The sequence below is a fragment of the Harpia harpyja genome, chromosome 7 (genome assembly GCF_026419915.1).
Source record: "Harpia harpyja isolate bHarHar1 chromosome 7, bHarHar1 primary haplotype, whole genome shotgun sequence".
Taxonomy (NCBI): domain Eukaryota; kingdom Metazoa; phylum Chordata; class Aves; order Accipitriformes; family Accipitridae; genus Harpia; species Harpia harpyja.
In genome coordinates, this window is record NC_068946.1 from 32732016 (window position 1) to 33020373 (window position 288358).

Genomic DNA, 288358 nt, shown 5'->3' on the forward strand with positions numbered 1-288358 from the left:
AGGTCATTGGCTAAGGCACAAGAGATCAAGAGTGAGTCACTAGCAACTGCCACAGTCTGACACTGGGCGAATCAACCTCTCTGTGTCCCACATTTACAAAATAGCTTGTGTATTTAGACTTCATGTTCCTTTGGGCAAGGATTGGCTTTTATTACATTTTTCCCAGCATCCAGTACCCTGAGGTCCTGATCTCAATGAGGTCATCTGGTTATTATCATAATACAAACAGTCCCATCCATGTCTCTGCTCTCTGGCCTAGATCTTACCCAAAAAAGCTTCATGTAAAAAGGAACTGAGGAAAAATACCTAGATGAAGCACAGAACATTTTCCTTTCAGGTCAAAATCTTAAGCAAAATACCATAGCTGTTTCTGTTATGTTAGAACCAAATTGATCATTACTAATTAAGGCATAATTGGGAAAATTGGAGCTGAAGCAACTCCCTTTGTTGTCCAACTCTCGGGCATTCATGGCAAAATCAAAAAGCACTAAGGTGATCAGAATTTCCGTATAATTGAGTTCCAACACTATCATTTAAAAAAAAAATGGGGCAGGGACTACTGTTGCAGTGCATACTTTGTTGTATGTGGTAACTTGTTTTGGAGATGGTTGTTAAAACATGCTTTGGAGGAAGGTACAAGGATCCCTATTTCCTCAGTATTCCACCAGGGAGAATAATGTAGGATGGTCTGCTCTTCTGCTAGTCTCATTTTACTGGGATGTGGAGGTGGGTGTGATGCCTGCAGTATGTGTAGGCGTTCTCACGCAAGCTTTAATCTAGAATCTAGCCGTGCAGGCTGCAATGACACATCCAGTTGCAGTGTACACAGATGTTGGATACAAAAGAAGTCTAATTTGAATCAGGAGATCTGGGTTCTGTTAGTGACTCTGCTATATGTTTCCTGTATTGCTCTAGGCAAGGCATTCAGGGCCTGATCCAGCCTCCATTTAATTCCACAACAATCTTTTCCCTGGCAGCACTGTGAGCTGGATTAGACTCCTAGCCTATCACTTTTCCAGGCTCTCCATATTCCTCAGTGGTACAATAATACCTGCTCACTTCAGAGGTGTCTGATATGGCTTGAACCATTTGCCTCTACAGTGATTTGCTACTTAGGCATAGCATGAATATGCAATTGAATTAAATTCTTGATTCTGCAGACCCCTCAAACCTCTAATAAGCTTCAATCAAGTAAACACATACTGAAGAATTTTAGGCTCTGTGTCATTAGGTGTTGATATGTAGTCTTAAACATGCAAGAAGGTAAATAACTTCAGTGGAACTACTTAGGGGCCTAACATTAAGCATATGCCAAAGTACCTTGCTCAGGGATGTATTACCTATCATTAGACATACATACGTGCTTAAAGTTAAGCATCTGCTTAAGTGTATTGCTCAATTCATCCCTAAAAGCATAATACTCTTACGCTTTCTAGTATAGCACACACAAACATTTGAGCCTAGAAGATACTAAAAATAATCTACATTTGATTATATGAAATGCCACAAATTATTACTTTTATCTTTCTAATATATCTAAAGAAACATGGAAAATTTAAGGTCATGTAGCTCATGCTAATTTCCAGCAATCTTGCCTACCCTATAACCCTTTACTTTTACATAACATTGAAATCACAATATGGATGTGTATTTTGAAGTAATTGTGTTGGTGGTCCCTTCATGCTTTCTGAACATCTAACAGTTAGCTAAGCAAACACACGTGACTGATTAAAAGAAGAAAGGGAACTATTTTTACAGGGACCATTAAACTTTAACTGCCATCTGGCAGGGAATGATTAGAGAAGATCAAAATTAAGGCAGTCAACACAAATACTGTGTGGATACCTCAGGGAATTAATGTGGATAGAAGACGGTGGACTTGTGGCTGTGTTAAGAGACAGACAGAGAGGGAAGTGGTGAACACATCCTTTATGACTGCTGCCCTAATGGCCACAATCATAGCAACAGGAGCAGAGAAAGAAGAAATCAAGAACACCTGGGAATAATCAGACGCTTGCTGTCATAAAAAAGAAAGTTAAAGCATTATACAAGAGCCACACCATTCTTGTTCCCCAACAAGTCAGGAAGGAAATTTTTATTGTGGAGGTGTGTTGAAGTTGGCAGGTAGTTAATATTCAAATTAGCCTACTATCTTTACACAGGCATTTTAAATAGGGTCTGTAATAAATCTTTTAATTGAATGACCTTACGAAACATGGACCTGTGGTTGATCTAACTGAACACTGGATGTCACTATTTATACACACTATTAGTCATTTTAGAGGCATTAAAAACACAATCCATCCATGAATCAGAACAATCCAGCCATGGCTTTTTCAAATTAGCTATCTTTAACTACTGGTGTTCTATGAGATAGCAGTTTCAATGAGCCAAAGCTTCCAAGGTGCCTAAACAAACAGAGGTCACTTTTTACAACTACTCCACTGCCTGCCCTGGCTATGCTGCTGTTAGGGGCTCCCTAACAACAGCACCACGGCTGACTTCATATTTTATGGGAAAGATTTGAGGTTTGGATAGAGAGATAATGGACTGGCTGTTCACTGCAACATCTCACAGCTGAGACTCTTACCAGGCAGCCAGATTATCATCTTATAACTCTGCTGTTGTGACTTGTAAGGAACAATCGAAATACAGCTCACTCAAAACCGCAATATCCCCCATATGAAACAGCTCCTGGTCTGACTGCACTGAAGTAGAACCTTCTTTTCACCCCTCAAGAGCTATTGGGTTGGAAAACCCCTGGTCCCTCAAGCATCTGTCCTGAGGTTTTTCATTCCATGGCACTAATAACATACAGCTCTTCTGCCACTCTTCTCCCTTTCCCTGAGGGACAGGTGATTTCCAAGGAATACAATTATTATAAGGGAGTACTTTTAGGAGCCAGGGGAAGGAAAAAAGGAAAAAAAAAAAAAAAAGAGTATCTCTGAGTCCAAGTGGTATGGAAAACAAATCAGTGCTAACAGTCCAGAAGGTCAGGCTAGCTGCCAAAAAGACTAAGGACAGAAGACAGGTGAGAGGAGGCAGAGACTGGGAACAACTGATACAGTAATGTGGTGTGAAATGAGACTGGTTATCTTTGTTTCTTGAGCTTAATGCAGTATGTTGAAGTTTGACTTTTCAATAACATAGGAGAAGCATGTTAAGTGTGCTTCAAAGCCTATGAAATCTTGTCAAGTGTACTTGATTTCATAAACTTATGCTAAACAACAACAACAAAAATGATCAGAAATGTACAAATCACTACTCTGAAATGTACAGCCAGTACAAATGTTTGGTAATTTTAGACCTTGATTCTCAACAGAATTTTCCAATGTATTCATGTGTCTACTTGTCACTCTGCATCCTTGAAAAAGCTAGGACCTTTAAAAATTTGACTCTTCTGCACATTCTTAAATTCAATATTCTTTCAGGGAGATGTAAAATAGAATTAAAAACAGCCTTAGGTGCTCTGCTAGTAAAGAAAACAACTGAAAATACCTCTCATGATTTGCAAAAATACATTTCTATGCAGGACATGTGAACATGGTCTTTCCTAGTGCTATACTGCGAGCGTAGTACTGTAAAAACACTACAGGTGTCGAGAGGGTTGCATTTTTTGGTTTCTTTTCCACAGATCCTGGCTGGATGGCGAAATATCTAAGTGTCAGTAATGGTGACTGGAGATGTATGGCTGGAAATTATCTGCCCTGAATCTTATTTTATTCCAAATATTCCTTTTGGAGAAATATTCTGGGCAAAATATTCTTTTGCTTAACTACAAAATTATATTTTAAATTTGAGCATAGTGGGCTGTCCAGGTGAGGCTCATGAACAGGTTTTGCTCTTTCGTAAGTCATTTCTAGCCTTATACAGTACACAGTAATTCTGCTAACACAAGTAATCTGTTCAGTGGGGCAAATCAGGAGTCAAGTGCAGCTATAATATATTAATGTGATACTAATGCAATATGTATATTGTTATAATATTTATTTATTTTACATAGAACATTATATAGAATATTAAGTTTAATAAGCAGTATTAATTTTGCTGTACATATTTGCCACTTTACAGTTGGGTGGGGGACAGAATATGCCTTATGCACAAATCTGTTCAGAACCTGGAAAGGCAAAAGCTGTGATGCAAAAAGGCAATGCTCTGTCATTCTCTCCCCGGAATATACAATAGACACAAAGCAATCAAGGGCCACCTGAAAAAGCAGCACAGCTCTGGTAAACATCTGCAGTTTGTTGCCCCAGCTTTGATGCAGAAACCTGTTAAGACTGCTCAGAGCATATAACAGCCTATGGCCCTCTCCTGTTAACAAGGTGCAGAGCATTCATTCTCCACATGCAAAATTCCAAGCACTGAGCCAAACTGAAAGAGAAGTACAGTAGACATTTGTTGATTTTTTTTATAATGCCCACAAGCATCTACAGATGTGATCCCATGTAATGAAGCATGTGGCCTTAAGCTGGAATTATTTGCAAACAGCAGGATCTCCTGGCAAAAGAGATGGCACTTGCTGTGTTATGAAAGCTGTCCCTCTAAAACCATGTTTGGTTAGCACCTATGCCCTGTTGAAATTGGCATAGATAATTTTGAGTGGGAACAACGCCAGCACGACAGATGGGAGTGAATGCAGGCATGCCAGAGAACCAGTATGTTCATCAAGTCTGAATATTAGGGACAAGAGTCCTTTCCAAGAATTTAGTAAACGGCAGGCTGTCCAGGGTTTCCGTACTTTAGGTACAGAATGTAAGAATATACAATTTCTTTTGTAACTATGAGCAAAATTAATTATAGTAATTTAAAAATAGCTCATCTGAGCCACGTAAAGCATGACAGTAGTCAGCTGAATTAGAACAACTTTTCCTTCAGATTCAGACTGGCACCAGGTCCTAGAGGGCAGAACCTGTGCACCGGAGTTAAAATGATTCCACAGGTTTTATGCTAAGTGGTTCAGACTGAAGAGCTTTCAGATGATAATGAATATTCCTCATTTATACAGTGCCTTTCAGGCAGTGATTCCAAGGCAATTTGAAAGTGTATGAGAATTTAAACTCAGAGTTGGAAGGTACGTCATTTACAATTAAGCAAATGAATCTTGCATGTATTCATGGGCTATAGTCTCATCTCCCCTCCCACCAGCGGTTATAAACTGGAACAATCCTGGCAGATACAGGTGTACCCTGCTTTTCTCTTTACACGGCACAAATAGCCATAACAGATCAGTTATACAAAACACTAATATAACCTCCAAACAGGAATTAGTAATTCCTATGGTTTTTGAGCACCAAACAGCTCCCTTTCCTATTTCTCTTTTCAGATTGTGAACAGCCAAAATATATTGCCCCAAAAGACTTGCCTAGGATCATTTACATGATTCCAAGAAACAGGAAGAACAAGAAATCTAACAAAAATAGCTTAGGTACTATTGTTTAAAAACTAAGAATCTGATGTTGCAATTCCCCCTGCACAAAAAGCCTGTACTTTCAGAAGAGCCCGCTAACAAAACACCCCCATTTTGGGTTTCTTCAAATTCAGCAACCAAAATTTATGGATACTTTTGGAAACACTGGCTCTAATATGGCCAAAGTCTTGGCTGTCTGTGCTGTTCTCTGTATCTGTGTTTTATCAGAAAGTGTGTATCATATGAAAGGTGTTATAATTCGGTCACTGACGTTGTGTTCTAACTGGTGCAGCTAATAGTGTCAACTTACAGCATAACTTTGTTTTCTGTTAAAAAGGTGTTTAATACTATTAATAGGAATGAAAATCACTGCTGAATTTATTTTCATTTAATCCAGTGATATTCTGTAAACTAGAAATCTAATCTAGAAAACTGGCTGACCGCTTCAGGTATCAGCTGTTCTTTGCAACACAGCCTTGGGAAATATGCGAGTCATCTGGGTAAGATACCTTAGTTAAGGGAGTTTATGTTCTGAAGTAATACATTAAGAGGTACTTTCATTCCAAAGGTTCTGAATTTTCTGTGTATTTATAATAATTACTTTGATTAAACATCAGGGGATTGTTTTATTACTGCTTTTCATCAAAAATCTATTTCAAAAAAATACTGAGAAGATAAATAATAATGATTTTTAAATACATGAAACCTCATCCTGAATGCGGTCATCCTGATACACACGGTGTAATAGATGTGAAGCATAAAGTGAAACTATTCATGAACCTAACATTTCATTTTGAGTTATATTGCAAATACAAATAAATATGTTAAAATATGGAATTTTTTAGACAATTTATAATTTTTGCTGACATATAAAATGAATTTTAAAAATACAGGATCATCTTCCACCTTGTGACATGCTGGGTTTTACAAAAGGATGGCTGTATTTTTACATATTTACCTTGTGGTACAGCATCCTGAAGCTAACCATCAGAACCTGAATGCTGGACAATGGGGCTTGTTACTCAGAGTGAGAGCAGCTCTACCAGTCTTTTCTGGTAAGGCTCCTTGGAGCCTTGATCTCACTTTACACCAGAATCCAGTAGCTAGGATGAAGATGAGAACACTTCCTTTCCATGCTGAATTTCTGCTGTAGCAGAATGGTTTTCCTCTTGACAACATCCAATTTTGATGTATAATGGCTACAGTAGTAGCAGACCCTATGTATATAATCATTGTGCCATTTAAAGCAGATCTTAGAGACCCAAAAATGACATGACAAGGATTATCATGATTTTCTATTCAAATTGCTTCCATGGTCTCAACAGTATTAGCATACTTTCAGAATCTTGCTAAGTACGAACATGGTATGGTGTTTGTAGTTAATGCCATCCATTTCTAGGACTTGGGTGTTAAAATAATCAATGGACTGTTGAGCAGAATGCTCTATAGCCTAAACTAGCCCTACTTTGTTAATTGCCTTCAGCTCTCTACTAAAAGGAGCTGTTGAGACTAAGAGAAAACTAATTTTAGCAAAAAATAGCTTGGGTAAGTACTCTAGGGGACAAAGATCACTCAAGAAACAGATTCTCCCTTTCCCCTGTAAAGGAGAAATTTAAAATGATGAGAAAAAAACTTTATCATCTACTTTCCTATAAAACATCACTTCCAATCCAGCCAACTCAGCAATTAAAACTCCCAACATTACTTATGTCAAGGTTTGCCAACTACTAATAATCAATAAGGTAAACAGGTATTAAGAGTGTGTTAGCAAGAGAATTTCTACTTAAAGCAGAGCCAGCTAGTAATGGCTTCATTCCTTCTTCCCAGAGCTAAATTAGTTTAAATATTCTGAGGTGTATTAATTCTCCTCTATATACCTTCTTTCCACAAGCCATTGTCCCAGTTATCTGAGAGGACCTATGCAGTCCTGAACGGGAAGATTCAACCACACAGTTGTGAATGGAAGAGGTAGGAATGCAAGACTCTCCAGACTGAAACATGGCCCAGGCTGTGAAAAACACTGAAAACCTCTGAATTTGTAAATCAATATCAATCAATGCCCTGCAAAGTACACCATAAATCTGGAAGTTCTAGAGAGCTAACCCTGAGGTAATAACACCACTTTACATTTTAAAACATTTCACAAACATTAGGACAATCTCAGGAGGCCTTTAATCCAATTTCATCCTTTGGGGCTCTTCCAACAATTAAGAGTTATTGGAATATATTGGTTTTCCAGACACATCTCCTCTTCAAAACAGATTTAAAAAAAAAAAGACTAGTGTGAGTGTGTGACATATTTTGAGTTAATATTCCTCTTCTGGGAGATAAGATTTAACCTGAAGGAATAGGTTTTGATCTAGAAGGAGAACTTTTTATTTAGGCTTTGGACAATGGGATTTCTCCTGACTCGCCAAGATTTCTCCTTCAGCAAATATAGAACAGACATTCATCTTTTACAAGTTATTAATAATAAATGTTGAATTCTGACAGACCCTTTGGTGCATAGCACTCTGGACATACCCATTTATTCAGCACTGTACAGGATTTTACTTGTTCAATTGAACCGATCTGCAATTGCCAAAATTTGTCCGTACCTGGAGGAAAACCAACCCATATCTACCATGCAGACGTGCCAGTCTACAGGTACTGTGCCCAGTTTCCTTATTACCTGCTCTCTGGATGGCAAACTGAACAGATATAAGGCTTGATAGATCTCTTTAAGAAGTCACCGGAAAAATGCCATTTGTATGCAACGTCTGTTCTGCTGATACTCATGTGTTGTAACAGTCAAAGTCTGGTATGTGTAGTTACCAATTCATTTCAGGGTTGCAAAGTGAAACTGCATGTCAGTGTAGGACTGATCCATTACATGGTGTGCCTAGTAAATGGACGGCTTGGCACTGAAGACGAAATAGACTGTTGCTTTTCTTAAAAAAGGGGGGCAAAATGATTGGGAGAATCTTTATGGTTTCAGGGGAAGTCTTCAGAAGGCTCGGGAAATCTGGGATGATCTTTCTCTTTCCTTTCTGGGAAAGGAGAAGGCCACACAAGTGAACCACAGCTTGCTTGTGGTCACTTTCTGTTCTTACTGCCCTGACATACACCTGGCTCAGCAGCAGGGAGCTGTGGGAGAGAAGGGGACTGACTGGCTCTTCAGGCACCATGTACTGCTCAAACAGCTGCACTGTACCTTCTTTGCCAGAGGCAAAATGGGGAGGAAACCTCCTCTGGCAGCCTTGGCTACTGCCCATGTGCATAACTGGTCCTGTCTGGGAGAGACAGTTGGAAAACTGGGAATGTCTTCTAAGAGATTTGGGGAGTTTAAGATAAAATTCCAAGTAGAATAGACTTTCAGAAATGTGGTGAGCAATTAGAAATTACACTGCTCTTTAGTGCACTGATGCACTTCCTGGGGGACCTAGCAGCAGGTCAACCAGAAAGGAAACAGTGTGAGATTAACAGAAGTCTTTTTCTATGAATATCTGCTTGAATTAAACTGAACGTGGTCTCCAGAGATCAGTAACTGCTCTTCTAACTCCTCCTGAAAGCAACAGCTGAGTTGCATGTAAAATAGAGCATCTGCTGTTATGCCTTAAAAGCAACAATAAACAAGTGTTTAAGGGTGGTTTTGATGTTGTTCAGATCAGCTTGTGAATGCATTTTTTGCAAAACATTCCAGGGTGGGGATCGTGACAGAAGAGGGCACTTTCTTCATGAAAGAAGAGAGTTTCCATTTAACACTTTTTTGAATCCATGTGATTTCACGCTGTGCATACACAGAAGTGTAATGTCCACTTTCTTCTCCATTCATGAGAGCTCTGGGAAGATCTGTTTTATGCCTGGAGGTCCACACCACTAGGTTCCCAAGAAGGAAACATGCCTCTAAAAGCTGTGCTTCCTTCCACGACCAAGCGAATTTCTTCGTTGCAAACAGCCTGCTTGCTGCTACACTTCTTCAGGGAAGTACGCTACTTCATAAATAGCACACTTCATATGTTAGCGTACAGCAGCAAGTTACATTTAAGTCATTCCACCAGTACAGCATCCACATTTGCTTTATGGTTTTCTTCATGGTGCTGGAAATACTTGTTACCACAATCGCATGTAGATTGAAATTTTTTAAGTGAAAAGTTCTGCCTAACCATTAAAGGGTTTTGCCATTGATACTTATGTCTTACTTAGTGTTTGCCTATGGAAGGGCCACTCGACAGGCCCATTCACCTCAGTTCCCAAACAATGGGTGTAACGTGAAAAGAAAAAAAGAAAACAAAAAAGCAGGCAACTTATAACCTCTTTTGCTGGCCTTTATAGACTCCCTTTTTACGGGTCTGCTACTAAGACTCTGGATGCACACTGGAACCAAATCACGCTTGCTGTTGGGTTTGAGGCAGGGAGTGGAAAGCTGGGAAATTCAAACTGTACTCTTGTCTCTCACCTTAGGACCTACAACCGAGTACAACTCCACTGTACCCAAGGATCAGAAGACACTGCATTGTAGGTTATAAAAGCAACATTATCGTTAACATTAGTATGCAGCTGTTGAAAGTGCCTATTGATCATGTTTGTTGGTGGGTGTTCAAGTTGCTGGTATGGAGTATGCCTCAGCTTTGTGGCACCTGTGCTTTAATCAGTGACAGTCCATGTAAGTTTGCAGGAGGCCAGCAGCTAACTCCTAAGAGACTGTGCTATATTCCCATCCCTAAATATAATGCACATATCTTCCTATTCATCCCTTCGGAGACAGCTCGTAGCACACAGACTATTTTAGAATTTTATTTTTATGGCACAGATTGTATCAAATAAAAATTTTGCCACAACTTCAATATGTTTCCCAGCATTTTACTCCAAACGTGGATTTTTCTGCATTTTTGCTAGTTGGCACTAATACTACTGACAGTGGTAAATGGCCATTAAAACAATGATCCCCCATATCAAGTGAAAAACATCAAAGGACATGTAAGTCATCAAAGCGGGAATCTCGGGAACACATGCTCAGCTCAGTAATGATAAATCTCGTTCCGATTAAGCTTGACTAAAAAGGATTTTTTTTGCTACTTGGGTGTGAACCTGCTCATCGTGCAGAACTGACTAATTAAATAGTAGGGACTTTTTGAGCACTTCAGGTGTTCTCGCACACGCCTTCTTTTTCTGTCTGTGACTCTTGCCCCGCTGGGACCCGAGGAGCTCCGGGTTCGTTTCTGCAGTCTGTGAACGTCCCGCGCCCTGACCGAGGCGTCAGTTCCAGTCAGGCACCGACGATCCCAGACACGGGGCTTTGCTCTCCCTCCTTCACCAGCCTGGGGGGCCTCCCCCCGCCGGCCGCTCCCCGCCAATTATGCGCCGCGCTGGCGCCACGCCTCCTTCCCCTCCCCTGAACACGCCTCAGCCGTTTAAGGCTCTCCCCGTAACGGGGCTTTCTCCGCCCCGCGAATCGCTGCCCCGCCGGGGCGAAGCCACCTCGCCCACCCCGCTCCCCTTCCGCAGAGCCCTCAGGGTGCCAGCCCCCGCCGCCCACAAACGCGGGGTTATAGCAGGAGCGAAGCCGCCGGGCTGGGCCTACTGCGTGGTGGTGCGCAGCCCTGGCTAACGGCCCTCACAGTCACATCAACGGTCCCAACCGCCAGGCTCGCGGCCTCGCTCCCGGCGAGCGCCAGAGCGGAGCCGCCTCCGCGTCACCGCCCACGCCTGCAGCGCTCGCCCCGCCCCGCCCCCCCGGCTGCGTCCCCGTGGCCAGCCGGGCGCAGCGCCATTCGCGGCTGCGCCGACGCGGGGCGGGGCGGAGCGAGGCGCCGTGCGCTCCCCGCCGCTGCCAATAGAGTCGGTACAAAGTGACCTTGGCGCCGCGCCTCGCCCCCTTCCGCCGCGCTGCATCCGGGCGCTCGCCGCCGGCCCCGCCGCGCCTGCGCAGAGACGCCCCACCCCGTCGGCTCCGAGGTGCGGTAGCCGGAGAGGGTGAGTGGCGGCACGGCGCTATCCGCCCCCATCGCCGCCCCCACCCGCCGCCGCGGCCCCCTCACCCTCTCCCTCTTTCCGCAGAGACACCGGATTGTGGCCCCCGGGACGGCGCCCGCTAAGATGTTCGCTTGCGCCAAGCTCGCCGTCTCGCCCTCCCTGGTGAGTGGGGGCGACCGGGCCTCCTCGCTGGCCGCGTCCTGGGCTGCAGCGGGGGCGGCGGCGGTCGCGGGGCGACCGGGGGACGGGCGAGCCTCTGAGCCCCAGGGCAGGCCCCTAGGGTGAGCCCGTACCGAGGGCTGCCCGCCCGAGTGCGAAGGGGTGAGGGGGGGGGGGGCTTGCTGCGGCAGGGCCGGGTTCTCCTTCTCACCTCCTTGGCGTGGGCCAGGGCCCTTTGCCAAGGTGAGGGGCCTGTCCACACGAGCGGTGAAGGGGGAGGGCAGCGCAGCGAAAACCTCTTGGGCCTGGTGCGCTCTGTGCCTTGCTGTAGGTCAAACTCCAGCCTGTTGCTTGTCCTACGCGAGGCCGGGATTTTTTGCCCTTGCAGAGGCACGGGACTGTTCTGCTTGAAAATGTTCTCTCTAGCCCGCAGAACGTCTCGTTTTGCATGGTGCAGGCACAGGTTTGCCTTGCAGGAAGAGCTTTGTGCAAGAGCCGGTATGACCTTAGACTGCTGGAAGGCCAAGGACATATGCAGGCCGCTTGTGAAAGAGGATTCATTCATTTATGCCTCGCTAGATTTAAAAGTCTAGGTTACGTCTGTGCATTTAACAACGTTGGAATTCATCTCGATGGCTTTTCTTCTTTCATTTCAAAATGTATATGACTGCCTGTTGGTCTATCTGGCTTTTTTGTTGCTGTTTTGCTACGTTTTCTGTCAGTATAACGCATGTACAGGTTCATTGAATGATGTCATTATTTGCAATAATGTCTCCTGAAAATGGTGTTCTCAAATTGCATGGCAGTGTTTCCTTCTGTATCGTTGATTGTATATCCAGCTATGCAGACTGCTGTCTTTCAAATAAGACAAATGGCTTAAGAGATAATAGCCTTATAATCTTATAGACTATGGTATGGGAACAGGTGTGATCAAATGTTTCTTTTTTTTATAGCTTTTTTCTCCTCTTGCAGATCCGTGCTGGATCAAGACTCTTGTACAGACCAATTTCGGCATCTGTGTTGCCTAGGCCAGAGGTCAAGAATGGAGAGGTACCTTATAAACAAAATTCTGTATCTTCCTAAATTACCTGGTGAGCCTAAATGTCCTCAACCTAGAGTTCACTTGTACTAACTCAAATATCTATAGTGTGAAACTTGCTTTAAGTCAAACACCTAATAATACTTGTTGCAGTCTTGCTTTTTCTCCTGAGAAGTCTTTCACATTTAAAGTTGTTTGCTTTCAGGTGGAACAGGTAAAATTCTGAAGTTTTTAACTCTTAGTTATAGTCTCATCACTTGGAAGAGGAGCTACATTGGATCTAATACAACTTTTAAAACTGCAGAATAACACTATCAAAGTGGTCATAGAAAATGGTCTGTGTCTGAATATAATGCTTTTTCATGTTTTGTTTTCTTAGGGCAACTCAACACTTAATGGGGCCCAAAATACTGTCTCCCGACTAGCACTTAGAGAATTCCAGACTAGTGCTATCAGCAGGGATATTGACACTGCTGCCAAATTTATTGGTGCTGGTGCTGCCACAGTAGGTGTGGCTGGTTCTGGTGCTGGTATTGGAACAGTCTTCGGTAGTCTAATCATTGGTTATGCCAGGTAATCAATCTCTCTCTTATAAAACTCTTGAATTGCATGCAGATGTATCTTGAGACAGCACCCCCACATAAGCTAAGTTGTAGTAAGGGTGGTGGCACTGCAATAAATTCTGTTAATAATCACTATTAATGACAAACATGGCTAAATAGAATCATATGAAACTGTAGTATATTCATCAGGATGGCTCTGTTGTTAAATTCACAACTTTGTACATTGCCTGGAGAAGAGACATGGAAGAAATGAGGTCATTAGACTTGGTCAGTGTTTTGGTCACTGAAGTCCACTGTTTGAGCATTCAGTTCCAGAACTGAATTAAAAATCTAGCCTGGATCTTCTTCCGTTTGAGGGGAGAAGTCCTAAAAAGAAACTGTATGAAAACTGGTAGTAAGTAATGTGAGTTTGTATGCTTTAGGCTGCGTAGTTGTTTGTGGTTGTTGTTTAGAAATGGATGCTCAACTCAGTTTTCCAATGCATTCAGCTTTGCATCTCAGAATATGTAATTACTTTATCGAATGAGTAATCATTCCTTCTAGAAATCTGAAGGGGGTGAGGGTGGGGATTTATAGTAGGGATGAACTTCTTCCAGATAAGTTTACAGTGTTCCTGTAGTAGGAATAGTTTACATGGTATCATGGAAGACCAGAACTGATGCAGGCATAAAAAAAGCTTTACTGAAGGTTTCATGGTTGTCTTTATTCTTTCAACTGGTTAAGACTTAATTAAGTCTTAATAAAGATTAAGCCCTACTGAAAACAAGGAAGTTCACTTTCCACTTGAAGAAACGAGTGTTTTCAGTAAAAAACTGATGTCTCCTTTTTTGAATTTGGCATGAATATGTCAATAAGAGGTTGTAGAACATTGCTTCATAGTATTATGTTGAAGGGTTTTTTTTCTGTCCCACACACTTCTTGGAGGGATAATTCATTGCATTTTTGCAACAAACTGCTGTGTATTTCTTTTTTTGCTCTAGGTGGTTTCAGTTCCTGTATTTTGTCTGAGGGCTACTTAAAATATGTTAAACACACAGACTTCCTTGGAATATAGTTCTAATGTCACAGATGTGAAATAAATTTATAAAGCATAGTGCTCAGTTCCTGCATGGATGGATGTAGAGAAGTCAAGTTCAAAAGCATACATGTATGTAGTCACAAAAACTGTGCTCATTTGGAAAAGCCATATACAATCTGCATAACCTGAATCTAGTCTTAATTGCCAACTCATTTGTCTTCAGTGAAATCCTTGCTAAAAATTACTTCTGCTTGGGTTTATTGGATTTTCCTGTTATAGAATCTGTGGCAAGGACGTATGAGGTTCTGAATCTGTCAGATATGTTAAACTGTATGAAAAGCATCTTAATTGTAAAGATAAAAAGGTCTTACACCTTCACTTTCTTTTAGAAATCCTTCTCTGAAGCAGCAGCTGTTCTCATACGCTATCCTGGGATTTGCCCTGTCGGAAGCTATGGGTCTCTTCTGTCTGATGGTTGCTTTCTTGATCCTATTTGCCATGTGAAAGGAGATCTGCCTGTGATACTGGCATTGGAATGTAACTCTGCATTTTATGGGACTCCCAAAATGTTGGTGTCATGGAAATTGATGCTATTTCCAAAGTCATTTCATTAAAGATAACAACTTTAACTGTCAACCTGTTGCCTGCATTTATTATCTTTCTCGCTAGGATGTCTGGAAGACAGCATGTTGTCATTCAGTCACCATGGATTTCTCCTGATAATGACATACTGTGTAGGACCCTTCAAATAATGACTTCAAGTCAAACATTTTATTTATTAATATATATGGGCGTGTTGCCTGTTTGTTAAAATCAATGTGGCATATCTTTGAAAGTTCAAAGGATACACAGATTAAATGTGAAAGGCTATACTGCTGGCCTTGTTCCTTCACTTGTGTTTCAAACTTATTCAGAGCTGTTTCTGTGCACAATTTGTTTTTTCTCAGGCTAGGTGGCACATAAGGTGTTCTGGCACCTCTTGATAGAAGGACAAATCTGTGATAGGAAAGTCTCTTTGCCTCAGTTTTCAGTTAGACTATAAATTTTGATCACCATGGTAAAAAATTTTCCACTTTGTTCTTACTAGTGTCCCGGTTGAACAAACTGTTGACTGCTTTAGGTTGGTCCAAGACATTTAATTGTGGCGCATTGACGTTACACTCTTACTTAGTTACTGCATTCTTGGCATCACCTAATTAAAAGGGAGAACTTGCAGCTTCCTAATTTTGTAAAGTCAGCCTTGTGTTCTCTCTCAAATTCTTTTAAGAGCAGTAGGGTCAAAGCATTTTTATTAACAAAGTACCTGCAGTATCAAGCTTTACTTCTCTCAGTATCTGTCTTCTAACAATCTAAATGCATTTACAGTGTTGTCTACACTTACAGCAACATACTGTGTGCTACTATATACTAATCTGGTGGGGGGGTTGATGGCATCTCAAACTTTATTCAGAATGTTAAATAATAGATCTGATCGCTGTCAAAATATAAGCTGAACCTTGGATGAACGTGAGCAGGCTTGTTACAAGCTTTGTCATCTTGCTGTTAAATGGGTAATTACTGAATTAAAACTAGGAAACTTTTTACTGTAAACTGCCTATCCCTGGGGAAGTGGAGAAATGACTAGTGGCTCTCAGATCACTGTGAGGTGCAGGTAAGACCTTTGTTTTCATCTGGAGTCAAATACCAAATTGATGTTCATTGGGACATGCTTTAGTGGTTGACTTCTCAGTTTTAGATTAAGGGTTGGACTCAATGATCTTAAAGGTCTTTTCCAACCTAAATGATTCATGTAGCCTAACTTGGACCTAGCATGAGAAGTTATTTTCCCTATAAGTTCTTAGGACAAAATAGTCATTTTCTCAAAAGGATTAAAAGTTACTGTGTAAATACAGAGAGCATCCTTTTATATATGTGAGGTTTAGGAGTGTAGAGTATGCAGCATCTTTAAATAGTCGGCTCTAGCACAGTATTAGTAGTGCCTTACATGACTAGGTCTGGAAGTGGTTTTGCGGGGGGGTGAGAGAGGGGTAGGAGGTAAAGCATATTGCAGCTATCTTCCGTGTGGTGTGTGCTCACGCAGTGTTTATTTTATGAACTTACTATTATCCATTCTCGTAAGCTATTCTGTTACAGAGCTGACAAACAGTGTTATTTGCCCTGGATGAAAGGTAGATAATGATTACTAGAATTCTAGGCTAAAGCTCATCTGTGTATTGCTGTCCTTCTGGTAGGTGATGAACTTCATTCTGTTCTTTCAGTACTGTAGAGATCTCTGCAGGCATCTGAGGTGGCAATCTGTATTTCCTAGTATTGTGGACTAGTCTAGTGGACTAGCTTAATTCAAGCTTCAGATTTCCCTGTCACTGGGATTTGGCCAAACTAGGATCTTCACACTTGTCTTGGTTAAGTCTAGCTCCAGCTCTGTTAATTGTACTTAGCAATTTGTTTGCATGTAAAATGGTTCTGCTGAGTTGCAATTGTCTGTTTGGTATAGAAAGAAGATCTTGCTAAGCTATTGCTCCATAACCTCAATAAGAAAGCCAGCTGACTCACCACTTGAATCAGGTTTGAATAATGATTTCTGGATTTACATCCTATCTTTTCCCATGTGGTTCACCCTGTCAACATGTACCCTTTTCCCTATGATGAGCCTTGTCTGAAGGGCAGCAAACATCTCGGGTGACCCAGTATATGGATGTGAAGCCTGTCTATTTTAGTAGCAGCATTTCCCCAAGCTTGTTACCTTTTAACTCACTCTTAGACTGGTAAACATGGGCCAAACCCAAGCAAAATTGCTATTTGCTTATGCCAATCTCGAAAGTATCAGATCTTGGTGTTGCAGATAAAGACTAATCAAGGACTTTCAAAACGTGGCAACAAACCTTGACGCAGGGGATTATCCGCCTTATAGACAATAAGGGGCTTAGAATCAATGAGTGATGGGCAGATTTTCACATCTGAGTGATCACAGGGCACATTAACTCCCTTTCTCTATTCTTCTGTTTTCCCCTATTCTTTAAAAACAGAGCTTAGTTTCAGTGGTTACTTGAGCACTTTAACAGCTCGGTCAATTTGAGTGGTCTTACAAAGACAAAAAAATACTCTGTTTTCCTAAAACGCTCACAAGAGACAATTATAAATGTGTAAAAGATTAAATGGTTTTAACCAAAAAAGAAAACCCAACCTCTATGTAGTGATTGGGAAGCAGCAGATGAAGGACTCTTGATCTTCTCCGTATGAGTTTATATCAAGAAATCTTTTTCATAGGTCAGAGAAACCAGATACAGAGTTCTATGAGGTGATACTGTAGGCTTCAGTTCCCTGAAACCTTTTTCACAGTTTCTTCTGATGTGGACCATGCTGACCTTAGAGATTGCCAACTTGTGAAAATTCATGTTACAGGTTCTCCAGATCAAAAGACTGTGTTCCTCTTTCAGTGTTGAAGATGAAGCTGGCTGAAGCAGAGATCTTCATTGTCTGAATAACTGTTCTGCCTGCTGTCCAGTAGATCAGACATCATTCCACCTCTGAAAGTGATGTGCACAGCAGTGTTACGTATAATGGAGGGAATGTTTATGTTACCAATTACACTCTTAAGTTATTGCTGCAGGTAAAAGGGATTCATCCTTTCCATCCGGCTGCTTTTTTTTTTTTTCTTTTTCTGCTTCCCCTGTGTTTGTTTCTCACACCAATTTCAGACTGAAGAAAGGCAAATAACTTGCAGTTCAGTTTTTTGTTCAGGTTCAGGATGGCTGCCATGTGATGGTAGAGCTAAGCCACTGAAAAATACTTACTTCAAATACAGCTCTTGGTTGCTCTGCGAAGAAAGATCGATCTCTATTCCTCTCTTTTTGCACTCACATTTGAGCCCTTTGCAACATGCTTACAGTAAAGAATAATTCCACCTTTAAGTAAACAGTGTACTTTTATGCAGTGTTTTTTATCCCGCCTTATCTCAAAGAACTTTGCAAAAGTGCTGTATGGTGCCTGTGAAAGCAATTTAGAAGAAATGAAACATACTATATCGTCTTTTGCAAGCTCAGGGAAACTCGGACAAAATGTGATTTACTGGAACTAATACTACTTTTTAGAAGTCTTTTTTTTGTTGTTATTTGTAGTCTCATGTTCTCAGATCAGTTCCAGACTTGAAAGACAACAGTTCTAAATGATACCCAGGCATAGAATTAAAACTTCATGTGTGATTCAGAGCACATACTAAACATAGGATTATGGTATTTTTTTTAATGCATCCAAAACGCTTCTAGTTCCTTCTGTGTAAAATGTAGGTGCTTCCTTCATTGTACAGTGCTGCAGCATTTTTGACACAATGTTAAAAAGGTGAATGTTTAGCAGAACCACAGCTTCACCCCTAGCTCCTGGGGTGAGAGTTGTGGTGTGTAGAGAGACGGGGAAACCAAAGGAATATAGCCAGTATGCAGTTTTGGAGGGCTGATTATTCCAGAAGTTAGACGTGCCAAGCACAGCAAGCGCTGCTGCTGAGCAAAGCCTTGCCGTGGTTTAGTCTCTACCCGCTTTCTGCTGCCTTCCCCTAGCAGCCGCTGCCGGCCCTCCTGCAGAACCAGCAGCGGAGGACGGGCGCTTCGTCCTCCGAGCTCCCCGTCTGGGACGGCTGCAGAAGTCCTCCCTCAACAGCAGCTTTGCCCAACGTGCTGGATCGCGCACAGACAGACACGGTTCAGCTTGGCTCCCGCGGCGGATGCGTTGCCCAGATGTGGCCAGTGGAGTCTTCGGCCGACCAGCCACATCGTCTGGGGGTCCCCGGCAGGGCCGGGGGAGTATTCGCGCTCTGAATGCGGCGTCGCCGTGTGACGGGACTGGTGCAGCGGGGAGCCGAACCCGTACGTCCGCCGAGGCGAGAGCTGCTGTTGGCGCCGCAGGTCACCCATCCGCGGGCGGACCGACCCGCGCCTGCTTAGCTACAGCCGCCTCGCGGCCCCCCCCCCCCCCCGGCCACACCCAGGCACTTGCCGCTTCCGGCCACACCGTCCCCAACCGCCCCGCCGGCAGCGCCCAATCAGCGGCGCGCGCAGTCCTCCGCACCGCCCCTCCCCGCCACGTGACTCGCGCCTCCCCGCTGCCCGCGGAGATGTCGGCCGAGCTATCGCGAGAAGTGACGGAAGCCTGTGGGGGACCCGGCCTTTAATGTGCGGCTCGGCCCGCGTTCCCGGGGTGAGTTTGTAAACACGAGCGCGGCGCCGGCCCGGCGGCGGCGGTGGCGGCTCCTCCTCCTTCTCCTCCTCTTCCTCCCTCCGCGCTGCGGCGGCGCCCGCGCGGGCGAGGGCACCGAGAGCGGAGGGGAGGGAGCGGCCCCGCTCGGCAGTAGGCGGGGGATACCCGGGAGGCAGTAACATGGCGCCGCCGCTCCTCTCCGCGGCAGCCCCCTCCCCCACCGCGGCCTGCGGCTCCCGCCGCCCCTAGAGCCGGGGCGGGGCGGGCCGGGCCGGCTGGCGTCGCGGAGACCGTTACCAGTCCGGAGGTAGGGGTCCTGGCGGGTGCCCCGAGGGAGCGGGACGGGACGGGGAGGCGAGCGGGTGAAGGGGGCTGCAGCTGCCCGCGCCCCCCATCCGGAAGAGGGCTGCCCCGCGGGGGCATCGCCGGTCTCGGCCCCGGCCCGGCCCGCGGCGGGGGGTGAAAGGCAGGGGGGAGGGCGGGAGGAAGGGGGCAGGCAGGCCTGGCCTTTCTGCTTCATCTCAGCTCCAAGGAGGCCTCTCCCCGCATCCATCTTCTGCTTTGAAGGGAGATCTTGGTCCGGGCGCGGTGCCGGTGCGGAGGGCACCGAGAGGGGTACGGTTTGGGGGCGGGGGGGGTGGGGGTAAAACAGCTTTTCTGCATCAGAGGGAGGTGTTGGCCTGCCTGGGATCTGGCCACGGACGTGGACCTTCTGGACCAGTTGCCCCATTGACTTTGCCTGTTATTGTGCATTATGCCTCTCGAGTTGCCTTAATAAAAGGTCTCTGAAGCTTTCACATGAAAAAACACATCGCAGACCCTCAAGCAGTGATGGCTGCAGGGTGTTTTAGGCACAGATATTTTATGCCACAATACAACTTCGTGTTTGGAGTTAGGAGATATGCGTGCTGCCATGTTGCTTCTGCAGTCCTATTCATTCTACAATCTTTTTGTATCCCTATTCTTGGAGTGAGATTCATGAGTATGTTTCCATGCCCCATCCATTTGCTGTGTGTCACTCGTTTGCTTTTCATTACATTGCTTTCTCCCAGAGATGTTTATCTTCAAGTAATGATTCTGTCACCTGTTTCCTTGCAGTAGAATGAGAAATTCTAATAAAGCTTGAAATTCTGAATCATCTGCTACTTTCCAAATAGTGACCCTGAATATGGCCAAAGTGTATTTTCTTTTCCACTTTTTAAAATAATGGTTTTGGGGTTTTTTTCTTGTCATATTCTGCTCATGGCAGTGAATGTCCTGTCCCAATCTCTTGCTGAGTGTAAAGCTAGATAGAGTTAATAAAAACAAATGTTGCTGAAATTAAGGTCATAATACTGCTACGTCTGTCTTAGATGCTAAATTCAGCACTAGCTGGTAGGATGAGGAGGACCCTTCCTTGTGGTCCTAGTCCTCCATAAGTGTTCTGGATGCGATTTCTTCAGCCTTCCACTGAAACATAAGTTACTGTCTATTAATGGACATCCAGTTGCAGACTTAATTTCAGAGGAACAAACTATAGTTAAGTTAGGCATTCACTTGAATTCTTTTAGTGTTTATAATTCCATGTTCCAGAATCAAAGTCGAAAAGTTGTCTTATTAAAAAACAAAATCATAGCTTTGTCAGAAACTGCTTGTTATATAATGCATCAAAAGAAATGTGAAATAATACAAAAAACTTGATGTATACATGGAGTGAAGTAGCTTTTTTTAAAATCCATTATGAGTTTTATGTTTTAATACTGATATTGCATGCTAATACTTAATCAATTAGTTTAGCCTTTGGTCTTCTTCACAGTGTAGATGGTATTTCTGTGCTGATTTGAATTCTAGAAATATGAACATGTTTGGTATGTCTTTTTCCAGAAGCTTCTAGAGTATGCAGCATCTAACATAAGGTGCTTTCAGGTCTTAAATTTGATCATACATAATTTTACAAATAATGTTTTCATGCTACTTCTTTTTTGTGACGAAGTGTTGAGCGACCTGAAAAGCGATACTCTTTTGAATCTTTTTTAATTAAATTTTGGGTGTATCTAGTGCCTAAAATTCCTTTTCTGTCATCAGCTATTCTTTTTTTCCTTCCACTGTTAATTAAGCTTAGAAATGCACATTTTTAGCTCTGAGAAGCTTTACTAACTTTAAAAATTTATATGTTATGTCTAATCTCAACATTTTTTTATGGTTTCTTAAAATCTTGAATTTCTGTATAAAAATAATGCATTAACTGTTTTCAAAGGGGCAAGCATGTTTCAATACTATTAACTTCTTTGGAATAATGAATAGATTTCAAGTTATCATTGTCCTTCTGCATAACTTAACTACATTTGTTTCAAATCAATCATGTGCATTCTAAGGAGGCATTGGATATAGTTAGTGATACAAATATGAGTCAATTTTTAATAACTGTGCAATAAATATATTTTTTTTCAAGTTTATGCTGTACCGTTTCCAACTTTGTTCTGTGTCAATTTCAGTTCAGCCTGAGAACTTTTCCGTTAGCTTCAGTTCAGACAGGAGCTTCACTTCAGTAAGTTATTCCAAGCAATCTAGTATGTTTCCCTTTCTAGGTAGATGCCAGTGGTCATTTATATTATTGCTTAGAGGAAGGAAAAAGATCATTCTGTTTTAATGACTATTGGGAATCCTGTAGTGGGATATTTATGATATAGTTAAAGATTTTTTTAAATTAATTTCTTAATTATTGTATTCAATGTTACACTTCAGGGATGCAACCTGAAAAAATGTAAAAATGAAGTAACTTTTTGTTAAGATTTTATATTTTTTTAATTTGTTGAAATAATGTAGCAAAAGGAGATTGGATTTCTAATGGTTGTTAGGTTGATGGACAATATTAGGATGTTCAAACCTAGAGAAATGAGCTGGGGAAGGTAACTCCTAATATCTCTCTAAGTAAATTGTGAAAAGATTGGTGGAATATTAACCCCTGTGTATTTCTTCTCTGAGGTTCATTGGCCTTTCACTTATCTACAAGAGCTGTATTCACACAGCATGAATTTCCAGTAAGTCAAAGAAAGATCAAGCCACCTCGGAAAAATACTTAAGCTGGGGGTAGACTTAGGAGCTGCCATATTCAGCCAACAGGAAGCGTTAGGCCTAAGGACCTTTCTTTATTCCATTAGTGCTCTCTGTTTACCAGAAGTGTACCTTCATGTCGAAAAAGCCTGCTCCTTCAGCAAAGCTGAAGTGATTTAATTGCTTTGTTTCTGTACATGTGACTATCTGTCCAGCTGGCTTTCTTGTTCTTATTTGAACTTGTTAAGTCAATTGTCCTCACTTCTTAGATCTTTTCTTCTTGTCCAAATGCTCTACCCTTTACAGAATCTTAGACAAACCATGGAAGGTATGGAATTAACTTCAGACATCAGTTACAAGCAGTTAACTAATAACATCAACAAAAAAAAGTGCCCAACATTTGACTTTTTTAAAGAAAAAATCTGAGCATTATGCTGCAGGCATTACATTCTTCCTTATTCTTCCCCAGAACTGTCTGAAACAGATCATGTGTCTTCTAGGAAACAGCACAACCATTCTATTAAGCAGTGAAGTGTGAAGAAGGAGTTCCCATTTTCCTATTCACCAGTTTTGAGGTTTACAACTTTTAAATATTCTGGACTATGGCTTATAGTTTTCTTGCAGAATCTACTGAGCTACTTTCTGGTGATCCCACTTTTCTTTATGAGGAGGAATGTTTTTATTTTTCAATTTTTTTCTCCTCCATTCTCTTCATCATTCAGTTTTATTTTTTAGGGATGCTAAATTCTGTGGCATTATACAAATAGAGTCAGTCAGAACATGTTTGAAACTGGACTGTAATGGTCAAGTATTAATTACACTACTTTTGCTTCACCTTTCTTCTTTTGCTTTATAGGAAACTGAAAAAAACCCAGCTGTTCCAGTCCCTCCAGGTAAGTGGAACAATGATTTTTTTTTTCCTTTAAAATACAAATTTTTATTTTATTTATTTATATTACTTCTTATTAAGTGGTGTTTTCAACATACTAACTTCTGATTTTTACTGAAAGCAAAACTTGCAAATCTGCCTCTATAGAAAATTGTGGAAATAAAGATAGGCTCAAATGTGGGAGGTGATTAAAATTTATGCTGTGCAGTGCTGTATGCAAGTACTGAAAGTATAAAGGGTGCCCTGTTCACTTTGATTTGCGTTGATTTGTTTAGTTGCATGAGAAAGCTATCTCTCTTAATTTTGAAGTGTTTAAATTTGGAAAACAAAAATAGTTACTTCTTTTTTTTCTCCTCATCTAAAGAAGCATGTCTGTTAAAATTCTTGTATGGAGCCAAGCAAAACACTAAATTCAGGTAACCATTAAGAATGTTATTCTTTACTGTGGTAAATATATTCAGTCCACTTTACTTTGAAAAAGTACGCACCTCAAGTAGAACTCTTACAAGTTGATAAAGGCTTGAAATTTTGACCTTGCCCTTTTATGTTTCAGTTTCCCATTATAAAATGAAGCTTTAAAGTAAAATCTTAAAAATCTTATACTACCTAAAGCAATTACACACTATGGTGAGATCTACAGAAAAGCTTATGAAGAGTTAATAATTTTGTATACCGTAAGGGTTTGTAACTTGCAGTAGAAAGGGGCACAATCCCAGATCAAATGTAAAGAATAAAGGAAATGTTGAATAGACACGATCGGTCTTGAGGAAATGCAAACATCCGTAGGAAAATACATCACTGATACTGTAACTTAAGCACTTTGCAATGTATAGACCCAGGGGAGCCTTGATGCTGATGGACTACTATAATTCTGATTTGTCTCAATGGCCTAATACAGTTTTTGTCCAACCTTCTTTGTTTTTTTTTTTTTTCAAACCAGTATGTACAGATGTTTCTTGAGTTGGAGCCACATGCAAGTGGTCAGTCTAGCTGCAAAACTTGGGTTTGCATCACATGTAAGCAGTAGTAGATAAATCGGCTACTACTGTAGCTGGCAGACTGTCAGATTGTCCTCTATGGACTGTCAAGTTCACGGCGGTGACACACTTGTGAGAGTGTGCATCTCTTCTTGCTTGCTGGCCAGTAGAGGAATGCTGACGTTGAAAAGTTTTAAGGTTTTCTTTTTTTTTTTTTTTTTAATTGGTATTTTTATAATTGTCTGTCTTTTCTGTCTTCAGTTCAGGCTGTTTTCTTCCATGCTGTTTATGTCAGACCTGATGTTACAGGAGGGCAGTCTCTGTATTGCTACAGTGCTTAGAATAGGTTATCACAGGGTAAGACTGCACAGGCCATGAGCAGGTTAGTGCATAGAGGTCTTTTGGCATACAGCATGCTTTATACAGGTAAAGTGTTCAGAAATTTTAGCTACAAGTCTGATGAATCTTTACTAGGTATGTGTGAAGAATGATTTTTCTCAGCACATTTGGAGAGGTTTTTGCAAGGATTATCAATATGTATATATTTTTAAACAGCCATTTAAATGTTTAGTAGAAAAAAATTTTGAAACAAGATGTCAGTTGTGTTTTCCACGCTCCTGTATGTAGGGAATTGAGAGAAAACAGAAGAACCTTTAACAGTAAAATAAGCCAACAAGACATTGCTTAAATCAGTGCGTGATTCTATTCTTTCACAAATTGTCTACAGGAAGGTATTTTAGAAGCAAGCCTCAGAGTATGTAGTAATAGTTTCCAGAAAGTGTACCTAAGATGTTTAATTAAAGTCTTATAAAAATATACAAATAATTGTTGAAACTATTTTTGTAGCACATTTAGATAAACATTAGTGTGATGTTTTATAGAAACATCTTTATTTTTTAAATAAGTACACTGTCCTAAATATTAGTAAATTGCTTGCAAGCCTGTTTTTATTTCTCTGTATTATATATATTTTAAACACATGTATATAGTTATTTATATATTTTACTGTACTGTTTGGTTTCCAAAAATGATAAAAGACATTTATGACATTTTAAGTAGGCATGATATGGAAGTATTTTACCTTTGTGTTGAAAGTATGGAGCAAACACCAAAAAAGTGAGATTACTTTCTGATTTAAGTACCAAAGTTGATTATACTGCTGAGATTATTTCATGGTTTTCCCATGTTCAGCTCTGATCCTGTTTCTCAGTGTAACTCAAAAGAATTCTATGTATGGGTTTCTTTATGCTACTGAAAGGAATTTAGGGTTGGAAGGTTTACAGGAGAAAGTTGCAGTTCAGTGGACTGGTAGTAAGAATCATTTCACTGGACTGTTCAGTTTATCTGAAGAGATAAGGCTAGAGTTTCACATTCAGATTGGATTGCTTCAGGAACCATCTTTTTTCTATGGGACGAGGTGTTTGCTGTTGCCTGGGTAACAATCCAAGGTGGCTATAATTCATCTCTAGCGATTGGCTTAGCAGTTTACATACTTCATTTCTCATTTGGTTGGGTGAGTAACATTTTTGTCAAGATGGCGTTTAAGTTGCTATTTTGGTTTTCAGGGGAAGAGTATTTTCTAAATTCTTTTTTACTGTGATATTCTCTCTTAGAGCAGTCAATCTCCAATAGCCTTTTGAAATCAGAGTGGCAATCACAAACTTCTTTTCTGAAAATTGGCCTTCTGCGTGTTAGTCTTGTTATTCCTGTCAGACAATAAACAATCCAGAAAGAAAAGAGGAGGCAAAGGATGGGGTTTGTTTGTTTGTTTTCCCTAGCAGCAGCAGTTTCAGTTGTTGGGCTGTAAAGTTAACCATGCTGTTGTCTTCTAAAACTGTGAGAACGTTACCCAAGTTTGGATTGTCTTTTGCTGTTGTTGACCTCTGTTTCTAGCTATGTCTTTATGGTATACTTCAAATTTCAGAATTATCTTGGATTGCTGAGAATTTCGTCCACTCAAATTTTGAATATTTCCAAGGATGGAGATTCCACAGCCCCACTGGGCAACCTGTTCCAGTGTTCAGCTGCCCTCACTGTGTGGTTTTTTCTTTGTTTTTAATCCCTGCCCCCCGTTATACTTGCTCTTAACCTTCTTGGTGTGGCTTGTGAATGTTGCAGCTCATCCTTTTGTTGTACTCTACCTAGAGTCTGGATCTGTCTTCTCTATAACAATACATTAGGTAGTGTAAGACAGCAAGTAGATCCTTCCTTAGCTTTCCTTCTCCATGCTGAACAAACTTTGCTTCGTGATACTCCTCCTGTATGTAATAGTCCAGCCTCCTAACTATTTTGTTGGGGCCCCTGCTGGTTTCTTTCCAGTTTGTCATCTGTCTTGAGGGGCTCAAAACGGGACACAGCACTCCAGCTGTAGCCTCATGAGTGCCAGATAACGGAGAGTAATCACTTCCCTTCATCTGCTTGCTATGCTCTTGGTGATTCAGCCCAGTAGGCTGTTAGCTTTCAGTGCTGTAAGTGACGGTATGCTGAATTGTGTTCAGTTTGTTGTCCACCAGGAGTTACAGGTTCTGCCCCAAAGCTGCTTGACAGCCAGTTGGCCCTCAGCCTGCACTGTTGCATGGAGTTACTTTGTTCTAGGTGCAAGCTTTGCATTTGTCTTTGTAATAGGTAAATACAATCCTTACCAATTTGGCTACAGTAACGAATGTGAGCCCTTTGTTTCCCCATCCTGTCAGATCCAGTTTCTGTTTAGATTTATGATGTCCGAAGTCTTGCTGGAATGCATGGGTGAACTTCTTTTCTCTTTTAAGTGCAAAAATTTCAGTGCTTCAAGATACTTTTTTTTTCCTCAGATGTTAGCTGGAATCCCTTTACAAGGCATTACCTCACAAAATTCCTTGTGGCCTGCAGTCAAATAATATTATAAAGATTAGGAAATGAATTTATCTCCAACTTTTTTCCAGTAAGTTTGCCAGGAGGACAACACTTTTTTTTCTTTTTCACAAGGATTGATTTTTAGTTTATAAATCAGGCATTCAGAATTCACAGGCATCACAAACCAAAACATGGAACCAGGTAATGACTTCATATGCAGATACGTGTTTTGGCAATATTCCTTTAAAAGAGAAAATGAGCAGACTTGAAAATTTGATCTTTACAGCTTATGACCTAAGAAAAATACGAACAGTATCGATGGAGTAGATTTTATGGCTGATACTATGCACTTGTCAAAGACTGACAACAAGCTGTAGTAACAGAGTGGAAAAAATGCCCTACATGTACTTTTGTTAATCAAAGTCTTCATCCTTTGGATAAAAAAAAAAAAAAAATTGTTTCTTGCACCTTCAGACATTTCTGATATAACTTCTGCTCATAGTGTATATCCATATGTGTATATTGTAGCCATATATAACTATATGGTGCCCCATGATCAAGATTTAACAAAGCAAATTCCTTTTGAGATCTAAAGGAGACGGACTCTGTTAGTTTTGAACCTGCATTTTAAAAAATCTGACTGTTGCGTAGCTGAACAAGGGTAATAAGCTCATGAGATAGCTTTTAAGTGTCCAGTTAATAAAAGGATGTAATCCTACAGCTTCATTGGTAAGGACCTTATTTTCTACCCTGAAGCCTTAGTCATGAGCATTCAGACTTGCCCATAACCTTGTTAATGCTCTTGATTGGTGACAGTACCAAGTTCATAGTTTGAACAGTTCAAGAAATATTTCATCCCTTCAGAAACTTGAGACAGGTTATGAACTCTTTGCAAAGAACAGCAGAACAATCTCCATCCCTGATTTGCTTTGGCATCCTTTCTTCGGGACATAAATGTTTCCACAAGTTGTCAGTGCCAAAGGCTCTAAAGTTTCTGGCAGCCATTCATCTCTTCTTGGCTTGTGATCTCAGCTCAGTATCCTCGTTCTGTTGAATGTATATATTTCAAAGTGACACTTTGGAATCTCCTCCACTCCACGTTTTGCTTCTTTGCTTATTGGTGCCCATGACCAAGGACACTGCGATTTCCTTCTTGAGGTAATATCCAAAAAGTCTATACAGTAGTTTTTTACTGTACAGTTGCAGGCAAAAGGATCAGGTAGTGTGTTCCCTACAGATCTCTGAGGTATTAAGTCTTAAATTATTTGCTTACACTTACTTGATCTGTCTTGTGCGTAGTGCTAAATGGTGTACTAGAAGTATACATTCTTAGGATGGTTAGACAGTTTCAGAAGCCTTGTAGCTTTTCATGACCAGCCTGCTGGGGGAGAGATGGATTTATTCTGCTCATGATCTTTAATCATAAAGACATCTTTATTCATCTTTATTTGCTTCATCAAGCTAAGCAGTGTTCAGAACTAACATTGTTAGATCTCCATACAAATACTCATATTTAAAGATGAATGTGTTTCCTCCAGGGTAAAGCCACAGATGGGTTGAGAGTGCTTGTCATCTCCTGGCTAATAAGCTAATTTGGTACATTCAACTCCCCCACCACCCCTCATTACTTGACCTTAAAATGAGGTAACTTAGAGTGTTGAGACTATTGGGTTTAGTGATGTGACAACAATATCTTGATTTTATATGTTCATTGTACCAGAACTTTATTATTTTTTGTCATTGATGTCACACCATCCACATACTAGTTTTATGCTTTGTCCAGCACATGCTGGCTCAATCCTGTCTGTGTCCCTCTTTCTCTCCCTGAAGCAGAGTGATGCTACCTTGCTATGTTTGTTCTGTGCTTGCAGGATGAGAGAGAAGCGTATCTTTCTGTCTGAGAGAAAGCGTAACTAATTAGAGCATGTATTGAAGTAAACCATTTCTTTGAAAAGCTGTTGAGTTTAATGGGTGAATTGTGGGCATTATATAATTTATCTTTACAAAATCATGTATTATTACATGTTTAACATGCATAGTAATTAATATCTTCTTTCAATTACAGTTCATTGCCATGAAAAGGAGGATATGATAGTTTGCCCTATGAAACAGGTTTATATGTGAAATCTGGCAGGTATGTGTATTAGTAAGTGTGGCAAGTATGTAAAACAGCACAAAATATAATTAATATCTATTATGTCTGTCTTAAATATTTTTTAGCCTGTTGGTAATTTAGTTGTACAGCTGAAACGTTACTAAAGTACATGTTTTTGTAGTTTAATTTGTAACTGTTTACATAAAGGCCTATCTGCTAACTTATCTTTAAAGATGAGCTGTAAAGATTATGAAAAGGCTAAGGAATCAACCACTTTTTCTCATTTGTTTGCACTGTGTCCTTGACTACTTGGTGTTGTCTGCTGCTCTTTGTTCTTTTCTTAATTGTAGGAATTGGATCATTATTACAATGTATTTTTATTTCAGTAACAAGTTGTCTTACTATATTTTCAGATACTTTTGCAAGTAGTCATGTTAAGTACAAATACTTGCCTTTCCAATTGAGATGTATGTTCAAAACCTACTATGTCTCTGTTGGGGTTTTGTGTACCTTCCTGACAGACTCTACTTGAATCCTGGGTATTTAGATTCTTAGTGTAGCCAGAAGGCAGAAATTCTTGCCCATGGAATATTAAGATATCCTGTGGATGTTAATGTATTGCTAATTTGTTGCAATATTTGTAAAATCTGTTCCATTCTCATTTCAATACAGGTAGCACAACGACCTGTGGAATATGAGTGATGACAAACCCTTTTTATGCACTGCCCCTGGATGTGGCCAGGTAATGGTCTGACTTGAAGTTATTAGCATTGATGAAAGTAAAAGTGATATGTATTTCTAGGGATTGAAGAAAGGGGGATTTATGATAATTGGTAGAAAGTATCTATGTTTTGTTGAAAAGCAGGTGAGAGCCAGAATTTCTAGCATTTTGTGTGTTTATTCAGAAAATGCTATCCATAGAAGAAAAAACCTAATTAAATTACTCTTTCCGAGCTGAAAGTAATTTCATTTGTTAGCCCTGCTTTATTTGCTTTCATTAAAAAAATAAATAAATCAAGAAACATCCTAATTTACATCAGGTAACCTGTATTTTTCAGAATATTTCAATGTCAGTGGGGAGCTCATTGTGAAGCTTGCTTGTCACTAATCTTCAAAACTATGGTGACTGCAAATATTTAATGGCATAACTTTTATTTATGTATATTTTTGTGTATAGGAAGATGCTAACAGTATGCATGCCACAAAATGTATTTCGATTCCTATTGTAGTTTTAATGTATTCTATTAAATAGCATTAGTAGATAAAGAGCTGAGTGTGAGCAGAAAAGTAAAAATACTGAGTGTTTTAGCAGATGGTTGCTTAAAAGGAAGCTGTCTTAACCCTTTAATTTAGTAACCTGAAAATAAATTAATTTGCATTATCTGCTGCATGAGATGGACATCCCTGCATCCTTTATATAGAATTAATTTCTTAAGCAAGCTGAATTTTTTCATTGTATTATCTCTGCTGCGTTTATATAGAATTGATTTCTTAAGCTGTATTTTTACATTATATTAGTGCACTTGGATTTATTTGGATTTTGACTTCAAAATATGTTCATTTTTATTCTGAAAACTTGGTTTTTACGATGAATGACAGCATTCATGTTATGTTAATGGAGCCTTCTGTATTTAAAGTGAGAAAGGACTAAGATTTCTTATGATGTCTAACATGTTCAGAGACATCAAAAGTAACAGAAGAGGACTGCCTTCTCCTAATCAACATGTTTTTCCCCATCCTATTTGAATCTCATTTCAATGTAAGCTCTGTCAGAAGTGTTTGGCAACTAAATCTCATAGAAGATGCATCATGGGGCTACAGCAATCCTTGATTCCAGTGAAGAAGTGAGAAGTTCATGTCCTGAAAATGGGCAAGGCTTCTCCAGATGCCAGCTCATACTATAGAATACAGAGAGGGAGTCAGGATCTGGAGATCCTATTCCCTCTGAAGGAGCCTGTCCATCACATAGGGGGGGACAGAAAGATGTACTTAAGTCTCTTTAGTGTGACAGAACACCAAAGTTCCTGGCTTATGCTGTATCTAGAGATAAGGCACAGGAGCTATGGAGAGCTGGCCATTTGGAACGCTTGGCAACAGAGCTCTAACAAAAAAAGTGCCTGGCCTGTATCAACCTGTCTTTCAGTGATCCTGCATTTTTAATTTCCCTCTCAGCTCCCCATATACATGTCCTTTCTCACAGAAATATTCTGGATGACTGTACTCTGAGGTCAACTAAGCTTTCTGTATTGTTTTCTGAGAGACAACACTTGGTGTGTATCTGTTACAAGATACAAGTGGAATGACTTAAATTATTGAGGAATAATCAGAAACATAATTTGGGACTCAAATGTTCACAAAGAAAAGAACTTGAGTATTTTGTAAAATGTGTTCCTTTTAGAAAACCTGCATCTTGGGAAACATTTTCTTACATTATCTCAGTTGAAAAACTTTACTCACAACTACAGATGCATAGCAAATTTCAAGATAGCAAAAGTAAGATTGTCTTTTTACAGCACTTACTTTTTCTGCTTACTGCTTTTTTTTAAAGAATGTACCCCAGATTTTGGGGAAAGTATGCACAAAACTGGCATAATTCTGAAAACTTGAGAGATTTTTAAAATGCTGATAAGTTTAGTTCATTCACAGCTTCTCAGTTGTCTGATATTGTTCCAGTGTTTCCTACTCTATCTGCCTCTTATTTTATGTAGTAAATGGTCAGGGGCAGGAGCTATGCTTTATTTTATTTTTATGCTATTAAATACAGTGAAGTCTGTGTTTGTGATTACAGGTCAATTTTCATTATTGTGATAATACACACAGTACAGAAATCAAATAGTGGTAATCAATTACTAAACATTGTCAAGATCCATTAGTGTAGCAAATAGCTGTTTGCTAACAGTTGATGAAGTCTGCAGCACTCTGAAATTTTATCTTGGACTTTTGATGAATGCAGGTACTTATACTACTATTTCCCTGGTATCATTACTATTTAGTTACTATGAACATCGTTTGAGTTTTATAATATTTCTGCTTGGTACTGTTGACCAAGGAACGAGATATATCTGCCTAAGAGGGTTGTCTGTTATTGTAGTAATGATAATTTTACATGTTGAAAAAATTACTTTCTGTAGAATTGCATTTACTTTGTTCACACTCAAAATTACAACTGTTTCTTAAAACTTTCCACTGCAGCGTTTTACCAATGAGGATCATTTGGCTGTCCATAAACATAAACATGAGATGACACTGAAATTTGGTCCAGCTCGTAATGATAGTGTCATTGTGGCTGGTTAGTATATGCTTTTATAACTAGTTTATTCACTTTTCTGCTGGAATGGGCATACATTTTATGTATTTTCTGTACATAATGCATAGACTTATGATAAGAGAATATGAAACATTTTCTTCACTGTAGTTTTCTGCAATGTGTGCTTAGGCAATATTTTCTTACATAATTAGCTTTTGTCAGAATTTGAAGCCAGTATTATTCTCTGTAAGTAACTTTTATTTGGATCTGATATATAATCTTAAGTATTTTTCAATTGTCAACACTTTAATAATTGATTAAATTATGTAATAAGCATTCAGTAAGAACACACACTAACCAAGGCTACGCCTAACAGGATTTATAAGTAGTTTAAACTGTATTTAAGTTTTAATTATTCGTTGATATTACATGTCTCTTCAATTTTAAAATAAGTAGTGTTTTTTTACATACTATGGTGACATGAGAAGAATGAATTGGTAATTATTATTCTTTAAATGGGATAGCAGAAGAAAGATAAAAATTTTTTTGTTTTAATTTTAACTTCAATTCAAATACTTTTACTGTATTTCCACCTCTGAATTCATGGTATACCCTTGGTCAGTTGTAACTAACTTTGTTTGTCCAGGATCAGAAGTAATCACCAATGGATGATTGATTGCATTATAAATTTTAAAGTCCTTGAATGAAGATAGCACATGCTAATTATTCTAAAGTTACTGTCAGACTGGTTTTTTTTCAGTGGTGGAACAGCCTAAATGAACTTCACAAAGGCTTTCAGACATTTTCTGAATATTTTTTCCTTGTCAGTGGCTAATTTTTTAGGATTAGCAGATGAAAAAATTTGTTACTCTTAAACCAGCAGTTATGCATTTTAAAATTCTAAACGTGATCCTCAGCAATTCTACCATAAGAAAGGGGGCCTGTCAAATAATCAGGTGTTTGAGAATGAAACCATGGCAGTGTCTGTTTTTGCAGCCACATTCCAGCATATGAACTGTTAGTCGTAAATGCCAGCTTAAGTTAGCAAGATGCACATAATACCACTTTACAGTATTTTAAATGCAGGTAACTTTGTGACAAACGTGGTTAATTTTGACCTGGTAAGTGAAAAAGGGGGAATTTACATAGTGCCAAAAACTTCATAGAAAGGCTTTTTTGAAACTGCTTCATGCAATAGTCACCCAGATAGCAGAAGTCTTATGATTCCAGCTTGACTATACAGGCATCATAGGAGTCAATACAATCTTGTGTACGATATCACACTTCCTTTTAGAAATTCCATGCACTTGAAAGTAATCACTGTTCTTTTCACAATATGAGAAGAAAGGAGTAAACTGTCTGTGAGGTGTGCACTTTTCTCTCTCTCTCTTTTTTTTTTTTTTTTTTTTAATTAAAGCCTTCACGTAGGCCTTATCTTTATCTGAAAATAGAGCCTGCTTGCTCACTGAAGTGATCTGCTATGCTAGACTAGGCACTTGAGAATAGCTCCCTCTGGTTTCTGGACACAGACAGAAGAAATGCTTTGATACCCTCCCAAAACTATAAGGGGCTTACTGGTTTGCAAACTTCAGTTGCTTGTCTCCAGCAGGTGGAGTATGCCTTCTGGTTGGCCTCCCTGCAAGGCAGGAAGGAGCCTGCTTGCAATGCGTAGGAGAGTTCTTAACCACGTTGTCTCTTTCTATTTGCTTTTATTCTGAAAAATATTTACGATAAGTAGGTTAATAAAAGGTATTTTAAAAATAAAATTTTGGGGGTTTTGTACACTTCATTTCAGATCAGACTCCAACACCAACTCGATTCTTGAAGAACTGTGAAGAAGTGGGCTTATTCAATGAATTAGCAAGTCCTTTTGAAAATGAGTTTAAAAAGGCTTCTGAAGATGACATTAAGAAAGTATGTTCAAAACCTTTTTCTTCTCAGAGCTTCTACTTTTTTTGTATCAGAAATTCCATTTTAAAAAGCAAACTTTGGATTTATATATTGCCTTCTAAACTATACCAATAATCATTTGCCAGCTGCTTGTATATGTTGTATGGAGATAATAGAAATCTAAGATTACTATTCTGGAGGTTAGTTTACCTGATTAATTTTGCGTAGTTAGCATGGACAATGGAACACATTGACTTTTTCTTAATTCTTTAAGTATCTAGTTTATATCTGTTGAAGTTAATCATTAGCTTTGATTGAAATTTTATCAGGCCCTGAATAAGCAAAAAATAATTCTGAAAAGTAAAGAGGTTTTGCAGAAAGAAAAACATATATTTGCAAGAAACCCATGTGAAAAGAATAGTATGTGAATACTGACTATTTTCATTAGTTTTAAAATACCGATGTTATTCGAAGAACCAATAGTCATGATAATGAGAGTTAAATACTGACTAAATTTAAAGAAGTGTCAGTAATTTGGTTATAATTGATTTCAACATATAGTGAATATACTTTTGCTGAGAAATTATTGATCACAAGCTAAACATCTACTTTTTTCTTAATGTACAGATCGAAATAGAGGAAAAATTTGGACTGTATCTGTTTAGCAACTTCATGTTTTTATGAGGAACTTCCCATACATTTAAATGTTGTTTCTTCTATTTATTTTTGTACTTCCCAGTCATAACTGGTTAGGGGCCCAAACGTTTAAACACTTCTGCAAATGAAAAATTTTGTTCAATGTCCCCTTTGAAAAATTTTGCCTCTGGTTGACTTCCAGAGGCAGTGATAAAAAAAATGTATTTTTGTACTCATGTATACAGATTTTGTAGAATCAGTATCCTCGTTTTCTTTGTTTCAGTAAAGATTTTAATAAGTATTCATGAATAGGATGGATTATTATCCATTCCTGACAAAGCCTCACCCTTGCTTTGTTACCACAACTATACCAAATCATTATTTTTAATTTTTTTTTTTTAATTGGTGTATGCTAACTGTTCTTAAAACACTACATATGGTAATACCAATTCTGGATTTACTAATACTGTCTTTTCTGTGTAATTCACCACTGCCTTGGAGGAGGTCATAGGCATTGCAAAATATTTTAAACATTTTAGCAATTTCTTTCATTGATATTAATTTTCCAAGCTGCCCTGTGTGTTATGAGAAGAAACACAGTCCTGCCGTATTTCTGGTTGATTAATATACATAAGCAATCATGGCAAGGGGTGGAAAAATTTACCATAATAGCACACTTTCTAGGGCGTTGATAGTTGGGGTTTTTTTCCTGTAGTATTTCATATTCAGACGTGGTATGAAAAGAGATTCCACTTTTAACAGTCTTCCCCACCCATTAGTAATATATTCCTTAGGAAAACTAGGAATTGAATTGAATTGAAAAAAGCATCTAGAAGAATGTAAATACAAGGTGAGCTTTGGGGGAAGTTTCTTTCAAAAGTATTTATATAGCAGACCAGAACGGAGTATAGGCTTTCAGATCTATAATATTGCTTTAAGTAATTTTGTAACTTAATTTCTTTGTGGTATTTCAGATGTCCTGGTGGATTTTATCTGTGTAGTAACATAAAACTTGCTTTTTCAATAATTATTTGCTGCAATAAGTTTGAAATTAATTGTCCACCATAGCTTTCTTAACTTGGAAATGTAGTGAGGATTTTGTGCTTTGTAGCATGTGATATAATAATTTATAGAAGGATAATACCTTCTTTTAACTGTAATTTTTAACTGTAGCACAGTCCTTCCTCAGCTATAATTTTCCTGTGACTCTGGGGAAAGGGAAACTTTAAGAGTGTTTTTAATTCTCAAGAAGAAAATACTTAGTTTGACATTGGTATTGAAAGACCAAGCATTACTGAAGATTGGTGTTTGTGCAGATGCTGGAAAAATAGCCTTGACTGGTAATGCATCTGCATCAAGATCTTCCAAACATCAGCACCTCTCTGTTGTTATAAGGCTGATATTTCTCTTTAGTTGTTTACATTTTCTTGCGTATTTTAATTTTTTAGAGAGTAATTACAGTAATTTTGTTTTACACTGTTGCTCTTAGATGCCTCTAGATCTGTCTCCTCTTGCAACACCAATTATAAGAAATAAAATTGAAGAACCTTCTGTTGTAGAGACAACTCATCAAGATAGTCCTTTACCTCATCCAGAGTCTACTACCAATGATGAAAAGGTCAGAACCTTTTTTTTTGTTTTGGAATTTATTTTTTGAATCTTCTGATGATCTGCAAGTTTGTTGTACACAGTGATAGCCACACTACTTAACTGGTTGAGAGGAAAAGAATTTTTGTTTGCCATATTCCTGTGGATATATACTCAATTGTTCAATTCTTTAGTTAGCTTTGCTCACTGCAATTATTTCCTTGCCTCACACTGGCCATCCAGTAAAGCTAGAAAGGAAACCAAATTTAATATTCATGCTATGTTAGAAAATGCTAAAGGGGCCCTTTATTCTCTTTTATGCATCATCGTTCATAAAGCAAGGAAAGTTCAGTTTCTTTGATTTTTTTTTTTTTTAAATATTGTCAACAGTTTGCTACTCCTCATGTGTACATTTTTATCCTATGTTTTACCATAAATTGTTTTGTAGAACAGCAGGGGATGTTCTACAAAAATGTACAGAGATGAGTGGGCTGACTTTCAAAGCTAAGCACCAGATAATTTTGTTTCAAATTTTTTACTCTTTAAGCTATAGCAGTATGTTTAAAAGTGGTGATCTCAGGCATTTGCTTGTTTAGTGTTTACTTGAATATTCATAAAAGACTGAGGTATTGTCTGTCACTAGAGGATGTTGAAGTCAAACCAGTTTTAGAACTATTGCTCTAAAGAATAAATAAATGGTTTAATAGTAATGATAGCTTCGATATGTGACTTGCAGCGTTTTCATCATGTGGAGTTCTCTTGAAGAACACAAAACGAAGCAAAATCAGTGAAATGAACTAATTTATTGCTATTCCTACTTCAATAAATAAAAATATTAGGAGCAGAACATAATAAAGCAATATGGTTGCTCTAGTCAGTCTTTTTTCTATGTGCATCTTCAGTGGGCAGTCTGCATTTGAGGGACTTAGATACCTTATTCCCAAAAATCAGCAGGACTTTTTAGGATCACAGGGTAATTCAGGTTGGAAAGGACTGCAGGATTTCCTGGTCCAACTTCCTCCTTAAAGCAGGGGTTAGCTCTGAGGTCAGACCAAGTTACTCAGGGCTTTACACAGTCTGGTCTTGAAAACTCTGAGGAGGGAGGCTGCACAACCTCTCAGTGATACCCATTCCAATGCCAGGCTGTCCTTGTGGTGAAAGTATTTTTCTTTGGATCCAGTCTGAACCTCTCTGGTTTTAACTTGCACCCCCTTCTCTTATCCTGCCAACGGACACCAGTATGAGAAGACCCTTAAGTGTGTGTCCAAAATTTAAGAGAGTTTCAATTCAGATTTGTCTTTACAAAGCTTTGCTGAGTTTTATTAGTTAGCAAGGATGAGTAATCATAGGTAATCAAGGCAATCGAGTAGTCTCAAAAATAGTAAAAGTAGTTTAAAGGAATACATGTAAAGAGCTGCTTGGATTAAGCAAATCACAGTCCAAATCTTAAGTCTTCTTTATTTCATTTCTTCTTTATTTCAGAGGTTAGTTTATTTTCTCACTGCAAATACTTACTCTAAGTACTCTAATTTTGGCAGGAGATAATATTAATACCTTTATACAGTAGTGGTTCAGTATCTCATTAGCATCATTACAAGTGAAAATTATATCTCAATGCTTGGCAGTACTTATAAACTTGTCTCATTCATGATGTAATTTCAGTGTTGTCACTGTAACAGTGCTGAAGTGAAAAGCTGCTGCTGCTCAATGCTGTTCTGATGTCTGATTGTAGAGACAAGCTGAGCAAGGATGAGGGTGCTGCTTGGAGTGTGCTGCTGCTGAATGTGGCCTGCAGAAGTTGAGAAATGTGAGCAGAGTGTTGCTGTTTTCTCAGTTAGATTTTTATATTCTCCTTCTATAGATGTATTGAAGGAGGAAAGGGTTTTTTTCAGGGCATAGCTGGTTTTAAAATACATATGCCACTGTAACCATTTCATTGGCTGAGTATATTTTAGTAGCCTTAAATGATTACAGCCTGTTAATGTATGTGCAAGACAGTTCTAATTTTCCTTGTAGTTGTCAAAGGAATTTCTTAGAGACTCTTAAAAAATTATGCTTAATTCTTTTCCTAGTTTTCCGAGAGTCCCCTGAGTTCTATTAGCCTTCAATAAGCGTTGATATTCTCCTTTGAATAGATCAAGGTATCATTAGAAGTATATAAAGCCTTTTAGCCTTAAAATAATAAGCAAATGAAACCTAATTTATTCTTTGAGAACTTTCAAACTCATTATAGTTGCTTATTAATAGTACTTCAAAGGGTGACAGTTTCACAAGTTGCTTAGTTGTTTTCAGATAGCTAATTGCCTAAATTATTTTAAAATCAATTGTTGTCTTACAGTAATAATCAATCACAGTATTAGTTCTGGCCATCTACATTTCTGTATAAAGAATTCTGTGTATTCACTGATAGCATTAGGAAGTTGTTGCATATTTGCTTTTAGATATAAAATACTTGCAAATATGCATCTCTGAAAACACTTCTTAAATAAAGTAACTATCCTGTTCTGTAAAATATTTTCCAATTCAGTGGTTTTTAGTTCAAGAATAAGAGTTGGAGAGGTCCTTTAAATAAGTCTCTAATATCTTTGAATAGGCTTAAACTTCTTTCTTGTGAAGGTGGATAAAGGTAAGATGACTTTGTCTTAATCTCGTGATTGCAAATTAATCTGTTATTCATGTTCTTTAGCAGAATATATTTACAAACTTTTATTTCAGGCAAAATTTATACTTGATTAGTGCAATGCGTTGATGACCAATTACTATGTTCTATCAGACTGGTGTGCCAATGGTTTTGTTTTTATATGCTAATAAAATGTCAGTTTCCTTTCAATCCGTACTTCTTAAATCTGCAGCTTGTGTTACTATCACGTTGTTGCAGTAACTAGCACATGCTTGCATTTTTCAGTGTAGCATAGAGCAAGTTAGTGTAAGAAGTAAAGAGGAAGTTGAAAATACTTTGTTTTCAACTGTATAAACACACTTGTCAGTAAATGTGTTATTCCTTTAATGGTTGAGGATCGTTTCTGGTCTTTTAAACAAAGCACAAATGCTATCTTTAATAACACACAAATAATTGTGTGCATGTGAGGTTTCTGTTTTCAGAATTTCACAGATTTATTTCAGAATTTTATACACTAATCTTCTGACCATTGCTGAAATCTGGTTTCCATAGATCACTTTGTCTAAAAGTTGCAAATTGCCTTTTTCCTAGCAGGGGATCGAGCCAGGGAGAGACCCAGTTTTACAGTCGGTATTTTTAGAACACCCATCAATTAAGCTGTTGTTATTAATGGCCAATAAGTATTCACAGAGTGGCATAACTTACTCGCTCATTCATACATAGTTAACCTGGTTGCAGCAACAGTTGGGAGGCCAATCCCCACTGCTTGCCCAGAGGTAGAAGGTTGTACTGACATGCCAGTGACTTCTAGATGGGTGTTCAGAAAGTGTTCAAGGTCATGTTGGATGGGGCTCTGACCAACCTGATCTAGTGAAAGATGTCCCTGCCCATGGCAGAAGGGTTGGACTAGATGATCTTTAAAGGTTGCTTCCAACTCCAACCATTCTGTGATTCTATGAAAGTCCTTCAAGGGGTCCATTCTTTCATCAAATGTATATATAATCCTGTAGTCTTTGTTCGCATATAGCAGCCACCGTGGTTTTAGATGTCTGAATTGTACAGCATGTTTATGCTAGCATACAGATTCAGCTGGTGTTCTGAGTTTATGAATCATTGCAAATTCAACAGGGCCGGTTTTCTCTGGAGCTTATCTGTTCTTGGGAGATTTTTGCACACTGCCTCTCAGCACTTTTCTTCTTGGCCTTCTGTATTTTGGTAGCTATTTCCCCACCCCCACACACAGGTACTTACAGAAGCCATGGGCACAAACCCTTACAGAAGGGGCTGTTATGGCATTACTGTTGTTGAGAATGTGTGAATATCTGGTTAGTTTACACTTTTGTATTAAAGCTATATACATGGCTCCATGGCTGCTGTTAGCTGACTCTCTTTTTCCCCTTTTTTATGGAAATCAGAATTACTTTGCCATAGCCACTTGTTCTGTGGTCTTCATATATCTACGTTTATATTTATACATATACCTTTATATCTATGTGGTTGCCATGTATGAAGGTGTTTCAGGTGAAAGGAAGAACAAGAAAAAGAGCTCTTGAACCTCTCTTGGCTGTTAGGGGCAAGCATGGGTGTTCCTGTGTCAGATCCCTACAGTGGAAATGGACTTTCTAGTGGCTCCTTGCTCACAGTAACAAGATGGGTAATAGTGGCAAGCAGGAAGGGGTGAAGCTGAAACCAGTGAAGAATGACACAATATTAATTTCCAAATTGACCATTGCCAAAAGATTATCAGGGCAAGTATTCTCCCCTTATACCTTCCTCTAATTTCCCAGTCAAGCAGTTCGGTCTCCTTTATGTTTTCCCTGTGGCTCTTCTCACTGAATAAGATCTGTATAGCTGTTAATACCAAATCCCTTATTTGCAAAGGAGTGTTTAATCCTGTCCTAAGAATATGCATTAGTCAACTCTTCCCAGTATTTAATTCTGTTTCTGCAGTTTCATACTGGATGTTTTCTTCTTTTGACTGAATGCTCATCTGTAATTCTAGGCACTGTGTTCAGATATTATAACATTTATAAATATACCAGATTGATACTAAAGAAAAAAATTCTTGCTTTCCCCAGTACAGCTCACTGTTATTCTCCAAAAACTCATTCACTCTAAATAAATAGTCGTTTAGGTCCCTTGGAAAAGCCTGAATGAACTAATGAACCCTGCTGACAAATCTAGCCTCTGAGCTTTTGAAGGGAGAAAATTTCATCATCTAAAGTCCTTTTTTTTTTTTTTTTTTTTAAAGCCCACAGTTTGCCAGCCTACTTATAGTTCTATGAATTGCTCAGAGGAGCACATGCATTTTGCAGTGGATGTATAAAAGGAAAAAAAAAAAAATCTTTAAGACAACTAAGTCCTTACTGCTTAAATCTTTGTGGATGAATTTTAAAAACTTAAGCTTAATTCAGACAAATGGTAATCAATGTAGCCTATATGACACGGGTATGAGATGTTCTTTTTGAGTTTGGTTTAACAGTGGAGCAACTAAAGTCTGCTGGTCTTAAGAGTGTAGTTTTATGTGCCATTGATTGCAGTAGCTAGTGTCAAAAGAATTAATAACTTGGAAAAATCCTGTCTGAAAGTAAATCTGAATTCTGACAATATCAAAGATTTCCTGAGAAGGAAGGCATTGCTTACAGTAAGGCATTTCTAGGTTTTCAGAAACAGCCAATGCAGGTACTGCATTCTAATTGATAATGTACTTTACCTGATTGCTAAGAACTATAGTCAATTCTGTCTCCTATTTACTTGCAACTGAGGAAATTTAATTTCTGTGCTCAAATAATTTCTTCTGCATCAGGATACTCATATATTTTGCAAAGCTATGAATGTAACACTCCAAGTATTTTTAACTTGGTAGCACTTCAGTTGAGAGAAGTACATGGGTAAGGGATAGAGGCTTAAAAAAAAAAGACAGATTTTTTTTTTTCCTTTTTACTGAACCATAAAACTCTTTTGTTTCTCTTTTGTTTAAATCTGGAACAATGGACTGAAACTGAAATGTACATAAGGACACCATAAAATGTTTTCCTTATTCAGAGTGTGGGTAGACATGATGGTGCTGATAGCGCCATGAGTTTCTTGGCAAAAAAACCCAACCTGATCAAAACTGAATTATAAGTAATAGTGGGCTTAGCATAAATTGAGCCAGGGTTTGTCATAAAACTAAAATCAGTGTCGTTGGAACAATTTCAGTTTGGTTTAAATGATTCATCCAAAGGTTTGGGGATTTTTTGATGTTTTTAATTGTATAACTGATTCTACTTGCATAATGTCATAGAAATTCTGATTTGTTCCATCAAACTGTGTTCATTTAACAGTCGGAATTAATGGTCTATAATTGTATTTTACAAACTGATTAATCTTTGTTTTTCCTCAGGAAGTGTCACTGCAGCAGACTGCACAGCCTACATCAACGATAGTTCGTCCAGCATCGCTACAGGTTCCTAATGTACTACTTACAAGTTCTGACTCAAGTGTTATTATTCAGCAGGCAATACCATCACCAACATCTAGTACTGTTATTACCCAGGCTCCATCCTCTAACAGACCAATAGTGTAAGTTACATAAATCTTAGTAAAATGTTTTCTTACAGAATTTGAAAATGTTTTGTCTTGCTTACTTTCAGTTACTGTTTCTGCAGTTAATGTACAAATTTGAGATGCTTTGGTGTAATGTGCTTTACTACATATGAAACATACAACTTTCACTACATGTGAAATATAATTCCATGTTCTCTACATTACTAAGTTCATATTTTTTGATCTCCAAATAAATATTACATTACAACTGTAAACAAAAAAAAAACAATTTAAAATAATGTATAAACTTGTTCTCTTTTCTGGATAAGTTTTCTTTTATATAGTTCATTCCTTTTTCAGTCCAGTTCCAGGTCCTTTTCCTCTGCTGTTACATCTTCCTAATGGACAAACCATGCCTGTTGCTATTCCTGCATCTATCACAAATTCTAATGTGCATGTCCCTGCTGCAGTTCCAGTAAGTAAGCATGATGCTATATTAATTTGAAAGTGGAGCAGATTTGCATAAGTGCAGCATAGAACTTCATTTTAAGCAGCTTGATAGCTGTTTTGGCTTCAGAGGGTAGTGCTGTCATGTGCTTTCTATTATGATAACATACTCAGGTTTTCTTCATTTTTATACTTTATCTGGTCAGCTTGTTAGACCTGTCACCATGGTGCCTAGTATCCCAGGAATCCCAGGGCCTTCCTCCCCACAGCCAGTGCAGTCTGAGGCTAAATTGGTAAGTGAAAAACTCCATTATTCCTCAAGAAGAATAACTTGAGAAATTAATTAAATTCTATTGCTTTTTAAAACAGCTTTAGTTTTCTTTTGTTAGTCTAAATTCTGCAAGTACAAATTTAATAAACAGAAAAATAACAGCTGCATTTATTTTACAGTTATTTCAAATTCCAGCCTATGTTAGTTCGGTTGTTAATAGTCATTTTGATCTTATTTTCAATCATTCTTTTAAATGAACTAGATTTTTAACTAAACTCCTTCTTGCTCCTTGTATTGGAGGATAGCAAATATTAGCTGGAAGAAAGACAAGATTAGTAGCATGTTAACAGTGAACATCACCTTCAGAGAAGCAGAATATGTTTCCTCCCAAAGGATATGATATTTCTTAAAAAATCTAGAGAAAGAAGAAGGTTTTTTTAACAATGTTTTCAGAATCTCAACTGAATATAGTCCATTTGGCAAGAGTTATGTATTACTGACATACTTAGGAAATTGTTTTGTGTGGAGGTTGTTTCTCTTGTGTCGGGGCAGTTCTGGGGGTTTGGGGATTATTTGGGAAAATCATGAGTAAAACAAGCAGAAGAAAGTTTGTTTTTTTTTTAAATATTAGTGATCCAGTTATGGTGGTAGTTTGAATTAATCAATTTCTCAAGAAAATTTCTGCAACATTAGGTAGTTGCTTCTCTGCTTTCTTGTTTGTTTGTTCCAAGCAATATATATTATTAAACAATAATTAACCCATTTATGTATTTACAAGATGCCTCTGTAAACAGTATCTGTCTTGTGAAGTAGTGTTCCTCTTCTGACTCTGTGCTAAAAAAGAATTAGGAACACCTGCTACCTAAAATATATTTTTGTACATCAATATAGATAAGTGGGAGGATGCCCTTAACATCCTTCGATATCTCATTTCTCTCAATCTAAACCTGTGGGCTTTCTTTCCTTACCCATTTTCTCTCCTCAATGCACAATATGAAAAACAGTGAGTCTGGGAATACTATTTATTCTGCTGTCCGGAGTAATGGCATTCCCATATAGTGGGCACACTCGACCACATTCACCAAATACTGAAATTATTGTGGAGAGCTGGTCACCAGTGCATTGACATTTCTTAGTGCTGTCAAGTCTTCCTTCATTTTCCTCCTCTGTTGCACACGATGACTTTTAAAATAATATAGAGAGGGACAGAAAGGAAGAAGGTCTGTCTCTGTGCATCCTTGTCCCCCTAGGAATGGGAAAAGGAATCCTTTAATACCTGAGGAAATACTTAAACTTAACCAGCTCTGATGAGATGAATTTATCTTAAATCCAGGAGAGAAGATTGTAAGAAAGTGAAAACAAGAGCTGTGTTCTCAGAAATTGCACGTTCCTTAGAGTCAAGAGACTAATGCACTGAGTGTGAAATCCAGGAGGAACTGATTCCAAATAATTTTTTAGATGAGTAAGAAATTATGTTTTTAAGCATATTACTGAGTGATTTGCTTTTACAAACCTTTAAAGAGGGGAAGGAAATACATGTATGTGGTGAAGACTTTGATCTCACATTGGAAGAAGCAATCACTTGGATACAAAGAAAAACAAAGATCATTAGACTTAAAATTTAACAGTCTCATTAGTCTTCTCGTTAGAATTTAGCTAATATATGCACTTCAGTGATTGCTTGTCTTTTTTTAAGTGAGACTGTAAAAAGAGTATTTGCAGTATTTCTTCTTTCCTTTCTTGTCACTTCATATAAAGCATGAGCAGAATTCTAGAATATCAGAATTATGTATATTTCTTATGCTCATTTACTTCTATATAGTGCCTATTCACAAAAATAAAATACTTTATTTCTTATCACTCGTAAAGTAAAAGCAATTTAATGAGAAACTTTATGTAGAAAAGCTTCCAACGGGAAGACTAACTATGCCATGTGATGCATTGTTGGCAGAAATGTGATGGTTTATTAACTGTAAAGTTCCATTTAATTTTTAAAATTTAAGTCTTTGTGATGCCAAATCCTTTCTTTTTCACGTATCTCTTGAAAATAATTTTGCTTGCTACATACTAAATTCTGCAAAGGTATGGTAATCAGGTTTATTTTTCACTTGTGTTCCTGGTTAAGCCAACAGAAGACTTAATATTTAGTTTTACAGCTACTTGTTTGCTTTTTATTTCCTTAATACTTCACATTTAAAGTTGAAATATAAGCTATTACACTGAAATTTAATAAGTGTATGGTGTATCTTTCATCACAGTCTGTTTCACCTATTAACAGTATACTGCAATTTGTGGATTTATTGGTATGTTTTAGTTAGCAGAACACTGGGAACACTTCCTGTGTCCTTTTGCCTACCATAGCCACATTTCTCCCTCATGCTGGGAGGCAGTCCTGAAGGGCAAAGGAGTCTAGGAAGGTTAGCGACCTGCTACACCACTTAGACACACGCAACTCTATGGGGCCGGATGGGATCCACCCAAGAGTACTGGGGGAGCTGGCAGAAGTGCTCACCAAGCTATTTCCATCACTTTGTCAGCAGTCCTGGCTAACCGGGGAGGTCCCAGTTGACTGGAAGTTAGCAAACGTGATGTCCATCTACAAGAAGGGATGGAAGAAGGATCTGGGGAACTCCAGGCCTGTCAACCTGACCTCAGTGCCAGGGAAGGTTATGGAGCAGATCATCTTGAGTGCCATCACATGGCACATACAGGACCAGGCAATTAGGCCCACTCAGCATGGGTTTATGAAAGGCGGGTCCTGCTATTGACTAACCTGATCTCCTTCTATGATAAGGTGACCCACTTAGTGGATGAGGGAAAGGCTGCAGATGTGTCTACCTAGACTTTAGTAAAGCCTTTGACACCATTTCCCACAGCATTCTCCTGGAGAAACTGGCTGCTCATTTCTTGGACAAGCATATTCTTCGCTGGGTAAAAAACTGGCTGGATGGCTAGGCCCAGAGTTGTAGTGAATGGAGTTAAATTCAGTTGGCAGCTGGTCACAAGTGGTGTTTCCCAGGGCTCAGTATTGGGGCCTGTTCTGTTTAACATCTTTATCAGTGATCTGGCTGAGGGTATTGAGTGCACCCTCAGCAAGTTTGCAGATGACACCAAGTTGGGAGGGAGGGTCGATCTGCTTGAGGGTAGGAAGGCTCTACAGAGGGATCTGGACAGGCTGGATCGATGGGCCAAGGCCAACTGTATGAGGCTCAATAAGACCAAGTGCCGGGTCCTGCACTTTGGTCACAACAACCCCATGCAGCGCTACAGGCTTGGGGAAGAGTGGCTGGAAAGCTGCCCAGCAGAGAAAGACCTGGGCGTGCTGGTTGACAGCCTGCTGAATATGAGCCAGCAGTGTGCCCAGGTGGCCAAGAAGGGCAACGGCATCCTGGCCTGTATCAGAAATAGTGTGGCCAGCAGGAACACGGAAGTGATCGTTCCCCTGTACTCGGCACTGGTGAGGCCGCACCTCTAATACTGTGTTTGGTTTTGGGCCCCTCACTACAAGAAAGACAGTGAGGTGCTGGAGCACATCCAAAGAAGGGCAACGAAGCTGGTGAAGGGTCTAGAGAGCAAGTCCTATGAGGAGCGGCTGAGGGAACTGGGGTTGTTTAGCCTGGAGAAAAGGAGGCTGAGGGGAGACCTTATCGCTCTCTGCAACTACCTGCAAGGAGGTTGTAGTGAGGTGGGCGTCAGCCTCTTCTCCCAAGTAACAAGCGATAAGATAAGAGGAAATGGCCTCAAGTTGCGCCACGGGAGGTTTAGATTGGATATCGGGGAAAAATTTCTTCACCAAAAGGGTTGTCAAGCATTGGAACGGGCTGCCCAGGGAAGTGGTGGAGTCACCATCCCTGGAGGTATTGAAAAGACACGTAGATGTGATGCTTAGGGACGTGGTTTAGCGGTGGACTTGGCAGCGTTAGATTTACGGTTGGACTTGGTTATCTTAAAGGTCTTTTCCAACCTAAACGATTCTATGAAGTCTGTCAGCCTAGTATCCTTAGTGTTTTTTGGACAGAAAGCTGGATGAAGGGGTGAAGCTGTGATGTTCCCTTCTCAACAATCAAGGCCCAGGAGTCAGGATTTTTATGGATCTTTGGAATTTTCTTAGCTGTTGCTTTATTTTATTTTTTATTTATTATTTGGAGAAATTTTTTGTTGTTCTTTATAGACAGACCTTGCAGTCTCACGGATTTTTTCATATTGCGTTATAAAATGTAGAAATAGAATATGTAGCAAATACAAAAAACATGCTCGAATAGTTTCCTAACATTGCAACTATTCCTCAGATATTAAAGTAAGTTTGGTAGTGTATGGGATGCAAAATTTGGAAAGTTAACGTGTTTTTTCGTATCTCCGAAGAGTTTTGTCATATATGCTTTTGGCCATCGTTGTTTGAATCTTTCTTTTATTCAAAGACCATACTTTCCTAATATGGTATGCTGCATTTTTTACTATCATATGTATGACAATACTGTCTCAAGGTATTCTTAATTGACACAGATCTACCTACTTCAGAGGTTGAGTAAAATTCTTGAAGAGCTGTTTGCAGTAACTTTGTCATTTCTAGATGCAATATCCCCAAATTGCTGACTTGGTATCAGATACAGCTCAAGTGTTATCAGATATAGACCTGTCCCGTGTAGAAGGCACAACTCCTTATGTTTTGGCTGAAATACCTGGTACAAACCGAGGCAGGAGCCAGGCACTTCCCTTCATTTGTGCTTTGTGCCTTTCTTTACAGAGGCTATTTCTGCAGTTCATTTCTTGCATGACATTTCAAGGAACTAACATATTTTAGTTTTGTAATAAGAAAAGGGCTTTGTGCTCTGATTTCATTTCTTGTCTCAATCATTCATTTCTTTTACCTGTTTACAAAAGGCTACTGTTGTGTAGACTTCCTTTTTTTTTTTTTTTTTTTTAAGTGAAGGTGAGAAAATTCAAATTAGAGATTGTAGTGCCATTATTTCCTAATGCTATGGAGTTTAATTATTTAAATATGGATTTGGGGAACTTAATTTCTATATTTTTATTAATGTGAAAACAAAACACTTTTCGTCTATTTTGATGAATACCTGTTGTTTCCTTCTGAGTTGCATATACCAAATTGTACATAAAGCATCATATATTTCTTTATATAAAATAATGAATGAACTTCAGTGAAAAAACCCTGACATTTTGATTTCTAACAGCTAAAGCTTAAAATAACTGGCAGAAGATGTCTTTGGTAATGGGCCTAGGATGCCTTCCTATAACACAATTAAAATTTTTCTTCAGCTATCCTAGAAGTCTTAAAACCCTTTAAAGATAAGGGAACTAACATACTTGCTGGATATTTTTTTTCCCCCACTATGGACAGCTTTTGGAGACTTTTTTTCAGTTCATAAATGGGCTCTTTTATGACATTTGATAGTGTTTTTAGATTAGAGTGTCCAAACTTAATGCATAATAATCAGAACTGTGCATATTTATTTCTATATTTGGTAAAGTTTTCAGTCTGAAGGGTCAAACCCCTTCAGTGTGGCAGTTTTGGTTATTCATGTGAAGTGAATTACTGAGATGTCACTTCTAGAACTCTCTTCTTTCTTTGCTGAAATGCTCTTTTCTCTGGTTACTATTAAAGTTGCCTGACACTAACAGATGAATTCCATGGAGGGACAGTTGCACGTGAGAACAGGTTCACTGAGTGAAATAGCAGGTAGAAAAATGTATATGAACTGCAAGGAATAATGACTGGGGGGAAAAAAAAGTTGTAAACAACAACAAAAAAATACATAAAAGCTGTGAGAGACAAAAATTGAAAAATGCAGTGAGCCAAATCCTTATGATTGGTGACATTATTGCAAGAGGCTCCCAACTGAAACAGCTGAAATTTAGTGGAAGAGTGTGTTAAGCACAATCTTAGTGTCTGCTTCAGCACAGAAACATATACAGTGCTATATGTGTTTCAGTGCTATGGGATAATTACATTAAATTAGATTGCATTTTAATTTTATTGTCCAATATTGAAGTTATTGTAGTGAACATAGCTGGTCCATTCACACCTGTGGAAGACACTGTTACTATAGTTTTGAACATTCTCAGATCCTTTTTTTCCTATTGCTTGTAGAACTGAAGTAAAATATGACCAGAAATTTTATTCAGACACAAGCTATCTTTTACTGCTATTCTTTTGAAAATCTCCTTGTATCTTGTACTGAGAATGACATTCAGTAGGAGTGAAGATGAGTTTCAGATTTCTGTGGCACACTTAGTAATATAAATTGTCAGTTTTTCTGACATGACTCCATATTTGTTGTTACGCGAAAGAAACTAACTTCCACATACTTAAGTAAAATCAAATGCCTAAGTCAGTTTTGTGGAATTTTAGAGAGGCTTAGAAGTAGATGCAATAACTGTGTTTGAAAAAAAAAAAAAAAAATACTTCGTTACTAAGATAAGGATGCATGATTCTAAATATTACAGAATTGCTTCTGATCTTTTTTGTGAGAAGATCTGTAATTGTATGCTTTCTGTATATGAAATGTGAGCCACGAGTTACTCCTAGTTGTACAACATCCTTTTTTTGAGTGTACAGCTTCTGGATGCAAACTTAATGTTCAGACCCTTCCGCATGGATTGCAGAAGTTTCCGAAGAACTTAAAAATTGCTTTAACACTGAATGTTTCCCTCTGTCTCCTCCTACCTGTATAAAACCTTTTGTCACAATCTGAGAAATACCTTGCACGCAGTGGGCGACCAGTAGGCTTTCTGCAGGAGGTTTCTACTGAGAAGTGACAGAGGGCAGCTTGGCAAATGTTCAGAAACGGACATTAACTTGCTGGAGCCTGGCATGGGACCTTGTGTTCAGCAGAATTCTTCTGACCTGTCTCTCTGCATGCCGAGCTAATCAGCAAACACCTAATGAGCCTACTCTAAAGAAACAGACCCTCTCACAACCTACTTCATTTTCGTATGTTCTCTGGGGGTGAAGAGACAAGACTTCATAAGGACTGATGATGCTGCAAAGACCACAATAATGATAATTAACTTGCTGAATTTAGAAGATTATGCTGTTAATTAGTTGCAAAATAAAGATAAGTAATAGAGCAGCAGATGGTAGGATAACACCCAGGAGAAGGAGGGTTATTACTCTGATGAGCTTTTGTGGCAGATATGAAATATGGATCTGAGTTTTTCACAAATTGTTTCTAGAGAATATTATCTCGTTTCTCTGAGCTCTTGATAGAATGATCTAGTCCTACCAAATTTTGACAGATGCATTGAGGATTTGTTTTCGGGGATATACATGAACAATAAAACCTTGCTAATAAAGACTTTAAAAGCTATTAAGCTATTTGAAAATACCAATTTTAGTTTCCCTCTAATAACCAAATAATATCAAACAAACCTTGGTAGTCATCAGGTTTCCCCACATGATAATGCTTATGTACATTTATTCCAATATTTGTTTCAATATACTTGATTTTTAAAACTGAGGTTCTCATTGTATTTGGGGTAACCACCTCCCTACTCACAGGAAGCACAACTTCCATATAGTATTTTACTCCAACATTGCCTTCTAAAATATGAAACCTTTCAAATATATGAGCTGGATATTTTCTTGTGAAAATCTGTAGATATTCCTCAGATTTTCACAATATTTCTGCATTTGTGGATTATTTTAATCATAACTATTTGGATTTCAACTTTTAAATTCTGTAATACAAAACTAAACCCAATTATTTTCTATTTCTGTTTCCATAATACATTGCATTTAACAATGTAATTTTCAAAATGAGTTTACTTACAAATTTACAAAATTGTAATGTTTAAATGTTAGCATTACAACAGGGAAAGTTAAGTCCTACTTTGACTGTTTGCACATCCATTGTGCCTGATGATAGATCTTTTATAATGTAGATAGTATTGTGCTATTTCCTTCACTTTCTACTGCCATTTTCAAATTAAATGTAAAATACAGAAATTTAATAGCATGAACTTCCTTTCTTTTTAGGTTAACTTTGCAAGTATTTCTCTAACACAGAAAAGCAGAAGTAGAAAGAATGGAGCCAGACGATAATAACAGTAACTTGCCTTACATGCACATTAAAAAAAACCACCACCACCGAACCCTAATTAGTTTTGTTTCATCCGTTTCATTTGTTTGTAATCTTCTGAACTTGGGCTTTCTTTCACCAAGGAAATGGATATGCTAGTGAAACTTGTTCTTTAAGTAACGAACTTTAAACAAACACTACAAAGCATATGTAGGAGTTCATAGACTCTTGTTTTGGGCTATTTTTGTGGAGAATGCTTACATCTAGATTTGCTCATGCAGTCATGAGCAGAGTGGATCAGACACTCTGGCCATATACATACTAACTATATAAATGTTTAGGCTCCACTGCCATGACAATTAGAAGTTAGCTTGTTATCACTGAACTTACATATTCAGACACTTGAGTTGGATGAAATCTAATCATTTTTACTTCTCATGGCAGTGGAAAAGGGGTATATATATATAGCAAGTTGCTGTGTCTTGGTTGAGTAATTTTTGAGACAGTAACTTTTAAAAATCTCCTAGTATGATGGCTTGAAATAAAAGAGAGCATACCCTTTAAAACCTCAGCAGAAGTTGAAATAGACTAATTTGTTACAACTCATTTGTACTGTCACTACTGTCTTGATTTTGACCCCTGAAAGTTTGTCACATCCAGCTAAACAGCAAGTTATGATACAAGAAATATTTCTAAAGTAACTCAGATAATAAATGAAAATACATTGTGAAAAAATCAGGTGTTAATAACTTATAGAAAGGTATTGGATAAAATTGTCATATTAACATTGAATACTTGCTACTTTCTTTAAAAACTATGTTTTAAAAAGTGATTTGGAAGTGTTTCCCTGGTAGTCCTGATAGTAGCTTAGAAAATTTTACCATTTAATGACCAGTATTAGTTAGAATTTTAAAGGGTGGGGAATCATCTTATCAGCCTTTCAATTGTTGTAATTAGATCATAGAGTTTGGTTTTAGTAATTTTAGTTAGACAATTAGAAAACACTTAGGCCTTTCTGTGCTTGTTTAGCAGGAGACGGACTGAAATTTTTTTCTTAGCCTGTTTTTCCAAGGTGAATTAGGAAGGTACAAGTTAATTCTTGAGTTTGTTTTACTTCTGTAAAGAAAAGGTTAAAACAACTACCCTAAGGGCTTAGGATTTTCAGAGTGCTGTAGATATACTAAGAATTATGGGCACGTTATGTTAAAAATTTGTGTCATCCTGCCCTAATGTGTACAGCTATCCTAAAGTTTTGTTGTTAGAGCTTAGCACTGGGGAAATCACTGTAAATTTGTTTTGTGTACTTTTCTGAAAATACCTTTTTCATTCTGGGAAACTTACAAAGTTGATACAAAAATGAAGTGGGGAACAGAACTACATTGACACTGAATTTTTACGTACACTTGAACGGTCCATATCTGGGGTAATGTGTGCTGTTAATTCAATCTAGAGCAGTCACTACAGAAAAGACTTAGTACAGAAGTCACTGGCTAAAGATTCCTTTAGAGTAAGCCAGAAGAGGAATGTTGGAGTTTCTCAGTTCTCTTTATAGCCCTCAAATGGGATGTCTACTGGTGGTGGTTAGACGCGACAGTCAACTATATGGATTTGATATTGAAGTGACTTGCCATATTGCAGACCTGAAGATTTTTCGCAGTTCTGACAGAGGTAATCTGCAATCTGTTGTTCTAATTGTGGAATAGGATCCAGGAAAGCCTGTCATCATGCAGGGTAGGAGAGAGCTGTCACTATATTCCAGTGACTTAATTGTTGAGGGACATTGGATACTACAGTTCATAGAGAATATCTACATAAATAGGTGCAAAGTTGTCTTCTTATTGTGAGCTGGCCAAATGCAGCCTAACTCCAGCATTTTTAAGACATTCTATTAATATTAGTACTTTGGCAGTACTTTATTCACATTCCAAAGTATGATGATACAAGTTATCGGACTTTTCATAAACTGTCATGTATTAAGTCATTAATCTCTTCTTAAACTTGTACTGGATTCTTTAAAAATCCAGTGCTCAGTAGAAAAAACATTCTTTAATACTGTTTGTCTAGTAAGGTAAATTCTTCAGTAAAACTGAAAATTTCATTATAAATTATACAATAATAATGAAATTTTAAGAAACCATCTGGAATTACGAGCAGTTGTATCTACTGAAATTTAGTATAACTCTTTATCACTTAAGAACTTGTTGTAAATAGAATATATTATCTGTTATAGTTTTAATAGATTTCACCAAAAGTTGAGTGAAATAATTTTCAAGAGGTAGTCAATAAAATGCTTTAGTATCAAGTTGTCAGTAACTCTTTAATGTATTATATACAGCTGAACTTTGAAGTCACTGTTCTTCGTAGTGGCTGTCTACAATAAAGGAAGAACTTCAAACCTTTTAGCAATGTTTTAATGTAAAATAGCATGCCATAACAGTTACCTTGCATATTTCTGTATAAATAAAAGCTAATCTTTACGTAAAACCTGAAGCTTATTACTATTTTGTGCATTATTGAGGTGTTTCAGCAAAGACTTTGGCTTTTATCTAATAATTACTCATAGGAAGGATTGTAGAGGTGAGTATTTCTAAAGACCATGAAAAAGTCGAGTCATAACAAACTATTTAAAAATGTATAGAGAACACCAGAATTTTTAAAACGGAAAGAAGTCTGTGTTCTGTTTTTTACCTATTTTCCATCACATGTGGTTGTTATCTTTCTGATCTGTGCCTTGTGTAATACCAGCCTCAGCAACTGTTTGTTCATAGCCTTCCAGTCATCTCTTTGTGGACATAGTTCATCACAAAGGAGGCTTTCCGTTTACTTCTCCATACAGCTTACCATCCTTCTCTTACTGAGATCCTATGTAAAGCCTCATTGCTGTTGTCACGCTTGCAAGAAATTGTCACCTCTTAGTAGGTATACACCTAGATCACTGTTGAAAGCCTATAAAAAGAAATAGCTATTTTAGAGTTGGAGCTCCTATTTCCAAAATGCAAGTAACTACTAATATAAATAATTAATAACTCCTCAAGTTAGCATGATAGAATATTTCTGTTTTTTTTTTCTTTTTTTTCTGCTTTCAGAGATTGAAAGCGGCCTTGACCCAGCAGCACCCTCAGGTAACAAATGGAGATACTGCCAAGGGACATCCAAGTGGGTTGGTTAGGACTCAGTCAGAGGAACCACGACCACAATCACTACAACAACCTGCAACTTCAACAACTGAAACGCCGGTATGACAACAGAGTGAACATATACTTCCTACCCTCTTCTTTGTTATGGAAAAAAAAAAAAAAATCTTTTTTCTTTTAATTTGTAAAATAGAGGTTAACATGTGCTACAGACTCTTCTTGGAGTCAATAGTTCTGTAGCAGTAAAATGTTTATAGTTCTTACATGTTCTTAAATGCTTCTAAAATGTATTATCCAAGATGATAATTTCAAAATAGGTATTGTCTGTCTGCTCAAATTTAGAACTAAGTCCTCCTGATTTCTGGAGTTCATTAACAGGAAGTTCTGTGGTAATTGAAAATTGTACAGCTGGTTAATATATATTTGAAAAAACTAAGTGCTTTTATTTTGTATTTATATTGCATCCGTTTAATATTTTATATCATAAACACTCTTCAGAAATTTTTTTAACTGCATCAGGTATCATGCTTATGTTAATTTGCTTGAAGGATCTTTTCTGGTCTGCCACATGAAGAGTTTCAGCTGTGTGATTGTGTACTGTGTCATCCCGGGTACCGAAAGGGGGGTTCTGAGTTTAAGGAATGGTGTGCTGTCCCTTTGGGATGATAGATGAGAACAGGGAAATAAAGGACAACACCTCTGAGTCAAGGCTGGAAGTGGGAGTGCTCTTGGAGGAAAGAGATACTTCCCTGGGTGAATCCTGGAGGACTGCTGCTGTTCTACTTCTAAAAAAACTTGTTGGAATGTGTTTTCAAAATGCTTTTTAAAATCTCTTAAGAGTTATTTTCAGAATTCATAGCATAATACCAGTTTTATAAAAGCTACATACTTCCAGAACTGGAAGGACCTGCATCTGCAGTGAAAGCACTCAGATTCTTAGACTGGCCAGTGAAATCAAATAATGTACCAAAACAAATATGTTTGGAGCAAAAAGAGGAAAAAGGTTACCCATTGTGAAATGACCTCCTTCTTCAGGCTGGTGTTCTCCCATGCTACTTTAAGTTTTTTAAAAGAATATTTTCTTAATAATACATAGCAGAATTTTCAACATTAAAAGCTTGCTGTTCAGTTATTTTGTGGTTACTTTATAATTAGTATTTAAAAAAAAAAAAAATTGCAAGTGTTTCGTTCCTAAATGGCTGACTTGAGTTCCCAGGTTTTATTTATTATTAGCTATCTAGAATTTATGCCAAATCAATATGCCAACTGATACATGTTTGGGGTTTTTAATTTAAAAATCAAACTTTCTTACTGTGCTAGACTGAATGTGCAGGTGCACCTGTGAATATATCGTGTAGACAGTTATATTCTGTCTATCCTATCACTTTAAAGGATTTTAAGATCTATTACATTGTTATCATAATTCATTAAATCTTTGCCTAGGGTGTGTATACAGAGTAAGGAGTATAATGTGTAATTTAAAATATTGAAATATTTTGATACTGTCATAATATGTGGGTGGACATAAGGGAAATTGGTATGCAGCAGTGGGAAACACATCAACAAGTAGGAAATTGCTGTCTGGAGATCCAGGGATCAGTGAGTATCAGCATTTGTCAAACAGCTTCTACATATTGGGCATAATGGTGTAGTATTTCAGTTGTGACTAGGTTTGTGGGAAGATTGTTTGGGAAGGTTCAAAAGTAGAAAAATTATTTTCTGCTAAATGTAACTTCTAAAAGCTATGTTGGGTGGAAGAATTTTTTAAAGTTTACCTTTTGTAGATACTTGCATCATCAGAATCAGTAAAAGAATGTCTGACAGTCCATCTAAAGAAGTATTGCTTCCAGGCGTTATTCAGTTGCCAGATGTAAATGTCATATAAACTTAACCCTGTGAAGTGAGCGGCTTCTTTTAGTGCACTTTTAAACCAAAGCTAGAGCCATGATTAAATCATTACATGTTAATGTGACAGGGTAAGGAGTGTAAATACAGTAAAAGTTTTTAAAACATAGCTGTAGAGTTAAATGACATAGCTTTCCACAAAGAAATGTGTATAACCTGAATGTATTTAGGAATGTTGTGAATGCTTTTCTCAAAATGTGATGTGTATTTATACTAGTACTGGAGGTTGTCATGAATAATATTATACTGATAACTTTAATACTTTTCACTATTTTCAGGCATCACCAGCTCAGCCTACGCCACAAACACCAAATACAGGTGGTCGGCGAAGAAGAGCTGCCAATGAAGACCCTGATGAGAAAAGAAGAAAGTTTCTGGAGCGAAACCGGGCTGCTGCTTCTAGATGCCGACAGAAACGGAAAGTCTGGGTGCAGTCATTGGAGAAAAAAGCCGAGGACCTGAGCTCACTAAATGGCCAGTTACAGGTATACTTTTTATTTCAAGTAAACATTAATAAGTTTTTCCATGCTTAGACAGTGATCCTGGATCGATGGAACTTAAACTTTGCATGAAATCTGAAATATAAATGGTTTTGTAACTGGTGGCTCAGGTCAGAATTGAAAATTCAGCACTAATTGCATATAGCAGTAAAATAAGAATATAAGAGAATACTCAGATTTCAAGATGGGATCATACCCTTTTGTCCTTTGTTCCATTTTAAATGACTTTCAGACTGTGATATTAAACAAGGATGACAAGATGTGTTGGAGTAAAGGCTTATTAGCAAAGTAATAGCCTTACCTTAAAAACATATTGCTCTTAATAATTAGTATCACAGCCTGAGTTATTTAAATAAGACTTGGTTTGATTTCCTGTGGTTCTTTTTAACTTCACTCTTTTTCCTTTAAAGTGAATGTAGTGCTCGTGAAAGGTGCCAGATTGACATCACTGGAAACTGAAGGCCTCTTTTGTCCACAGAACAGGTACAGCACAGGCAGTGGCAGTGCAAATTTCACCACGCTGCCCTCCCAGTGTGCATAAAACCTATAGTGAGGGAAGTATACTATAAGAGGGTAGTCTAGTGTATGTTGCGAGTTGTTTTTCCGCCTCATCTGAGGTGGTCAATCTTGGAAAGTTCTCATGTGGACACACTTTTCCCCCTGTGGAACAATCCATGACCCTTTTGTTTAAACTACTATTAAATGTTAAAGCATACTTTTTTAATGTTTTCCAGCAGCACATGAGAATTGGCACAAAGTATTGTTTCAAAATAAAAAGTCTAAAAGCTTTGTTTTGAAAATTACAGAAAGGAAAAATGCTGTAATTTCCTAAATGAAGCATTCATTTAGAAAATGCAATGGAAAGTATTTTGATATGTTAAAGGTTTAACTTGTTCTTTCATCAGAGCTGTTCAATGAGTCAAATTTGCAGATCTTTTCCTTCCTATTAAAACTCCTCTTTCATGCTGTTTCATAAAGAAAATGTCCCAGTTTGACCAACAGGAAAGTAGGGCATGTTGAGATTACTTTTTATCATGTAAACAAAATTACAGTGTATCAGTCATCTTCATGTTCATGTCTTTAAAAATACTCAGCATCCCAGACTGTAAAATGTAAGAAATTCCTATCTAAGCACACAATGTGAAATAGTTTCCCATGTTCCAAGAATCATGACACTCTGCACCAGCATCAGTTATACTTCTTGCAAATATATAGTCTTCTCATACCTGTTCACAGTCTTTAGACGTTCCTTTAATACAGTCACAGTCCTCACTGTAAATCCATTAAATACAAAATGGTATGTAGCGCTGTATCTTAAATAATCTGAGAAACAAGTGAAGGTAGATCTACAGGAAGAAAAACAAAGAACAAAAAAGATTGGCTATATTTTATTTTTTTTTTTTTTAGTGGAAGTAATTTTAGGTATTATGTGAACTGCCTTTAACTTACACATACATAATTTTTGGTCATAAAAATTGGTAAGTACCATAACCAAAACATTTCCAGATTTCCAAGAGTTAACTCGGTAATAGTGAATTCAAGAAAAAGAATTTTCTTGTGGTCTGCCAAAAGCAAAACTGTAACTGTGAAGAACAGAATGACTTGTAAAGAAAATTGAATGTCAGAGAAATAATTAAACTGTACTTTATATGAAAACATTAATCAATCCTATATTTCCATAATAATTCTTCACTTGACAGGCTAACACAGCTGATCAGCATAGTGGGCAGCAATGACCCATGATTACTTACTTTATATTTAATAGTAAATTTAATAAGTTTGGAGGTTTGCCTTAGTACAGTTTTATAGACTGAGTGTTAGGGTTTAGTAGTTCATATTTTGTTTAATATCTAAATGACCTGCTCAGAATTTACCAAGATGTCACATTTCCAAAAGCAGGTTAATACCAAAATGACTACATTGCATTGCTTAACGTAAAGATTCTCACTTCTTTCAGCGCAGTTAGTAGCTTTCTTGTAATGTCTATGTTAAAGCTTCTAATGTCAGTGTCAAGGTTTTTAAGAATGGAAACTCTCTAACAGTACCACGGATTTTGAAGAGGTTTACTTGGTTCATGTATGTATTTTGTTCCGTAGTTTTCAGCTTTCTGTAGATTAATTTCTGCCTACTTTCTTCTTTTAAATGTTTGAATCTAATTTCCTTTTAAGCATTATTTTTCAAATTTTTGCTTAAAGGAAAATTACATCACACCAGTAACATCTTTAGGTTAGCTGTCTTTATTACAGGCTCTGCTATGTAAGTGTTTTTCATGCTTCCAACCTTTTAAAGTTTATTTACTGTTTGCTTTTTGTGGACCATGTTTTCTACTTATGTGTTGACTTGTTTATTGATCTTAAATTTTATATACCACATTGTGTGCCTCTGTGCCTTGCACAATACTGCAGGGTATGCTATGCTATGTAACATGTTAAGGAAGTATTGAGAGTGCGTCCCCAGTGGCCGCTCAAACATATTGCAGGATCAGATGTCAAAGTTCATTATATGGTCAGTATTTGGTCCCTGTTGCTTTAATAATCTTAGAAGGCACAGTATTAGCAGAAGAATGGCCTGTCTTCCGCAGTAGGTCATTGTAGGTTTGAAAGGATCAGCAGTCAAGTGGTGGTTTGTACTAATGCTGCAAAAGCTGCTGTAGGAATGCTAAATTATGGAAGAAATGCCTGTAAGTAAAGGTCCTTTCCCATATAGGGATATCTTCTTGAAGTTGTCCAAAAAGAAACAGGAAGAGCGGTGTTTTAACTCAGCCACAGACAATCCCCTATCCCTATAAGTCACATCTACCTGTCACTGATGATAGTTTTGGTAAATATACCTCACAAATATTGTCCCACACCTTGCTGAGTAAGGGTTAATCCAGTCCCACTATTACATATGCATTTTGGATCCAGGGAGAAATATGCAGGTACAGAAGAACGTATTGTACACTGTGTGGTATACCTTTGTAAGAATACAGAAGGGAAAGTACCTTTTGAAAAATGGAGTGCAGGTAAAAATAGATATGCTTTCCTCCAGAAACCTGCTTTCTAATGTTAGCACGTTTTGAAATATGGGAACATAAAAATTATTCTAGACAGCATGTGAGGTATAGATCATGATTATTTAAAGAAATGTTGATGCCTGCAATTGACTTGATATCTACACTTGACTGATATCTCATTGGATATCTCAGGAGGACCTTTCCAGCGTGAAAACTCAAAATAATCTTTCTTCATGCCAACTGTTGAAGTGTTTATTCCATGTCTTTCTTGTTAGCCTGTTTTCAACATGTTAACCACATGTTAAATGACCACCACATGTTAACCTGTTAACAAGTTTTGAATGAGATGGAAAGACTTGCGCTTGTCACATATATGATAAGAAACTACAATGTGTATAGGAGTTGGTTCTAACAGTCCCCCTTTATTACCAGTTAGAAGTGGTTCTTACTGGTAATATGTAAATGACAACCATGGATTGCCTTTCTGTGACATTCTATATACCATGTGTCTAGCAGATGTACTCTATTCTACTTTCAGGAACGATTTGTGCATTGCATGTAGCACTGTTGGCACACGGTGTTTATGTTAGTAACAATGCTAGCTATGTATTCAATGAGAATACCTCAAACTTTTTTCTTAGCATAGGAATGCTGTTCCTTTTTTTTTTTTAATCTGCCTTAATGTGAGATAATATATTTGCTTTTTCTATTTCTGTTAGCAAAATTCTTAGTATTTATAATACAGCTGACATTAATCTATAAACTGCCTTTTCAAAAATTTTTCATAAACTTTAGTTTTACTTACCCTGATAAACAGCAACTTTATACTTGTATGTGCTGCTTGAGTATAAAATTCTTCTTTAAAATGTGGGAGATGAAGGTAGAAAATTTCTGAAAACCTTTTCCCGATTTGATCACTTATTTTGCCAATGTTCCTTTAAACTAATGGAAGTACGTTTCATATTCTTGGACATTGCTGCTTCTGTAGATTATCGAGAAGTATCGCAAAACCACATCAGCATTTTTTTTTTTTTTTCCTTAGCTATGTCAATTCTGTGCAGCTGCCTGCTTGGCATCCAGATTTGTGGCTCCTCAGTAAATAACATGGTGAACTATGAGGAGACCGAGAGCTGGAGGCAGTAGTAGTGTGCTTTCTTAACAGCCCAAGATTTCAGGACATGTAATGCCAGCTGGTAGAGAATTTGTGGGGTTTTTCTTTTGGTTTTTTTTCATTGCAACCTTTTTTGTTTGCAATCACATTTTTCTTTCATTAGAAATGTCTGTGAAGTCAGATTTTTGGCTTGCTTTCAGGTCTTGCTTTTATTTTAAATATGAAGTTTCTAAAAGAGATATTTGACACAATAAAAAGACTGAATGGAAAAGTAATAGTTTAAGAGGATTTTGCAAGTATAAAGGCTTGAAATTTTTTGTTGTCTAAATGGAGAGAGAGGACACAAAGAGGAGCTTTTATTTTAAAAATCTGGTATTTTAGTTACAGTATTTATAAACTGTGTTATTTAGTGTAATTAAACCTAATAAATTCTGTTCTTAAAAATTGTTTTCCTTACTTTGGAATCCTTTTAGTTGTAATTAATCTTCTCTGACTGCATTGCCTTATTTCTAGCTTGCAAGTAAATAGGTTGACTAGCTCGTGGGTTTTTTTTTCCAAATAAGTTTAGTTGCAATCCAATTTTCCTGTGTTTGTTTTTTCTTTAACTTGCTCCTAAATGCATAAATATATGCATTTACCAAACAATTATGTCATGTGTGGTATGTTATGCTAATGTGCAAAGGTTGTTATAGTTTAAGTCACTCAAAGTATCAATGGAAAGGATTTATATTTAAAATAAAATAACCAATGGAAAGCATATATTGTGACAAGATATGGGGATCACAAAGCATTACGGATAACTTGATTCTGTAGATACATAAACATTTTTCTACTATTTAAAGTGAAAATGGGTCTATCAAAATGCCATACTATTCTTAATTTGGATTGTCACATATAATGCAGTTATGTAGCGCTTCTCATCTGTAGATATCAAACCGCTTTACAGGGAAGGTAAGTATCACTGTCCTCCATTTTACAAATGGGGAACTTGAAGCACAAAGCAGTAAAATGACCTTGCTCAAGGTCATCCAATAGTGGAAAGGCAAAGCCTGGAAATGAACCCAGTCACTACATTCTGCAGGTGCTGTCTCCTTGATTACACTTCGCTTTAGTGACATCAGATGACATTTCAGGATTTTGTCATTATTATCAATGATACCTTCATACAGCATGTTTATGTATGGTTCCCAAAGAGAAAATTAATACGGAAATCAACAAATATTTACTAAATTATTTCCCAGTACATGAGATTTTCAAAGTCCAAGTACAAATGACTGGGTTTGGGGGGTTTTTTAACCTTTTTTAGTGTTGGCTGTGGCATTTGTTAAAATGTGGGTAGTTAAGTGTAGGTTTACTCTTATTAGAATGCATCACAAAACCTTGCAGAAGAGTCTTACAGTAGCTGGATCATGTGAATGAGACTATATGTAGACTCTGTGTCTGCAAACTGAAAAACGTATGTTGTATTTTCCAAAAAAGCATTTCCTAGTTTAAGAAAATCATAAAATAAAGTTAGCCAAGTTTCAGCTAATATTTACATATTCTGAGATAAAAGAAATGTATACATTTTTGCAATATATACCAAATGGAAACTTCTTGTATTTTATCTACCCCCAAATGAACAACTGAAGATCCTATAAAACTTAATACTTACCTTCAAAATGTGTGTAGTTTGAGCCTGGTAAAGTACATAACTTTCTTCTCCTTTAGAATGAAGTCACCCTGCTGAGAAATGAAGTGGCACAGCTGAAACAGCTTCTTCTGGCTCATAAAGATTGCCCTGTAACGGCCATGCAGAAGAAATCTGGCTATCATAGTGAGTAATGTTCCATTACCTATAGCCTTAGGCTGCATCAATGAAATACTGCCAAAGTGAACTGAATGAACATTAAAATTGAGAAGTGCAGTTCTAATATTACATTAAAGATTTTTTTTTCTAAAAATCTCAAAGGTTATTGGAAGACAGGAATGAATACGTGATATTTAGAAATATATTTTTAAGTCCTTTCAGTTGAAATGTTGCACAACATTGAAGGGTTTATGCTGGTTTAATAAATGCATATGATAATTAGCATTTAAGGGCTATCCATTACTACACCTGCTTTGGAAAATATAATTAAAGTATTAAGAGCACGTGATAAACCATTTTTTATACTTTATCTTAGCCTAGTACAGTGAAAGGTCCTTGTGGGTGTTTTTCTTCATCGTAATGAGATTTCAGTAGAGGTGTATAACAGCTATCCTCATTACAGTAACATCCAGGATCAGTCAAGCCACTAAAATAATCAAATGCAGGTTCATGGCTCCTACTGTACAATGTCTTCTAGATTTCCACATTAAGTGACTATTTTTCTATAAACAGAGTATTTTAAAAAGCAGTTCTAATACTGAAGGGAATACTGAGAGTTTAGTAGCATTTTTTTTCTAATACATATTTTTACTTAAAGTTGCTCATTTGATTTTTCATCCTTCCAGCATTTTAAAGGTTAATTATGCTTTCCTGACTTGTAACTTCCTTTTTGGGTATGATACACAGTGCCAGAACCAGCTGCTGCTGCTGTAGAATAAATGGCCAATTTTGTCCATTGTACACAAATTTGTTACAAATAACCGAGCTGGGAATGCATTAGGCAACATTCATAATATATAACCCACAGCTTTCGTTTTTATGATTTAGTGATATTTCAGGATATTTGTAAATGTGAAGATTGTTTCTGCCATATGTAGCCACTTCATTTTAATTTGCCAGTGTCAGTAATTCAGGAGAATAAAGGAACATTTTGTATTGCATGCAAACAGATCCTCAGGTGCTTGCGATAAAACTTAATGGCCACCATCTTTACTTGTAGTCATTGTAAGCAATTTCATCAGAATGGGCAATATTTTTTAATTTAAAAGATTCAGGAGATTTAGCAACTCTCTATTGCCATATATATTTAGAATACTGATTTTGTCAGTTTTGAGCTTATAAATCTTGGTCCTTTGATCTCCAGTCATTTCGACAAGACGGAAAATAGCATCTTGGAGTAAATTGGAACAGTATAGAAATATGTTTGGGATTTATATTAACAATGATTGCTGCAGGGATGAGGCCATTATGGCTCCCATCTGACAGAACAACATAATTTGATACGGAAGCTACTAGGGGATAACATTATGCATGCAAGGTTTTAAAAAAAAAAAAACGAAAAACTGTAGGTTTCTTGAATTTTGATGTTTTGAGGATGTGTGTTCCTGAATTGGCATGAAAAATATTTAAACATAAGTCTTAAACTGGCAAACCAATTACATGGTAAGGATTCCTTCTTCATTGAAGGATTAATGAATGGCCTATTTAGTAATGCTTATTTTCTGCCCTCAGAAAAGGACTATAATGTTCCTAATTTACTAAAGAATGCAAAATGAATAGAAACTAAAATACTCATCAGTGGAAAAAGCCTGCATTTTAGAAAAAAATAAAATAACACCAAGCAAGGAGATTGGAAGCATAGCTCACCTAGTTTCTTGAAAAGTCTCTTGAAAGTAAAAGTTCAACATGAACGTTGTAATGCCATCTCTCTGAGAGGATTTTGTCACGTGATCTCCCTGTGAATATTGTTAAGAAAGCACGTTGGCTAAGTGACATACCCACAGTACAATTTACGAGAGGAAAAAATGGTTTCAGTTAATACGTTCATGAAAATGGTGTTCACAGAAAGTATTTTTAAATAAACATATTATGTTCATCAAGTAATCTAAGTTGAATTGCTTCAAAAACATATTGAGTGGTTTAACAGTCTCTCTGGAAGAAATTGAAGACACCAGATTACAGAGCTCCTGCAGTGCTGAATATTGTGCACTGCTGAGACAGTGCTAGATTATACCATGCAGACCATGTTTTAACAGCTAAGCCCACAATTTAATGGGGTTTCATGTATGGTGCACTTAAATAGGCACAAATAATGTATTGCTTTTCAGGGTATTTTTGGCACTTACTTCTACATATCTTTTAAGACCTTCTGGATTTCCTAGGCACGTTTTTGTCTCAGGCCGAGTGAAAATCACAACAGTGCAGATACCCATTTCTTCTAAGATTGTTCTTGGGATCATATTTTCTTTATTTAAAAAGTCTTGTGCCTGCCTCAAAAGAGGGTGTCATCAGGACAGAGAAACCAGAAAAATGGTTGTTGCACTTTGAGGCAGTATGGATGAATTTGTTGCAATGTTTGTGTTTTCAGCCAGTTGAAACTTTTTTATTTCCCAAAGAAGGATGCTATTGGTTCTGAATGCATCTTTAAACATTGGTGGGGGGGGGGTGGGAGGGGGGGAGTGCCATGTATAGGAGAAATCTAAATGCTGTTTGTTTATTTTTCACTTTAGCTCTTCTATGCCAGATTATTTCTAAAATTATTCTACAATACTCCTATATTTTCTCAGGCTTTTTCTGGACTTGGAGCAGGAAAAAGGTGAAAACTTGTGAGAAGAAAATGTGTTGTGAGAATTAAGAGTTGTAAAAAAAAAAAAAAAAAAAAATTAAAAGGGTGTTTTAGGTATTTTTTCATGTTTTTCAAAAGGACATCATAATATTCAAGAACATTTGTACAAAACTGAATACAAAGGAAGATAGATAGAAGCTGCAATGTAGGTGGTGTTAAATGGATTGTTAAATGGATGTTTTTGGGTGTTCTTTTTCTAGTTAGTTTTAAAGAAATGGTAGAAAGCGACTAACCAGTTTCAGACCTCAAATAATTTGAACCACTCAAACCACTATGTTCCTACAGCCTGTTCTGGACAGGCGACAGTCCTTCAGTGACTGCAGGGGATATTCACAAGGGCCAGCTCACTGGAAATGAGCATTTCTAGGCTTGAGTCCCTCCGTAGTCCATGGATGGCCTGATGAGAATTGCCATGAGGCTTCCTTTCTAGGGATTATCAGGGGACTGAAAGGAGTTCTGGATCACATGTCAGTGCTTGAATACTCGCTCCCATTTTGGTTTTGGTGGGTTTTTTTCCTTCTGAAGACTGAAATCCCTCTTTGTTTGCTTACCTTACTGAAAGCTATTGGTAAGCAACGCTAAGAAGCAAATAGCAGCAATGTTTGACTACTCTAAAAGGGTGCTTCTTAGTACATCCTCAAAAGTCTCCTCTGTGCTTGTTTGGTATTTTTTAAGTCTTTTCTATAGCTCAGTCTAGCCTGCGTTGTGTTCCATTACCAAAATGTGTCACTCCTTCTCATGACGCAGCTTGTCTAGGAACTATGTAGCCTTCAGGAAAGTTTATGTGATGTAGGTCTGTAAATTTTCAGCCTTCTATGTACAGCAGACTTTATTTATGTAGATTAATTTCTCATTTGGACCGTGCATTTTCCTTGGTTTGAGGCAAAGCTGGGGGGCAGCCATTAAAAAGTTAAAATGCCTGGGCACTTTTCTACATTGTTAGCTATGTTATGATTCTGGTATGTATCAGTTGCACACTTGAAACCACAGTCCTGTGCCTGGCAATTCTCTGGTCAACTAAGAAAAAAGAAAAAAATCTGTTGGAATTTAAATGTGACTTTCCTGTGTTCTTCTAAAAGCCTTTGTTCTTTATTCCTTTGTAATGAGGTGACTTTATCTTCTATATTCATTGAGTAGATTTTCTTGTTTGGTTTTAATTCTTCAAATGGAGTTCTGTATTCAGTTTTTGGCTGCTATTCCTGTAAAGTTAGGGCTACATAAGGAAGGATTTTGAAGGAAATCTAAATAGCTGTTGTTTACGGTGGCACCTCATTTCTAAATATTACTTGGTAGTTACTGCAAGGATTTATGCTTCCAGTCAAATTTATTACCATAAACTAGTGTTAGGTCTGTATCTTGCATAATCACCTGTCTGCTGTAAGCTCCCACCTCTAGACCCTGGCATCTGAAAATACCTGAATCATGTGGTTTTGTCTCTTCAGCACAGTATGTTTGTTCATCTGCTCAATGACATGAAAACTTCTATTGTACATTGGTGATCATAAGTATTCTCATAACTGTTTCTTCCACTGCATATATGGTCTTCCTGAGCCCATCAAAATCAGAAAGTCAAGCCTTTCTCATGTTCTTTACCACTGTGATGTTATTACAGACATTTCTTTTGAGTTAACAATGTACATGTTAAGGGATACAGAACAATGGAAGACCTTCTTTCTTGGGATGAAAGATAACGATCTACTTTACTGCCTCTCTATCTCTGGCTTGTAGCATTTAAAACTAACCCTTTTTCTTGAGGATAAGGAGGATTCGGCCAACAAGGAAATCAGGGATCAGCAAAAGAAACATAATAGGAAGATTGAGATTCATAGGAGAGTAACAGCTTTGAAGAGGAGGAGTAGGTGTTACAGTGGGGAGACGTTACTTGATACATGTTGTCCCACTTGCTGCCATTTCATTCTGGCTGAGTGGAAGAATATGCTACTCTCACATTTTTCAGGAAGTGGCACTAGAGTTTCTGTTTTTAACAAAGTTTGCATGTGTTCCTTCTTGTTTTTACATGAGATCTTGTAGGTCTTGATAGAGGTGTAGCAAAGATGAAATCCTGTTGAACAGTATTAACTGAATTGGCACTCGTTCATGTTCTTTCTGTTCTTGAATGGGCAGATCCTTAGTAGGATCACAAATGTTTTTGAGAAGTATTTTAATTTTCCTCCTCCTGCTGTATACAGCTACCATGTAACCTTAGGATATGTGGTAATTGTCAGCAGACCTAGCTCAGTATCATCTGTCTCTATCTCCTTCAATGCTTGAAAGATCTGGTTTTGAAAAAATGCAGCATCTGTAAAATAGTTGGCCTCGTGGATAAGAACATTATGATACTTTCAAACGATTATGTCCGTGCTCTTGTAGTAGAGGTATAAGAGAAATTGCTGCCTTGTTCGTGTAGGCAGTATTTCTTAGAAAGAAATACAGCAATTTTCCTTGCTTACCCATCCTTTTTGACCTTACCGTTCTTTTCCAGAAGGGGTCAATAATAGAACTGTTGTTTACAGGCTTTGAAGAGGAGTGTGTTCTTAGTATGCATGGGGTTGCTCGAAGATCTTTACACTGGGGACCTGACTTGCTAATTGAGTGAATTTTCTTACCCATTGCTAGTATGTCATATAAACCTCAGTACATCATAAACTTCATTTCATCATTGTTTGTTCATGCTTAGTGTTCCTTTTAGTTGCTGCTATTAGCCTGGTTTTCTATGGAAACGAGGCTGTGATACCACAATGTTTTTCATGTTTTAGTGTCAGTGTCATCACTTCCCATCACTGCGTAACTTTTGAATTTGTAGGCCAATCTCAACGAAATCTGAAAGGGATTGCAAAGACCAGCCTAGAGAAAATCAAGCTTTGTTCCATTGCTATGTCACAACCAATGGTTCGTGCTGCTTCTGGCTATGTTTGTGTGTATCTTTCTATGTTGTTATGTTATGCAATTGTCAGTAGTGTTTTAAAAGGGACTTCCAGTATTCCATCTGTATGCTGGGTTTAAGTCAGCGTATAAAACTATTGTGAAAAATACTTGAAAACGCTAAGTAGCACAAAGTGATACAAAATAGTTATAATTAAATTCAGTGTTCATACTTTTTAATTTAGAGTGAAGAACAGTAGGCTTATTTTCTGGTTTTGTTTTGGGTTTGTTTTTTTTTAGTCTTTAACTCAGCTTTTAGCTTGACAGTGTTTGCATAATGCCTTGGCTAACTTTTGCAACTCTGGAAAAAAAGGATGATTTTAGCATGACTAGGATGGCATGCCAGAAAGACATTTTAAACCATGCTCATTTTGTAAATTCTAATTTTGCACAATGAGAATTACTTTTCAATCTGCTTACCCTCTGTCATGAGAAAAAATGATCCAACTCTGTAGCTAATTCACTTCAGTTCTGTGGAGGACACCTGAAGTATTCTTGAAGATATTTTTAAAATCAGTTTTAACAATTTTAAATCTTATTGAGAGGCATTTGTATACTAAAGAAGTTACTGCACTTCACTCTGTTAAAAGGGTGTGGGTTGAAAACTTGTGGAATTGAGGTTGAATGAATATAGTGGTGTAAATATTTTTTCAGATATCACATTCATGATCACAGGTATTAATTACTGAACGTAGAATTGTTCTCGTTTGATTACTAAGCAAATGCAGTAAATCGCATATGTTAAAAATCTAAAGCCAATTCATATAGCACCAAGAGATCTTGTAGTATTTTTAATCTATAAATACTGCTTATTGACATGAGCATTCATCATTAGAATTAGGTGTGGTACCCACCAGCTGATTTACTAAGCAGGAAACCAGACAATTTTAATCATGACTTTGAAGATGTGAAAATGTTCTTGTTTCCTGAATATTCCATACTGCAGTCCATATTTTTTGCTTACAAAGTAGTATTTTCTTTAAAAAAATGAAAATGAAGATTGCTTTGCAAGTTGTACTGCATTACACTGTGAATTTTAATTATTTAGGGGATGATTGCTGTTACCTGGGACGCGGTGGTGTGCATTCTGGGGGAAAAAATGAATTAATTTTTCTCCTTCAGCTGCAGATAAAGATGACAGTTCGGAAGACATATCAGTGCCAAGCAGTCCACACACAGAAGCTATTCAGCACAGTTCTGTCAGCACTTCCAACGGCGTAAGCTCAACTTCCAAGGCAGAAGCGGTGGCCACCTCTGTTCTCACCCAGATGGCGGACCAGAGCACAGAGCCGGTGCTTTCCCAGATCGTCATGGCACCTCCCTCCCAGTCGCAGCCTTCAGGAAGTTGATTAAAAATTTGCATTGCATCAGTTTCTTAGATATACATTTGTGACTTTAAAGGGAAATCAACAAAAGACCAGTCTCCATCTAGGAGAAATTGTAGCTTAAAATTAGTCGTTTTTGAAAAATCCAACTTAAATTTGGCTTTAACGATTGGCAGGTGAAGATGAGACAGAACAACAGTTCTAGTCTCTCTGCAAAAGACTTTTTTTTTTTAAAGTATTAGTTTTACTGGTTGTTTTTTGTGCTTAATGTGTAAAGTGTGTGTACAGTACAATGTGGTTTATTTCATTTTTAATTTGGTATTATTTCAACAAACATTGGGGTGAATTACTAAAGGTCATCCCCAAGACTGTGATAGTAATATTATGTGACATTTTTATACCAAAGTTCTGCATAGTCCCTATTGACTTTGCAACATTAGCAAGGTCATAAAGCACTAGGCAAGAGAAAGACAGTAACAGTAAATTTGCTTTTAGTCTTTTTGCCTTTTTGTTGTTTTGCACATTATGAGAGGAAGAACATTGGGAGAAAAACATTTGGGTTGTTTTATGTATAGCATTTTGGTTGGCTTTTTAACTGTTGGGGTTTTTAATTTGTTTAATAGGGCCAGTACAGTATATGAGATACAGTACTCTTCTGCACATACCTATCCTAGATGAGGATCATTACTAAATAGATTTGATTTTTTTTTAATTTTAACTTGATGTCAGGTGGGGGTTTTTTCCCCTCCAACACTTTCATTCTGGGGAGAGGAGAGCTTTATTTCTCCAGTCAGAGCAGATATCTATAACTACCCTTTGTTGCTAGGCTGAAACCAGTAAGCATATTGTAAAATACAGGGTTATCAAATATGGAATACTTAGTATTCCAAAGTAGGTTGATATTTTGTGGATTTTTGAGTCGCAGACTGAGGAGTTTACTCATGGTTTTGGATGCCAGAAAAGCCTAAAATCCTTCTTCAGACAACTCAAGACTTTTTTTTGTCATTGTCTTGTATTTGCAAGCTAACTTGTACTTAATTCTTGTGTAAGCACTGTCATCTTTTAGTAGCAAAAATTTTGATACCTTTCTTGTGGAAAAAAAAAAAAAAATCAGTATCTACCGTATCTTGGAAACAATGTAATTATAATGTGGTGTGTGTGGTGTGTGCGTGAGAATGGTTCAGTAGTTAATGCCAGCAGTCTTTTGCTTGAATGTTTAAAGATGCCTTCAATGTGATGCTGGCTGATAGGTGATTGCAGTTTTAAAATGTTATTTACTGTGCGAACTTGGATAACTAACATTCCATGATGTAGTTTGTTTCTGATGAGATGATTGTAGGTACACTTTTTCTCATTATCCAATCATCTGTAGGATATTGAGTTTTTTAAATGTGCCATTATCTATTTTGATTCTGTACTCATGTTCAAAATACAGTACAATATTTTACAATAGATTAAGTTGTTTAAAAAAAGTAGATGTGTGCTTTCAGGTCGGAAAACTTTGTATAATAGCAAAAACAGATGCATAGTAGCAACTGGCAGTAAAGCAGGATTCCATTATGTATATAACAAAGATTTAATGCATTTATAATGGGTTGTGTAGTTCATTTGCTCTTCCTTCTCCACACTATACTATGTGTTTTTAAGTGTCAGTGCCATCAAGTTTCTATCTGATTCAGTTTTAAATCTAAAAATGTAATTGATCCACAGGAAAATCATAATTTCTACAATATATATACAACCATACTATAAAGAAAACTGGACAAAGAAGTATCTAAGTCATATATGTATCATTGCAGGGCTTTAAGCATGAAAATAATAGGGATTCTAAATATTTTGTATTTTAAAACTAAGAAAGTTGAGTTGATAACCTCATGTGTTTAAAAGTCTTACTTTCCCAATTTCAAGATAAAAAGCTGTAACAGTTACTGAACGTTTCCAGGATGGTGAAATACAATGGACCTCTTGTGAGAAGGAAATTAATTGCAAAGGCACAAAATGTGAATTCTGCAAGAAAGCTATACAGTCACTTTTCATTGTAGTTTTGGTGGACTAGATAAGGCCTCATTGATTATACTATAATTTGCTCTCCTAAACACAAAGGCTTTTAAATCATATTTATATAAGTGGAGTTTTTTTATAACAAAACTGTTGCGTTTGTGAAATAAGTCTACATAAGTGTATAGGAGACGTGTAAACAGTTAATAAATTTAACAGTGGGGCTGGAAAAAGAACCATTAAAATCTGTGTTCGGCAAATAGAGAAAAGTTGTTAGTCGTACTACCATGGATTCCGTTTTGAGACGTATGTCACACTACTTCTGTACTTAGCATTTTGGGTCTTCACATTTGACATGTTTCACAAACTGTACTGTTTTCTTTCATGTGCAGTTTGCATGAGTAAATCATCAAAGAGAATAAAATCTATCTTTAAGTTATGTTCCTATTTTAATGAAATTATAATTGTTCTAAAAGGCAGCACTGTCTTCAGACTTATTTCTTCATCCTTGCAATTATCAGCATTTTTCTGGAAGTCGTTACTATAATGTCAAAGTAATGTTATGTAAATAAGAACACATATGTTTCTTTAGAAAATAAGCCAAATTCCATTGCTTTGTAGCTGAGCTTTTGCAGCTTCTGAGGAACAAGCCTTGTATCATTAGTTCCAGGAGCCCAAGGTAATCCATAGAAAAAGGAGTTCATATACATAGCTTGGTGATCCCAGATCTTGCTCAGCCATTTCTGGTTGCCCTGAGTTCCACAGCAAAAGTGCTGTGTGTAATTAGAATTTCCAGCTAACTTGCAGATATCTAATTCTTATCTTAATATACATGAAGCCAGGAAATAACAGCTATAGACAGATGAACTGCTCACAGTTGTGTTGTGAAAGGTTGAGAAAAAAATCATACCCTCACGTTTTATTTTTACAATATTAAAAATGGTTTGGGCTTATTTATGAATGTTGGAAACATTTGGAGTGGCACATTCTGTTATAATTTGAAAAGCTGTAGACAGAACCCTGATATGGAGGCTTTGGAGGAAACCAAAAGGGTAAAGTTGCTGTGTACTTGCATTTATTGCATGTGTTGACCAAAGGAAATTAAACTGCACACAACTTTGAGCCCGGTATGAGAATAATGTCTAAGGCCTCTGTTGCTTCATTATATTTTTCTGCTGACTACATGAGTTACACTTGTCACTCCAAGGAAAAAACCATGAAGGCTGTATAGCAGGGCAACTGGGGGGGGCAACCAACCCACTTTTTAATGTCTACACTGCAAAAAGACCTGGTTTTATACCTAACTACCCAATCCAAGTAAGCTTTTTCTCTTTAAAATGCTAATAGTGGCTAGGCAAAGAAAGATACTACACTGATGGAATAGGATGACAAGTGTTGGATGAGCGGTGATTTCAGCTACCAGAATTACAGAAGTAATTTGCTCAGAGACAGACACAAACATTTTAATTGGTCATCATAAATGATAATGAGGAGAAAACATAGTGAAATTAAGTGCATCCTAATAAAGTAAGGTATGTTAAATTGTACTGAAAGAAACTTCAGCAATGCTTCTTGACATGATTAATATACTCATGACAACGTGTCTAATGAAGGTTGTTTGCATTTATATGCTGCCTGTTGCTTCCCTCAGTAGAGAAATAATTTGAACTGCACTCATTTACACTGCAGAACAGTGAGTGTTAAGATTGGCTTACAGTAGTCTTTTCCTTTACATTTATTTTTAACCATTGTATCAACAGCAATACGTGTATGTAACAGTAATACAAGTATGGTTTACTTAGCCTGTGTCTTGTATAACACTGTAGGGTAGGTCCAGATGACACTATCATGAAATAATTTAGATTTTCAAATTTTTATGTTCTGTAATAGTAAGTCTACTGTCCTTTTAATCTTAGGTTTTAATAGGACTCTTCCCCCCCCATGGAATTTCAGATCATGACCTTTCTTGTTCTTCACTTTCTTCCTCTTCAAAATATTCTTCTTTGTGTGATGAGCCCCTGAAAATGCTTATATATTTAGTGTGGAATTTCTTTTTTGCATATTGCTTCCTCCTTGGTTGTGTTAACTCTCTATAGCAAACATTCATTTCAAGAAGTTAGTAGTCAGGAAGGAATGTCTGCATGCTGTGTATCTTGTCTTCTTCAGCTAAAATAGATAGGAGAAGCTTATGAAATCTTGACATTTACATCTTCCTAGAACAAGATATATTACAGAATACATACTTTGGTCTGGAAGGATGCCCTGAATCTACAGTATGGAATTTTTAGTGTTACAAAAAATTTCATTACAGATCCTCTGCACAACTAATGAGTGCAGGTTGTATGCTGATGGTTCCATAATTCTGCAAAGTGCAACTATCTTCAAAAAGTTTCTAACTTCCTAGGTGGGGGGTTAGTTATCTAATTACATGGCTGTTGATAGAGTAACAAGACACACAAACTTTATCCACTTTGTGTCATTATTTTATTTTAAGCCTTGCTCAAAGTCTCTGTCCCCTCTTCTATTACCATTTTTATAATGAGGTATGTTGTTCCAAGCACTTTTTTCCTTTTCATTTTTGGGGAAGAGGAGGGAGGGGAGAGAAGGTTGTTAAAATTTTAAATAAACTACCTATAACAGAATTTAACCTGGGAACAAATACTTAGTCTGAAAAGTGTTGTGAAATGATGATGCAAGTACATTTATTATTTTTAATCCCTAGCTAAAGAAACAGTAGCTTGAATAGCATAAATTGATTGGCAATGGTAACAAGCATAAAAGGTACAGAACAGCTTGAAGCAAAGAAAATGATTCATGCTTCTAGGATCGTTTGTTTGTTTTTAATACCAGTAGCAGAAACAAAGTAGAGGAAGGAGTGGGCAGTATTTGTAACCACTTTGGACAGCAGGGCTTGGTGATACTCCAGCTTGCAATTAGCGAGCTTAACAGGTAGTACTCCATGGCTTAGGGAGATCTGTCAGTGCTAGACAGAGAAGATGAGCTTCAGGAAGGAGCACGCTGTCACATAGATATCTTCAGAGGAACGGAATTACAGGTAACAGGGTTTTCCTCGCCTAACTCTCGCCTAGGGCTAGCTTAATACATCAAAGTACAAACACAAGCTACTGCAATTCCATTTAATACCGTCTGTCCCCACATAGATTGAATGCAATGAATGCAAGTCTGATGGGTATGTTTAGCTACAGTAAAACAAAAGTTATGGTTGTTCCGCCCCCCCCCCCCCCCCCCCCCCCCCCCCCCCCCCACTGCATAGAAAGTCCCTGCTCTGGTTTCGCTGCAAGCTAGTATTGGCATGGTACATAAATAGTATTTTCCTCCATTTAGCTGAATCACTTGTTCTAGACCATTACAGAAGGCAAAAATACTGTCCTTGATAAGTCACTGGACTGATGCATTTTAGAAACTGAATGATTTCAAAAAGCCTACTAATTTGTTTATGTTTAAAAATAAAATGGGAAATTACATCTACATCCTACATCTAGGATCCTAATCAGGGGAAAAGGGAGACAAGTAAAGAGAGAATGAGCTCTCTGCTTTAGCAGCAAACAAAACAATTGCCTTTCTGAATAAACTGAGAAAATGAAATGGAAAGAAAAAGTCCGCACCATTTAGCCACTATTCCCTCTGAACAAGAAGGTGCTGTGTTTCATGTCTCAATTATGCCAGCCCTTTTCTCTGACACTCTCTGACACGAAGGTGCGTTCTGTGATGATCTATGTCTTCAAAATGTTTACAGCTATGTTAGAAATGTTTTGATCTCACTTGAGGTAAGTAATATAAACATCCTGTTATTCATGACTGCATGTTGAGAAAGATACTCTTAAAGGTGGTATAGCAGATAGTACAGTCATTCCAGTTATCTATAAAATGCCAACAGACTTTATAGTCAGCATGGTTATGACTTCAAAACAAGTAAAAGGCTAATATTTCAGTTTTCTTGGTTTTGTCCTCCCTTTCAGCAGAATTGCTCTAAAGGGCTAATGATTTTGGCTGAAAAAATACATAATCTTTGTAAATCCCAAACAGATGCTGTATATTTCACTGGGTGATAGGAACATTTTGAATGCTTGACCATTTTGTTCAATATTTAATGAATCTTAAGCTACTAAGTTTACAATTTCTGACTTTCACATATGTGTGAATATATAAAAGATTTCTTTATGCTGTCTCTAACAGTTTACCCAAACTTTTTAGAGCTCTGATTCTAATAGGACTTAACTCTTTCTTCTTCTATACATTAGGGAGCACTCTCTTGAATGCTAAGAAGGTTGGGGCCATAGATTTTTGAGCTCTGTTTCCAGTCACCACACAACTGGAATGACATTTGAGTTGTCAGCATGGTTGTATTTCTCACTTCGGCCTATCATATGGCACAGCATTGGCTTCCTTGGGATGGAAACAGGTTGTACCGACTTGGATGCTTCCCTTCTATGGTCTCTAAATCGTTAAGTATCAGTTGGTTATATAAACTCTGGCCTTTTCCTTGTGCCAAAGGTCTGGCAAAGTCATTTTGTTTCAGGGAAGACATGCGTGATCTTCACCTGCTCTTGTAATTTCACATCTAGTTTAGATTTGTTGTTGTTGTTGTTGTTTTCTCCTATCGGATAAGGGCACACCCCCCCACTTAACATAACTGCCCTTTATAATGAGCCAGGCACCCAGACATGTTCACAAGGGTGCATAAAATCCTGTGGGCCTTGTCTACCTAAGAAAATGTCACTATTTTGGCAGAGGTAGATTGTTATAAACACAAACTTTTAGAGATTGTAAAGTTTTGTTTTGACATGTCTATTGATTTATTTCAGTGCAGCTCACATTGCTGGAGAATAGTATTAAGCTAAATTTAAAAAAAAAAGTGCATGTGTATAGTTACTAAACCAATACAAAGCCACTTCAAATATTGCAGTACACCATTTCTTAAAATATTTGACTTAAAGCAAAGCAGCTTTCCTATAATGACAATTTCAAAGAAACTTGTGCCTGCTTTATGAAGAAGTGAAGATTAATTTCAGCACAGTGAAGTTAGATTCCTTCCATAATGAGGCTTTCCCAAGCAAGTATGAGAGCAGGATCTGATTTAGCCAGCTGCTAATCACCATGAATGCTTCTGTCAGTAAGCATAATTCTGTCAAAGAAAATTGGAGTGATGCACAGACTTTCTGTTCATCATGATCCAGTGATTATCTCTTTCTTTTCCTTCTAACTCAATATTGCATTTCTTTCTAAGGCCCAAAGTTGCTCCTCAGAAGTCACTGTCATACCTAGAGCCTTACTGTAGCTTAGTCTAAGCAGGGAAGTTTTTTCCCTGAATATTTTCTCAATTTTACTCTTCGGGTGCTCAGAAATCTGTGATATTAGTGTTTATGGGTTATTTGAATGGTGCCATAAACCTCCACCCTGGAAGATTTTGATACTTTGTCTCCTCTACCAACAGTCATTCAGCCCCTTGTCTGCAGCTAGCAGCAATTACCACTGCTGTTAGCAGAGTTAAGAGCAAGAGACCTTGGTGTGAGACCTATACTTTAGATACATTGAGTATATATTAAAAAACACTTGAAAGTGAAGTATTTCTGGAGCGTGTTGGTATGCAGTTTTATATTACGCAAAAAACTTAATTGTTTTTCAAAGAGCATACTTGGAAATCCTGGATTCTGTTCTGGGGGTTTTTTTGATTGTTTTTTTCTTTCAGAATTTCAGTGGGTAATGAAGTTATGTCAGTATTCTGATTGCTGACTTTTGCTTTGATGAACTGTTGAACAGGCTGCTATATGCTCAGAGCAGCAGTACTTATGATGATCTAATGAAAAAACATCCTCATAATATTGTGTATATTTGCATACATGCAAAATTAAATTAAGTACATTTATTGAAGGTGTTTTGACTTTCTGTAAGTAAGAGTTAACTGTACTCTAGTTTCTTTTAAGGAAAAAAATAATAGTTCACTTCTCAGTCTCCCGTTTTCTGCAGAGTAAGGGAAATCCTCTTGCTTGGTTTTAATCTGGCATTGAGAGGCTTATGGACGTTAAACAAGCTACCTACATGTCATCCCAGGATGTGCCCAGTAGAACTTCACTGCACCTCTGGGTAGGGTATATTGTAGCCTGCAAAGGTTAAGAATGGAGATGTCATCTTGTACATCACAGCTTGTACAAGCTGAAATTAAAATGAACCGGTGCAAAGTATAATATTCATAAGGGAATATTATGGAATTATTATTTCATAATAATCAAATGGTAACAGCTCTATTCCTGAACAGGAATTATTTTTTGTACTGCAATCTGTATTAAGGGTTTATGCAAAAATAACACAGGAAATACTGTGTACAGTTACTGGAGCAAGGCATTTCTGGCAGATTTCCATGGCACGCTCAAAGTCTGTGAACTGGCCTACATTTGTCTTTCATTTAAAAATGTGGAAAAGATTTTGGTAAGTGCTGACTACAGCTTAAACCCCTACCTACTGAGCAGAGGGCTGAAGAGTCACAAGTTATAGTTAAATAAAGGAGATTTATAAATTTGCAAGCAAAAGTGTCTTGTGCTAGTGATGTCTTGCTTATACAAGACAATGGATAATAAATTATTAACCGAATGAGGTAAGTAATTCCATTTCCTGCTGTTTCCTGCTGTCTGTAACAAGTAATTTGAAACCTGGGAGTTCCTAATTTCTCAGGACCAAAATGCCATCTAGTGGTAACTGCTGAATATTTTGAGCAAATACATACTTTATATTGACATAAAGTTTTTATGTATTTTTTCCCCAATATTCTATATTTTACAGCACATTAAGGTCCTGAGAGAAGAAGATAGAGAGGTTGGGGAAAGGTACAGCTTCCCCAAGTCTGCACCTGTAGTGGCTGGGACGCGGCGCTGCCTGCTGCCAGCCTGCCTCAGAACTCCCTCCCTTCCTCTGCTGCCAGCCTCGGGCAGGTAGTGGAGTTTTCCCCTGCTGAGGGTTGAATAAACTTTCAGACACTGTTACTTGATAATAAAATACAAAAATATTAATTTGGCCAGTGCTGTATGAAGAGAAGCTGAAAGCCATCACTGCTTTGCTGACTCGAAGTTCAAATGCCCCTTTACTGGTAGGAGGCTTTTCCATCTGGTTCTTCATTCTCCAAGGAGATAAGGGGAAGCCATTCCCTCTGTTCTTCTGATGAACTACCAGGGAATGGCACAAGCCTCTTCACAGCACAATTTGCCTCCTCAACTCCTTAGAGAAGAATATAAGCTCTTAAAAACCCAGCAAAATTAAAATTTGGCCTTTAGAATAGACTCCTGAAAAAGTAACTGCCATAAACTGACTTCTAGAGTTGAATAACAGACTTCGCTTGTACAGCAAGAACAAATACTACCCCCCCAATTATATTTAAATGTATTCAGCAATGTGAACTGGGGATAGGAGACAGCAGTCACACCCTGCATGTGATTTGAGCCCACTGATGGAGATACTCCTGCTTTATAAATAGAGCTGACTGAAGAGAGCACTGTGGAGTTTCATCTATGGTTTTTGCACTTGGTTGTAATAGGGGTTTTGTTGCTGTTTATGGGTCTGCTTCTTCCGTGCACAATTTGAATTTCTCCGTCTATTGGTCCATGTTAGCCTGTTTCATTGCAAGATGCTCGCAGCAGCAGTCACTGGGGCTGTAATTAGACCGAGGGTCTCTGAGATGTATCCTGCAGGCTGGTGCAGAAACTTAATCTGCCCTGCTGATGTTATTGTAGAAGCTGATGAAGATGGCATGACATCAGTTTGATGGGCTGTGAAGGAGCTTGTGGATGGATAAAGAAATCCTTCATTTTGATTCTTGTTTTGTATGATACTTAAAGTAAACTGCAGCAGACTGAAGAGTCTGATTAACAAGGGCACTCACAACACAGCTCACCAAGAGGGTCATTTGAGAGTTCCCGCTGCTGTGGGCTCACTGCCTGTGCTGTGATGCCAGCACTGGCACTCATGGATTCATCTGGCCCTCGAGGAAGGTGCTGGTTGTCTCCCTAGGCCATGGCATTGGGCAACGGCCAGTGCAGCTGCAAAGAAAGAGGGAGCAGAAACAGGACTACAGCAGCACTGGTTTAGGTGGGTGAAAATTGTCATGGAAGAACATTTAGGTAGGCGGAACAGGAAGAGTTTGGGCAGTGTTGGCAAATGCAGTTTAAAAAGCATCGAGAAATCTGTCTTGTTTGTCCTAGCTAAAAATACATGAGGAAATCCCTAGATCTGGGACAAATTCTTAAAGCTAGAATAGTGGCTTTCTCTAACAACTGTGTTTTTGCAGGTGGTGTGGCTGCATTTGCCCTTCACTCTCAGGTTTTCAGAGCAGCAGGATGCTTTGAAGAGGACGTGATTCTTCACAGGCAGAAGGAAGGTGTTCTGTTGTGTGCACAGGAAAGAAAAGAAATCTTAAGAGCAAACGGCCGTGCAATCAAACCTTGAAACAAAGGGGAAAGAATGGTGAAAACAATCTGATTAGTAATGATCCATCTGAACTTTGCATCTATGTTTTCTGAAGCTATCAAGCTAAATACAGCTTTAAGTTACACAATGTTTTTCATTCCTCCAAAGAACTGGACAGAACACAGGCAATGTTACTTTTAATGTTGGGGTTTTTTTTTTGTCTTTATATGGGTAATGATTATATGCTATAAAGAGGAAGTTAATTTTAATGCTGTATAACACGATAATCTGGATTAATGCTTTCGAACTTGACACTCTCGGAGAATAAACTAATTGGATTTCTTTGTCCCATGTTCCCTTAAAACAGCTTAAGACACATTCTTCTTAAAAATACATCCATCTGGGAGCAGAAAGGAGAGCAGTTTTCCCTTGGTGGACAAAGAAGCTGTTTTCTAAGAACAAGCAGCAAATATTGGCAGTTGAAACTTTGCTGCAACCCATTGAAATGCTGATGAAATGGTGGGGGCCTGGGTCCCCCTGTTCATACAGTACTGTACAGTGTTTGCCCAAGAGCTTTGCTTGGTTGCATCTTTTCAACGTGTATTTCCTTGACTTACTGGGTTTTAAGAAAAAAAAAAAAGCTCTTTAGAAACTGCTCCCTTTATCAGTGACTTGTTGCTGCAGATAAACTATGAATTCTGAATTCATTCTATCTGCACAGGCTGAAAGCATTGGTATCACATCTCTCCTGGATGTAGAAAACCACTAGGAACTGAATTTTGGAAGGCCTAAACCAGGGATTAGTTTCCTACGTATCTGTTTGATCGGGGATTGCGTGAGTTCCTAATTGAATGCGTGAGGTTGAATTCCAGAGCTGAGGTTGGTGCAGTGATGTGCAAGTCAGATTGCAAGATCAGTTGTGTGATCTCTGATTTTTGTTTAAAATAAAACTGCTGCATGCACAGCTGAAAAGTCGCCAAGTCTTACTAATTGTCTCTGGCATTGCCAATTTAGGACCTGGATATCTGCTAATTTAGTTTTGCCTTGCTGAGGGGCTTTCCACGTGTCTTGGTTAACAATAGGCAAAATGTGCACAACCAGGGGATGTAATTATTTTATTATTAAAGAATAATAAATGAATTATTATCAAAGATAAGCTTAAAGATTAAGAATACTATTAAAGAATAATAAATCACCCAGAAAAAATCAGTGACATCAGGTACAGAAAAGAGAAATTTCTCTCTGTGTGGGCCATGTAATAAATTATGCATTTTGGCACAGATAAAAGGGCTCAGAAGGAATCAGATAATTTTGTCCTTTCATAAGGAATCTTATTGTTGTAAACTCACAGTTCACTAAAACTGTTATAAGACTGGCAGATCAATTAATGAATAGTGAAAATGTGAAATCCTAATTAAATCTCGCTATTACTTCCAGGATTGGTTTATCTATCTCCTCTCCAGGAATGCTTGATTTGAACAGCTTGTTTAACAGGAAAAGCTATTGATCCCTTCAATAACACTTTAGAATCATTAAGAGGAAAAACTTTAATCTCCTTCAGCAATTTGAAGTTGCTTTTGTTAATGTCATCTCTCTGCTATCCTGAAGAGCTAATGCTGGCCTGGAAAGGTATTTCCAACACTGTTCTATGCTGCTTTTTGCGCCCTGCTGCCGTTACCTGCCTGCTTGCAGAGTTAGCTGTGCTAACCGCAGTAAAGCAGAAAGGTACCACTAGTGCATGTGCTTACTTGCTTGCTTAGTTTGGAAGGTTTTATATTCTCCTTCAAAAGTCTTCCTGGTGGAAGAAAACACACCTCTCTCAGACATTTGTTGAACTGCAAATAAGTTATCCAGTGCTGCTTCTATCTCAACACTTGGAGACTTGGATTTAGAAGTATCTGCAGGTCATTAAAGTTCATTCTACAAAGGTACTTGATAACTAGATTGCGTATGTCTATACAGCAGGAGATTCTCAGAACATTTCCAAAGCTCACTTCTTATTCATACACTCTGTCTTCTAAACTGTCACATAAAATTCAACTTCAAATCTGATGCAGTTCGCCTTACCAGGGCCCATACACCCTTGTGCATATAAAGCCCATTACTGAGCTTTAAACTACCCTTAAGTATTTCATGTGCTCTAAAACTTGGACATTCTTTTGAAGAAAGAACCCTGAGTATCCTAGAAGATGCAATTCTGTCTGAGAAGCAAGTTGCATGGCATAACTAATACTCTCATTAAAAACACTGTTTTTGACTGGCTTCAATAACACATACATTCACTTCTCTAAGAATGCAGAAATCACTTTCAGGGCTCTGGTATTAGAAAAACAAGTAATTGCACTAAGAGTGTGCAAGTTCTATATAGCACTTCAGAATTGCAGGTTTGGGTTGCTTATGAGAATGGTTAGTTTCTTTAGCAATTCTTCAAAGCCATCCAGTGGATCTAGCAGTGGATCTAGCAGTCTCAACTGATTGCATGAAGAATCACTGCCAATTCTGTGGCATAGCTTATGGCTACAAGTAAGAGATCATCTGCTCAGGGTTAAAACCATTTTGAAAGTCAGGACTAGAAGTATCTTGCAGGTCGGTTTTTTTTGATGGCTAGCTTTTTCTTAGTTTTTAGTGTTTATAGATGAAATTATACTCATAACAGTTTATTCCTAAGACTATTTTGCCAGTGGCTTGCCTTCTGTTTTTTAACCTGCAATTATCAAATTTTCTTCAAATATATACAAGCACTACTTCAACTAATGCCTTAATATGTATTTCTAAGCATGGCATAAAAAGGAAATATTATGAAAGTTAAATAGAAGCTATACACTGCATTTTACAGCCAGTATAAACACACTTGGGTGTTTTATAGGCATCCGTATTATCTCCTTTGACACTTGAGGCTTGTCCCTAGGAGACAGAAAGCAGAAACTTCCTGGAATTTCTTTAATTAGCCTGTTCATTTCACTTAATAAAACAAGCAATCAAAACCATATTGTGTTTCATACACAGGACTCTTAAAAATGTAACTTAGAGTACGTAGCTCTTACATCCGAGCAAAAGTGCAAGCAATTTTGAAATTTCCTAGTATAGTAATAATTCTATTAATAACTGACCTCTCATTAGAAGTCTATGCTGATGTGGGATATGCTAGCAAGTGTGCACACGAGCAATAAGAAAGCTCATAAAAAGTCTGGTGTTAAAGTATATTCAGACCAGCTGCAAATAAAAACACCCTTTTGCAGTTATAAATAGTTTAGTCATTCACCTATTTTGATATTGCTTGCTCTAAACATCACCTGGAACCTGTTGCGAGAGGAAAGCTCCAAGTGTCAGCATAAACCCCAGCATGCTGAGCAACCACAATCCACAGTCAGCATGAGGGTGACAAGCACCTTGTTTATGTGCTTGTACCCTCAGAAAGCTCACACCCTAACAGAAGGTAAGTCTCAGCTTTGGGCAAATCTAGCAATCTATGTAATAGTGATTATAAAAGAAATTTGGGTAGCTCTGGATTTTTCCCTTTCCATATAGCACACTTCACTTTCTAATCCTTTTCCAGCCTCCGTCCTTAGGCATGTGGGAGGCAGGAAGATCAGTCCTTCCTCAACACAATTGTAGTGCTGGAAGTACCTGCACATTTGTGTTTGAAAGTATTAGAGTCGTCTGTTAATGTTTATTAAATAAATAGTAAGGTAAAGGTGAAAGCTTGGAAGAAAATAGGAATGAGGTAGTTCTTGACGTGAAAGACAGGGCAGAATACCTGTCAGAGAACCTGAAAGTAGCCACCTAATTCAGAGGGAAAGAAGGTATATTTCAGATGTACGTAGCCCAGCATTTCACATTCTCCAGTCTACTTACGTCAGCAGTGTCAGAGCAGAGATGTTGCTGAGGGGGCAAAGGTGGATGTTCTTGGAAAGTGCTGCTGGTTTCATCTGTTGTGTGGGAAAAGCTGGCTATGAAGAGTAATTCAGATGCGGGTTTTCTTTTTAATGGAAATTACATCAAAGATTAAGATCATATGATTTTGTCAAGATACATAGATAGCATCTACTATAGCCTATCCATAGTACCTGTTCATGATGTAATTCTCATCACATTTATGCGTGCCTTGGAAATCCAGTTAAGTGGGCGCTATAATGTGAAAGTCCTTAAGAATTATTTTAGAAAGGACTTTGCTCAGGAAACATAGGCAAGAGGGAGCTTTTCTCCTTTCATGCAGTTCCACTTAAAAATGGTATAATGCCTCATCAGTCTAAACAGAGCAAATTGTTTAGACATTAAGCAAACAGCTTTAGTTTAGTTTTAAAATTGTTTGTGCTGCTTCCCCTTGCATCTTGTGACACTCACTTCTAACCAGAAAAAAAATCTAGCTCTAAAGGTTGTCATTGTCACCTATGTCTGTTAAACATTTTTTCATGACCTGAAGAGCCAAAAGCAGGCATGTTAAGCTCATTTTTCATTTCATTGATGTACATCACCTACCATGTAGTAAACTGCTCTAAGCTGTTATGGGTTATAGTGTGATTCCTATTGATCAGGATAGGATGCCAAATGTGAGTTTCTCATGTGGTAGTTTTGATTTAAAACAGAAGGTATGGTGGATATGTTACACATATCTCACTTTCTTTGGCAATGGCCATAAAATTCAACGTGCAAGTTCCTCCTAGCAACTGTTACTTTGCTAGTCTGTAGCCTGTAGATAAAAGAAAAAAAAAATTACCACCAGAATCTACAGACTAGCATAGATCCCAGTAAAACAGTGATCATGTCTGGTTTGCAAAGGTTGCTCATAGCTGCTGTACTTGATGCAGGGATTCTCTCTGTGCCTGGACAGTGCTGGGTAATACTGTGTTTAAATGACTTTGCCATTAATAACGAACAACAACATCCAAAAGATAAGCTCAAATGCCAGTTCTCTTATCAAAGGGAGAAAGATTATCCAAAATGCTGGTAACATGCAGTGACAATTCTGGGTTTGGTGATAAGCTTGATGTTGTTATGTTCAAAGAGCTGTCATCTATATAAACATTAATTTTAACTAGCAAGCTTGGTAGTCAGTCTTCAAACTTTTTATTGATGACTTTTAAATTAGATAGAACAATTGAATTTATCTTACTGAGCAAGTGGTAGAAATCTGCCTTGCTGTTTTCCAAGGAGTAAATGTTCCATTGCAAACACTGTGAACTCTGAATCTGCTCAGTAAGGTAGCCCTTGGCTGCCTCCCCGCCTGCCCCCAAAACTCCCAGCAGTTACACATTAGAAGCTAAATCAAATTCTGCATGTGACAAGGCTTCTACGGTGCTGTTTTCCTGCTGTTAAGGGGGTCTGTTGCAGGAAGATACTAACTGTGATAAGATGCTACCCTTATTCATCAGGTAACATCTCACCGTGTCTTCACTTTTACTGCTTCCCATTAATACAGGACAGCTTTAATTTATGGGGTTTTTTTCTTCACGCAACATTATATTTACTAGCTGAGAACCTTTCTTTACAGTTTTGTATAAATCTTTAACAATGTCAGTGATTAATTTTAAAATCTCATTTATCACTGTATGATTAGTGAATTAGTTAAGGTTTGAAGAATAAATGTCTGGTAATCCGAAGCAATTTTGTACCAGACCCTCAGACAAGGTGATGGATCAAAGAAAGGCCACTGTGGAAAATGGGCCATTGCTCCCGCAGTGCTCAGCACCAAGAGTGAGGGGGCAAAAAGAGAAAGGCCAAAATAAAAAAACCCTAAACACTAGAAAACAACCCCAAATCCCAGTAATGAAATTCTACATGAAGAACAAAGCCGTAGTAACTGACTGCAGTATTTAAAGAGCCTTGAGGCTTGGGAGACGAGAGAAGAAACCTACTGAAGGACAACGAGCAGGCCAGAAAATAGCATGATATGTATATATTTCTCTTCTGGAGACTTTATTCTTGAGGTACACTTTGTAAATACACCCCCAAATATTCCTACCAGGTGGCAAGTATAATAGTGCTTTTTCTACAGAATGTGATGCTAACAAACCAATTTTGAAAAGGAGGGCTTTTCAAGGGCTAAAGATCCAGGGGAACAAGACACCAAGCTTGTCCTTGCTGCCATTTAAATCAAGGTCGTGCAAAATGGGGTCCTCTTTTGTGCTCTCCCCTGCAAAATAGCAAACATACAAGCTGGGGTCTCTCTGAAGGAACAGCCCCTCCGGCCAAACAGGGCCAGGCTGGGGCTTTGTGCTAGCTGCTCCAGAGCATCTGCATTTCCTCCCTGGGCCCCTGCGCAAGGCATTGGAGGGTTAGTGCTCAGTAAGCTCCAGCTCTCTTCTAACAAAATTCCCAGAGTTGTAGTTAAATCTTTGTTATTGCTGGTGTGCTAAGATGTGCTGGCCTGATAAGGCATTATGTAATTTTAAGATAATGTTGTTGTTAAACAGAAACCACCATGAGGATTTCATGTCCATTCAAAAAGCAGGGTGTGGGGGAAGGGACCTTCACCTAGTGAACTTCAGGCTCTTTTTTTTTTCTTCCTGATTTGCACCCTTGATTTCTTCCTGCTGTGTCAAGGCTATCAGCCTTTGTAAAAGCCAGAGTGGCTATCGGGTAGATGGTACATACTGCATATGGCCACTCTCCTTGCTACCCCCAGCACCTTTCTTGTGTCAACACCTGCAAGGGCCAGTAGAGAGCTCTGGGTATGAGCTTGCCTGTTAAGTCCTTCCCAAAGCTGCTGCTGTTCTCTCCAGGCTGCTAGAGCCCAGGCCAAAAAATCCTCCCAAACCAAGCAAATAATCTAATCAGAAATAATGATTGAGCTCAATTTGTTTTGAAAACTCAGATCAGCTGCAGAACTCTCCCTGGCACAGTAAAATATAGCTCTAGTAACTAACTGTGAAATGACCAACACACTTCCCTAGGTTTGAGCCATAGCTGCATTAATAGCAAAGGCATTATTAGACAATTGAAATGACTAATCAAATTACTCAGACTGATTTTAACAACTCTAGTAGTGATAATGCCTATTATGAGAAATAGTGTTACTCCGTCTGGACAGGAAAACATTTCTAATGTAAACATACAGTTCAGTAGATAGCAATAAAGATTCTGGAGTAGTGGAAGAGTAAAAGCTGGCTATTTAATTGAAGGAAATTGGAGTGAAAGCTTGGTATTTAAGTCCAGGAAATAAAAGAGGAAAAAAAATCTGTATGAAGATCCAACTTATTTCCAAAAGGCAAAGCAAAACACTCCATCAAAGGTCAAATCATGTAGGCAGAGTGGCAGAGATTTTTTTGTGTTGCTTTTTTCCAAACCATTTTTCATCTATTTTTAACCTTCCTTAGTCCTGCAATTAAAATATTATTTCTCAGTAGTCCAGCTGCTAAATAAATGTTTGCACTTTATACATGCAAAATGAAAATGTTTTGTGAAATCAGGTCCAATGTGCTAGAATTCATTTGGGAAGGAATAAAGCAGAGGAAACGATCCCTCTGGGATAAAATGTTTTTTTTTTTTTAAACTTTGCACAATAAGCAAAATACATCAACATAAAAACCTGTGTTTTGAAACAGTTGACAGGCATAACAAAACCCCATGTTTTTTCTTGTTGTATAAAACAAGATTTAAAGATATTGAAAACTTCCCCACACAATCTTTCCCTTTTGTTCTCTACAAAAAGACTAGGTAGAATTCAGAGTATGAAAACCTGTGTACAACAAACTACATAAAACACCCATTCTTCAGACAGACTTTTATGTTTTAGCTGCCTTGTTGAAAGAAAATATGTTTTATGTACTTGCTGCATTCATGCGACTGGAACCATTAATTGCAGCAGCTGTAGATGCAGCCTACGTACACGCTCTTCCTCCTTCAGACTGTCCTATGGCAAAAATCTTGTCTTGAAGTCGTGCCTCCCACCGCACATCTGCTGTGGTAGCACCACAGTGCCCCAAGTGAAGGTGGGGCAGGCTGTCCGATGCTCATAAAAACACCTGCACAATCTGCTTGCCCTGGCTGATGTCTCCGAAGCCTCTGCTGAAGGTTGTGGATTTGCACAGCTGTAATGGATTAAATTTGAGTAAACAATTTGTGTTGATGGTGCTCAGGCTGGATTTGAATTCTCGGCACACACAGCTTTGGTCTGAAAGGCAAAGTAATACCTGTAAGCGAGAAACTATTGTATCACTAAACAAGGCAGGTCTGATTATCCTGCTTATGCTGGGGAAGATCTGCTGAGTACTAACTAACCTCTGTTTTAAATACCCGGTTTCAGGTTAAAAAAGCAAACTGTATAAATGAGTTACACCGGGCACGATGCTGTCTTTTCACTTACATGCTTTTAGCTCTGAAATTTACAGTCCTGGACAGTGAAAAATGACGGCAGGTGGGCTGGCTGAAATTTCTCGCACCAAAACATTTTGAGGGGAATTCCACAGTTTTGCTCTCTTGCTGCTTGCTGGCATTTCAGTGGAAATGTTCATCTCGCTTTAAAAAAAGTCATGTTTCTCACAAGACCGTTGGTTTTTCTCCAGTACCAGGTAGGCGCAGCCCTGCCAAGGCTGAAGAGGCACAGGCCGACCCCGCTGGGCCGCTCCCCGGGGGGGGGGGGGCAACTGCGTACCCTGGGGCTGGTTACCACAAAGAATCTCCTCAGCGGAGACGAGTCGTCCGGGACGGCCCCCGGCGGGTGCCCGAGGGACGAGCCGGGCGCGGCCGGTGCCACGTACGTTGTGAGGGGGATGGGGGCCAGGGCCGCCGCCGCCGTCCCCTCCCGCGGCCGGGCCCGGCCGGCCGCCCCGCATGAGGGGACGACGCTTCCCTTTGTGCCCTGGCGGGCCGGCCGCGTTGCCATGGGAACCGTCCCGCCGGCTGCGGCGGGAGGAAGGCGGGTCGTGTGGCGGCGCAAGATGGCTCCCCGAGGCGGCGGGCCGCAACGTGAGCGCGGGCGGGGGGCGGTGGGGGGGGGGGACGGGAGTGGTGAGCTCCCCGCCGCTGCCTCGCGTCCCTCGGCCGTCGCCCCCCGCTCTCCCCGCCCCGGCCCGGGGCTCTCCCCTCCCCTCCCCTGCCCTGCCCTCCGCCGCGGTCTGCGGCCGCCCCGCCCCGCGGCAGCAAGTGGCAGCGGCCGCCGGTGCCGCGGGGCGCCGTGACAGCCCCGCGCCCAACTTGTGTTGCAGGCGCGCCCCGCCGCTGATGCGAGAGCTGCCGCGCCAATGCCAGCCCCGCGCCGCCCGGCCAGCCCCCGCCGCCCCCCGGGCCCGCCCGGCCGCCGCCGCGATGGCTCTGACCTTGTTCGGTGAGTAACCGCCGCCTCAGCCCGGCGGGCGCGGGGCTGCCGGCCCCCATTGTCTGCCGCACGGCAGCGCCTGGGCGTGGGCGCCGGCCCGGAGGGCTGCCGCAGGCCGGGGCCCGCTGCACCGCCCCACGCCCGGGGCTGGCGGTGGGGAATAAGGCGCCCCAGGGGCGGCCCCCGGTGGCGGCCGCGGCGGCGTGGGCTCGGGCTGCGAGCCGGCTGCGGGGCGTGATCGCCAAATAAAAGTTACGGTGCCCCAGCAAGCCGGCTGCCCGGTCGCCTGAGGAGCTGCGCGGCGATAAGCCGTGGGCTGGCTAACGAGGGACCCCCGCTCTCCCGGGAGCGTCGGGGTACGGGGCTTAATTGCCCGTAACGATCCGACGTGTTTCTGTAATTGTGTTTAATAGCACGGATTCAGGAAAGGACGGTTTCGGGAGGTCGTGAGCGTTGCTGTGGTTGGCTTCAGAGCCTGAGACGGCGTACCAGCGTGCGAAAACTGTAGTTTTAACTGTTGAACATGTGGGTTCTCCGAAGTGAGGTTATTAAGCTTGCTTATGTTTAATATGTGTAATTTTACGGTGGGGGGAGGAAAAGCTGCAAACTGCTTCTAGCAACATCGAGTAAATGTAACAATGCGAAGGAAAGCAGAAATTAGCACGACTAACATCAGTACGGAGTTAACGGGATAATCGGGATACTCTTTCTCATAAGACGCTGGTGGACCAGAAGTGATTTCTAGTGAATAGGTTTAAGTGATGGTAATGAAGTCTAGTCGTAGTGTTTAGACTGTGGATTCTACTTCCTGTGTAAACAAATGACTTGCTTTCATTCATCTCGTGATTCTTGGGCTGGTACAATTTCTTAAAAGAATAAAAGGGGTTTCGTGGGTTTTCTTAAAAGTTGACACCTGTTGTATTATTGTGGCATATTAAGCCTCGTCTAAAGCTTAGTACGTATTGCAAGGTCGTTCTCCATAGATAAAATCTGTCCGGTATTGGATTTAGCATTTAGCTACAGTGCTGTCACGTTTTCTGCCTGTGTTTCTTCTCACAATGCAAAAGGTGGTAAATCATAGTTCACAGTGGAGTGAACTGTCTCTGTCATTATAGGCCTGATCTTCTCGTTGAGTTCACGTGAGCCCCTGGACTTCTAGAGGAGTTGGTGCAGGTATGGGGGCCCTGCACGTTGTTAGTTGCAGGGTGGGCATCAAGCTCTTCAACTTAAAAGCACAAGTGAACATAGAGAGTGCTCAAATGGCAGATTGGCTTTTGTAAAATAGCCTACTGTGCGTATTATATTGTATCGTTGTAACTTCAGCTTGTTAAGAAAAGGTGTGGGTTGTTACACAGGCAGTTGAGGTAAATATTGTAGTTGTCCCTAACCAAGAATCAAATTTTTTAGGCTATTGAAAATATACACTTTTTCCGTGGTGAGCAGTTAATATGTCATTACAATCTTTGGCTGCAAAAATTAAGAATATTTTAATTTCAGCTCTTAAATACAGTGGCATTCCTAAGTAAGGTACATGTTTTTTTAAGCTTACGTGATTCTTTTTTAATTCACATGTATTTTATCTACTTAATGACATTTTTCTATTAATATAAATTTGCATTACAAAGTAAATTGAATTAGATGGGTTTGTGTGCTATCATGTCTGTTGTTAATGACATTGATACGTGTAAAAGATAATAAGCAAGGAGAAGATAGAGTGGGGTACCCTGCTGTGTGTAGGTTTTGAACAATATCTTGCCAAGGGTTAAACCTCAAGATTTCACCCTTTTAAGAAACCACAAAGTGACAATAAAACAGTGCAACAAATAAGGCTAATGTGTGTCAACGAATGTGGTGCCTTTCATAAATGTAGAAGCTTTAGAGTATGTCTTAAACTACGAATGCAAGAGTGTAAGTGTAAGTTGCGTAAATGCAGAGAATGTGCAATGTGTTTGCAGATGAGGTTGTGATTAACTTATGGTTGAGTTGGCACAGCTTACTGTGTTGCTGTGTGTCCTCTGAGCTGAGGTAGCTTGCCACACTTTGTCTGGTAGTATGTAACAAAGACAGACCACAACATGCTCGCTTTGAACTTCAAGAACAGCATTCAGCCTTTATCTTGAATTTTGGCTGCCTGTGGATTGTTGCATTTTCAGTTACTGCACCACAGCTGACCCATAGTAACTCATTAAAAATACTAGAGAGAGTCATTTTTAATTTGTTTCAATGTAAGCCCCTACCAGAGCAACATCAGCAAATCCAGGGAAAGGCAGAATAAATGTGCCTGAATTAATGTATCTGTTTTGAGGAATTAAGCAGCTATAATTGTACTATTCTAAATTCACACCTATCTTATACCAGTAAAACTGTCCTGAGCAAACAGGTCCTGAGGGAGGTGTTTGCTTTGGTTCTGCTCATTCACATAAGTTCTAGGCTCAATATTGCATTTTTTTTCTAAACCATAATGGTATGTCACACTGAGCCAAATTTCACACATTCTAGGGCTGCTTCTAATAGGATGTGCTACAAAGCATGTAAAACTTGAGATAAATTGCCATGTCAGCTTGAGGGGGAAAATCCACCAAGTTTGCTGGGTCCCTTTCAATTAATGTGTGTATGTGTGTGAGCACAGCAAGAGAGAGGAGAGGGGTGGGAAATGTCATAACATGCTTTCTCCATGCTTTTGGTACTGTTTTATGGCTATTTTGGTGCATAGTCCAAAGACTGTACTAAAAGGGGACAAGACTAGAGATCAGGGTGACATTGTTGGGGACTCTGTATTAAAATAGACATGAGGTTATCAGGCAGTTGAAAGGTCAGGTATGCTTTATCTTTTCTACTTGGCAGAGTGGTTGGGAGTTTCCCGTTCCTGTTGGAGGTTGCCCTTTGCCACTGTCCCCATAACAGCACCATGTAACCGCTGGAGCACTAACTGCAGTTTGTACCTTTGAGGTGGCACCTTGAGACTCTTTGGAAAGTTGGTTGGAGAAAAGAGCTTCCAGTGTATCAGCATTTTTCTGCTACAGAAAAAGACTGTTACCCTTGGGCTGTACGGGTCTTCTGACTTCTTATTCCTTTTCAGTTACATCTTATTGTCCAGATTATGATGCAGCATTAAAGCACAGAGGAGGAAAATGTTAAGACTCTTCACTTTCTCGGTTTTAGTTATTTTAAAATTCTTTTCTTCATCTTGTTATATGCTCCCAGTCGTGACCTTTAAAGGTATACTGTGCTCACTGTTGTCTGTATGGAAGGTCGTAGGGGGCTGCCCATGTTCCCACAGCACGGTGGTACAGCTGATGAGTCAGTGTGTGGTGTGGGTTATGAGGGAGAGGAGGTCAACTGCTCCACAGAGATGGAGAGGAAGAGCAGCCCCTGTCAGAAGCAATCAGAGATAAGAGAGCATGGAAGTTGTTGGCTGAAAACATACCTCTGTTACCTATCAACCACTTCGTCTACCTCGGGCAAGAGTGTCATTCCAACAGGGTTCATAGTTACACAAAGTTATGGTGGCAGAAATGGCCTGTTGTGGCCATAGGTGGTCACCCATACGTGACATGGCTTTTTGTGATACCAGTAGAAGTAGGGTTTCACCAGGACCTTGAGTTTGCGTTCTAGTTGCCGAGCACTGAGAGTGCAGGTTTGATCTAACAGAAGAAAGCAGATCCTGGACTAGAACCACATCAGCAGAAGACTGGAAGACAGTCAATATATCTGACAAGTGGAAAAAAAAAAAAAAAAGCTGCCTGATCCTGTTGTTTGTTGCAAATAATAGATGCAGTGAATTTGATATCCATGTTAGTGAATTGCCTACCAAGAGCTGGCAGGGATTTTAAAAATGTCTTTGTCCACAAAACAGCATAGACTTCCACACCCAGTGTATATAAATGTCTGGAACTTGAGCAGATGTCCAATTCTAGTGCTGTTTTTCATCCTACAGCAGATTCACATTCCCTTACAAAAGGTTGTGGTAATTACAGGTTTATCCTCCTTTTTCTCTCTAACCATTTGTTCCTGCCTGCTGCAGCAGCTGGAATGGCCAGTGTCGATCTCTGCCGTTTCAGCACAAAGTTTAGCAGCTTCATGCCCAGCGTTCGTGGAGCTGGGCTGAAGCCACTTGCCTGGCTTAGCAGGGAAGCGGCTAAAGGGTACCCACCGGTTCCGCTCTGCTGAATCCCTGCGAGGGGTAGCAGCTTCATAGAGATAGGAAGAGCAATCAGTTACATTTCTATGGCTAGACTTCCTAGAGCCCATCTGTTAATACCCTAAGCCCTGGTATCTTGCAGTGACAGGGCTGAGGTGTGTGCTGTCATTCTACTTGGATGACTCAAGTATGGGAAAGATAACAAACAATGTAGAGGAAAAAGGAGGGGAAGTGTTAAGTTATCGCATCGCTACTGCTGCATGCTTGTGTCTCTGGGTGTCCTGAGGAGTGTTTAAACAAAGTCAGCGTTGTCCTTTTGAAAGAAAAATATCTTTATGTTATGTTTTAGTGCCTGTGAGTTGTCCTTATGTCTTATGAATTCCCTTTCTGCTCATTTGTTTGCTCATCAACTCTCTTGTGTGAACAAAGGAAGACATTTCAAAACAGCCAGGAGAAATCTTCCTGGACATATTTGTCATTAGTTATTCATGCTCTTGCCTTCTTGCTCAGAGCCTGCCAATGGATGAAAACTCACCCTCTTGAATATTGGTGGTTAAGAAATGAGAAGTGAAGCAATTCTCTTTTAATCTTTGAAGTGCTTGCACTCTGATGAGTGGCTGCAGATGAATGGGATTGGAGACAGAGCTGTACTCAGCATGACAGATATGGTTATTTAAGGAGATGATGAACAAGGGGAGTTTTAACAGAAATTTATAGGGAAAATATCAGATGAAAAGAAACAAGCAATACATTGCTACAGTCAGGAAGGGTAGGGACAAAGAAACCAATTATACCTCCATTTCAGGTGTCGTCCATACATTGTTGAAAGAGCATGCAAATATTCATTTGACTGCTTAACAGAATTCCTTTCCACAGCTGTGAGCTCTGGTGTTGTAATGCACAGAAGTAATTTTCTATTAATCTATCTACTACTATGGGTATGAGGCAAACCTTTTGAAATAAGTTCTTCCATACTTGAAATGCTAATTAATAGATTACTATTTTGAGTTCTAGGCATCTGTGATTACTGTTCTCCACGCAAACTATACTTACTGTCTTGCGGCTGCTTCAAAAAGTAGGGTATGCTCATGTTGGTACAAATGCATATTTTTCTAATGTGACAATCTTAAAGATATTGTAGAGAAATTAAGTCAATTCATTGTTCCCTAAATAAATGTTTTGCTTGCTTAGGGAAGGCTTTTAAATTTTACAGTGCTTGGTTAGCTTAGTCACAGGTACATAGAAAGTAAGTGTTCCTCTAAAAAATGGCTCACAACAGGTAATGTCTGCGTATTCTTTGCAGGATAGGAAATACTCAAAAATTAATCTGCTTATTTCTTGTCTTATGTGCAGAGCCTTCTAAAAACAGGAGGTAAACAGATCACCTACAATTAAAGTTGTTCTCCTCTATATTTTTATATGTGTCCCTAAACTACGCTTAAAACTTGTGGCTAGCTGTGATGGTAAAAGTTTACTGGCAGAGCTCCTTAACTAAAGAGTCAGTTTGTGCCAGAAAAGTGTTCTTTGAATCTGTACCTTAATTGAAGTAGGTAATGGAAGTTTGTGGAATTGAGGCATTTATAGTCAGGCTTTTGTTGCTACAGGGAACATAAATGTGGAGTGCCATAGGAATGGTACCCATCACTGGTTCTTCTAGGCCAGAAAAAAATGAGTAAAGAACTTCATTGCTCATCTTATGCTCTTGAAGCAGTTTTCAAAGTGAATATACACCCCACATTGCACTGCCTATGCTAGATCTTTTTCACCAGTAAAGCAGTGAATTCGAAGTGATCTTTTTAAACTGGTTACAGTAGATGCTTTTGAAGTGTTTAGCCCTTGCTTAAAATACTTGGACTTCGTTCAGTACCGACTGACACAGGCTAATTTTCAAGGAGATTTAAGCAATTCAACATCTGTTCACAATAGGAACTTCAAATAGTTTAATTAGACAAAACAATTTGGGGATGTTGTTAAAAAAAACTCCAGACATTGTACTAAGATTTAAAAATGAAGGTGATTTGTTAAAAATGGAAACCATGTTAGACATAAACTCAATCTTCCGATTCCCATTCATGTATCTGGGAGGGAAAGTGTCCAAGTGCTGAGAATCGTAAGATTATTTTCTCCTAGGTGCTGTGCTAACCTTACCTAATTTGTAGAACCTAATGGAGCAAATAAGGAGAGCAGCCTTGAAAAGGTTTTGCTGGCAATGCAATCTCAAGAAAAAATCAAAACGGAAACCTGCGTAGGAACTGGGAAAAGATGATCTATTAAGTAGTAAATTGATATCAATTGATCAAAATATCAGAGAAGTGACGCTAGCACTTATAAACGAGGATGAAAACATTTCAGTCATGGCTTATCAGCTTAGCACTTAGAAGTGTGTTTCATGCAGTGGCTAGTATAAAATTGTTTTCTATTAATTGTGTATATTGTATGAGAATCTTAAGAAATCAGAGGTTTCAGGATTGTTGCTGAAGCTGGAAAGGTCAGGTCCAATTGTGTGCACAAGTAATGAATTAAGATGAAGTTTTGGAATTTTCTCCAAAGAGATTCACTTGTGGTATCATCAGCTCAGGCACACCACTGAACAAACGCATCCCTTTCCTCTTTGGCATCAAGTCACCTGCTAGGAAGTAGAGACGGCCTACGTAGCACAGAATCTCATCCAACGGTGTTGAAGTGAAATACGCTCCGGATCCAAGGATCCGGGAAGAGTTCCCAAGCTTTGCTGATGCACGCTTCACGTCAGCCAAGGACTGATGTTTCAGGTGTAAATCTGGGTTTCCTTCTATGTGTTTTGGACTCAGCTGATCCTTTCTGCATTGTTGGGTTTGGGGACTTTATTCTCTTACTAACTCTCTCCAAGAGTTCTTAACTGTTTTTTCAGATGTACTAAAAGATTTCCATGTGATAGAAAGCATGTGTCAGTGTCAAGAAAAGAATGTGTTTACATATAACGGAAGTACCATAGTTAAGACTTAAATACTACTTTAATCAGTAAACTCAAAACATAAACCTAATACAAGCCTTTTTTGAAGACTATGTTATTTGTGGCAAATAAAAGCACATTAATAAGGATCCTCCAAGGGTGCAGGCATAGGTAACGTCTCTAAAAGTGCGTTGTTAGACGATTCTTTTTCCTTTTTCTGAACTTTGGGCTTGGCATCTGCATCTCAGGCTATTTAGCTGCTCCACCTTGTGGACAGAGATCGTACAGTTCTGCAGAAACGTGTCTTCAGATGAAACGAAACAAAACAGACCCCAAGACCTGGCCCAAGGGCAGTTTTGTAGTTGTTAAAAGAATATGGATGCTTCCTGCTGCCTTGTAAAATCATAAACTGGCTTGGTTGTCATTTCAGTGGGCTGGATTGCGTCTGCCTCGTACGCCTTCATAAATGATGGCAGAAGATTAAAAACCCTCTAGATTTTGTCTTTTCGAGTCTGTCTTGAAACAAGGAGAAGTATCATTTAAAACCAGTGAAATATTTGGTATTCTAAAGCATTTAACAATGCTACTAGGACTTTGTAATTGCATGGCATCTGGGCCTTCAGCACCCTTACTGGCCAGACCCAAGAAGGTGCTGGGAAGAGTTCCTGCAGTTCTCCACGCTGTTCCCAAGGATTTAGCTGTGCGTCAGAGTAGTGGGTCGATGCCCCGGTTCCAGTCAGGGGCAGGAGGGTTGACCACACCTGGCTGGGAAGCCTGGAGTATTCGCCATGTGTACAATAGCCTCTGTGAATGTGAAAGAGTTGACTGACATCTGACATTTCCAGCACTCAAAATATTTGTTCATCCTCTGTCTGAATGACAAAGATGACATTTCTGAAGTGATTTCATAGTTTCAGGAAAATGTGCTCATAAAATCCTTTTTATTCCTGTGGGAGTCCGATTTCCATGATATATTTTGATACATTGGTCCCCAAATATATTTTTGTCTTTTGCTAGCAGGATGGATGTTCCTGGTGCTGATGGGAGGTGGTGGTTCCCTCTCTACTGCACTCCTGCTCCCCATCTCTGTCTCTTTCCCGCTTCCTTTGTTGCAAGAGCAGCTGCTTATAGGTAGCCTTGCTGTTCATGAAGCTCAAATAAAAACGTAGTTTCAGACCCTGATCAGAAACTGAATGTTCTGGGGCAGCTTGCTTGTGGGAAATGCCCACTCCAAAGCTAAAGTTAAAACACTGTTTCCTAAATACTGGAATTGTTCTGTTGCCCACTGCATGGTGGTGTGCTACCATGGCTAGCAGAGCCACAACTGCAGCCATTTAAATTATATAGCAAATACAATAGAGCATCATGTAGCAAAGTCTTTGAGTACTGCTGCAGCAATGGAAAGGGAGGTATGGAATTATTCCTCGTGCAGAATAAATGGGCGACTGTGAAAAATGGAGTAATAGTATAGTTCTGAAAAACAAACCCAGTGCTTTAGCGCAGGACCTAACCATTCCTTGCTCTCACATTGGCAGGGTACAAGCCAGTCTCCTCAATGCTGAATTAGTATCTGCTAAGTATACAATCCAGAGCAGACTATAAAAGTTGCTGATAATTATTTGGTAAGGCCAGTCTACCATACTTTTTCATCTGCGTTTTATGGTTTCCATATGAATCTGGACATAATGCTTCAGTGCAATGTTGGATCATTTTTCATTAAAAAAACCCCCAAACAAACAGGATGTAGCTCTTCCTTACCTCTGCCTTGCTGGCTGAACATGCACACATGCGTATATCTTTCTAATAAAGGAAGCATGATTTTAACACAGCAATTAATTTTACTGATTTCCTTTTCAGGTTTTTCAAAGAGTATTTTTATAAATGGGACTTGAAAGTGTTGAAAAAAAATCTTCACTGGTTTAACAGAAGCAGAGAAGTATTTCAAAATAAAATAGTGATTCGTCTTCCTGGTGAGAAAAACGTTCAGAAACTTTGTGTTGCATATTATTTCAATGCCAAAATTTACATGGTAAAGGAATTATGTCAGGTACTTTTTTATTGAGAAATAACATTTGTTACTGCAAGGTAAATATTTGCAAGTATGTAAAGGAAAATTACCAACCCAAAAAAACAAGAGAAGTAGAGGAAACTTATCATGGCATTTCCAATGATGAGATCATGTGCGTATAGCTGTGCTGTTGCTTTATTGTGGCTCTCAGGGAGCTCCTGGCTGCACTGTGTATCTGCCCACTTTGACATTGTGTGAAAGCAAGCTGTGGTCACAGCCCCTTCCCAGCATCCCTGCTTGCCCCTCCTCAGTGACAGAGCAGCAAGCTCATCAGTAACTTGCTGGAACATCTCTTATTCCTTAGTTTTTATTGACACTGCGCTCTATAAGAGGATACCCCCCCACTCCGATCCACCTCCAGCTGCATCAGACCAAAGCAAGATGATCATTTTTTCCTAACTTGCTCCCTGCAGGTTCAGAATTTGCAGGAGGTGAAACATAGCCCCTGAGTCGCTGCTGCCCCGAAGCATGGTGAGTCCCAGGGCAGGACAGAGTATGCTGCGCTCCTGGTACAGTAACTCAGGGGGATACCTCAAAGCAACCTCTGAGATGAGTGAGTTGCAGACTGCTCTGTCTGAGGGAGAGCTCACACTGGCTAACTCAGCTGCTAAGCTTGTTGGCATTTTTTTCCACTTAGTAGAAAGGTCTGCTTCTTAAATGCTTTGTTGATGGGGTAGCCCTGCTGTTAGTATGACTTAAATGTAAAAACTCTGCCTTTTTTGGAAGGCATCTTCCTTCTCCCATTGCTGTGCAAGAGCAGCCATGGAAGACACAGGCAGGGCTTGCCGTGTCTCAGAGCTGTATTAGCATTTTGCCCTTATTTCTGTATGGAAATCCTGTGTATAGCAATCCCTGACAATTGCTTGCAGCATTCTGCCTCCCGGCAGTTCCCGTGTAGCCACATAGGTAGGCCAGGACGATTTTTAAACTATAAACTGGATTTTTGATCTGTTACATCCTATAGCTCTCCGTGTGTCCACCTGTACATGTTTTCCTGTGCTGCCAATTGCCACGATAGGGTTCTTTTTATAACATCAAAGTGGACCTAAAGACACCAAAAGAGCTGTTGCCCAGAGAGGCAATGCTGGCTGGGCGACTATTGGGTTGGCAAGACTTGGGAATAGAGATACTGATCTTTGATCTGTAGGATGATCTCATCTACATGGGTGTCCTGGTTTCAGCTAGGATAGAGTTAATTTTGTTCTTAGTAGCTGGTACAGTGTGTTTTGGATTTAGTGTGAGAATGATGTTGATAACACACTGATGTTTTAGTTGTTGCTATATAGTGCTTATCCTAAGTTAAGGATTTTTCAGTTTCCCATGGTCTGCCAGCAAGGAGGCATGCAAGAAGCTGGGAGGAAGCATAGCCACGACAGCTGACCTGAACTAGCCAAACGGATATTCCATACCATAGAACATCATGCTTAGTATATAAACTGGGGGGAGTTGGCCGGGAGCGGTGGATCGCTGCTTGGGCATCAGTCAGCGGGTGGTGAGCAAGTGCATTGTGCATCACTTGTTTTTTCCGTGGGTTTTTTGTTTGTGTGGTTGGTTGGTTTCAGGTTTTTTTGTTTGTTTTTTTTTTGAGACAAGAACGATTTAATAGCAGCAACCTCGGTTTGAATCCAAGTCATGGCACAAAAAAAATAAAATGCAAGCAAAAAACAAGTGATGCACAATGCAGTTGCTCACCACCCGCTGACTGATGCCCAAGCAGCGATCCACCGCTCCCGGCCAACTCCCCCCAGTTTATATACTAAGCATGATGTTCTATGGTATGGAATATCCGTTTGGCTAGTTCAGGTCAGCTGTCGTGGCTATGCTTCCTCCCAGCTTCTTGCATGCCTCCTTGCTGGCAGACCATGGGAAACTGAAAAATCCTTAACTTAGGATAAGCACTATATAGCAACAACTAAAACATCAGTGTGTTAACATCATTCTCACACTAAATCCAAAACACGCTGTACCAGCTACTAAGAAGAAAATTAACTCTATCCCAGCCGAAAACAGGACAGTGGGCCTCTGCTGCTCTTGCCAGCAACTGTTCCTATTTTCTGTTTAGACGTCTCGTTCTGTAGGACAGTGTGCTTTTCACTTGTGGACATTCCTGGGGGATCTCAGTTCCAGTAAGGATGCATCAATATCAGAGAAATGCAGCTGATAATTGTTGAAAACCTCCTGTTTAACATGGTGCCATGATAAAGTGAGAGGTAATAAACCCAAGTTTCTGTTATTTGCAGACCAATTTGTCTTTCTTCTAATTACTGGAAAAAAGGAGAAAGAACTTCAAAACAGAGACAAGAAAACCATCTGAATTAATTCCCTGGAGCGGGAAAGAAACGTATGGAGTTACGCAGAAAGGGACTTACTTAGAGGTTATCTCCAAGCATTGATCATATTGAGCTTTCCAGCCAGCAATCCCATTCCTCCTGGGCGGTGACAAACCTTTGTGTTCAGCTCTCCTTCCAGCAGCCTGTTCCCAGCTCCCCTGCTCTGCTTTCACCCTCCTGAATGCAGAGGGAACTGAGGACAAATGGGGGGCCCATGCAGAAAACCTCTCAGTGCTTGCAGAGCTGCTAAACCACCTTCGAGATGGCTGGCTGTTGCTCCAGCCCCACAATGCACTGGGTGGTGCAGGAGTGGACCTGGAGCACAGCTGCTCCATGGACTGGACCTCACACCTGCTCTCTCTTTCTCTGGTTCCCGCCTAGTGCAGCAGATGAACCTGGTGAGGCGGAAAAAGTTATGAAAAAGATGGTTTTAATGCTATAAATGGGGAGAGGCTGGTGGGTAAGTGTCTTTTGCCATAGTTCTTTGACTGCAGTTATAATAGCGAGCCATGGAGTTGCTCAAAAGGAACGTGAAGTTTTCAGCTTTTCTACCAGGAACATCCCACTTTGTGCCATTGGAGGCCTCTTACATGTTTTATATGAGAACAGGAAAAGGTAAGGAATGACACTTGCAGCTTTCAGATTGGGGAAAAGCTCACAGCAACTGGAGAATGACTTTTGGAGTTAAAACTTAATTCCAATTCAAAAAAAGGCATCCTACCACATTGTGTCCATTTCCCTTTCTCTGACCCTGCCAGTAATGGTTTTTTAGGAGTTTCCTTCATGACACTGTAAAAAATGATCATGGTTCCAGACAAGAGTGCTTTACTTGGTAGTCCGTCCTCCTCCTTCCAACCATGAGTGTTGATGCATTACATCTGTTCTGGAAATAAGGATGTAAATACAAGCTATATTTCTGCATGAGCAATGGCGTGTGTTATTTACGACTGTTTAGAAAATGAAAAATCTGTTTCTAATAAGAATTGTAATAGGTTTGTGTTAACTCTGATGGTCTAAGAATTTAAATGGGTCAAGTTTGAGGAAGGAGAAGCAACAGCATCTATTAGACCATCTGACACAGTTAAAGAGAGAGACATGCTTTGGGACGCATGAGTCCATCCTGAGGCCAGTTATAACAGCAGTTAGAAATCAGATCTGCTCTTAATTTTCTCCGGGTGACTCTGATTTTTGCCTGGGCTGCTAATGGGTGGTTTTGTTTTGTTTTGTTTTGTTTTCCCCCAGGAGGCTAATGAATGCACAGCAGCTATATTGGTCTAAAATGCAAGGGAGGACAAGTTCTCAGCAGATTTTTACCAATGGATAGGGAGGCAAGGTCAGTGTTGTGTTCTTTTGTTATGGTTCAGCTTTTGGTAAAACCACAACTCTCCGTTCAGAAGTGGATTTTAGAGCAGGAAAGTGAATGTATGTTCATTATCTCAGTGCTGTGTGTGGAAAAAAAAAAAATTGAAAGCAACCAAGCGAACAGTGATAAAACATGCCTCCCCATTCAGCAAATTAGGGCATTATGCAGTGGATGGAGGGGTTATATTTCAAAAGTGCCTGAAAGCTCGTCCCTTATTTAGGGTCTCTTCTGCTCAACCTTGACTGGGCAGACTTCTTATTCAGGGGAGGGGGTTAATTTACAGCTAGAAGACACTTTTATACCGTATCATATTGTTCTTTTTCATTATTAGGGTGACTGCTCAGAATATTTGTGTAATCAAGCTCCAATCAATATTCCCTGTTGGATGTGTTAGAGAAATCAAGACAAAAACGTATTTTTGTGAATGCCTTGAGGCTGTGGCTATAACAGTTGTCACTGGCTTGAAGTTATGGTAAAACTTGTGCCCTTGTTGGTATTATTAATGCTTGAAAGAAGTAAAACAACCGATGGGAAATGAGCTCAGTCTCTGTGCAGGCAGACTTTTAAAATGGGAGACAAGGAAAGATTTGTGGAAACAAAAAATAGGAAAGGAAATGTCGAAGGGTAAATGTTTTCTCCTATATTATCCCTAGCCATGGTTGGAACGAGAGCAGTGTAAGAGCAATAGCCTTGACAAGTATTTCCCTGACTTCCCAGCAAACTTCACTGACCATGATCAAGACAGTGTCTCCAGTGAAAACCAGTCTGGATTTAAACCAGGGAAGTCTGATTACAGTGTTCAAGCTTGTGTTACCTGATGTTACTCTGAATTGCTCCAAGACTTTACTGCGCTGATATAGAAGATACTTAGACAAATTATCTGGCAAATCTAAAAGATGTGATTCATCCAATAAAGGCCTATTTCTGTCAATTTTGAACTTGCAAAATTAGTTTGCAAACGACCTTTCAAATAACCCTTAGGGAGGATGGGAAACTGCCTAACTCATTGATCCAGCACTTCAGGGCTGCAGCCAGACACAAGTCAGTTTTGCCACAATGAGTTTAAAAAAAAAAAAAAAAGCTGTTTTTCTTTGAAATAGATAATTAAAGAGGCGTATTTGATTTTGACAACATTTTCAGTTGGAAGTTGTTTACTGTGTAAACCAGACATTTCAGGATACTTATAAGTCTGTAGAGCTATCGTAACTGCTGTAGCGATGTAAATCAGAGGCTTACAGATAGCTGGCTGACTCTGTTGTTGTACCTACAGCTAAGCCCCAGAGCCATGTTAAGTAGCAGTTCCCATCGTGTTTGTCTTTTCTCGGGAAGCAAAGATGGTGTTCCCATAAATGCTGAAAATTGGCTGCAGCCTGTTGTCTGGAGCCTGAGATACCCTGCTGGAAATGGAAAGCAACATTAAATTCTGTCTTTGTCAAATGCCCACAAGGTGGCACTTGTCATCTTTTTACATCTCTGAGGTCTAAATTTTTATACTTGCAGCAACACCAAGAAATTATTTTAGAGGTTTGGAAACTTTTCTTAAACAGTAAGCTAACTGTGCTTTCATGGGAGGGGTATTTCCCATCCCTCCGTTAAACTACAGTCAAGAGAAAGAGGACAACAGCTGTGTTTTGCTTGTTACCATTGCATATGTGAAAATTCCAGCTTAAGATTAAAAATTCATTTTAATTTTTTTTGTTATAAAAGATTTTTTAAATTTTTGTTTGTCATTACTCATGTAGTCATATGCCACTATTTATCTGGCAAAGAGGAAGAAAAATGAATGTGTGCTTCCCTTGCTTTGGTTAAATGAAAATCTAGAAACAGATCATTTGCAACCTGGTCTAATCACTTAGAAGATGAGTTCATTTAACAGCAGCAGTGTCTGTGATAGGCAAAATATTACCCATTAAAATTTTCCCATCGTTCATAAAGAGGCAGTAATAGTAGACCTGCTAATAAAAGGTATTGAACTCTAGCTGTTTTCAGTGGGTCTCTCATTCAACCCCATTAGAAGCATTCCCACAGAATTTATTGTTGTCAGATCAGACGTTTGTAGAAACCAGGATGGTAGTGTGATGTTTTTTCTCTTTCTCCCTCAAGACTGATGCAATTATTCAGAGCATGCCCTTCTTTAAGCCCCTTCACTTTTGCTGAGAGTGCTTTCTTGTCTTGCTCTTGGTCACATCAGAGAAACGACAGCAGCCCTTGTAGCTTTCTGGGGCATCATTCACACCAGCTTTCTCTTAATCGTTTTTACTCCAGTAATAATTAGAAACCTAATTGTACTTTTTTTGAGTGGTAAAAGCAAAAACATGTGAGGACAAAAGAGCAGAGAAAAAATAAGTTTTGTTCCATTAAAAAATTCCTGGGTCACCATGTGTATGATGTAGTGCTGTCTTGCAGCCAAAGGGATGCTTTCATTATCGTTGCCTGTTTTCACTGGTTTGTATCTTTCCCTTAGATTGTATTGTACTCTTGTTCTCCTCCCGGATGGGAGTGCCTTTGGAAAATGTGAAGAAAGTACATTCAGCTGTTTCCTTGCTTAAATAATTCAAACGAGGTTTAATTTTAAAGTCCAAAGCTGACCACATGCATGGGATTTTATGGGCATTAAGGAGTGTAGCTACCTGCGCCAAAGGTCAAGGCAAAGGAGTAGAACTTTGCGTAAGGAGAATTGTCGCTTGTGACTGTCCCCTCTGCCCACAGGCTCAGGCAAATCCCTGTGGATGGATGGCTTTAGTGGTGGAGCGACTTTGTTGGGTGCCAGCTTCTCCAGCGATGGCCTGGAAACAGTTGGGTGCAGTTGAGCAGGCTACTTGTAACCTCTGCCTGTGAGTCGCCATCCCCTGGCAGGAGGGGAACCACGTAAGCTGGTGATAGCTCCTTTTTGGACCTAGAGGCCATTTGTCTTTGTGATCAGACTGGGCTTTAGTTGAACACTTAACAGCTACCCCACGTGTCGGCAGCACAGCGGGCTGGGAACAGGGGAGCCTCCGCTGGGAGGGTTAGCTGTCCACATGCAGCCGGGACGCGTGTTGAACTCTGACATGTTAAAGTAGACACCTGTCTGGCAGCTTTTCTCCACCTAGAGAAGGTGGAGAAAATAGATGCTGGTTTATTTGGAAGCTTTTGCACTGAAGCTCCTTACAGTAATGGTGTCTGCCTGCCTGAGGAAGAGTCTTGACATGTCTAGAAGTTTTCAAAGCTTTTTTCTTTTTCTTAATTCAAAGGAAGTAGTGTGCCAAGGAACATTAAAGTAGCATCAAAGACTCAGTAACGGTCTAGAAGTATCAGTCATCGTTGCTGAATGTCATGCAGTATATTGTATATTTGGGAATTGGGAGAAAACATAGTGCTCACGGCCTGGGGTGTTCTCAGCCTTGCGGGGATCTTCCCATAAACAACGGAAATTCTGTGATGCCCTACTTGTGAAACCCTGCATGTTTTCCACATGGGCCCAGGCCATGTCTGCCATGAGGTTCTTGTCATTAATGTCTTTGTTTTTAAGGACCAATAGAGCAACATTACTTTTGGATTAACATTATTTATTCAGTCACTTTTAAACCCCAACATTTTTTTTAAAACAACAATATCATAGTTTTTATTTAAGAGAAAGGGAATATACTAAAAAGTTGCCTGAGATCTCTTAAAAAGCACGATGTAAGCCCGTGCAAGGTATTTTGGTCAGAAATAAATTGTTTACCCCTGTGCTATGGAAAGGCAAAGACAGGACAAGACTGAGCCAGAGGATCATTTCCCTTTTTATATTCATGTGGAGGACTTGAATGCTGAAGAAGTGTTTGTTCCTAAGAAAACATTTCATGCAAGACAAGAATGGTTGATCACAGCTTTCTCTCTCGTTTACCGAGCTCTGGCTGAAATGAACTTTTCTGCAGCCTTTGGCGGCAGTGTGCATGGTACCCTGCTTGCCAGGGAGGAGTGCGTTGGTTTCTGCAGGACCTCGTGTGACGGGCAGGTAGTCACGCACAGCGCGTCTTGCTCTTTGCATGAAGACTCTGCTTCTGCCCGCCACCCCATTACAGACCATCGTTTAACTTACCAGCTGCTGATAGCAGAGGCGTAGCAGAGGGGTGGAGAGAGGCTTTGTGGAAAAAAAAGTGGATCCCACGGTCTTGTGTAGGAGTGACAAACGACCTTTGGTGTGTGCCCTTCCTTCTTCAGTACACACGCAATTGACAGGGATATTTTGGCTGTTCTCTGCACCCTCCGCCCTGCTGCCCCATCTCTGGGAGCTGCCCACCATCGCCTTCCCCGCCTCCGGCTGTCAGTGGTGCAGGGACTTCTGCAAAACCCTTCCAGCACGGCTGGGTGCTGCCACAGCCAGAGATTAGCTTCTCGTATTTACCCTGAAACCATAGTATTGTAGCCCATCTGTTTTACTACTGCTGCCTAGGGCGGTGGCTGTATTCATCCTTTAATTACCTTAATGCTGTTTGAGTTTTATTTTGGTTGGAGTGCATAAAAGCCCTCACTGCTGGGGCCTGCTTGGCTGCTGCTTAAAACATTTCATGATGCTTTGAGCTTAGCTTCTGAAATGCTGTTGGTACTTGTACTCTGAAAACCAGAGATGAAATTACATTTTCTGTTCAACTGCGCTGTTTTTGTGGCTTGAGGATCTCACCAGCAAATAAACGATGGCTTCATTTCCGTAAGTCGAGTGATTTTACGTGCATCCTTTGGGCACAGAAGGTGCTAACAAGCAAGATTTTGAGGCTGAGGAGGAATTTTCTAGAAGTTGTTTTTTGGGCACAAAAAGGAGCCTGTTGTATGGGTCAGCAAATGGCCACGTCTCCTGGTCATGCATCTCTGCAGGAGTTAAATTTCGACACACGCTGCTGCCAAACAAAGCAAGATTAGCATCTTAAAACACATGTTAACGCTTACTGGTCAGTGCCTGGGCCTTAGCTTAAAGAAGAATGTTTTATACTTTCTTGCATCTTTTCATATTTATGACATACACCATTCCTTGGGCCTAGATCGGTTCAGAAAATGTGAAACTGGATTTTCTTCTTCTGATCATGTTGAAGTTTGGTTCATGTGGCTAAGAACTGGCCTCTTCCACAAGATTCACCGCCTGAGGCCTCACCTGTGTTCAATAGGGATATTGCTGAATAAAACCAAAGTTTGGTCAAGAGCTACTGTGTCAGTAGATAGCTGATTATTTCCTCCCAGACAGTGTTAAACTAATCCCCAGCATGATGTTACTGATCACCATGCTGCAGGGAATGACATACAGTAAAAGAAAAATTAAACTGAATTCTCTATAGGAAACCTTACCAGTAAGTCCTAAATTGCTTTATGGGGTTACCAGGCATAGTTAAGCTGCTGCTGCTCTACCCTAGAGCTTGCAGAGCTTCAGTGGGGAGAGAGAAAGAACCATTTCAAGCAGAGGTAAACATTTTTATTCTTTCTATAAAAGGAATACACAGAGACAAGCAGTCTAAACAGTTTGAGGCAGTAGTAACAGTTTTTCTCTCTGCAGTTAAAATGTACACTCTGAAAGTACTACAGTTGTCCAGATTTATATAAAGGCTAAAATGCAAAGGGGTAAGAAAGAAGGAAAATAACGAAGGGAAATGCTACGTTGTAATGTCACAATTAGTCACATTTGTGTTTATGGAAAAATCTGAGATGCTCTCATAGCATTTGTGTCTGTGTATGAACTTCTTCTAAATGGCTGTATGATTTTCTATTGGCAGAAGCCCTTTTCTGTGCAAGCGTGTATTTCTGACGATTGCTCTGTGCTTTTCACTTCTTAGTTGCAGACGGTTCATGCTCAAGATGCATAGTTTCATTTTTCTTTCATTTATTTGTGTGCTTAAAGGAGGGCACACTCCTGCCCCACTGTGACATTTCAGCCTGTAAAGGGGCTGTTGCCAGAAGCTGCCTCTTGTGCTGTTCTGGGCTTTTCTGCCTCTGTTTTCTCTGCATTTAGGCAAATTTCAAGGAAGCCTTGAGTAGAGATGAGATGGCTTGAGAATGAGATGCTGAGGAGATAGAGCAGGGTGGGTAGGTGAGTCCTAGCAGGACAGCAGTGGGGAGCAAACCAAAGCATTGCTGGGGGATGAGGTGCAGATGAAGATTGCTAAGGCTGGGGGAAGGCAGAGTCCTGGAAAAGAGAGGAGGAGAGTGTGTTTGGGAGAAAAGAAGATGACCACAAGAAAGTGCTGGGAATTGTTTAAGAAATAGGGATCACTTCTATCCTTGTCCATTGGAGAGAGAGAGATGGGCTGGCACACTCTTGCTTGCCCCTGGAGAAGCTGAGAGACAGATAACCTGTCATGTAAGGTATTCAAGAAATGTAGGTTCGTGCCTGAACTAGAGGCATCAGCTGTTACTCTGTGGTAAGATGCTTGCTTTGAAGATGAGTTTGATTTTGCTATTGGTTCAAGAGCAAAGACTGATTCTACAGGGTAAAGGACTGTAAATATATTTTCACGTATCCTGCAGCATTGTGTCCCCCCACCCCTTTACCTTGCATATAACTTTGGGCCTCACTAGGATTTCAAGTGATGTATCAGTTTAATACATTCTTACTCTTTTCTTTATACATGCATACATATTTATATTATGACAGGTCTATTTAGGAGCTTGAAAGTATAGGTGTGGGCATATAGCTGTTTCTTTTCTAATCTATTCCAGGCTGGAAGATTATTAGTTATCAGTATGGATTCAGGGTAGAGAATTTGAGGAAGTCCCATTATATTATGTAAAAATAAAATCTTCTACATATACCCTTCTAATCAGAGCAAAATTCTGAAGAATTAAAAAACTGTAATTGCTTGGGATAGTAGGATATTATCAAACATTTTTACTTTTAAAGGCTAGGAAGACTATTCAGCACCAGCATCTGTCAGTTTGAAACTGGGCTGGGTTTGAAACTGCGATTTATGTGCATGGACAGTGTGCCTGATCTAAAATGTACTTGCTGATGAGAGTGCCCTCGTGCTAGCAAAAGGCTCACCAATGCTGGTAGGATCAGTTTATGCGTTTATGTTTTCTGTAGTGCTCCAGACCTTTGGAGAAGAGCAGCTTTAAGCTGAATTGCTTCTCACTTAAGGCAGAAAATACAGTTAAGATAAAACATGATGCACAGCTTGTAGAAAATTATTTTATTTTATCATGGAAACATTTAGCAGAGCTGAGATACTGTGCTGATGGGAGCTGTAGAAAATCTGAGAACTGACAGCATAGAGTTTATTGCGTTAATTAGAAAGTGGTGCAGTGTTAGTGAGAAAATGTATTTTGGGTTCAGCATTTTCTGTGGGTTTTTTATCATGCCTTAAAGTGCTTTTTGAGTACTTTGGATGCCTAATTGGAGATGCTGTATCTGGAAGTCTGCACTATCTAAAAATCAAGCCCTTTTCCTAATAATGCATTTCAAAATACTGGTAATGTGTTAAATGGGACCACAGCGATTAATCTTTAAAAATGGATAACTAAGAGACTGGTCTGATGTTTATGCTCATTCTGTTTTATCTTTGTGTAGTGCAGTGGTTTTAGCAGTAGAAACATTCTTGCACAGAAACAAACACTACAAACCCTCTGCTTCACCCTTGTTACTGCACTGTACTTGCTGCTACAGTATTTTATATCAGATAACATTTTTTTTTTAAATCACAATAGAAATGACCTTTTGTTTTTTCATTACCTCATGTGGGATGACTGGAGGGTATTCTCACACTGTAAAGGCAGTAAAGCTCACCGACAGATTTTCTAACAAAATCCTTGTGCACAGCTGCATAACATAAATCATTCCTTCCAATTTCTGAATGTTAAATGTTTGTTGTATGAAAGTTACTGCTGTTCTTGCCTGACTTTAACAAGGCTTGGGGTTTTTTGTTTGGCACAAATATTGTTGTTTTTCAGTTTTATAATCATGCTGCCCTTAGTTGTAACAATTATATGGCTGGAGTGCGAGCAAGTATAGGTTAGACTGCCAAGATATTTGTATTTTCATAATAGTCAGCTCATATTTTACAAATACAGTGTGTATTGTACTTAAATTATTTATTTGTAAATTCAACTGGTGCATATATTGCCAAAAAACAGACTATAGCAAAAGAAAATTCAGCTAGTGGGGTAAGAGTTGTCTTCTGGGACTAAACCCATTATTTTTACTTCCAAGTTTTGCCCTTTTTCCATGTGACGCTGCAGTGCTAAGGGATCATGTTACAATGCTTCTGGAATGAATCGACTTGCACTGCCTTAATTAAAGGTATCAAAGTAGGAATGAATAACCATGGCTGCATCTGTTGCTGCTGATTTTCTTTCACTGACATAGTATAGTGCGGGCTACTGAAGGTCTCTGTGCGGATTCGAGGTGCTCTGGCCGATCCCCAGGACATGGTAGTGCATCTGCTGAACCTTCCAAAGCTCAAAACCTATCATATTCTGGGGGATGGCAGTTTGACCAAGTGCTACCTTAATAATAAAGTCATAATGAATTGTATTTATAAAACCCACTGCCACCGAAGTAGTCTGTAAGGACTGCACCCTCTTCATGCATAGTGCTAAAATACAAGGTAAAAAATCGAGCAAAATGATAGCTCAGAGCAGAGAGTGTGCTGGGTGGGTCTGGGGAGGGTATGGGCAAGTCTGTGCCAATTAAACTGGAAAATATTTCATTCCACTAAGCTCTAATTTAGAGATATTTTGTAGGTGGGAGAGATGGACTATAGCAAGTAGCTGAAGAAGGCAGATTGCTTATCCTAAGGGGAGGCAAAGCAAAATCTTTTCCCAGCTTCAGGCTCAGTGTTGGAGGCCTTAGGGAGTCTCAAATGGAGATGACACTCAGGCCAAAATTCAAGCAACACATTCCCAGATTGCTTGATCTTTACGTAACCTCATAATAAAAACTAGAAATTAGGGTTTTGTTGGATGCAGCAAGTAGTTCCAGTGAGCAGACAATTGCAAACAGAGCTCAGAAATGAATGCTGCAGTGAGAAGAGGCTTCAAACAGCAAGGTGGGCTGTGTGGTTGTCTCAACTTACAACCCTGTGGTGTAATGAGTACTGAGTAACTCCTACCAGCTCCAAGGCAGATAAGCACAGCATCTTGCAGAAAGCCTCAGTACCTTGTAGCATCAGAAATGAAGCTGGTCAGAGTGGTAAAACAGTGGATCAGAGACAAAGTTTGCAACAGAGCCCTGAGCTGAAAATGTCAGATCAGTTGTCAGCAAGTCATAAGGGTGACAAGAAACACTGGGATTTTTTTTTTTTTTTAATTTTATTTGAGAATTAAAATTTGAGGTTAGAAATATGCTGGTACTTTTAATACATACTGACTGCTTCCAAGTAGTATGAAAAAAACCCCTCCTTTTTTGCAAAATATTTCATAGTACTTACATACTCCGATTTTATTTTAGGAGTTGTTAATTCCTATCCAGAAGAGGAAAAAGCTAATGGCAGGAATAAATTGGATGAAAACTGGTTTATCGGAATATAAATTGAGATTAAAAAAATCTTTCTGGTGTAATTTAAAAGGGAACTTATGGATATATACATAGTAAAACAATATGCATTCCCCTTCCCCCCCACAGTATTTTGGCTTCTGATCTGCATGTTTGCCATTTTGCAAATGTATTTCTAGAGTTTTTATTCTAGCTGGCTAAAGAAAATACCTTTTCGTATTTTCAGTTTAAGTAAAGAGGGGGAACTTTTAAAATGTTGTTCTATACTCTGATCATAAAAAATAATTTTAGAACCTACGTGCAATATTTATCTTACTGAATCTGCAAGTGCTTCTGTGGGGTTATTTCTGTGTTAAAGTATTTCCAACGCAACATTAAGATTTTTTGTTTTTCTTTCAGATACTGATGAATACAGACCACCTGTTTGGAAATCTTATTGTAAGTATCTCAACGGATTTTTTTTTTTTTTTTTTTTTTTTCCAAGCTCAGAGGGAGCTGGCCTTGCAGGCTGCCTTAGTCAGGTGTGCAAGGCAGTAGTCCAGGCATGTTGGCCTGAGATCAGAGCACCACTCCCTTGGGAATTTCACAACTTGCTGGTTTTCGTTCCTAATAAAATAAAAAAAACCTCAACACCCTCACCCCCCCCGCCAAAAAAAAAACCAAACCCAAAACAACAATCTTACATTTTTAAATACAAAAAAATTCCGTGTAAAGGAATGACCTGTTGTTTGGCAGCACTGATGGAGGTTCAGTGAGATTGAAGAGAACACCTGAGACAAATGACACCGTAGCAAAACGTCGTAGCTTCCCACAGTGTCTCACCTCTAAACTCTACTTCTTTGTAGACAGAAAAGCTAAGGTGCGAGACATTTTGAGACTTGAGGAACCACAGCAAGAAAGAGTCTTCTGTTAAAAGCAGATTTCGAAAGCAGAATGTTTGCGTGTTTAACACACTTAACAGTTTAGGGATGTCAGACTTACATTTGCATTTTCTTTTGTATATATTCCCAAGGCTTGGTGTCTTCAGGCTAAAGAGATTTGCTCAAGCAACATTTCACATGATGAAAATGTTGCTCTCTAAAGGCTGGGGAGATTTAGCACCTGAGAAAATGCAGTTATTTCAAAAAGGTTTCCATCCTGCAGTGGGAGATTGTTTTCAATCAGAGATTTTGGATTGGTCTTAAAGGCTTGGTGAAAACCATATTTAGAAAGAGAGTAAGTGTAAGAGAGCAGATTAAAGTATTTTTGTCAGCTAAAATATACGTAGTAGAATTAAATGAGCATTAGAAAAACAGCTGTTCTGTCACCTAGACCAGTCTTCTGTTAATGACTCACAGAGGTCAGTTGTTTCTGTTCTGTCCCTGCCATTGCCAACCTGATGCATTCAAAAATCACAGTTAGGCCTTAAAACTCATAAATCGGCCTTCTTGTTTGGGTTTGGTTTCCAATTTTTGAGTTGTTAAAGTGATCATGAGTTACATAGTCAAGATCTTCTATGCAATATGAGCATTAGATGACTTCTGTAAATGAGAACATGTCTCATAAGAAATTTCAAAGAGCTTAGGCTGTAAGTAAATAGTCAGATATTGTGAAATTTGTAGTAAAAATTACAGGAGTTGGCAAAACTGCTTACACCTTAACAGTCTAGGAATGTCAGGGTCTCTTAAAATACATTTATGTTAATTGAAGAAAATAGAAAGGCAACGTCTAAAAAAAGGCTGAAGGCTTTTAATTTGTCCACCTTGAGTGTTTTCTTTAGATGGATGACTTTGAACAGCTTTTAATAATTGCTAACATATGCAATTGCTGTCATGTAATTGAGATGGCTGGGACCTTGGTCTTTTTGCGAATCTGGTGGCAAAGCCTGTCTGTGCCTTTTGAATCATTATATATTATACCAGTAGCTTGTCATATGCCAAGTCAGCCACTTAATATTAAAGAATTTGCACACTGAATGATTTGAACAAGCTTTTTTCTTGCAGTGGAGGGCTAAAAGATAAATCTGAGACATTTCACTCCTTGGTATTAAACATCATTAGTCATGATTGCGATACATTTTCATACTTGTTACCAAGATCTGTGTATTTTGCTCCCAGTTGTAAGCATTAACAATGAATCACAGCTCTGTACCTTCTGTGAGCTCGGGGAACACTGCCTCTTTGTCTGGTTTATTCCATGCCATAATCTGTAACAGGGGGGTCCAACCTCTCTAATACCAAGTCTTCATTGGCACCTTGCCAGGAGCTGAAGGCTTGGGCGTGTGCAAATGTGTATATACCCACTCTCCTACACTGTCATGCTTTGCCATAGTGAACCCTTCCCATGGTTCAGAATGAAGTGCAGAGTCATGGGGTTTGATTATATTTCTGTCTCATGATGGATGAAGTGGAATGTCTTGTTTGACTTCCCTGGCGATAATTACAGCAAGGAAACTGGTGTTGAACAGTTTGAATTGCATACATCAATTAGAGGAGGAGGAATGGGCATCCTGTTTTGTAATTTAACTAGTCTACCTGCTGTGCTTCTGACTGGAAGAGGAGAAAGGTACTGCCTTTGGAGAAGAGGAATTTCCTTCCAGAAAATCGTTTCAGCCTGGCTTGAAGTAAGGTGGGAAACAGTTCTCAGTTTTTAGCCAATTTTGGCAGAGCATGCTGATTGTGATTCTCCACTGCTCTTCTGTGAAATTCAGAGAAATCCATATTTGCTCTGTGATTTTTTTTTTCCTTTGAACTTGTCCACATCTAATTCTGAGAACTGTAGAGTCAAGGTCCAGTGCCATCAAATATGACTTTTACAACAGAAGCTAGGGAATCTGTGTGCTGGCAAAATAAATGGTCATGCTATGCTGGAAATGAAAATTACTGGTTTTTATACTAGTGTGCTGTTCTTCATCACTTGCAAAAATCATTTTTGTAATACCAATACAGAATGGTAAGGATTGATTTTAGTAACGTCAGGAAAAACCATTAGGTTTTTTGTTTGGAACAAAGGGAGTGAATTTTTCCATTTTATCTTATGATTGCCATATCATCGGGCATCTTGCCATTTGCTCAGTTCCCATATAACTTAGCACATAAATACAGCATTTGTCAGTGGAAAAGACTCGTGATCAAATGAGAAGTGTAATGAAGTCAAATCTTACTGGTTAAATCAATCTATGATCTTATTACCTGAAGAAGGTGACAGCACATGTTATTAGACCTTGGTGTTAGTACTAATGATCGAAACAAAATTTTATTTTAAAAGATTACAATTCCAAATATCCATTTTATCAGTTCTAGAGTACTATTCAAATACTGACTTAGTGTTGACAGCCTCATTTTGAAGGTGACTTGCCAAACCAAACTCTTTTTGGGATAGAAGTTGAAAGTCACTCCTATAAGAAAGTCTACACATTAGTACCATTACATTTACAACTGGCTCCTAAGAGGCTTATTTAAAAAAAAGAAAAAAAGACAAAAAGAGGGAGGGAAGATACTAGTAAGTGCATGTCATAATTTGGGCCTTAAATGTTTTACTCTGCTACTCAACTCCTGATTTCTTTAGATCTGCAAATGCAAAGGCCATTTCTCTCTCTGTTCAGGAAGGTCATCACTGACCAGTGGCAAAAGCAGAGGGTTTGATTCTGCAAAGTTCTGAATGATTCTTGTAAAGTCTTGACATATTTCAGGTGACTGAGTGTGTGCCCAGCGTAGTAGGATGGGATTCCATCTGCTTACTGAAGAAAGTCTGACAGCAGCCTGATTTGACATATAATAAAATTTAATTTGTGTTTGTCATGATTCCTTTTCTGATCTAGTTGATGGAATCTTGACTGGTCTCACCTAGTTACTCCATAGTACTTGATCAATTTAATTGTAAAGATCATCAGTAATCCCATTTTGGCTAGCAACATTCTTTTTTCTGACCACATGTAAGTAATTTTTGAGACCTTCATATATGTATCCTTGCATTAAATCTTGCAGAAAGTCGTCTTTATTTAAACAGCAATATTTAGTGTTAAAATGCCTAACTTAAATGATTCTGTATTAATCAGAATTTAACTTCTGCCTTCTCCCAGTGTATCAGTTGCAACAGGAAGCTCCCCATCCTAGAAGGATAACCTGCACTCGTGAGGTGGGTATTATAAAGGTTCAGTTTTATAGAGTCCAGTAATTCCAAGTCTATACTTAATGGTGTCTAACCCAAACAGCAGTTCCCTGGGACACTTGGTGCCATGATTAGAGTAAGTAGCCTTGGGGGCACTGGTACCTGGAAATCCATTTGATCTAAAAATAAAATTAAAAAGCATTTTGGGTATGATGTGTATACCAGAGAATCATTTACTGGTTTTTGATTCTTAGGTACATGGAAACATGCCTTTTCTCCTCCTTTTTGGGTCAGAAATTCACAGAAGCAAGAGCAGAGCTGTACAGGGGAACTATGCACCTGTTTGTACAGCCATTGCTGCTAGATGTGTGCAATAAATCAACAGAGGGAAGACTGAAACCTCCTCTGGTTCTGTTATTTGAGTCGTAGTACTTAAGACTCATTAATACTAGTAGCTAAGCTATGCAGAGCCACAGATTTTAAGGATCCAAATAGTAACAACGGGTTCCTGTTGATACACAGTGATACAGAAGCACCTGCTCATGGGGTCAGTTGTTGTGGCAGACCGCAAATTGCTAGTGTACCCTGAGCTGCCATCCAGCAGCGCAGCACCTCTCCAGAGCTGTGGTGCTGGAGGGTTTAACTGATACCAAACATCCGTGCTAGCAAGATTTTACTCATAACTGCGTCTCTCTTGCAGCTTCCGTTAGGAACCTGGGAAGCATTAATTTCAATTTCAAAAATGCTGAAATGTTAGGGTTGACTTGTTAAGCAGTATTACAAAACACAGCTCTTGCTGAATAACCACTGAAAGTTATTACATTGCTGCAATAGAACTTAAGCATTTTTAATGTGCCAAGAGAAAGGAAATTAATCTTTGAAATATGTTAGTCACTTTGACGTAGTATTACATACAGAGGGACATAGCACTGTCAGGAACATTAATAGCTTACAGTCTAGATCACAAGGAGGATTACTTTACAGAATTAAACAGGCATTTCTGTGTCATCTTTTCAAATGCCCAATTGTGATTCTGTGAAGAAGTATGTCAATTTTTAAGATAAAAAGTAGAGACTTAACAGAAGTGAAATACTGCATTTAGTGGAAGCACTCTTGTTTTCCTTTGTTAATTTGATAGATTTGTATTTTTATAAAAAGTATAGCTATAGCTGATTGCACTTAAGCAAGACATAGCTATAGGAAAGAACAATACATGAATTTTACAAGAAGCATTGTAGAAAAAGGTTTTGTTTTAACCAGTGTTTCCACTATTAATGAGGGTCCAAGCAGTGGTATTCTTGTTAAGGTTGTTGTGCAGATATCTTGTGTACATCAAATAAGGTGGGATGGAGCTTTGAAGGAGAGATGTATAGAAGATAAGATCTGAGCTGTGAAAAAAATGGAGGTTTTCCAGTTTTTTATTCCCATTGCAACATTATTAGGAAGGTTCTCTTCTATTTTGTGTTCCCTATGATAGGGTTTTTCATTACCTTAATATACAAAATATCTGAAGTCTTGTAGGAGCTTAGTCTTACAATACAGGTTTGTGATTGTATAGAGACTGTACAGAGTGCTCACCTGGATAGGATGAAGTATTTTACTCCCTGCCTCCAAGGGATTGTGTTTATTGTTGTTAAGTGCTGTTGAACAGTTGCTTTTTCCTTCCTCTCCTCAAAAGTATTTCACTGGTGGAAGAAGTGCTGGTGTGTGTGTAGGTATATATATATATGCATATTGTAAAATGTATGAGGGCTGTTTGGTAGCCTTCTGACACTGTTCACTGAGGTGCTGACATTATGCCTGTACAATCACTGTAGTCTTTTATTTGCTGAGTCTTATCTCGGAGCTCTGCTATTGTTTACTCATGTAGTGACAAACCTACAGTGTATGCTTATAAAGTTGCCTGGCTCTTGTGGTGATGAGCAACAGTTCTTCAGTTTCTTCAGTTAGATGCTTTGAGAGCCTCAGTTGTGAATGTTTTAATTCCTACAGAATTAGAATCTTCATTTTTCTATATACCTTTTGGTTTCTTTAAAAAAAAAAAAACAACAACAAACAAACAAAAAACCATAATAGAAATGTAAGGAGTGGGAAAGTACCATCACATTAAGGAAATCTTACAGCAGATAACTTAACAATTGTAATTGTTTTGCATGTCGACTGCACAATGCATATGTACCCTGTAGTCAGGGAAAAACTGTAAACTGATAAAGGGGTCCAGCATATTCAATAAGATCTGTTGGCACTATATCCCGTGCTAGTTTGACTGCAGAGAACTGCTTTGGGGTCTTTCTGCTCTAGGTGATCAGAAGTCACTAGCAAATTTTTTACTAAGTTCTCCTTCGCAGTATTTCTTAGAATGCTATTAGCCTATCCAGTCAGATAAACAGAGATATAAATGTGTATTTGGTATCTGAAAATCAAAATGTCTCCTGCCTCTGGAGTGCTGGAAATCCTTCAGCTATTGATCTGATCCAGACTGGCTTCTTTTTAGAATCAAACAAGAGACCTACTCTTGCCAGCCAAATATAAAAGCAACTGTGTAAAGCTTCTTCAAATACGAATCACACTGACCGCTATAATTTTCTCATCCTTGTTATCACTGAATTGTAATACTGTTAATTATAAAATTTTATTAGCTATTATACAGGTGGCAAATTGAAAAGTTGGACTGGTTTAGGGAGGAAAATTTGCTGTGGGTGAGTGGTGTCCTGCATGAACTAATCATCCAAGCTCTTTGGAGGGTATCTGAGCTTACTGCATCCCTACATAGAGAGGTCCTCCTCATCTAATTCTATAAGAAGGTAGTCTGTTAGAGTCAATGGGGAACTGGCAAAAGTACCACAAGCAATCAAAATACTCTGCTAAGTCTTGTCATCACTGAAGAAAGAAATGCAACACATTAGTAGTGTCTATAATATCATATTTTCATTAATTTATTCCAAAACAAGATTATAACATATGACAAACTTTAAGTGTAAAACTTTCCCTGTGCCAGAGGGAACAAAAAAAGAAGAGACATTCTGTGTTCTAAAATAGCTTTATCCTAGCCCCTGAGCTGCAGAGTAAACCTGTGTCTGCACCATGAACATTGTTGTAGGAACTGAGAAATAAAATCTGCAGATTTTAGAAACTAGTGAGAACTGAACTAAAGAAAATAGAGCTATGAAAGGATCAGTCAGTTGCAGGTATTTAGCTGCAGAACAGAACATGTTAAATACACATTTTCTCATTAAAGAATCCATTTACCAAAACAAAGCTTTGAAGCTTATTTTTACCTAATAAAGGTAAAATTGAAAGAATACATTATCAGTATGCATTTTCCTATTTCTGCATTAATTCGTTATAATGCAGGTAAGTGTTTTTCATTATAAGTATTGAACAATTTATGCAGCTGAGCCAGTTTCGAAGTGAAAATATATTCAGCGAGCAGTAACGTGTTTAACCTTTCTCTCTGGTCTCAGCCTCTCCTGCTAGTGTTGAGCTTTGTGATCTGCTCTTTCTCAGCTGGGTTTCTATTAGCAGCCATGTGTGAGTCAGTGGGGAGCAGAAGCTTTTCCTAAGTGGTTGAATTATTCGGCTGTGTAAACAAATTCATAAATATTAGGAAGAGAATTTTGGTCCAGAGAACATCAAAGAGGTCAGTGGGAGGGAACAACATGTAATTTGGTAACATATTAGCACCTAAATTGCTCCTCTTGCCTTATTGTATTCCACTTGTTGACATAAGCAAGAGTGATGATTAGGGGAAAAAGCACTTGTTAAAGAATAATTGGAAATCACACCATAAAAATGCAAAGGCACGTGTTGTACAAGTGCTGATACTGAGAGGTGTATTCAACGGAATGACCTACTTAACATGAAATGCTTCTCAAATACAGAGAATTCAAGTTTCTGCTCTATTACACCAGTTTCATATCAGAGCAACACACAGATCAGTGGAGTGACACTGAGGTAAAAAGAGCATTGCATTCATTTGGGATTTTTTTATTGTGAAGGTGCAGCAGAGCCAAGGCTTTTAACACTGTATGATGTTCATTTGTAAACTTGATGATTCCATAACATTCTAAGGATGTTTGACTTCTGCGTGAGGCTTACATCCAAATTGTAATGTTGTTTGTCCAATTAATATTGTATTACCTCCCTGGAACTTGTATTTGCTGTGCATATAATCTTTTATAGACACATGTGTGTGCGTGCACATGCAGGCATATTTATAGCATCCTTGCCTCCTATATGAAGGCACTCCACGATAAATTTTAAATAACTATGTTTGAAAAAATATCAAACAGACAAATGATGGAGATAATTAAAATCACTGGCCTTTTCCATCCTATTGGGAGGCTTCGTCGTAATTCCGTGCTAGTAGTTAACAAGCCTGTTAAACAGCATCTCTATGTAGTCTTGTGAAAATGGCCTCTGTGAGTAGTCAAGAAACGTAGCATAGAGTGGGCATATATAATCCACATCCTTGTTAGAGCTGTTCTCAAAGATGGCTTTACCTGTATGATATTCACCCAGAATGACTTCCCAACTTTCATGGTAACTAAGCTCTTTTCCAAAGGAATGGCTACTGTAAGGCACTTGCCAAATCTGCTCCATTTATCTGTTGATAAACTTGGTTTCATTGGCTTCATGCCTCAGTTTGAATAAATCAGGAACAAAACAATGGTGGATATCTTGCTGACCTTTGTGTTTCTTGCAGGTATCATAGTGAGACCTGAATCTTTCCTGTGGCCTCTGCATCAGTGCTATACAAATAAGCACATTGAAAACAAATATCTCACAATTTTTTTTTCTAAGTTAGAAGCAGTTTTTAAAACTGTACCAAACACAGGCTAAACAAACCACAATAGGAAATGTTTCCCATAAATAAAAAGTCCTGAGAAGTCCAAAGACTTAGCATTCAGCTGATCTTCACTGGATACAGAGAAAATGAAGTAGCAAAGGCTGCCTCTACTCACGCTCAATGATACTTTGGTCCAAAAATACTGCCAGATCAGAAAGAAACTCTGCAGAGGATAATTACACTGTATTGTCAGCTAACAGCTTTACTTAAAATGACCGATTTCTTGCCACTGCTTTGATTTTATTTAGAAATGTATTTCCTGTCTTAGGTGGGTTTTAGTTCCAGTCCAGATGGATGTTTTGGTTTTGTCTCCTTAACTTAAGGCTGACTGAGTGTGAAAGTTAGGGTAATGAAGCTTCCGAACTGTTTTGGCTTTCAGTGCTCATGTGCAACTGGAGGATACATGGGTGCCTGCAATTGCAATTTGTAGAAATACAGTCTGGCAGGAACTTTGTGAAGTCCAGGCGGACACAAAAGATCAAGAAAGCTGCATGTCACTTCTAGTTCTGGTGCAGCTAAGGATACCTGAAGTAAGAACGAATGCTACGCCGCCGTTTATGCCTAAGTTGCCATGAGTATAGTTGGTGTAACGACACTTGTAGGAAGCATTACAGAAAGCTGGGGAACAGTGTTTACTGTATGGTAAACTTGGCGTATGGGAAATCAGCGTGTTTTCCTAAGTTCACATGCACTGCACTAAGTGTGTACGTAGCCCAGCTAATTCTGAGTGAATTAGAAGGCCCCTGCTGAGTTCTGATGGAGTTGCCTTAGAGTCTAAATGTATGCATTCAGTCAAGATGTCAAAAAGCCCTAATACTATCATAAATTTAAAAAATTATGAAAAAAAACCAGAACACCAAAAACCAGGCAATATAACTCAATGAATTGGGGTTCCAGTTGCACTGAGCCTTATACAAGCAAACAGTGTTACACATCAACATTTATACTGAAGTTTTTGTGACTTGGTAGAACTGATTAGTAGAGACTCAATGTTAACAGAAGTGGTTATTTTCCTCTTTAACTCATCATTCACCAAGATGAACTGCAAACCCAGCTACAATTGCCTGGAAGTCCAGCAGAGCTTTTCTCTGATGCTTTGCTCCAGTCATCTACAAGTTCACATTTTCAAATGTTTGCACACAGAGTATAATATTATAATTTGTCTTAGGATTTGCAAGTACTCTGAAGATGCCCTGTCACATTACTAATTCATTTCCAGTTCTGTCATATAAATTCACTGTATTCACTGAGATAAATATAAAATCTCAATAGGCAGACAACACAATCTTACCCACGACAGGATTCTTTAACAACTGCCTGAGTCTAGTGTCTTGTCTTGAGGATTTATTTAGGAATTGTTGCAAGCTTCTATAACAACAACAATAAAATGTTTTCGCTTTTTCTCTGTTCATATTGCTGTCTTCCTATTGAAGAAATAGCCTACATTTAACAAAAAATATGTAAGACTTTTTTTTCTTTTTTGGAATGATCCAGTCTTTTCAGGCCCTTTGAAAATAGTTATCACATTGGTCAACTCTTGTTTGCTGTTAGGTAGGAAAAGAAAATCTTTTAGAGCATTATAAATCTTTCCAGTGATGGAATGATTTTTCAAAAGTGATGAACCATCACAATAGCTTTTTATTTGCTGGGAATGTGGAAGAGTTGTGATTAGACTGTACACCAGGATGTATTTTTCATGGTTTTGGACATCTGAAATCTTTTACACTCCACTGAGATAACTGGAGAGAAGTGCTAATTTTAATAGGCTTTTTTCTGAAAAGATGGAAAAAAGAAACTGAAGTGGCAGTTTACTGTGAGTGTTTTGTGTTTTATTATAGCTGGATCGTTTTATACTCTTGTAGTTCAGGTTGTATAATTGTTGAATTTTACTCCCCAAAGAGTTTTTCCTCCTTTAAATTTAGCAAGGATGGATAATCTGGTGGTTTAGATTATTGAGCTGATTTCTGGGAGGTCTGCAGTTCCTCACTTGTCTCTAAACTTCCTGGACAATTGCAGATTAGTTACTTTGTCTGAAATACTTAGGAGGCAGATTGTGTTCTGACACCCTTGCATGTTGTGTGCATTTACACTGTATGGTCTCTAGAGCATGGACAGGCTGGTGTTACACAGCATAACGCATGCATACCTGTTGCGGTCTTTTAGGTGATACTACAGATCACACAGTTTAGTGAAGTCAAGAAGTGCAAGACTTAGGCACTTGATCGTTTAATCTACCACTTGCCCTCACTCTGAGGGGATATGGTAGTGGCTTAATTTCTAGCAGCAGTGGCACCAACAGCTCTGTGATGGAAGATAAACTTGTAAATTTAAGAGTTTTATAGATATTTCACTGTATTAGTGCACTTAACAATATAGCACACTTACACCCATGGAATGAATCTTTTGTTTCCCCTTTTTGGCAATTTGTACAAGCAATACTTAATGCCATCAGTTTGTATTAGCAGAGCCCTGAGAATGACATGATCCAAGCAGCTCATTCTTTCTCGCTCTGTTTTAAGCCATTCAGAAGTACAGTGTTTCCCAAAGGTTTGCCTTTGGTTTCCCTATATTCCACACACAGGGAAAATCCTGGGATAGTAGGCGATTTTTGTCTGTACTTTCACATTATATCCCTTTCTATTTTTAATACTATATTATGGACAGTATGCTTACTGTATGGGTTCACTTGTTATGAAACATTACAATTTCTGTTGTTTCTTCTAGGTAGAGAACAGACCCAAATATTATGGAAGAGAGTAAGTAACATACATCTCTGAAAGTGATTTATCCAGACATGTTTGTTAATAATAGTTACAGAAGAGTTGCAAGTGTTTGCTCTGGGCCCCTTGTTTCTTCTGTGTGTTTTACAGCAGTGTGTCTTGCTCACCATCAGATTATTATTGCAGTACCTTCACTTTTGTCTGCCTAAAATTACAGCTGCATTTTCTGATGGATATGGATATCATTGAGTGCTACCTTAAGTGAGAAAAACATAGGTTTCTATACTTTCAAAGGGTTGTGTCTTTCTACCCCCACCTCCAGTTGGCTTTTGCAAAAGGTGTTTGTGTGCAGGAAAAAAAAGATTTGGATCACAAGTGCTATATAAGTGTACAGTATATATGTGTCTTCTATCACAGACTGCTAAGGCAAAGATGGTTAGATTGAGTGTGGGGAAACAAAGCAGATCTTATTTGTGTTTAATTTGGTAAAAGATGTGTAGTATTGCTAGGTTATTACACCAGTAATTACTGAGATTATATGCAATCCCCAAGATTTTAGCAAATTGCCATAATATCCCCGAATGCTGCAAAATGTTGGATTGCATGCCACTAGCACAAAACATGTGAAGCCAGCAGGAGAAAATGGATTTATTTCTACATAACAAATTGATAGATGCAGATTTAAAAAGCGATATACTTGTTTCATAGATATTTTTTCACAGAAGCCTTTCTAAACCATTTAAAATGACTTCAGATGCAGGCAGAAAGGGAGATTAATTTAAGGCATAGACTCCTGAAAATCAGTCATTTTTATGTTTGTTTCTTTCTTAATTACCATGGTTGTTGGTTTTTAAAAGAAGAGGAAAAAGTGATTTAAAAGTAAAAAGACATGTGTTTCAAAAAGTCTTTGTTCCTTAGATTCCATGGGATGATCTCAAGGGAGGAAGCTGACCAATTATTAAGTGTTGCAGAGGGAAGCTATCTCATTCGTGAAAGCCAACGGCAACTTGGAACCTACACTTTAGCATTAAGGTTGGTAATTAATACTTCATTTTTAAATTTATAGAATATTCAAAAGACTGTACTGTGTTGTTGACTTTAGTGCTTAAACTTACTGTGATTGTTTTAAGATTTTTCAAAAATCATGGTACTTTTTTACCCTAGTTACAGATTTGGTATCTTTAACCTTCCCTAACCCTTTCTGAAGTGTTAACATTCCTTACTGTTTGCACCATCAGGATAATAGCAATTGTGGTTTTGCTGGTGGTGCTTCATTTTGCCCTTCTCCCACTATGTTACAGATGTGACCCCATGTAGATGTTGGGAGAGCAGGCGGTCAAGAAATAAAAGGCATCTTCTGAGTTCACCTGACTAGTCTACTGTGGGTTACTTGCTAGCTAGCTAGCTAGCTGTTGCTGAAGAGCAATTGGTTCCCTCTAGTCCCTCTGTGGGATGGCCAATAAATCAGGAGGGGTTTTTTATCTGAACACCTGTTAGCTAACAATGTTTGCAGATCTGTTTCCTCGCTCTGCAAAATTCTGTCAAGTGGATCAGATATAAATAAAAAACTGAAATAAAAACTGAAATTAGAAAACAACTTAAATAGTTGTGAGTTTTAAATAGTTTAATTACTTCTATGATAATGGAGGTTATTTTGGCCTGGGCTGTACACCTAAGTACTCAGATGGGAGATGGTGATTATTAGCAATGTTTTGAAACTAAGTGGGACAGAAAAACATTGAAGGAGAAGATGCAGTTCCTGAAAGTTTTATATGGGTAAAATAAGATTACAATTAAAATAAGAATATCTTGAAATAATAGGTTGTGATGAATTAGTTCTCTTTTTTGGGGGGGGGGGAGGTATATGTTACTGAGATATTTGTTTTTGTAGTAATAAGATTCCAAATAGAAACATTATTGACATTTACACTGGTTTGCATTAACAATGTGAATAAATTGGTGTTGCTTATTAGGGCCTAATACTCCATTTCATCTACTTCTGCACTTGCAATATTCATTTAAAGCTAAAAAGAAGACAGTTGTCATAACACCTGGCTTGAAGACAGAACTCCTGCCCCTTGCTTCTGACAGTGCAGAAGGTACAGGGCCTATAGGCTGTGAAGGATGAAGCTGCTGAGTGTCTTGCAGGATGCATTGATATGGCTTGTTTTACAAATGCTCCTCCAGTCCAGCAGGTCAAAAGATGGGTCTTTTCTAGGTTTGATGGCATCTCTTTCAAACTGGAAAACCTTTTTGAAGGCAATGAAGTCTATTTTTACACCCAATAGAAAAGAGAATGGATAGCTGTTGGTGATCAATTTGGGAAACAGTTTCAAATGATAGCAAAGCTGTTATCATTGATTTATTTTGAGGAAATTCAGCATTTGGCAAAACACCTCAGAATCTGAAACTGCAGCACGTTGCAACCATTTCATTATGTTGAAGCACTGGCTGAATGACTTGTATATTAAGGGTGGTAGTCTGGGTGGCTGCTTTCCATCCCACAGCAAGTAATGCTCTATTGTCTTGATGCTGGCCTTTAAAGTACACGAATGAGGGTCTTTGCTCTCATACCTTAAGTGAAAGTTCTCTGAACTGCAGCGCTGTGTCTTCCACACGTGGGAATTCTGCCACTAGGATTTCTTTTTCTCTCTACTAGGAAGTGTAGCAGGAGTCTGTGTTTCCATTGACTGGAGGCAGAGTTTTGCTCAGTTTCCATTGTTCCTCTCCCTGGAATAATATATGCAGGATATACCCATTAGCCAGTATTCCCACTGACTGTGTTGCTGACCTTGTAGCATCTCTTAAAGACTAGGTAATTTCTGCAGTCTGTCTATTAATCCTGACTGTAAGAAGTTTGCTGTGATTGCCATGATGAGTTTATGTAATTTTACCGGTATTTGATAGCAGTTTTTGAGACCATGATTTGTATTTGTGTCACTACACTGGCAGACGGCAAAGGTAGCTCTGTCCGCAGCTTAGATAATCCCAGCAGGAATTTCAGAATGTCATCTCCTTGGCCAGAAACAGAGCTTGTCAGTAGGGTGGTATGTATGGGAAAAACCTTTCCAAGTTTGGTGGAAGGCTTTGATTGACTTCAGGGTCTCCAATTTCACCCTTTCTTTTCTAGCTGTGTGAATCAAATTTGGTTTTTTCATACTAGGCTTAAATGCCACTCAGTCGTTCAAGCAGTCATGTTAATTTTAAGATCACTTCTGTATGATTGTTGCTGTTCCTTCTTTACCTTTGTTTTACCCTTTAGAAGGTGTGGGAGAAAAGAAAACTTGGTCAGCTGTTAGTTTTATATAGCGAAACAGACACAGAACAGGATTCACATCATTTTACCAAGTTAACCCAACAATGCTGAAGAGGTGCTCTAATCCTGCAATAACTAACATAGTGACAAAACATAAAATGGAATATCCATGTTTTATGATTGTTTTTCAGGCATGCTTTGGAAAATGAATGGAAAATGTTGAGTAAAATTTAGATGTTTGAGGGTACCCATTGACTCTTGGCATAAATACTTGGTTCCCTCTGTATTTCTGTGTATCTACTGAATCTTTCTCTCACTGTGTGTGTTTGTTGCCTGATTTGTCTGTCTTTGACAGTCTGTCAATTGTGATTAGGACAAATTGGAAACTACCTATGAAGTGTGATTGCATCATAAAATCCCAGTTCATTGAGACCTAAAAGTCTTGTGGAAACATTGGGTAGGATCAGCTGCTGTGGAGACTGAGACAGGGTTGTTTCCTGGCCCGTAGTTTTTTCTTTTGGGTGGCAGGCAATTCAGTAATACAGACAGCTCAGCACGCCCAGCTCTGGCAGATGTCTTCTTCCTGTGTTTGTGTCAGTGTGCCTGGGAATCCTGAAAAACCCAGTGCATCCAGTCGTGAAGAGCAGTTTAGTGAAACAGGATCATAACCCTTTCTGTGGCAAGGTATGATGTCTCTGTAATGAAATATTTCCGGTCTTCATTTTGGCAATGGAAAAAACAAGCTTTTTGTGCTTTGTCCTGAGGACCCAAACCAGCCAACTCCTCAAATCATCATGGAAGAATTTGAATGCTACATTTGATTCCACCAGCTATTGTAGCTGATGTCTAAAATTTCCATGGTATGTTCATACCAGCCATTGGTGAAGTTTTGAATTTAGTTCCAATTGTAGTTCTGTTTGTCTAATATTTTGGTTTGGTGCTACTAAATTAAGTGAAGGCGCTGCATCCTCTGCATCCTTGGAATTCAAAAAGAAAGATATCCTGGTGTTTGTTGTTTGATTTATTTATTTTATATTACAGTTTATTTAATCAACTTCAACATCAGGTATCTGCTGTGTTGGTAAAGTTTCTAACATAGTTAAATTGGAAGTTAGAAAAAATGCTAAAAATAACCCTTTGGCTACAAAGCAAGCTAGATGAGACATAAAGGTAGAACTCAGAATCCTTATTATGACTGCCCAAACATATTTGTGAATACATCATCCTCTATGCTGCAAATCTGATAGAGATTAATGAACACTAGCTCAACTTTGTAAAGTGAGTATTTATCTTCTTCTGGAATTATTAAAGAAGATCACCTCACAGAGAGCTATATTATAGGGGAAAAACAATTAGATTCTCTCTTGTTCTGTCTCTATCCTTATTGCTCATTCCCTTCTAGACTGTACTTACAGTGGGCATCTTCCAGAGATGCTCAGATTGTCTTTGCTCTGTACTGAAGATTTCCACTTGTTTAGCAACTTAATCCTTCTAGAAGATAAAGGATAAACTGTTAATGCCACAAATCATAACTCCTTCGTAGGCAGACAGAATTCACAGTTTTAAAAACATGTTTTTGTGAAATCTGCAACAGATTGGACAATCACACTAAGCTACAGCCTTCAGCTACAGCCAAAATGCACAGAATGCAAATGCAGTTGGTGCATTAAGGTTCTTTTATGGACTGTTCTACTCCTAACATGGCTCTTCTGCATCTCACTTCTTTTTAAGTTAGTCTAAGGGATGCCTTAAGTCATCATAAAATGGGCAGATCTGGGGAGAGATCTGGGTAATTGTTTGCAAAGAGCTTCTCCCCACTTATGTATCTCTGTTACTGTATTAGCAAGTTCTCTGACTATGAACACACTGGGTCAGATCAAAGGACCAGTTTGTAGTCCAGTCCAGTATCCACTTTTTGGTAGCTATTAATAGCAGACATTGAAAGAAAAGTGTTAAGAACAAGATGAACATGTAGTAGTAGTTCTCTGGTGTGCTCTCCCAGCTGCTGAAAATTTGCTGTTCAGGGACTTCTGAGCAGAGTTGTTATCTTTGCTATTTTTTCAGGCTTTTGATGGAGAGATTTTTGATTTTTGTCTAGTGGCTTTCTGAGCACATTTTTGAACCCTCATAGACTTTGCTGTTTGCAACTGTAGCATGAGTTCCGTGCCTTAACTAGATTTTATGGGAAGCAGCATCCCTTTTTTGAAGATTTTATCTCACCATTTTATTGGATGCTCTCTAGTTTTTGTATTATGAGAAACAGTGAACAATTGATGTCCATTTACCTTTTCCGTGCCATTCACGTCCCCCTTATTGTTCTTTTTATAGGTCGATGAGTCCTAGGCTATACATTCAGGTTTTGTGGTGAAGCTGTTCCGTACCCCTCCTCATCTCTGTCATCTTTCTCTGTGCCTTTCTCTTACTCTGTGATGGTCTTTTGGAGATGAGGGGACCACGACTGCACATCCTGTTCAAGATAAAGTGGGCCATGGAGTTTTCTTTCATTGTTCTCTAAACCTTTCTAAATGAATTTTTGACCACTGTGGGGCATTAGGCTCTGATGCTTTTATAGAACTACCTTAGTAGATCTGAAAATCTTGTTCCTGAGCTGCAATAGCTACCGACATAGCCTAGCACTGATTAAATGACCAAATATAGGACAGGACAAATAATAGCTTTTGCAGACTTAACCAAGGCAGTCAAATAATCTTAGTGCAATGCTGTGGAATAGTTAACTGAGTTCAAAGTGAAGATTTTGAGTATTTCTTCTTCTTTAGTAAGGTAGAAAAGTGATTCTTACCCCAAAAAAACTTTTCAGTTATTAAGGTTGCCGGTGAGTTACTGTAAAATCTGCTTTCCACTTGTATAAGAAGCTGCATTTTGATCATCTTCTGATGAGCTATTTTTGTCTACTTTCATCCATTATTGTGCAATTAATTTGCATCATGACTTTTAAGACGGACCACCTTTTAAATCTAAATTTGAAGCAAAACAGGTTTTGTTTTCAGAAAACAAGTTTCTCAGAATTTGTAACGGAGGTAGAAGTATGTTCTTCGGGAAAAAGAAAATGATAATTTAAATGTTGTTTTAAGTGTGAGTTTGGCTAAATATTCAGAGCTGTCCTTCAAATAAAATTGATGTTCAGAGCCTAAGAAGGTCTGTGAAATTGTATCAGTTCAGACACCGGATAAATGAGAATGAAGCAGAAACACAAATGAGAGCAGCAAATCAGCACCCTATATATTTAATGCCTGTACTTAATCATGGATGTGGTTTCTCATAGCTTATTTACAAAAAAACCCACAGCAGAATTCACCAATGTTTACTAATTAATTAATCAGAGAATGCCACTGAAAATGTTTTGCAACCCTGAGGTTTAAAAAAATTACTATCAAGAGAAAATTATTGTAGGTATGTATGTGTGTCCATACATAGCAGCAAGTCCCTGTGACAACAAAGATACATAAAATACATTGTAATGTTAATTAGGTGTTCCAAACAGATGAGAAGAACTGAAAATTCCTAATTAACTCCTGGAGGTATTAGATCTGCTTTTAAATTTGGCAAAAGAGTAGTACAGTGCTTAATGCTAGGACCTATAGCAAATGACAGTAACAATAAGACATGGTTTGCAATGTAGCCTTTTGTGATTGAGAGCTTGTTTAATAATTAGGACGAGGACAAAGAGGAAATGGGTAGAGATTGTACTAGTGGTGGGCGTTGAAGTGTGATGGTACTGCATGTTCTTTTGAGCAGATATCTGCTGTAGCACGTTTAGTTGGTTACCATGGTTTCCCTTCCTGCAAATTCTATTGTGATACTGAGAATGAATCGAAATAAGGTTCTGCAGCATGATTAAAAAAAAAGGTAATAATGTTAGCTGTGATTATGAGTCATGTTTTCTTTATGTTTGGGGGTTAGGGCACGTTCAAGATTATGTGGCATCAGGAGAGAATTCTTGAGGCAAAATAAATGTCAAAAATCCTTAGTTTAGTCGATTAACTGCATGTATTGTGCAAGAAACTGATACACATGTTCTCTGTCCCTAAATTATGAATTGCGTTAAGAAACTAGCCACTGATATTTTAAAAGGAGACATAATTGGTAGGCTATTAGAGCATAACACTGCAAATGAACCTTTTTCATTTCAGAGGACAATTGCTTTGGTAGCCGAATGCTGTTCATTTTCAGGGGGCTCTTTTGGTACACATGTGTAGTGCTCTTCTAGAACATGCGTTGATTGCCATGGGATTACTTACGCATGTAAAATGCAGCATCTGCAAAAGGCTTCTTGAATTCAGAGGTTAAAACTGTGCATCTGCATTCTGCTGGAAAGCATTGTTGTACAGGCTGGGACATGGGAGAGGAATTGGGGAATGAAGAATTGTTTGAAACAAGTTTCTATGTGATAATAGCTGAATTACATTTTTTTAATTAAGAGTGTATCAAAATTTAGTCATAGTTTATCCTGAATCCACAGCGGATCTATAAGTAGTCAGAAGGAGCCCAGCAAAACAGTAGGTGACTGCATCCCTTCACTTTACCGTGGTAACGGTATTCTGACATCATGCTAGTTGGTAGGAAAAAATTATAAAGACCATTTTAAAGACTAAACTTTGCATATCTTTCTATCTGTGTATTTTTTTACCTGATTTGCAAATGCAGTGATTGACAGTAGCAAGGGCTGAATTCAGTTTCTAGAAACCTTTCTAAAATATTCACACAATATTCCCTTGTTGCTAGCTGAAAAACCTGGGAAACTATATATACATATGTGTATACAGACACACGCACAGACACCAACTTTAAAGCTTAGCTGCATTAAAAAGAATTGCTGCAAAATGTGATCAAACCTATCTGTGGGATAAATATGTTTCAGCCTGACCCACTTTGATCAGTTTTCTTTATTCTGCATGAAAAGGCAAAAGAGTGCTCCTTCCTCTGTGGCCAGGTGAAGCTCTCAGGGAGGGACTCTTCCTTCTCCCCCAGGCTTAGCCCATCACACTTTCATAGGCGCAGAATTCAGGCGAGTTTCAAAAATTGGCCACTCAGGTATCTGCAGCTTCTTCTAGGTGAAAGAAACAGTTCATGCTTAAAGCTATTTTAATAGGCTAACACAACTGGTATGCCAGCTAATATGCTAGGCTTTTTTTTTTTTTTTTTGTCTTGTGAAGAGCCAAATATTTCTTTCATGAAGGCTTAAATTCTGCTGAAACTAAAGCTGTCATTCTGTTGGCTGGGTACATCACACAAGCTAGTGCTAGCCCCAGGGGAAAGCGTGCTGATAAATTTTGGAGCTTGCTTTTCTGCTCTAAAGTAAAACAATTGGACCTCTATTTAAATGATCTTCTATGTAAAAGAAGTTTCTTTTCCTATATAAAATTTCATACTAAATAATATACTCTGTTACTTTGTCAATAACGTGGAAGGTTCAGCTACCAGTAAATAGCATAGGAGTCCCGCATGTTATCTGCCTTATGTAAGTGCCACTGGACACTTCTGAGCTGGCTTCGCTTAAGTATTTAGAATAATAATAAATAGCTACTAATCTTAGTGAGTAATTAACTGGCTACCTAGGCCCTCCCACAGACTCGAATGCTTTTTTCCTTATGGTTCATGTCTTCTTGCTGTGTTCCTGTTCTCCTTCCCTCCTCTTCCCATCTGTTGTTGTTGTCAGCTCTCTTTTCTTTTGGCTAGAGTGTCTAATTTATCTTTGGCAATTCAGTTTGCTGCAGTCTTTCTCCTGCTTGTGTAAGTTCAGCACTTCTCAGAGGAATATTCTCTGCTTTGGTGGTGAACTTTTTGGTAACTTGTCCAAGAGCTGTCTGTGCTCAGTGCATATAGCTCATGTTCATTTTATGCCATGTCCTTCACCTCTGACTATAGCTCCTGCTGCGCCATGAAGATCTGCTGTAATCTGGTGGACAGAAGAGGCATTGGGCTTGTGGTGAGGCACTGTGGTGGAGCTCAGAAGATCCAGGCTCACTTCTTGGCTTCACATATGACTTGGCTTGAGGCTTTTAAGTTTTCCATGCCTCATTTCTGCATTAGAGAGGACATTTTCTTTCCTATGTTGTCTCACATGCCTGTTCAGTACAAAAGTCTAGGATCTCTTAAAAATGGCCTAGACAAACCGAAAGTTGTACACCATCTCTCAGACTACACCGAGTCACAGCTTCTGAGCAGGAATCTGTGTGGTACTGTGCTGATTTTATGATGTATAGTCTGCCTGGTTTGAAGCTTCTAGGCACTGTTGGAGTTAAAGTAGTAAAAAGTCAAATTATAATGCAATCTGTTGATAATTAAATTGTGTATACATGTACATCGCATACGTTGCACTGTCCTCTTCACCCCTGTTCCCTCCCCTGTCAAAAGGATACATACCTTTTCTGTCTTCTGCAGGTTCTACCGGAATGCCATTTTGCTCTATTGCTTTTAGAAAATGCTAGTTAGAAATATATCTCCAAGTTAGTCCTTTTGGCTGGCCTCTTCTTTTGCATGTTTTTGAAATACATATTTATTAAATTCTTGTGTTTGGAGAAACAACTTTTTTCCTGTGCTTCATCAATAAACAAAAAAGTCCTTCAGCTGTAAATACTATGGATGCTTTATGAATATGTTTTCAAAATAACACACAATAGCCTCATATTGTTGTTTAATCTCATAATTGTTTTCATCAAAACATTTCTGAATTATTCAAACACTAAAACAACTGACAAATAAATGTTATCTGGCCCAGTTTTCCTCTTCCTTCTCCCTCTTTTATACTTGATGTAGCTCAGCTGAGTTAAGTATAGTTCCTCCTGATTTGATAGCTGCTAGGAGGAGAATCAAGCTTTTTTTTTTTCTTTTATAACTTGAGATGAGTAAATGAACTCTTAACAGTTTCAGTAATAATTTAACATCTGCCCCATCTACTGCTGCATTTGCACAAAGGAAGAAACTGTATTCTAGAAAAACAATGTAATAATAGAAAAGCTATCAATCTGTATTGATGAGCTGTTAGTAGCCCCAAATTTCTAACAGTGCATACTGTATATGCAGGAACCATTTAATTTTGCATTATTGTGCTTGTTTATTGTTAAGGAATGCAGCTTTGAGGAAAAACCATTTTAGAGAGCAGGATTAATATATTGGTGCATCTCACTGTTTGTGAAAAAGTGGTGAGTGATTACTAGAAGATCAGAGGTAGAATACATTGAGAAAACAACTTAAGTAAGTAGCAAACTGTGTAATAGCTTTAAGTAAGTTAAGTAAACCTGCATTCTAAGGTTGGGATCAACAGTGGCTTAAGGCAAATCAGATTTGACAAAGTCTCACTGGATCAGAAGTCTTACTGTAGTTATTTTTAATCTAAGGGAAATTTTAAATATATTTTTATTAAAATATAAACTTTGAGACCTTGAACAACAACCTGTAGAGTGTACATTGAAAAACAAAACCAAAACAGGCAACAACAACAAAAACAATGTTTTCCACTCTGCTCTCCAAAAACCCTTTTTGTACTTGCAAAGCTATTTTATTATAAGGACATTTCTTTGGGTTTTCACTTGATATCTTCCACTCAGGTTTCCTTGATATACTGAATTAAAATACGGATATTGTCTTAGTAAGATAAATTAAGAGCAAGTTGCTTTCAGTGTAAGAAAAACTGTAGAAGCAAAAAAGAAATGTGACATGAGTAACTTTTAAAATAAAGACGGTAGATTTTAGATGTTTTACAGTGAGGGTGGTGAAACACTGGAACAGGTTGCCCAGAGAGGTGGTAGATGCCCCATCCCTGGAAGCATTCAAGGTCAGGTTGGACAGGGCTCTGAGCAACCTGATCTAGTTGAAGGTGTCCCTGCTCATTGCAGGGGGGTTGGACTGGATGACCTTTAAAGGTCCCTTCCAACCCGAACTATTCTATGATTCTATGAACTTAAACCCTTGTAGGAAAAGCTGCTGTAAGGGAAACAAAAATGAACGTGTTTGAGCATTATGCTGTGGCAGTTCTCTCTCCATATTACGCATGATTGCAGTGGAATTTCTGTTACAGATCTGATGTTGTTCTACTTCTAAATTTACTGGAGAAAACAATGTCATATATGACCTAAAATGAAAATGTTATACATAGGCAGAGTGAAATTTGCATGCACGTGTTGAAGTTTTCTGAGCAGACACTGCTGAGGGTTGATACGTTAGCTTGGAAGAATTAAAACACAGTTCTGCTTTAAAGTAATACGAAGGCTCCAGTAGCATGAAGTCGCACTGTAAAATTAACTCTTGGAGAACATTTCTTCAAAATTTTTGGTAAAGAAACATAACTATTTGCTTAATACAAAACTGTGAAAGTTACTAACATTCCTGCTAGTAACATTTCCTGAAGGTGTTTATTCCAGGCATGTTGGCATAGGTTTCCAAATATTGCTTTCATTTAAAGAGAAGATATCAGGCTCTTACTACTTTCCCATGTGTGTATAGACTTCAGATGCGTCTTACTAACCGCAATAAGTATTTTCCCAGGAAGCACGGAGGTTTCATCAGGTAGAAAAAGCAGTAAACCATTGCCCACAACATTGGTATTGATTCTGATTCAATCATCTAATCAGTTCCAGGGACTTAAATGGAATAGGGCATGCAAGCACAGTGCTAAGAAGAGGTAATACATCTGTACAAGAGCTTCTTTTCAGAACCAAACAGATTATTTTCAAATGATCTGTCACTGATCAAGAACATTAAGAGTGTTCTTAAGCGTTAAGTGATCTTACTGCATATTAATAGCATACATGGTCCTTGAACAGCTGACATTTGTTCAGAGTTTGGGATGGTGAAAATCAGCTGTTAAAAGTAAAATAAGACATTGAGACAAAAGAAGACTTTTCATATTATTTTGTTAGATTTATTTGTGAAACACACCATTACAGGTACCAACAGCTGGTAACACTTTCAGTCTTCATTGTTTTCAGCAGCTGTTACCTGCTGCCGATGCCCTAGAGCAGTTGTCTCCCTTTCACTTGTGTTGTCACTGACAGTGCTCATGATCCACAGGAAAAGTGCCTTTGCTCTGGTCCTCACTGACTGCTGTTTGCAGCAAGCTATTTGCATGATATTGTTTCCCTCTTGGACAAGGAAGTCTGGGCAGTGATTCTGGGCAGTGATGCAGGTAAACGGTCTTCAGTCTCGATTGAGAGAGACTGCTGGGAAGCTGTTGTCAATGATACCGCACCAGCTCTGATTTTTTTTACTTGATCCTGATTAGACAGAGCGAGTTGAAGGTTGTGTCTGCATTGGCATGGGGTAGGCACATTGCAGTTCCAGCTCTGGCATTTGTTTTCTGTTCTGAAGGATGCCACACTTTTTCCATGCTGAATTAAGCCATGCATTTCCATGTGTTCAGCCAGTGCATGGGTCTGATCAGGTTTTAGGGATAACTTTATGCCTAATTAATGTTCATCAAGCAACAGTCAGCTGGCTAGCCAATGCTGCCCTTCCAAATGGCATAGAAAAACTATCTATAGTGACTGTACTCTGCCATCTTTCCCAGCCATATCAGACAATGAGGGGGTTTTGTCTCCACTTGTGTAAAATGCACCTTTACATTCAATCCCTAATGCATTTGATTTCATTTATGCGTATTGTGTTCTTGTGAACTACTGCTGAGGTTTTGGAGATGATGCTATTTGTCAGGCAAATACTCTGGGAAGATGGCAAGTTCCACAGTTCCCTGGCCATCCTCAGAAATGTTGTTGCCAATAAATAATAAAAAAACAACAACAAAAAAACCCCCCAAAACCAAAAAAACAAAACCCAAAAATGAGCTGTTTTCAGGAGTTGGAGACCTTCAGGGATAACTGTGTAGAAGAGGTTTTGGCTGCATGCAAGACTTGTGTTTCTTTGACAAGGAAATGGGCCAAAAGAGGATCTGTGGAATAATTTTTTTCTTTCACATGAACACAGCATGATTAGGAGACATTCCTGATTGCAAGATCGCTTATATTTCTGTGGCTTTTTACGGAGTGTTGGTTGAGAGCTTTCAGAAGTTAGAGCTGAAATTCTGGCACCTAATTTTAAGTGAGACTTCTACCTTCTGGCTGCAAAGCACGTTAAGACACTTCTTCTTCAAGGGAAGATTAAGTCCAAGTGACCTTCAGGCACATGTACAGAACTTAAGATTTCCCAGCTCAGTGTTTGAAGTTGCTTGAAACTAATGAGGACACGAGCAGCCCTGAGGAGCATTAACTTTGTGGTCTGGTTGCAGCTACACATTTTAAATAATGCTTTTGTCTAGATACTCTTCTCATCATAAAATAGCCTGTGAAAGAGGTGAATAGCTACTGTACAATTCTGTGTGTGGACTGTAAAATCCATCTTCTTAGATGGTAAGAAAGTACGGATGGGCTCTCAGTCTTTCACTTCTTCCTTTTGTTTCATCAGTGAATGCTGCATACAGAGTAGGTGGCTGAGCCTGAAGCCTCTCTCTCTCTCATGCTATGATACCTAATTCAACTCCTGAGTCCTTTATTGCTAGCCACATTTGCTCTGCCACTTAATACGTTTTCCCACGTTATCCACTCTGCCCCACTGGCAACCAAAGGGACTAGACAGAGTGATTGCTTTTCAGACAACTTGGAATAAAAAAAAGTCTTTTATCTGTAGTCCTGCTGCTTGCAAACAAATGCACAGTGGACACAATGAGGCTGTTTGACATGTCAGAGGTCTATTTCTTTTTCTTGGAAAAACATCTAATGTTCTGGTGTTTAAACCAAAAGAGAACATACATTATCTGTGTCCTGCTTTCTATTTCTTAAACAAAAAACAGCTGGTACTGGTGCTTGCCTTTAGGAAGAGACCATCAGGAAGTTGAAATATCAGATCTTGGCTCTACTTAGTTGCCACGGTAATGTATAGTTAACCAGGCTGCAGTAATGTTATTGAAAGTAAACATAAGGAAATATTCTTGCTAATGGAAAAATTTAAACCATAGTTTTAAGTAAGACTGAAGGGACTGAAGATGAAATTTTAATTGATCATTTGCAATTGGACGTGTATGTTTGCATTTATATTGTAATTTGATCAGAATAGTATCATTGTGTGATCAGAAAGAAATTTAAATGAGTTTGAAAGAAATAAAATAGGATTCCAAGATGCATTATTGATGGTACCATCTTTGTAAGAGATTGGTGTTTCATTGATTTGTGGGGTTTTGGGGTTCTTTTTTTTCCTCCTTGTTGCTAATAGGATTCTATTTGAAAAACAATACATTTCTCCACAACGTATCCAATAAGAAATGAATAGAGAGAAAAAAGTTTGATTTGGAACAAACGGGAAATCAGATAAAGGCAAACCATTCAATGTTCACCTCTTGCAGCTGATAAGCAAGCACCTTTTCCAAGTGGTTATGACACTGATGCGGAGTAATTTGTTTGTCTAAATACCTTTCTTTAAGTGGTAATAGTTAAATTATCCTAATGTATTTTAAATTGAGAAAGTTGAATGTACCTTTGGAAGGCCACACACGCCAAAAGAAATTGATGTGCAGTTCCCCAGATCCATACAGGAGGAAGTTTATGTCTGTTTGTGAGGTTGATGAGGGAGATGAGTTTAGGCATGGGATGCTGTTAAAGAATTAAAACTGTGGAATGTTGTCTATGAGATACTCGTGTGCTGAAATGTGGGTCAGGAGCAGTGGGATAAAAATTATGTACTTTTGGAAATCCTATTCCTTGTAGTATCTCTCAAAGACACGCTTCATGTGCAGCAGTCTGAACAGATGTACAGCGTAGGGGCTGCTCAGGAAAACATAGCTGGGGTAGAACCGTGTACCTACTGACCCTGATGGGAAAAGATTAATCCTTTAAGAACTTTTGTTTGTTCTCTGCATTTGGCCATCTTGTTCTTCAGAACTTTGTTTTAGACTCTAAAGGATGTTACTAAAATCAAGACACCATGTGTACTTAGTAATAGTCCCTGAGAAGCTTTTCTGTGCCTTATCTTCTCTTGATTAGTGTAATACTTTCTCTTCTAGAAAGCTAAGAGCCATAAGTGACCTTCAGCTTGTTTAAAACTGCTATGAGTACTGTCAGAGCATATGTTACTGATTAGAGCAGCAGTTCACCTGCTACATCTCTTAATAAAAATAATTCTATTGCATGTTGTCATTTAAGGTCCATTATTCTTCAGCTTCAAACTTACTCAGTTCTCCTGCCAAATTTTAACATCATAGTGCTTGTATGTGCTCCATGTGCATTATTCCCACTGACTTGAGCAGAAGACAGTGAAGGTTGCTCACTTTGGCACTGCAAAGTGCTGAGCACACTTGGCTCATGCTGACTCCTCTGACAGTGGAGGGTATGCAAGGAGTACGTCTCATGGTCAAAGCTTCTTTGCCACACACTACGTTGAGTAGAAAGATGCTCTGAAGAATGGGCCTGAACATGTTCCTATCCCTTCTGCTGTAGCTTAGGACATTATCTTTCTAGTTTCTGAATGACTTACATTCACTCAGAATTGCATCCTGTGATGAAATTAGCATTGAGTAAAACTGTATTTCTTTCTGTCATTTTGTAACTTCTTGTTTTTCAGTTTGATTCAGTGGACTTTTGGTTTGTGTGGCATAAAAATGTGCATAGAAGTACCGGTTCATTTCCAGTAAAATGCCCAGGTAGTTCATACACATCATGTCCCCTTTTCATACTGAGCAGGACAGAGATTCCTGAGGACCCCCTCACATTTGAGCATTACATAAAAATAGCAGCTCCTGAAGTTATAGTCACTGTCAGATTATTGATAGGGGGATGGGAAGGTTGGCATTTTGATTCAGAACACAAGAAAAAAAGTATACATCACAGAGCAAGTGTTTTTGCCCATATTTGCAAGAAATTTGCGAGAAATTTCACCTGAGGCAAGGTCTAAAATTATGCTTTCCCCTGTTTGGCAAGACCCCATTGAAAAGGAGCCACTTCAGCAAAGCACCAGGGTTTACTTTGTTCCTTAACATCTCCTGTGAAGCATTGGATTGTAAAGTGAAAGCAATCCATCCTTTCAAGTTCAGTTTTAACATTTATTTGGCAGATCTGACCTCATAAGGGGGCACGATACCCTGAGCAGCCACCCTTGCTGCTGTCTGACCAAGGAGTAACACTGGAGTGAGCTGTGAAAGCAGCTTCTTGCCTCCATCTTCTCTGCAGGAAATGCGTTGGTTGTTGCCAAGTGCAAACACTGGTGTGTTTTCACATGTTTAGATTGCTTTTAGGCAGAAATTTGTTACAGACTCTTAAGTACAGTTTTTGAAAATATGCTAATATTCAGGTGAAATTGGCATTCTTACCGTTGCTAAGAGCCTGTATCAAAACCCTATTCCACCCCAACTGCAGAATGGCTAGCATCAGATAGCTTCCGTGTTATATATCCTGTATATTACAAAGATTTGCTTGAAGCTCAGGACTTAACAAGCATAACACAGAAGGACTTTTGTACAAAGCTTGAAGAGTTAGTCCTTGGCCTTTGGCCAGGAATAAAGAATGCTTGCCCTTGTGCCATTTTGTCCTGTGCTGCTCCAGTTCTGGCAGTGGTTCTGCTTCAGTGTAATTGTTGGCACTGAAGCTCAGCTGAACCCTGAATGGCCTCTTCCTGCAAGCAAGCAGGGGCGCAGAGGTCCGAGACGGCATCAAAACTCCGTATTGATCAACTGTAATAGAGGACTCTATTATGAGAACTCTTCATATCAGAGCCAAGCAAATTGACTACAGCGATGCAGTAGTAAAGTACTAAAAAAAGCCATAAAGAGTGTGAAGTAATTTTCAGTTTTTCCACAGTATAATGGAGGGGCTAAAAGAATAAGAGAACAAACAGCTCCTTCTGGGACAGTCACTGTTTTGGCTATCTGTCTGCAGTTGTTGTTGATCTGTCCTTCCTATCTGTGCTAAGTAGTGGTTGAATTTTTCATTCTCATCTGGACCAGACACAGAGCATAGTCACAGCATTAAGTGATAAAGTGTTTTTTATTGTTTGCAAAGGCTTGCTTACTCTTCTTTATGCTGCTTACTGTTCTTTAAAAAAAAACTTTCCCATTTCATTGAGGCAGATTTGGAAGTCAAACCAGAAACTTCAGACTCTACTACGATGGAAAGCACTTTGTTGGGGAGAAACGTTTTGAGTCCATCCATGACCTGGTGACAGATGGATTGATTACTCTTTATATTGAAACGAAGGCAGCTGAATACATTGCCAAGATGACAATAAATCCAATTTATGAACACATAGGATATACAACTTTAAACAGAGAGCCAGCACACAAAAAACACATGCCAACCCTGAGAGATGAACATGATGGCAAAGAGTCTACAGGAGAGGATGAGGTAGCAGAAAAGAGGGTAAGCAATTGTTAACCCACACTCTTTTTTCTGTTAGACCTTTTTATTTTGTGCTTTTAACCCTCCCCTTCTACTATAAAGTGCTGAAGGTATCTGCAGATATTTAGTCTACATATTTATTTCCAGTATTGCATTAATAGTAATATTTAAACTGGTTGTAGGGTTTTTTAATGGTAATCTTTGCATATTGCAAATTTCTATGATTTGGAGGTTAGTTATTTATCATTGCGAGGTTCCTTTCTTCAGGTATTTTCAGAGTTATAGATGTTACCATTAAGCCACTCTTTTTTTTCAAACAGGCTAAGAATATTTATTGTTGACGTTGTTTACAGTTTATAAGACAACTGCCCTTTGGTCCAAAATTATGTTTCTTAACACATTCAGCATTCCCCAAACAAATGCATTCCATAATCTATTCAGCAGTCTGCATAAAATGACAGTAAAGTTGTCCACATTATAAATAAGACTGTTCATTAAGTTGATAAAATGTTAAAACATTTCACTTGGCTAAGTTCAGCCTGTCAGAAGCTGACAGAGCTATTTTTGGCCTCAGCCAGACTTATGAAGAAGGATTGCTCTCTTCAGAGAGTTGCAGTATCAGCTGAGAACTAACTGCGTCCTGGATTATAAAAGAAAAATGAACAACAAAGAAATCTTAGAACTGGTGAAAATAGAAATATTAAAGGAGGTTGGGAATGGATCAGACAGACAAAGCAGCTGCCTGAAACTTCATTTGTGTGACTGAGACTAAACTTAAAAAGAAAACATAATGTAAATTCCATCATGTTAAGCTAAATACTTTGTTTATTGAAAAGCTGACATATGAAAGTCTTTTTAAAGTGTATTTTCACATGTGTGTAGGTGTTAATGCATGCGTGTAGGTGTAAAGTCTGAGATGCTCCCCTATTTCACAAACTTCAGAATGACATTAGGAGTATCTAATATGCTTATAAAGCTTAGAAGAAATGCTAACCTTAGTTGGGATCATCTGTTTATCTTTCCAATCAGAAATATGTCTGTGATTCCAGTTTTTCTTGAAGTGGAGGAAAGGTCTCACTGACAATTTCCAACATACATGACTATTACAGTAAAACTAAGCTCCGTACAGAATCCACAGAGAGAGGAGGCTCATAGCTTTGGTCCTTCAAATCCTTCTCCAGCAGAGTCTGTCATCCTGCATTGAATTTGCTGAGAGATGAAGTACCCAACTTAGCTTAAAGTATGACTCTTCACTGTTATCAGATCATTTTGACAAAAGAAATACTGGTGGGGATATCAAAGCTAGCTGACCATGTTAAATATCCAATTTCTTGCCTATTAGGTACCAGTAGTAGAGGGGTGAGTTATCAGTTACAGCTCCTGATGGCCACTGACTTGCAGCATGCTGTTTCAAAAGGATTTTTTTGCATGTTATCATAGAGAGTTCATTATAATGCAAAGCCTGGGTAAAAATCTTCTGTAAGAGTTCTGGAAGTCACTGCTTTGGGTTTCTTTGGTAAAATTAACTCTTCCTGCATTTAGCAACTTTCAAGTGACAACAGAACTCTGTTCTGTCACAGCATTTTTTAGACTGTTGAAAAAGTTTTCATAGGAAAGGGATTTCAATTATTATTATCGAAAAATGCCGGTTTTTCCATAGATTACACGGTGTTATGTCAGACTTACCAACAAGGTATACATATTGTTTTGAAACATTTTTCATGAAATAGTGCAAGAACTACTAAATATTTCTCACAGATTGAAATTTTAGGTGAAAAACCTTTAGAGAGGTTAATTATGTAATTGCAACATCCCACCCCCTTTTTCTGGAAGTTATAAGGAACTCAAGTGGCTTCATCTGCAACATTGTTCAACAGCAGTGGTGTTTACTGGCCTGAAACCCAGCTTTTGAGCCTTTTCTCTTTATTTGTCTTGGAACCATGTTTATGTGAAGACAATGAGGCACACAGACATCACAGTATAGTTAAATGTGGAGATTTCAGTTTAATATTGAAGTTGTTATCCAGTTGGGATTACTACCCGTGGCTGCACAGGAGTGGCACAGAGGTGACATCTTCGCTGCCTTTACACCTCTCAGGGTCTTTCCTGGAAGATGACTCGGAGAGTCCCAAGTGTCACTTCACCCAACCAATCTCCAAGGAGAATAAGGCATTCAACCCCATGGCCAACACCCGATCCCAGTAGCAACCTGAGCATTTGGAACAAGCCCCAGTGTCCAGCTAAGGCTTGCCAAATCCTTTCTCCCTCCTCTGTAAGTCACAGGGTGTGCAGAGCATGATAAGGGGGAGAGATACGGTGGTGGCCTTGATGAATGTCTCATGGGGGGTGGTGGCTATGTGCAATGTAGGAGTGGTGGGGAGAGGAGGCCTTGGAGGGCTTTCCCAGGTGTCTCCCATCACTGTCCTGGGGGACTGGACTACTTGCACACCCACTAAAGCTGTCACCTTGACAGCCTGGGAGAACCGTTTCAGGTTCAGTGAGGTGAACATAACCGGCTGGAGGACTGAATCATGTCTGGTGGTTAATTTTATTAAAAAAAATTGAAATGATGATATATATACTTGTTTGACAAATAATTTGCATTTAAAGCATGAGTACTGGATGAAAGGAAATATTTCTCTGGCTTTTCTAAAAGCCTACTTACTATAAAAAGTTAACATGCTAGCAGCAAGGAACACAGGAGAGATTACATCTCCACTTAAACAGAAGACTCAATCTCTCTGCAAGTTTATAAGCTTTCTTTGGTAAAATAATAATAATGAAATAAGAAAAATATACATATCCTTGACTAAATTGCTCAGAAGGTAATTTTACCCTTTTTGTGCAGGCTCCTGGTTCTTATTGATACTTACTTGAAAACTTCAATTAATAATAACATAGTATTTACCTTATTATGAATCATTTAACCATGATATAAGGAAGCTTTCTTATAGGACATTTATAAATAGGTCAAGTAGTTTTTCTTTCTCTCTGGTGGGAGGGATGGCAGAGTGATTCCTGTTGTCCAATATAAAGAGATATCACTGTATTGATACTGACAATTCTAACAAAGAACTCAAAGAAAATAATTCAAAATCCAACAAGAATAAAACATTGGCTTATGATCCAAACAGCAAAATCTGTGTGCTACAACATTAGGCTATTAGCCCCTTGGTGAGGATGAAAATTTCTGCAGGGTACAGTATTTGGCAATTAATGCGTCTCAGTCAGTTTTATACTGTAGCCACACAGCTTCTCCCTATACTGTATGCTTCCTCCTCCATAAAGAGAGGAAAAAGTCTGGGTCTTGAACATTGATCATCCTGAGCCAAAATACATTCCCAGATTTGCAGACTCTGAGGTTGTTCAGATCCGAATCTAAACTTTGTGCCTGCGACTGTTGCCCAGTCCTGTGTGGGTGGTGTATGAAAGATAAACCCTTCAGAAGAAGGAAAGACACATAGGCTCTGGCTGGGGAACAGCTGGTGGGAACATAGTTTCGCTTTCTGCCATAAAATCAAGTGGAGGAAATTGGGCAGCTAGAGAACACATCCCAAACTTGAGAATGAAATATTAAAGAGCACTTCACCTAGCCTTGAATTTAATGATGTGGGGCAGTAGCAGGGAACGCCACAGATTTGTGTTAGATGCCTCCTCCCAGCATGCGCTAATAATACTTTATTTGTTCCCCACTCTTTTCAGCAATTAATTTACAGTAGAAGAATTCAGCATGTGTTGGGTGGCTTGTCATATGCAATACATTAAAAATGAACCTTGGTAAAGGGGAAGGATTTAAAGACCGTAAAAGATGAAAAGACAAAAATTATGCAATTGTTAGATGAGGTTTGTAGGACACAAATCCCAACGCTCCTAAGTACTGAGTCCTACAAGAGACCATATTGTGGTGTGATTTAAGATGCAGTTTTTAATAGGAAAAGCATGAGAATATAATCGACTGCGCAGCATGTGCTTCACTGATTATGAGAAGGAATATGACTGCTTACCATGTACAAGTATATATTAAAAATTAAAATTAAAATTCCTGGTTAATGATTTATGATTTTCATAACCTATGAAAGAATTAATAAATAGTCAGAGATAACTGGAGGAGTGGAGAGTGAAAACAGGAGAGTGCTTGTCATGCTCGAATGCTCTGAATAGATATTTTAGCTGCCATGCTAAAAGGTAATGCTGGTTCCCAGAAGAGTCTGCAGATTGTTCAGAACTCAGTTGTGCAGCCATCGTGGTCTGTGTGTTAAGAGAGGGCTAAGATGCATTTGAAAGAGGGCTTCCCATGTGGATTGAGTCTCTATGGCCTAGTGTGGAAGTGGAAATAATACGCAGTATCACAAGATTTACTATTCCTCCCGTGCCTTGAATACTGATGGATCTCTGAACATTCTCCACTCTCAAAGGTAATTATGGCCTTGGAGCAGATGACTTGATTCAGTTAAATACTTTATAAAAATGGTAGCTCTCAGAAGTTCATAAATACGTAAATCAAAGTCCTTCTTGAAAGCCCTGCAAAACATGAATTTTTTTTTCATTTTGACATGCTTTTGAGATAGTAATGTAAGAAGTTGTATGAGTGATTTAATCAGGATTTAATATCTGTTATGAGAAAATGAAATAATTAGGTATGAGTTATCCCGTCTTTCAGAATGAAATGCTGAGGTTAATGTTAAGGTAGCAACTGAATCACATTTATTCATGTTTAGTTTGGTGATAAGTGCTATTTCTTCAAGAAACTTTGGTGGCTGCAGATCAATTAAAGACCCCTTCTAGACTGTACTACATTCAGTTCGATTCCTGCAGATGGAAAGAATTGAGAGAAGGTTTGTGGCAGCAGTCACCGAACAAAAGCACTCTTTTGTTCTATTTTTAATGACCTTAGTGGTGATACTATTTTTTCCTCCAGGGCGATGAAGGCTGATTGTCTGCAACCCTGTGCAAAGAGATCTGGAAATGTAATTCCGTGTCATTCTAGTAGGAAACATGCTTTTAAGCCTGCCTCCAAAGATAATCCAGATCACAAAGTTAATTGCAACCTCTGTGTACATTTCTAACAGATTCATAAGAGCCTTCACATAAAAAATCAAGGGTGTTTGCAGAGGGACCAGTCTCACTTTCCAACCTTGAACTGACACTGGTATTTTCATTAATGGCACTACTACTTTTCTACTTTTGCTCTCAGTCATATCTGTTAGTAAGATCTGCTTTAAACCTTCCTTCACCAAAGCTTCTTTTATCTTCAGTGAAAGGACATCAGAAAATGTAGCCGAGGAAGTTACAGTAGTCCGTTGTAGAAGCATAAGCCCCCTTAGCAGGGTCTGTGATGGAGGAAGACAGCTTCGAACAACACTGTTTGGTGCCCAGTAATGCCAGTGCTGGGACTGATAAGAACTAAAAAGAAGATGTGGTCTTAATAATCAGGAGGAAAGCGTGCTTTGAGGGTGAAGAAATCTTGATGCTGGAAGTTCTGTTTACTCGAATTAACTTAATTTTATTAGAAAAGATGGGTGTGTAATGTATAAAACTCTAGACAAGCCATAGCTATAACAAGGGTAGCAACAAAGAAATAATGGTTTTAAAAGTACAACTAATAAATGTTTACTTTAAAGTACATTTAAAGACACAGGAGACTGAGCACTGAAGAATCCCATGGGTTAACTTGAGGAGATTGTCAACTCTTTTCTCAGAAATGTTCCTTTCCAGTCCCTGCGCGGGTGTCCATGACAATCACTCTGTAAGTTTAATGTAATTTATAAATAAAACATAACTCTGTGGAAGGCAAAAACTTCTATTTATTTCTTCTGGGTTTAGCCCATCTTTCAGCAGAGACTTCAAAGCACAGACAATTTTGTCAGTACCAAGAAAGTTCCTACCAGGATGAAAGACAAGCCTACTTTTTAGGTAGCTGCTCCAACATATTGGCAACATCGTACTCTGCGGAGATTGCCCCAGCCTCAGTCTTCTTTATCTTCCCTTTCTGTGCATTAGCATTTATGGTGGTAGGGATCTAGTGCCATTTATGTCATTATATATGGCATGTACAGTTCAAACTAAGACTGCAAATGGTTATGATGCCTTTTTATAAACATATAAGTTTTTAACTTAACTATATGTTTATTAAGACCCGAGAAACATGCTGTCCAGTGTGCAGACATCAGCACAAAGAAAATTCTTTTCTCCAAACTGCAGGGTGCTTTTTCTACTCATAATCACTGAGAGTAACCTAAGCCTTTATTTATGTTCAGTGTGGCAGTAAAATTGATACACTAGAAAGATTACGTAAACTGATCATGTTGTAAGATTCAGAGCTTCCAAATGAAGCATAAACTTGGCTAATTTAATCCCCAGGTCATAGAATATCTAGTTTTTCTCTTGCAGTATCTTGTGCTTATAAAGGATAAATTAGCAAGCCAGGCTTGTTTTTTAAGGGTTTCTTACTGGACCTGTAGCTCAGCTCTAATGCTAAACATGGTCCCATAACTCTCCTGTTTTTCCCAGGCCAAATTCTTCTTCTCTCCTTGCCAGCTCTGGTCAGTGCTCAGCTGTGCTCTATTAGTTCCTGTGGGTTACAAATGGCATCCCAACTGATTCCAGTTAGCCTTGCAGGACCTCACCTGCCTGCCTCTGTGTGCATGCCTGTGCCTCCAAAGCACATTAATTTAATGCTCACACAATAATGTGTGGGATTAATGTGAAATGAAAGTCACATGCTTTTGTTGGTAGCCTGATTGCCTATTGCTGGTCTAGTATTACAAGGTTCAAAACAAACAAGGCTCCACAAACTTCAGACAGTGAGGAGTGGCTTAGGTCAGGTTCCATTTCAAATGCACAGTGTGCTTCCCGTCACGATGCTACTCCTGTAGAGAGATTTCCTCTATTTTGCAGGTAAGCACAGTTGAGGATCAGCATCCCACTTCAGCCTTTTGTCATGAGTACAAGTCACTTGACTGCTTGCTGAGATGACTTTTCACGTTTGTCGTAGTTTAACCCTAGCCAGCAACTAAGCACCACGCAGCTGCTTGCTCGCTTCCCCCCCCCTCAGTGGGATGGGGGAGAGAATCAGGAAAAAAAAGCAAAACTCATGGGTTGAGATAAGAACAGTCCAATAGGATGGAAAGGAAGAAAATAACTATAATAAAATAATTGGAATATACAAAACAAGTGATGCACAATGCAATTGCTCACCAACTGATGCCCAGTCAGTTCTTGAGCAGTGATTCCCCCAGGCCAACTCCCCCCAGTTTATATACTGGGCATGATGTCATATGGTATGGAATACCCCTTTGGCCACTTTGGCTCAGCTGTCCTGGCTGTGTCCCCCCTCCAGCTTCTTGTGCCCCTCCAGCCTTCTTGTTGGCTGGGCATGAGAAGCTGAAAAATCCTTGTCTTGGTATAAATGCTACTTAGCAACAACTGAAAACATAAGTGAGTTATCAGCATTCTTCTCATACTAAATCCAAAACATAACACTATACCAGCTACTAGAAAGAAAATTAAGTCTACCCCAGCCAAAACCAGGACAATGTTACTTTCTGCTTTTTCATGTAAGTGTGGCTTTTTTATGATCTGGTATGTGAGATGTGTACACAAAGATAAAGTCTTTAGAAAGTCCAGTGTCTAATTATGCTGAGAACAGGCAGCTGCCATGTGAAATCAGGGGGTCTGGTCTCTCAGGCTCACAGACCAGACCCTCAGCAAAGTGTGGGGAGTAATTACACTCAGTGTATGCCCTGTGCCTGATTGAGCCTTTTGTAAAATGAATAGTGTACATAACTGTTAAAAAGGCTGTAAAGCAGTACAGTTGCTGTGCAATTAAATCTGAAGAATACTGGTTGTGTTGCTATTGATAAAATGAAACCATTAGCAATGAATAAGCTATTATTCTTTTCCCGTGTTTCTCAGTGTTGCGAGGTAAGTCAGCGTGAAGCCCTCACCATCACCAGTGGTTCTTCCAGGGTTTCTAATGCTTGGTGGTTTGGATCTGGTTACATTTTTAATGCCTTTCAAAAAGTACCGTATAGCCTTAGCTTCTCTTAATGTGTCCTGGCAGAAGTTTCCTTCCTTTTTAACTGGGATAGGCTAGTGCAAGGAGGATCACAGGGAGAGAGGAAGGAATGTCCCTTAGCTCTTGAAGAGCCAAAGATGATAGCTTTCTTTGGGCGCTCTTCAGGGCGAGAGAGATTTTTCCCATCCTGGTGGACCTTAGTATATGGGGGACAGAAACAGAGGTCCAGCTCAACTCCTGATGAGCAACGGAGAGCTGTCATGGCTTCAGTCCTAACACGCTGTAGGAGTCTGCTGCTTACCTTCCCTGTGGGCCTTATACTTGAGGTTTCCCAAAGGGCTGCCTAGGTATATGGCGGGGAAGCCTCATAGTCATATGTAAGGAAATTATAATCTTTTTTAAAAAAAAACAACCCTGTGGTTTCCCTTGACTTTTTATGCCTTCTCACAACTGAATAATCCATGCAGTGGCCTCAGAAAGGAGAAGGTGGGTCTCTTTCAGAGCAGTCTCTAAAGCAAGCACGTGGTTGTCATTTACTGCTTATGCAAAGAGCTTCCCGGACGGTGAGGGACTGCAGTGGGTTGCTGGCTGGCAGCTCCCTCATTTGTTGTTCTCTTTCCTTAGCTGTGCGAGTTTTGAGTCTTTTTTTTTTTTTTTAACTCCTCCTCCCATCTGGCATCTCCTAATTATTTTCTATTACTAATCACTTCTACAGGAAACAGACTGGACTGTTGAATTAAGAGCCCTATAAAAGGATAATTTTGTTATTTACAAGTTTCTTACCTCACTTAGACTTTATAACGTGACACTGTATAGCTGGTGATAATCACCTTGGGCTATGATTGTGTCTAATCCCATAAACTAGGCAGGGTCAGGTCTGGTCACTAGTTGAACATGAAAGTCCCAAGGAAAAGCCAGGGCTGCGGAAAGTGGAGTTGGTAGCACCTTTAGCTGTGAACTAATATCTGACATGTCTTGTGTTTTATACTCTCTGCAACTCTGTATCCTGCATAAATCTGTGCTAAGAGGCTGACTACCAGGGATTTTCTCCACTTACCTCTACCATTATTCAGATAAGCTCCTTTTTCCCTTACTGTTTGCAAGGGGTGGGGTGGGCTGCTTTTTGTTTAGATGGGAGGGAGGAAAGCATTTTACATTGGTTGCCGTTTACATGCTCATAAGTACAAATACATGTCATTTGGCATCTGTACGATGGAAAGGACATGGAGCTGTGGCGGTCTGGTGTGTCACGCCCCATTTGGTTAGAGAAACCCCTGATAGGCAGGCACATCTGCTCCCCTAATAACTGCTCATTCATAAGTGGCTACCAAACCCTTAAGACCCATGAAGAGTGAAATGCTTGTTTTAGAAGTGGTAGCAAAAAAAGAAGTAGTTAGAGGTGCCTAAGTGAAGTATTAGACTGTGAAAGAAAAAAAGAACAACCATTTATCCTGCGGTTAATGTTGCAGAAGCTGATCTGTTCTAGCCCTTGTTTTATTCCTTTTAATCTTTCACAAGAAAAAAGATATTTTCAGATAAAACTTCTCATGCTTAGTTTTAGTCTCTAGCTGAATGTTTTTCTTTTCTGAATTTGAACAAAGGAGAGCAGTTTTGTTACTAAGCTTAATAAACTGCTTGCTCTTACTACTTCAAACCTGTCACACTCATCATCAGTGAAGACAGCAACTCTTGACAGTTTTGCAAAGTCTTCCTTTGATCATTAACTTTTAGAACATTAAAATTTTCCATATTTAACCTTTTTTCTGCATGGCATCAGCAGTTAGAAACAGTGTTGCTTCTGGCATTCACTGTTCCTACAGTCCTAATGTTTAAGCAAGGTAACAATCATCACGCTGAATAATCTGATTTTCAGTTGATGAACAGATGTTGCGCTAATCCTCGTCCTTTTAGTACTGATATTCCTCACACTCATACAACTTCCAAGATAACTACAGGATAATGTGTTTCTAATAGTGAAGTTTATATTATAATGCACTTAGACTGTATTGCTTTTTTGTGGGGATTATTATTGCATTTGGTTAGAGCTGCAGCAGTTTGAAATAGTTTGCCTAAGGAACATTAGAGCTAGTATCAAAAAGTATAATGTTCCCTATTAAACCTTAGTCATATGTGTATGTGATTTCCAATTTGTGAATTAGATTAGTAGTACTTGGAGGCAAGCAGCTTTTCCCCTTCCTGAGAGAAGAGGGGAGGAATACTGTGAAAATATGAAAGGCTGTATTCCCAATTTCCATTTTGCATGTAATGATGAAATATTTTAAAAGCTCTATGCTTTATATCATGTATCAAATAGTTTATTGGTTGAAGATTTCTGATGATTTTACATTGCTGGAAAAGTCTTGAAGCATTTCCCGAAGTTAATGTGATAATGAATTACATTTGCATTCAGGCATTTCTGTGAATTGGCTGATGATTAGATTAATGATGTGTTTCATACAAATGCACAAAAATTGCAAAAAGAACCATGTGTTGTTATCTTTCACAGAATTTGAAGTGCTCAGTCTCTTAAGCGACAGCTTCTCATTCACTCCAGCGTCCAAATCCTTGCTAGCATTTGCCGCAGCGCTGCAGCCTGGTGCCTGGAAGCTGCCTATCACTTTTGTCACACACTGGAGTTTGCAAGGCAGACTCACTGCACAGCAAGTTGATAGTGCCAAGAGCTTACTGGATAAATTTTTTTAATGGGACTTATGGATTAATTCTCTTGGGCAATTTTTATTGTTGAACATTCAAACAACCTCAGTGTTAGAAATCTTATGTGCAGTGTCACTTAAAGTGCTAGCTGATGGTGGCAGTACAAATAAAAAATTGCCCTGTAAGATGAGATGAAAAACATGACTAAGAAGAAAGCAGTTGTGCTGGATAAACATTTTGTTCATTGCCAATAATTTTGTTCTTTGTGAATGAATTTAAGAAATGGAAGTACACCCCAAACTTAGTCTTTTAGCTTCGATGTGCCCTATACTCAAAATAAGAGCTTCTGTCCAAAGATCATATGCCTCTGAAATCCCAAATGTCAGATCTTTGAGTTACTGATTGGGACCTAGGACTAGAGTATTTCATTTCAACTGAAAATAGCCATCAACTAAACATTATGTTGCAAGAAACCACAGGCTTGCTGGGGAAAAAAACCCCAAAAACAAAACAAAAAAAAACCCCAAAGTCCCTCCTGTGTAACAGAAGTTGTATAACCTGTCCACATGCCAGTGCCTGCTTCTCCGCCAAAAGGTAAATATGCATAGCCCAAATTTATGGTGGGGAGTTGCATTGCCAGCCCCATTTTGAGTCATTCAAAATGATTCAGTTTTCCAATCAAGACATTATTTAAATTTGTTTCAAAGATGCTGGGTTTGACCATTTGAGACAATGGTTTCTTGAGTGCCTGTCTTAAGTAAGAATTTTTAACAGTTATAGCTTCTTCTAGGGAAATGGGATGCTTCCTGCTCTTATATGAAAATTTTCATGGCAGAGGCATTTTAAAATGCTAATTAGGAAACTAAGAGGGAATAAATAGGAAAGATGAACCATATGTGGAACAGGAGAAATGAGAAAATTGGAACGCTGGTCAACAGAATGTAAAACGAGCCTTTTCTGAGAATGTGATCAGGGATTAGAAGATTTTATGGGTGGCAATAAACTGATAATTTGATAATAACTGATAATTTGACTTTGGGAGCAGAGTATAATTCCACTGCCAATTCCACTCTGTTTCATTCATTGCAGGTTTCAGATCAGTCCCAATTTAAGTAGAGATTTATGCAAGGATAGTGGGAGCCTACAAGAGAGACTAACTTGAAGGATGATCAGCCTACCTCATTTTCTGAGTCTGCCTAATTGCATTGTATAAAATGAATGTAGACCTTGACCCACAGCGCTGGTGCAGCTATGCCCATGGACACACATGCACCTAGAAAACTGGTCATCAGGGTCTGCAAGGAGTGCTGATGGACACTGGGGGTTACCTCATTTTATAATTTTTCTGCAGTGAGGTGGTCCATAAGCAGGTTTTCACCATTTTTGCAAGAATGTTGTGTGTCCATGTTACAACTCCAGTATTCCTCCAGGTTAAAAATTGTTTTCACCTTGATTCATGGGGTTGAATCAAGTGATAATTAAGGATTAGGAGGCTTTGCACTCTTAGTCTTATTTATGCTAAATAAGTATGATTATGGACTGAAAGTATGTTGAAGAAAGAAACTGTGACAGCACATGTATCTTAGCAACATAGCTTATTCAGGAAGAAGTGGATGGATTCAAAATAGAGGATGTGCCAAAGGAGCAGGTGTAGTCTGAAATACAAAGAGTGTTTAGAAATTAATGAGCTGCAGTTTTCAATTATAACATACATTGAATTACTCTAAATTGAATTACTGTGTAGAACAAAAAAGGCTGATATTAGACACATTAGACTGCCAGACAAGACTAATGTGAAATGAATATTATACATCAGGTAATAAGACATAAAAAGATATTTCCATACCGCTTGCCCATGTTATACCAGTAGCCAAACTCCTGTTCCTTGAGGATTAAATGAAAAAAAACCAAACTAATAAATACAGTAATAGGAAGACCTTGTGGATTACATGATTGTCGTTATCCCTAAGTGTATACATTTTCAGTTACAAAAAGATACAGAGGCCTATTATAAAAACCGCTCTTATCAATATGATTCTTAAATGGATATCATAAAGAAAGTGTTGTAAATTATTTATTTCATGAAGTTTGGCCGCTGTTAACATTTCCTTTCTATGAGACGGGTAAGGTTCCTCATCAAAGGATACAGTTAAGCTTTTCGACACGCCTTCTCTTTTTTTTTTTTTCCTTTTATTTGAGGAAATCCTTATAACAGTGTGGTTCAGATGAGAAATAAACTATCACCAGTCCCTTGTGGTTTCAGAAGATTAGTCTAACAGCCTGTTTTCTCTTTTGATACTTAAATGTAGTGTATTAGTAACAAAGAGCATTTGCCAGAAGAGTAGCATTCATGCGGCTGCCAATTTGCATTACATTTTGACTGTTATCACTCCTGTAGAGCACATTGTCTTGTGGTGTTTATAAATGACTTCTAATGTCTTTTTGGAATACAGTCTGCCTTGACGTGTGACAAGTCAAGAGGCTTTTGCTGGAGTGACCCCACTCTGCAACGCACGTCAGTCGTGCCTCGGTCACAACGGCACGGTTCCCTGCAGGCCAGCAAGGAAGCACACTACACACCAGGGAAGGGAAGAAAACACGATGCTGTTAGCTGAAATAGAAAATGCTGACTAAATGGGAGTGAGCTGGGGAAGCTGCTGAGGAGCAGCCTCTGCGTGTTGCTGGCCAGTGTGAGGGTTGCTCCCTTAGGCAGAGCTCCTTGCTCCATCAACTCCTCTTCCCATAGGTCTCATAGCTGCAAGACAGACCTCTCTAGCCCAATTTAGCACTGTGTAACAGTGTAATAGTTAACTTAAACTGTGTGAGTAGTCCTTCCAGTCTCTCTGCTTCTGCCTTTCCTGGGGAGAGGAGTACCTGGCACAGGCGGCTGCTTTAACTCACTGTTTAGCTTACCGCCTCCATGGCCCAGGCTCCTCGCGGGAGGAGAGGAAGATAGGATGGACCAAAACCAAAACCGTGAAGGATGGAAGGTGGATGGAAAGGACTGAAAGCAGAGCTGTAAAGGACAGGCTTCATCTGAAGGACTTACTGGAGACAAATTCTGGTGTTTTGTGATGCTTTTCTCCTTGCTCATGAACTGTCTTGCACACTTTGCCTGGGAACAGTGATGCTGCCAGCCCCCTGAGGCAGGGAGGTGGCATCTTCTGCGCTCTACCAACTCTCGGTCCCCTTCTGTACTTGCTGAGTTCAGCTGGGGTTGGCCCCCTTTTAATGCAGCTTGTTTTCCCAAGAAAAGAACGGGATTGTGGTAACGAGCTGCTGCAAAGCAAGGATAGAATTGCTGAGGCTGATACCTTAGCTTGAACTTGTGGTCATGGGGAGCTGCTTTCCTCGCCACGGAGTTACAAGTGAAAAGAGCTTGTTTCTTCGCTTTCTGGGTAGCTTTTATCATGGTGTTTGATTGGCATATCCTGCCTCAGTGTCACACAGCTTGGTAGCAGCTCAGCTTTTGTGGAGCCATCATATCTTGCCCCTTGCGCAGGCTGGTAGTCTCTGTCTTTAAGGGAAGGGCTGGAGCAGTCAGTTATTTTAACGGAGGCAGCCGGGGCCGTGGGGACGTCCTGCGTCAGTGTCTGTAGGGGAGGGCCCTGTGGCTTCGGCCGGCCCAGGACCAAACCAGGGCAAGGCCGGAGCCCCGGCAGGGACGCAGGACTGCGCCACCTCCCCCAGAGCATGACCCTGTGAGGAAGCGTATTATTATTTATACAGCATAAATGAAGTTGTAGCTATTGCTTGTAAAACCCAGCTCAGCACCGTTATTGACTGCGACATCCACATCCCTGGCTGTGCGCGTTCTCACGTGCCCACGTACACCCCCGTAGTGGTATTTGTACCTGGGGAGTGTGAAGGAAAAACCCAGAATTATTCCCCCTCCTTCAGCAGCCACAGCAGGCCAGTTGCTGACCTCACTAAAAGCTAAGTTGCTTGATGTTGGCGAAGTCCTTCAGAACCAGACCAAAAGCATAACTTGTTCCTGGAGGGACTGTGAAATTTTTATTTTATTTTTGCCACGGCTAGATCCATGGTTATATACCAAAATAGCCCCCTCCCTAAGGAAAGAAATGTGTTGTGTTTGCCAGTGAAAAGTGCCTTGCTTTTGTGCCACTATCCAGAACAGCAAATGTTAATTGTTTTTGTCTTGTCAGTTACTGAGAGGAATGGTCACAGTGGATGCTTTTTGCCAGTGCACAGTGCCCAACTGTCATTTCCAAAGGCCCATATTGGTAACTGCCGGGAGCAAATCTACAACCCATCGTGCCACTAGGAACAAAATAAGCCGGCTGACCTAGATCCGGATCAGCTGCAGTGACCGGTAGGTTATAGGACTAAAGCTACGGAAAAACAACTTTTCTGTTGGCTTCCCCTAAGATCTCTCTGCTTTTCTATGAGTATGCTGCCTTGTTATGAAAACAAGGGTACTTCAGGGTATTTCTGGTAAGCACATCAGCACGAACATAAAATCTTCCCAAATAATGCTAATATGTTCTAACTTTATTGCACAATACAGTACTAAATGAACTCACTTTTTATGCAGTAGTTTCTAGCAGCAATATTGGGCAACATTTTTTCCATAATTTAAACTTTGGTTTAGATTATTTAATTTTTGTAATTCAACAGTCATACTTTAAACCAAGCCAACACTTTTGCTGAATTTGTTTAATTAAGGTTTTAATTAAAACATTTTTTTTTAAACTTTTTTAAAATTCTAGATATAAAAATGTTTATTACCTGCTGTGGAAATCACATGCACTTTTATCAGAAAAAAAATTTCAAAAATATAAATATCCATTTCTTTAGCTTTTGCAATAAGTATTTCATGGGGGGTGGGGGGGAAGGTCTGATTTAATTAGAAGTCAGTCCATGTGGAAAATTTTATTATAAAAAATAGAACTTTTCTCAGCAGTAAGTTTTCATCATTCAACCATGTCTTAAATCCCAACTCCCCTGTGGGTAACTGTGGACTCAAAGTGTGTGTTGTGTGTTGCCTGAGGATCCCAGTATACTTTGAGCATTGTGGGAGCCTGATGCTGTCCATGTGCCAGGTGAATGTGGTTGTGTTGGAATGGCAGCAAGAGAAGTCTTGCCCTGGTGGCTGAGACTGCATGATGGTCCTTCCTATCCAGCTTCTGAGATGTCACCTTTCAGGTTGAACTTTTCTTTTAATAGCATTCCAACCCTCCACTCACACCATTTATCTGTGGGCAGAGGCTATGCCTGGCACTAGCATGTCTACAGGTGAAGAAAATTAAATGAAAACAGCTTGTCACCACTTTTAAATAAAAAGTAGAATTTTGGGCTCCCCTTCCCCCCTTGGAACAAGTCTGTGAAAGATATGACGGGGAAAATTATATTTAGCATGGAACAAGCCTCCACCAAGAACAGCATTGAGGAAATTGGGCTCAGTTTCACAATCGGATTGATTAGCTTTTGAAAATCATGTACTGAGCCCATAAAATATGTTCATTAAGTGTTCAGGCAAGGAAGGATTTTCTGAGCATATACATTTGGCTACGTTAGCCATACAGTGAAACAGAACATGACAGAATATATGGTGGCTAACTGCATAGCAAACCAAATATCTTGTTTCTTGAGATATGTACAATCATCTCTGATTTTTTTTAAAAATGCATGCAATATAACTGCTGGTTAATATTATTATTAAAATACATTCCTTAGAGGGAAGGGATCATATTATATATAAAGTCTGAAACAATAAAGGCATATTTAGTCATAACAACATGAAAATACCATATGAGCATGAAAAGCCTGCAGCGTACTGCAGATGCATTCCCGAGACTGAAGAAAACACGATACTGTGTTTGAGAGAGGAGCCAGGTGGTCATGGAACTAAACACTCCATTGTAGTGGGAATGCACGTGGGCTTCAGGAGGTCTGATCAAGTCTAATCTGGCCATTTTAGGACTTGTGAGCTTAACCTGACTTGAATTTTTCTGGTTTTTTTTTCTGGAGTAATTTTAGTTTATTACTCAACAAATGGGAGTGCATTGATTTGCCTTTTTAGAAAGATAATTTGTCCGATGTTGACTGAATTGTGTGACTGGATTAAACTTATGTAATGTGACTTTCAGAGAGTGACTAATTGGAATTTACTGCAAGCTGTGGATGACTTTAAAATCAATTCTGTGGAGTCTTCATAATAAGACTTACTGATTGTGAGATTAGTACCAGAAAATACGCATACATTATCCAGCTAACACTGAGAGCAAATAGTGCTCAAGAAAACAGCTGTTTCTCCCGCACCCTGAAGGATTACTCCAGGGGGGAAGTACGGAAAGCGGAGTCCCAGTAGGACCTAGACTGAACCACTCTTACAGTTGAGGTTTTAGAACAAATGAGAACATTTGAAATAGCAGGTTACAGTCATCTTTTTTTTTTTTTTCCCTTTAGCCCATATGTACACTGTAGAACCTCTAAACAGATGTCTTTGTTTAAAGGTTGTTGTATTGCTGGGTTTGGTTTTTTAGTGCTTAGGTCACTAAAATGTAAAGGACTGAGAGGCTGCTCTGGTTGCGTGCTCTGCTGAGAGGTTGCTCAGCTATTACTTCCAGTCATTCCATTTTCAGTTCACCTCAATCCTGTGAAATCACGTCCTTAAATTAAATTTAAAAAAGACAGCCCTGCAGTTTCCTCCCTCTTGGAGTCTGCACAGCATATTGCTCCCTACACATGCAATGATTGCAAATGTCTGTCACAAACAATTAATAAAAAAATAAAATCAAGACTTTACTTAGAAAAGGGGAAGGGAGAAGATTTTCCTCCCCAGATTTTACCTCCTCTTCATCCGGTATGTAGCAGACAGTAACTAATAATTATCCCCATTAAGGTAGACTTTAGACAGAGCAAGTTACAAAGATAACTGTTGGAAAATGAAAGGGCTATGGAGAGGAGATTTTGCTGGCGGGTGGGAGAGCAGGAGCTACTGGTGGAGAGCAGGCATTGAATCAAGAGCCAGCCAAGGGTGTAAGAAGAGCAGGACCTGCAGGCTTGCAGGCTGAGAATAGAGACAGCATAGAGCACCTGGAGCAGGAGAGCGCATTGGGAGAGAACAGCTTCCTGCATGATTTGAGTTGAAACCCCAGGTCCGTGACTTCATTTGTTTGCTCTCAGGGATGGTGACTCATCTCTGCAATGACTAGGGCTACCTGAGGACAGTGGCTGGATCTTTCTTACTTTATTATCTCATGTACTAGTAAGCTAAAGATGTGGACCTGCCTGATGACCCAAACTGTGGTCAGGAAGGTGTGTACAACAGAAATTTCATTCTTCGTTTTGGTTTTCAAAAGAAAGGAAGCGGGCTGTGTTAAGAAATGCACTAGCTTGCAATGCCAAACTCCCTAAGTTAGGCGATGGCAGAAAAATGAGCATATGTGTTATAGAATTATGTCATCTGAAAGCAGTTGTATGAATTTTAATTACAACACTGTGTTGGGGAAATATATGTAAGAAATAGAACAAATATATTTTTCATAATTTTTCAGTTGCTAGCTTTATGGCTTTAACTTTCTTTCAGTCTAGGTTTTTGGTGTGCACAACTATAGTGCATATAGCACATGTGAAGGGCTGTAAGTGTAGTGACCCCAGTATTCCTATATTTGTAAACAGCAGAAGATGCTTTGCACTGAACAATGGGAAGCTGATTTATGTAAAACCAATAAATGGTCTGAGTTAGATTACTGTAACACAAAGTAATGTTAGAATTAAAATTCATAATCTTGTAACTACTTTCCCAATTATAACACATTTTCATAATTACAGCCCTGAGATAGGACCTTTCCCTGTTGGGTAGTTTTGCTTACCTTTTTATTGGCATTCTTAAGATTTAATTTTCCAGGATCTAGAGATCAGTTTCTACTAACGTGACTCTAAAGTGCCATTGAAAATAAATCAGTTCTTCAGAATTAGGAAAAAGGAAGCAGACAATTAAGGAATAAGTATGTCAAAAAACAAATATGCGCTCTACCAACAATTGAAAGGAAAATTCAGAATGCTTTATCTTGCTTCTTAAATGAAATTATGCAAAATAGTAAGGGTTGATTCTGATAGTAAATGTACTCTTGAAAATCGCTGGGTTATTTATTTCCAACAAATTCAGTTTTCAGTTTTCACAATTTGCTTCCTGAGCCTGTTGTCACTCAAAGCTGTTTGGAGAGGATGAATCCTCTGGGGCAGGTTTAGGTCCACCTTGTTCCATGAGGACTTTTACCTGATGTAGTTCTTGGGAATGAAACCATGAAGTGGCTTTAGCTAGAATGAAAGGAGAGAACGAGCTCGAAAGCCTGTCTGCTTCCTCCTCCCCTGAGTCCCTACTATTCTCAAACTTCACATAGATGAGGTGGTCAGTTTTTGCCATCTCTTGCTCCTCACCTCATTTTTCTTGATCTCCTATTGCCATGGAGCATTACACTTAGGATGCGCAGAAAAATGCGAGAGGGGCATTTATTCACCCGCAGCGGAAATGAGCGGTTAAAAGCAAGACAGGCAGATTGAGGCAGCTGTTGGAAAAGCATTCCTCAATAGGATGGATCTACCAGCCTCCTGTTTGTATTGAAACTGGGAACTGAGCCAGATACTCCGAAGGCCCCTGTATGAGCCACTAATGCCCGACAGCTTCATCCTGTATAATCTACAGCCAGTGTTTCGATTATTAGCTATTAACTTGCATTGCAGATTAGTGGTTGGCGAAGCACATATGTTGATCCTTAATCTCTGCAACCTGGCCCTGTGCTGAAACCCAGCAGATTTTTAAAACCTGTAAGAAGTACTGGGAAGGTACTGGTGGCCATGCAAGGGAACAGAGGAGGGGCTCACGGTGAGCATTGCTCTCAGCTGTATTAGCAGGATGGAGCTAAATGGTAATGCTGTGATCCAGCTGCAAAACACACACCAATTCCACCCAGAAGCCTGTGACAAACTGTGCTTGTCTTTGGTTGTTACTGAGTCATGAGAGATAAAAACACCTTTGCAGCAGAAGGGTGAGTGGTTGTGGTGCTGCAGCCTGTGGCAAGGGAAGGGAGGGCTGCACTCTTGGCTAGCTGCACAGGCAGGCTGTGCGCTTGGAAAAGTCCTCTTGTGCCCTAGATGTCGGGGTGGTGGTCAGCCCCACAGCATAAATCGCTGCTGTAGTAAGTCAGTCAGACCGGTCCATTTCTGCAGTCTCTTGACAAAGACTGTTCACAAATGCTTGGAGAGCACTAGAAGAAAAAGGGCAGGAGTCGAGTGGCCATCGTGGTGTCCCCTGCCAGCTGTCGGCATGCAGCTGAAGAGAGCCTCCCTGAGCCGGGCTGCCCTGGTGAGCCGCTCCAGGTGGATATGGCATGGTTTGCCCTGGTCCTGCATGAGCCCGTTACACTTCGACTCTGGTGCATCCTGTGGCAACGCTTTAACGATGCTGGTGTGAAATGCTGTTTCCTTTGGCTTGTGTGAGGGGTAGTGAGGACCAGATTGTCCCGTGCCCATTTCATCGTCAGTCCAATGGCAGGTTTCGGTCCGATTTGAGACTATGTGTCATTCACCTTCTGTTAACCTTCAGGAATCCCTAAGGAGAGGCAGCACAGCCATTTGGGGTTTAGGTCTTTGGTGGGAAGGGCAGTGTGATGACCTTTGGTGGCATTTGTGTTCACATCCCTACTAGAAGAGGCTGTTAGATGACGTGAGTTTGATGAGCCTCTTTTTCTATGAAAGGCATTGAAAAATGGAGTTTTAAAGGAAGAGTGATGAGCATCGACGGTTGCATTAACTGCTCCCAGCCTTACCTCCTGGTGCCCAACCGATGCGGGGGGCGGGGAGAGCCGCTTTCTGTCGTGTCCCCTGGGGTTGCCGCATCTGAGGATGCCCTGACCCGCCGCCCCCAGGGGCGAAGAGATGCCATTTTGTAGCGGTGCGTGACTCATCCCTCGCTGACAGCCTTCCCGCTGGTACCTCTCCGGAGCCCGCCGGGGAGGGGGAGCGGCGCTGCCCGCCTCGCCGGGGCTCCATTGGCTGCGGCCGCCGGGGGGCCGCGGGGCCGCCCCCGCCCGGCCCCCGCCCCGGGGGCGGTGCCGCTCCGCGCCGCGTCCCTCCGCGCGCTGCCGCGTCGCCCCCCGAAACGGGCAGCGGGGAGGGAGGAGGGCGCCGAGGGAGGCGTGAGTCCCCCCCGCGGCCCCGCCGCCGGCCGCTGATGGAGGGAGAGGCTGCGGGCTGCGCCCCCCCGCCGCTGGCCGCCGCACATGCCCGGCCCGCCGGCCGCCCACCGGCAGGCCTGAGCCCCCGAGCCCAGATCGAAGGGGAACCCGCCTCGCTGAGTTAGCCGCGCGGTGAACAAGTGCCCTGCCATGGCCACGCCGCCCCTCCGAGCCGTTTAGGTTCCCGAAATGGTCCTTCTGGGTTCCTCAAATCGAGCCTGATACAGAGAGGGCGCAGATCGGTCCGGGGGGCCGTTCCTCCTTCCCGTCAGCTCCAACATGCCATCCAAAGAGTCCTGGTCAGGGCAGAAAGCGAACAGGTCTGCGGTGCACAACTCGAAGCAGGAGAGCCGTCAACAAGATTTATTGATAGCGGCCTTGGGGATGAAACTGGGTACTCAGAAGTCGTCAGTGACAATCTGGCAACCTCTTAAACTCTTTGCTTATTCACAGTTGACATCGCTTGTCAGAAGAGCGACTCTGAAAGAAAATGAACATATTCCAAAATACGAGAAGATTCATAACTTCAAGGTAAGAAATTACGCTGCTTCTTTCTTTTTAAGGCACGGGGGCTATAGTTTTTACTTTAACGTGGGGTCCGGTGTTGCAAGTAGATAGATATGCAGGCTATCACTTTCTGGGAACTCAAATGCTTCAATTGAATCTCATTGCTGGTTAAATCAATTAGACATCTTTAGAACGTATCAGCAGAAGAATGAGGATTTTCTTGTTGACTGCTTGTGTGCATGTTTTTGTTTCACTAAGATTTTCTGTATCTAGGTTATCTCTTTTTATTTAGAATTGTTTTATACTGAGAGAGATGCTAAAGGTGAGAAAAACTGGCAAAGTTTTCTTTCAATTCAAATGAATGTAGTTCAGTTTTACTTATATTGATATGATGCAAAAAAATCTTTTAGATCTGTGATTAGAGGATTAAACTGATTTTATCTCAGTTTGTTGCTGGTAAATAGCTTTGGAGGCAAGAAGCATGTTTTACTGCATCTGGATTGAGCAGATGGTCTGCATTTCCCTTAGTTCCTGGCTTTTCTCCTGTGTTACTGAATTGAGTGCGTTGAAAGCAGCATGGCTTATACCATGGGGCTATTGGAGCTGCTGGCATTAGCAACTATCTTGAGTTTTAATAAAATTTACTTAGTCTTCTATGTAGCTTCTAATTATTGTTTTAATTATTTTGAATAAACGATGCTCTTTGGTAAGAGACATATGTCAATACAACATATGCATGTTTTGTGTCTGTATCTGTAATAAGTGTCCAGTAAGGATTTAGTAATTTAACCTTTTGGCACTCAAATGCATTGCATAATAGGCAGTCTTTATTTGTAAGACTAAGTGAATTGGTGTTATACTGAATTCCTGTAGACGACAGTACAAACTTCATATATAGCACCTGAAGCCCAGATTTTATCTTTAACATGTGGGGTTTTTTCCCCCGTGTAGCTTTGGCTTTTATTTATTTTTAGGAGAAGGGGAAATCATTAATGTCATACAGGTATCTGATGATATAAGCATCTGTTAATTGTCTCTTATTTTCAGTTTTGATTTCCATCACATGCATGTGCATGTGTGAATGTACACATGCGTGCACATATGTATATTTACCTATCGTCCATCTGATTTTATTTAAACCACCTTCTGGCTTTTGAGTTCAGATAACCACTAAAATTGGAAACTCTGTATGATCAGGATGTTTTGTTTGACTTGGGTTCTTCAGTAAAGCATGAATTTGAAAACCATGTACAAAATGTTACATAAAAAAGTGTTTTATATGAACACTTGGCACAAAATAATCCTGCTGGCTGTCAGTTAAATGCAGAGCATTTTTTCACAGGCTCCTGAGGTGTCCTAGAGATCTGAAATGTCTTGCAACTTCCATTTGTTTCTTAGAGTTTGGAGATAATTCTTGCAGATGCCAGCAGATAGCAATTTTCCATGTATTACAGTGTATGTAGGATAATACGTATTTAATTTTGTGCACATATGTATTCCTTAGTTGCTTTCCTGTAACAGCCTGAAACATGTCTGTTTTGAAAATAATCCGATAACCTGATTTTCATTCGTTTGGGTTTCTTTATTTGTTTTACTTCCAGAAACTGTTTCTGGAAAGTTTGGAAGCTGTGAGTTTTCCAGTCTTTTTTCAAAAACAAACTGTGTGTCTGATCCAAGGTCATAGCTACAGCACAAACTTTCCACACAGATTGTTTTCTTTATAATAGTTGTGCTGTAGTTCCTTTATACATGCAGTTGCCAGAAAAATATGCCTTGAGAAGTAACTCTTTTCTCAAGTCAGCAAAATGGAGTCACCTTACACGGATAATTTTTGCTATAAAAAAATAGAAGGTAACAAGCCCCTTGCCCCTTAAAGGGTGTGCAGCAACCAACCTACCCACTGAAGGAATGCTGCTGGCATTCACAAGCTCTAAATGTGGCCACTGTCCCATTTTTAAAGAAAATAACCATAAGCCCTTCATAATTACTGCGTTATGGATCCGAAATGAATGGCCATCATTAGCTCATGCGCTTCTCTCCTTTATCATTCCTTGCATGTATCAAATTTTTCTTCTCGCACGTATAGACGTCACCATTTAAAATGTCTGCAGAAGTCTCCCAGGTTGCCTACCAGGCAGCAGATGTGCCACCTGTGTGGGAAGGAAGGAAATGTCAGGCCCAGAGTCTTGAACCTAGACTTTTGAAACAAAACAAGAAAAAACAACCCAGAAATGAAATAAATTTATGTAGTTCAGCTAACCAACAATGACTGCTGTCCCTAGAGGCTCCACCAGCAAAAAGGAGGACGCACGCCGCTTTTGTACTTCTGCGGTTAATCCTCTCTTCGTTATACAGGCATGAGGCAACAGATAGGGATGCCTAACCCTTTTCCCAGCTGCTTCTTTGATCAGTCACATCGCTAGTCACAGACATGAAGGGGTCTCAGAAATCCTTTTATACTGCAAATGCTGTAACATCCCAGCAGAGGGAGGAGAAGTGGAGAATCATTAATGCAGGACAACTAGCGCTGTTGTCTTGGAGAAGGGAAGAAGACAGCAGTAGCTGCTCTGGAGGCGGGCTGGGGTCAGCAAATGCCCAAAAGCCTTGGCCACAGGTTAGGAGACCTTAATTCTCCCTCTGCCCCTACACCTCCTGTCCCTGTGGGATGGGTAGGGACGCAGGTGGAGTTCGGACCCTCAGACTCTGTTGCCACCAGCAAAGCTCAGGTAGAGGAACATGGTGGCAGAGGAGCGGTGTGGTGATGGTCCTCACAGGGCTGCAGATGCCTAGGTAGGGGGTGAACCCAAAAGCAGCTTTTAACTCTTAAATCGTCAAGAGGTCCCCTGAATAAATCCATTAATCTGTGTTTTGCTCCGAGGGTTGTTGAAAGAAGAGTGTAAAGATGGTTCTGCTAGGAGTGATAACACAGCTGAGTTTTTGAAAGGCCTTAATCTTATTTAAATCTGCTGGAATGTGAGTTGTCTCCTGCCTGAAGTGAGCAGGCTGGCTAGCTGGCATGACAGGGAGCTCGGTGGGCAGAGCTGACCGGTAATGATCTCCAGCTCTGTAATATTCTCCTGACTGGGGAGGTCTCGTCTCTCATGAGCACATCTCAAATGCAAATACAGAGTGGCTGAATTGTCTTAAATTAATCTCCATAAGTAAAGAAAGGGATGATGATTTATAAATGTCAGATCTGATTGAGTTTTTAATACCTATTCCTCAGGATGAGAGCTAGGTATTAAAAAAAATATTTTTTTTAAGCTTATTTGGGCTTTTTCTAATTTATAAAAAGTTTTCAATTAATATTTCTGTGTAATCCTCTATAAATCTAATATAAAAGCTTAATTTTCTGTTAATTCAAATATATCAGCTAAAAGAGATTGATGTTGTTCGACACAGGATTTTATTTAGCTCTAATTGAATAATGGGATTTGAAGGTGAGCTGGGACTGTGAGTGTGACTTGATTGGGTCTATCTATTTGCATATTTGATTTCTTTTGCTTTCCCTCCATATACTCTGCTTTTCTAAAATCAAGCACGCTGAATGAGATCTCTTGTAAAATGAATCATCAGACCAAATCAGGACAGTCACTTCACCATCCTCAAAATTTCAGTGCCACCTTCTTTCACAGAAAGGCTTTTCCTCTCTTTCAGTTTCTTACCTGTTACAGGGAAGAAGTTTCCCCACACTCTCCGGTACGCACGTATCTGTATGGGGGGGGGGGGGGGGGGGAATGGATATCAAGTTTGTTCTTCCACCCAGTGTAGATGAATAATAGCATCTTCTATTTGGAAGCTCTGAGGGATCTGTGGCGTGCTCTTTCAAGTGCTGACAAGGAGCATAGCTGAAGCCAGTGGTGTTACTTTCTTACAAAAAGAAGCTTTATTATAGGGGAAAGTTCTGTAACATTTCACAGAAGAGGACAGGGTAGATTTATGCCTAATTATTCCCATAAATTTATTCTACAGCTGGACTCTACCAATAAGAATGCTTTTTTCTGTCACTTATAAATCTCGTATTTGCTTATCTTGTCCCCAGAATGCAACAACTGTGACAACTTGTAAATTAAAATACAATTTCTTACCTAGCTGATATCTGATCCATTCAATTATTGTAAGGGGAGGAAGCAACTGGGCACCTCCTGGGCAGGCAGGTGAAGCAGGAGCTTCAGGCAACAGCAGGAACCTCAAATTTGAGGGGAAAAGGGGCCTGTGGCAAGGTGCCATGTGGATTGAAACATTCCGGGTTGGTTTTCGAGAGGAGGACCGGGGGAGCTCTGGGTTGGGATGTGTGGGGTGGGCTTTAAGCCAAAGGACTTACACAGCAGGGGAATCTGAGTTGGGTTTAAGGGTACCCCATCTCTCCTCTCTCTGGTGAGGCAGTTTTTGTTAGGGTACTAAACACACAGGATGCCCCTTGCTCAGTCCTCCGGACTTTCCCTCTTTGCATCTTCTTGTCTCTTTATCTCCCCTCTACATCCCATAGTTTCTTGATGTTAAGAAAAAAAAAAAAAAAAAAAAAAGATAGGCCTAATGAGGTGCCTTCTGCACTGAGTCCATCCTTACCTGACATGGGGCATCTTCTGCACCTCCTCCCCACCTGGTGCCATGCTTTGGACTTGGGCACTGACGTTGCTCCTTTGCGGGCTGTTTGTGTGGGGTTGGAGAAAACAGTAAAACTGTGCTTGAAAAATGTTAATGGCAAGGAGGGCAGTCATGGAAGAGGAGCATTAGCTTGGAGTTATGGGATGATAGCTTAAGAGGAAAGGGAAGATTTGAGATTAACACCAAGAAATCTCCTGGGTAGTGAAACTTGTTAGTCAGTGCAATAACCTCCCCATCACTTGGCAAATTTAAAATAAGCCTGGACAAAACACCTTAAAGGTCTTCATTCCCCTCCAGCTTTTGTGACTCACGGGCCCTGGGGAATTTTTAGCTCCCTTGGCTGCTTATAGGTATTCCTTCAGACACCTCTTGTTGCTGATGACTTGAGCTGGCGGAGCGCTCTGCAGGTGTTTCGTAACTGCCGATAGTCCAAGGCATAAAACCACTCTTCTGCCTAGATTAGTACTGTGGTGCTTCACTGAAGCAAGAAGGTGTCCATGCCTGTCAGAGCTGGACTGAAATCTGTGTTTCCATGCATCATTTGCCCTAGGATATTGTCTCATTTCTCTCTTGCTCTTCATGAAATAGATATGTCTCCAGAAGACTATTTTTTGCTATCTTTCTGTGCAGCATTTGGTACTGTCATGCTGTTTCTTAGTCACTATCTTACTAATGCCTGAGACGGCACAGTCAATTAATTGTAATAAATAACAGTTGCAAGGCTGTTTGGTGAATCTGTGAACATTCAGAACATAATTCCCTTTCAAGCCAACGCTTCTTCCAGGGAGGAGAGATGTTTTTCCACGGTTGCTTAAGCCAAGTCAGCAGAGATGTTGATGAGTCTTGTTTGTTGAGATTCCTCATCTCCCTCCTCGACCGAAGCAACATCCTGGCTTTCTCTTTGAGGATGACCCGTTTGAAAGGCCGAATGGGGAGCTCCAGAGCAGAGACAACGTGCTTTCCCACAAGTAACTGGGGGAAGAATATAGCCTTAAATGTGCACAAAAAGTGACGACTCAGGTGAGGACCAGCCTTTACTGGAAAGGCTTTCCCAGTATAGACAGGCTCAAGCATCACTTTAATGGAGAGACTGCTGATTTTAACAAGAGTTACTCTGCCAGTGAAATTTGTACTGCCTTCTTTGAAACAAATAAGGTAACCTGGCCCTGGCCCAGATTTTACCAGTGTAATTGCATCTGTGCTAGGTACTTTGCTAGTGTAAAAAGTCATAGCAAATAGTTTCCATGCCAAACCTTATTATTCTAACAAGAGCTGCTCAGCAAAGCTGTGCTTAAACACTGGGAAACGGGGAGATGGAAAGTGCAGAAGAAATGCTGCATAAAGACCAGAAACTATAACAAACTCTTACTATATTAAGCAAAGCCCTTTTTCTGTGACTTCCAACATGAACTTGTTTCTATTTCTGATCTTCGGAAAACTGGGGCAGATGCCGATTTGGGGTAAATTGGTCTAGCTCCACTGAAAAGAGGATACTGATTTTTTCATTAGGTACAGACCTGACGCTGAACATATTTTCAAAACATCTTTAAGTAAGTCACTGCACTCAAATGAATATTCAGAAAGAGAGCTGGGTGCCTCTAGCACAGTCCCCAGGGAGAGTCTCTGCCTGTTCCCACAGATAAGAAAACCTCAGGAAATTTGAGGTTTCTTTTAGACTCCTAGTACTTGAGGGAAAAAAGTGTTCAAAGGGAGGGAAAATATCTGGAGAACAAAGCTGAAGAAAAACTTCCACAAAACTTCTGAGAAGATCTCATCAGCTCTATGTTGTTGCTTCAGAAACTCATAATGTATTATAAGACAGTTCAAGCCAGGAAAGCTTTTAGGTATGGATGGATTTTAGTCTCCTAAGGTATTTATTTAATGTTACTTTTACTTTTTTGGAAAAGCCAGGGCTTTTCCAAAGCAGATTCCAAATAGCACAATATTATTTAACCCTTTCTGGTTTCTTAGTGCTAGTCGCTGAATTCAAGCTTTGCCTCTGTTTGGGGGAAAAAAAAAAACCAAACCAACCTTTTTTCTAAATCCTTAATTTATTGAAGCTGTAATGTGTTCCTACCACACCAGTAGTTTTGTGAGTCCCCAGATGTGGATCCTGTGAGTCTTCCCTGTGGACAGCCCCAAGAACGGATCAGCTCATGTCTGTGGTGAAGCTTAGAAATGCTCTGCTGGGGAGGACTGGGAGTTTGCCTCAAGGAGCATGTCATGCTTTCTCACCATCAACAGCTTTACCTCCAAATTAGCATCATTGCAAAAGCATTTCTTTAGGAATCTCTTAGGGGTTTATAGTCTATATTCATCATTACATATATTATATTTACATCATTACATATAGCATATATAGTATGTGTATAAATATATACAATTTTAATTCTAAGGGTTTTATTCAATTTTCACCTCTAGTTTCAGAATTTTTTGCATGAACACAGGTATCAAGTAGCTTGGGCCTGAAATAAAATGGACGATGTTCCAGTTTCTAGATAGCAATTTAAAGAAAATCTGCTATTCCATCCTGAAAGAAAGGTGGCCATTTTCACTGAATTTGCAAGCAAAAAAAGCCAGCAACCTGCTACTCTCCATCTTTTTTGCTTTGGCTCTTGTAGAGCACGACCTAACCGCGATTTCCAGTTGTTCCCATCTCTGCTGACATGATCAGCGCAAACCAGAAAGCAAACAAGACGTGACAGCGCTTCTGGCTCCATGTGGGTGAGGACCTGGAGAAAGGTTTGCCTGCTCAACATTCGTGTCAGTGTACCCACTGGCAATAATGATGCTATTTATACTCCATGCTCTGAACCATGCAGTGTTCAGCCAGCATCTCTCCTCTCAAGAGCTGCTGGACAAAGTCGTTGGGGCGGTCCCAGACTGGCTCCCCGCAGGTAACACCCCAGCTGGTCTAGGCAAATCATCTCTTGTTTTGGAGAAGGTATGTTCCAATGGTCTCAGTTACTGTCATTTCTGTTACACCTTTGCATGAAAGCTATTATCTTGCAGATACGGCTCTGCTGTGTGGGTTGTCATGGCAGTCTTTTCGCTTCTCAGATTACTCAGCAGCAGCAATATTTGCCTCACAGGAGGAATATCGTGTGCTGGAATATTGGGAGTGCTTGAGACCCTTATTTTAGAGGCACTATCTAATCATCGTAATATATGCAATGATTAAATTGAAGCATTGCCCAAACTGATAGTTGAGTCGATTGGCTTTCTCACTGATACCTCTTCTGTACCCTTTGCATCCAGGCAATCTTTGCCTGGACCAGGGATGGATGGAAAGGGCATGTGTGTTGGGTGCCAGCATTGGTACGTTCAGTGCCTGATGAAATCAGCTGTGACAGGGAAGACAGACGTTAATAATACAGGCTGAGCTCATAATTTTAATTGAGACTTACGATGTCTCCCACATCCAATTAAAAGCTTGGTAGAGTCCCAACAGGCAGAATTCAGTTGATGGAATTGCAAATCAGCTAGGACCACTGAGCTGACAGCTTTCATCAGCAGTGTCCTGTCATCCTTGGGAATTTGTTTGAAAGACAGTATAGCCAGCAGAACTGTACCTTTGGAGCACCACGCAGTACAAATGCTGGATGTGTGCCATTTATTCAGTCCCCGGTCAGCTTGGTCTCCTCCCTGAGTACCAGCAAGGCTTCTACCCAGAGCATAGGACTCTGGGAGCCTGGGAGGGTAGATCCGCCATGTTTTTTTCCATCCTCTTTGAAGTTGATGTATTTCATCCCAACACAGATGGTAGTGCCTGGATTGTCCGAAACGCATTATTCTCACCGGCTGTTCAGCATGGAGGGCCATGGAAGAAGCTACACTGCTCTCTACAGAGCAGGGGTCCTGATGGAGCGGGTGCTCAGGGAGACCATGGCAGCAGCCTCTTGGCAGGGAAGGCTTTTTTGTACACCGTCACAAAGACTTTTGTCTTCTGTGTTTTGTGTTGATTTTTCATATCCATAGTTTGTCAGATCCAGCCTTGCTTTCTTCCCAGGAGTGGCTTTGCTAAAGCTCTGCTGATCCATCGTGCTCCTTCACATCATGTTTACACAGCACTTTGCTGGTATTTCCTCATTCTCTTCCTCCCTGCCTTGACAAGTGATACAATGTAAGTCTCCCAGTTAGGAATACTAATTATGTGCTGGCTCATTCTTTGTTTTCAGATAGCAATCAAGGCTAGCTGAACAACTGCCTAGTAAAAACCAAAAGCATTAAAAATAAGTGGAGTTACGAGATACATGGGTAACTAACTTCAACAGTGACCTTTACAGAGCCTGAGAAATAATGGTGGGAGATCTGCTTGAGGAGTTCACAGCTTGTGGTATAATCTGTTGTCAGACCCACTGGATCATTTTTTATTTGGTTCTTCTAAAACTTCTGTCTCTTTTTCTAAGAAGTATTTTAATTAAATGCAAAACAAAAATAAATGAAATTCTGTGACACTTATTAATCACAGGAGTTAAGCTATTTTTCCCCAGGTATAAGAAAATGTCTTTCAAGTCTAAGCAAAATACTGTCCTCCTATGTAAGATCACAGTAGTTAAATGTTTGTTATACCTTGCTGATGTTGCGGGAGAGTTCAACATAGAAATGCCTAGGTCTAAGCCCAACATGAGGCTCTCTTCTTACCTCAGACTTGCAGGACAGCTTAGTAATAGGATTTTATCTAGTTTTTGAAGCAGGTATTTTCCTTTAAAATTATCTAGATTTTTCTTTTAAAATGAATACTTCCCCTGGAATTTCACAAATTAAGATTAAAACCAGTTTATCTATCTTCCTCTCCTCTCACCTATTTTCCACATTCTTAAAAAATCATTCACAGTTGAAGCCTTATGGAAAGAGGGAAAAAGATTTTTGGGGCGGGAGTGAGAATGGAAGGGTTGGGAGATATAAAACCACAGTTGGCAATCCTGCTCTCTCACATTTTATAAGACAGTAAAATCTGCATATGGCAGATGCTCTTTTTATAAGGGGAAAGAAACCCCTTGTAATTTAAGTCAGGATCTCTGGGACTCTGCTGGGTGTGTTTTCAGAAATTTTTCTGGAAAGCATGTTTTAGTTTTGAAAACAAGCAAGTCGCTTGGCAGATTTTTAGAATGGGGAATTAAATATAAAAATCAGAATGCTATATTAAACAGTGTCATGCAATAAATGCAGTATTGTTTGCAGGTGCTGGCTCTTGAACTAGCAAAGGGATGCAAACGTGTTTCTTTTTAGCATGCTGCCAGGCCACACTCTGCAGGATGAAACAGGATTAGAGACTGTTCGGACCTCAGAAGACCAATTTTTTGCTATTTTCTGGCATCACTTACTGTGTCTGATTTCATTTCCAGAGATGGTGTGTATTCAGACCAGCACAGGGTTAGACGTCCAGTTCCGCCCCATGGTAGTGGGAAGATTAACGCTCCAGCACCACTGAGCTCTGGGAAAAGCCAGCACCGCTTAGGAACCCCAAAAGAGGCTTCAGAGCTGATCCTGCTTGGTTTTGTACACCGGGGAGGGAAGGACATTATGGCCTTTGGGCCTCCTAATTAATATTGCCAGAGAACCTCCCTATTGCATGTCAGACAAAGGACAAAGCAAGGTAGAGCATTATGGAACATAGAAAAACCTACCCTCACCACTTAATTTGTTTTGAGTTTGCAATCAGTATAATGGATAAGAAAGAGTAATTTGGATGGGGCAGTGTAAAGCTGAGCAGGCTCTGGATAAATCTTCTAACAGAGAAGTTAATTTCTTAACTGATGATATGGAAAGGCATTTCAGTATTTGGATGAAGCCTGGATGCATGGCATGAGAGAACAGTGCTAATGATGCTGAGACAATGATCCTGAAGGGCAAAGTCAATCTTGGTCTTGTGAAGGGTGACCAATCACACAGTGTTGGTAGGGAAGAGGAAGGTCTGTTTTGTCCTTGTCATTTTTAAGTTGATGATGAGTCATGTAAACTTCTCTGAGGGGTGAGCTGAGAGCCAGGATAATGTCAGGGGAACTGGCTGGAGTAGAAAGGTAATTTTTTTTTTTTTTTTTATCTAGGTGGATAGTAGTTATTAGAAACATAAGAGAAGCTGAGCTCATAAAAAAATTCATAATAATAAAAGAAAAATAAAAATGAAGGGAGGCAAAAGGTTGGAGTGGCAGATTTGAGATGTGGTAGACTCTGCAGAAGAGTTCCTGGGGAGGGTCAGGAGGAGGTGGAAACGTGCAGTCCATGGTGGGGAGCAAGATGCCAAGAAGGAGGGATGTTCACTGCTAAAACAACAGCCAGTTAGACATTGGGCACCTGAGGTTTGGTGAGCAGCAGCGCTGGAGATGGCCCTGGAGAGACCAGGACAGGACCCCAGCACCGAGGGAAAGCATTAGAAATGTTTCAGCAAATGGCACTTTCGGTGAATTTGATGAATTGAAATTAGCAAGCAGAGAGACACAGGATAGTATCATTCTTTTTATTTGGCAAGAAATATTACCATGTCAGAATTTGTTCTTGTTCTGCCTAACGAAAGAAGCTTTCAAGGAACAAGACAAAATTCCCCCTCCTTTACAATCAGAAATATTAAAAAACCAAAAAACCCTAAACTCTTATAAAACTGAAAAGGATTCTGAAAAAAGATTATTTATTGCTCAAACTTTTGAACTGTCACTTTTATTTCAATTTTCCTCAACAGGAATTTTGAGAAATATTTTAAATAAGTGTTTGTAGGGGTGGAACATTCCTTTGACCAAAAATAAAAGATGGTGACTGAAAGGAAGCTTTTTTTTTTCCCTGAAAAAGTTCTGTTAGTCCTGCAGGCATTAAAGCACAGTGTTTTGCTTGAGGATATTAGAATGTGCTTATTCTGGGAAGGGAATGCTGCCAAAGACCTGGAAAAAAAACACAAGGCTGAGGAAGAAAGCCAAGAGGATGTGGGTAGTGCAGGTGGGTAATGGAGAAGAAGGTGTGAAAAATCTCTTTGTGGTGAGAGGAAAAAAGAAAATGGTTATTACAGATGCCGACAGTCTTGTCATCGTTTGCTTTGTAGAAGTCAGCTGGAGCTGCAGGGAGAAGGGACCTTATGGAATACATCGCATCTTCAAAAGGCGCGTGGGAGTGGGTGCGGACGGCAGCTGGCACGGCTGGGGGGAGGCAGCCTGTGCCAGCGCTGGGAGAACAGGACACTTCGCACCATTACACTTCCTCCGGAGGTGCTCAGCAGGGTAGGGCTAGGGGCAATTATAAGCCTAGCTTAGCACAGACACACACGTGAATTACTTGGTGAATTCAAGAGCAACTTTCCAGACTAACACAGCAATCTACCTTACTGCTGCTTCGTGGGCAGCAAATGCCCAGGAGGCTGCAGACCTCCCTGTAGCCAAAACCGAAACGTGGTCTGAATTGCTGGGTGCTGCTCTGGGTTGTCACTTGTTCGAGGTAAGTGTCACCTGGGATCCAGCTGCTGCTGAGATCAGTGGTGCAGGGGATGCTCACCACCTCAGTCAAGCCACTTCGTGTTTTGCTATTTATAACCAGAGCTCTGCGTGGATGTCAGGCACACGTGTTTCCACCAGCTCCTTCTCTCTTCTGCTCCACACTGATCTGACCGGGCAGTGCACGTGCGTGAGGTTACTGCCTGCTCTGATACCCGCTCAGTAACTCTGGAGAGCCGAGTGACTTAAGCCTAAAGCATTTTTACTACATCTCACTGCAAATTTCATTTCTTTATGATCATCAGTTACTGATTTTTTTTGTCAGCCTCTCTATTCTAAATACAGGCTCAAAGCCTTTTATGCTGGCTAAGGAAGTAATGATTTTCTCTGTAAAGAATCCTGTGGTTTCCTACAGCACGAACTTTATCAGAACAAAATCAGAAGCAGCTAACGGTGGCTGCAGGATTTGTAACAAGCATGTGAGCTGGGATTGAAAGCAGCATTGGGTGTTTTTCTTCTTTAGCTTTCAATTTTTTCCTGGTTCACTGGATTCTTTTTTCCATTTACTAGATTCATTTGGATTTTCAATACGTAGCATTAGTCTGAAGAGAATTAATTTCCTTTTAGAGTTATTCTAAACTGGAAAGTCCCTAAGTGCGTTTGCAGTATTTCTGTGTAGCACTGGTATTTTTGCCTGGCAGGACTCCCTCCGCCCGAGGCAAAATCTTGCAGCCCCCTATGTGTTTCACACAGTACCTTATGGAAGGGAGGGCAAAGCAGAAGACATTTTAAATTGAGAGGCGAACTCTTGCACGGTCGCTGCAAAAGCCTCGCCTCATGGCCAAAATCCTGCCCAGACGGAGGGATGCCAAGAGGCGGGAGAAGGGCTGTGACCTGCCATTGCTCCTCTGCCCCACGTGGTCTGGGAGCAGACCCCCCCAGACCCGGTTCTGCTGCCCTGGACGGCTCGGGATGGAGAGCTCCCGTGTCCATAGGTCTGCAAGAGTCTTGTCAGTTAAATCTTTCTTACATTTCTTTCTTCCTTTCCTGCGGCGATAAAGGGAAGCTTCCAGAGACTGCACGTGGTGCCTTTGAAGAAGAGGAATTCTGCCTTGTTTAGACACATTGATATGGATATCATTGATATGAAACAGTTGGGTCATTTTCTGTAATTTTCCTTTCTGCTACTGTCTTCCAGGTGCACACGTTCAGGGGCCCGCACTGGTGTGAATACTGTGCCAACTTTATGTGGGGCCTCATTGCTCAGGGAGTAAAATGTGCAGGTAACAGTCATTCAGTCTTCTTTTCCTAAGACAGTACTAATGTTGTTACTATTTAATGTGCTGCCTGCTCCACCATAATGCCGCGTGGCAAGGGTCCGATCTGGCCCGTGTTAAAATCGAAGAAGGAAGTGTATCCCCTCTGCTGCTGAAGGTTTCAGGTACCTGCAGTACCTGCAGTGATGCAGATCACCTCTCGAGCGCTCACAGAGGGAAAATGATACTCATCATTAAAGAATTCATTTTTCCCCCCCTTTTAGAATGGAAGAGAAAATAGGTAGATGCGTTGTTAGCTTTGTTTCTTTTATACCACTTGTATGTATTGGTAGGTGTGAGAGACTCACTGAGGATCTCGATGTGCAAGGTGGGCGCCAGCAAATTTCACGCTGCCGCCGTGAAACAGGCATTCAGGTTAATTTTACGTACCAGCCAGCAGACTCCCAGCGTGCCATAGACCCTAAGTTATGTCTCCTACTTGCAAGCTGAAAAGCAAGTAAGAAAAGGGATGATGAATAAAGGATGTGTACTGAAATGTTACATAAACATTCAGGTGCTAGTAGAAATGTATTACACGCATGGGTATCACTGCAGGCGTTTCTAGGATAAAGCCTCTCTGAAGTAAAACAATTTGACAGTTTTGTTGATATGATTCTTTGAAAAGAAAGGACAGTGAGCTTTTTTCAAAGGCAAAAAGAAAGGATCAAAGTGATCAAAATAGTTTACCGTATTTAAAAAGTATTTTCTGACATTCTAGCAAGCAACCACATTTATAAAAGTGGTGCAAAGAAACGTTGATGTATGAAGACCTGCCTATGTTGCCCTGGAAACTGAATTTTCAAGCTAATTTAAGAAAATCTCCTCTATCTAAAGCTTTCTGAAGTCTTATCTCAAGCAAATAAGAGGGCTTTTTATCACAGAACTGCAAAATAATGTAAAACTTAAAATAATTTGTAGCCAAATAGGATTGAAATATTTTAAAATCCTTCTCCCATAATTACGTGAATGCAATATTCTGTTGTTATCAATAGACTCTGCACTGTCCAGGATGTATTAGAGAGTGCAGCTCTGTTTTAAGAAATGATTATGTAAAAATGCCATTTCCTTTCCTAGTATTTTCCCCCTACTAAGTATTTAGGGTTGCAGCCATGTCCTTCACTTATGAATGAAGATTGTTAGTACTTTTTACTGCTCTTGATTTTGCACAGGGTGTACAGTGCTAGAAGAGAAAGAGGAAGCCTAATTTCGTTCTTGAATTGTTTTCTTATTAAAGTAGTCATTTTTTGATAACACATGAGCCACTAAGCGTGCCATCTTCTTTCCTCGCCGGAAGTAGATTCCTCAGTTTTGGCATTTCGGAGAAATACCAAGTATTTTTCAGATTTATGTTAAGTAACTTTGATCCAGAAAATCAATAAAAACAAACAGTATGAAGGCTTGCAATGCTTCATGGCACTGTGGAATGAACAAATAACATTGCTTTTATAGTTAAACCCAAAGTGCTTATGATTTTGTACTGCCCCCTGCCCCGCCCCCTTTTTTTTTTAACTAAAGTAGAGCTGATTTTCTGGTTTTATGCAGATTTTTCTAAATTACGAATTTCCAAAAGCTTCCAAAGTCTGGTTTTCTTTCCTCCTTATAAGGATGGTAATAAGTACTGCATGTCTCCTTTCTCCTCCTTGCAGTGTAGAGGAACATATGTGTATTAGATGACTTCATAGGTTCAGAAACTATAATTAGGGCTTTCTATCTTGTGTAAGGTTTCGTATTGCCATTGGTAGTTTCCAGTAATTTCTATGATCTTATTTATATTTTAAAATCCCATGTTGTACAACCGCACTTCCTTGCTGAAGCATCAGTGAGGCATTGGGGCAGGGGGAGGCTGAGGTTTTTCAGACCATGCTCAAGGTCATTGGGTACAACCAGGTAAGCTGCTGATGCGCAGCATCATCAGCCGGGGTGTAAGGAGGAGCAGGCGAGGAGCCGTGCGGTGGCAAGGCCGCCGAGCAGCGCTTCCGCAACCTGGCAGGTCTGCTTGCTGCAATGTGTCCTGCGTGGCTTGCTTGGGGTTGAGGAGCAGGAGAGCCGGGCTTTCCCAAGGGCATGGGTTGCAGCCGACCCACCTCTCTTGTCCTCCCCTCACCGCAAGGCTAGCTTTTAGCCACTGGCCAACCTCAGCTATAGCTGACGGAGAACTAGGGGCTTCCCAAATTATTTTATTCTCATAAATTTCATAGAAACCAGCAGCTGGGTAGAGGAGAGGGGCTCCAGGCAGAGCCCTGTGGAGGTAGAGACGGTAGGACAGGCTCAGCAGTTCACCAGTCTGCCTTGTCTGTGCCTCACCTTCAGCAGTGTCTGCCTTCTCCCATCAGCTGAGGCTGTACAAGCCATCAGAGCCAGAAGCTGTACAGATCTGGGCATTTTGGAGGAAAGTCAGAGGTGCACAGATAAATAGTGAAGACCTGTGTAACCGGTGTTAACATACTAGTGTGGAAGAGCCCAGGCTTGAGTGCCATGAATTTGGCTGAGTTTACATGGGTCTTGGATTGTGGGGTTTTTTTTTTTAAAAATAAAGTAATCATTTTGCTTCTGAACTGAGCCATTTTAATATGGAAACAATGAGGCACAGTAAACAAGGAGCCACATGAGGCCATTGCTTTTCAGAGTGCATTCGTACTTCAAAAAAATTACAGCTTTTAGCAGGAGGCAGACCACTTGCATTCGAATGAGGTTCAATGCCACTCCAGGGAAATCCACAAAATCTGTTTGGTGGTCTGTATAATCATTTTATTGAAAATACCTATGAGCAAAACTGCACTGATCATATGTAATTTTATACTTTTTAAAGCATTTGCTTTTTATAGCAAACAGTCGCACATCTCAAGAGGACTCTTTACTGTACAGAAGTGATAAGTTTAACAAATACAAATGGATTAATCCATGAGCTACTCTCAACCATTTTAAATGCTCTTCTCTGCAGAAGCACAAAAACAAGCAAGAAGATCAGTGTGGGACAGTCCAAGACTGGACCAGAAAGATAAATGTCACCCATTTCAGAAAGGAGGACGAGCTGGAGGAGAAAGTGGAGCTTATTTCTAATGGCTGATAGCTTAGTTTGTTACACAAACTAGGCCGATCCTTTGAAAAATAATAAACGAGGACTAAACACTCATAACAGTACACATGCCATAGCAACCAGCAAGGATGCCTTAGCAACTTGAACTGCCTTGATTCATGCTCTGTTGCAGTCCAGCATGACTGGATGTGTCCTTCTCTGCCAAAATATAGCCTTGAGTGCATTCAGTATCTTGTCAGGTACAGTCCTGTATGATTAACCCCTGGAAGATGGATTCTCCCTAGCTTATCCTTGTTTGGGTTTCACGGCAGACAAAGAAGGAGGAGTACGTCTTTTTCTTCCATAAAGACAAGAGGTAAATGTACGCACTGTGTTTGCCACCTGAAGAGTGGTTATTGGTTGAAGTAAGGTGTTGGCTGTCATCTTGAGTACAAAGGTTTCGGGATTAATGCAAGCCACCAAACATGGGAAGACTTTATTGTCTTCCAAAATTAAGACTTGGAGTGATGTCCAGGATTTGGTCCTATAGGAAATGAATTGGTGGACTTAGTCTGACTTCTGCTGGAGGTATATCCAGCAGAACAGGAATAATTTCTTTATCCTTAAATGTTATTCTCTCAAATTTGATCTTTATTTCATCAATTTCTTTAAAGACAGATTTGCTTTCTTAGAGTGAATCCTTGTAGTAGGTATCTGCCCTACAGCCTCAGAGGGTTGTGCTTCCAATTTTTGCATCCCAGCCACAGGCCCTCAAAATTTTTGTGAGATGAAGACTCATCTGTATGCAAGGAATATGCCTTTTCTACTGGCATGCTCCATCTCCAGCATACTTTCCTGCAGGCTTTTGCCATAAGTAGAAATGACTGAAGAAGTGTTTGAAATTATAATGTCACCAGCTTGTGTAAACATTGAAGCTCAGCAGAAGCTAATGAAGACATAAGAGTTTACCCCCGCTCAAAATCCAATGCATGAACTTAAAAAAATGTATTCTTACTTACATTCCTCCTGTGTAAGGCTCCCCCATGCTCACAGGGCTCATCCCATTGACCAGAATGTGTTCAGGAGAGAAACTGTAACAATATCCAAAGAAAGTTTGCAGATATGCACCAGTGAGTTCATTTTACGAATGATACAAACACATAATGCCCAGTAGCATTAACGGAGAATAGTGTGTGTTCTCAGAGACTAGAGCATGGCATTAATGATGCTGTTGGTGTACTACACAAGTAGACTTGTAGACAAACAGACTAGTAGACTTGTCAAGCTGCTGCATGTGTCCTGTCCCTTTCCCGAGCCCATCAGAACTGTTTAAGTTAGTATATAACCTCCCGCTTCCTCTGTACCCTTTTGTTCTTAATGAATAAGTGATTTAATCAGAAGATTTTTTGGAACAGGCTGGTTTAAGAGCATTAATTGGCTTATCTTGAAGGAAAGATAAGGGGTTTTTACTGTATTTCACTGGATGCTTTTGATAGTGTTTTGGGCTGCTCCTTTTAAAACCAGGCAACACCACCCTCTGAGGCTGTATGTGAAGCACCATTTCTGCTGCCTGGATAGATTTGCTCTGAACTATCTCAGCCTGCCACCCATGTAGCAGTTGCCTATCTTCTGCTTTCCTTGGAGTAGGTAACTTCTCTCTGAAGAGCTGATAGAAATAAACTTGCAGCTGAACTATCAGTGTGGCGGCAACCAGCTGCTACTGGCTGAGCCCAAGCAATATTGCTGCCAGCCCTGACCACGGTAAGCCCCAGGAGTTCATTTTCAGAAAAGTTAAAGTACAGTCTGAAAGCAGGATTGTTTTGTGAATTACTGCTAAGTGTTTAATTTCCCCATTTCATCCGGTTCCTTCTCTAGCAATTGAAAAACGTACAACCGCCCCATTTCCTTTGCTGTTTTGTTTTGCCTTGCTATTAAATCCCTCATGTTGGACCCCTGTGTTGCTCCACTGGTGTGTAAGGATGAAGGAGACCACAAAAGAGCCTGCCCATCCTCAGGCATTAGCTGTGCAGGGCACAGTGCTCACATTTCTAGTGCCTGGAAGAACAGCTGATGCTCTCGTGACAGTAACTCAGCTAAGGGGAAGGCAAGGCGTGCTCATCGTGTTGCCCACTCTCAAGGTATTTTGTGTGCCTTGGTCACAATAAGCTCCCATTCTGCCCACACTTGTACCTTGAAAACACATCCAAGCTTCTTGAGATGTGCTCCCAGATTCTGCTGGTTTCCCTGACCCTATAGGGCACAGGCAGTCGGCCCAAAAAGTGAACAAGAGCAAAGCAAAACCACAGAGGTCAGGGGACTGTTTGGAGAACAGTCCCTGCCCACCTCAGGCAGGTGGAGATGCTGTTGGAGGAGATGCGTGCTGCCTGACAGGCTGTTCCACCAGCTCAGGGTCTGGTGGTGTTCCTGTGAGGAGTGAGCTCCAAAATTTTGAAATGCTAATCAGGCAGCAGAGCCTTGCTTCAGAGCCGTTCCCATGGGGAAGCTATTCTGGAGCTATATATTCTCGAAACTGTAAGTCCTAAAAGCGGCTTTATCTCCAAGCCCACACAGACCTAGAAGCCTTGAGCAAGCCAGCGGCCCATCAGGGGAGCTGTCGAGGAGGTAGGCAGGTGTCGTGGCAGGAAGCCAGGGAAGCTTTTGAACTAACTGACGATCTTTCAAGACTTCCATAAAATCAAACCATCGCCACCAAACGTGTTCAGCTTTTGGAGGCACAGACATATGTATTCTTTTGATTTGGGGTAAGGGACGATTGGCTTGTTTGATGGGCTTTTTTTCTTTTTATTTCATAAGCCCTGATTTTTCTGTAGTATTAGGTAATTTTGTTGCCAAGTAACTAGCTGCCCTCTAGAAATTCCTTCCTAAAGAATAATGTACCCTATAGTGCATGATACAGTAGTATGAATGATAGCAGGTTTGGGGGAGGATACACGTATGTTTGGAAGCAATTTTTGCCATGGCGCTGCTTAATAAAGTGGCTTAACACTCTGGTGGGACCAGGGTTATTTGCAGATGTGCGTCGCACATTGACAAATGGCATGTACTTTAAGGCAGTGTAGCAGCTCCAGTGTTGCCACCCAGGCTGGAACAGCTCTGCCAAGGAGGAGGAAGAGGGGAGACCTTCATAGCACCCCCCGGCCTTGTGTATGGAAGCACAAAGTACAGCACGCGAGGCCAGTGGGGTTGCTACGTTCACGTGCTTGTTCACACACGCTGCATCTGAGAGAACAGAAGACATTGCTTCCTCTGCTGCAGAAAAGAGCATTAAATTATTAAAGGAAAGCTACTAGCTCATCGTTGATTTATGAGAGCAAATTCCCTTCTAACCTTTTCACCCCTGCAAAAGTAACAATGCCAATACTTTGTGCTTGAGTAGAACCCGTCGTCTTCACCTGTCGGCTTACCAAAGGTGAGGGTGTTATCCCGTCTGGCGGGTACCACAGTGGACCTGCCCGAGGCAACGCACAGCGCCAACGCCCCAGCTCTGCGCTCCCCACCCTCCCACGCTTGCCAGAAACCTCTGAAGAGTCTTTCAGAACTTTTTGTACGTAATGTAAATCTACCTTTTAGCTCTTAAAGCTGCTCCTCAGAGTGACAAAATGCTAAATTTCCACTGGGATAATTCAAAAATATAATTAGAGTGATGTATGTAGCATACGGTATCATTCCAGTGGAGCATGATCAGCAGCCATGTTAGCCAGTAAATCATAAACCAAAGGAAATCTAAAACTGACTAAAGTCAAATCAGCAGTATAGCAAAAAGCGACAGCTAAGTATATTTTAGTCTCTGCAAATATTTATAATGTGTGCTCATGGGGCGGTATTAACGTACGTATATCTTTTGGCTCTGCTCATGCATTAATATGAAGACGTTATTTGTTCTTTCAGCCCAGTGAACTAACATCAGTATTAGCTGTTTCTAAAACATTACCAAACCTTTTTCTAGGCATCATAGGAAAGTATTATCCGGCTGGTTTTAAATTTAATATCTCTCATAGAAGTAATGTCACAGCCCACCTGAACTCCTAGATCAATATGCTATTAAAGTCAGGGCAGCTTATCACAGACTTTTAAACCTGTCATGTAAAATTAGTCTTCTTTTTTTTTTCCCCCTAAATTTCCAAACTTCCTATAAACTCTTGAATTTATGACTGCATTTTTTTTGGTCACATTTGATATATTTGAAAGGTGGCCACAGTTTGATAGCACTGTAAAAAGGAATAGTAAGCGTGACTTACAATTCTAGTCCTGAGAAATCATCTCTGTATAAGGGGAAATTCTGATTGACTGAAGTCAGCAGAAGTTTTCCTATTGACCTGCAAGGGTTCACAACTGCATCTTTTAAATCTGTCCTGTATTATTATAGGATTTATCAGCAGATACAGTGCTTTAGGGGGATTTTTCTTCAGCTTGTCACCAATTTGTATAGCCAGCCAGCAGGCAGGCTCTGATGAACTTCTGTAAGAAAAGGATAAGGCTCCTGGTTACTTTAGATCCGGAGTAAAGCTGCTAACACCATCTTAGCTATTCTGGATTTATTTTGATATAACCGAAAGTAAATAGACCCAAAATCTGAAATCAGATGAATCTTCTTGGTCTTCACGCACCCAGCCAAATCATGAAGCTCATGTGCAAACAAGGCAAGCAGTCCTGAGACTTCACCACGTGGCAGCAGAGAGAGATTCCAGACTCAGCTTTCTTGTTTCTTCCTAGTTGATTCTAAAATAATGAGTTTCGAAGCTTTCATGAAGCATCTGCAATGAGAACAGAGGACATTTTTATTTAATAATACACAATTAGCAGCATAATTCCTATCTTTTAGTACTAACAAGTAAGCCGAGTATAGTTAGACTAAAAGGCTGGCACATTCCCAGTGGTCTGTGGAGAGGGGGACTGATGTCCTTCTGCCATTGTGCTTTTTACCTTGTTGGAGTTAACAAGACATCATCCTTCATCCTAAGTTATCAACTGAACCAGAGACTAGTGACGGAGACATGGCTGTTCTGCCTTTCATGAAGTATTGTTAGCTGTGGAGAGGGGCCCACCTGGTAGGAAGCACAGCATTGGGGAGTTTCAGCATGTTTGTTGGAAAAAATACAATTTTTCTGTTGCAAATTCACTGGAATCTCCTAGAAGTATTTATTGATGTGGAATTGCTAAAGTGAGGTGGTCTCCTACGCTTACACAAGAGGCAAAGAGCCTTGATTATTAGGATACCGCACAGCCCAATAATATTGAACGTAGTGCTCATGCATTTTCTCAGCATTAAGTATCTGAAATATTTCTAGGTTTTAAATGTTTCTCAGGAGTGTTTGTAAGCCCTTAAGCAGTGGGGCTGGTACATGAAATCTAATCAAATGCAAAGGAAGAACAAACAAGAGAGGAGAAAAGTTAACTTTCGCATTTGTAATTATTATTCTGGTATTAATGAGGTCAGATCCAAAGCCTGTTTGAATCTATGGGATTAGCAGTAACACAATTATTTTCAGAAGCAAGGTTTTCACATTGAAAACATCTCTGTAAGTTAGATATTTTAATGAAATGAAACTTCCTTGTACATAAATATAATTAGGATGATCTCAGTGAATGCGATAATTGTTTTAAGTCCAGTATAAGATACTTGGAAGCGTGTTTTTCTTTTTTTTTTTTTTTTATATTTTAGTCTTAATTATCCTCGGATTCCCAGAAACATAACTCTGAGATAGATTGCTGTCTGTGTGAAGCAGCTAATTTGCACTCACAAAATTGCTTGTGAGTCTTCATGAGTGAGATGCTGCCATTCCAGCCTTGTAGACATCATTTTTGACAGACAGACTAGGGCATTTCCTGCATGTTGGAATAGGTGCTTCTTGCAGCAATTTTAGGAATTCTATGTATAGTAATTATATTTGCATTTGTAAATACTATTATTTCAATGTTAAGGTTTCAAAATAAAGGAAATCAAGAATTAAGATTTCCTGTGTGGTCTTAGTTTGCTTCCCTTCTGTGTGTGCATTAAGATGTTGCCTCCAATTATTTGACTACTTACTATTTTTACTGCACAACTTCATCTTTATTCTGAAAGCAGAATGGATGGTACTTGCTTAGTAGCACCTATTCCATATTTTGTCGTCTTGTTATTAAAAGTGCTGGTCCTACTAACAGCACAGTATTCAAACTTCACACCGAAGATGAGTAATTTTTCCTCTGCATTTCTGCAAACATGTAATGAATTTGTTTCTACAAGACCCAGAGCTGCTTCTTCCCATGTTAGAGTTGAAGCACTAAGGCACTTAAGGGTTCAGGTCACATGTTTCTAATGAATTTGGGTTCCTTATTTAAAGCACAGAGGGACCTGGTTTTTCAAACTTCAGACAAGATGTAGCACTGGGCATAGATATTTAAAGTGTAGGTGGAGCTCCCCTTGCCTGCGCTGGCTGGCGTGCTCAGAGTTTCTTCCTTCCACAGCCCAGAACCACAGGCAGGGTAGATGCTGTGCATGAAGAGGTGGTGTGGTCATGCACCTTCCAACCTGGTCTTAGAGCACTTGATTAAATGTGGGATTTAATTAAGTGCTCAGGTGAAAGCAAGTGCTTTGGCTGTTACTGTTTCCTCTCTGTCACGAATGAGGCAACTGAGCAAACGCTGAAGGAACCCAAGTGACCAAACTGAACTTCTCCACGCCTGGAGGGACAGTGGTTGAGCCTGCCACCGCCCAGGGCTCCAGGACAACCAGCTGTGATGTGCAGCTTCTGGGGCGAGCCTAGAAGAGAGCTACGCGTCAAAGCAAGCCGCCGAGGCTGACCAGGGTGGGCCCCAGTGGTACCCCCGGTCGTGCTGCTTGTTTGCAGGGTATTGGCCTGCGTGGCTTTGCCCAAGGTGGGGTTCGCAACACTAAATCACAACCAGGTGGGAAATTCAACATTCCCAGCTCCCTGTCTTGTGCGTTAACCGCTCCTCGCAAGGAAGGGAGTTGCTCCTGCACAGAAATAGCTAAAGAGAATTTTAATTGGCCATTTCACCGGGATCAGGATCTGTGCGAGTTTTGACTGATTGAAGGTGACATGCTGAACTTTAATTGCAACCAGAGATTGAATGTTTTACAGAGGATCCTAAGTGACAAAGCTGGTTGCTTTACAGGCCTGTTAAGTAAACAAAGTGCTTTTAGTGGCAGGCTACAGCTGACTTAGTGGAAATAAAACTTAGCGATGAATTCTAGGCTTTACTGGTTTGGAAAGAACAAAGTCAATCTATGGAGCATTAATGAAAATACAAGCATTGGCAAAAACAGCAGGAAGGACATACGAAGGGAATCAGTATAGACAGATACTCAGTACTGCAGTGGGAGGGGTAAGTACAGATTTTCATCAAGGCATTGATCCTCCAAGCTCCTACATCCCTTAATTCTGCAGAAATCCAGGGGACTCCAAATGGCAATGCAGCAAGGTACAGAAATGCTCACAGAACTGGAGTCTGGGTGTATACCGAGTGCATGTCAGAGCACGGCAAACGCCCTGGCTGCGAAGTGCCGCCTTTCTTGCTGGTTGCTATTTCCTCTCAAGCACCTGTGAGTCTGCATGGCAGAACAGGAGAAAGGGCAGTGAAAATGGAGTCACTGGGGGCAGTGCGGGAGGCTGCTCCTTACACGCGCCTGCCGCCTGATAGTGTTGATCGCAGTGTGTGCTTAGCTTAAAGGGGACTGTATTGCTCTTCCCATCTTCACTGTATAGTTGGTGGTGTTTTCCATGATTTTTCCTCCCCACACCCTGAGCATTATGTTTTGAGTCATTCTGAGGCAGAACAAACATTTTTCTATAACCTGATTTCAAGTAAGTTTCACTTAAACTAAATCTGTCTCCTTCTCAGTATGTTTACAATAAAGCTGTGGTGGTGTTTGTTTATGTTTAAAAAAACCAGAACAAATTTTTCCCAAGTCATTTTCAAAGTAAATAGCATTGTTTTGGTGCTTGCCAACACTTTGTTTCAGAAACACGCTGTGAAACGGCATCAGAATTGCAGCCGCTGTGACTTAGCAAAGTCCTTTGTAAACTGCTTGGTAGCAAGAAACCACCAGCCAGCTTGGTGACCCCTGTGCCTGTTACTCAGCTCCCCTCCAAGGTGGGGAACGGGCCCTGTTACTAGCAATGCTAAGCGTGGGCTCCCGCACCTGGCAAGAGCATGGGGGTCCCTGAAGTGGGTCAGATCTCAGGCCTGCCTTGCCAACGTGTGCTGCAGAGGGGTTGTAGCCTTCCGAGACCCTGTCCCTGCCTTCGTCTCCCCCAGGAGGTGTCTTAAGTACCACAGTCCAGGACTACATTAAAGCTGTAAGTGTTAGGAAATCCGCAGCAACTTGGGAAGAAAGTTTAGATCATGATAGCAACGTATGTAATAATGGTGGGGAACGTAATTGGCCCTTAGATCCTGATTTGAAAAACCGTATAGAAAGTTTGTCACTTTGTGTTAGATCCTCTAGGGATAGAAGAAATGTCTTGGGTAGAAAATCTGTCTTACTTCAGGTCTGTCCCTACCTCGCATTTGATGGTTAAGGGGTCTCAACAGAAGCAGTAGTTGCGAGATCAGGTCAGATCCTGCAGGAGCCGTACATACTCTGCAGTACTGACCTCGGGATGCATTTTCACCGAACACCAGCCTAATCAATTTTTCCTTTTTCTCTCAGATTGTGGTTTAAATGTGCACAAGCAGTGTTCCAAGATGGTCCCAAATGACTGCAAGCCAGACCTGAAGCATGTCAAAAAAGTGTACAGCTGTGACCTTACAACGCTAGTAAAAGCACACTTCACTAAGAGACCAATGGTAGTAGATATGTGCATTAGGGAAATTGAATCTAGGGGTAAGGCATAGTTAATGGACTTTTGTTGCTTTACTGATAATCCGTTTAGATTGATCTGGGTCATCTGGGTTTCTGCTGAATGTATGATTGCTCAAAACAGATTTGCACAAGACATTTTATGACTGCCAATTACCCTGCACAGATAATATTATACTTTGCATTATTTCATGGTTCATACCCATTTATAATTTTTATAGATTCTGCTAGAAGTTGCTTAATGGACAATTACTGCTTTATAGTTCTATATTGGCACCTATCTTTCCAGTAATATTTTTATTTTAAAAATTAAGTGAATGTGCTAAAACAAAGGCAGTTACTGTTGATGTGTTCCCTCTTGCTAGTTCCCCTAGCCCACACTGAGTATCCTTTTCTAGAATTAGAGTATTTGTTTTCATTCTGAAATAATGACTGAACATCAAGTATGCTAATCATCTCAGTTATTTTTTAATCAGTTGTAATTGGTTTAATATGTTTCTTCAGCTCTGACATAATTTGCGTAAACATAATTTAGTGCTGGTATAACAAGGCACCTAATGCAAGGGTCAGGGTTAAAAGGCCAGTATAGGATTTCATTCTGAAAGAAAAGCCTGATAAGGCCTTTAAAACGTGTCTGCTTTTTCTGCCTTAAATGAAGAACCTGGCAAAGGAAGAACTGGACGGAAGGAAACTGTAAAATTAAGGCTAATTTTAATCTTGTTAAAATACTCATTGCAGGTCTTAATTCCGAAGGACTATACAGAGTCTCAGGATTTAGTGATCTTATCGAAGATGTCAAAATGGCATTTGACAGAGGTACAGTCTTTCCTGCATGCTGGCATTTTGTGCTGATGTATTAAATATAAACAGTTTTTCTGCACAGACTCTGTCTGTCTCATGCTCCACTGCATCAGTGGTCTGAAGGAGTCCAGCGGCTGTGCTACCAGAAGGGGAGTCTCCCCATCAGAAAAGCATATCGGCTTCACTTTGGCCTTCATTACCAAAGTCTACTTTTCTCCTTCCATCAGTATCTGGGCTTCAGTAATGATGCGCATAGGAAAGGACAAAGCTTTCTGAACTACTGCCCTAGTTTGCAAGTAAAACTACACTCAGGGGGTGGGGGAGGGATAGAGGGCAAGTGGTCAAGTGCCTTAAGAGGGCTGTGCAACTTAAATCCATCTTTCTGGATGAAAGCTCCAAAATAATAAGATGAATACAATAGTGCAAACAAAATTTGAATTATTACAGTCCAAAAGAAGGTCAGTGAGAACAAACTCTTCTCTCTGAGAAAAGGCAGTGGGAAATTTAAAGGCTTTGCAGCTGCCGTCCCCCTATCCCAGTAGAAATCAAGGCCAAAATCCATGCTGGAAACTCTCTCTCCTGTTTCTCCGGAGGACTGGACCTATTCAGACAACATCTGCCTCCTCTGCAGCATTAGCAGGGTGGGGATGCACTGGAGAAGCCAAGTTCTGGATCTGTGTCCACTGCAGTCAGGAGTAGGTAGTATGCTGTAGCTAAATGGTGAACACATGTTTTTCCTGTGTTCAGGAAGGCTGTGGACTAAGTTGGTTTTCTTTCTTTTACTTTTTTTCCCAGACTCCCCTGATTTCTCATTCAGTGCTTGCAAATGTGTTTTTTGGCAACGCAGTGTGTTCAGAAATAGCTAAACTTCCACATGTTAATACAAGATAGATACTGCTAGATCAGGCAGGCGGGTTTTTGTCCCAGAAAAAAACCCTGCATTTTTTGTAATCATTTTAAATGAAGAAAGGATAGGTTTCTTTATAAAATGCTTGAGGTTTCCACCCTGAAACAATGAACTTCACAGCCCAGTAACTCTGTTTTGCTTATAAAAGCCAAAATCTGTAGTTGTGTCCTTTTTAATAATATTTGCTTAAGCAAGTTATTATTTTTCTTTTGAATGCTGTTTTACATCTGTTTACATTTCCAAGGCTTTAATGTCAGTGCCTTCTCCACACAGATGGGGAAAAAGCTGATATTTCTGTGAATATGTATGAAGATATCAATATTATCACTGGTGCACTTAAACTGTACTTCAGGGATTTGCCAATTCCACTCATCACGTATGATGCCTACCCAAAGTTTATAGAGTCTGCAAGTGAGTGTAACACATTTTCTTCCTGGTTTTCATTCTCAACCTTTTCTTCTCCTTTTTGTGCAGTACTTGCCTGTTCATTTAATAGCTGGCCCATCAGCTCTTACCCTGCGTGCCCTATTTAGTAAGGATTGCAGGAGTAAATGTAGCACCACGAGGCCATAGTGTATGCGATCATGGTTACATTTTTCTTTGCCTTTGTCACCAGGAATGCTTCCTTTTCATCACGCATTATGGATTACATCGCTTTGTATGTCTTGCATGAATCCCTCATACTTGACAGTGATATTTAAAATCTGTTGGGTTTATGTTGCCAGAAGGGTGATCTATGAAAATGTTTAGAAATAAGAAGTCACTTGATCTAGAGGTGTCCGTTTTGAGTGTTTTCATAAGCTGATAAGTACCCATCCTAAGGCCACCTTTAAGGCTGGCCTTGCAGACAGTGAGTCTGCAAGCAGGGCAGTAAGCCCAGCTGGAACATCTCTCCCAAGCACCCTGGCTGCCTGAAGCATCTCTGCAATGTAGCAGTCACACCAGCCACACCTGGAAAGGTGTGAGGTAGCCATGGGTAGAAAACAAGGGCTGGATGCCGGCCTTACTGCTCCTCTGGAGAAGGCTCTTTCCAAGCAGTGTGGACACAGCCAAAGATGCTGATGGCAAAGTTCCCAGTACCTTCTGCTGTCCCAGGGTTGCACCTGTAGATAATTTGTGCAAAACTAGTCCAGTCAGCAAGGATTGCCAGGGGAATTTTTTTGAGTAGGCTGCAGGGAATCTTTCGGTGGAGTGCAGTTTGCTTTGGGGATTTTTCTTTGTCCAAAGCCAGGCACATCCTGACGGTGCTCTGAGCACCTCTTTGGACAGGCAAATCCGCCACTGTGAGGTTTGGATAGGTTCTGGAAATCGGTAATCCAGCAGAGCTGTGAGACCCTATCTTCTCTGCAGGCCACCGGTGTTGTCTTTCTGTGTGTGAATCTGGCTGTGCGTGTGGTGACAGCTGAACATCTGTGTTTCAGAAACCACCGATCCGGATGAACAGCTGGAAATTCTCCATGAGGCGCTGAAACTGCTGCCGCCTGCACACTGTGAAACGTTACGGTATCTCATGGCACATCTGAAGAGGTGGGTGGACTAGCTGGAAAGAACTCTAAGCCAAACTCATTTTTAGCAAAGGCCATGTTAGGACCTCCAGAAAAGTCTGGGCAAGGCCCACCAAATCCTGGAGACAGACTGTGGCAGGGGATGATAGTCTGCATAACAGCAAATATCCAAAAAAGGGTATTGGAGTTTATTCTACTTAAAGCACTTGCAAAGCACTTAAAGGAAATAAGTAAAAAACCCCACAGCTTTGAAGCACAAAAGTCATCTGCCTAGCAAATTTGCTCTATATTTAAGGTTACAGTGAGTATTTATGGTAAAAATGCCATTTGTACCTCTGGGAGTAATAAGTCACTCCCTGGGCAGGGAACCAATACAGCTTAATGGCTATAGACTGGTGTCTTTTTCTGCTAAGTCTCATCTACTGACACCCTAAGAAAGACCACACACACTAGGCTGGAGCTGATGCTGATTAGGCACAGTGTTAATTGGCCCTCCAGCCACACATCTGGTGAGGTCTGCCAGCTAATCCTCACCAGTGTGGAGCCCCTTGTTCCACCTGCTGCCTCCTCAAAACTGTAGGAGCATAAATTCTGTCTGAGGTTTCTCCTCCTTCCTGAGACATGATTGAAGTTGGTCAGGAGGCTGAAAAATTCTTAGGCAGAGACTGACAGATGAATATCCAGTACAACAGCACAGGTTCTATTTCTTTCAGGAAAGCAGGGGAAAAAATCAATGTGGCAAGTTAGGGTATCCATTTTAGTTTCTCAAGTAACATGAATTTATTGTCAATATATAAGAATCATTCCCTTTCCTTAGAAAAATACTTTATTTTAAGCTCTCTCCTGCTTTTTTCCTTTTATAGTTCTTCTACAAGTAGGAATACGTTGACTGTGCTGAGTGCCTCAGGCAAAATTCAGCTACAGGGTTTCTGCCTGATTTGTCCATTTATTTCCATGACATTTCTAATGGATGTTTTAGAACAGACACAGGGATGAGAGACGCAGGAACAAAAAAACCCCACCTTACTGCTTGTGAAGTGTGAAGTTAATTTTTCCTTACCCTGTTCAAGAGTAGCTGTTGCTCCTCTAGTTAGCAAGTTGCTTTTGCACTTCATATTTCTGGTATAGGTGAATGATAAGGTAGAAAGGTGACAAAATTCACTCTTTTTTAAACTTCCTTTTAATACATTTGCTAAAAAGAGCTGTGGCGCTCAACAGGCTGTTGTCTTGCTGCTGAATTCAGGTAATCAGACACAGCTCCTAATTACAGACTGAAGATACAGCAGCTTGGAAATATCGGTCTGACTTCTTTTAAAATAAAAACTAAGGCAGAAGGGGAAAAAAGGAAGAAAAATCTTGAAATTTTTTTTTTTTTTGTATGCCAAAGGATTTGTTCATGCAATGCAAGATGCCAGAGTGGTGAAAAGAGAAATAATTTAGCCAGACTCCTTCAGTTGGTGTCCCTGGCTTCTTAGTTGTTCCTGAGAATCCTTATGGATTCTTTAAACCACAGTGTGTATTAAAACATTTGCATAATCTTAAGTTTGTTTCCTTGAGTGAGGCAATTCCCCAGGATAAACCAAGGCAGAAGCTTCGGCTTCAAGGCACGTTTGTGTCTACTGCGTCCGTTGCAGTGGGCAGCAGCGATGGGCGCACTCGGTGTCAGGGTACCCCAGGCAGGCTGTCCTCCTCCCCCCCCCCCGCCCCGCTGTGGGGGACCCTGCGTTCTCCGTGCTGAGGCAGAGCAGCGCAGGAGAACACAAGCCGCCTCTGAGCCCACATGAAGAAATACCATCCCATGATGCCGGAGACCATCATGTTTGGGCAGCAGTGACCCTTCTGGCCTTTGCTGAGCAGACGTTTCTGCAGTAGCCCCAGCAGAGGATGCCTCTCCTGTGGGTGTAATTCTTGGGCAAATTACATTTCTGGAGGTGGCCTGCAAACCTGCCTGGCGCCCACAGCTTTGAAGCCGTTGGGTTCCTGTGGAGCGGCAGAACGTGGCCTCCCCGCCTCCTCCTCTCCTGCGGATGGGAACCAGGCGGCGGGAGGCTTCCCTCAGCTGGGGGCTCGGCTGTTTGGCAGCTGCTGAGGACCCCAGAAGAGGGAAGGGTGGAAGCGGGCCTGTCAGAGCACAGGTTTAAGGACCTGCTCAGACTGCCGTGCAAATGAGGTTACAGCAAGAGAGACCCTGGCAGTTTCAAAGCCACCACAAAGTGGTGATTCACTTTTTTCCAGTACGCGCCACGGGACGTAATTTGCCTTGAAGAGGAACCAGGCGTCCAGCTTAGCACAGTTAGCCTGTAGTGCCCAAAGGCAGGGAATTCACGTGTGATGTGCCTCACCCCCATTGCTGTCGTGTGCATGACAGAGGAGCAGTGTGACCACGTGCAGCCATGTCACCAGGGGAACCTGGGCAGAATCCCACCCAGGTGGGCACGATAGCACCTCTCTAGTGACCATAAAACTGCTAACATAGCGACAAACACAGTCTGCTCCCCATAGGAGCAGCCTCCAAATGGTGCCGCTGTAAAGAGCAAAAGCAAAATTGTTCTGATTTGTCTGAATTCACCCCTCGGCCCCCTCCCTCCCTGACAGTGGCGTGCCGACTCCTCCTACAAGTAAACACGGTCTGCGTGCGTGGTCGGAGGACAGAGACCTCTGACTCGGGGTAAACCCATGCAGTGTTTGCACTCACTAACTTCTGAGTGTTTCACCCGACACTTCCATATGTATCCTGCTGGAAACGGCTTTGGGGAAAGGCAAACATTTCTGTCCAGTTTCCCTGGTTTTCAAGCATATGCAGGCATAGTTTGGCATGGAAGGAATGTGAAAAACACTGTCCTTTTTTTGCAGAGTGACACTCCATGAAAAGGAAAATCTGATGAGTGCAGAGAATCTGGGCATAGTTTTTGGACCAACTCTTATGAGAGCGCCAGAACTGGATGCGATGGCTGCATTGAATGACATCCGTTATCAGAGACTTGTGGTGGAGATGCTTATAAAAAATGAAGACATTTTATTTTGAATATTTTGGGGGGTTTGTAATAAAAAAGGAAGCAACAGCGTTCTATGGATGAAGGAATATTTTGAAGTAATTTAATGACTCTTGTCACTGAATTCCATATTTGCTAGAGCTTTCGATGTATTCAGGATAAAAATGAAGGAACTCTTTGTCGTTTCTGTAGTGCCATTCAGCTGATGTTGAAAAAGGTTAACACATACTTTCCAGTACTAGTAATCCTGGGTGTTTATCATGTTAAAATAAAAAACAAAAAGCCTAAAGTTATTGCATGATTTGCTCCCTGTTCTCCCTGTTCTGGTGAGACTCATTCCATGAAGAAAACAACTGAACTGGTGCAGCATCTTTGTTCTGGATAGTTTGTGATTGTAATTCAGCATGTTTCTCCGTGTAAACCTGTTGTGAATTTGCTTTTATGTTCTATGTAATTGGTTTCCGATACTAAAAAGAAGGCCGAATTATGTGAAATGGAGCCTCTGGCAGTTTATTGGCATTTCACATCATTCTCTGCCACTTTGGGGGCTGATTTCTTCTTGGGTTTCTTTCAGTTTTTTTATCATATAGTAATTTGTTTTTAACAGAAACAAAATGTGTACTTTAAATGTTACTTTAAGTAATTCTCCATGATGTTTATGGTGGTTGCAGTGAAATCTGCAATGCTGAGCAGTGTTCCTTTATTATTATTGCTATTTCAATTGTAATTTTGTATTTTTATCTGGCATGCATATATTAATTTATTAAATTTTGCTTTTAGAACTCTTAACACTAAGCTATTTATTTTTACTTAACGAACATGTTCAAAAATACTGTTTGTTTCATTTTTTACGTTGGCACTTTAACCTTGAACAATCTCTGACTTAAAAGAAGTGAGTTAGAGTTTTACTGGTTTTGACAAGACCGTTCTGATCTAAATACTTTGGAGCCTGACACAGCCTGAACTAAGGCTCCCACAAATTCCTTTTTAGTTTGAAAATTTCTTTCTTCATTGTCCGAGGTGCCTCTCAAGAATACTTCAGAACTCTTAAACCAAAAAAGTATTGTCAAGCCATCTACTACTACGTATTTTATATATATATAGTTGTAATTACCTGTATACGAACTGGAATTGCAGTTTACCATTACACGGTTGTAGCTGCCCAGAGTAGATGGATACACCACTGAATTTCAAATGCAGATACATCCCAGAACACTTGCTTTGCACTTAAAGTGTTCAGCTGTGGTGCAAGCACTTCAGCCTGCCCTGCAAACACCATCCAGAGGAGGAGGAATAATGCCCTAGCAATTGCAACCAGCTGTGCTCCCTTCCTGTCAGCAATAAGGTGCCTCCCTTTATCCCATCCCTTCCCTTCCCTTACATGCCTGGCCAGGAGAGGAGAGGGGAGAAGGGAGCTCTCCTACAGCTCCCCTGGAAGTGGGGAATGAAGGATCCCAGGAAGGAAAGGGTGAAGCTGGGGATGCACGCTGGTAAGCACATGGGGAGCGCTGCTCTGGGCTGGGGGGCTGCTGGAGAGGCGGAGTGGGGGGAGATTTTGAGAGAACCAGAAGTTTTTTTAGTTTGGTGGTTTTTTTTTTTTTTAAGTATTCTGTAGTACTAGAAGTGACTTGCTGCTATAACTCCTGTATTAATTAGTGCATGTTATCACTTTATTTATCCCAGTGAACTGACACAGCTGGAAAACTGTATGTCTCTGACCACAGCCTTGCCCCCGCCCCCCAGCCCCAGAGCAATGGCCCATATGCTTCCCAGTCACATCTGCCTTGCACTCTCCAGCAGCCACATATGTTCACCGCTACCTTGTTCCAAGCCAACTCCTAAACGTACTGCATTTCCCCTCACTGCCTTGACAGCATGTGATGCGCTTTCTCAGTCCTGTGTTGCCTAATGGCCCTGTGTATCCCAGTCCTCGGACCGTCCATCACTCCTCCCTTCCCTTCCAGGGTACCTTGCAGTGGCTCTGGCTGGGCTTTTGCAATGTCCTGTTGCTGCCATCAGCGCTCAGCTCCTTGTCATCAGGTCTGGAGTCAGGAGATAGATAGGATTTTTTTCTCAATAATGCTGGCAAGGTTTTGCACGCACGTGTTTGACCCGCTTGTTGCACTGCAGTGTTTGCATTACTTGTTATGTGCTTGTCCCTAACACCTGATGCCACCACAGCCAGCCGTGGCAAAAGCATCCTTTTCTCAAAGCACCCAGCAGCAGCTGATACAGGGCACGGCCAGAGAAGGGCATGGCTCTGCCTCAGCAGCTCTGGCTGTGGTGGTGGCACCCTGTGTCCTTTGGCAGCCCCGGTGAGCCCGAGGAGCCCTCGGCTTACCTGAGCAAAAGGTGTCTGCTGTTCCCCGTCGCTGCGCAAGCAAACCTGAGTTAGGTAGTTGAAGTCCCACTTCTAAAGCATATAGCAGGAAGCATGTAGTAAATAGGAGTAATTAGGATAATTTCATTTTCTTCTTGCGTGAAATATCCAGCTCCTCCGTCTTGCTGCAGCAGCAGATGGGTGCTGCTGACACTAATGTCTGCTCCCCTCGCTTTACAGATGCTTTTGACTGCATTTAGAAGTAGCAATGGCCACTGAGAGGTGCAAAGCTGGATCAGAGTCAGAGCAAAACCACCCAAAACAGCAAGCTTAGATTTGCTCTGGGTATAGTCAATCTCTCCAATGCATGCAGGGCAAACAAGGTTTGTTAGCTACTACCAAGTGCCGGTCTCCAGCTCGAAATGCCTTTTTTCCAGCAGAACTTAACAGGTGATAATAATCATGGGACAGGAAAGGAGAAAACCTAGATGGAAACCCACTGCTGAGAGAAGAGCAGTCAGTTTGCTGACCAACTTAAAAAAAACAACCAAACAAACAAAAACCCCACAAACAAGCAAACAAAAAAACAACAAGAAAAATCCCCACCCCACCCCCCCCAAAAACCCAGCTTAAGAAACATAACTTTCCTTAATGCCTGTACACCCCCTCCCCTAAAAGCTCCCTAGTGAATAGTTAGGGCAGCTAGTAGGCACAGGAGCTTAGAGGTCAGGCAGCCGAGTCCCTGCCGTAATAAGCACACTTTATTTTCCCTGAATCTCACATTCTGATGAAATATGAAGGAAACAGCATACCAAGAGATGATAAAGTTTCAGAATATGTTTAACACCAAATAATCTCAATATTCAAATAATTAAGGCTGACGGTGTCTGCTAACCATGCTGCTCAGCCTACGTGGGACAAAACTGCCCCCCCGAAGCACGTGTCTCTCAGGTTCAAATATACAGGTTGTGTGTTGCATTAGGGACAGGAACGTGGGATGGAGGACCCCAATGGTCAGGGAAGTACTTGCTTGACTCTGAATCCCTGGAATCTGTATCCAGTGACTATTTTTTTTTTAATCTCTTTAATTTAATTGTGATTTTTTCATTTAGTGTGTAGGCAAAGCCTCCATTTTTAATCTCGTTGTTGCTACTATCCTAATGAAACTCTCATCTTCCCTGAGTGATAACCATTAAAGCAGGTAGTGCAGAAATAAATGTCTTTGCAGTGAATTTCATACTTTTTTTTGCTAACCAGGAAGATACTTTGCATGGGCACATAAGCAGTTATGTGATTTAAGTTTCATTTATTCAAATTCTTAATTAAGCGCAGAAAACTAGTATTTTTAGTATTTGTATTAGTTAAATGGCAATACAATAAATAACCTCGGTCTATAGGAAGTAAAGGTTATCACTAAGTTGATTTGTTCTCTAAACAAATTGATTTCCATGACGAATGCGTGTTACCTCTAGTTCGGGCGTTGACCTTACTGTCTCCAGTGCCGCAGGGTACCTGTCTACAGCACAACGTGGGGCTGGGCAGAGACACGGGAGCCGCCTCACTGGCAACATCTTACCAAGAGGCAATTGGCCACAGCCAAAAACATGGGAAAGAAGGGATTAAACTGAGAAAAACTTCTTCCTCGGGCTTCTACGGAAGAAATGAGGCACACTGGCAAGAAGTATGAGTTGGTAGCAGTCAAGGAACTTGCATAGAGCATGAGGGAAAGCAAGTCTTCAACAAGGATAAAGGAAAGTAAAATTATTAAAGATTATGGAGGCAGTGAATAGCTGTTAAAAATGTATGTCTAGCAAAAATTTAATGTCATCAGAACTATTGGGGAAGAGCTATTTAGGATAGTGCTTAGGGGTGTAATTAGGAGCCTTAGGATGAAAAGGGAAAACAGGAAAAAGTCTTCTGACAATTTCAGGAAAACATCCCAGCAGTGAATTAGCCCAGCAGTTTAGCACAGCGTTACTTGACCTCTTACCAGCCGGGCCAGGCCTCTGTAACTCAGTGCAAAAGCTGTCCCAGATGTCCTTGGTCCAGGCCTCCTTTCCAGCAGATCCGCAGCGACGCACGGCAGCCCGGCACGTGTGTGGCGCGTTGGACCCGCTACACGTGTCCTGCGGGACGCCCCTCGGGAGAGCAGCATGCGTGTCCCCCCCGTGTCCCTGGCCTGGGCACAGGGCTCCTTCCCTGGATGGGGGCCGCGTCTGCCTCCAGCTCCCTGCTGGAGGGAGGCTTCACCGTCCCTGTTTCAGACCGCGGGGCAGAGGGAAAAACACTGCGTGCGGAGGCCGTATGCGGGGAGCCTGTGACAAGGCTTTAGGAGATCTCTGCGATGAGGGAAGCAAGCTGCCTTCTGACACAAGAATGCAAACTTCTGTTTACGCCAGATTAGCTGACAGGATGGAAAAACCTGTTATTTATGATTTTATGCAATACCAAACTTTTCTGCCCACGCCAGATTAGCTGACAGGATGGAAAAACCTGTTATTTATGATTTTATGCAATACCAAACTTTTCTGCCCTTCCCCCCACAATGGCAAAGGAAGAAGTAAAGGCTTCTAAAAGGCATATATGATGTACTCACTCTGTTCCTGACCTAATTTTTGCATGCTGATGAATGTTCTGCAATGTTTTTGTTATAGCTATAATTATATTGCAATAAGGGAAAAAAACATTTAGTGAACCTAGCAATCATGTATTTCTTTTTTAGTCACGCAAAATTACTGCTTAGCAACTGCACATCAGCCCTAGAAAGCTTACGTAATGCAAGAGAAGGAGGGTTAGGAAATGCATTGTGGATTAAAGCGACTGCTGAGCAAACCAGGTAAGGCACGAGTGCTTCTGCTTCGGTCACGTGCTAGCAGGAGCGGCAGTAAACGGCAGAGGATGCGTGCGTGAGAGCAGGGCGTGAGAAGCTGGGTGCGGGGCTTGTTATTCCACCTCCAGCAAACTTCCCCAGTGCCCCCTCTCTGCAGCACTGGGCTGGCTGGGCATGAGCTCTGCCTCCAGCAGAATCCGAGGACCCCGGGCTGATGTGCCGATGGGAGGAAGCCTTACATATGCATCAAGTGACCCACCTCCTCTTCAGTTCTTCAGCACACGCTTCCGCTGCCTCGGGTCGCGGGCTTTTCGGGTTATGCTGTCTCCAGAGCCCTTGCATAGACTGATGGTGTCTTCATGCTGGCCTGATCTGCTCTCTGCATGATCTGGGACACATCACGGAGATGCTGCTCTTGATGCCACCTTCTGTATCTCAGTTTGGACAGCACGATTCCTGAAATTCTCTGATGTCTGTTGCTGGTTTCATGGTCAGAGTACTATTTTTTTCTTATTTGATCTCTCCCAAGAGTCATGTCAATAAGCTGCTCAAGGAATTTGTTTAAGAGCTTTCAGTTAGGTATCCTTTCCTATTTCTCATGTAAGTATTTTGTCTCAAGGACATATGTAGCTCCTTGTATTACTCAGGTCTTTATCGCTACTCTGCCTCAGTGAATTGGAGCAAACGGTTCTTAGGCCTCTGGGAGCCTTTGATTAATGTATTTCCTGAGGCAATTAGGCATTGTTTTGAAAAACACATTTGGCAGCCAACCAGGATTCATTTTCAAGCACTATGTTGCCTGTAATTTTTGTTTCTTGCTATCAAGCCTAGAGTTTGAATGCTAAGCTTTTTCTCTTTGCTTCTTTTTTTCCATGCCTTATTACTAACTGTGTCAGTAATGCAAATAGGATTGTCCAAACTATTAAAATTACTCATTTTGTAGATTAGTATTCTTAAGGTAGTGTATCCTAAAGCTTACTTGGAAGGATCACTCACTAAACCCAGAAGAACTTAGCACAGCATGATGCTGTTGCTCATTGCTCATCTCCAGCACTTGCTCTGTTCTCAAAAAGGGGAGGGGGAGAGATTCCTTTAATCGCTTTTTGTTCTTTTATCCCCTTTCATGTTCTCCAGCATCATGATGCTGGACATATGTTGTTTGTACCATGCAATAACTCTCACATGGTATCTTCCAGTAAACTACTGGAATTCAGGTACACTGAGATTGCTGCAAGGTGGGTTAGACACCACCAATGTGGTGCAGTACAAGATACCTCACAAAAAAGTTCAAAGCCCAGCTAGGCACCTTTATTAAAAGTAGGCAGAGGCCAATAATCAAATACATGTGGAGGAGTCATAGCATCTATTGCAAGCTGTTCCCTAGGTGAGTTGCAACAACGCTTGCAAATCACTTCCTCACAGAAAACTGTGAAATTCTCCTGGAAGTAGTTCCCCAACCCACACCTAATCTTGTCTTTCAGAGAAAAGGCATCATTTCCAAATGTGTTACAATACAGTGGATACGTTGGTTTTCAATCTTGTTCAAAAAAAACCAAAACCAAACAATAGTCCATGTGCGGCAGCCCAGATACTCACCCTTCTTAATCACTTCAAATATGATGCAATGCTGAGTCTCTACAGCTCCTTCATGCCCCCTCACTGGGGAAGAGTTGTGGTCTGCCCCTGGCTTACTTTGAAGTTCTCTCTCCATAATGTAAATCAAGAAGAGTTGGTCTGAAGTTACAGCAAAGAAGTGACTTGGCATTGCCTGGTGAGCATGTTGGCAGTGGAGGAGGCTAAAGAAGGAGTTGGAGGTACTGCCGTGGAAAGTGTAGGCTGGCTTGTTCTGTGGTCTGTGTCCATCCTTGGGTTGGAAATCTCTGCTGGCATTAGGAGGGAGCTGATATTTTCCTTCTTGCACTGGTGGGAGGAAAACCCCCACTAATGTTCCCTTTTCCATCTGCAGCTCTGGTATCAGGTTTAGCCTCTCTTCTAAGCCACCGTGTCAGTTTACTAATAGTGTTAATTAAGAACAGAAAACTAATCTGCCAGTGCACCTACACCCAAGTCTCCTTCTGTTATGAGTAACTTCAACAGTGAGCTTTGATCTAGCTAACCACCACACACCCCCACACCCTCCCCCCCATGCCTTTTTGAGCTCCAGCCAAAGACTCCTTTCAATATCACCAATGAAGAGGCAAATACGCTTTGGAAGGTGAAGGTAACAAACTGAATGCTTTGCTTCACCTAACAGTGCTGGCTGAGAGCTTCCCAAGTGACTATCGCTGCTGGTAGGCAGGGATCAGAAGCAGCGCGAGCGTATTGGCACTGTTCCTTGCCGTCTCCCTTAGTGGTCCAAAGGAGGCAAGCACGGTGTCAGTGGGGCTTCCCACCCTACAACTGCCCACTTCTTGTAGGTATGTTGATTTTGTAATGGGATGGAAGGTAGCTAATCTGTCTGCCGGTGAATGTTTGCAATGTACATGGAAATTGTATTCTCAGCATCATAAAAAGACTTAAATGGCCCAACCCTCCCTCTTCATTTCCTTGGTTCTTTTTAGTCTGCCTATATTTACCTTTAGAGATACTAAGAAGAACCTAGGAGTGCAAATGTTATCCTCTCTCAGCTGATCTCTGCTGAATGGCACCAATGGTCTGTGTACCAAAATGTGATGTGTTGATTTTTTTTGTTTGTTTGTTCCTTTTTTTCCTCATTACGCTGGCATATGAGTACACCGGACGCAGTCAGAGAAATGAGGCTTTTGCTGCTGTCCTAACCCTCCTGGAGAGCCAGCAGTCAGTGTAGCATCTCTCCTAATACCCATCCCAGTACATCACCACTGACCAGCACCAGTGTGCAAGGGACACAGAAAGAGAAGAAAGGAAAGATACCGTAAAGTTTTCAAAATTAATTACCTAAAGTAGCCAGGAAACCTGACCAAGGAAAATGGTCACGTGGAGTATTCTCGTTTCATAGAGAAGGTGGTATGGATTGGCTGGAAGCTGTACAGAATGATGCATATCATCTGGACACAAAAGGCTGCTAGCACCACGAAGCCACTTGCCACGCCGCGCTCCAGTGTGCTGTAAGCTTTCATATGTGAACGCAGACTGTTTGCTTGAAAACAAAATGCAAACTCAAGGCCTGTGTGACAAGTCTGTGTGGATGTGGCCTGCGTCTGCTAGGAGGATGAATTTCACAATTAGGCTAATCTGAAAACTAGACTTTGTTAAGAATCGTTAAGCTGGAACTCTACTCTGTTTCAATGCCCGTTTCTCTTATGTGGCTGTTACTTGTCCTGCTTTTGCTCCTGCACGGCTTGTGTTATACTTGCGTGGCTCCCCTTGCCGTGTTGTGTGTTTACTAAGATATTCCCCCAACTGTCTTGAGTGTGGTGTTTTGAACTCCTGTCAAATCCCACATATTGGCGAGCAGGGAAATCTGGAATTTGGCTTCATGTGCAATCCCGAGCACAAAGTTAGTGCAGGCTGTCAGAAGAGCGGGAACCACCTCCCGATTTCTGTCCGGCATTCAGTCCCACCCAAACGTGCCTCACCGCTGCAACCCCCACCCCTCCTGTGGGAACACAGAGCTGCCACACGCTGCAAAATATACTCCAAAAGTGGGCGTTTTTAATACTTTAGTTATCACTCGGAAGGTGTTTCTTGAGTTGAGGGTATGTTTTTGGTTTTCTGTTTTATCAGTTAAAAACGCAAGCTTGTAAGTTCCTTGTTGTCCAGCACAAGAGGAACGTGGCAAAGATCTTGCAGCCTGCCACGGAGGCAAAATAAACTTCTTGTGACAGGTGAGAGCTACACACCAGGAACCACAGAAGTCAGTATTTTCCACTAATTACCAACAAAATGCTGTGCGTGTGCTGGCAAAGATCCCAACATAAGCAATAAAAGCGCGTATTTTGGCATGAGGTCAGTCCTCGGTAAAGCACACATTAGCAAATCCAAGTGTGTCATGTGCAGGAGCAGAAATCTGTCCCTGGGAGCTAATGGACAGCATGGGTAGAGGATGGTGTTTCCTGCTTTAAAACACTGTGGTGGCTCAGATAGCACAGTGAGGTAAATGTTGACTTTTTAAAGCCAACCGCTGCAGCTCTAGGTGACAGGGATGCTTTGCAGAGATCTCCGTTAAGTGTTTTCTGGGATCAGGGAGGGCTTAGGGAGGGGAAGCACTGTGTGCAAAGGGAGAGAGTGCTCTGCTGCTTGGCCTACTTGCAGAATTAAAAATAAAATAAACATGTTTCTACATGTTTATCCAGCTAATACTAGCAATGAGAGAATCAGCACCTCAAAGCTAGATATCCCAGGGCTCTTGCAGGGTTATGGAGGTGTTCTCAGGATCGCAAAAGTTTATCCTAGTTGCACTTACTGCAGGTGTGATGTGGAATGGTTTAGCATGCCTGCCTCTCGCCATGACACAGACGCTCCATGGGAAGCAGATGATGTCCAGATGGATGTTTGTGCTCTTATCCCGTAACTGGGACTATATAGGGAATGTGGTATGGGGTACTCCGTGTTCCAGGAGTTAATTGCTTTTGTATTTGGGAGTGATGACATTGCAAAAGGGTTGTAGTCAATTATATCCTTACGGGCCAGCAATCAGAGAAGAGCCTGAGTCAGTTAAGAGCTAAAATGTGATTTTTATCCCCCCCCCCCCCCCCCTGAACTGGATAAGTGAAGCAGCTAACCAGTGCAGCAGCTTTTAAGCATTAAAACGTACTTTCCACATTGCCAGTTCTTCTTTTCACTGGCTGTGTAGTGCAGCTCCCCTCAAAATGTCTTCAGGAAAACTCTGAACTACAGAATACTGGCCAAAATGTGTCAGACCTCATAGGAGCTGAACAAGCAGCTTGCTTTTATGTAAAGCTAAATTTGAACAGTCTGCATGGCAGTTACTGCAATGGAGAATCATTTGCATTTAAAAACAGGTATGTATATTTAAACATGTAAATGTGAGCATCCAGAGATATACTTCAGGCTAAATGCTGTCTGTGGTCCCACTCATGAAAGCCACTGTATGAAATGGGGTAGGGGCATGATATGATGCACAGGCATTTGCAGAAGTCAGGCAATGCCAGGCTCTACTTTCCGCGCTGGTAGTAACTCAGCTATATACTTACAAAAGCAAATCAGCATCGGAATATGTACCCAAAATATAATACGATGATATAATACCATCTCCAGAGGCAGACACTTCCAGGAGAGCACTTGAGTGCCCAACACTTGTTTAAACATTGACTTGGATGTATCCACTGTCAGGATGTGGCAGAGCTGTCAGTGCCCACCTGGATCTCAGCTTTGACACCCGAGCCACCCTCTCTGCCCAGTTTTACTATCAGCTGTCAGATTCCTGTGCATTGTGGAGATTTTCTGCATTGGCAGAGAGAAAAATCATGCCTGATGTTTGCAGATGAAGTTCAGAACCGGCAGCAGTAGTGGTCTGCACCAGGCTGAGTGCATTTTCCAGCCGGTGACTTGTGCTGCTGGGAAAGGGTAGAGTTTTTAATAAATACAGGTGTCACCTAGCTGCATCCAAGTATGAATGAGATTTTGCTGACCACAGAAGCAGAGTATCTGAGGAGTCCTGCTGTGCAGGAAAGTCTTCATGAGAGAATGGACCAGCAAAGCTGTTATTTGCTGTCCTTGCCACTCTAGCACAGCTCAGGCAAGCTGCTGTGCTGACAGAGTGGCCTGCAGGAGCAGGGCAGAGCAAACCTCCCATCTAATGGACTTGTCCTCTTTCATTGTCTTGTTTGGCTCTCCAGCATGACTCACCTAGGGCCCAAAGATAAGCCCTGGTACTCAGACAGGAGCCGCAGAAGCAACCTTGTCAGGGATGATAGCTGGAGTTGAATTTACCAGTGCTTTATTCAGCAACTTTATTCAGCTCCAGGGCTGGTTTCCTGGAGTTTCCATAACAGAAAGGCAATGCAAAGCTGCAATCTTCTTGCTGATTCCTCTGACACTTTGTGGCTGGTCAGCTTGTGCCTGTCATCTCACCCGACTGTGTTTTCAGTTATTGCTGGTCTGCATTCTCACTGCTGCACCTGCATTGCTCACGCTGGGTAAATGAGACTCCATTGCCAGTGTCATTTTTGTCTGAGCAGCGTGACCATGAGGGTTGATGCCTGTTTAAAGGGGAGCAGTGTTTCTCCTCACCTGCACTAGGTCAACCCTTGTGCCACTGATCTAACTATGTATTTTGTGATTGTGGTTTCTCTGACTGTGGACCTTTTCCTCATTCTCTTTCTTTCCAGACTCAAGTCCTTTTTTTCAGAAGCATCCTTCTGATTAGATAAATGTGCACCATGTCTATGCTATAATATGTAAGCTCTGTAACTGCAGAGGTTAAGATCACCACTTTTGAGTAAGTTTTTGGTATTTTTAATTCCTTTGGCCTGTGTAATAGAAAACAAAGAAAAGATATGCTGAAAACAAATTTGCTACAAACACCCATGGGGATAAAATATATTTGCAGGATGGCTGAGGTGTGTCTTGGTATGGAAAACTGCAACTTTGAATTTCTTGATTTGTGGAATTAAATCCTCTCTGTCAATACATACTAATGTGTATATTAATGCTTAGCATGTTCTTCTGAGCGGTGGAGTAAACAGGGGAAGTACAGGCCATTAGCATCTCAAGACTGCCGTTAATTCCTTGAATGCATTTCTTCTAAGAAATATTTACTCCCTCTGTTTTGCTCTTGCAAAGGATTGTTTGCGATCGTTCTCTCGCAAATGCCCGGCGTGTGCCCACTGCATCTTTTTTAGCCATCTGTTGCCATCTGGTGGCAATCGTGTTGAGCCGCCAGCCTTCTGTGAGATGGCTTCCAGCAGGAAATGTGTGCCATACTGTCTATAACTCGGGGCAATCTGGTAACAAACACATGGCAAATTCACAAATTGCTTATCTAACCATCTGCCTTCTCTTATCCAGTGCTGCCATAATCCACTGTCACCCACAATGCCATTTTTCTGATACTAAAATGCATTTAAAAATGCATATACTGCATTTGGAAGCTAAAAACCCCCAAATGAACACTGCTATTATTTTTCAGCTTTTGTGCCCTTAATTTCCCTCATGTAATACCTACCGTTTTCTCTATTCTTTTTATTAATTTCACTTCTGCTTCCCCCGTGCTGGCCCTGCAGTCCCTGCAGCTGTTGGGGCCTCCTGCGTCTGCTTTTTCTAGTCGGGCGTTGTGTTTATGCATGCAATTCTGCGACAAAGATCTCGGTGAAAATCTTGTATTCCTCACTCTGCCAAAAGCATTAGGGATTCTGCTCACTTGTAACGTGGCTGTATGATATCGCCCTGCCAAAGAGACTTACCTGCAGTAGCACTTGTTCATGGCTGACTTCCTTCAGGCTGGAGCGGGCAGAAGCCATCACAGCACTTGCTCCTCATACATGAATGAAAGGAGCTATGCCCTAAATTCAGCAAGCGGTGAGTTCTGCTTCTTTCCAATTGATAGGAATGAGACTGGTCTGCCATTAGCATGGTGGGAAGTGGGTTTGGCTGAGGTCGGGGTGGGGGCTCACAAAACAAGCCAGAAATCTTGGAGTTGAGGTAGACATGAAAAGGGGAATAAAACAGTTGTCAAAAAATCTCTTGATGCTCTGAAGGTAAAAAAAAACCAACCCAACCTTCATAGCGATGGATCAATTTCAGGCACTTGGTATAGTTCATCCCCTCCCCTTGCTTTTTCACCTCAGTCATGACAGGTCACATTCCCCCACCAACAACAGGCAGCATTCACTTCTCTGTCCGTATTTAACTGCAGAAGCTCAGGTTGCCTTGATTTTTGGGGGAGGGAAGTAGTCTTGTGTCTCTGCCAGTGAACATGCCTTGCAGCCAGGCTGTCGCTCCCCAAAGGCCTTCTCCAAATACCTGCTCCTGCCTCTTCCAGCGTGAGCTCTGACTTCCAGCCAGAGAGGAGTAGCTGGCTCCCAGGTTGGGGGGCTGTTCTCGGGTCAGCTCAGCTGCAAGAGAAATAATCCATTGCTAAAGCTGCAGACTTTGTGGGCCTCCTACAGATTCTGCATCCTGCTGATTCCAAGCAGCCAGACCTCTTTTTTGGCGGGGGGGGTGGGACAGAAATTTATGTTACCCGAGAGCTACAATTTGCGAAAGAGCGTGGCAACGCTCTCCTACATCTGTTTCGGAGCGAACCTGTCAGCCCTGCCTTGGGTGGGCAGGAATGCTTTGAGAGACCCCGAGAGGATCAGGAGGGGCATCGTCAGCATTCCCGCAATGCCTCCGTGCAATTGTATCTCTACTGGGCACGGCAGCTGCCCGGCCCCGCGATAAAGGTTGGAAGCAGCCAGCCGCTTGTTTGAAATAAGATAGCTGCAACAATGGGAGCTGCTGGCCAAGGCACAGGCCAGGGACAAGGCCAGAGTTATGTAGATGGAGAGCTTTTACTGGAGGATAAATGGGAGTGTGGAGGCTGAATGCTGAGTTGGTGAGGGGGAGTGATTTAAAAAAAAAAAAAAAAATTAAAATAATAATAAAGGCATCCAGCATGAAAGACCAAACCAGCTGGCAGACAGCACAAAGGATAGCCATAAGAAATAGAAAGTACGTCTGGTGTCACCCAGAGGCAGAGCTAAGAAAGGTTCTTGTGGGGAATGTTTTCTGGAAAAAAATTTGGAGCAGTGTGTAAGAATGATTGTGGCAGGTCACCCAGTGCAATGTCCTGTTTCCAAACAGCAGGTGTCTAGGGAAAAGTGCAAGAACAGCTTAAGCATTAGGCAGTATTTCCCCAGGATGCTGCCCCAGCCTCCTGTGACTTGTGAGTCTGGGACTTCTGTGACAGACTTCTTCGTTTTGGTGGGTTTTTTTATTTAATAGCATGAAATTAATTTATCAAACTGATTTTTTGGAATACACACAAACTTCTGGCAACCAGATGCTCCTGTGGCACCGCATTCCACTGCAGTCACACTGTGTGAAGGAGCGTCTTGATTAAGCCTGCCAACTCCAAGTTTCCCTCAATGCCCTCTACTTTTTTGCACTGGGACAGCGAGTGAATCCAAATCTGCCTTCTCCAGACCATTTGGGATTTTACAGACCCCATCAAAGCTCTTTCTCTTCCTGGCTTCTCTTCCAGGCTGAAGGTTCATACTACCTATCTGTTCCAGGTACGGAAGCCAGTTTGTACCGTGGATGTCATTGTCACTTTCTCCTGTGCCTTTTCCAAGTCTCCTTTTGAAACCAGAGGACCAGAGCTGCAAAGAGCACTCAGGACACCATGGATTTATAGTTGCATCTTTCCTGTTTGCTTTATCTCCTGTCCTAGGAACTGATGGACTTGCTTTTCTCATGCTGCTGAGCACTTCACAGAACTATCTATTTCAAGATTTTGTTCCTGAGTTGTATTGGTGAGCTCAGAGGAGGTCATCATATATATATGAGATATATATAGATATATATGAGATAGATAGATAGATAAAATTCTTCACAGTTGGTCATTTTCTTTGCTAGCCTGAAAAACTGATTATTATTACCAAACACCTCACTTTTCACCCCTTTTCCAGGTGAGTTATGACAATAATGAGCAAACACTAGCATGCCCTGCAGGAATCCACTGGATCTGCCCTGCTATAGAAACCAATCATATTCCTACCTTTCACAGTTCAGTAAGTCTATAGAGGTATCTATGGGAGGATTTTTCCCTCTTACTTCAGGATGCTTAGGTTAGTTAGCTGCTTTCAAGGGGGGGACTGTACTGAATACTTTCTGAAAAATCCCAGTAGATTCAAGGAGATGGATGTCTCTTGAACATATTTGTTCATTTCTTCAAACAATTCTCATCCATCTGTGAAGCAAAGGGGGCAGCCTCATCCCAGTGTGCAGTCTGTACTCTGGTGAGGGTGCATCAGAAATAAATGACTGCAATCTGTTTTCCCTTGGAGAAACAAAATCCCAAATCTGGCAAGTTGCTCCGGTCACAAAGGGTGACACACAGCTTTGGTTCTCCAGCTCGGGAAGTTTCCGAGATCTCACCGAGATGTTCAGTTACTCTACAGATAATTCTTTCTTATCTTTATTTATATATTTATTTGTTTATTAAGTCAGATCACATTGCCACTTAGGAAAAAATGACCTTCTGTAAACTGCAGAAGATACTTGACTGGTGAAACACATTGTGTTCCCATTTCCAACCCAGCAGTGCAGTGGCCCTCAGCTGTCATTCCTAAAAACAGGTGCTGTAAATCAATACCTCGGTGGTTATATTTTGCCAGCACCCTGGCAGGAGGCAGCACAGCCCTCCTCTGAAGAGACCTTAAAGGCACTTCGTGTGTGCCTCCGTCTGTATGACTGCAGCAAGAGGGAGCCGGGATGATGAAGGTGCATCGTGTACTCCTCCTCCTCTCCGCAGGTAAAGATATTCCAGCCATTGCCTTGAATGGGGGTCAGCTCCTTCCTGACTGTGCAGGACCAGGGCTTTGCATACACATTGGTATGAGCGAATGTGTGTTCTGGGAGCAGCCTGTCCTGCTGATAAGGTTTTATGAACACACCAGATCTGTTCAATGAGAGCTTTGGAGCGTATTGGTAACAGCTCAGATATTTGTAAGTTCAGACACCAGATATTTTGAAGTGAGAAGTTTTTGTGTTTAATTATTTTTCTGTCATCTTTTGCAATGTTCCCATTCACTCTAGTGCTACACGTATTTCAAAATGTATGAAAGGATCTACTAAACGTGGCTTGAAATGTAAGAATTCATCACAAGAACCTTCATTAAGTTGTGGGACTACTGACAAGGAAGCAGAATTGATTTGCAGCTGCACGTGTTGTACCAGGATAATTCCTTTCAAACTGTCCCTTAAAAGAATACATATTTTGTGATCCTAAAAACTTTTCACCAAATTCAAGCAGTATGCTAAATTCCTACCAAGCCACACCAGAAGGTAGCAATGGGAAGGATTTTAATTGGATTAATAAAGCATAGCAAAGATATTGACTTAAGTTATGATCGCAGCATCATATCTAAAAATTGAAGACGACTCCTGCCCACCCCAGCCCAGCCTCCTGGCAGGGCAAGCAAGCAGTGCTTGGCTGCGGCTGACAGCTTTTCTCAATGGCATCCAAGTATTTTAATATCATCTCATGGCAGGACAAGGCTGAGACAGAATCCTTGGAATCTCAGCTCAACTATGTAAAAGGAGCTGATGAAAAGTCAGTTAGGAAACAAGGGGAAATCCTGGCTTAGGTTGGAGTCAGCGGCAAAATTCTTGTTGACTGCAATGGCCCAGGATTCAGACTGAGAGAGGGGAAGGCAAGGATGGGATCTGCCAAAAATGCTCACGGCAAGGCTCAGCTGTTCTGTTCCCTCTCACTACCTTTAAAAGGGGGTACATACAAAAACATCCCCAAGCCCCCATTTCCATTTCCTTTACTCCCCTGTGACAGTGAAGCAGCTACAGTCTGGGTATGTGATGTGGCCGCTTGTTCTGCAACAGGCGGCCTGGAAATGGGGTTCATCTGTTTTTCTGTGAGGTGGGAATCTGAGCCCTCACCCCTTGGGAGTACAATGTCACACACATGCACTGCTAAAGCTGCGCTAAAACAAAGCTGTTACCTATTTTCACTCATGATGCCCTTCTTACAAGGGCTCTTTCATGTAGCGCTGCCGAGTCATGCTGAGCACTCCATGGGCAGATCTCTCCAAGGACAGGTTGAGACCTTCCCTGAGGAGAGGGAGGCATGAGACTGCATTGTGAATGGTTTCCTTCTCTCTCACCACGAACACAACGTGAGCAACTGCCATTGTGGAGAGGAGCTCCCGCTCTGCTTAGACTTCAGATGCAAGGAGTCTGGATGATGCTTTCACCTCAATGACTGTTGTGCTTGGCCCTGTCCTTTAATGTTACTCTTACAGGCAAGTCCGTGGAATTGAAGATGGAGAAGACAACATCAGGAATCCCTGATTATGGGTATTCTGTGTGCTTAACTGTCCACAAGTATTGCATGTAAGCACAATTGTGGATTGGGAGAGCCTGGAGGAGATTCCTAATGCTCAGTCTGATGTCCACAGTCATGGATGGCTATTTGTTTTCACTCATCTCCTGGTTGGAGGCTGTTGTTGCCTTACTCCTAAACTGACCTCCAGATCATATAGGTAGTTACCCCTGCTGACAGTATTTGCAATGCACATAATGCACACTTGAAATGAGGAGTCACACAGAGGTCTTGGAGTTAACCCATTGCCAGTGGCTTGCTGTTGACAGTACTTCCTTCATGCCCACCTCAGATTGATGGTGCTGTAGCCTGTTCCCTGTCCCATCTCACTGATGCAACCCCTGCTGTTCTGCAGCTGGCCTGGCCCTGTGCTATGAACACGAGACTCGCCTCGTTGAGGACTTGTTCAGGGACTACAACAAGGTGGTGCGCCCAGTGGAGGACCATCGGGACGCCGTTGTCGTCACCGTCGGGCTGCAGCTCATTCAGCTTATTAACGTGGTATGGTATAAATGCGTGGTACATGTTGAACCACTGGCTTACGTGATAGTGCTGACTGGTGTCGTTTTTCTAAGGAAACAATTTTTCTCCTTTAATCCTGATGTTTGCTGCTACTACCTTCTTTTCTTTCTTTTTTTTAAGGATGAAGTAAATCAGATTGTGACAACCAACGTACGCCTGAAACAGGTAACTCTAAATATTGCTAACCATTTAATCCAATTCAAATAAATGCGTGAGGCACAGACAGGAATTAACTACTCTGTTATACTTTTAGGGGCAACTTGGACAGGTGGGTCAGTTAGCAGAGCATTTCTTCTTTCTGGGGTCTCAAGAACAGAATGTGCTAGGCACTAAGAGCTTTAAGAAAAGCACTTTGTGTTGTATTTCAAACAGTAGACTTCTGGTATATTTAGCTTTTATATTATTTTCTTTTTTTTTTTTTAATAAGCTTCTTAAACCAAAATTTAAGTTAATGTAAAAAATTAGCTGGGGGTCCCACTAGCATGTTTATGCTTACCTGCATGTCCCAAAGCCAGGGAGGTGCATGTTTCTAGGAAGTACCAAAACTACCCCCAGAAGTGCTGGAAGAGGCTCTCAGTGGCTGAAATCCTCCCTCTTTAGCAATGGACAGACGTCAACCTCAAGTGGAATCCAGACGACTATGGTGGCGTGAAAAAAATCCGCATCCCCTCAGATGATATCTGGCGGCCAGACCTTGTTCTTTACAACAAGTAAGGGGTGCCAGCTGCCTGGGGAGGGAGGGGTAGCTCTGTCCCCTGGCACCACTATGGCAGGGCTGCTGTCCCACGACATCTGGGCCCGTGGGTAGCACGCGTCAGAGCAAGCTTCTCCAGGAGCGGGCACAATGGCACTGGGGGGACCAGTCAATCTGCAGCCAGAGAAATCCTTTTGTGACTATGTTAATTATGCTGCCCATATTGCTGTTAATGTCCTTGTTCCTTTTGCAGCGCAGATGGCGATTTTGCCATCGTTAAATACACCAAAGTCCTTCTGGAGCACACAGGCCTGATCACCTGGACACCACCAGCTATTTTTAAAAGTTACTGTGAAATTATAGTCACGCACTTCCCATTTGACCAGCAGAACTGCAGTATGAAGTTGGGAACTTGGACATACGATGGTACAGTGGTTGTTATTAACCCGGTAAGCAAGGAGTTTGTAATTGGGAAAAGCAGTAGACCTGGATATGTTTTTAGGGAAATCTCAGATTTAGAATGGAATATAACCTTGTTTTGACTGAAAAACAACCAGGCACTACCTGTAAAATATAAAAGCTCTATTTATAGATCTAGCACAAAATTTCCTGCTTTGGCTTCTAAAATCCTGCATACACATAATTCCCGTGCCCTAACTAAGTCTCCTACCTGTCTATCCTCTGACAGCTTCACGCCACTTCTTACGGTGCTGCCTGTTCTGCTTTTGGGTTTTTTGCTTACTCTTTTTTGGGGGCGTGCTTTTTCTCTGCTCATGACTTTCCATTTCCAAGGACTCTTTCCCTGTCCCCTCAGGTACGTCTCCTACCTGTAAATATTTAATCAGTCTTTCTCTTAGTTGACTATCCTTGACTGTTTCTGTAAAATATTTAGTTGAATGCTGTGTAGAGGATGATACTCTAAGGCAAAATAACATACACAAAGTGGTTTGCTCACAAAAACACATGAAGTGTCTGAGTTATTGGGGATCCTGTTCCTGAGCCACTGCCAAGTTTTGATTTTGTTCAGAACATCTAATATTAAGAACTTGGGGTTTTTTGCTGTCAGGAGAGTGATCGTCCAGATCTGAGTAACTTCATGGAGAGCGGAGAATGGGTAATGAAGGACTACCGCGGCTGGAAGCACTGGGTTTACTACGCTTGCTGCCCTGACACTCCCTACCTGGATATCACCTACCACTTCCTTATGCAGCGCCTGCCTCTCTACTTCATCGTGAACGTCATCATTCCCTGCCTGCTCTTTTCCTTTTTAACCGGGTTAGTTTTTTACCTACCCACAGATTCAGGTATGTGAATTTATTCATACTATTTCCATAGAAATTGTTCTTCTAACAAGTTTCTGAGATATCCTGAGTAGTTGAAATCACCAGCCAACTTGAAGGGCAGCACTTACTAAAACTGGACATTTCTGCTCAGAATAATGACTCTAAACATTCTGCAAATAAAGCATAAGTGCTGAAAGCTGAAACTATTCATATAAATAAATTGGGCTGATTTCCCACAGAAGTCACTGCTTAACTAGCCAGTTAACTTCTGCAAAACAAAGATCTAGCTAGTTGGTTTTTATGTTTTGCCATAGGTAGGTAGTTAGCGTGTTAGTACGTCATGCAGTAAGTGAACACACAAGGGGTGAGTGGGGCCCTTTGGCGTGGTATTAGAGCAAAGAGCCTGTTATCCGTTCACAGAAATTACCTCGTGTGACACAAAGAGTAATCCTGGACTCTTCTAGCCTCCTTTGTCCCTGCTGAGCAGCTCTTGCTCCCTGCAACCATTTCCTCTGCTTCATTCATTTTACCTTGCGTCAGCTTTTCATACTGCTTAACTTCATTAAGCCCCTTCTATGAAATACTTGAGGTTGTTTTTTTTTAGTGGAAAACTTTCTATAAAGTTGAACTTGACAGAAAAAAGGTGTGTGAATCATGTTTTGTGGTTTGGTTTTGACATCCTACATACTGGAAGACCTCAAAGAGCAACTGACCTCTGGTGTCAGATGTGATTTTTGTCTGCCTACTCAGCCCAGCATGAGCCTGCCAGAGAGTAAGGCAAGCGAACCCCCAGGAGGCTGTGGAGCAAGCATTAATCAGGTGCATATACTTCATCATTCAAAATGCGCAGCCCATGAAGTGCTCCTGGCAAGTAAGCTTTCCGTATCCATCACCCGTACCTCAGCCCAGTCATAGGTGGTGATTCCCACTTTAATGCTGGAGCTGATGCTCTTAGGCTGTCAGGCTTGGCCCGCCTAGTTACTGCTTTGGATGCTGTGAGAGATGATTGCACTCCAGATGCACACACATGTACTTCTGTGAATAGTCTGTACTGAATGATAGGAGCAGCAATGGGTTTTTTTGTTGCGGGGGTTTTTTTTGTTTGTGTTTTGGGTTTTTTTGCATGGCAGGTGAGAAAATGACTCTCAGCATCTCTGTCCTGCTGTCTTTGACTGTGTTCCTTCTGGTCATTGTGGAGCTGATTCCCTCCACCTCCAGTGCAGTGCCTCTGATAGGCAAATACATGTTGTTTACAATGGTGTTTGTCATCGCTTCAATCATCATCACGGTCATCGTCATCAACACCCACCACCGCTCCCCAAGCACTCACACCATGCCGCACTGGGTCAGGAAGGTGAGCTCTATGGCTTTCCATGTTTCCTGGTTTCCACTGTGCACTCCATATTTTATTGGCAGGTTTTCTAATAAAAGTCAACAAGAATTGGGGAAGTAAATGCATCACATTAAATCTCTCTAGGCACAAGAGCCAGTGTTAAATACTTAGCTGTGCATAAAGTCAGCAAGACTGCTAAAGTGCTCCTTTAAGTAACAAAATTGTCCACTGGGGTAGAGTCTTGCAGGGAACAGATGAGGCAAAACACAGGCAGCTGAAAGTACAGGGAAAAGAAAATGTCCAGCTGGACTCAAATTACCCTTCCCAGTCTGATTCTCCTGATGGTAAAGCTCTGCTGCCTGCCAGTGGCCAAACACACCAGTCCATGTGAGTGCAGACAGAGCACAAAGGCCATTGGAGATACCTGCGTTCAGCGTCCCATTTTGCAAAAGACAATTTAGCAAAAGCTATGATCTTCTCCATACTTTTCCAGTAAATACAGTTGCTCTGCAGTTCTTGGAAGCAAGGACATCCTTGCACAGTAGTCTAGACAGTAACCACAAGATGTAGAAAAAATTGGATGTCTATCATTACAAGTTCTTTGCCAGGGAGACAGTACCAAAGAGGACCCATTCAGTTATTCTTGCGGTTTTTTTAAGCCTGCCTGGGTGCATATTAAACCATTACATGAATAGGAGATTGTTCTGTGTATTTCTAATTATACTTTTAAGGCTACAGCTTACATCAGATTCATTCTGCAGCACAAACAATCCCTGCAGAAGGGAGATTTCAACAGGCAAACACTGCATGTGCTTAAAATCTCTCTGGTAGCAAGCCTTTGTTACTCCAAAGGAAATTATTGTAAACCTTATATGCATGTATAATAAACATCTGTAATAGCAAAGTCAAACATAAGTAGCCAAAAGAGATCTTTTGTAGTCCACTTTTCAAGCCAGATTTTTAAGCAATGTGTTCTAAATTAGATGAGATTGATGGAGCTCTGTCAGTTCACACCACCTGAGGGTCTGCTCTGGGACGTCGCACCCCCCTTCATGTGTAGATGTTGGCTATATGGCAGGGGAAAATGGTTTCCAGAGAACGTGTGACAGGCCTGCGGGTGACTCAATCTGCCCCAGGACATAAGGCTGACAAAAGCCCCAGTGTGACTGAGGCACGGGCTGTGACATACTCTGAGAGGGAATCTGTAGCGGATCCAGCACGGGAAGGGATTTGTGACCAGAGAGGCTTGCCTTTGTTCAGTACACAGCTGCATCTGCAATGCAGCCCCGCAAATCAACAACTGTCCTTGTCTTCCTCTTTATTTTCAGATCTTTATTGACACAATCCCAAACATCATGTTTTTCTCTACAATGAAACGACCATCCAGGGATAAACAAGACAAAAATATTTTTGCAGAAGATATTGATATTTCTGAAATTTCTGGGAAGCCAGGTTCTGTGCCTGTCAACTTCTACTCCCCGCTTACCAAAAATCCAGATGTGAAAAATGCTATAGAGGGAATCAAATACATTGCGGAAACAATGAAATCGGACCAAGAAGCCAGTAACGTAAGGCATTTTTTGTTCATGATTCATTTCTTGCTTTCAAATTGCTACATCTTATTTTTTTGGCAAAATATCCCTACCTCAAAAAAACACTCCAAGCCCTGGTCTGGCTTTAGCAGGCAACAGTCTTCTCCCCTTGATGCAGTCAAGGAGGAGCAACAGATAATTGTTGCAGATGACAATTGCATCTTGGCCCCCCAAAAAAAGAAAATTTGAAAAAAAAGTGTCAGTGCTAAGGTTTTCTAAATGTGGTATGTGAAGCCACAGAGATGAGGTGTCTGTGAGTAGCAAAGCAGTTTCAAGAACTGTAAGCAAGTTCCAAAACACATTCCTCCTGTCTCCCACTCGGGCATCTTCCCCCTGCGGTAAGCAAGCTCCTGTTGCTTTTGAAAAGCCAGGAAGCAAGCCAAACTCCAAAAGGCTGGTAGTTTTATCTGAGAAGTGTTATATGTAACTTACAAATGATAATCCTTATTTCGATAAGGTTTTGTTTTATTCCTGTATGCTACAGCTAGTCCCTGCAAGTGAAGCATGTCATGAGCTACTCTGATGACTGACTTTTTCCATATTGCAAGCCAAAGGAAGGATAAATGCGTGTAGAGTCACATATGGCAGTGTTCCCCAGGAAAACCTAGCTCTGCCTCCTTCTAGCAAATTCAACACAATTAACCCCCTCTTTTATTTCAGTTGTCACAGCTCACACAGCTTTTGCATGGGTAATTCAGTCCTGGGACTTCACCTTTCTAAGTGATCCTAGACCTTTCCTGTTGAGCTGCAGGCTAGCCTGAAGATGGGGAGAGAGTTCTGCAGGACAGTAATTTGGCCATGCTCTTGAAAAGGAGGCGCCTCCTTCCCACGGGCAGGATTTGCACCACAGTGTTTGTTCCTGTGACCGAATTCCCGGAGCATGTGGAAAGGCTCTGGCTGTAGTCTCATGTTCCACATGACTCCTGTGCCTCTCTGCAGATAAAGTGTTACCTTCAGCCCGGCTGGCGTGGCTTCAGTGCCTCTGGGCTTCGCTTCCTCCTAGTCTTACAAGGAGGGTCTTCGGGTTACTGGCAAGTGCTCGCTTCGGAAGTGGAGCCCAGATGCTTGTGTCATCTGGGCACCACTGATATCACTTCCAGGGGATTTCAGAAGTTCCCCAAATAAACTGAAGGTTGTGACTTCTGAAGGCTGCTGCTTTATTGCATTCACTTAGGCGCTTATGGAGCATCTGAAAAGAGTATTGATTATCAGTGTCCTCTAGATAATTTACAACAGCCTCTTCTACTTGTGGGGCAACTAAGGCAGAAGTAGACAGTGTCTTAGGCCAGTACGTATCGCTCTGTAAGGCAGAGTTACAGGGTGAAAATCCTGTGCCCTGCTGCACTTAGCACCTCGCACTCTGCTCGATCTTACGGTGCTGGGTTCCCACAAAAGCACCCAGTGAAAAGGTGGTTGCAGAGCAAGTGGTCACAGTATCCCACAACTGGAAAAAAGACTAAGGGATCTACAGAGAAGGTTTTCCCAGACCTTAGAGTGTATGCTAGGCATGGAAAGCAGAGACTAGAGCTAAATTAACGACAATTGCTTAGGTATCCCAAGAGAATGAAAAAGCAATAGAAAAACAAAAGCCAGTTAGATCAAACAAAGTGTTTTGCTTTCAACATTTTAAACTCTCTTTCAAAAGCAACCGTTTGACTAAAAATTAAGCTTTTCAACACTTCTTTTTAATTAAATTGTTCACCAAATTGCCTGGGATTCTTAACAGTTTAGTCTTGAAACTTGCATTTCTAGGTAGCTTAGGTTTTCTCAACCACTGACCTGCTTTTGAGAAGAAAATAAGTATTTTTTGCATAATAATAGTGGAACTTAAGGCAGAGCCTTTCCTTGTTCAAGACGGTAAGTTACAAGAACACCCATAACAAACATGGCTCTGTAGAGATTTTACCATCTCCTTTGTTTCTTTCCCAGGCTGCAGAAGAATGGAAGTTTGTTGCAATGGTGGTCGATCATCTTCTCCTTGGCATATTTATGCTAGTTTGTATTATAGGAACATTAGCTGTATTTGCTGGTCGCCTTATTGAATTAAATCAGCAAGGATGAACATCAGCTGGAAACTATTTGCTACCCTGGTCAGCATCTGAAAGCATCTTAACCATCAAAACCTGGCCAGTCTCTGAAAGCTTCGCAGACAGGAATCAGTCCCTGCTGGGAAAAAGCAGGGATAGTAAAACGTAAGGCTTCAAACTTAGCACTTCTGAGCTGCTGCTCAGTGGCATTTCATTGCCAGAAAGAAACACTTGCGTTACTGGTAGACTGAATGGCTGTCAGCCAGCTTTTGATCCATTTTACCATTTATTAAAAATGTTAATGTATTAATAAGTCTGTCTGACTTTGTAACCCACAGATACAATTCCAGTGAAATCAATAGCAGTGTTAATAAGCTTTAGCTGAGCTGTAAATCTCTATCCAACTTTAGCGTTCAAGCTGGTTTTAATATCTGCTCTGTGGTTTTTGTATTGGCAGAGTCACAAATGACTCCTCTTGTAACACTAGATGTAACCAGCAGAAATATCTCAAACTCCATGCTTAAGCACTTGATTTTCATGCACGAATCTGAAATGACTGACTGTCATACGTGACTCTACCTGTAGAAACTCTTGATACAGCAAAGAGGAGGGACTGTTTCTTACTGTGGGAAGGATCCAGCCTCAGCCAGTTGGGTCCCACTGGTATTTTTTGCCATCAAGTCGCATGGCAAAGGACTATGTAGAGGAGGACTTTTTGCCTTGTTTTATCACTGAGCCCTGCCCCCGATCATCAGCTATCCCAGTGGCTATGTTGCAGTCGCTGCCCTCTTATTTTTACCTGTTAATACTCTTTATAAGAAGGCCCACGTTCATTATGTATTAATGCTCAGGATTTTCTGTTGTCAACAGAGATGTTCTGCAATTGCATCCTAAGGGAAAAGTTAAGGCCAGAGGGGAAAGGATGGTATCCATAGGTTAATCTCTGTACTCAGCCTACTCTGCTCCAGGAAAGTTGGTTTCCACTCTCCATTTTGAGTGATGACTAATGTGGGGGCAGCTTCAAATTTGGGGGTGCTCAGAATGACATCTTAAACACAATTCTCACTGTCTCCTGCCCTGCTCAAATAGATCATGAGCATTAAAGTCAGATGCAGCATCACAAAGATCATTCCTAGGCAAAGTGTGGGTCTCAATTTTACTTATGTGTGACAAAATGACAGGACACCTCCTCTTCTGAGCAACACAAATAATTACCCAAACTTTATTCAAATGTTGAGCAGCAGCTCACTCTAGTGGCTAAAAGAAAGTAGTGCTGCTTTTGGCCAAAGACCTTTGGGTTTTAGTAAATACTCAACATAAGCAACAAGCCTCTGTGTGTTTCAATAATACAGCATGGAAATACTAGCAGTGCTCCCTATTTTCCTCAAAAATAAATAAGGAGAGGTGGGGGAACTGACACAAGTTACTCATCTTTCCCAGCTGGTTGTCCAAACCAATAGGACTACTCTGCTAACAGCTGTAAATAATTTTCTGTGAATTTAATAAAATTATTTGTATTACGATAATGTTCTACAGGAATGTGTCATGTCTGCAGACAGGCATTTGAAACGCTCTATAGGGAAAATCAGGCACTTGTGCAATACTTCCATCATTGCGTAGTGTTTGCTGGACAATGTTTTTGGTGAGCTGCAGTCCTAAGCAAAGCAAACAGTTTGTCTGGGGCAATCAATCACTTGTAACACTCTGCTCAGCTCTTACTGTTTAGATGATGGTAATCTTTGCCTCCCTGGATGATCGTTAACCCTGTAAACGATTGCTGAAGATGTATGCTGGGCGAAACCTCTGCTGACAGATGGAGTGTTTGCTACAGCTCTGTTTATCTTCAGTGTGAGTTCTCAGCTCTCGGTCTTCGGAGGGAGTCACGCAGTTCCTCGGCTCTCCAAGAGCTAAGCTGCAGCATAATGGTGCCTGGGACTTAATTTGGGAGATGGTGATTGGCACTAAAATTGACAGAACAATCCTCTTGGAGCAGCATGTGGTTGAATCTTAGCATTAAAAATAAACATCAGGTAACAAAATTCATGGTGAGCATCTGCAGTACCTTTGTTCAGCTTCCCCAACTTCCTTGAGGCAGATCTGGGTCTTGGCCTCCAAATTCCACCTGTGTGCTGGGAGGTGCATGCCTGCTCGCTTCTCCAGCTCTCCTCATACATAGCTAGCTACCATGTTGCAGTGTTTTCCTTCCACTTCCTCAGAAAAAGTTTTGAAATTATTTATTTGAAAATTTTTAGTTGTGATAGTTTGATCTGTCTTATGGGTACAGCAGATCTTCTGCCTTCCTATTGCTCTGAGTCTTGATGAATTACTTGCATGTCAAAAGATGTGATACCAGGCAAAAATAAATGCTAACAGCTTCCCTTCTTAGGTTGCAGAATCTGGGCATTGTATTCCAACTCTCCAAACAGATGGTCCTCCAAACATCAATAAGCACACTTTAGGAGACAGTTCATCTGCATCTTTTTTGGCTTTGCTTTGAATACTCAGACTGTCCCAGCCGTCTTTATTCTCTGTTCCTAGCTCACCTTTGTGATATATTTTTTTTGCATACCACTAACATCACCTGTTACCAGTATCCATCTACTGAAAGAGACCATTTCTTCTCATCTGCTACTGCCCTTTTAACATGTCAGCACATCTGTATGCCTGCTAAAATAGTGGCTTTGGAGGTTGTAAATGTACTATCTTAGTCACTGTCAAAGATAATTTGTTGTCAACACGTAGGTACATATTGTCTAATGATTTCTCATTTACAGTACTGTAGTGTCTCCCTGCAATCTTAATACTAAACTCTCCTCTCTCCTACGTGGGTAGCACCAGCAGCCCCAGGGAGATGGTCCTGGATAATACTCGTTGAGACCCGCGCGTGCCTCTCTGCTGCCTCATTGCCTTCAAACAGGCAAATTTCAGCTCTGAGCTTTGACTAACAATTCTCGTGATAAGCAAAAGAAGAAACAGGCCTCACACATTCATTGTTAAATTTCTCTAATAAGTGTAAAAAATAATGAAATGCAAACACTGTGGTGCTGAAGTAAGCAGACCTCAGTTAAATGAAGGCAGACCAGGGGCCTCTGGGTGAGAAGATGTTGCTTTCATAGTGATAGTACCCCAAGCAGTTAACTTGTCCCTCTTTTAACTGCCATCTTCTTGCTATTAAAGCTGCTCTTGTTCACTCTGAGCTTGTTGATAACACCCTATTTATGTCCTTAATAGAATAGCTCTCTGGAACATCTACATCTTCTTCAGACTGAATCTCTTTCCATTTTTTAAACAATTTGGCATTTAACATTCCCCTTCCCATCCCTTTAGCTGACCTTCAGCTCCTTTCCACTGTGCCATGGATATTTTGCTCTCAGAGATGCAGTCACCCCCAAATCTCTTTCCCCTTTGGCACTTGTGTTATTCAGGAGACCTAACCTTTCTGAGGGGGTTATTTGAATTTTTAAAGTCCATTACTTTGTACCAGCTCCAAGGGAGCAATTTCACCTCTGTGTGAGTCTGTAATCAGAACAGGCTGCTGCTTTCCATTGTCACCAGGCAGATGAGCTAAACTTGATGGCCTTATTCTGTCTATTCAGCCAGTTGGATCTCGGCTTTGTAAAATGTAGTTGAGCTGATCAACAGAGTGAGCAGAAAAATGACATTCACTGAACTTTAAATGCTTGGCCACGAGCTTGCATATGCCAGGTGCGATTGTTCACCTGCAACTAGCGCTTGGGTCCTGAAGCCCCCTTCAGTTTGAGAGGTTTTAAGAAATTGGATTATTATTTCAGGCAATTGTAAGACAATTTAAGTACTCATTTTTTCTCCAGGATACAAGTTGCTGGCAACCTCCTTGCTGTGGCCATCTCCACAGAGATGTGTGAAAGCAGTGTGAGTTTCATCAGCGTGCTGACTCAGCAGTTCCTGTTTCCACAGCTGAAGCAAACCACAGCGGGTAGGGACAGCAGGGTGAAAGAGTATGTGTAACACAGGACCCACAAAGTGCATAAACACTGTGCTGCTATTGGAGAAAGGAAGCACATTGCCTCCCTGAAAAGTTTGCTTTCTGGTACAGTGGCACGTGAGCTGTCGCCTTTAAAGTCACAGATAGTTTAGCACATCAGAAATGCTTTGGACTTTGGACACTTTTAGAAGGTTGCTGCGCTTGGATTCAGTCACAAGACATCACATTTTCATGTGTTTACTAGTGCTAGATAAAGCCTAGCACAGCCTCCAGGCCTCTAGGCGTGCTCCTGGGTGTAAATTCCCTCCCTCCCTCTTTCTCTTCCTCAAAAATTGTGAAATTGGTATGAAGTCTCCCAAGCTTCTCTCAGATGAATGTTGCGCAGACACTGACTTCTAACAAAGCTCTGGAGTACTTTCTCCCTTTCTGGAAATCAAATCCCGACTACAGACAGGGCAATCATGCACTGCTTTGCAAAAGATTCTCTGAAACAATCGTACTTCATTCCCTGAAAAAGTATAAAAGAAAGACTGGCAGAGCTATGAAAAACAGCCAACCTGCAAGCAACCATTTCCATGCTCATTGCGAGAGCCCTGCTGAGTTCTGTTGGCTGCAAGTGGGTTATCTACAACAAGGACAGGACAATTTCGCTTGTCGTGGTGCGACAGGCTGGACTGACCAGCAGGCAAGAGTCCAAAGGAGTTTGTAGGCTACTGCAGGACAGTGATGGTGGGTCACTTGGTGGATTCCCTATAAAGGGAGAACTCTTTCCTAGCAAGGGTTGTCACCGTTTCCTGTCATCCCAGCACAGATCTCCCATTGCAGCACATCTTCCCAACATCTAACAGCTGAGCAGATCTGTATCAGTGTTTGCTATTTATCCCACATGGAGCCTGGAATAAACACATCACATGGTATTTCCCCAGTACGTAGACAAGAGGAAGCTGTTTGCCTCTACGTGACTTTTCAGCTAACCAATGACCCAAATGCAGTATGCCGTGCTTAGGAGCCTCATGTGGATTTGTGACCCTCTTTAGGGAGCTTTAGGTCTGTAAGGCAGTAAACACAAGAGTACCTGCAGTTTTTCCGTTTGTGAGCTCCATAATTTTTGCTTGCAAGCTAATCTAGGTTGGGGGGGGGGGTCAGAAGAGGGTAGAGAGAAAAAATTGAACCTGTTTTTGTGTCCATCTTACAATGCTCCAAGCATGCAATGACACAGAAACAGAGAAATTACCTACATAAAAGCCTGGCAAGGTTTGAAACCTTACACTGAAGGCAAATCAGTAATGCCATTGCTCTCAGGGCAGCGTGTCTCACCATAATGCTGTCTTCGGGCAACTGGCCATCTCCTGGTCAAAACATGAAAGTAAATTGTAGCAGGTTAGCTCAGCACACAGGTTACTCAGTCTTTGACCTTGCTGGGACATGTTGCTACAAGGGAATCAAGAACATGTTTAAGATCTTCAGGACACTTGTCCCTAACATTCATATATTTTAGGCAATAGCGTTATATGCAGCTGCTTGGCTGGAGCATGTTCATGCATGGAGTAAACACAAAACATCCAAATACCTCTAAAATGTGAAATCCTGCAGAGACAAAAGCACGTGGGATCAATGTGTTGGCTCACATAGGCACCCAGGACACAGCTCTTGTCCTTCAAACCTTGCTCCTATCTGCCCAGGCTACTCCGTTACATAGAATTTGGGCATTTTTTCCATTCAAGACCTCAGTGCTGGACCCAAAAACATTAACAGAAGTTTTGTTTCTAGAAAAAACTTAGTCAAGCTGAGAGGGAAAAGGAAGCAGAATCTATTGCTTGTCTGGCAAAGCAATCTCTGCATGAGTTAATTGAGGTAAGAAGCACAAATGCCGTTTGGGGCATCACGTAGAGAGGGGTAATTGACCTTCCCACACCTCTGCATACTGCAAACCTTAAAAGGGAAAAAGCAAGTGCCTCTTTCCCACTGTTTAATCACATTTCTACTCCACCGTGTGTGTCTCTGCCTGCTGCCTTGCCATTCCCCAAGCTCCACTACCCCTCCCCTGCTGGCTGCTATCAAGGCCATCGGAGGCAGGTAGGGAAAATGGAGCGTGTTGAGAGCTCTGCAGACAAACGGAGCATTGGCAGCTGGGGCGAGAGGAGACCCTGCTCCACGGCCTTTGGGGCCCGCGGCTTTCCCAAAGGCCGGGTCAGCGCTGAGCGGGAGCGGGGAGGGCGCAGCGCACCTCTGCCCTCCGGCACCGCCTGGCAGCGGGCGCAACCCAGGCCGAGAGGTTACGGAAAGCAGAGCTGCCCGTGCAGGGAATGGGTATGGCCAGGGGACCGAGGAGGGTCTGGACGGGACGAATCCCTGGAAAAGCTGCCAGTGTTCACGGTCGGGGTCGTTAGCACTTGGGGACCTGAAAACCCTTCCCTGTAATGTGGTTATCATCTCGTTAACTCCGACGGGTTTTAACTTCCATTGAACACCTGGGGCAGCAGGACCGCAGGTGCGGGCGGGGGGGGAGGCACGGCCTTCGCCAGCACCCCCACACCGCCTGGGAAGGACCAGCCCACGGGAAAGCCTCGCTCCGCCGGCCGGGCCGGGCCCGGCCCGCCAGCCGGGGGCCGCGACCCCGGGAGGCGGGGGAGACGGGGCGGACGCCCCCCGGGCCGGCTGACAGCGCCCGCCCGCCCCCCGCTCTGCGGGGCCGGGGCCTGCGCGGCGGCGGGGGAGCGGCGCCCCAGAGCCGCGCCGCGCCGCTTCCTGCCGCTATAAATAGCCGCCCGGCCCAACATGTCCCGGCCGCCGCAGCGGCTGGAGCGCCGGCGGGAGCTGCCGTCCCCTCCCGCCGCGTAGCTCGCCCGGAGCGCGGTAAGGGGGCGCCGGGGCTGGCGGCGGCCGGGGCTTCCCTGCCCGCGTCCCCGCTGCCCGCGTCCCGGCGGGGTGGGGTGGAGGGGGTGTCCGTGCGGGGAGGGCAGGGCCCCCGCGGCGGAGGCGGCCGCGCTGGGGCGGGGAAGGGGGGGGGGGGGGCGGCTCGGCACCCCCCGGCTCTGCGGGGCGAGCGCCCTGCGGGTACAAGGGTCGGGGCGGCCGGCGGGGCAGTGTCCGCGGCTGCCCCTGCCCCGGGAGCCGAGTCTCGCTTCGCGCCTGTTTCCTCTTTCTCTCTTTTCTTCCAGACTGCTCTGTCTCGGGCCGGGACGCGCTCCTCCTGCCTTCCGAAGCCGTCCTCGCGGGGCTGGGATCCCTCCCTGCTTCCCCCTCGCTTTCCCGCTTTCCCCGGGGTTGGGCGCGTGCCCGGGACGGAGGATGGTGTTGGCCTCCGGACGCAGCCCCCGGTCCCTCTTGGCAGCTCAGACCGTGCCTCTGCCCGGACCTCCAGGGAGGTGGCTGGTGGCACCCGTGTCCATCCCTGCTGTGGCACAGCCAAGGCTGTGAAATCCCGGCTGGTGTGGCAGGGTGGGGAGAGCCGCACTGGGGCCACGCGCGTGGCACCCAAGCAGGGTGCCGCTGTGGGCACTCGTTCATGCAGGTGTCTGTGTTGCAGCCTTCCTCCCTCAAGTGCTTTCGTCGGCAGCAAATGCCGAGGTGAGCCTTGTAGCTAGGCTTTATGGTGAAGGCAACCAAAGCAGGTTGTTTGCTCTCTCAGCTGGCTCTTGGGGGCTTTTTGAAGGAGCTGAGTTTGGGAACCTCAAGTAAACAGTCTTAAAGTTTTAGCTTGTCTTCCCCTTTTTTTGCCTCTTCTACTCTAATGGCTGTGCTTCATCTTTTAATAAACACCTTCTGCAGTGCAGGACTACATCCCTTCTCTGAGAGTAGGTGTTCTTCAGCTGCTGCCACATGTCCTGCTCAGGCCTCTTATTTAAAACAAAAGTGACACAATACTTGTCTCTGGCACTAAGGTGTGCTTGTTCAGGAACCCACTGTGAGGTACTTCTAAATCGCTCTTTTATTCTTGTGCTTCTTCAGACAGGGCTGTAATAAGCAGCTGTTCTCAGTTGTCGTGACCTCCAGAGGATGGGCAGTGTGTTTTGCTACTTTTTCGCACCCTTTTTTGCTCTCTTCCTACTTTTCCCTCTGTTTCTTCTATCCGTTAGCTCCTCCAAGCCCAATTTGGGAGCAGACACCCAAGAGGCCATGTGAAAAAGAAGAGGTCCTCTCAGAGTGTTTGGCTTCTGCATGTTCCCCACAGTGTGCCTTGCTTGGGAGCCTTGCCCTTCAGTAAAGGCGGGGGGGATGGCAGTGCTGCTGTGGGGGACCCACTCTGGCAGTGCATCTTTCCAAGTGCTGTGAAGCACGAGGCAGGCTGAGCTGGCGTGTACTTTCCCCTCTGCTGGAGCGGGCGAGGGGAAGGAGCATGCGAGGAGGAAATACAGCTGTTCCAGAGCACTTCTGTCCTCCGTGCAGCGGGAGCACGTGCAGGGAGGACAGACGCAGAAAGGGAGATTCAGGAAGAGAGTATGAGAGAGAATAGGGGGGGACAGAGGAAAGCTACAAATGGAGAGGAAAAGCTTTTTATATGTGCACAACTGTCATTTAAAGATCTGTTCAGCAAGGCAAGGGTAAATATCCTAAAAGTACAAGATTGTATCTCTTGAGTGCCTGTTACTGTTCCTCCAGAAAGCGCTGCTTTTCATTCCTCAAGTATTATGTGTGTCTGCCTCACTCTTATAGGCTCTTCAGCATCCTCTGACCTCAAGCTGAGCAGGACGTTGCCCTTAGCATCTGCCCGTCAAATGTGTAGTTCTCCATGTTGTACATGAAATTATGATTTCCATAGTTGGTTAAGGCAAGTTTCCGAGGAATGTGAAGCGAGAGGCACGCCAGTTCTGCGGTTGGCCTTGACTGGAGTGCGAGCTCTTTGGGGCAGGGGCTGTGCCCTGGAGGCTGTGGTTACTCTACACATTGCCCTTGGCAGCTTAGGGATTTCTGCCTCTGCTCCTGTCCCTCCCACCCCTCTCATTTTTTTTTAATTGCTGCTCACCTGTTCCTCCCCCTGTGCTGCAGCTCATTCAGCCTCTCCCAGTTATCTGTGGGGTTGTGCTGTAAACTGAATTGCTGAAAGGTTCAGCAATCTGGGTTAAAAATCGCTGGAAAAGGAGAGCGGGGAGGAGGAGTAGCAGCTGTTCCCTCTGCCTGTACAAAAGTCCCTGATCAGACCTGTCCTGCCTCTCCCCTGCCTCCTGCTTTGAGATCACTCACCCCAGCAAATGGGAATTAAAACAGTTGAAGCTCTCTAGCTGTGTCCTAACTTCTGCTGCTGCCTTAGTATATCTACTGAAATTACACTTTGAACTTTCTACAGCATTAGTTTACTCTCTGAATGGCAACAGGTAGCAAGATGCTGTCTTTGGGGGCTGCATTGCTACAAGACTATTAGACCTTTCTCTCTCTCTCTCTCTCTCAAAAAAAAAAAAAAAAAAAAAAAAAGAGAGAGAAACCCAGAGTAAAACAAAATTGCATCAGGGTTCTACTTGTGCACTAGAGTCAGGATTGAAAGTGTGCATCTAGAAAAAGGTATTAGCTATAGAAGGAGCAATTTCCCACCTGTGACAACAGGTATGACCCTTACATCTGATGACCTCCAGACCCTCCTCAGTGGAGAGGCCACTGAGGAGCATGAGCAATGCTAACCCCTTTGTGAAGGGAACACGCTGCAGTATTGCTCTCCATTACCTAGAGTGCATAAAGTCCTAACAGCTATTAGTTTTCTGCCTTGCTTGTATAAACACCAAGCTTTTCTGGAGGGAGAAAAGAGTGTATGTTGGTGTTGTCTGACAAATATGACACAAGGACAGGAATTCAAAGGTTTCCTTTGGAGGCATGTATATTGTTCTTGGTGTATATATACAATTTAGTAAAATGTCTTTATGCAGCAGCCTTTAGAAGTGTTCTGTGCTTTTAACTACATTGAATCTCCACCCAGATAACGGACTTGTGTATGGAAACCTTGAGAAATAGTGATGCAACAAAGAGGGGAGGATTTCTTTAAAGTTTGTGGCTTTTGCCCAGGTAAACATGTCTTAATTGTAGCTTCTTAACAACAATGAAGTGTTATCAAAATTCAAATCTAATTAAATGCTTTTGTGTTCTTTCTGCTGACTTCTCTTATTCTTGGCTCTAATGTGGATGCTTCCTCCTTTTCTTCATGTGGTGCACTCTAACACTTGTTCTGTTGGATCTGTTATAAAAAGGGACTGTTGTGTATCTTGGTTCAAAATCCATGGTGCGAACCCTATTTGAGTAGGGGTGGGGAGAGCATTCTTTGTATGGGGAGATAGTTAAGTTTTGGGTTGGTAGAACAGATCTCAGTAGTACCAAAGGTGAGGATACTGGAAGTGGCCATAAATCTTCAAGGCAGCCGTCTCTTCTGTGTGCCATTGGGTGTGCAGTTAACACCTACTTGTTGTTCAGCTCCTTACTTCAAAGATGTACGTGAAATTCTGTCTGTTATTGAATAATAAATGCTGAACTGTTAGTTGGCAAATAGCCCAGAAAAGAGATTATTTAAAACTTAATTTAATGAAGATGTCTAGAATTGTGCTGTAGTAGAAGGTTTTGTTTAAAATATTTTGGACACTTGTGGTGACCAGTATGATAGCAGTGTAGTGCTCTCATGTAGCACCAGCTACATGTGTGCATGTGTCTAGATATCTGAAGAGGAGGAAGGGGAAGGAAATCAATCAACTGTTTACTATGTTAGTACTCTGTTGTGCTTCTCTGCAAGCACTGTGCCACTCCTGCTGAGTTGTAAGTGAAACCTAAATTGTAAAAAGATTATTTTTTCAGTGGAAATAACCCTGAACATCAGAGCTCTGAAAGATACTGCAGCCGCTTTTCAGCCTTGCAGGCACGCAAGTCTGAAAGAGCAGCTGTCCTTGGGCCTCATCCAACTCTGTTCACAAAGATTAGTGAAGAGTGTCTCTGAGGCTGGAGAAGCAAGTGGCGAGGGAGCAGTTTCATTTAAATCTGAGAGATCAAAGGAGTTCAGAATAGAAAGTTTTTCCTTATTCCTGGAAGGAGATAAACGGGAAGCGCAAGGAGTAGTTCAAGAGCCTGTTTTGTAACACTTAACTCTGCTGTAACCTCGTTAGTGTTCTTCTACCTTTGGTTCTGATTACACATAAGCACACTTTGGAGTTAAAACGTATAATTTTGTAACTCCTTAAACTGCTAATGTTGCAGAAGCAAAAGTTCCCAAGATTTGAGCTGTTTGTGGCACCCCTCATCTTTAATCTCTTCAGTGTGGGCATGTGTGTAGCTCCTGCCATTTCCTTCCTGGGACTAAGTCCGTGTGAAGGGCCTGCCTGTCCTCCTGTGTGTGTTTTCATGAGAGGGCTCTCCTTCTTGTTTGAGCTAAACTTGAGTACGTATCTCCTGCTGAAGAAACTACAGGATATTCTTTAATGGGAAGTAATACAGAGGTTAAAATAAATGCTTTTAGCAGCTTCAGTGAGTCCAAAATAGCTTGTGCATGTTCCTCTTGTGATAACTTCAGGAAGTGGGGTGATTCCCTCTTCCTCCTACTCTTCAATATTTTTGATGAATACTGTGCTTGACTGCTGGTATCTTCTTGCCATGAAGAGCAGGCAGTGTGGAGCAGGCTTCTCTCTGAATTTTCCTGGAGCCTGACTTAACAGGACCAGAAGTGAGCCCTAAGAAGAAATTGCATTCCTCGGCTCATTGTACTGCTTCCTATAAAAATTGCCAGTAAGGTCCTCAGTGATGAGGGTGGCTAACCACTGAAACTGTTTGTCCAGAGAGATGGTGGAGTCTCTGTCCTTGGAGATAGTCTAAAAACTGGTCTGGACAAGGCCCAAGCAATCTGCTTTAAGCCAGGTTAGCCCTGCTCTGAACTAGATGAGATCCAGCGGTTCCTTCCAGCTGGCTGTATGCTATGTTTCTGCGTTACTGGGTAAGCATGGCTGCTTTTGTCTGTCCCCAGAACATCTGGGAATAAAAGTGGCCTCTAAACATCCAAAAATGGCCTTGAGAAGTCTGAATAAAGACTTCAAAAATTGGAATGCATTGAGAAGCATAGTGTGGGGAAGTGACTTTGCCCAAAGTCTCATAGCAGCAGGTCAGTAATAGTGCTGGGAGAGGATCATAAATCTCCTGACTGGCAGGCTAGTGCCTTAGTAGCTAAAAGATGTTGTTTTTAAACATAAACCCATCTCCTTTCCCTATTCAACTACTTTCAGATCTACTTTTACCCTCTAAAAGATCATTTTCTTTTCCTTTTTTTTTTTTTTTTTTTTGCTTTAGCTGTCATATTCATGGGGGAGTTAGTACTAAAGAACAGTTTATTGCATTGACTTTTTCAGGAAACACTGAGAACATCAGATCTGGAAAAGAAGTTGGTGAAATAAAGACAAGAGCTGCAAAGGAAATTTTTAGAAAGTGATGTTATTCCCAGTTTGCTGCATAACAATTAATCTCTTATTTTTAAGAGAGGAAAAGAGCAGAGGAAACTATACACTGAATCCCAGTTTGAATCTCTCTTTGTTTAAAAAAAAATAATAATCACTTGAAAACATTTTAAAATCTGGAAGCTGAGAAGAACACAGATCAGCATTTTAGAGTACCATTGAAGGAGTTAAGCTGTGAGTTAACTGCATCTGTGTTTCAAATCTAAATGCTGTGAACAAGGCACCATTCAGATACTCAGTTATAAGTTATGCTGAATTTGTTATGCTGTTTGTTTGAATTCTGTTGAGAGGAGAAAAAGAAAATCATGGCAAATTAAAAAAAAAAATCATTACTCTTGTCTTGGTAGCTTGTTTTTGAAGTGATGAAGCAGGATTCTCCTTTCCCATCTTTTTTTTTTTTTTCTTGTCTAGCACTTATGCAGGTCATCTGCTAATTATTAGCAGCTGTGAAACTATGGAGTTACATAAGCATAACTAAAAGTCAGTGGAGCCTTGCATCATTCAGCAGATCTATCCATCACTTATTCACCACAATAACAGATCGGTTTTGTAACTCACTTGACATGGGTATCTAAATACTAAGAGGGCAACAGCAGGCATCAAAGTTGGGAAATCCTTTAAGTCATAGAAATCAGATAGGATAATGTGTTATATTATTGTTGCCACAACCTGTTGTCCAATTATACATATGCATTGCTGCTCTGTGAGGAGAGCTATGTGTCACAGTAATGCCCTGAAACAGCTGAGCCTGCCAGCTACATAAAGCTGAATTGTCTGGGCAGCTTTGCTTGGAAGATAGGTATGGGTGCTATGCCTGGCTGCAGTGGAAGCAAGACAAGTGTGAGTGCTTGTGAATGTATCCCAAATTAGTCATGCTCAGTGATACTGCTGAATACAACAAACTGTCTTAAACATTAGAAAAGGCATCTTTACGATGGGACACGTGTGGAACTGAGAAGTTGGGATTTCTTGGCAAGGGAAATACCTGCAGTGCACGAGAGTGTTCTGGCACAGACAGCCCAAGGCTGGCAGGTCCAGACTCTGCCCCCAGGTTTATAACACTGGCTCAGCACACCGCAGGATTTGGTTAGCAGCATGATTTTCTTCCCACTGAACCTTGAAGGTACATAAAACTTAATGTCCTGTAGTTCTGAGTATTAAATCATAGACTATGTAATGAATTTTCTGATCCAGACTCTGGTTTTGTTTTCAGATTTTTTTTGTGTGTGTGTTGTCTTCTCTTTTGCTGGTTTAAAGATCTCCATAGGCAAGAGAGACTGTGAAAGGGTGAGTGCGGTGTTATCAAATGTGCAAAATACGATCCTTAAAATACTTGTTCTTGGGAATTAAGAAGGTAAAATGAGTTCTAGCAGATACAAGGTCCCTCCAGACCAGTCTGTGCACCCAGTGGCTCAGAGCTGTGCCCTGGCCTGTTTTTTAACAAGTGAAAGAAGAGTTTGCCTGAGCTTCTGGGTTTTTTTTCCCCAACTCTTTTCTCTTTCCTTTTTTTCTTTTTTAAAGCAGTGATGTGAACAGTTAAGTTTGAGAACTGTTGCCCTATATGTGGTGTCTCTGCTATTTCTGCTGGGAACAACAGATGGTGCCTCATTAGCTCACCTCACCGGCAGGCTCTGAAAATGGTGGGACCTTATAGCCACCTTCAAATTACCCTGGTCCCTGAGGAAAGATGTAGGTGCTTGGAGGCAGCTTGCAAGCTCCAGCTGCTGAGGTAGCACTCCAGAGCTCTAAGAGGGTGCTGTGAATCAGGAACCTTCCTTTTACGAGTAGCCTAAACAGGATGGTAACTGGTTTTGTAACTAGCATCAACTAAGTAGATTTTTAATAGAAAGATATGGATGATGAAAAATATTGGCGGGGGGGTGGAGAGGCTTGCTTATTATCCCCCTCACCACCTACACGAGGAAATGTTCCTCAGCTAGTAATTCAAGGATACTGCTTTGACACTCTTTTGGATTACTTTGGGTTACTTACAGTTTGGCAAACATGGACAGCATCAGCCATGCAGTACTAAGCTTTACAGTCCTCTCTTCAATTTACCACAACTCATCAGTCCTCCCATGGCCATCACATCAGTCACTGCTCTCCTCATGTCCTGATTTACCCAACACTGTCTAACCCACTTTGCCTAACATATTTCCAAAAGTATTTTTTCTTGCATGAAATGCAAAAGAGATAATTTTCACTCTTACATTCACATCTGAAACTATTGAAAACAATTTTTAAAGGAACTATTAAATGTAAACCATAAAGGGTGCTGTGTGTTGCCTATGTTGTAAGTAAGCAAACCATGTGCTCATGCATAAAAGTGAGTTTGCATGACTCAATACATTGATCTCTTTATATGCATCTCTATTTGGTCAGATGCTGCTTCTTGTTTTTCATATGGTTATACGTCTTGTCTTTGTTTTTAAGACCTCTAAGATAGGGAATACATTTGATCAATGCCCAGTAGAAAACATTTTCTATTCCAATGGGAGAAATGAAAAAACAAATTATAGCAATGTGGTGGTAAGGAAGGTAGGCAAGTATGACTATTTCAGTTTTAGAGAGAATGCTATTCGTCTGAGGCCACAGGGGCAACACCAACCAGTATATCATTATTCCTGTCTGCAGATTGTGTTTTCAAATCACCCCAGACTAATACTACTTTGAGAGAAAGATATTCCTTAAACATACAACTTTTCCAGTCAATAGTTCTGGTGACATCTTGGAACCTGAAACTCTCAAATGGCAGCAGACAGCCCCAAAACTTTGTTTTAATACTAGGCAGCAACAAACCACAAGGAAATAATTCTCCCTTTGACCTTCCTACTGTATTTTCAAATACAAGTTCAGCATTTGATCTGGATAGGTTGTTTAGGGAGGGACAGAAAACTTGTTTCATGGCACAACTTTAAATAGATTATTCTTAATTGAAGTGACTAGTGTCCCTTGGGTGTAAATGAACAAATTGTGTTCTTGTCTTGTTTAGTTTTAATTTCAAATAAGATGATACTTTTCAAAGTGAAGCATCTTACTGTGAAGAGTTGCTGCATACTTATACTTTGTTGTGGTTTAACCCCAGCTGGCAATAAAGTACCACACAGCCACTTGCTCACTCCCCCCACCCAGTGAGATGGGGGAGAGTGTCGGGGAAAAAAAGTAAAAATTGTGGGTTGAGATAAAGACAGTCCAATAGGACAGAAAGAAAGAAAGAAAATAATAATAATGATAATAATAATCAAATAATTAGAATATACAAAGCAAGTAATGCACAATGCAATTGCTTACCACTTGCTGACCAATGCCCAGTTGGTTCCTGAGCAGTGATCTGCTGCCCCTGCCCCACCCCCCAAGGCCAACTCCCCCCAGTTTATATGCTGGGCATGATGTCATATGGTATGGAATATTCCTTTGGCCAGTTTGGCTCAGCTGTCCTGGCTGTGTCCCCCCCCAGCTTCTTGTGCCATTCCAGCCTTCTTGCTGGCCAGGCACAAGAAGCTGAAAAATCCTTGACTTAGTCTAAACATTACTTAGCAACAACTGAAAACATCAGTGTGTTATCAACATTATTTTCATACTAAATCCAAAACATAACACTATACTAGCTACTAGAGAGAAAATTAACTCTGTCCCAGCCGAAACCAGGAGAACTTACTTGTCCCCTTAAGTGGAACCAGAGCAATATTTATTTCCTCATTTATTGGTTATCCTCTTCCTAGCAGCTCCCTGCAGGATCAGTGTCTCCAAGTTTTATTGTAGCTCTTTCTTTTTTTCATTTGTGCATCCTTAAAAAAAGTGTGCATGCTGACTGGAGTCAAGAGAAAGACAAATTAACTTGAGCTGCTATAGGGAACTAGAAAATGAAGTGTTCCATAACTGACAAACAGCTTGAGATGACTGGACAAGTTCCATCTTTATTCATTTAAAATGCGCCAGTTGTTTAGCAGAACATCCCTGATAATGCGAGTGAGTTGCAGGGTAAAACCCAGTTGGATGTCATCATATGCGGTACTTAAATGAGAACACTGAGGGATTTTGTGCTTCCAAGGGGAAGAACTGTCATTGTTGTCTTCTGGTTTTTTTGTTACTTTAAAAGTTCCCCAAGAAAGTTTCCTCTTAGGAGGAATAATGGAGTTTATAGTTGTTTACAGTAAGAGTGGTATATGACTGCTCTTTTTTGCTTAGACAGAAGGCTTTTATTCTTCTCACAAATATGTTGGTTCACCATCCGCTCACTAATCAGTAAGACTGATGAGGCATTAAAGAAACCATGGTAATGATACCACATGGTATATAATACCACAGCATTTACAGCTTCCAAGGCCTTTGCTCCAGGCCATCTGCTGTGAGGTATGGACAGAAGCAAGTGAAAATAAAATTGAAAAACCCTGCAAGAAGGGAAAGTAAAAAAACCAACCAACCAACCAACCAAAAAAACGTGTATTTTCACCTTCTTCCCTTTATATAGACATAAGGAAGTTTCCCACTGCCATTTCATAGCTAGGCATGACTTTATGCCCTAGGAAGTAAGAAGAGACACACACACACACAAAAAAATCACTCTGGACTAGCAAAAGGGCTGGTAGGTGCAACCCTGGGTCCAGTCCTGCCCTTGGTGTAAGGTTGCTGTGGGGGATCGGTGCTGAGAGGAGACCAGTGGAGCAGGATTGCTCCAGGCAAGGTCAGGACAGCATTTCCTGGGGCTTTCTTCTGGGCCTGTTTTCCATTAGGCTTCTGGAGGTGCTCCCTCTGTTCCCTGGTGGACACTGCTGGTTATTTTTGGAAATCACCATCCTGAAGGTAGGATCACTCTTTCTTTTGCTCTAAAGCTCCAGTGCCTTTGACATATTTCTTTTAAAGTTTTGGAGGGTCACTGTGATGTGACTGTACCAGGGAGGAAGAAACCCAAGGTATCTGCAGGCATGTTTGATGCGATAAACCTCAGTTCTCTCCAGTGAAATTCTCACAAATTGCAGTGTCACTTCTCTGTATTTAACTCTGGCATCTTTGGGTCCTGGTTTCTTCATTTCTCAATGGAGCACGTGATCCCCTGGTATTGCTGTCGTTTTCTGTAACATACATCAGTGCAGGATCTTGGACCCTGTCACTAAGAAATCTTGTCTGGTATAATGGCAAGTATAAAATAAGGGATTTTCTAAATAGTTTTTAAGGATATAATTATGGAAATAGCCTCATGGACAACCAAAGGTCTTCAAAGCCGGAATTCCCAAGAGCGATGTAAGGTGCTGGCTTTGGCATTAGAAGTTGAGAGAACAGCCCTTGTCCCATTTAGCAGCAAAAATGTCCAAGTTAAATATGTCACAAAGTTTACTTAAATCCAAACTATTAACATCATGAAACCTCAAGTAGGTATAAACAGCCTGTATCACAGCTGGTGTAGCCGAGCCCCCGCTGGCTGCGCGTAGCGACAGGGAAGCAGGTGAAGAAACACCTTTAGACTCCCGCAGCATGTGGGGATGCTTTGAGGCATTGCCGATGAGAGCTGGGGAGCATCGGCTCGCAATTCATCCTCCATGAGGGACCATGCTGGGATGTGCTGGCTCTGCTGGGATGTGGCCCACAGACCAACTGGAGGCGTTGGGCTCTACCGAAATGCCCATGACTAATCTCACCTCCCCCAAGGGGCCCATGCTGTAGTCTCCCCCTTACTCTGGAGCAGCTGTAATTTTTCAGGCCAAGCAGGAGGGTTTTAGGAGGCCCCTGCTGCTTTCCTCTGTGCTGTTCTCCTAGGTCACTGCCGCGGCGCAGCCTCGCCCGGGAGCCAGCCAGCTTTGCTGAATAGTCTAGAAATTGGACTGTAAGGTATTTCTGCTCTGTTAGCAGCAACTTTTCAGACAGCCGTGCTGCAAGATACACAAAGCCAGGGTTTTCTGTTGTGCATAGGTAATACCCTCAGAGCAATAAGCCGTATATACAGCTATAAATTGAATTATTCTGTTTTCTACTGAGTACCTGGCCTTTTGCTATTGGGAGAGGAAGGAAGAAATAAAACACATGCAGAGTGGGATATAGACAGGTGATTACAAGTTCAGTTATATTCTTGTGTGGAACTTTTGCTAATGAGGGAGACCTGGTGGTACCAAGCTGTTCCAAGCCAGAATATCATACTACTGCCTCCGCTCTCAATCTCAACCTGCACATTTGGGGGCTTATCCTGATTGCCAGTTCCCAAGCATGTCATGGGAACTTGCATAGCCATGGCATCAGAAGCCCAGTTCCTTTCATTTGTTTAGCTGTGGGGGCAACAGCGTGTCCACATACCCTTTTGAGGTAGAGGTATTGTTGCTTTATGTCCTGTGAGTGCAGTCTCCTGATAACTGACTCAGTTGCAGCAGTTGATGAAACCAGGTTTTGATGATTAGCAATATAGGGCATTTTATTTCTAGATCAGCAGTTTATCTCTAAGCCAGGTGAGCTGTGATTAAACATTGCTTTCTATCAGGTTTAGCGTAGTCTAAGTGCAATGAGTTGGTAATCCCAGCTCTGCAAGACAAAAGTTCCTGCTCAAAATGGCACTGAATGACTTCCACGCTGAAAGCCATCATGAAATAGTCAGATTGTGAACAAGGATTGAAACTGTTCCCTGATGGTTAACAAGTGATCCTTTCAGACCAGGGCCAATACTGGGTATAGTGGTGTGAGCAGTCTTGCTTGGATGTGTCCCATGTAGCTACCCCTTACGTGTAAGTGAGATGTAGGATCTCCCAACAGGGCTGAATTTTTCACTGCCTAAGGAAACAGAGACTTTTAGTCTCCCAGGCTGTTATCTGGGTACTTTTCATAGACCCTGCAATTCCCTGTTACTTTTTTAACTACTGCTGTCCTAATTCATAGTAATTGCATAGATAATTAAATGACAATGTGGCATGCAGTGGGTATACATATTCATATACTGAGCCTCCCTTTCTGCTGTTTATTCTTAGGAGAATGTTGTTTTCAATAAATATTAATGAAAGAAAAACACATGATCTGATCTTGCTCACCTTACTCAGGCATAGTTCCAATCAGTATGGGATTGCTGGCAGTTGTACCGAAGCAAGGAATAAAAGATTTTATCCATTATACAGCAGAGAATCTGCTTCCATTTTATAATCACCCAGCAAGTATGCACAGACTCTGATCTGCGGCTATATTTGGCATCCAGATATTCCTGATGTGGAATATACCACCCATGGGAAGAATGCAAGAAATGGACTAAAGTTCCCACTGATTGGGACTGACTTTTTTTTTTAAAAGGGAAAATAAAAGGACATGAGCTTTGGATAGGATGTCCCTACTATAAAATGGTGCACAGCTCTTTTGTCTCCAGTGAAACCATGCCAATATGTACTCCTGTATTATCGTGCTTGTAGCTAGCTCCCTTTCTATTTTCTACCTAATCACAAGTTTGCAGTCCTTCCAGTATGAAAATTCAGAATTTAAAGGGGAAATAAACTAAGCAGAAGTAACAGCTTGAAACTATATGGCCTGTGTCAGATGAAGAAATTGCTCTTACCAATGAATGTTGTTTTTGTGGCTTTAAAATGTGTGGATGTTGTGGTAGGTCATGATTTCTAAGGTGTAGATTTGTTTAGCTTTGTTCGTGTATACATATATGTGTATATAAATGTACATGAGTGCTGATGGGAAGTTTGAATATAAAGTATTATTCAGATTTAAGTGTGATCTTTTAAAAACAGTTGGTGTTTTCTGGTGAAATAACCAAGTATATAAAAATTCTTCATCAACTTATTCATGCCTGAAACTTTAAGACTCATGCTAATAGCTAAAGACAAATTGCTCAATAATAAATACCTTTTAATATCGCCATCATAGCAATGCTCATGTATTGAAAAATGTACTTGAAGACTAGACGTGCCATTGGCAAATAACAAACACTGGTCTAGAAAAACAGCTAGGCAGTTTTTACTGGGCAAAAAGTGTTGAAAAACTCTTTGGAAAGATAGCATACACTGTTTCTTATGTTGGTGGACCTATTGAGTAATCCCATATTCTTTGATCAGGTCAAAGAGAAACTGTGTCTCAAGTTGTTGTATAAAAAAGCTACAAACTAAGAAACCAGGTTTTATGTGAAATTAAGTATTGTAAGAAAAGACCAGCACCATTCCTTTTAATAAAACTTCCTTTTTGGTTCCTGAGAACATATTAAGGTTATTAGAAATATCTATAATGATGTGAAGAGACTTCCACAAAGATAGAGTTCTCCTTTTAGAAATATATCTTATGATATATATCATAATACACATGCAGTGCAGAACTTTTCTTCAGGAGTTTGTTAATGTCTATATTATTGGGGCAGGGAGGACAAGTAACTTTCTGAGAGCAAGGTTTGTCAGTTCAGCAGTTTTCACTCAAGAAACACGTAGGCGTTTCTAGGCATATTACATTTTCTTAGTAATGGCTTTTGTTTAGGTGGTTGTCCTCTGAAAGAGTAACCTGTGGCTAAAAACAAGGGTGATAGCTGAAAATGTAATGTCTCATACACACGTAGCTGTGTAAAGGGTTTTGTCCCAGAGTTTGTTGGTTTGGGGTTCTTTTTTCCTGGTTTCAGATAGGACTGGAGCAGTGTGAAAACTCTTCATCTTCAACACACATGTGACTACAGAGGGGGAATTTGCCAGAAGATTTTTGACCATCAGATATTGTTCACATCCTAGATGTAGGACAAGATAGATTCTCTGTTTTATCTGGTATGATTCTCCCACCTCCAAGGAACGTGTTAATATTTCATCATTCTGAAGAAACATAGTGGGCAACATTAAATATTTACATCTCTCTACGAAGTCACACGGATGCCACCAGGATACCTAGCTCTACATCACACATGCTCTAATTCACCCCAAACACCCACTGTTTACTAATCTTCAGCCCCCGTCTGTGCCGATAATGAGCAAGAGGAAATGGAAACAGCAGGGATTATATGCTACTGAGAAGTCCCAGTTTCCATGCCTGGTTGTAATTCTTTCAACAAACTCTTGCCGACTGTGCTCCTGCTTTGAAGTTTGAACACCTCTGTATTAGTGCTTGGCTCTGGTGATTTGACAAACAGATTTGGGGGTGGGGGGGAGAGGTTGTAGGTGCGTATTAGCAGCTCCACATGATGGCTTACTCTTGCGCTCGCATGTGTTGTTCCTGCTCGAGGTCAGGAGTACAGCTTGTTTTGCCCAATCACTGAGATGTTAATTGCTCATATTTGCTGGTGACAGGTACCAGATAGAAAACAGTCCCCAGCATACCCACTATTCTGTGTGTGTGCATATACTCTTAGCCATATTGGTGAAGGGGGTGAGTTTCCATATAATGAATAAATATGGCCCATCTTTATAGGGCAAGTCTTATGTGTGGGTTTTGCATGCTGGGATTCAGCATGCTCCATTAGCCTGGATCACCATGTCCAGTATACTCAAAGGTGTGGATGTAGGGTAGGGCACGTTTCTAATCTAAACCAAAAAACCTCAGAGCCCATGATTGTCTTTTTATCCCCATGGCACAAGACAGCAAATTATTGTGTAAATAGCTTTGCAGCTGTGTCTATTAACATCCCTGTGTAGCTTATCTGTCAGGCCACTGTGCAACTTGTTGTTGCTGCCGGGGTGGTCCTTTATCCATAAATCAAATGCTGTTTGATCTCATGGCAAGCGAGAGGAAGTCAACTGACAGTCTTAAAAACAACTTGTGCCATCTGCAGGGTTACTAGCACCTGCCTTCATTAGGTACCCGGGTGTACATAAGGAAGAGCTTCAGGTATGCTTTCCCCTCAGAAGAAGACAAAGAGATGGGTTTGTCTTCTGTATATACAAGGTGAGATACAGCATTAGTTACAAGCAGTTGGCTTATCACATAAGATTACTGCCAAAAATCCTGTTGAGACTTTGGTCCTCTGGAAGGTGCCAGTCAACAGACTCCTCATCTGTGACAAGTATGGAGAAAGAAGTGGTTTGTTTACAGAGGACAGAATTTATCAGGCTTCAGATGTTTCCCTTCATGTCTTAATGCTCCGTGGTCAGAGCTGACAGATGCTCTGGTGTCCGTGGTGGCTCAGCAAACCTCGCTGCGTGAGGGCTCTGTGGACACGGCAAGTCCTCCCGGTGTCACACAGCTGCCTTTGCTGTCCCCGCAGTGCCTTCTCCGTCGCCCCGCTGACGGGCATGCCGAGGTGCCGCTGCACTCTGAACTTGGCTGAAGCAACACCCTGGGAGGCCGTTTTCCTTAGGCATAGCTTAAAAGCATCTGGGAGACTGCTGCGAGTTACCTGCTGGGCGAACAAATTCCTCCCGTCTTGAACAACCCCGGGTATCTGGGCGGATATAAAGCGCATTTCCCCCACCAGCGACTCCCAGCACCGCTCCGGCACGGCCCAATATACGCGGCTAGATCCTCGCGCGGCGGTTGACACATTAAAAGTGGCTTTGTAAACGTAGCCCCTTCTTAAAATGGAGAGAAATAACCCATCTCTTGTGAGGGATTCGGGCTGCCTGAAAGCCGCTGGGCGAGCAGCTGGGGGGAGGACAAAGAGGCAGTGTGCTGAGAGCAAACATGGCCACTTCCTGAACTCTTCAACTTCCCCTCGGAGCCTCTGAAGCTCGGTGTCCAGCGTATCGTGTCTCTGCACGCTTACCGAGGGGAAAATGCTTAAGCCGCATGCATCTCGCAGTGCTCTCAAGTGTCTTCCAGTGTAAATAATACCTTGGCCGTTTGGCCCAAAACTTTAAATGGGGGCAGAGCAGGTGCATCTGCGGACATGTGTTTGCACATGAACTCCTGCTACAACCGCAGGAGCTCAGACGTGCGTGCACGAGTAGGCGTGTGTGCGCCCAAAAAGAGTCTGATGCAAAAGCATCCATTTTGTGGACTAGTCTTTTTTTCAGTCATGCATGTATCTCCTTTTGTGTGGGTATCCTCTGTATGTTCACACATAAAATGCTTACATCTCTTATTAGATGGGTGTGATTTGTTCAATACTCAGCTGCTGCTCAGTGAAATCCTGTTGTTTGTCGCTGCCTCTTTGCCAGAGGTCACTACTCCCACATCTCTGTGGGCAGGAGGCATCCTCAAAACCATTGCCACTCGATTTCTAGCAGGATCAGTCAGATTACTTTAACCCACCGATAAAAATTATTGGAGCTAATTTGGCTCATTTGATAGCAGTAAACTGGTGAGCAGTGGTATGAAGCCCTGAGGCAGCAGATGGGGAGGTAATCCCTGGCTGGTGGTCACCGGGAGGCTGCTCACAACACTGATGTCTTCATCTGGCACAGCTTAATTTAAAAGATGACATTTTTAGTGGAAACCTCTTAATTTACGTACAAATTACATAGAATGCATCAACCAATGGGCAAACAAGAAGCTCCCATTGGTTTGCTCTGGGCCTCTCACCGTAAACTGTGGTTTTGCGCTACAGCCTGGGTAACAGCAGAGCCAGCTTCATGCTAGCAGCTGTCCCCTGCTGCCTGAGAGTGAGAAAAAGAAAAAAAACTAATCAACTTTTGAATACTAGATCAGTTCCTTGTTACGGTCCATGGCACAGGCTGTGGAACCACTGTGCCAACGCACCTGAGACAGCCATGGGAGAAATGAATGGCAATGAGAGGACAGCCATAAATGAGTGTTGCTGCTGAAAGCTTTGCATCCCAAATGTGCAGCACCACACTCTGTTAGTTCACTCTTCCTGCCTTCAGGTTCTTCACACCCACGCTTAGGTGCAGCTAAATCCAATCAGTGCCCCAGCACAGATGTTTGCAGTCAGTCTCCAGGGGAACCCCTCTGGCTGTGTGACCCATCCGCCTTCCCTCAATGCCAGGTTGATCAGTGCCCCAGGCATTGGCTGTTATTTCAGCTCTCACTAAATAAAGGGACATTTAATTGATCTCCACCCCCCCCCCTTAGCCTAATTGAAGGGTGTTTAATGTGCTGCACAAGGAACATCTTCCAGCAGAGCAGTATCTCCTTGCTGACCTTGGTAAGACCATTCTGCCTCTCCCCTGGCATAGTAGTCCTCAGGCTATCTCCAGGCTGTGTCAGCATTTCTGGTGTTGGTACCATTTAAGATTAGATTGCCTTTCCAAAATTCACATGTCTTTAAAAAAAAATTCTGCTGAAGCACCACCTATTGACTAATCCTGTAAACGTACTCTTCTAATCCAGGACTTTACTGTCCTTCCTTTTGTGACATTACATTCAGGCCTGTTTGTCCCATCCCTAGATGATGATACGTGGATGCACACTGCTACAACTGAGAAGAGAACCTCTACTCTTCTGAAGTCGTAAACTATTTTTCATAGGACTCAAACTCCTGTGAAAGCTGTTTGCCACATTCAAATGAAAAATATTTCTGAAAATTGCTGATAACTGCATCTATTCAAATACATCAATTCATTACCACTCTGAAAATGTGATAAACAAATATCCTTGAACTGAAATTCCCACGCCTGCAGCGTAATTACGTTCTCCACTATTGCATTCGTTTCCTTTTTAAAAGAAGAGGGGGGGGCACTGAGCATACTGTAACAGAATCACATTCAGCATTTGGTATTAATACAAAGAAATAGTACAAAAAGGTCCATTGAATCATGGAGTGACTCAGAAGGCAATAGAGGAGGGTTCTTTGGCTATGCAGAAATGTCAGTGGTTCAACATGGGAGCAGAAAGCTCTTGAACATGCTGTAAGGGACAGTTAGTTTCTTCATCTGGTTTTTAAAAGTAAGCGAAGCGAGTCTAGCAAGGTGCGGTGAGGAAGTGTGGTGTCACATGCCACTCTACAGGAAACGAGATTGAAGCTGCTGGGGAAGTTAAGAGCTGGGTGACCTCCAACGGATTCAAATAGCACAGGTTAGTTCTCTTAAAATGTCTCTGTAACTGTCCTACGGGGGTTCTGCATACCTATTTTCACAGATTTCTGGTGGGGGTGGAAAAGAAGTGGTCCGTATGGCACTTGTGTTAGCAGGTAGTGAGCAACGTGGGCTTTCAGAGCAGGACCGTACGGGGCAAAAATAGGAGGCTCATCTGTGAGTTCGCTTGGTTTGTGAGAAGCTTGGAGCCTGCCTTGCTGTACAACAGCAGTGTGGACCTGAGTCTTGTTAGAAGTGTAAATGAAATCTTCTCCAACTTGTTAAGACTTTCACATAATGAGCAAAAGGTCTGGATTTTTAATAGAAGTGTTCAGTGTTAATAAATACCAGAAAGTGGTTTTCCAAGCACAGGTTAAAGCTATTGACTATAGTGAGAACTTTACTTTGTTTGTTTTGGCTGTACCAAGTATATAGCTGTTCTGTTTGATTTTACTGGTGTAGTCTCTTGTTACAGTTTTCTCTCATTCCTGGTGATTTCTGTTGAGGAATTCCATCCCAGCTTTTCTGTGCTGGAGGGTTTTGGCCTGGGAACGTACCGTATCAGGAATGAAATGGCACCGGTTTGGTGCTGAAGAACTTGGGAGCTCTCGGGGGAGGCTGTTTAACGGGATGTACATTTTGTATTCCTGTGCAAAAATACATTCATTACTTTTAAATATTACTAGGCAATTGTGATTAATTAAAAATATTGAATGCAAAGTTGGAGTGAAAGTTACAAAGAAAATAAACTTCAGGATGATAAAATGTAGAATATAGTAGTAGTTCTGCACAGAATCTGAACTAAAACTAAATCCCAGCGTGGGGCGCACGTGGTGCTGGGAGAGCGTGGGGGGAAGAGGAGGTGACGGCTCTGCAGCCTGCTCAGGTAGTGGCGGCTGAAGGCAAAGGTGCTTGCTCTGTGCAGAGACTCCCTTGCTCGCTAGGCAAGGTCACAGCTTGTGAGGCAGAGGGGCTTGGACAGTGGTAATGGCAGTGATCTAGCACAAAATGCAGCTGTTGGGGGTGCTGTACCAATGGCGTGCCAGACATTAAAATCAGAGGTTTGAGTGTCAGGCAAATATTCCTAAAACTGTCCATACTTCTTCTCAAATCTTTTTTAAAAATATTTCTCTGATTCTGTAGAAAAACAGACTGAGTTGCACTGCTCTTTACCCTCTTCATACCACCTGGTGCATTCATCCTGATCTCAGCGTAAAAACATCTACATAAAATGACCGCAGCAGCTCAGGAAGGACCAGCCTGCACGAGTGGGGAAGTCCTCACCTCCTGCTGCCCGGGGAGGTGGATGCCGAGTCTGGCTCTGCTGCAGGGTGCTGAGGGTCTCAGCAATTTGGGAATAGCAGGGCCCTGTTTCTGAGCAGTTAACAGCTCTGTGGCTCTCACACTCTGCAGCCTTGCAGAGCTTGCTCTCACTTTTTGAGCTTTGGAGTTTTACAGGCAGAAGTCTCTGGCCTTAGCTGGGCTCCTCTGCTTCTGTAAAACCGGCAAGTTTTGCAAAGAGAGCCAAAGTCCTGCCCAAAATCAGCCTTTCTGCTTTATTAGGGTTTATAGCCTTCACCAGAGCACTGTGAAACTGTTTAACTAAGAATGTGATTTAAAAGCAATTTAGTAAAATCCCGCTGCAGACATTTTCAATTCAGCCTAATCCTGCCTTATAGCAGCTCATCTCAAATAGATCAAGAGTTGTTTTAAGCTAAATATAATGGCTCGTAAATAATATATTTGAGCCTCCACGCAGTGGTTTGTGCCAGGTATTTGAAATTGAATTAAAAAATAAACTGACACACTTTCCTAAATAAATAAAGCCTAACGCTTTTACTCTGCTACCAGGAGTGAGCACAGGCAACCAGGACTGAAAGAGGAGGGAAAGAGCACGAGAGGGTGTAGGAGGGCGGGAATTTCTGAATGGGCCCATTCGACCAGCTTGCATTATGAAAACCAGGGAAAGAATGTTTCTTTCCCTAACAAACTAAAAAGGAAATCTGCAAAAAGAGGAAAGGGAATAAAGAGTACAGACTAAACAAAAGGAAATAAATATGGATTGGAATGAAAGAGAAGGAAACCAAAAAAAGAAAATAGTAAAAAATGGAACCAGATGGGGACAAATTCTGTGCTCAGGAAAAAAACCCTCCTCTTTTACTGAACTTCAGAAGGAAGGGAGACTGTGTGTATGTGTTTGCACATATTCATAGCATCTATGGAAGAAAAATTAATTTTTCTGTATGATTTTTTTTTTAATTATTTATTTTGGTTTCTTTCCCTTGGGCAGTCTTTGTATAAAAGTTTCTAAGTTTAAGAGCACTTCGAAGTTAGATGAAAGCAACTTTTAAGTATCCTTAATTCTGCAAACAAACAGAATAAACCACTCAGAATGCCACTTTAATCGCTGGCCAGTTTGCTCCCCAAAACCTACTCAGCTGCATTGCTCTGTTGACTTTGTGTCCACTGTGCTCTTGGATTCATAGCACAGGGTTGTCCTACTCTCTGCAAGGGAAAAAACAGGAGTTAAGATGTGCAACACCAACTAATGCAAACCTGAAGTGCATGGGGCCAGCTTCAGAGAGTTTATAGGAGGATCCCCTTGTGGGTTTCATTTCACCACATAGTGTATGCAAAGGTTTCATACCAGAGAGGGATTGGAATCTCAAGACTTTGATCTCTAAATAGAAGTAAATACTTAAAATGCTGAATGGTTACTGTTCTTATATTTTATTTCAAATTGACTGGATTGTTAAAGATATTTTGTTGTTTTAATATTAAATACATCAAGTGGACAAGGGTATCTTTTGCTGGGACATTATTTGCAGCACATCTCTGTCACATCTTGCTGGCCATTCCCTTCCCCTTCCTTCCCCCCCCACTTGAATGCAAGTTCTGCAAATCATTTCTGTAATTTGCTGTTAAAACCATCTAGAGGTTGAAGGAGGTTGATTTTACTTTTGTTTAGTTGATTTGTTTCAGCTTTTGCATGCATTTTTCTCTAGCCTAAACTATAGAAACCTCCTTACTACAAAGCTGGTCGGTGAACCATGGCTCTTTTAAGAGGAGCAACTGTAGCAGTGGATAACTCCGTTCAGTCTTACCGCCACATCCATCCACACAGGTTTTTAGGTTTTTCTGCTTTCATTTCACCATTTGTATTGGCTTTTACTATGCTATGCTGAAGTTGGGGGAATTATCTTAAATTTGTTTGAGAATAAATTGGGCCCTTTTGCGTCAGGGACTGATACGGAGAGCACAGTCAGTGTGTTTTCCTGTTCTGATTCCTCTTTAGAGGGAGGCAGGCTTCTCTTTACACGCTGACAGTTTCTCATGCAGAATTTCTACTTACGCAAGGAAATGCATAATAGATACGTACCCAGGCTCTGTGGTCCCCAACGTTTTGGTTTTGCAATTAATAGTTCTTTTTTTTTTTTTCCTTCCTTGCAGGAATGTGCAACCTGGGAAATGTTATTGCAATCTAATTAACTTCAGCAAGTGTATTCTGGACTGAACTTGCCAGGCCTCCTTTTCTGTGCAAGCATCTCTCCTGCTGGTGACGAGGTACAGAGCCCATGGGGTTTGCACTGGGAGACGGATGGGAGTGGGAAAGAGTCACTGTGTGAGCAGCAGCACAGGCAAACGCGTCTCTGGCGTGTGTCATCCCTGGCCTGTAACAGTTAGAAGGCATAGAGCCATCTCATGTCTTGATTTGCAGTGTGACAATATAGGAGTTATTCTTCTCCAGGGCAGGATTAATGGCAATGCCAGTTTACTGACATGCTCTGATGTGGCACACCTTTCCTAATGTCAGATTTAGGTGCCTTAGGTTACATTTCTGCCAAATCCACAAGCTTTTAACACATGCAGTATTTTGGTTTTTTTCATTCCAGTAGGACAGGGCTAACAGTAGAGGAATTTAAGACTTCACAAGTAAGTCAGGAGACCTAAGATAGGATTTGACCAGGCACTGCGAATTTATAGTTGTCCTGACTCAAAGCAAATGATGTTACACTTGAAAACTGCACGGTGAAGGCTGCAATGTTCAGAGTTTGGTGCTAATGAACAGAAACAGTATTAAAAGGTCCACTGAGACACATAGTGAATCAGAAAGAAAGAAATAACAGCGAGTTTACTTTTTAATTTTCTTTTCATTGCAGCAGAGGCTCAAGCAGAAAGCATGTGCTGCAGATAGGCTGCAACGTGCTGACCTAGAGCTGGTGCAGTCCAGCAGATCAAATATTATTTCATGTCTCAAATGCACTGTGTTGTAAGCCCTGACTGTGGCTTCTTTGTGAGTAGTGGGCCAGGTATGATGCCGGGAGGGTGCCCAAGGTGCTTGGGATTTTGGTTCTCTGTAGACATAAGCACAAAACAATTCTGGTCTTCTTCTTGGTAGGGTCCATTGCTGGTTCATGTGGGTTGATGCTTTGGTGTAGTTTCAGTAGTGTGCTTGCTTTGGAAACCACGGTCTGGAGAAATCTGGGTGCCAGACTTGGGAGATGTGAGAGGGAAGAGTTAGCCTTAGGAGCAGACAAATGTCTCGCTTCATTTGTGGCTCTACAACTCATACAGAGCATGATGAACTGCTGCCAGGATGAGGACTGGTGCAAACCTAATATTTGGAGAGTTATTCCACATTAGAGGACCAAAAAAGATGGCACTGCTGTGTGATCAGTAGACAAACACACCTGTTTGGACACTGCGGGTTAGAAAGGATGGCCTGTTTGAAGGAGGGAGACATGCATGTAGGGAAAATATGAGTATTTTTAAATTGGCATTTATATTTTATTTCAAATTAGTAAATTGGGTGCTCAAAAGAACATACAATGCAATACTGAGACAAAGATGGTGAATTGTGTCACTCTCACCAATTTCAAATACGATATGGGATTATGGAACATCCTGGGAACAGCAGTAATGATGAGAGGCAGAAGAAATACAGCCCATGAGGGAAGACTGGAGAAAATACGATTGCTTAGCCTAAAGAAGAGAAGACCAAACAGGCATGTAAACAGTTTTCAAATAGCCATGAAGAGGAAAGGAATAAATTATTCTGCACATCAGTTATATATAGAATGAGAAATAGCAAATAAGGTTTAGATTAGGTACTGGGGAAAGCTTCGTTAGCTGTAAGGCTAATGAAGTAGATGACTGAGGGATATTGCAGAATTTCCATCACTGGAGATTTTTAGGGAGAGAAGAGATAAATACCTGCCAGGAATGATATAATCGATAGTGACTCAGGGGAAGGGTAGATGCCCTCTTCCAGCCCTGCTGTCTGTTGTTCTGTACTTCAGTCTCCTTGTTGACAGTGACTAAATTTTTCTGGTTATTGATGAAAGCTGAGTAGTTATTTTACAGGCAATAAACACTTCCATATGTATGGTACAGTGTATCCCATACGGCGCTTTTCAGGGAAGGAAGGTGACATGCTGTTCCTGAGTTTCCTGAGGAGATTTTGCTCTTCTAATTTAGGCGTCAATGGATAAAATGAGTGCTTTATACTGTGCGCTGTGGGAAAGTGTTGGTTGTTATCACTAGCAGCTGGCAACATAACTACCAGGTCAGCTCCCGGTGTAAGAGGGAGACCTGAAAAGGCAGGCTGTGCTGCTTTCTCAGGCGAAGAGTTGCGGGAAGGCAGAAAACAGCTCATTTTTGTCACGGATCTGAAAATGCTGGTACTAATGGCAAACTGCAAATTCCCACTGGCTGTGGAAAACCAGTTTGGTCTGCATTGAACAGCGTTTCCTAATAGCAAGTTCTGATGGATCAGGGCTCGCCTGAAGCAGCGTCTGGCTGCAGAGTTCAGGCTTTGTTCACACTGCAGCCCTGGTGCTGCTGTACCACTTCTACGCAGAAGTGGGGCTTTTTCTCTGTGTGGTGGTGCCTGGACCAGCACCACATACAACCCAGCCCTCTGCGAGCCAGCTGCTTATAAGAGCCTTGGCAGGTACAGAAGAAAACGGTGATCCTTGCAATAGCACTTGTTTGGGGACTGCCAGTCATCAGGATTGCAGTTTAAGAGAGAAAGTAGACTTCTTGAGAGTTATAATGTCTTATGACCCAATAAAACCAACACAAAGCTTCCTTTCAGCTGTGGGTTTGATCCAGATACAACAGCTTTCTGTGTTTGGAAGAAGTTTTCTTTTTATCTAGAAGCTTGTGGCCTCAGATTTGAAGTGGTTCTTAGCTCTCCGTTTAATTACCAATTCTGGTTTTGAAAGCAGAGATGTTAGGAGCCGTATTTCAGTCTGCCATATGCTAAACTTAGTCTTCAAACTTACTTAAAATAAACCCAATTTGGTTTTGCCCATGCAAGCTAGCCAAACCGTTCAGCCAGTTTGATCAGGGTTTCAGCTGTATTTACAGGACTCAGCAGATGTGATGCTAACTTTAGCTAGGGTTTAACAACTGTGACAACCACTCTTATTACAAAGAAATTAAAGGGGATATTGGCTGCCACCCTCCAAAACCTGCTGTTTCAGGGCACCTGCACTGAGCACTCCAGCCTGCAGCGACCAATTTGTTTTCTCCTCTGAGCTTTTGGTAGATTGGTATTAGCAAGGACAAATTTGAGCAGTCCTGTGGAGTAAGAGGACTTGCTGATGAAGGTTCTAAAGAGGAAATACAAGTGTTGAATGATGGTATGTGGATGCTTCTGGTTTTTGTGGGTATTTTTTTTCGTGGCAGTGGTATGCCCTACATACTTTTTTTTTTTTTATTAAACAGTACCAAACTACTACTTTTTATGCAAAAAGCTGCATTTGGAATACCAGCAGCAGCTCAACTAGACCTGCTGTCTTGCATGGAGGCAAAAAACCTCCAAAACCAGCTGCTCCCTGGGCTCACAATGAGCTCCTGCGTGGCCTGTGGAGCAGGCTGTCTCAGAGCTGCCAGCTAACACGAAGGTGCGATGCTGGCTGGGAACTGCTTCCAAAAACCTGGCAGGAACCAGGAGCTGCTGCCTGCCCCGGAGCACCTTGTCTCTCCTCAGGCAATGGCTTGCAGCTCCCACTGAGTTCAGGCAAGATGTGGATTTGCCCCTCTTAGCATATTCACCTGCCTAGCACATCCACCCGGGTCTGACCTAGGCAGTCAGCTAGATATGACCTCATGTGTGATGTCACTACGGTCCCCTGAGCCCCCTGGTAAACCTGTGCCCTCCAGGGCAGGCACCCACGTGACACGTTGCCTTTGACTACACTTGCTGCATGGAAACACTTGGTTGTCCAAGATCGTGGAAAATGGTTGGAGATATAAATATTTAAAATAAAATGCAGATAGCTGAATGGAATCGCTTGGGTTTAACTAACAATGACTTGGGCAAATGCTCTCTCTTAATGTGTGTGGACTTGACCAGATTCACAAGTAGAAAGTGGGGGGTGCTGCATGTTTCCTCGGGGTCCAGCCCAGGTTGCTGCAGTAGGCAATGTGGCTGCACTGTTTTCCTTCTCAGGAAGGCAACGCAGGACATGCTGCCTCTTTGCGCAGGCGAAGATTGACTAGTTTTTGTGCTAAGCTGCGAAAGACTTTGCCCTGCCTATTTTTTTGGCAGAATGCATTAATAATCATTCTTTCCAGCTTCTCTTCTTCGCTCGCTAGCTAAGTACTTGCCATGTGCAGCTGTAAAAAGTTGTTTCCAAAGAGAAATAAATTGGAGCAAAGACTTCTGTAATCAGAGACGTGGAGGAAAGCAGAAGGGCGTTTTCACTTTGTTGTCCTTGGTTGCTTTTGGTTTGATTTGTGCCATGCTTTAAACTAGTCCCCTTTTACAGGACTTCGGGCCCCCTTGCTTGACTGCATCTGTGTCCTCCCAGTCTTAGCTCTAGTAGCACCGACTCACCCCGTGTCCTTCCCAGGAGCAGGGGGTGATCAAGGCAGTCAGGAGTCAGTAAGAGAGACCTGTGCGGGGTCAGCAGCGCCATGTCAATACACTAGCGAAGCTATGAAAACATAAGCCTCTAGCCATAGGATTTAGATACCTAAGTTGGAAAATTTCTGTTTGGATATCAAAGTTAATGATCGCAGTTATAGTTTTTCAGGACATTTTTATTGAAAAGCTTTTCTAATTAAAGCCATTGTTTATCAAAACATATTTTTTTCCCTGAGATCAAAGGTGAATTTGACACAAAATTTAGATTTCAGAAATCAGAAAATTCTAAAATTATCTTTTAAAAGAAATTTAAGATACCTAAAGCAAATGTGGGGTCTGGTGAAATTTCTGCTCCTAAGAACAAAACCAGTTGTTTGGGTTTTTTTAATTCCTGATTAAGATAGAAATCTCTTCATGTCTCAAACTTTGACAGGACATAAAATTAGTTTCCCACTTCTATTTTTTTTTTTCCCCCAAAAACCACACATTATTAAATCCTGTAGTATACCAACATACACGAATTTTAGTGCCTTTCCAGGTGGAACAGGGAATCTAAATTCCTAGACTGAGTTAGTCTTTCATATAACATTAGAATTGCTTTGAGTTTCAAAGAACTGATGCGAAACAGCACTTGTACCTTGCCATCTATTAGATAATTGCCAAAACAAGTAGAGAAGAGTATTTCATAAATGAAATCTTCAGAAGCTATCTTTACTTATAGGACTTTCAACTGTACAATGAAAACCTTAGATTAGGTATGGACAGCTTAACTGTGTGCCCTTACTGTAGGTGTTTAAATTGGCATCATCTGCTACAGATGTGTACTGTGTACTCGGATGCATATGTGCAAATTTCACAGTCCCAATATCAATGCTCAGTCTTCAGCTAAAGTGCCAGGTGTAAAATCTGAACCCTCTGTTTCAATGTTCTCTCACCTATATTTTATAAATGTCTGTATTTCATAAATATCAAGTCCTGCTGCAAAAATAGGTGAAACTCCAAGATTTCTGTAAAAATGGCTTTATAAAGCTATTTTGAGTTGAATTTTTGTTGTAGCTCTACTCCACTAAATGAAATAAAATGTAATTGCGGTTGGTCAATACTCTGTTCTTCGGTTGGCTTATAATGGTATAAATATGAAGAATATTAGTATGGCCTGGATTTTACTCTTTGCATTTTGGCAGCTTATTTATGAAATAATTGAAACATCTCTGAGCTGTACCTTTCCTTTCCAAGTGACTTTTGACATTTTTTCTTGCCAAAAGGCAGCGTTGGAAACACTTAACAGAAAAATTAGTCCTTGTATTACTCAGGATGTTTTCCAGATTGGACCAAATGGAAATTGTCAATGATAGGAACAGCGCATGAGCATCGCGGGTGACTTGCACACATGTAAACTCAGATGCTGAAAGCTAAGGTCTCTCCTATTACACCTGGAGAGGTATTCAGTGCACTGTGGGTTAGATTTTTACTGCTTCGTAAAGAGCCAAACTAAATCCAAATAGAGGAGGCAGAGTTTCAGGTCTGTCCTTCTACCACTTCAGCTGTGAATGGGAGTCTGAGATAGCAGCCACCAGGGCATCAGGCTTCTTGCCTGGGGATGTCTCTAAACCCAGCCCACCGGTTTCACCTCCCTCACGTGATTTCAGTTCAGGAGGATGATCTGGAACTCATCTCCAGGCTGGCAGAGAGAGACGGTGTCTCCAAGCTCCCTCCTGCCTTTGCTCCTCCACCCATCCCTCCGGTTGGTCCCTGGCTTGGAGGTGACCTTCTGCAGGGCGGTAACCAAACCACTAATTTGCTCTGGAGCTGTTCTTCCTAAGAAGCGAGTCTAGAGCAGGAAATCCTCTGCAGGGTTGCTATACGTATTTCCATTAGGTAGCAGTTCGTTTCGTCCAGTAACGGGTCTTGGAGGCGGGGAAGTGCTGGTCAGCTCAGGATAAGGCATGTGGTGGATTCAGTGGTTCAGTATCGCGGGAGGAAAAGACAAGTCTTCATCTTCCCTGCTGGTAGTCTGCTTTAGCCCTAGAGCTTCAACTGGCAGCCCTCATCATTTATCATACAGATAGCATTACTACTTTTGGACCATATCTTCCTCTGGTAGAAGACTTCATAGGTCTGGAGTGAGACTAGAGCAGTTGCTATCAGCTAAGGACAGCTGATACATTATTTCACTTTTATTAAAAAATTAGGCTTTTAAGATTAAGCTTTTCTTGCTGTAGTAATAAAGGTGGTGGTTCAACATGATTAATATGGGTGTGTTATAAAATCTGTGTTTTTTAAAATAGAGAAAAAGATGGTCTGATTTAATAGATTTTATACATGATACAAAGAACCAAACAATATAGAGATGATGGCAACCTTCAATCTACTTTACTTAATGGTTATCTGGTCTGTTAGTTTTGTACAAGCCATCGAAAGATAGTTTTTTAGTTGTCTTATTGAACAATTTTTAATAGCAATAATGTATTGCTTCCTCTGTCTATTTCTCTGAAGTAAGTTGCAGAAGTTTCTTGCTGGATTCCAACCAGGCAAATAATCTGGTGGTGCAGGAACATAATGTCTTGGACTTGGTTTTTAATATGGATTAGAACAAGACTTCATTTGCCAGTACTGCCAGGATACTAGGTGATCATGTAAATTTGCATGTGAAATAATGTGTTTTCAGTAACAATGTTGCTTTTCTTTGTTGTTTCTCAATGAATCCATTTCAAACCAAAATATGTACGGTAGGATATTTAAGATTAAGATGAATCTCTTATCCTTAATTCACCTTGGGTTTTTTTTTGTTTTATTTTGCTTTTTGGTTTTTATTGCTTTGGATGCAGTTTCTACAGTTTTGTAGACCCTTTTGAAAAGATGATCACCTTTTGGCCACGGTATCCGAGCAGTCTGGGGTGAGCTAAGGTTGGCTCCAACATGAAGAAGGGGTGATAGAAGTCCTCGAGTTTGGGGAGGGGAGGAGTTGTTTGCTGAAGCAGACCCTCTGTTTCAGATTACTTTTTGCCTCCTCTTTTCCCTCCCCTTTATTACTTCCATCCTGATTTTAAAATCTCTTCCACAGATTTGTTTTTATATTGCTGAGAACCTTTAAAAATAATTACTGAAACCATAGCAGCCCATCTGAAAGCTTTCTGAGACGCAGTATGAACTACACAGCAGGCCAAACCTCAGAGGGCAGAGGCCCTCTTCCAAGCGAGCAAGAACGGATGCTGTGAGTTGCTTTGATTGCTTGTGAAAATGGACACTTTGTCGTCCAACTCCCTGCATGTGCAGATACCCAGCATACGTTGCCCAGCTTCACATATGTCAGGGTTTTGGGGCTTTGAAAGTGGTACTCATTTTTAATTACTGTAAGCTAGTTATTATATAAATCATGTAAAAAAGAGTTCCATTTTGTAGCTATTCTCAGAGTAGGATCTATGATAAAATACCAATCATAGTAAATACTAAAAACTCTGTAGTATGCAAAGTAATGGTATATTTTGTGTATATTCATTTATACCTCAGTAAGGTGAAAATTTTCCATTGCTTAATTTGCAAACTTGCCTTAATTCCATTGGGAATGTGAATTATAAAAAAGTAATTGTTTTGTAACAGCCCAGCAGAGTCGTCAAAGAACTTAACTTTCCCTGATCATGTTACTGAAATAAGCATTTAAATGGCAGATCAAATGTTATTATATAGCTTTTTGCATCGGAGGTCAGAGACAGTTTGCGAACACAGAGGATACAAGTCATATGCAGAATGAGTCCTCATTTAGTATCTAGTCAGTTTGTAAGGTCTGATGTGAGTTTCTATTCAGTTTGTGGTCTGTGAGCAGGGCACAGAGGGAAAGTTACAGGGAGTTTTTCAGTAGGTCACGGTACTTTGAGACAGATGACAGTATATCTTGCCAGTTGCTCTCCCCAAGTTCATGAAGTAAGATGCCCGCAGTGCTGAATACAAGGGATGGCATCTCTGTGCAGACTGTGGCTGTCGTCCTTGCTCCACCAGCCTTCTGCATCCAAAAGATAGTGTTGTGGGAGCCAACACCAACTTTGATTGCTGTCTGTGACACTCCTCAAATTCATTACTTATGGGCAAATATGATTCAGTGCCTCACGAATGATCTGGTTTAATGACTAACCCCGAGCTACAGTGCAAATCCCTGCACAGCAGAGAACGTCAAGGGACTTTGCAGGATGCAGTCTTCTTAATCTTCAAGTCTGATCATCCCAAATAATTCAAACACTTTCAGCAAAGTCATAAGGTACAATGGGTCTCATCCAGCCCCCTCTGAAAACTAGCCTGAGCCTTTCCACGAACTCTGAGAGTAAAATCAGACTCTCCACCTCCACCCCTTTTAGTGGAGGTTTGGAGTCTCGGCACTTTGCAGCCTCAAATCATCCAAAATTAACTTTTGGAATGGAAAATAATTTTTTTTTTCTTTTTAATTAAAATCTCTACCAGACCTCATTGCCTCTTTCTCACAAAACTGATTTATGGGGCTTACCGCACTGAACTGAGGCTTTTATTGACAGTAACCTGGCTCTGAGGTGGTAGTCGTTTTTCTGAACTGTCTTTGGCGGAGCAGGCTGCCTTACATTATGAAGATCTGGGGCTGGGTTTTGTTTTGTTTTTCCTACACTCGGGGCAGATCAGTCTTTGATTGTGGCTCTAATGACAGGTATTCATGTTACTCTCTAATTCATATCGACACCTGGGCTGTAAAAACTAATGCACTCTTGCTTGTGTAGTTGCTCTTTCCCTGCTGACTGCCCAGGCCGCTTAACATTTTGTTTGGGCTTTTGATGTGAAATCTGAACTAATCTCTGTGCACTGTAGTTTTTCAACATTCTTATAGGAATATTGCAATATTTACAAGAGAGAAGGATTGGAAAATGGTGTTTTAAATGAATTCCACATGTCTGGACCTTATATGCCTCAGATTTCCCCTTCAGAGGTAGTTGCTATTTTAATATTATTTTATAGATGCTGGCTTTAGTAGACCAGTCACAGTTCACTGCAGGTTTAGTAAGACTTAGCTGATGGTGATGAAGAAAACACTTTATGTTAAAAAAGCCTATTTGAATGCTGAAGCCAACTGAATTCTAAACCTACACCTACTGAGAAGTAGAATAATCTGACAGTGTGTCAGCGCCTTGATCCTTTTCTGTATGCCTTCACTATAGTAAAATGCTTTCGACTACAGCTTCATGTCATCCTGTTGGTCAGAAGAGAAAGGTGAATGAACACAGCTTCAGCAATGGCATTACGCAGGTCACAACGTTATTAATTTAGTGCCCTGGGCACGGAAAGGATGTGGCATGGGATGTCCTAGAGCTCCCACGATGTAACCTGTGGCTCCAAACAGGCTCTTTTCATCCCACCCTCAGGATTTGCAGAGAGAAGTCCCTCTCCTTATAACAGCTGCTGTGAAGGGGACCCATGGCACGCCAGTGGGCAACTGAGGTGAGCAGAAGACCACCAGCAAAATCCCAGGGCTCACTCACCAAATTTGGTTCCTATGACTTCTTTCCATGCTGGCTGAAAGTTGCAACAACTCAAGTGTCCAAAAAAACCATTCAGACTAATTCCTGATACTTTTTGGCCTGTTGTGCTAGAAAACGGGGGGGGGGGGGGGGGGAGATATCTTCCAGAATTCTGTCAATTTGATTCAAATGGCAGAATTGCTTTCATGCTACAGAAAGGAAACAAGTGGTCAGACCCATAGCAGCCTCAAAAAAACCCAATGGAGCAATAGGTGGAAAGGCAAAAGGCGGGGACACTAATGTGAACTAAAGTTATTTTCCCATGGTAACAAGCTGGGGGCTCCAAGGCCCAGCCCGTGCCTTTCCGCCTCTGGGTCACCAGGTGTGGGGTGTGGGAGACATCCCTTCCTGCCCTCCGCCTGCCTCTCTGTGCAGGCTGCCTGCCACCGTCAAGCCACAAATGACCCTGTCCGGTCGGAGAGCTGAGTGGTGCCGCGTTGTGAGGATAAGGTGGTGGAAAGGGTCCTGCTCTTCAGGACTTTTTCCAACTTATTGCAATGCTTTTTTTCTGATTTAGGACCCAGCGAGCTAGAGGCAGTACTCAGAAGTCCTTAATTTCTGAACTAGCCTGGTCACCCTACTAACAGCTCCTAGAGCTTAAGATGGCTAAAGTTTTGGGGAGAACGCTGTGCAGCAAAGCACATGCTGCTGAACAAGCCACATGACACTGAGTGATCACCTCAGCAGTAATGAGACACTGGAAAAAGCAGCCCCATCGGAGAGAAGATCTTGGTCTATGTATTAGGAACAGTAGTTTGTGAACACAAAATGTTCACAAGGAGGAACAGGCGAGGGAATAAAATGAAGAGAGACATCAGGTCCTTGTTGCCCCACATATGTTGTCCCTATGCGGAGAGGTTGTCCCTACAGCCTCTCCAGAGCACCATTACAAGGGTCCCTTTCTTTAGGGCTGCACGCTGAGGTCGCCTCCAGCCTGGGTGAATCCCTTCTTGGCCGCGTTGGGCAGTGTGCCTAGGATAACACAGCCTTGTGCGTTGTTTCAAACACTCGGGTTGACTAAAGGCTGTCTTGCATGGTACATGATTGAATATTGCAGGCAGCTGTGCTCTGGACGCTGGAAGTAAGAGCTCAGGCACAAACAGCTCGGTCCTTAACCATCACTTCTGCCTGGGAGAGAGGGTGAAGCTGTTTGCTGTAGGGCTTTTCTTTGTGGAGGGGCTGGGGGAAGGGCTTTTCATTTTTTGGCAGGGAGGCAGGAGTAGGGAGGGAGCTGTAGGAGGTTGCAATGTCTCAAGTTGTGTCCTCCTGTCCCGAGGGCTGGGATACAGCCCAGTAACTCTAGATTTCTCTGCTGCATTTGGCCCCGATCTCCTACTGAGGAATGACACATAGGTACTTGTTTTAAAACACCAACGAGGCTCCCTCCCGTGGTGCCTGGTGCAGGGGCTTTGCTCCAGGCGTCGTTTGCATGGCTGAGGTCCCGCTCCTCAGGGCAGGGTTGCTGTGGCGGGTGGTGTGAGCCAATTCTCAGAGTCTGAGGGAACAGGACTATTTCTGTACATCTCTGGAAGCACTGGCTGAAAGAAATTATAGGAGCATGGGTTGGATGGAAGTAATTTCTGTTTTCAGTGAGTCAGAGAGATACTTTCTGCTATAGTGTATTTGCTCTCACATTATCAGCTTTTCTCAAGTCAGCATCCAAACACTTAAACTGACCAAAAGCTTTGCTGCTTCTTTCAAATAGTGACTATATTGGTGACTGGGGGCAGTCCTCCAAAGCTACCCATTGCCTATGATCCTCTGCATATCTTGAAAAATATGTTACTGAAAAGAAAAAAGCTTTTTAAAATACTTGGATTAAAACAACATTCTGACACCATAGCGGCCTATTTCTTAGCTGTAATTTTCCATGGATGCAGTGCCACTGGATTTTCGCCATGTAACTCCTGCTTGCCTTTGACAGATGAGGTTTGCTGGATGCAACTTGTCATGGACCCCACAGTTGTGTGCTGGCTCAGTGGTCTGATAGTTCACTTGTCACTGACACTCCCCAGTAACCTGCTTTGTTACAGTTTTCCTGTGATGCTAAGAGGTAGATCGAAAGTGTTTAGGGGGTTTTAAGGCTCTGGGAAATTGCCCAGTGTGAGCTGCAGCCAGTGCTGCCTGCAAGGTCACTGCACTTGGCTGGGTGCTTGGGGATGAGGGAGGTGAGCATGAGGGGTGGAGGAAGATGGAGATGCCATAGGGTTGGCAGGACGCGGGTGCCTGGGATAACACGTACAGAGACGTGAAAGCACCTCACGACGTCCTCTCATTTTTTTTTCTAACTAGTCTTGTGCTTTGTTTGCTGTTGTGGTTATTTATCTTACTTTTCCTCACTACCCCCCTAGTACCTGCACCTCTCACATAGCTCAGTTGCACTGTTGTAAGCGGTAAAAGATTAGAACTCTGCAATTTATTGAAAAGGGTCTGTCTAAAACAAAACAAAACAATATCATCTCTCTGCAGCCTAAGTAGGGCTGAAAAAATGCTCACTGTGATACTGGCCTGACATGTGTTTCTTCCCCAGGAATGCCCAGTGCACTCCTGCCAGAGACCTCCAGGCTCTTGCTTTCCTCTTCTCTCCTTTTTGGCCCCTGACCATAGCAGAATGGCGTTGCATCCCCCAAGTCGGTCACTGCTGAATTTGTAAAGACACAGTTCCCCGTGGCAGATCTTCCTGTTCTTGCCAGCTCCTGTGCGTCATTCAGGTTGGGCTAAGTCCTATTTTGGGGCCACACAGACCTCATCCACTTTACGCATGTGCCCATGAATGAAGCCTACCATCCATCACCCCTCCGAGGGCCATTTGTGGAAAGAAAAAGGAAGCTCTGACTTGGGGTCTGGGCAAGAGCTCTCTGGCATCGCTGGTACCGGCCACTTTCTCTGCCCTGACATTTTGCATAGGGGATGGCATTTTTCAGTCTGGGTGGAAAGTCATACCACTCATTTCAGGTACTGTGGAGAGTTTCTCTGAAATGCGAAAAGTCCCAAATAAAGCTGGCTTCCTCTCTCTGGCAGCAGCAGCTCCCCAGAATTTCCCTGGGTGTCATGCATCCAAAGTAACTTCTCCTCTGTTGGTCTGTCTTTTGGCTGTCCAGATCTCTGCAAGTGGTTTCAAGGGTGAAACGTTAGTGCCTCCTTTCGCTACCATGGCTTCCTCCAGACAGGACAGGACAATTTGCATTCTCACACCCTTGTAATGTCCTTTCTCAGGCCACAAAGTCTTGTAATCCCTGCACCAAAAGAAGTGTCGTTTCAGCCAGAAACCATCCTTAAAAGACCAGTCACTTATGTTAAAAGACCCAAAAATACTGAGAGTAACATTTTAGTGTCACTTTCTTCCTCCAGAGCTCCTTGGCTTCGAAAGGTTTATCCCAGTTAGGAGGAGGAAAGTCCAGGCTCTCCTGCTGAGTATAGGGTGGTTACACAGCAACCCCGCCCCGTGTCTCAATTAAAACTTGTATCAGGTTACTTCTGCACCTGTCAGGCTTTTCACTGCTCTGTGTGTGAGTGACTGAGGCCAGAAAGTCTCCTAAATAATCTTTCTTCACCCTGTAGGGGAATTCCTCTTCAGTATATTCAGGTAGCTTCATGCTGTACTGGGTTTGGTTTGGTGCCCTTGTTGTTAAAACTATCTATCTGTATATTTATTTTTAGGTCTCTACATATTTAGAAACTTTTATAAAAAGAGAAGAAGAAAAATACCTGATTTTTTTAGATGGGATTTACTGGCATGGTGTTGCATGGGAGGAGTGTCTTCAGCATCCTCTAAAGCTCTCATTCACACCTTGCTGCACTCCCGCACCAACTCTCTGAAAGCAGAGAGCCCCTATGGCCTTTGGAGGATACGGTAGTGGAACATGGGACATGTAGACTTACTGATGACTCAGGTCCACTGAGGAAAGTGGGAGCGGGGGGACTTGAACAAATTTCATGACATCTTGGTAACACTTTTTATCAAAACAGTTTAATAGTTCTGGACTTTGTTAAAAAACAGAAATGAAAAAATATTGTGGTCTGTATGAAGCTGATTTTAAATGATTTTCCAACTACTTTGTAATGTGTTTACAGTTAGTTATCCTTTTTGTTTTGAGAGCTACCTTACCGAAGTACTTGGTAACCTAGCCCAATTTCCTCAAATTCAGATTTTTAAAAATTTTCCCTACTTTCATTAGCAGGAAGTAATGCATTTTGAAAGAACCAAATCAATAATGATTTGGAAGTTAGGTCCTTTTGCATAGAGGGCCAATCAGCATTTTAATGGGCGACTTTGGGGTTTTTTCCCCTGAAGTTCTATCAATTCTATTTTATTTCTACAGTTGTTTGTTCCTTCCTCTTTTTTTGCTTGGAAATTAATCATGCAGGAAATGATTAACCGCAGCGAGCTGTCTGTCTGCCTCTGACTCAATGTGTTTAAGAGGGGGCACCTCGAAGCAGCTCAAAATGGCTGACTAGATGCAAACAGTGCACTTGCAGTCCAGTTGTTCGCACTGTCCACCCCGCGTTAAGTGTCACATTTCTTTTTAGCATTTGTAATGCTCCTGAAATGATTTCTGAAGTACCAAATTAAATCTGAAATGCCCAGAATTTGTGTTTGACGGAATTCAGTTTAGTGCCACTTTTGCTTATTGCTCTTCCTGGATTACTTCGCGGAGCAAGGGGCTCTTTGCAGAATGCAACGTATACTTTCTCTCTCCTCTGTTTTGGTTTTAAAATGAAATTAGTTTTTACCATGATGCGTTGCATATCATAGTGTTTTAATACCTTGTCTGATAGCGACTGCCGGGCGTGCCTGGTAGCTTGCAAAAATCAGAGCTTCCTTATGCAGCTCGGATCATATGATTTACCTGGGATCAGGCGGGCAGCTCTGGGGCATCTCGTTTGCTAACGGCTGGCGTGACTTTCTTAAAAGACAGCAGACGCAGGCTGCGTGCACACCCCTCTCGAGAAGGTTGCCCGTGGTCTGCAGGCAGGCTGCCCTGGCACCGGGGTTGTAGCGGAGGCGGTGCAGAGCAAGTGTGAGGGCTGCGGTGGGGTGCCTGCTCATAGCGATGGCAGCCCCGATCGGATCAGGGCTGGACCTCCGGAGGAAACGGCAGCGTGCATGGTGCTGCTGGCGCCTGCCTCGCAGTGGGAGAGCAGCTGCCGACGCTGCCGCCAGCTGTGGAAATCCTTCTCTCTTGCTGACAATACGACCTTTGTGTTCGGTTGGGGCTCCAGGGCCGACGCTGTGGTGTACGTGTGTGGGTTAGTTACCATAATCCTTTCTGTTGCACCACCAATACTCATCTAGATATAACGTTTCCATATAGCTTCTCAAAAGCTGTTATAATTTACACTACTGCCTAGAAAATACGCAAGGGCATGTGTCCTGGCTTTCAAAGTACCGATATGCCTTCAGCCTTGGTCTTTTCAAATTGGTTCCTTTTCAACACCCTGCAGCACCAAGTGTTATCAGCAACTTGGTTGTTAACAGATTTGGTAGGTAAAATTTATTACTGCGTGGATCAGTCACTATTTTAGGTATTTTATAGTGTCAGCTGTTAGCAATTGAACATAATGTCCATTTCTTCAATCTGGCTCTTTCCCACTGACCAAAAGCAAATAATGAACTGAGTCGATTGCTGAAGTGTAGGACAGTAACCAAAGCTTTCCTCTAACTGCAGAGTTACGCTTAACATCTTAGAACATCTCTATGCTCTGTGCAAAACAGTGATCCTGCGAATTAGTGATGAACAAAGCAGCTGCGGAATTCAAGTTCAGCATTGTGCTGACTCAGCTGCTTTGGTTCTGCAGCCCCAGAGGTGCTGCTCATCCCAAGGGTCAGCCCCAGCACTGCCCTGTGCTGTGTGGGCAAGCCCCCAGGTCGCTGCATCTCTTCAAATACATTATTATTCTTCCTACAGGCTTATAGTGATCAAATTTAAAAATACAGAGAGCACCTTTTTTTTTTTTCTCTTACAAAAAGTCAGACAAAGAAATAGATTGTACAAAATCTAACAACCGAGCAGCAAGAGTGAGTTAGAGCTTCAAAGACAGAGGTGCTGTTTCTTGCTGCAAAGTTTCAGCTTGAGTTTCTGAAATTCTCTTTCTCAGCAGCAGAAGCAGAGTCAGAGTGTGACAAAAGTAAGAGTGAAGTATCATAACTTATGTTTTAAGCTAAAATTTGACAAACTAGGGTGTTTTACTGGCTCTGTAAGTGTATGCATTATACTTTTGTGTGCAGGCACACAGGTCTCTGAGTCATGCCATATGATCTTTTTTCTGATGGCTCCTAAAGGAAGTGTGTGCTCTAGAACATCATGAGTAAACAACTCTGCGGGATGCTTGCATTAAACTTCAAGCCAGTTCTGCCTGAGTTTGGCCTATTACAGAAGCTTGTCCTGTGCTTCCAAAATGCCATTTTCCAGACCCCCCTGCTAACTGCTCTGGGGGTTACAGGGCTTGTTCAGCAGTAGCTAAATGCTAAGTTCACAGTGTGCAGCTGTGTACCTAATTTCCACTCCTGTCCTGTTGAGAAAGCCCTTCAGTACCAGAAGAGGTACTAGCTGGTGACTACAGGTAAATCGGAGAATGTCATCCCTCTGGAATATGGGATAGGGAAAGAGGGGGCACCCAGAGCCTTTCTCCCCCTTACCTCCTTGCAAATAATGTGTGCAGGGAGGATTTTGGAGGGGCTGGATGTGTTCATGGGTGGTGGCTTCCCCTTAGAGAACTCAAGCTTCGAGTGATACCTTTCTTCCCCTCTGTCCCCACCAATTCCTTAAGAAGCTGATCTAAACCAGCCCAGTTAAAAGGAAAAAAAAAGTAGACCAGACCACCACAAGCATGCAGAAAGCAATCGCTTAACTGACAGGGAGGTAGACAAGTTATGACATTTGCAAAAATACTGCTTTTTAGAGAGAGCGCTTCACAGACCAGCTGGCTCACTTGCTGCATTCAGGTCTGAGCTGCCTTAAGGAATTCATTTAAAAGTCTGGTATCAAACCAAATTTTATTCTGCCTGCTCCAGAAACTTTCCGATGGCACATGGAATGTCAAGGAGACTCACGGTGCATTGTCCAGACTGCTTTGGCCTCTTATCAAAGCAGTGCAGAGAGCAGAATTTCTCTTTCTCTTTTTAATCAGTTGAAGGAGTTAAAAGCTTGGTGAAATAGCCTAATGGCACAGTTATGCTAGAGACAACTGCAGCTGTGAAAAGACTGTGTTAAGAAACCGGATGGTTGTGGTCTGCTGTAAGAAATAATTTTCCTGTTGACTATTTTTTTAAACAGGAAGCTGAAGAACAAAGCAGCATTAGTCTTGGTGCTTTTAATAGGCTTCAGATTTCAAATATTGCATTTAGGATAAACAGATCGGGAAATGATAGGGCTTTGTGCAGAGTTCTATGTAACAACTGAGAGCTAGAAATACAGAAGACAGGAATATAACTGAATTGAAGCAGATCCTCTGAATGTGAAGGTGGTGCTTCTCGGGAGACGCCATCAGGCGCGCAGTAACGCACCAGAGGACGGATGAGAGCACACTGGTCCATTTGCAGGACTTTGCGAACGCATGTGTTTGCACAGCACTGCACAGGCTTGGCTTCGCACAGTTTCCTTTTTGTCAGTCAGTCTGTCCATCTGCCAGCTTCCCCTCTGCTCTGCTTGCTCTTTCACAGTAACCGGAAAGAGAAACACTTTCTGCAGTACAGGAGAAGAAAACCTGCAAACACTAGAGACAGTGGTAGTGCCTCATGCCACTTTGAACTCCATGTTTTTTTCTAGATAGTCAGCCAGAGCGAGGGGTGATGTGTCCAACTCCTTTCCAAGCCCTTTCCTCCCTAAAGACTTTAGACAAAAGCCATTAAAGTCTTATTTCAGAAAAGCTTTCTTCTGAGAAAGGTAGCTCAGCAGGTTTGTTGGTTGGTTGGGGTTTTTTTTGGGGGGGGGGGTTATAGCTGTATTCTAATTCTTTTGAAGCATGAGCATCTGATGAGATAAATCTGTACCTCTAATCATTTTTTTTCTCACACACATATCATGGATCATCTCAGAGCCATTACAGGCTTTGTAGATGGTGACTCACCTCAAACCCTCACTGCAAATGTCACTTTGTTCCATTCACAACATTTTCCTAATGCTCATTTAAACTGTAAAGGGTAGTGTGCCTAGCATGAAGTTGATTTGGCAGATACTGTGCTATTACGCTTCTCCTTGGTTTTATCAAAAACAATTAAGTGACTTCAGAAAGTAAGAGCTGTGTATTCTTGTAAATAACTGCCCTGGGGAACTTGGCCATCAGCCTGGGCTTGTCTGGAGAATAACCCTTATTCTTATTCCCACTGTGTTTGCCTGTCTTGTGCAAACATTATATAAATGGTGGCAAATCACTGTTACTAAAGCTGGCTCAGGTGAATGGGCAAGAGCAAAGCACATCCTGAAATGCCATAGCACCATTAGAAAACCCCTGGAGCCTCCGATAGGCACAGTTCTAGCGAGCAGTGTGCCAAAATGCCACAAAAAGCCCTTGTGACTTGAAAAAAATTCCTCGATGCTTGTCCTTTCTTTTTTATCGTTTAATATTTTTGTTGTAATGAAGTTCTACATCTCAGGTGTGACCCTCCTAGGATTGCCCTAGGTTGGAAGTTCTGCTTGGGGTGGGGAAAAACAGGAGCCTGGTCTCCAGCAGGGAAGCCCGAGCTTTGGCAGCCAGGCTTTTCCCTCTGCAGCAGCCTGCGGCTGAGAGGCTGGGCTGCCTGCTTGCTCTTCCTCCTCTGGGAAAGCGCACAGAGCAAGGCTGTGTGTGCTGCTCCTGAGGAGGAGGAAGGTGCATTCAGAGGTGATGATGGAGCTTGGAGTCTTCAGAGCGAGCAGGGAGAAAGGAAGAAGCATGAGTCCTTCCTAGAGTTCTGCTGTTCTACCCCACCCATAACTGTGTGTGTGTGTGTGTGTGTATCTTCGAGCAATTTAAGGGCTTTAAAAGGTCAGCATCTGAGTATGATCTTAAAGAGATGATGCCTTCTTGAAGCAAGGGTTGATGGTATAGCTATGGGATTATCCTGAAGTACTTCCACAGGAACAAGATTGCATTTTTGTGCATTGCCATAGCAATGCATGGGTTGCTTACGTGTGCAAAACTGGATCTGTATCTCTGTGAGTTTGTATGGCAATGGGGATCATGTAGGGAGCCCCTGTTTAAGGATGCAGCTGGTTTCCATACAATGAAACATGAAGTGCTTTTTACAGACTATTTAGACTTAGAAAACGCAGCAGATAAACCTGTTAGCTGCAAGGATGTTTTTTAGCCCAGTAGAAATTTATTTATTAAGATGTATTAATCTCTGGGCCTTGTGTGTTTCTGTGTTTTGCTATGCAGGTTTCTTAGCAAGACCAGACAGAGCTCAGCCTTCCATCATGCCCGTGCCTCCCCCTCCAGCTCCCCCTCCCCCCCCAACTCTGGCCTTGGTAAGTTTTACAGGAGGTAAATGTACCGTATACACTGTCCTCTGTTGCTGCTTGTCATATTGAGCGGGACGTCCAGAGGCACTGAGGTGTGGACAAGGGTATGCATGATATTTGGGGAAAGCTCTCTGACATTTTGTTTACGGTTGATAATTGATCCTACAAGAGGGACTATCACTTCCACTCCCTTCCAGTGCCCATATGGATGTCACTAGCCACATTGACTCTCCCTCCTCCTCTTCCTCCCACACTGGTGGTTTGATCTGGTGTAGGGATCCTGGGTGGCGAGGCACAGCTCCTCAACAGCTTGTCTAAGTCAGGAGAATTGAAGTCTTGCTCTCCCTTTGCCTTTCTCCAGCCATGTACTCCCACCTTCTCCCTTGTTCTACTCCAGTACTTACATGACCCGAGCTGGAAAAAAACAATCCTATTGTTTAAATTTGGTAAGGATAGTTCATAGCCAGCATAGCTCCCTTGGCCAGCCTGTGGTATGAACACAGGATCCACTGCTGGCACAGCATGGTGGGTGAGACTACATCGGAGCTAAGTCAGCCTAAGAAAAAATAGAGTTTGTGCTGTGTTTGCCCTCCGACAGTCAGTCACCTCACTAAAAGATCCTCACCTCACAAGAAAGAAAAAGGCTTCTTGAAATGCCATTGTAAAGTACTCAGATATTTTCATAGCAAAACCCTAGCTGGTTGCACAGATAGGTCGGGCTGTGCCGCTGAAGACTCTTTCCCTCATTTTCCACCACAAGCAAGATACGGACTCTGTGCTTGGTCCCTCCATGGCACCTCTCACCACCTTTCAGGAAATTTCCATAACACTGATCTGCTAAGTTAGAAAGCTTTTCAGGAGCCACCATTTCCTAGAAGAAATAACCATATATATGTGTGTGTGTGTGCACGCGCACGCATATATGTGTATGTTTGGGGGTTTTTTTTGGTTCTTCCTTGAAAAACTGTGTCACCAAAACAAACTGAAAAAGAGGACCATTGAGAAAAACCTTAGGCATCTAAAGGTTTTATTGGGTCTATTTGAAGAGGTCTATATTGTTGAAGTGGTGATTGCCATTTTAAAGTATTTCTATCAAAACTAAAATAGTAGCTAAAGATCCATCTTTCTTCTGATTTATCCAGAATTCCTATATTAGGAGCTTTCACTACAACTTTCAAGAATGTCCACCTTTTTGTGTAATCAAATTATGTGTGTAGTCTGTTCTTGTTCAGTCTCCAAAATGGCAATTTGCCACAGATGTGCCTTGGCTTTAAAAGATCAGAGACTCTAAATCTTGAGTTAAAAAAAAATGTGAATTCGCATAAAACTGTTCTGTTTCCAGTGAGTAGTGTGGGTTAGAATAGCAGCAGTGTTTGCGGCCTCAAGTCAGTAAAAAGGCCAGCTACCTATAAGATCATTCACGAAACCAGACGTGGCGTGCTACCCAATCCAGTGCTGTTAGAACAGAAACTGAGGTCTCAAGTAACTACCATATTTGAGCAGAGCTTTGTAGCTAGAAGTTGAGGTTTATTTTTCCTCCTCATTTTTAATTTTATTTTGCAGGCAAATACTGAAAAGCCATCCCTAAGCAGGTCAGAACAAGCAGGGCGAAATGCTCTATTATCTGATATTACCAAAGGAAAAAAGCTAAAGAAGACTGTTACTAATGACAGAAGTGCTCCGATTCTAGACAGTAAGTATGATTCTGCATGTTGGAGTTTCTGTATGCGTGAATGGTTCTACATACCTGAATGCAGAAAATTATTTTGTATATCATCAGATGAACTGCCATGAGACAAGTAAGTAAAATAAAATGCCAGCAGTTGGCATGCATAAAAATAAATTCTGTTCATCATGGATTAAGTCAGCTGAGAAATCAAGTATTACTTATGAAATGCGAGTGTTAATTTGTTTGCTGACTTTCATAAAGCAGTTTATTTTCTCATTTGCTTAAATCAGAAAACTATGCAAACCCAACTAGGAGCTCTGCTGAGGAGCTGCAGCAGATCAGGCAAACAAGACCCTGTCAGGACTGAGGACAGCACAGAGAATAAAGTGGAATTTCAGACTCTGCTTTCGCATAAACAGTATAAAAATAAAGGCACCCCTGGCACGACACCATTGGCTTGTTAATGGCCGCAGTACCACTTAAAGCAAAACCAGAACCAGGAGCCACAGCCCCACTTGTGTGTCACGGCTGCACGCAGTTTTGCCATTTCTGGAGTGACTCAGGGGTGTTAGCTTTTTGGCTGAGCCTTGTTGCTCAGCCTGCCTGGTGGTGCTCTGGCACAAGGCAGCTGCTCCACTTACTTGAATGGAGACAAGGTCTCCATCCAGCTGTGCACTGTACATCTCAGCAAGTGTTGAGAGGAGGCTGGAAAAGCCCATGTAGCAAAAGCACTGGGAAGACAGAACAGAAACAGGAGAAGAGCGAGGAGCAAGGGCCTGCTGCGTCAGAGGAACAGCCTTTATTGCCTAGGGAGAGAAGACACTTCTACAGACTGATTAGCAAATGTGACACAACTCAGTCGAGGTCTGGCCATGCAATTAAAGGCTGGACTGTGATAGGAAGATGATGAGGAAAGAAGGAAATGCCCAAAGGAGTGTGACCAATAAAGAATAATTAAAAAAACAGATACAGTCCTGCAGTCAGCCAGATACTTTAGTTTTTAAACACTTGAGTATTATCTCTGAAAGCAAAGTTACATGTTGTAGCTATTGTAATGAGCTGGAGAAAAGCATTAAGGGGATTAAAGGAGGGCTAAAAGTAAGATTAAAATGATGGGGCCTATTGTTTACATGAATTAACAAATCATGATGAAAGACTAAACCATAGTAGCAGCATTTCTCCAGAGGTTCACACCCTATGTGAGTCAGAACTGAACTGAGCGAACATGCTTAAGAAAAGAGAAGGATGATGTGAAACATTCCCCCGTGAACACATTCTTCCTCCTTTTTTCTGGGTGGGATTATTAGAGGTGCAATCCGATGCATCCACAGGTTTCAATTACTTTGAAGTCAGTAAAATTTTTACCCACCCAAAGTTGTGGAAGTCAAGATGCCAAGAAATTAAGTAATTGATCCTCAGCCATGTAGCCCATCATCTGAGAGCTGATGTCCACAGATAGGCCAACCTGTGGGCCTGCTCATTTTGCAGTGATGCTATGAACAGGGCTCTTCCCTGTATTTGTAGCTGTGAAAACACTTTCATTTTACTTCCAGCATCTCACTGTTGTCACAGCAGAAATATTTACGTTAGAGAGAAATGGGAGAGGAAGGGAGGGCTGATAAAATTATTCCTGTCTATTGGAAAAATTAGCAGCTAATGATCCTGTCACTGCATTTCTGGACCTACAGGAAAGTAATCAGAAATGAAATCTTTTTCTGCACTAGGCTTTAAATAAGTAGATATGTTGCAACATCATCAATAGTGACAGAGTTCTGTGCCTTCCCAGAAGTGATCACCAGAGACACCTCCAGGAGGAAGGACACCTCTGTCTTCGTCCTTCCTTTCTCATTTCCTGAGATTGCCCTCTCGGTTTGCTTATGGAGAAGTGGAGGGGAAGGATAAGAGAGCAAAGGTATGAAGAAATGGGAAGCAGCTACAAAGACGCTAACAAAGACAACATGATATTTTCAGAGGTCCCATCCATGCTCAGTTCCAAATTCTCCATAGTGACTGTTTCTCAGCTTTCTAGTCCAGAGCAGGCTAAAGAAAAGTGATGGCTTAATGAAATACAGTGGCTATGTTTATTGCACCACCTCTTCCATGGTGCAATAGTGGTGGTGATGGTAGCTGTAATGATCCAACCTGAACAAGGACTTGTGTGTTTTGAAAGCTCGTCCATTTTTCCCCAGCTACAAGTGTTGCTCTAATGAAAGAGATGACTTCGCAGGATCAGTCTCGGTTCTCTGCCTAATGTGGGGGATTTTTTTCCCAACAGAACCCAAAGGACCTGGTGGAGGTGGCGGTGGTGGCTTTGGAGGAGGCGGCGGTGGCGGCAGCGGCGGCGGGGGTTTTGGTGGTGCCGGTGGTGGCAGCTTCGGTGGTGGAGGACCACCTGGCCTTGGAGGCCTTTTTCAAGCAGGAATGCCAAAGCTCAGATCTGCTGCAAGTCGAGATGCCGGTAAGAAACACCTTGTAGTTCCAGTGTGAAAAAGTAAATGACATTGCTTAAAACCTTCATAGCACTGCAATAAATTACCTGCTGGGATTGAAGAAGTCTTCAAATATAATAGGCTCTTAGGAAATGTAATTTTCAGCTTGAATCTTGTTTTAATACTAGGTTTTACAAGGGAGAAGTGAGACTCCTCTCTCCACCCATCCTACTAGTTATTGATGAAAACTAAAGATCTCAGCAAAGTTGAATTGCTACCTGCAAAGTACAGTCAGGCAGACTAGGTCCTGCCTTAGCTGTGGGTGTGCAGGACAGAGGGGAGCTTAAGAAGATTCCAGGTTAATTCTCCTTTGTGCACCAGGAAAAAGGATCTACTTTCCAAATGGAAAGTACATCTGTGTCAGCTCCACAACAGCATGATTTACCACTTAGGGAGCGCATGAGGCATCCCAGCTGGCTGGTACGCAGGCTGCAGTTGCAGGCTTGTCTGGGGGCATGCACTGCATTCTTCTTCAAAACAGCTGCCCAAAGCCTCGTGCCCCTTGAAGCAAAGGTGATCTGGGGCCAGTGAGTTTTGTAAGGTTAAGGACATAGGATTTCACGCTTGTTGAAGGAGGACTGGGCAATGGGGGTTGCAGGGTGTTATGAATCTTATGTATTTTATAGACTAACGTAATTTTTCAGCACAAGTACAAAACAGTCTCTCGGAGCTGGTATTATTTTCTATTGCGTCACAGTCTTATTTTGGGAACTCATATTAATACAAAAGTTCCTGGCATCACAGAACAGTACTTCTTCAACTGCAAGGCTGGCTGCCTTCTTCGTGACGAGCACAAGTACATCCTTAGGTAACAGCTACTAGAAAGGGCTGAAAAGAGCCTTTTGCCAGACTGTTGTAAAGTATCATTTAAAAGCTAAGATTCCTTTGCTTCCAGGTTGACGGCATCAAGCACTTGTTCTTGGTGCACCGTTTCTTCCCTCCCCACATTACTGCTGGCTGTGTGGCGGCCGCATCCGTTGCGTTACCTTGCGGCCACCGTGCTCTCTCGCGAGTCGTCCCTCATAAGCGTTATCGGGATGTAACCGGCCGCTCCGGAGGGGTTCCCCGACGCTACCAAAGCTGCTGCTGACTGTTCCTGGGCGCCCAGCCCCGAAGGCTTGCGGGCCCCTTGCCGAGGCCGAGCCGCTGCCCCTCGGTGTTCGCAGCCCCTCAGGACGCCGTCGGGCGAAGCCGCTGCCCGACGGATGCTGATGCCCTCTCCCCTGTCCGCAGATGCCGGGGGAGGCCGCCCGCCCGCCCTGCCGCCCGGAGGCCGCTCCGCAGCCGCCAAGCCCTTCTCTCCGCCGACCGGCCCGCCGCGCTTCCCGGGGCCGCCCTCGGGCCCGCGGACCTCCGCTCCCGAGCCGCAGAGGAGCCGCATGCCGCCGCCGAGGCCCGACGTCGGCTCCAAGCCCGACGCCGCGCCGCCGCCGGTGCCCAGCACCCCCCGGCCCGTCGCCTCCAGCCTGCACAACAGGGGGTCGCCGCCGGTGCCGGGCGTGAGCCGGCAGCCCAGCCTGGGGCCCTCGCCCCCGCCGTTCCCGGGCGGCCGCAGCGCGGGGTCGGCCGGGCCCCTCCGGCAGCCCGGCCCCAGCGCGGCGCCCCCCTTCTCCGGCCGGCCGCCGCTGCCGCCCACCCCGGGCCGGCCGGCGGAGGACAAGCCGCCGCCCCCGCCGCCCCCCGCCGGGCACCGGCCGCCGGCCGCCCGGGAGGCGGCTCTGCCCCCGCCGCCGCCGCAGAACAGCAAGCCGCCCGTGCCCTCCGCCCCCCGGCCCGGCCTCGGCGCCCCGGCGCCCCCGCCGCCCCCCAGCCGGCCGGGGCCGCCCCCCGTCCCGCCCGTCCCCGGCGGCAGCGACGAGATGCCGCGCCTGCCCCAGAGGAACATCTCGCTGGGGTCCTCCTCGGCCCCCGGCGGCGGGGGGGGCCGCTCCGGACCCCTGCCCCCCCCGCCCAGCGAGAGGCCCCCGCCACCCGTCAGAGACCCCCCCAGCCGATCAGGTAGGGAGCCGGGGCGGCGCTGGGGGGGGGGCGGGGGCGGCGAGGGACCTGAGCTTGGCGGGGGTTGAACAGCTGGGCGCGGTGGGGTGAAGCGACGGCGCTTTAGGGAAGGGGCAATCGCCGGTTTGCCCAAGGGTGGAGCTGGCCGTGACCCTCGGAGCGTAGCCCCACATCTCCTGCCCTGACAGACCCAGAAGGAGCAGCGTCGGAGAGCTTCGGCCGGGGCGTCGGGCTTTGGGCTGGAGCGGAGCGGGGCGCCGCAGGAGCCCGGGGCGGGGGCAGCGCCTCTCCCCGCCGGCCGCCGCCGCCACGCACGGCCCCCGCTCTGCGTGGGCGACGGACGGTGCTCTGGGGCACAGGGGGTTCTGCAGCTGGAGGGGAGGGCGTACGGATGGGCATGGCGGTGGCTTAAGGAAAGTCACTGCGCGTCGCCAGCCTGCTCGCGTCTACCTTCGCAGGTCTCGGCGGCTTTCCTCGTAATTACTGTAATTAAAAAGGGCTGCAAACGGGGGTGGGGGTGGGGTGGGGGTGTCCCCCATTCTGTTCTTCGGCGCAAAAAAGCTGTTTTATCTAGCTTCTGATAGGTGACAGCGTTTGCCTTCCTGCGTCAACTGGCGTGAGTTAATGGTGGCGTTCTCATGAATGGAGGTTTGCAGAGCCCCACCTTCTACGTGTTGGGAGACACGAACGCTTACAGCCAAATACAAATTATTTTAATAAAAGACCTAGCCAACAGTTGTTAAATATAATGGCAGTTGTTACAGCGTGACTAACCGTTGTTACTTACCATATGCAGATTTCAAATAAGGCTGAAAATAGAATCATCTCCTTTGAGTTATTTCATAATATACTTTGTCCTCTGCGACAACTGTTGTTCATAACTTTTAAGAATTGCACATCGTAACTTAGCTCTCTTAATACCTGAAGGTTTTCCCTTCAGAGGGGAGAGAATTTAGGCACAAACAGCCAGGCCCTGTAACATCGGGAAGGGAGAAGTGTTGCACAGAAGGCGACACTGGGAAGCTCCATAGAGTTGCCTTTCATTTCATCCTTTGGAACAAAAATCTGGAATCATCTCAAACCCGCCCAGTCCTAGACTATAGAGATGAATGTCATGGGAGCTCCCACAGGCAACAGGCATCCATGTTGCTTTCCAGCTCCTTGAACCAGCCTGGATCCCCTACAGCACAGCACCTGCAGCAGCTGTGCAGCCACAGAAAATACTGGCCCCGGAACAGTGCTTTGTGAAGCTGGTTGCCAGCCCAAAGGATGGCACAATGCCAGCGCAGCCTGCAGTAAATAAATCAGAGAAATCTTGTCACGTTTGACTGGGAGTGTGGATCAAAGCTGCAGAGACCGTCTGCAATTATTCAGACACTTCCAAGAGCTTCTTCCGTGATGGCCTCTGCTTCCACCAGTGCTTTCCTGGTTGGCTCTTTTCTGAAGCAGATGGTTTGAGCAAATCTGCACTACCTTTCTGCGGGCTTAATAAGTAGAAGGAAGTGGTAGCAATAAATTATAAATGTAAATACTCCTGTTCTGCAGTGGTTCAATATAGATGATGGGGTTTAGGTAGGTTTAGAGAGAGAGCAAGCAAAACTATTCTGAAGGTTGCTAAATGCTTCTCATTCTTAGAAACCATTCCCTGAAGGCAAACTTTAGTAATTTATAAAAAAAAGAAGGAAAAAAAAAGGAGGGGGGAGGACACCCACAAAGCACAGCATTTTTCTTGAAGCACGTTTCAGTGCTTGCTGCTGGAGACACAATATCTGCTGCTCCCTTTTTCTAATGCATGTCTGTAGCTAGATTTCATCAGGACAAGGAAGCATTTCATAAAAATGAACATAATTGTCAGTTGCCCAACTGTGCCAAACAGAGGTAGTGAGACCTTTGAACAGGCATAGCCCTCCACACCCTCTGCTTCATCTCCTCATGTCCTAACCATGGGTACCTCTCTCCTTGGCAGCAGCAGCTTGCTTCCCTTTATTGACTGGCTCCTCTCAGAGAGGCGCCCTTCCCCTGCCCTCAGGGCAACTCTGGTCCGGTGTTACATGGGCTGTGCCTTCATATTTGACCTGTCATGTCACCGCGCCAGTTACTCAGATACACGGACACTAGGAATGCCAGTCTACGTGTGAGGTCTGTTTCCAGTTTAGCGGGAGCAGCTACCGAAAAACCTGGCATGCAGTGCACATGTTTATAAATGAGCGAGCTGATGCCATGCTGCCTAACGCTGCTAGTCCTGGGCTGAATTCCCCTGTGCACCACCACAGACCCTGGCTGTGACACCCAGAGGGGACCACCCCGATGGACAAAGAGCCTCTGAAGGTAGCAGAGCTCTTCTGCCACATGTCCTCTTGCCTTGCAATGGTACATGGAAAGGAAGTGGGCTACGGTTTGGACCTCCACAGTACCCTGAATTCCAGCTGTAACTTCTGCTCGTTGTGGCCGACATAATTTAGAGTGGTTTAAAAATGGCTTCAGGGACCAGCACTCTACAGAGGCCTCTGTAGCTGAGGGAAATAGGAATATGGGCCCTGAGGTGTATTTATGCTTAGATATACCCTGCTCCCCCGATCTCTACTCTTCAAATCAGCACCAACTCCCTAGAGAGCCCTGGAGAGCAGGAAAGTGGGTGCTGAGGGCAATTCCCCCTCAGGGCTGAGGGTCCCAAGCCAGCCCACCCTCTCCAGTTCGTTAGCAGGAGGCCGTGGGACACAGGCAGCGGCTTACCACCGGCAGAATAACCCCTGGTGCAAACGGTGTTTGTGTGCTTGCCTCTTGTCTTGCTCCAGGTCCGCTCCCTCCACCTCCTCCCATAAGCAGGAATGGAAGCACTTCACGGGCTTTGCCCGCTGCTCCCCAGCTGCCCTCCCGGGCAGGGCTGGACAACCAGAGAGGTGGACCACGACCACCGCTTCCCCCTGACCGGCCGGGCTCAGCAGCACCGCCACCACCACCACCACCTTCATCAGCTGTCAGAAACGGCTTCCAGGATCCAGGTGATGGTAAGCCATCCTCTTAGTTGTTTGCCTTTGATAGAGACCGTGTAGCGGCTTTTGGCCTTAATACGTCAAAAAAGGTTTGGGATAGAGGCTTTGTTTCTAGTGCAGACCTTTGATTTCTGACCAACAGAGGTGTCATTTGGGTCTCAACTAACGCTGCCACGTAAGAACAGAGTAAATATGCCATACGTAGAGCAGAACTGCAAAGTCGTCCATACAGTCTGCAGAATAACCCTTTGAAAAATAGCCTGAAAAAAAGAAGGGTATTTACCGTGCTTTGCTTTGCTACAATACAGAAAAAAGGCCTAAGGGGATTGTTCTGACTCTAGTACGAATTCAAACCATAGCTACACTAAGACTCTTTGGAAGTCAGAACAAGTTAGATGATCACTCAAAAGCTGAAAGCTGAAAAACAGATGAGGGAAGAGATTGTCAGAACGCTGCTGAAAATGTCAAGTATCTCTCTTTTTGCTAGTGTTTATTGAAAAGGTGAGGTGTAAGATTGCTGTGTTTTAAAGATTCATCATGCTTTTCTTTTTAATTGTTTTCTATTTGCAAAGGACAGATAAATCTTTCAGCTAATTATGGGAGGCCAAAATTGGTATTTCTGACATTTATAAGGTTAGAAAAAGCAAGCAGAAAATAAAACTGTAACTCATGCTTTTGAAGTATCTTTACACATCAGATAAGGCAGGTGGGTCACAGACGCATTTTTTCCTACACAAGTCATTTGCAGGGTTCAGAACCTGCACCTTTACACACGGGTTTCTAATTGCAACCATTGGGATTAAACATAGGAAAAACTGGATCCCAGCGAATAACCACATGTACGACTGCTGGGCAAAAGTTACTCAGCTGTTCATTACATTATGCAATAAAATATAACAATATTGCAAGAAAGTTATGGTTGCAAAGTCCTTAAGCAACCAAGTGAAGAAATGACAAAGTTTAAGATAGTCCACACTTTCTTCTTTGGGCCTCCACATTCCAGTGCAGAACAGAGCTCTGTAAACATTTCTTATTATTTCAATGAAGAAACGGATCAGCTTGCTTTATTCTTTGCAATCCTATAGACTCAGTAAGTACGTCAATAGGGCCCCTGTACTCTCAAGAGATATAGTTTCAACTGATGTATTTTTCCATTTTTGACACTAGTTACAAACAGGTTTCTCTGTCATCGTACATTTTATCATAATGGCCCCAAATTTTCTTTTTCCCATATAAAAATTAAAAAAGAAAAAACACCGCTTATAGGTCAGTGTGCTTTTAATGATTCTTTTGAGCTCTGTATATCAATGAAGTATGAATATCAGAAAATTCTATACCCAGGAACAAAATACTGTTCTGAAGTAGGAGACACTACGCATTTCCGGTAACATATATACATGTATGTGTGTGTATGTTAAAAAAGCAGTTCTATTATATATGGAAGGGAACATAGCACTTATTTCTGTGGTATTATGGCCATTTTCCTGATCTGTGATTTTTCATTAAATTGGCTAAGTGATCAGCTAAAGTTAATAAGGATTTTCATTCTCAAACTAACCTAAAGCATCTTCTTCCCTGACTTCCCAATAGGATGCTGGTTCAATACTCAGCTATGTAAGCGTTTTGCAATATAAAACATGTATTAAACATGATGTTAATGTCAATTTACTTTCCTGAAGCTGTGTCACAAAACTAATGAGTAAATTGCATGGGATTTTTTTCAGATGAATGGGAAAGCAGATTTTCTTTTCATCCGATATCTGATTTGCCACCTCCAGAGCCATATGTACCTGTGAACAGGAGTTATCCCAGTAAACTAGCAAGAAATGAAAGCAGAGGTAAGTTTGTTCCACCTCTGCTGTTGGAATTTCAGCGTATCATCCTAGAAACAATGTGGATGGGGAAGGGACTGGATGCTGAGGTTTCAAAACTTCTCCGACTAACAGCCTGGTCACCCTTCTCCACCACACAGGAAAAGCTAAATGCAGGTTTGCAGGCACAAGCCCTCTTAAACTTGTATTTGAGGGAGTAATCATTTGGGTTTTAAGTTGGAACATGTATTGTAAGAGACCACCTCTACCATTATATAGTCAACCTTTCTGCTACAGGCAGCCAGAACCACAAAATCCGCTAGGACTTCCTCCTCATTTCCCATCTAAATTCATGCACAACTCATTCTTGTGCTAACATCCTTGAGTTCAGTTACCCTTCCTCCTTGGTGTGTTAAACCCCTAATATTTTTTAAGACAACAGTCGTACCCTCCTCTCGGCTTTCATTTTGCTGGGCTGATTAAATCAGGATGTACTATGCTCTTCTTCCAAGCTATGTTCTCTGATCGTCAGGGTTGCTTCTGGATACACTTCGGTTTGATTTTGTCTTTTCCAATCAGTGCTACATGCTGTTCCAGTTCAGGCCTCAACCGTGTCTTCTACAGCAGCATAAATGTTTCCTATCTTCATTAGTGGTATTCGGCCTGATACACCCAAGGATCAATTTACTTCTTTCACAACCAGTGACATCGGTGGCTCATAGTTATACTGTAATCATCTGTACACTCAGATGTTTCTCTCTCTCTCCTGTTTCCAAATGATGACGTTTTGGGTTGGAGCAGAAATTCCTGTTAGTCTCTGACCCTTCACTTTGCCCTGTTAGCTTTCATCCCATTCGTATTACTCCATGAAGAAAGGCAAAGTAATATATGCATTTTTTATGTTTCCTTTCATGAGTTTGCAATGAAAATCCTCATATTGGGAAAAACATGAAGAGCTTTGAAATGTTACTGTATTTAGAGCTTGCCACTTTCATTGAAATTTGCATGTGTTGCAAGTAGCACTGAGAAGGTATGTGTTCACATAAAATAGTAAGGCTAACAAGAGCCATCAATGTGTTTTGAGAAGGGGACAAAGGACTAAAATGCATATGCTTTCCAGACATTTGGGGATAGCATTAGTTAAAATCTTTTTTTTATACTGTTTGAAGTTCTGATGTTGTTTAATAAACTAACCGGAAACTCTACAAAGATTTTTTAGTAAAATGGCTAGGCAAAAAAATGAGTAGGTCTACATCAGTTACTGAATTAATGGCTTAGATGTAAACTCCCACTTTCAAAGAAACCAGGAGAAGTGACACAAAAAACTTTCTTTCTCTTTTAGGTGGCTCTGGCCGAAAAGAAAGAGGTGCCCCCCCGCTTCCGCCTATACCAAGGTGAAATGGGTTCTGGCCCATCCTTGGGCGATGTCTGTTTTCAAGTTTCCTTCGAGTCAGCTCTCCTGTCCACATCATTGGAAAGTTGTCTGTTTTGCTTTGTTTCCACTTTTGGCTTGTCAGCTGGAACAAACTTCAGTCTCTATTACAGAAGTAATAGATGCAGCTTATGAACTATAGTTGCTCAAAGCTATACATTTTATTTGCTTATACTGCAGGCTGTCATGAAAGGCATTTTGTGGACCATGCATAACATACGTGCATCATGCTTACTGTGTCCAGCCCTGTCCTCTTGAGAGCTCCATGGGAGGTGTGGCTTTGAATTTAATGAGAGCTGAAACAAAGCTGTTTCATTCACTTTGGGTACAGCGGCTGTATTATTTGAACGATAAAGTACAATCTATTTTCTGTTTAAAAAACTGTTGCTGGAGAAAACCGTGTAGCCAAGAGTCCCCTGGATCCTTCTTTGCATGCCTAACTTGGCCCGTCTGCTTCTGCAAGCCACAGACCTACTACATGGTGACTTTTCACTTCAGCTTAGCCAAGCAAATCCTATTTTAAACAATAGGTAGCACATCCCGCTCTGAGGATGGATTGTGTCTGGCCTTCCTTTTATCTGCAGAGAGTCTTTCAAAGAAAAGCACAAGTGAAGAATTCAGCAGCATCAAAATACCTTCTTTTTTATCCCTCTTTCCTTGTTTTTTAATAGTGTTACGCTTTTAGTCACCTAATTCTTTCCTACTCTGATGTGGACCAACCCACAGTCATCCGTGTCCTGGATTATTGTAATGCCGTCTACCTGAGACTACATGCGAAGAGTCTTCAGAAAGTAGTCTTGGTGAAATGCAGCAATTATTGTAGTTGCAGGCTCCTTCTGTAAAGCATCGCTAACACCAGTGCTCCACAGACTGCTTTCCAGTTGTTTCTTTGGTACAATTAAATCATGGGTTTTGACTTAAAAATCTTCGCGGGGCTTAGGTCACAAGTCTCAGAGAGACTGTATTTGACCTGCGTTACGGTAGAGCAGCTGAGGTAAAAAATGTGTGTAAATGAAGGTCCTTTGATGTAGTGAGGGAGGTCTGGGGTTTGTGCGTTCAAGTGGGAGCATCAGCTCCAAAATTTGCTGTCTGCACCGGTTCAAGAGAAATGGGAAGATTTGGCCTTCTGAGTTTGCCATGAAGCCTGTCCTTTCAAACTTTGTTGAAAGGAATCTCTGCAGAGAGCTGCAAGGCTTACATTAATAGAAGAGAGAGTAAACTATTCTAACATTGTGATGATTGGTTAATATGTTTAATGGCTTTTGAATTTTGTATATGAGAAAAGAGTTCATTGTATGAGTGCGTTTTACAAATGGATCTAAATGCATATAAAATGCCTTTGGAAATTAGAGGAAGATTATAATTCTGGATTTGAAATATTGCTGAATGATAGCTCTTTGTTAATTGGGTGTCTGAGGGTTAGCTCTGAAAAATTTCTCCTGTCTCCTCAACAGTTTCTGTTTCTTCAACATACTCCTTGGGATCCCTGTATCAAGCCTGTATCAGCAGCCATGCTCAAAAAAAAACCCCACCAAAAACCAAACCAAAACAAAAACTAGTCATGTAGGTTAAGAAAATGTTTCTCTGGCATGGAAGACATGATCCTAAGTACGCTCTGTGGCTAGAATGAGGTCAGTCCTTGAAAATGTATGGAATTTAGCCGAAAAGTCTGGACCCCACTGAAGCGTTTGTGCGTAGGGCTTTTTGCTCTGTCAGTCAGCGGGGAGGGGCAGATCCCCTTTCTGCCCGACAGCCCGGACAGCCACAGTAAAGGGGATGAGACAGAGTTGGATTTGGCCAGATCAGATTTAATTTGGCCTTTTCAGTGTTTGTTTACAAAATCTTGTTAGCTGTGATAGCATTTGATTACGTACCTGTTTTTTTACATTTTTATATCTAATGACCTATATTAAGTTACTATTTATGGTCTTGAACCTGCAATTAAATGCGCAGGCGCAGGGATGTATCTACATCTAATTGCAGGATCGTGGCTGTAAGGGTTTCTTAAACAGATATTAGTGGGACCTCCATGTGACAGGTGCACCTTGGGATCAGACCTAGCGCAATACTGAATTTGTATATGTATTTTATGGATGTCACTTAAAGTGCCTGTCTCTTTGGGATATTATTATGTGAATAGGAGTCCAAATAAAATTTTTAGGATAGTAACTTAAAGGATAAATTATTGTATTCATGTTTTTAAACTGAAGCACTTAATAACTTTCTAAGGAACAACATTTTGAATTTAAGAATACAATATTTTCAGTACCTTGACCTGCCAAATCCTTATTAATATCCAAATAGCTATGCAGCCAAAAAAAAACCCCAAACCTCCAGAAACTATACCTTTTTTGTAACTTACCTGCTTCCAGCATGACTGTTTTACTTTGAGTAAGTCAATGAAAATGCTGCACATTGTTCTGCCAACTCCCTGCATCGTTCAAAATACCCTATATTTGATGTTTCGAGCAACGTTTTCTGACTAGAAGTTCTGGACCACTACCAAAGACTTGGCAAACCAGCTTCAGTCTCACTTTAGAATGTGCTGTGTAAAAGGCCCTCAGTCAACAAGCCAAGAAACCTGAGCTGCTTTGTACTATAGAAACCTCTTCAGAATGGATGTTTGGCATATATGTAAAATAGCTTAACAATGCAGAAAGAGGTATTTTTTTCACCTAACAACAACTTACTATTTATATCTTTTGCTATAAAAGTCCCTAGATATATTCCAGAACAATGCAGCATTTTATCATTCAATATATTGCTTCATATATCAGTAGCTATTTACAATAAGATCAGTATTAAAGTATTTATTTCACTATGTAGTGTTAAAAAGAAGAATACAAAACAGATTGAATCAATGGTGCCTTATGACTTTTTTAGTCAACTTTTCTGTCTCACTAGAAAAATGAATAGGTGTTGCTCTTCCAAGTCCGAATGTAAATAGTGCCGACAGTAGCATTATACAGCGTTCGAGCCAAGTCCTGCTGTTGCAATGTGCTCAGTCTGCTAACTTCAGATTGAGCTCAGTGTATGGAGAGACTATTGGATCGGTCTTTAGGTGAGGTGTAAGCAGGCACTGGTTAGCCTCACAGTCAGTTGTTGGTATCGCTCTGGAAATGTAACCCTTTCCCAAAACCAGTGTCTCACGCTGCTGTCCATACAGCCTGGCTGAGTTCAGCGTGGTTGCAGAGGTTATTAGAGGACTAAATTTGATTCACTGCTTGCACAGATTTACTGGGTTCGTTTCAATGGCATTGTATTGTAAACCTTCAGACCTCAAACTACCTTTTTATGTCATCACTAAGACTTGCATTGCGTGACAATGGCCACAGATGTTCATTTTCGTTTAATTCAAGTCAGTAAATAAAGTGGGAATAACTTTTGTACCATGTGACAATAATTTTCGCTCAATATTTTTGGAAGAAAAACACGTTATGTCTGTTATGACTTTCTGCACCAGCCATTGGGAGCAGACATCACAGTGATTAATGTTCAGAGTTGTTAAAGGAAACTCAGCTTGTGATTCAGGAAGCATGTATTTCTGTAAATGAACTACTTCAATAAGGTCGCAAAGTTCTTGTTTAGAAGCCAGCATTTCCCAACACTAAAAGAATCATAAGAACGATTTTATTTTTTTTCTGCGAGACTGAACTATTAAAGAAGTTCCTTAAATTGTCACTTAAAAAACTGGACAGTAGTTTCTCCTTGCAACAACAGCTGTTTACATGTCACTTGTAGAAGTAGGTCTTTGCTGGAGCAGAGGATGAGGGTACTAAACTGCTGTCGTGCTTCACATATATTGTAACACAACAGTTTTCTGTGCAGAAGTATGGAAATAGAAAGGGTACTTTTTGCCTTGGAAGCAAAGAATAGAGTTGAATGATCAAACTGGGATTATTTCCAGCAGAATGTCAAATGTCAAGAGACCTAGATAGGGCCCCTCAGGTGCAGGATGCTGGAAAGGAGAAGATTGCTCAAGGAAATAAAAACCAAGTGGCTGAATGTTGCTATCAATACTAGAGTACAAATTACAATATAAAATGTGCATGTATGTAATACCACATCACAATAGTGTGAACATCCTTGTCTCACAGTCAGGTGCAAATAACCTGTTATGGCGGTACATTGACTCTGTATAATATATATTGTATGAACTTTAATCTTTCAAATGGTATTCACCAGAAAATATGGAGAATCTCTTACCTAAGATATCTGGTAACACATTAAGTGTAGCTAGTTCGTGGAATGGTTCTTCATGTACATTGGGAGAAAACAGGGATCTTGCAGCCTATAAGGTGGAAGTGTCTGGACCATTCAGTTAAAATGTAAACATGGAGCATTGGCAAAAAGGGGAGTGTTGGAGTTACTCAGCAGAAGCAGGGCACATGTATCATGTTCTCAGTGAGTAAGTAGGTGGCAGGTAGGTAGGCAGACTAAAAGAAAAAAATGAAAACCGCATGTCTTAAAAAAGGGAGTAACCCTTCAGTATGTTGCCATTTTGAAATACAGTTTGTCTGTGATAAATGTTCTTTAGTGTAAAGTAATGCATGCAAAGGAAGACCTGAATTTGGGCTTCCAAAGCCACACAAGACTATGAAAGAGAGGGAACCCTAACTTAAAACAGGCTGAGCAGAATGTAACATGTTTTATCAGATGCTTAAAGTTTGAGCTTTTTATAAAATATTAATCTAGTTCTGTGAATATTTTTTTGCTCAACATTTATTTTGTATGTGGTTTTGTTCTCTTTATTTTTCTGTCCTATGCCGAATAAATTTTACTTTTATTTAATTGGTGGTGCAGACTGTTAAGTTGAGAACAACCACGGTTGCTTCCTTGACAGAAACACACGTCGGCCTTGGCAGCAACGTTGACAGTGAGTCTGGCGGGAGCTGGGGCAGGTTGTTCTCCTCCCCTCCTGCCTGCCGTTGCGCAGCAGCACAGCAGTAATGCTCAGAGGACTTTGGGCCTCCGTACAGTGAAGATTAGACACTTGCAGATAAGGAGAAATAATGAGTTTAGTTTAGGATAAAGAATGATTGAAAACCTGCGGTCAGCGTCACTGTGCTTGTAGATGGCTGTTGTGTGAGCTGTGAGCATTGGCTCTTGGCAAGGCAAGCTAGGCACTTGCCACGGGGAGGTGACATGGAAAATCACTCTAGGTAAGCACAGATTTTTGTTCCTCTTATCTCCACTCACTAGGCAGAAGGCTGCCAGAGAATATCAAACAAATGAAACCTTCCTTTTGACTTTGGAGGCCTGTTCTTGATCTTGGATGTTAACCTTTTCAGGTAATTTGGACTGGGTTCATCACAGAAAGGCCCTTTGATGGAAGTCTGAAGGAGGCTGAAATTCAGGCTGCACTTCCACCTTCTCCTCAGAAATTAGAAAGGTCATTTAAAACCCCGAGCTAAAAAGCTCTATGCTGTAACTCATCCATCTTGCAAAGACTTAAGCAGCAGGTTTCCTCTTACACAGATGGTGGATCCCTTGACGTCTGTGGGGACTGCTTGTTGATACTTTCATTTTACAGACCGACTAGAACAGAGACCTCGACTTTCTTAAAAGGCCACAGGACACTCATGGCTCCCATGTAGCCTACAAGCCCACCGGTCCAGGTGCCCGGGCTACATATATAGAAGAGCCACGATGGAGGGCGGCGGCTGGGAGTTTGTGCGCTGTGAAGGAGCTGGCTCAGCAGGCTGAGAGACCTTTGCAGATCTTAGTGGCAGTAGCCTTGAACGAGAACGCAGAGGTATGAATCTAATGATCAGCTAGTAGGACTGTCTATCTCATGTTTTGCCAAAGGAAACATGGTTCTTTCTGGTTTTCAAGAAATTAAATTACTTGCTTGACTTCGGGAAGAGGAAACTGAACTGAGCATGCTGTGACCTAGTCATAACCACAACATAGTCCTTCCTCCATTTAACTCAGAAAATGTTGTTGCTTTAAAATAAACCCACAGACAGCACTGTAAAACAGTTCTGACTGCTCCCTGCAGTTGCAGGAAGGCTCACGTGTTGCACGCAGCACACACAAAAATACCCAACTCCTTTGATCATGGTTCAACAATTTCCAATGACCTTCCTGCCTCGGATGCACAGGCTGCTCCCTTCTGCCCTCTCACCTAGTCTGACTCCATTTCACACTGAAAATAGTAAATTGGTCCTAGCCAATTATCGATTTGGGGGCTAAATATTGGCCCATACATCTCTGTACAACAATTAATGTATTATTTAGGGTAACTAACAAAATAGATCAAGAGCCTTCGGGATTTGTTTTTCTCTAGCTAACAGCAAGTATAATGAGCAATTCTTAACAGCTGTTTCTGCTGTCTTATGGTTCTCTGAGAATTACCCAAATATGTAACATGACGTAAGCTTGATTCCAAGTTTCATTTTCTGTTACACTCTTAGAGGTCCTATAATTTTTATTTTATACATAATGAAACTGTGTGGTTTACACTTTCAAAAGAGCTCATCCTTTTCACTTGTTGAATAGGAGACTCTGTAATCCTCCTAAAAAGTTCATACTTCCTCTTCCAAGCGGTGAGGGTCTGATGCATACAGTGGCATGCCAACTTTAAAATCAAATAATTTTTTTCATAAGCAAAAATGTTTCTCCCCATACACATTAACTACTATCTACAAACAGAGCTGCGCCTGGGCTCCACTCCCCCTTTCAGTTATAGCACAACAAAAATTGTGCAGAGCACACGAGGGCCTCAGTAACCTTTTCTGTACCCTGCTGGTTGTTATGCCTTTGGGGTAACTGTGCTGCTTGGTCTACGTGCGTTTACACAAATACAGACCGCTAATCAAAAACTTCGGTGAAGCGTAAAAGTAAACAGAATGGCACTTTGTCTCCACACTGTAGGTATTGCAGCAGCACTGGGAATAAAAAGCAATACAAATAATTTCTGTTTCTAACATGAGCTAGTAAAAGCCTCTGAACACATGGATTACATCCACTGACTAATGTACAGGTCTTATAAAGACACCTCTGAGCAGAATGAGTGTTTCACATTGTAGGATGATGTACTTGACTTCATCAATAATAACTTGTCTTTTCTGTAACTCCTGAAAGCATTCCTCTAAGAATTAATTAATGCTGCCATAAGTCTCGGAAGATACTCATCTGACAACTCTCTGCCATTGCCTTTCTTGCGCAGAGGAAATCTCCCAATACAAGCTTCGTTAGACCAGTCATTTGCATCCTAGGAATGTAAGTGCACTCTTCTTGTGTAGCAGACCCATGGTAAGCAGCCCTGCTATCACTTCCCAAAAGGAGGCAAAACTGCTTGTTGTCTATCTTACAGCCCTCAAAGGCTGTAAGGTGGCAGCTTAATGGAAAAGACAATGTCTCTGTTGGGTTAAACTTTCAATGGTCAAAAATCTCTGGGAAAGACTGCATAACAGATTCCTTCTGTAGTGGATTTTTCAATTGTTACATCAAAAAAAAAAGCTACTGGTTTATTTTGTTCTTTCATAGATAATGGAAACAGGTATTTATATTTTAAAGTTTTGATACCCAAGGATGTTCATTTCAATAGAATTAGGACAGAATCATTTGAAAACAGTTATGAGCCTGCACACTTTTATTATTTCCTGCATTGGCAATCAGGATCTTAACCTATCTAAAAATTTCAACAGCAGTCCAGGTACAGAAATAATCCTGAGGAAAGGATTACTTACACAAAAATACTTTGATTAAAACACAGAGAATAAATTGGATGGCTGCTGCTAATGCTACCTGTGTCCAACATCAACCTGTCTACTGAAGAAAAACATCAGTTCAGATAATCACTACTTCAATCTTAAAGCACGTATTTATGGCTTAAGATACAGCTTCTGCAGAAGCTACATGCAAAATATAAAATAGAAATCTATCACGAATGCTGTCCATATGATATTGTCAAACTTTCTACTCCACTACAATAGGGCACTTTTTAATTTTCATAATTTTTCCTCTCTGTTTTTACCATTCTTTTTCTCTTCCTCAATAAAAAAGTTATCTCTTCAAGAATGCTAGGGTTTAGCCTGCATAAATACCTTTCTCATTTTGAATATGGGACTATTCTTGTTATTGAATTTTTTGCTAGAATACAGCAGAACTCTCTGCTTAAGCACCTCTAAGGTAAAGGCAGGCGGAGGGGCTGAGGACAGAAAGGCTGTTGGTTGCTGTTCATCCTTCCTCTGGCCAAAACAGGAACCACTGATCCCTCCCTGCAGCCGGGACATGGCTTTATCACTGTGCAACTCCCTTTTCAAAACCATTCTCTTCCCAAAGGGGACCACTTTGGCTACATTTTACATTTACTTGTGTGCACAATTGTTTGGCTCCAAGCTTGTGCGAACACCGTACCCAATAAGGCGCATTACCAATTCCCTTCTGAAAATGCTTTTGTGTTCATGCAAAGATGGGTGTTGAGGTAGTTCTTTATCTCACATCCTACCTGACTTAAAGTAAGCATGTGAAAATGAGTCTTTCCTGTCCTCCATTCTAGCAGAAATTTGAGTATATTCAGAGTTACCGGCGAGCCCTCGCGTGCCCCACTGAGCAGCAGAGCCCGTGCGGCTGGAGGCCGAGCACTCCCAAGCCGTGAAAGCAAAAGGCAGCTGAAGCACTCAGAGCGCTTGTGAAGGGACAAGGTAAAGGCTATGGGTGGAAGTCTAGGCTTGAAACCCAGCCTCTGTCATATGTATGTTGATACTGGAACTAGCGTACCTTGTAAATAATGTCCATTGCGCTGCTTGTCAGAGACTGCAGAGCCCGTTAATGCTTTCTGTGCTGCCTGAACGCCAGCCCTTGCTGCAGACTGCTCAAACCCTTCTGTTGAGGTTTTTTCCCCTCCCTATTTAAAACAGAAACTTTCACTTCTGCTATTTGGCCAGGAGCTTGGGTTACTTGTGAAACCCTGGAACCTTTGTTTGAAAACATACAGATATCCTGTTCATTTCCTCTAAATATATAGTTTATTCTCCTCAACTGTGCCTGCAGGACTGCTACTGCACCTTCATCCAAATGCCTGTCAACTGTGGGGTTGGTGTGTTTGCTCCAGATTATTGCTGATTTAAAAACAAAAATCCTTCTGTGTGCTTTAAGAGAATTGCCACACGTCCTCTATGCCAGGACCTTCATTCCTCCTTCTCATACATGTACCGGCCACTTGTAAAGCGGAGGGGGGGGGGGGGGGAATGTAAATCCACCTTTTAGCTGCAAACATTTCTAATTTAAGTCCAAGTACAAGCTTGCACCAGAAAAATGAGAAACCTTGTACATCCGTGTTTGTTTCTAACTAAGCAGGTGGGAATGGGTATGATGCACCTCCAGCCTAAGAATTTCTCTTTGTGCTAAGAAATACTCTGCCTCTGATGCAAGAGAAGCTTTGTGTCCTCTAAGTTATCCAAACTTTGCATTTGAGGCAAGCGGAGGCTCGATACATTAAGGAAGAGCATGTTAGACAGTCAATTAACAGCAAGGACCTTCCCTGCAATCATTACCAGGGAATTTTATTTTGAACACTTATTTCTAGAGCTGTCTTGTTTTATTA

At 41.3% G+C, this 288358-nt stretch overlaps 5 protein-coding genes and 1 long non-coding RNA gene across 16 annotated transcripts; all 6 read left to right on the forward strand.

Moving 5' to 3' along the window:
* Positions 1-11248: 11248 nt before the first annotated feature.
* Positions 11249-14780, forward strand: ATP5MC3 (ATP synthase membrane subunit c locus 3). Its single transcript, XM_052792134.1, has 5 exons — positions 11249-11365; positions 11450-11527; positions 12497-12574; positions 12943-13136; positions 14534-14780. The coding sequence occupies exons 2-5, from the start codon at positions 11489-11491 to the stop codon at positions 14646-14648; spliced, it is 426 nt and encodes a 141-aa protein (XP_052648094.1). The 5' UTR covers positions 11249-11365; positions 11450-11488; the 3' UTR covers positions 14649-14780.
* A 4483-nt stretch (positions 14781-19263) lies between these two features.
* On the forward strand, positions 19264-72269 carry ATF2 (activating transcription factor 2). Of its 7 annotated transcripts, none has more exons than XM_052792125.1 (14): positions 19264-19334; positions 23224-23260; positions 29131-29199; positions 29833-29902; positions 32353-32449; positions 34203-34321; positions 36423-36551; positions 42526-42704; positions 43029-43143; positions 43322-43408; positions 54512-54661; positions 56743-56949; positions 62781-62886; positions 69590-72269. In XM_052792125.1, the coding sequence occupies exons 4-14, from the start codon at positions 29855-29857 to the stop codon at positions 69814-69816; spliced, it is 1464 nt and encodes a 487-aa protein (XP_052648085.1). In that variant the 5' UTR covers positions 19264-19334; positions 23224-23260; positions 29131-29199; positions 29833-29854; the 3' UTR covers positions 69817-72269. The 7 variants fall into 7 exon arrangements, with proteins under 7 accessions (XP_052648085.1, XP_052648091.1, XP_052648092.1 ...); XM_052792126.1 differs by lacking the exon at positions 19264-19334 and adding an exon at positions 19368-19641; XM_052792131.1 differs by lacking the exon at positions 43322-43408.
* Positions 72270-75058: 2789 nt separating this feature from the next.
* On the forward strand, positions 75059-81180 carry LOC128143977 (uncharacterized). Its single transcript, XR_008235945.1, has 2 exons — positions 75059-75578; positions 80087-81180. It is a non-coding gene; the product is annotated as an uncharacterized LOC128143977 (long non-coding RNA).
* Positions 81181-88992: 7812 nt separating this feature from the next.
* Positions 88993-194539, forward strand: CHN1 (chimerin 1). The gene is made up of 14 exons (XM_052792133.1): positions 88993-89112; positions 89352-89470; positions 112131-112169; positions 115792-115847; positions 123394-123425; positions 124308-124421; positions 140711-140999; positions 162306-162383; positions 175584-175668; positions 187395-187568; positions 188283-188360; positions 189526-189663; positions 190674-190779; positions 193611-194539. Exons 2-14 carry the CDS (start codon positions 89368-89370, stop codon positions 193780-193782), a joined length of 1464 nt encoding a protein of 487 aa, XP_052648093.1. The 5' UTR covers positions 88993-89112; positions 89352-89367; the 3' UTR covers positions 193783-194539.
* Positions 194540-209161: 14622 nt separating this feature from the next.
* On the forward strand, positions 209162-220377 carry CHRNA1 (cholinergic receptor nicotinic alpha 1 subunit). 2 transcript variants are annotated; one of them, XM_052793098.1, is made up of 9 exons: positions 209162-209299; positions 211239-211384; positions 211526-211570; positions 212009-212115; positions 212353-212548; positions 213166-213403; positions 214513-214736; positions 216044-216283; positions 218237-220377. In XM_052793098.1, the coding sequence occupies exons 1-9, from the start codon at positions 209260-209262 to the stop codon at positions 218366-218368; spliced, it is 1368 nt and encodes a 455-aa protein (XP_052649058.1). In that variant the 5' UTR covers positions 209162-209259; the 3' UTR covers positions 218369-220377. The 2 variants fall into 2 exon arrangements, with proteins under 2 accessions (XP_052649058.1, XP_052649057.1); XM_052793097.1 differs by having other exon boundaries at positions 209164-209299; positions 212006-212115.
* Positions 220378-224968: 4591 nt separating this feature from the next.
* On the forward strand, positions 224969-283596 carry WIPF1 (WAS/WASL interacting protein family member 1). Of its 4 annotated transcripts, XM_052791608.1 has the most exons (10): positions 224969-225154; positions 247011-247124; positions 266331-266419; positions 267977-268106; positions 270358-270540; positions 271805-272569; positions 275365-275577; positions 277287-277400; positions 278716-278776; positions 279199-279285. In XM_052791608.1, the coding sequence occupies exons 3-9, from the start codon at positions 266369-266371 to the stop codon at positions 278769-278771; spliced, it is 1512 nt and encodes a 503-aa protein (XP_052647568.1). In that variant the 5' UTR covers positions 224969-225154; positions 247011-247124; positions 266331-266368; the 3' UTR covers positions 278772-278776; positions 279199-279285. The 4 variants fall into 4 exon arrangements, with proteins under 4 accessions (XP_052647568.1, XP_052647565.1, XP_052647567.1 ...); XM_052791605.1 differs by having other exon boundaries at positions 278716-283596; XM_052791606.1 differs by lacking the exon at positions 224969-225154 and adding an exon at positions 242618-243561 and having other exon boundaries at positions 278716-283596.
* Positions 283597-288358: the final 4762 nt, after the last annotated feature.

What these genes read in the sequence shown, in the direction of transcription:
- ATP5MC3 (XM_052792134.1), top strand. Translation starts at nt 11,489, where the DNA reads ATGTTCGCTTGCGCCAAGCTCGCCGTCTCGCCCTCCCTG. An exon ending in TCGCCGTCTCGCCCTCCCTG is followed by an intron (nt 11,528 to 12,496) that starts GTGAGTGGGGGC and finishes CTCCTCTTGCAG; the next exon opens with ATCCGTGCTGGATCAAGACT. An exon ending in CTAATCATTGGTTATGCCAG is followed by an intron (nt 13,137 to 14,533) that starts GTAATCAATCTC and finishes ACTTTCTTTTAG; the next exon opens with AAATCCTTCTCTGAAGCAGC.
- ATF2 (XM_052792125.1), top strand. Translation starts at nt 29,855, where the DNA reads ATGAGTGATGACAAACCCTTTTTATGCACTGCCCCTGGATGTGGCCAG. An exon ending in CTGAAGATGACATTAAGAAA is followed by an intron (nt 34,322 to 36,422) that starts GTATGTTCAAAA and finishes TGTTGCTCTTAG; the next exon opens with ATGCCTCTAGATCTGTCTCC. An exon ending in ATGTCCCTGCTGCAGTTCCA is followed by an intron (nt 43,144 to 43,321) that starts GTAAGTAAGCAT and finishes TTATCTGGTCAG; the next exon opens with CTTGTTAGACCTGTCACCAT.
- CHN1 (XM_052792133.1), top strand. Translation starts at nt 89,368, where the DNA reads ATGCGAGAGCTGCCGCGCCAATGCCAGCCCCGCGCCGCCCGGCCAGCC. An exon ending in CCCAAATATTATGGAAGAGA is followed by an intron (nt 123,426 to 124,307) that starts GTAAGTAACATA and finishes TTTGTTCCTTAG; the next exon opens with ATTCCATGGGATGATCTCAA. An exon ending in TAGGGAAATTGAATCTAGGG is followed by an intron (nt 187,569 to 188,282) that starts GTAAGGCATAGT and finishes TACTCATTGCAG; the next exon opens with GTCTTAATTCCGAAGGACTA.
- CHRNA1 (XM_052793097.1), top strand. Translation starts at nt 209,260, where the DNA reads ATGATGAAGGTGCATCGTGTACTCCTCCTCCTCTCCGCAG. An exon ending in GACCTTGTTCTTTACAACAA is followed by an intron (nt 212,116 to 212,352) that starts GTAAGGGGTGCC and finishes TTCCTTTTGCAG; the next exon opens with CGCAGATGGCGATTTTGCCA. An exon ending in CAGTGGTTGTTATTAACCCG is followed by an intron (nt 212,549 to 213,165) that starts GTAAGCAAGGAG and finishes TTTTGCTGTCAG; the next exon opens with GAGAGTGATCGTCCAGATCT.
- WIPF1 (XM_052791605.1), top strand. Translation starts at nt 266,369, where the DNA reads ATGCCCGTGCCTCCCCCTCCAGCTCCCCCTCCCCCCCCAACTCTGGCC. An exon ending in AAGTGCTCCGATTCTAGACA is followed by an intron (nt 268,107 to 270,357) that starts GTAAGTATGATT and finishes TTTTCCCAACAG; the next exon opens with AACCCAAAGGACCTGGTGGA. An exon ending in AGACCCCCCCAGCCGATCAG is followed by an intron (nt 272,570 to 275,364) that starts GTAGGGAGCCGG and finishes GTCTTGCTCCAG; the next exon opens with GTCCGCTCCCTCCACCTCCT.